General features: G+C 36.0%; 33 protein-coding genes and 3 pseudogenes across 41 annotated transcripts in view; 19 read left to right on the top strand and 17 right to left on the bottom strand.

Moving 5' to 3' along the window:
* The window catches only part of LOC135685690 (legumain), a 15,117-nt gene extending 13,340 nt beyond the window's left edge, over positions 1-1,777 (top strand). Inside the window, exons 13-15 of the mRNA XM_065201700.2 lie at positions 1-6; positions 209-276; positions 1,022-1,777. The exon at positions 1-6 is cut by the window's left edge and continues 159 nt beyond it. Of these exons, the coding sequence (XP_065057772.2) occupies positions 1-6; positions 209-276; positions 1,022-1,070 (123 nt within the window). The 3' untranslated portion in view covers positions 1,071-1,777. The remainder of the gene's footprint in view (positions 7-208; positions 277-1,021) is intronic.
* Positions 1,778-7,659: 5,882 nt separating this feature from the next.
* On the bottom strand, positions 7,660-14,825 carry LOC135685708 (beta-2 adrenergic receptor). 2 transcript variants are annotated; one of them, XM_065201734.2, is made up of 2 exons: positions 13,512-14,825; positions 7,660-12,759 (listed from the first exon to the last, which is right to left on the bottom strand). In XM_065201734.2, exon 2 carries the CDS (start codon positions 12,575-12,577, stop codon positions 11,600-11,602), a length of 978 nt encoding a protein of 325 aa, XP_065057806.1. In that variant the 5' UTR covers positions 12,578-12,759; positions 13,512-14,825; the 3' UTR covers positions 7,660-11,599. The 2 variants fall into 2 exon arrangements, with proteins under 2 accessions (XP_065057806.1, XP_065057795.1); XM_065201723.2 differs by having other exon boundaries at positions 7,660-12,744.
* A 13,266-nt stretch (positions 14,826-28,091) lies between these two features.
* LOC148959447 (uncharacterized) lies at positions 28,092-31,200 on the bottom strand. Its single transcript, XM_089110603.1, has 2 exons — positions 30,666-31,200; positions 28,092-29,704 (listed from the first exon to the last, which is right to left on the bottom strand). The coding sequence occupies exons 1-2, from the start codon at positions 30,763-30,765 to the stop codon at positions 29,241-29,243; spliced, it is 564 nt and encodes a 187-aa protein (XP_088966729.1). The 5' UTR covers positions 30,766-31,200; the 3' UTR covers positions 28,092-29,240.
* Positions 31,201-37,135: 5,935 nt separating this feature from the next.
* LOC135685046 (histone H3) lies at positions 37,136-37,712 on the top strand. The gene has a single exon (XM_065200778.2). It carries the CDS (start codon positions 37,238-37,240, stop codon positions 37,646-37,648), a length of 411 nt encoding a protein of 136 aa, XP_065056850.1. The 5' UTR covers positions 37,136-37,237; the 3' UTR covers positions 37,649-37,712.
* A 15,140-nt stretch (positions 37,713-52,852) lies between these two features.
* Positions 52,853-53,522, bottom strand: LOC148959446 (histone H2B pseudogene; annotated as a pseudogene).
* A 271-nt stretch (positions 53,523-53,793) lies between these two features.
* Positions 53,794-54,177, top strand: LOC148959445 (histone H2A). The gene has a single exon (XM_089110922.1). The coding sequence runs from the start codon at positions 53,794-53,796 to the stop codon at positions 54,175-54,177; it is 384 nt and encodes a 127-aa protein (XP_088967048.1).
* An 888-nt stretch (positions 54,178-55,065) lies between these two features.
* Positions 55,066-55,377, bottom strand: LOC148959444 (histone H4). The gene has a single exon (XM_089110921.1). The coding sequence runs from the start codon at positions 55,375-55,377 to the stop codon at positions 55,066-55,068; it is 312 nt and encodes a 103-aa protein (XP_088967047.1).
* A 598-nt stretch (positions 55,378-55,975) lies between these two features.
* On the top strand, positions 55,976-56,524 carry LOC135685051 (histone H3). Its single transcript, XM_089110745.1, has one exon. The coding sequence runs from the start codon at positions 56,039-56,041 to the stop codon at positions 56,447-56,449; it is 411 nt and encodes a 136-aa protein (XP_088966871.1). The 5' UTR covers positions 55,976-56,038; the 3' UTR covers positions 56,450-56,524.
* Positions 56,525-56,963: 439 nt separating this feature from the next.
* On the bottom strand, positions 56,964-58,993 carry LOC148959443 (uncharacterized). Its single transcript, XM_089110744.1, has one exon. It carries the CDS (start codon positions 58,824-58,826, stop codon positions 58,212-58,214), a length of 615 nt encoding a protein of 204 aa, XP_088966870.1. The 5' UTR covers positions 58,827-58,993; the 3' UTR covers positions 56,964-58,211.
* A 2,491-nt stretch (positions 58,994-61,484) lies between these two features.
* On the bottom strand, positions 61,485-62,154 carry LOC135686676 (histone H2B pseudogene; annotated as a pseudogene).
* Positions 62,155-62,425: 271 nt separating this feature from the next.
* LOC148959442 (histone H2A) lies at positions 62,426-62,809 on the top strand. The gene has a single exon (XM_089110920.1). It carries the CDS (start codon positions 62,426-62,428, stop codon positions 62,807-62,809), a length of 384 nt encoding a protein of 127 aa, XP_088967046.1.
* Positions 62,810-63,697: 888 nt separating this feature from the next.
* On the bottom strand, positions 63,698-64,009 carry LOC135685066 (histone H4). The gene has a single exon (XM_089110919.1). It carries the CDS (start codon positions 64,007-64,009, stop codon positions 63,698-63,700), a length of 312 nt encoding a protein of 103 aa, XP_088967045.1.
* Positions 64,010-64,600: 591 nt separating this feature from the next.
* On the top strand, positions 64,601-66,095 carry LOC148959441 (histone H3-like). Its single transcript, XM_089110918.1, has 2 exons — positions 64,601-65,127; positions 66,064-66,095. The coding sequence occupies exons 1-2, from the start codon at positions 64,671-64,673 to the stop codon at positions 66,093-66,095; spliced, it is 489 nt and encodes a 162-aa protein (XP_088967044.1). The 5' UTR covers positions 64,601-64,670.
* Positions 66,096-66,568: 473 nt separating this feature from the next.
* Positions 66,569-70,211, bottom strand: LOC148959440 (histone H2B, gonadal-like). Its single transcript, XM_089110726.1, has 2 exons — positions 70,073-70,211; positions 66,569-67,062 (listed from the first exon to the last, which is right to left on the bottom strand). The coding sequence occupies exons 1-2, from the start codon at positions 70,140-70,142 to the stop codon at positions 66,728-66,730; spliced, it is 405 nt and encodes a 134-aa protein (XP_088966852.1). The 5' UTR covers positions 70,143-70,211; the 3' UTR covers positions 66,569-66,727.
* A 229-nt stretch (positions 70,212-70,440) lies between these two features.
* On the top strand, positions 70,441-71,306 carry LOC148959439 (histone H2A). The gene has a single exon (XM_089110602.1). The coding sequence runs from the start codon at positions 70,490-70,492 to the stop codon at positions 70,871-70,873; it is 384 nt and encodes a 127-aa protein (XP_088966728.1). The 5' UTR covers positions 70,441-70,489; the 3' UTR covers positions 70,874-71,306.
* A 2,190-nt stretch (positions 71,307-73,496) lies between these two features.
* LOC135690636 (uncharacterized) lies at positions 73,497-86,850 on the bottom strand. Of its 5 annotated transcripts, none has more exons than XM_065208244.2 (5): positions 86,635-86,850; positions 83,715-83,906; positions 80,616-81,059; positions 75,348-75,539; positions 73,497-74,385 (listed from the first exon to the last, which is right to left on the bottom strand). In XM_065208244.2, the coding sequence occupies exons 1-5, from the start codon at positions 86,690-86,692 to the stop codon at positions 74,252-74,254; spliced, it is 1,020 nt and encodes a 339-aa protein (XP_065064316.2). In that variant the 5' UTR covers positions 86,693-86,850; the 3' UTR covers positions 73,497-74,251. The 5 variants fall into 5 exon arrangements, with proteins under 5 accessions (XP_065064316.2, XP_088966725.1, XP_088966726.1 ...); XM_089110599.1 differs by having other exon boundaries at positions 73,499-74,135; XM_089110600.1 differs by lacking the exon at positions 73,497-74,385 and adding an exon at positions 74,426-74,907 and having other exon boundaries at positions 86,635-86,849.
* A 7,122-nt stretch (positions 86,851-93,972) lies between these two features.
* LOC148959438 (histone H3) lies at positions 93,973-95,551 on the top strand. The gene has a single exon (XM_089110754.1). It carries the CDS (start codon positions 94,041-94,043, stop codon positions 94,449-94,451), a length of 411 nt encoding a protein of 136 aa, XP_088966880.1. The 5' UTR covers positions 93,973-94,040; the 3' UTR covers positions 94,452-95,551.
* A 238-nt stretch (positions 95,552-95,789) lies between these two features.
* On the bottom strand, positions 95,790-96,844 carry LOC148959437 (uncharacterized). The gene has a single exon (XM_089110753.1). It carries the CDS (start codon positions 96,807-96,809, stop codon positions 96,186-96,188), a length of 624 nt encoding a protein of 207 aa, XP_088966879.1. The 5' UTR covers positions 96,810-96,844; the 3' UTR covers positions 95,790-96,185.
* Positions 96,845-98,490: 1,646 nt separating this feature from the next.
* On the bottom strand, positions 98,491-99,367 carry LOC148959436 (histone H2B pseudogene; annotated as a pseudogene).
* A 149-nt stretch (positions 99,368-99,516) lies between these two features.
* Positions 99,517-99,900, top strand: LOC148959435 (histone H2A). The gene has a single exon (XM_089110917.1). It carries the CDS (start codon positions 99,517-99,519, stop codon positions 99,898-99,900), a length of 384 nt encoding a protein of 127 aa, XP_088967043.1.
* A 1,284-nt stretch (positions 99,901-101,184) lies between these two features.
* LOC135695797 (histone H4) lies at positions 101,185-101,496 on the bottom strand. Its single transcript, XM_065214977.2, has one exon. The coding sequence runs from the start codon at positions 101,494-101,496 to the stop codon at positions 101,185-101,187; it is 312 nt and encodes a 103-aa protein (XP_065071049.1).
* Positions 101,497-102,051: 555 nt separating this feature from the next.
* Positions 102,052-102,591, top strand: LOC135695795 (histone H3). Its single transcript, XM_065214975.2, has one exon. The coding sequence runs from the start codon at positions 102,166-102,168 to the stop codon at positions 102,574-102,576; it is 411 nt and encodes a 136-aa protein (XP_065071047.1). The 5' UTR covers positions 102,052-102,165; the 3' UTR covers positions 102,577-102,591.
* Positions 102,592-111,406: 8,815 nt separating this feature from the next.
* Positions 111,407-112,163, bottom strand: LOC148959434 (histone H1.0-B-like). The gene has a single exon (XM_089110916.1). The coding sequence runs from the start codon at positions 111,947-111,949 to the stop codon at positions 111,407-111,409; it is 543 nt and encodes a 180-aa protein (XP_088967042.1). The 5' UTR covers positions 111,950-112,163.
* Positions 112,164-121,477: 9,314 nt separating this feature from the next.
* Positions 121,478-144,640, top strand: LOC135690673 (uncharacterized). The gene is made up of 21 exons (XM_065208296.2): positions 121,478-121,692; positions 123,386-123,520; positions 125,259-125,362; positions 125,612-125,704; positions 126,332-126,457; positions 126,736-126,879; positions 127,291-127,413; positions 127,574-127,696; positions 128,343-128,468; positions 128,945-129,064; positions 129,181-129,303; positions 130,158-130,331; positions 130,686-130,871; positions 131,431-131,701; positions 133,269-134,328; positions 135,072-135,210; positions 136,783-138,452; positions 138,880-141,145; positions 142,187-142,348; positions 142,815-143,381; positions 143,960-144,640. The coding sequence occupies exons 1-21, from the start codon at positions 121,493-121,495 to the stop codon at positions 144,541-144,543; spliced, it is 8,496 nt and encodes a 2,831-aa protein (XP_065064368.2). The 5' UTR covers positions 121,478-121,492; the 3' UTR covers positions 144,544-144,640.
* On the bottom strand, positions 137,501-149,181 carry LOC135686731 (uncharacterized). The gene is made up of 2 exons (XM_089110477.1): positions 148,776-149,181; positions 137,501-146,359 (listed from the first exon to the last, which is right to left on the bottom strand). Exons 1-2 carry the CDS (start codon positions 149,105-149,107, stop codon positions 146,170-146,172), a joined length of 522 nt encoding a protein of 173 aa, XP_088966603.1. The 5' UTR covers positions 149,108-149,181; the 3' UTR covers positions 137,501-146,169.
* A 2,231-nt stretch (positions 149,182-151,412) lies between these two features.
* Positions 151,413-158,284, top strand: LOC135690730 (uncharacterized). Its single transcript, XM_065208375.2, has 5 exons — positions 151,413-152,240; positions 153,044-153,170; positions 153,847-153,947; positions 154,794-155,316; positions 155,711-158,284. The coding sequence occupies exons 1-5, from the start codon at positions 152,091-152,093 to the stop codon at positions 155,950-155,952; spliced, it is 1,143 nt and encodes a 380-aa protein (XP_065064447.2). The 5' UTR covers positions 151,413-152,090; the 3' UTR covers positions 155,953-158,284.
* Positions 158,285-160,412: 2,128 nt separating this feature from the next.
* Positions 160,413-170,306, top strand: LOC135690765 (uncharacterized). Its single transcript, XM_089110889.1, has 5 exons — positions 160,413-161,313; positions 163,665-163,791; positions 164,567-164,667; positions 166,675-167,155; positions 167,875-170,306. Exons 1-5 carry the CDS (start codon positions 161,164-161,166, stop codon positions 168,075-168,077), a joined length of 1,062 nt encoding a protein of 353 aa, XP_088967015.1. The 5' UTR covers positions 160,413-161,163; the 3' UTR covers positions 168,078-170,306.
* LOC135690754 (epidermal growth factor-like protein 8) lies at positions 169,376-174,462 on the bottom strand. The gene is made up of 4 exons (XM_065208411.2): positions 173,143-174,462; positions 172,209-172,358; positions 170,834-170,937; positions 169,376-170,374 (listed from the first exon to the last, which is right to left on the bottom strand). Exons 1-4 carry the CDS (start codon positions 173,223-173,225, stop codon positions 170,244-170,246), a joined length of 468 nt encoding a protein of 155 aa, XP_065064483.2. The 5' UTR covers positions 173,226-174,462; the 3' UTR covers positions 169,376-170,243.
* Positions 174,463-182,325: 7,863 nt separating this feature from the next.
* LOC135690720 (trypsin) lies at positions 182,326-187,673 on the top strand. The gene is made up of 7 exons (XM_065208363.2): positions 182,326-182,466; positions 183,806-183,934; positions 184,147-184,290; positions 184,956-185,027; positions 185,718-185,948; positions 186,644-186,894; positions 187,283-187,673. Exons 1-7 carry the CDS (start codon positions 182,409-182,411, stop codon positions 187,574-187,576), a joined length of 1,179 nt encoding a protein of 392 aa, XP_065064435.2. The 5' UTR covers positions 182,326-182,408; the 3' UTR covers positions 187,577-187,673.
* Positions 187,674-193,267: 5,594 nt separating this feature from the next.
* Positions 193,268-213,644, bottom strand: LOC135690699 (sec1 family domain-containing protein 1). The gene is made up of 25 exons (XM_065208330.2): positions 213,559-213,644; positions 211,539-211,609; positions 211,079-211,167; positions 210,221-210,311; positions 209,770-209,892; positions 208,082-208,169; positions 207,238-207,327; positions 206,399-206,454; positions 205,693-205,772; positions 204,933-205,032; positions 203,848-203,978; positions 203,295-203,385; positions 202,779-202,855; positions 201,607-201,688; positions 200,774-200,833; positions 199,601-199,637; positions 198,842-198,909; positions 197,962-198,050; positions 196,931-196,990; positions 196,083-196,161; positions 195,441-195,494; positions 195,088-195,177; positions 194,727-194,792; positions 194,147-194,221; positions 193,268-193,920 (listed from the first exon to the last, which is right to left on the bottom strand). The coding sequence occupies exons 1-25, from the start codon at positions 213,587-213,589 to the stop codon at positions 193,897-193,899; spliced, it is 1,902 nt and encodes a 633-aa protein (XP_065064402.2). The 5' UTR covers positions 213,590-213,644; the 3' UTR covers positions 193,268-193,896.
* A 1-nt stretch (position 213,645) lies between these two features.
* LOC135690747 (uncharacterized) lies at positions 213,646-218,758 on the top strand. Of its 2 annotated transcripts, XM_065208398.2 has the most exons (4): positions 213,646-213,857; positions 214,971-215,027; positions 216,504-216,817; positions 217,313-218,758. In XM_065208398.2, the coding sequence occupies exons 1-4, from the start codon at positions 213,796-213,798 to the stop codon at positions 217,651-217,653; spliced, it is 774 nt and encodes a 257-aa protein (XP_065064470.2). In that variant the 5' UTR covers positions 213,646-213,795; the 3' UTR covers positions 217,654-218,758. The 2 variants fall into 2 exon arrangements, with proteins under 2 accessions (XP_065064470.2, XP_088967014.1); XM_089110888.1 differs by having other exon boundaries at positions 216,504-218,758.
* A 4,958-nt stretch (positions 218,759-223,716) lies between these two features.
* On the top strand, positions 223,717-234,253 carry LOC135690708 (uncharacterized). Of its 2 annotated transcripts, XM_065208351.2 has the most exons (13): positions 223,717-224,137; positions 225,210-225,300; positions 227,023-227,195; positions 227,931-228,038; positions 228,551-228,694; positions 229,081-229,162; positions 229,618-229,703; positions 230,172-230,287; positions 230,591-230,669; positions 231,241-231,336; positions 232,212-232,427; positions 232,665-232,750; positions 233,463-234,253. In XM_065208351.2, the coding sequence occupies exons 1-13, from the start codon at positions 224,111-224,113 to the stop codon at positions 233,530-233,532; spliced, it is 1,374 nt and encodes a 457-aa protein (XP_065064423.2). In that variant the 5' UTR covers positions 223,717-224,110; the 3' UTR covers positions 233,533-234,253. The 2 variants fall into 2 exon arrangements, with proteins under 2 accessions (XP_065064423.2, XP_065064415.2); XM_065208343.2 differs by lacking the exon at positions 223,717-224,137 and having other exon boundaries at positions 224,155-225,300.
* A 379-nt stretch (positions 234,254-234,632) lies between these two features.
* On the top strand, positions 234,633-241,189 carry LOC135690690 (tubulin--tyrosine ligase-like protein 12). Its single transcript, XM_065208318.2, has 5 exons — positions 234,633-234,899; positions 236,294-236,543; positions 238,107-238,605; positions 238,897-239,824; positions 240,542-241,189. Exons 1-5 carry the CDS (start codon positions 234,734-234,736, stop codon positions 241,096-241,098), a joined length of 2,400 nt encoding a protein of 799 aa, XP_065064390.2. The 5' UTR covers positions 234,633-234,733; the 3' UTR covers positions 241,099-241,189.
* Positions 241,190-242,020: 831 nt separating this feature from the next.
* On the bottom strand, positions 242,021-244,829 carry LOC148959433 (uncharacterized). Of its 2 annotated transcripts, none has more exons than XM_089110887.1 (4): positions 244,743-244,829; positions 243,593-243,608; positions 243,047-243,153; positions 242,021-242,377 (listed from the first exon to the last, which is right to left on the bottom strand). In XM_089110887.1, coding segments are annotated over exons 1-4 (201 nt in total). In that variant the 5' UTR covers positions 244,744-244,829; the 3' UTR covers positions 242,021-242,300. The 2 variants fall into 2 exon arrangements, with proteins under 2 accessions (XP_088967013.1, XP_088967012.1); XM_089110886.1 differs by lacking the exon at positions 244,743-244,829 and adding an exon at positions 244,622-244,649.
* Positions 244,830-244,860: 31 nt separating this feature from the next.
* On the top strand, positions 244,861-261,596 carry LOC135690680 (uncharacterized). The gene is made up of 18 exons (XM_065208308.2): positions 244,861-245,150; positions 245,831-246,847; positions 247,438-247,513; positions 247,971-248,079; positions 249,586-249,793; positions 250,623-250,773; positions 251,471-251,707; positions 252,276-252,730; positions 253,154-253,284; positions 254,125-254,467; positions 255,229-255,541; positions 256,305-256,563; positions 257,059-257,232; positions 258,102-258,360; positions 258,702-258,786; positions 259,155-259,210; positions 259,970-260,116; positions 261,362-261,596. Exons 1-18 carry the CDS (start codon positions 245,088-245,090, stop codon positions 261,467-261,469), a joined length of 4,191 nt encoding a protein of 1,396 aa, XP_065064380.2. The 5' UTR covers positions 244,861-245,087; the 3' UTR covers positions 261,470-261,596.
* A 6,665-nt stretch (positions 261,597-268,261) lies between these two features.
* Positions 268,262-273,288, top strand: LOC135690738 (glucose-6-phosphatase 2). The gene is made up of 3 exons (XM_065208387.2): positions 268,262-268,586; positions 269,191-269,294; positions 269,844-273,288. Exons 1-3 carry the CDS (start codon positions 268,363-268,365, stop codon positions 270,566-270,568), a joined length of 1,053 nt encoding a protein of 350 aa, XP_065064459.2. The 5' UTR covers positions 268,262-268,362; the 3' UTR covers positions 270,569-273,288.
* Positions 273,289-273,775: the final 487 nt, after the last annotated feature.

Here is a 273,775-nt window from a genome sequence, read left to right as displayed (position 1 = left end):
AGCAAGGTAATTTTAGCTTTTTGACTTTTGAAATTTTCGTATCTGGTTTTGTTATTTAGTGTTTTGATTGTCGTCAAAGGATACTTTGGCCCGGAGATAGGGATATCATTTTTTCAATGCTCTTGGATCATTTTGTGTTTTTGTACTTGTTTTCTGTACATGTTTGTGATTTTCAATACGTTATGACGATGTGCATGTTTTTTTACAGTATGAACATGCCCTGCGTCACATCTATGTACTGTCAAACCTTTGCGACCACGGAGTCCATATCGATCAGTAAGTTTTATTCTAATCATCATCTTCAATGCAAAGTATATTTTTATTTTGTATATTTGCTGTCATTTATCTAGATTATGAAGTATCAGTTTGCACCAAAGCGTATATTAAATAGTATATATATAATTGTATATCGGTATAATCGGAATCGAACTACAGTTTGCTGCTTCAAAAACCCCCGCTCATTCTACTGAGCCAAACGGCCCAATGAAATGAGCGATGAATCTCCGAAGCCAACACTGGAGATCTCACCGTATTTTGTATAGAATATATGTATACACTTTGATGTGTAGAACAGGTTGGCGGTTCTAAGTTGCAACTCAGAGTTTCATGGTTAATGTGAATATCTGGAAACTGTTAAACTGTGGTTGCTATTAGTTGTTCTGTCCCTGAAGGTATCGGGATTTTCCATTTCTCGTAGTTTCTAGGGAACAATTCTGTCTTGAGTATGCATGTAGTGATTTATGTATTGTGTTTATGTTTATATGTATACGATTCTCTCTTTAAGGATTATTTAAAAAGAAATTTATTTCTGCATTGAAAAAGAAGGACGGATATTTAAATTTCTGGTCCAAAGTGAATCTGGTTCGCGATTTCCCTTGTTCGCTTGTGAATATGCAAATTACTTCTATTTGCAAAATAAAAATGCAAATTACTTTATCCTATTTCAAATCTATATTTCGTCTTGACTCTATATGTACGCAAATGAAAGCCGCTTTAAATTTACTAAATTGTCAATTTCTAGGTTGAAGAAGACAGTAAAACATGTGTGCCAGGCCATGAAACTTCAGTGAGCTACAACTTCTCTTTCTGCTGGTAGAAAGTATTAGATGCTGTTTTTGTTTTCTGTAGAGCCTGATTTGACGCTGGTAATAAACCTGTGATTGACTTATTGATTCAATACTTAGTTAATTCTACTTTACACTCCTCATTAATATATTTCTTGATTCTATTTGATTACATTGCATTTTGATCTTTTGCCAGAAAACCACTTAAAAGAGTCCTTAAGCCATAGAAAACAGTCTTAATATTTCCATTGGTTAACTTCCGAATGCATAAATTTGCCTTCTTTGGAGTCTAATGTAGTCATATATTGGATTTTTTTATACTGATATTGGTTCACGCTTGTCGTAATTCTCGTAAGAATCGAGGATATCGGGGACAAAAGCTTTCTGAATATAATTGGATTTTATTTGACAAGGAAATGTCCACAATTGTCGCTAAATGCAAAAATTCTTGCGATAATTGCGACAAGAATGAACCCGTCGTAAATAGCGTCGGAGATCGCTATTTTTGAAAAGTTTTTTTGTATGCATCAACCGCTCAAAGCTAAAGTCATTAAAATCACGAAGCATTTGTATCTCTTCGTCAATTGACAGTTGATTCTAATTTTTTGGCTGCCTTAGCTTTTTGCTGAGAGTTTTTTTCGATGATAAACATAATAATTAGAAAACATAAGTTACGCATTTAGATCTATATTAATTATACATTTTGCAGAGAACTAGTGATATTTTTTAGCTTTCTTCTGATCGAGTTCAGCACCAGAAGATAATCGTCCATTTTATCTCTGATTCCTTTTATTAAGCTGATCTTTACGTAAGGACAGGTTCTTCGTTGATTTTTGGACACAAGTGAACTTTATATGTGCTTTCTGAAAGGAAGAGGTTGTATTGGACTTCTGTATGTTTTAGCTTATCAACGAAAAAGCCACACAGTTACCAGTGATTGTTAATCAGTGCCGTCAGAACGAAATTCATTATGGTAGGGGGGGGGGTGTTGGCTGCCCATCGTTTTCCTTCTCATTCAGTACAGATTCATTCATTCATTATTCTCATTCAGTATTCTGTTATAAAGGAAACATACTACAGTTGACAATTATTGGGGGGGGGGCTCCAGCCCCCCGGTTCCGACGGGCCTGTTAATTAATCTCTTACTATAAATCGAGAAACATAAATACTTTGACGATATTTGATCTCCCATCCAATATACTAGATACAGTTAAGTCATCAGTTGAGTGTTAACTACTGTAAGGTCTTAAACTTGGACAGTCCTGTAGACAAATTTTTTTTTGGCTCAGAGCATATGATTTACAACGAAAGAATAACGGCATTACCATATTGTCCATAGTGAATTCGTTTCAGGCCCCTGAAAATGAAACATGCCGAGTTTTCCGTAATGACGTATTAAATTGAAAATATTATGTGGGTGATGAAGGATTGGCCTACTTCAAACATAACGAAATGCTTTCCTGTCCTTTAGGGGCCTTTGCCTGCCCGTCGCCCTGGAGAACGTCATTCTTACCCAGCATGGTCAAATTAAATTTTGCGGTAAAACTGCTTTTACACATAAAGGCTTATGTATTGATACTGTGTCGTTATCAAAGCATTTGCTATCTTCACTCTCATACGGAAGCGAATGAAGTTTCCATCACGGCTTTGAAAACTGGGAAAAGGGACGCTTAACACCTAAAGAGTCACGTGATTATTTGTATTCAGCCAATGCGAAACGCTTCTTGCTCTCTTGCGTTTAGAGCAATTTCTCAAAAATCTTTGGCTCTTATTATGCTGATTACAAGTAAAAGTAAACCAAAGTTGCTATTAATGAAGAACTTTTTGCTACCATTCATTCACATGGGCTCCGACAAAGGTTGAAAAGTGGGGGGGGGGCAAGGGAAAATTCAACACCCATAACAAAAGATTTTGAAAAAAACTATTGTTTTGCAAAAACGTGGGGGGGGGGCCAAAGTTCCCCCTTCGTCGGAGGCGCTGATTCACCTCTGCGTTTTGTAAGCAGAAAAAACTGACTACCTCTAGGCTACTTTTGTCTTCAGGAAGTCAAAATGACATGTCACCAAATCTTCAGAGAAATCTCATAAACTCTAGGCATAAAGAAACAGCGTCACATGTAATCTAAATCCGAATCGGCTTAGAAAGATGTTATCCAATGCTGTCAATCATTTGACGTATTGAGTCGTTATGCCGCGCGCTATGATGCCCAGGTACTTGCTGTTTACTTAGCGAAAATTTTCATTGCCAAAATTCATTCCACGCTGTGCTTGTTTCAATGCAGAAGACCAAAAATAGAATAAAGTGCTAATTATTAATGGATAGATTGAGCATATCCATAGAAACCGTGTTTGTTTTAATAATTTAAAAGATTGAAATATCGAAATCTTCTTGCAAACAAACCAAATTCACATATGTATGGAAGAACTGCTTTGTAGACTCTCAGTTGGCATAGAAGAGAAAACAATGATCATGCCAAGTTTAGATTGCAGAGGTCTTCTTTGGGGGTGACACCAGCATGGACACTTCCTGATGAGAATCTTTTTTTATCCTCTCGGACAAAACAGCAGCGATGGATGCTACAAAAAGGGAAATATAATCTCCAAAACAGACAATACGGTTAAGTCCTAATTGGATTCACAGATTTCGTTGTGCATCTGCCGTTGCACCTAGAAAATTACATGAAAATACTGCTAGGAAATAATGGGACAGCAAGCAATACCAACAATTTTTATATTCTTCCTTCCATATACATCTTGCTATTCTCTAATTGATTTATATCTTTTGCCACCTGTGGGAGAATTTGAAATTTTTTATCAGATTCTCTCTAATATTCTTCTATTTTCAAGTATCTAGCAAAATGTGTTAAAATTACTTTGACCAGAAAAATGTTCTATTATCACAAATAAAGGTACTTGACCGCAGAACAATGTTTTTAAGATTATCGCAAAACGACTGGGAATAATTGAAGATTTGCTATGAACTTACATTTAAGTAATAAATACTGGTTTATTTTCCCAACTTCGCAAAAAAATTATATTTCAAAGTTTATATATTTTCATGCTTGAGGATGAAGATAGATCAGCTAAACTAGAAAATGAAATGAATTTCATAAACCTATGGTTTATAGACAATGCTATGAAGCTGAATGAAGACACAATGTAGCATGTATGTAAACAGGCAAATGAAAAAGAGGAAGACAAAGTGAAATTGCTGAGCGTAACAACAAACAACCAATTAAAATTTGATGACCATATCAAAAGTATGTGTAAAAAAGCAGAAAAAAAGGTAAATGCACTTGCAAGAATAGCGCGTTATTTAAACGAAGATAAAAGAAAGCTCTTGATGAAAACATTTGTTTTGACATTCTTCAATTACTGTTCCTTGGTATGGATGTATTGTAGAAAGGAAAAATAATAAATTTATTAATAGCATTCACGAAAGAGCATTGCGAATAGCCTATAACAATTTTTCATCTAGTTTTAAACGACTACTGCTCAAAGACATTACGGTTACCATCCATACAAGGAACTCAATGCAACTTGCAACAGAATTTTACAAAACTATTCATCACTAGAACCCAAGTTTCATGGAAGATATTTTTAGCATAACTGAGTCACCTTATAACGTCAGGGGGCTCACTTTTCCTAGAAATAAACCAAACATTATAGCATACGGATTAGACACTATATCCCACAGATGTCAAGAAGTATGGAACTCAATTCCTACAGAAATAACCTCAAGCTCAAATATAAACACCTTTGAAGCAAGTATCAAAACGGTGTCATCGATTTCTTGCCCATGCCGCATTTGTAAACCATTCACAGAACAAGAGGACTATAAAAAATGACAGAGAACCTACTGTACATTGATGTATATTATATATTAGTACAGTGGAATCCCGATATAATGACCCCCGGGTATAAGGAACTAATGTCTGGTCCCTTAGATTCTGCCTAACAAACTCCTTATAAATTCTTTCGGTAAAACGAACCCCGGATATAACGAACTCTCTTTATTACGAACCAATCTTTAGGTCTCTTCGTCATTATTACCCTCGAAAAAACGAACTTTTCATAAATTTTTCATCTGTTATTTTCATTCCTTTATTTTCGGTGTTCATTTATCACTTTATCATTTATCATTTATCCCATTTATCTGGTGGGAAATCATTTTTATAATCGGCAAAACATTCTGATGATACATTCAAGCACTGGCTGATAGACTCAGAGAACGAGGTGAAAGTTTGATTGCGTCAGAAATTACTGCGAATGAGTACATTGACAATAACGAACACCTCTTTACATATGAGACATTGGCAATGAGCGACGACAAACTTCTATTGAGAGACACAGATAGAGAAGCAGAAGAAGACAAAAAAGAATGTGAAGTAATCGAAGCTTTCATTCAGCCGCCAACTAGAAGTGAAGTGATACCAGCTTTGCCAATATCTTGGTTCCAAATAATAAAAGGAACATATAGATTTTCATTTTAAATCACTAACCATTAGTAACATTTGAATTCAGTTTGGTTTTTTGGAGTAATAAGTGCACAGAAGTTAGAGATAGCCTAAGCAAGCCAATTTTAGGCTTGAACTAGGAAAAGACCTAAAAAACGTTTCCTCCCGGGTTAGTGAACTCCCGATATAACGAGCTATTTTCTGGTTCTCTTCAGAATTCTTGATATCGGGTTTCCACTGTAATTCATTTATTACTGTTACTGTTGTTAAATTCGGTTTTTGTTGATATATTTAGTTGGTTTCAATTAGCTTAAATATAGCTAGAAGTGTACGCTTACCAACTTTAAATAAAGTAAAGAAAAAATAAAGATAAAAAATAAAAATAAAGAAAAAATTAAGAAAAAAAGAGTGTAAAGCGTCTCAGGGTTACTCATTACAAAGAATCATCATGTTCCCTTGCTGTTGTTGCTTTATGTGATCTTTATCTGATGTAATTCGTTCTCCCTTTTCCTTCCTTCTTCTCTGTCGTGATTTGGAAACGATTTTCCAGACGCTGTGGAGGACAACAGCAGTCAATCCTAGAACTCGGAAATGAACGTTTTGTGCCTCGGAAGTGAATGAATAAAGTTCTTGTCTGGAACACGGATGGAACTCAGTCAAAACAGCATCTAGAACTCGGAAATGATACCATATTTGCAAGAGATTTGTACAACAGCCAGTAAATGATTGGCTACCTATTGTTTCTGTTCTGTTGTGGAACTGTAAAACATTGAATTCGAAATGGCGGCTTCAGATGTCTCATTTTCGCGACCCTCGCAGCATTCTAACAAATTACTAAGCGTTTGAGATAAACCAGGAAAATTGTTAATTTTCCAGAATCAAATTTCGATCAAAACAAAAGGGAAAAATTTTGCTGTGACATCCAAGAGAAACAAAAGGGTACTGAGAAAGGGAGAGTGTTGTAAAATTTTCACAGAGGCACTGCTTTTTGTCGGAAAGAAATCTAGAATCTAGAGTTAGTGAGTGGATAGCACCTACCCCTCCCCCTCAATGGTACCAAAATGCATAAATATGAATAATAATGTTGTCTTGCACAATTATCAATGCATTATCTGAAAGTCCCTACCCTTTGCCTGGAACTCAGTCAGGTTTTTTGCTGGATCCGCCCCTGGCAGGAATTATGTTTTGGACAACTTCGATGAAAGTAACTTTTCTCTCATCTTTTGCCAGACTTGATCTGCTCGTTAGTTTACAGTAAATTTTTTGCTGCACACATATCCGCATAAAAATACTGCCCTACAATTAGAGCTAAAATCAACACAGGGTCATTAAGAAGTTGAATTAAGCGATAGAATATGGAATATTACCATCTCCATACATTCAAACGATTCGAATATAAATATTGAAGTTGAAGCGAACTAGGCCTAGCTAGGAGGTAGTATCTGAAAGAGTTTCTACCGCTAAGAACCACGTGGAAAGACATGACTTTGGAACAGCTGTTGCTCGCATCCCTGGACCACTTGAACGGACATTTGCAATCCGTTCCTTTGCTCATGTCAGCCAAAACATCATACTTTTCCTCTTTGTTTGTAGTGCAGTTTTAACTGCTGCAATGTTTTTAAACATTCCTTTTTATCTTGGCCCAATCCTATTAACACTGGTTATTATCAATTGCATTGAAAATGCCTCGAATAATTTCCGATTCCCCGACTGTCATCTTATGATAGGGTTTTTTCAGCCCCCCTAGGCCCTTCAAATATGATAATCAGTCTCGACTGATTACATGTAGATAACGCAACACTATAAAAACCGAGTTCACCCCTTCTCATCCAGTTAAAACTTTACAATCTATATTGAAATGAATAATAGATTAATGATCAGAAGGTTCAGCTCTATAAAATTAGCTGATAAAAGGTGATTGCAGGCTTTTGTTTGATCAAACCTACAAGTAATGTTGTCATTAATGTAAGACATGAAAACTAGATTTTCTAATTGACCTGTAACATATTATTAGCGTTCAGTGGCGTACCCAAGGGGGGGGGGGGGGGGAATAGAGGGGTCCGGATCCCCCCTAGTTTTCTAAAATATGATCCTCGAGATTTGTCCAAAAATGATGTAAAACTCATTGGGGGAGGGGGGGGGGTGCAGTATACTGTATGCTTGTATCAATAACAATTGTAAAATACTTGCTATTTACCGTAGCTAACACTAATCAAATAATGGGGAGAAATTTTGCAAAAAGGGCGTTTTCCCGCATTTGCGAGTGTCTGAAGGGCGTGGTCAAAAAAAATTCTGGCCCCTCCCTCCCACCTCCGCTGCTGCAGCCCTGGGAACGCCACTGTTAGCGTTATATAGATCAGAGGAACATTTCCTATCAATCGTTTCTGTAAACAAAGCGATGACTTGCCCTGTTTCTATTACTCTTGAAAAACACGCACCAGTGTGGTTATATCTTACATTGTGACACTTGCCAGAAAGAGAGGCTCTCTAAAAATATTCCTTAACTCTAATTCCTTTGTGGAAGTAGTTTCATTAGTTTATTCAATATTACAGCTCAAGAAGTTACAGTTAACCAGAATACTGCCTCTTCGGTGTAACAAGCAATTGGAAGTAAGTGTGTTAATTGAATATTATAAAAGTGCGGCAATTTTGCTGAGCCTGATGTCACCAAAAATGAGCTCTACATGTGTTTCCCATAAGTTCATTTCAATACCCTGCATCAAGGCACCATTGGTGTCGCAACTTAAGCCCTTAGAAATTAAGCAAACATTTGTAAAATGGATTTTTTTAATACTGTTATCTCTTGCTGTTACGTGGACGTTCAATATTGCTCAAAAACAAAATTTAGGCAGAAAAAGCTGCACCCCGAGCTTTACTGTTTTACAGAGCGGCTTTTGGATGTCTTTTTAATTTGATTCATACGAAGCTTCCAGTTCAACAAGGTGAGTTTCAATGAAATCAGTTCGGCTGACTTTATAGCTTATCATTTTTCGGTTCCATTGTTAATTTTTAAACCAATCTTATCCTTATCCTAGGAATGCTAAACTATTGCTTTACTTGCTGAAATATAATTTTGATCTTCAATAGCCATTTTAATAAACAATTCGACATATATCCAGAAAAGCTCCGTTTACGTATGACGGCTTTTGTTCTTTGTTTACCAGAAGTGGACTTTCAAAGTTGGCGAGTTCTTAACAAAACTGAAAAACCCATCTTCACGAAAATCCCTTTTACAAAATCAGATGCGATTTCAAATCCTTTAAGAGCCTTTTTTCTTTATTCTACTTAAAAACCTTATCCAATTTTCACCTGGCCACGAGTTATTTATATAATGAAATATCCAAGTTTGCTAATAGCACTGCCGGGGAGCTTTTGATAATTGTTGTTTGTGCATCGCAAATTTTGAAATCCTTTTCAAAATTGGAAATTTTGTCCAATAAAAGAATATCTGTTGTTACAGATAATCTAAATCTGAGTCAATGATCTAGCAGTATCGGTCATTTTCAGACTGAGGAAAATGGTTTTAGGTTTAAAAGACGTTTGTGCAATGCACAAACAACCTATATCCACTTATTCCAATCATTCTTTCATTTGACTTATAAAGATCTTTGTGAAATTGAATTTGGCTTTGTTAATCTGTTTTAATTTCCAACCTTTTGAGGAAACCTAAATGGTCCGATAATGACGGATACTGCTAGATCATTGACAAGTAAATACGTTTTATCAAAACCAATGTATGTTTATATGTATATGACATATTTCATGTTAGTCGTGACAATAGTAGAGAAACACTGATTAAGGCTAAGATGAAGCAATTTCAAGGATAACATCAGGCAGTCATTTACTGAAGAATGTATTCAATTCAATCACAGAACGCATTCAATTCAATCACAGAATGCATTCAATTCAATTCTAAGTTATTTTCAATCTTTAGCTCATAGTTGTGATGGAATTATTTTCAGAGCACGCAGTAGTAAAATGTCTATCAAACATACGTGTACTTTTACAACAGAAGGTTCCAGTGTTTGCAAAATGTCTGAGGGCCACGTGCAAAATAAATAAAGTTCAGCCACTTATGTTGCACACCTATTGACAAAAAGACAATTCAACTGCCACCTGCCCAGGAGAAATTGAATAATCGTGCTATGTAATCAAGTTAGGAACAAATTTCCGAAGAACCCTTGTAAGACTCGTAAAATGGTCTCATCGCGACTTGCCAACCCCGATTATCGAGGAATTGAGCTTAGAAGGTTAATATTTCTTAAACTAGTTTTGTTTGGCTCTTTTTATGGCTAGCGCATCCTAAACCCTTGGAAAATCATTTTCTGAGTTAAGGCTGATAATACTAGAAGTCTAAAAACTGAACAACTTTAAGTAATTGTTATTTTATTTTAAAAATTACATTCCCGTTTTTTTGACTTGTGCAACAACCTAATGTATTGCACCTCGCCCTTAGCTATTATGGCGCAATCTGTCGAACATGTTGCAGTTAAAGAAAGCTTCTTTCAAGAAGAACAATTTAGAATGGATAGAGATCATCAATTTATGCAATGGTTCGCTTTCAGATAACAATATTTGTGACTTCAGATTATAAAGATTAATACGTATTTTCAATTTTAGTAAATCTTGCATTTAAATTTTATACCAGCACGCAAAATAATTGACAATGATGACAACGCAAAACAAACAAACAATTCTAACATGGTCGCTGCTTGTTTGTTTACAACCTGCGTCCAAACTTAATTATCGAAAGCAAATATTTATAAAACATAAATCATTTTTTTCTTAAAGACTTGAGTCACAGTGATTGCAGAGCTTGAAAACAAAAACATTCAAGTCAAGTTTTTTGCAATGATTTTAGCAACTCTTGAAAAATACTGAATGTTCAATATATTTTTTACATATGAAAAAAACAGTATTTTACATTCTAATTTCTAGCAAGGCAATAAACTATTCATACAATGTACATATTTTCATACATATGTTACTAAAGCAAATGAATTCTAATAACAATTAATATTGCTTCTATCTTTGCTACTTTCTTCTCTGTGAATATCACCCAGACTTCAAATTACCACCTTATCGATATAATGAAGTTAAGATCAAGCGTTAAGTATTTTAGCAAAATTAGACGAATGTGAAGACCCAAATGAACACGAGCTGTTGAAAGTTGGTCTTAACGAGCTCTAGTGTAGCTATCCATTGTACAAGCTTGAAAGAAAAGGAAAGAGAACGTTACAAGTGTAAGTTTTTCAGCCATTCTCATTGCTCATGCTCTATTGACGCACTAAATTCCAATATGCTGTTCATTTCAGTGGCAAAATTTGATAAAAAATTTACAGGCTATTACGTTAAATAGCAATTTTACCTTTTAGCTGAAAAAGAAGACTGGACCGCATTTACTGAAGACTAGATGTAAATGGGCTCGGGTGTCTTTTAGATTTGATTTCATTTTTACGGCCAGTTTGATTCCAAACGGATACAGGCAGTGCATAAAAGTTGATTGAGATCAGCTGGGTCATGTGTAAATTCTAGACCAATTTGTACCAGTTCGGGAGCGGATCTATCTAGATCTACATCCCTTGTGAATGGGGGTATCAATATTGGTTAAGATAATATGCCTAGGCATGAAGCAAATAAACTAATTCAAAAAGTTTCCAGGTTGTTTGGGTCCGTCCACTCAAAAGCGTAGCAAAGCTTTAGCTCGAGGCAAAAGTTGCCTGTTTAACTAGATCACAATAGAAATCATGAAGGGTGCATAAAATGTTTGCATTCAAAACTTTTTTCAAAGTTTTATCAAGCCTTGGGAGTTTAAAGCATAAAAATCTTTCGATGCTTAATGACAGCTTTTCCGGCTTTTTAAACAAAGCGATTTGTTGCCAAAAACTTTTGGTCTCTTTGTTGAATCAGTTAGCGGTTTCTACTATTCAACAAAATTTCCACTCTTTATCTCAATTACATTTAGCAGCTTACATGATATTTATAATAACATCATCTACTTTTTACAATGCGCAAACATATGAATCGACTTTCTACGATACTTCTTGATTACAACTGATAAAGAGTACAATTCAATACTTCAATAACTTCTGTTGTTTGCTGAAATGTTTTCACTTTTGACATAAGATGTATTTCCAAATGGCAAAACGTGTCTCCTCTTTTTAAAAAGACCAAAAATTGTACTTCTAAATTCCCTTTGAAAGAAAGCGTAAGTTAGTGGGTTGAGAAAACTGTTTGAGTACATGAGTATTGCTCCAATTTTCAGGAAGACAAGTGATAAAGAATCCATGAAATCAAAAGCAAACGCAATGTTAACAATTATCAAAGGCAGCCAGCAGCAAATAAAGTTTGCTCCGATAGTTGCAAAAAGGGCGGTCGATTTAATAGCTTTGAAAAAATTTCGAAGCGTTGAAGATCTTCTTTCTTTGCGCTTTGATTTTCCATCATCGTCATTCTCTGGCTCAAGTTTAGGCCTGTGCATCTCAGCTTTTTTCATCGCATCATAGTGCTTTTTGGCAACCATGAATATATACACATAAACTGCAGTAAGAATCAGGCATATGACCAAGACCAGAATTGTCATAAATGCCACGAACCTCTTCTCATAGGTAAAAACATCCAGAGGGGAAAGATTCAGAGCTTCTGCATTGTGTACCCAAATTTGTGGGACGAGTGCTATAACCATTGGCACTGTCCACGCTATGACTAAAACTATGATGAATCTTGTCTTTGTCATAATACTTTGGTACTGCAGTGGGTTCTTTATAGCATTGTATCTATCATATGTACATCCGCAGATGTTGCCAAGCGATGCCAAAAGAGCAAATGCAGTCAATGGCCCGTTGGCTGGGCTATCTGGCAGCCATATATTAATTGGGACGAGTATTGCGCTGATCATTAGGTCACTAACGGCCAATGCTATTACAAAGCGATTTGCCAGTGTTCGTAAGCGCCGGTTGATCGAAAAACAAAGAATAACAAGTATGTTTGCAAGTGCCAAGATAACACAGTAGACTGTTAAACTTATTTGACCAGTTAAAGTACCAAACAACGACATTGTAGATCGTTGATCTTTTCGAAGTGAGAATATAGACTGTTAAGAATCTTTATCTTTGCACTGAATCACTATGTTGATGATTCTGTGCTTGGAAGTTGGGCCATCTCTGTTTTTTTATGCAAGCAGTATTTTCCCGAAGCCAGCCTTTGTGATTTGTTTTTATTTTCCTTCAGAAAAGGACGCTATTGAATAGTTAACAAAACAGGTTAATCATTTAGTTTGGAAATTTGAGATGCTACAAAGAAAGTAAAGAAGCCACGAAATAGAAAAAAAGCAGAGGAAATACAAAGAAGCATTTGCAAACTTTTTTTTATTAAAGTGAGCCTGGCAGCTCTTTGTTTTATTGTTTAGAGGTTCTTTATTAGATATAAATGTGAATTTACATTTTCCTTTCAATCAGAATACACAGACGACCAGAAGTTTTGATCAATTTTGAATTGAAATGCTTAGTTGGAAATTATTGTAAGATCTTGACTCTTCTTAAAAAATCGCTCTAATTTTTCATTAATCGGCAATAAAAGTTGTCTTTCGGCTCCTTTACAAATTCTTCAAATGCTATTCTATAAAAATCTATACTTAATTTGCTGATCCAATGAATTTCGTAAGCATTTGCATTGATTTGAAATTTACAGCAATATTTAATTGAGAAAAGTCTTTGACTTTGCAACAGGCTAAAACTTCGACTTTATCTGGATCGAAATGCAAGAAGAACAGGATTTTTAATTTTATATTGCTAATGTTATAAAATAAAAGATTGACTTGATGTTTGCTAACTTTATCAGCAAATGATACTGATGACATTTAAAAAGGTACAAGATACCTAAAGTAAAATCTTTAAAGCTTGTTTCATGTAGAAAGTATTACTATTTATCAAATATCTTTTGTCAAAAGTGAATGATTTTAAAACAAATAGAAACAAAAATATAAAATATACCTTTATTTTTTCCTTTGCAAATACTTTTGTTTCGTTAAACTGTTCGAGGTAGCAAAACTATAGCATGCTCCACCTTGAAACTTCCACTTTACTTTGATGTGACCAAGTGGCTGTAGAAAGGTCGATGCACCGTTTTATAGGCAAAATTATGTTGCCCTTTGTTACAATTCTATGGTAAATATTGAAACTTTGCAAATTGCGCACATGGAAAAAAGGCGCCAATCGAGATAAAACGTGGACTTCTGTCTCATTCGGCTTTGCTGGACGTCTGTTTCCAATTTGTAGTGATGATCATAGCATGAAGAATCCAAATTTGTTTGGCGTATAAATTTAGAGAATTAATGTCCATGGTGATTAATCAATTTTTGATGCATCGATTGCCACCCCCTCCTACCCAACTGGTAGAATTATAAACTTCACAGAATAACAGAATCGACACACCATGGCCTTGAAAATGATCAACTAAGAAGCTGTATGTGGTATATATGGTTGACAACAATATATTTTCAAGCGCGCAGTTGAAAATTTGACTTCAATTCCAATGAAAGAGATCAATGACGCAAATTGATTATTCAGAAAATTATGTGAATACTCCTTGGAAGCTTGAAGAATTATAATACCTCCAATTCACAATAACGTTTTTCAGATATATCTTTCAGGTTGTCTATCCTTCTGAAATGATTGCCTCTGGGATTAAAAGCTCCTACACTTTCCATCAACTTAGCACTCAGCCTGTTTCCAACAAAACAAGAAAGTAGTATGTCGACTTCCGTACTTATTTGTTGTCACTTGGTTCTGCATAATTAGATACGAAGACAGGTGATCTTCATCGAATTGGTCCTTTCTTCTCGTTTATCCTGCCTCTAAGACAACAAGAGCTACCGCCAATGTTTGCCCAGTTCCCTCTTAGATTTGAATCAAGTATGAACAACCGCCAAAATGGTGTCTGTTTCTAGTAGGCTGAAAGCAAAGTAGGCCTATGCTGTAAAAGTGAATTATTTTTCATCCTCTGTCCACTATCATACAAGCTTTTCCCTCTAGATCTCGTGGAGTGAAATAAACATTTTCCGGTCACACCAACGGAACAAAACAAATAACAAATGAATGGATGCATTGATCAACGAACAATAAAGTAAATCGATTCAAAAGCATAGAAACAAATACGGAATTTTGAAGCTTCTTGAGTCTATGTAACAAATTGTTCTGTTTACCGAAACAGGTCGTAGTTCAGTTCAGTTTACTTTTTGTAAATAGATTAGAAACTTCAGGAAGTCAAAGGAAGCTAAAATCGTTCTTTCCTAAGTCAATTCTAAGGTACAGGTGATTTTAAGGCTTCTTCAAATAACGGGTGGCCTGGGATGGCGTCGTAAAAGGCCAATAAGAAAAGCAAACAATGCCGCAAGGTAGGCGCATTGTATTTTACTGTTCGTGGAAACGGATTACCCCTGTGGTTATCCTTTGCAGCAGAAAAGAAGATTTCGAGAACTGTTGTTTAATTGTGTAGATCGCCTTAGAACATAAAAACACCACGCATCATACTTGACTGTTTTCCGCTTCGCAATTCTCAGAATTTGAAGTTCAGAATGAAATGAACAAGGTAATCAACAAACTAGATCAAGATCCTAGTTTTAGCCCCAAGTAAATAAGTTTTCCTTAGCAAAATGCAAAGTGAAACAAACAGAAAATCAATAATAACGAAGTAACCCAAACGTTGTTATTTCAAGAGTGAAAGTTGTCTGGAATGTCGTTGCTAGCTGGCATCAGAGGGTGGCTGCATTGAAAGAACAACGGGGACTTTCGCAAGAAATAGTTCAAAACACAATAGCAAAATGTAGAAACTTGTTATTTCAAGGGAAGGAATGAATCGAGGGTTGTATAGCCGGCAGGAAAATGAACAAGGCAAAGTTCAAAATTTAATTAAGAGGATTGCAATTTGTTAAACATTTGTAAGCAAGTTTTTGTACTTTTTGACTTCTTGCATTGCAAATAGCAGTTACTTTAAGCGAACGAATCTCGATTTCAGACTTGCCAAACCATTTTAAATTTACAGTAAAACAATATCATCTCCATTCGTTCTAATTTCTAGTCGAAGTTTCTCGTCCTTTGACGGACGTAGAGTGAATTAGATATGTCACCAACATAGCAAATCGGCTCCGATAATAGAAAATCGTTCTGTTGTCTCCCTTCTGACCCACCTCCCTCTACTCAGCAAAAATCGTTAATAACAAGATGTGGCTAATGGGCTTTCAAAATTTTTTATTGTTAGTCAACCTTTGTTGTTTACGCCTTTGCTCACGCACTGACTTCAAGTGCCACTTTCAAAAATCGATTTATCTCGTAACAAGTGATAGCATCTGTGTCTTTTTATTTAGTCAACAGTCTTTCAATTTCCATCACCGTTAAATCAAACATTTTCAAAATTACATTAACAAATTTTATGCCATTTGGTAGGTGTGACAATAACTTTTTTGAATTCCTCTCGAAATTCTATAGTAAAAACATTTAACTCTGATAAACAGATGAACAATAAGCTCAACGTAAAATTTTTCTTCTCAGCAAACTAAGTGACTCTATACGGGTTGTCAGTTCAATGTTAGCTTATCTAACGTGGAAGTCACCATTTACTATCTTTAGGCAGGTACATAACAAGCTCAGGTTTCAGAACCGAGAGAGATAGAGAATTGGAAGAGCACTGCGGTTAAAAACATTACGTGAGTTAACGATCTGGGACTATATTAAAAGTAAAAATCAAAGGAAAATATAAAACGATGCAGTAGTAGATGGTTTTATATGCGAGTATGAGAAAAGGGAACCACGCCAAAAAAGGATTTCAAAATAAGAGGTACGGTTGCTTGATTCAGTGTGAATCATATTTGCAACTTGATCAAAAGTGTTTACTTAAAAATATTATAACCAGGTGCTCTTAATGAAGTAAATGAGGTAGACAGAGCAGTAAGAAAAATGGTTTGATAAAAAAATAGCGATATCATTGAAAAGAAAATAATATATGAAAATTTCAACCAAAATAAGAATTTGCACAATGATTTATTGCTAGGAATAAAAATGAGGAACTAAGAAGGGGTGGAAGCTTAGAATTAAGAAGCTTATATGACCAGAGTCGAGTAAAGCTGTCATTAGTTTCAAATTTCCAAAACATTCTAAAGTAATAATATTACCGATTTGAATAAAATTAAGATTTTAAGGCAGTAAAAAGAGATAAGGTCTGCGGTATTCTTATTAAAAAAAAAGGTTCTCGGAGAGCATCTATAAAATAGCGTTTAGTTTTTACTATAATTATATGAAGAAAATAATATACCTCCGTTTCGTTTCTCAAAATTGTAAAAGCAAGTCATACGGTTTTGTGTGAAGTATCAAATCTGTCTATAAATTGTCAAAAAACTTTAAACATGAAAAGGGATCTATAAAAGAATAATATCGATATTCAGTGGAATCCGATATATCGAACTCTGGATATAACGAACTTTCCGTTATAACGAACTAAATGTTTGATCCCCTGGATTCTGCCCTACAAACTGCCTACAAATACCGGATTTGGCGTAATGTCGCTATAATTGTCCTCAATATAACACATTTTTCATAAATTTGTTTATCTGTTTTTAAACTTAATTATTTTCGGTGTTCGTTTTCCACTTTCTCTTGGGGAAAATCATTTTTGTAATCGGAAAAACATGCTGATGATAGATTCCAAGCACTGTCTGATAGAATCAGAGCACGAGGTGAAAGATTAATCGCATCAAAAATTAATGCGAATGAGCAAATTGAGACTAACGAACATCTTTTTACATATGAGTCATTGGCAATTAGCGAAGACAAAATTTTATTAGGAGGCCCAGATATAGAAGCAGAAAAAGACAAATAGAATGTAAAGTAATCGAAGACGTCATTAGGCCGCTAAATAGAAGTGAAGTGATACCAGCTTTGCCAATCTCTTGGTTTAAAACTACAAGAGAAACGTTAAGATTTACAATTTTTTAAGACTAACCATTAGATTTGAATTTAGTTTGGTGTTTTGGAGTAAAATGTGCATAGAAGTCGAAGAAAGCCTAAACAAGCCGACCAAAGGAAATTTTTTGCATGTACTTTGAAAAGACCTTAAAACGTCTTCTCTTGGTTTAACGAGCTCCTGATATAACGAACTATTCTCTGGTTCCTTTCAGAGTTCGTTAAATCGGGCTTCACTGTACTTCAAACAAACTATTAACTTTGCGATGAGAAATTGAGATTTTGAAATATAGCGATTTATGCGATTTTAAACCATTTAAATATCATTTCAGTAAGTTTGAAGTTTAAAACCTAGCTATAAGCTGCCATGGAGATGAAAAGAAGAAGCATAAATGTTAATGATAATGTCAAGGTAAGGCCTTAAAAAGTTTTTTATTTGAAATTGCTAGACATGGTATCATCTTGCTTAGGAGAAATATGAGTAATGGAATCTCCTCAAATAGAACGAAAATGATATCTTTCAATCAACTAATTTTCTCTGCTTGAACTTCAGGGCCGATTTATACGCCGTGCCGTGCCGTGCCGTGCCGTGCCGTGCCGTGCCGTGCCGTGCCGTGCCGTGCCGTGCCGTGCCGTGCCGTGCCGTGCCGTGCCGTGCCGTGCCGTGCCGTGCCGTGCCGTGCCGTGCCGTGCCGTGCCGTGCCGTGCCGTGCCGTGCCGTGCCGTGCCGTGCCGTGCCGTGCCGTGCCGTGCCGTGCCGTGCCGTGCCGTGCCGTGCCGTATTTCCGTATGAGCAATGCAAGCATTTAGCCAAGTTAGCCATCTTTTCTTTGTTGAACTGTGTGCACTGGAAGCACTGTGTGCCGTTCCACTTTTTGAAGGACTTTTTTGAGAGTGTTGCATTTTCTTCAACGGAAGGTTACGCTTTAGAGTGTTCCCATTTAATGACAACCTCTGAACCTTCCACCTTTTGGAACGGTACGTAATTGTTCCGTGTGAACGCGGCCTGATTTTCCATGTTACCTCTTGTGCACTATTACCAGAACAACAAACGGAAAGAATGAGATATACTCCAAGCAGTATAAACAATTTTGGCATTGTATAATGAGTTTTGCCGTTTTTCGCCATTCATTTAAGGCCTGTATTAACCACTTTTACAAAACACGATCCAAATTTTTATGCGGATAAAATGAAATTTTATCAGAGTTAATTTCACGAGGGATGTTGTAGAATTTGATTTACTAGGGGTTTTGTTTTTATCTGAATTGTCTTTTCCTTTTTGGGTGTTAATCATCTTGCTCTCACTCTGGTAGTGCCCATTTCTTATGTGCCCATTTCGATGCATTTGGAGTATAGGGCAGTAGGAGTTGTGTATTTTTGGTTTCTACACGGGGTTGTTGATCCCTTGGCTCTGATGATGGTATTTAAGCGTTTGGGTGGTGCTTACCGTCATTGTTGGTAAACTTTTCAACGCTTTTCTCTTTTCCCGTTCCCTCCCTCCCTTTTTGGTATCTAGCAAAGGGTGTTTTCATTTCCATGTCTTTTAAAATCTTTTTTTCTTCTTAGGAATTAGCTACTTCACAGTATTCTTTTAAAGGGTCCTGTTGTTTTTTAGTTTAGAAAGGGTCCGGCTTTTTATCCTGCCATATTTTGTCTTTCTCTCTCATACCTTAGGTATCTAAGGTAGGACTAGTGCATCGGCTCCCTGGTAGGGAAAAGTTATCTTTTCTTGTCCATTCTCTGCCCTGAACTTAAAACTGCTTGCATTTAAGTTAATCAAGCTATATCTAGGGTTTTTATTTGGGTTAGGTGGAGCAACTTGTGCCGATGCACCAACGGCCCAACGCTGCTCCCTGTGATGAGGGAATGTAGCCTCGATGCCTGATTTGATGATAGATGTGGCAATGTTATTTTTGGGAGAGCTATTTTTATCAAAGCAAAAACATTCCTCTGTTGATGTTATTCTCCCGAATAGAAAATTAATAAAAATTTTGTCAGGAGGAAGGCTTCATATGCGAATTCTTACATGAGATTTATCTTACTCACATGAAAAACCCTTGAAATTGATAGCCAATATCTTGACTGCAATATTTCCTAAAAGATGGAAAAGATTTTGGGAAAAGATTTTGAGCGAACCAACTTTTTTAGTTTCTAGTTTCAAACCGCGGGAGATTTAGGCAACTTGAAGTGGATAGTTAAAATGCATAGTACAAAACTGTCTTGCAGAAGAGTCTTGTGAAGGAAAGAAATAAATTTGAAATAGAGATGAAGTGTTAAAAACAAAAAGTCGCCAGTACTGGCGTACTTTTTTATGATTAGTCTATGTGTATTGTTTCCCTTATTTGACTATAAAATTTTATTTTGTTGCATCAGTTTGACTAGTGAAATTTTTCACGAAGATACGATAGACGGTGTGTAATAAATCATACAGAACTGAACGTTAAGAAGCTCTAGGCAGTTTATTTCACTTCGATTGCCAAGGACGATTTGGTTAACATAGCTTTGCTTAAAGGCAGTCTGCCACCTATTGGGCTCAACTTTATTTTCACGGGAGTGAAATTCACGCACCGTTGAGCTTGATCGATACTTAAACGATTTAAACCAATTAGAGACAACTTTGAGTCCAAAGCTGTGTTGAATCAAATGGCTGTTGTAGTAAAGATGTTTTTAGATAAATTTTGTTCCCTTTTTGATTTGTGCGACAAATTTGTCAACAGCATAACAAAAGTGCTTCCATGATCATCTTTCAATTCCAGCAATTGAATAAATACTGCAATTTCCAATAGCTTTTTGCTAGCAGTTTCAAATTTCGTCCATAATTGCAGCTAGGCCAGACAAAGCGAGCAGTGTAATCCGTTAAGGATGGAAGACCTATTGCCCATATTAGCCAATCTTTGAGAGATCAGACTGCCTTCAATTGCTGGCTTTATTTGAAGAAAATCTGAAAAAATCAAGCTGCCTTTGGTGTCTTATATTGTCAAACAGAAATGTGGGAAATTAGGAGCAGCCAGTGAAATCAAATGTGTATCCTATTGAGTCCCGAGGTGTGAGACTGAATTCCACAAATGCGTCTTTCTTATTCTGAAATGAAGGAAGCTATAGCATGTGCGCAACAAATCTTATTTTTCAAGTGGGGCCCAGACAGCTACAGAACAGCTTTCCATACGACTTGGGAGATATTGAAGAATAACCCTCTAAATTACGTTGCATAAAGAAAGATATTGGTCAATACAATGTAAAACATAAGTGACTCCAATGAAAATCAAAATAAATCCAATACTTTTCTAAAATGAAAAAGAACCTCTGCTCTAGATCCATTGCTTAGGTACTAAAATGTTTCAAGAAAGTTACTAAAACGACGATTGATGAGAAACATGATTTGCCCTTATTGTTGTTTCAATGTAATAATTTTTTAGATCGAAGATTAAGATGATTTGGAAGTGAAATATAGTCCTCTGGTTACGTGAAGTATTTGATTTTCATTCTTTTTCATTCTTTAAGTCAAAATATAATTTATTATGTCTATGATTGCATACTTTCTAAATAGGCTTTTGATATATAGCACAGGACGATTATAAGTGGCTACTCCGAGTTTAAACAAATATATAAACAAATAAACGAAGTACGAGAAGAAGCAAAAAGCAGGCAAATTAATGTCTGCACAAAAGATATGTACTTTCACCTTACTTTATCGAGCAGCCTATAATTAACGAATAAACAGAAAACGAGAAATTGTTGCAATGCACGTGGCTGATAGCGTCTGCACGTGGATAGAAAATAGAGAATTGTCAATTTGATCAATTTTAGATTATTATCATATATTCATACTATCTTACAAAACTGGAGACAAGCACTTAGCATTTAACTGAAAGAAAGCATGAATTGAATAAATTTGTCACTGAATTTGGAATAGTCTCAACAAAATCAAACAAAATCAAAATCAACTAACAAAATCCAATCAAAACTAACAATAACTAAGGTTAGCTGGATTGTTTGACTTTAAAAGCCTATGGAACCGAAACCCATCTTCAGCACCAATCCAGAGCAAACAAAACTAGGTATTTCAAACTGCAAATTTTGGACGATGATAAAACATCACTGAACATCACTGAACAAAAATGAACAATTTGGCCAAAGGAATAAACATATTTCATAATATCACATTAAACTTTGTTTATGAAAGTTCGTTTGTTTGGGATTTATTAATTGTTCATTGCCACATATAATACCTATTTTGGCAAATTAGAACTCTTCTGTCAATAATCATCCAACATAATCCATAGCCGTTTTCAAGCAAATTTATAATTTTGGAAGAATAATAGTGATAGCAAATTACGATAAAAAAATAATATAGACGAATAATAACAATTAACCTTTCATGGCCGAAAATTGCAATGACTAAATATTCTTCTGGCTAAACATTTTCATCGAAAACTTCATTATGAAATTTAAAATCACTTTATTTGATACCTCTACCTACTGACGGGGGCTAAATAATCTGGTAGTGCCGCTAAACATTTTAATTTCGAAGACGGGGATTAATACAAAATTTTCATAGACTTTGCCTGTTGAAGCAGGATTAGAAACTCTGACAATCGTTTTACTTTGCTGTTGTTGTAGTGCGGTTGATAGGTCAAGTACATTATCAAGAATCGTTGATATCAATTTGTTCGTTTTGTTGGGGTGAATCGTCTTCATGTGACTCAGACATGTTTATGCTTGCTGCACGCTTGTCGCGTTCCAGCCTCCCTTGGGAGTCAATAAGAATCTGTCACGAAATTTTAATTACTCTCATCAAATTCTAAATACTTCCACCAGATTCTAAATACTTTTATCAAATTCTAAATACTTCCACCAGATTCCAAATATTTTCATCCAATTCTAAATACTTCCACCAGATTCTAAATACTTTTATCAAATTCTAAATACTCCCACCAGATTCTCATTACTCTCATCAAATTCTAAATATTTTCACCAAAATCTAAATACTTTCACCAAAATCTAAATACTTTCACCCAATTTTAAATATACTATACAAATTCTAAATACTCTCAATGAATTAAAATATTTTGACAAGTATGGCGTTCCATAGTTGTCAACTCGGTTGTTCATAGTCAATTCATTGGTTGTCAACAAAAGTTGTATGCATCCCCCCCAGGCTAGCTGTGTATTCTGATAATTTGATTGGTCTAGGCAGGCTGGTTACCGCTTGGCATGCAGCGCGATCAAATATTTTCAATTTTTAACTATGGTTTGATAAAAGTAGTAGGATAAACATAAAAATGATTCTTCTTTTTATGAATTTTTTATAATCTGACTACCGCTTGAGCGGTAATGGAGGCACTGCAGAAAGAAACCTTTAAAGATAATATCTTGCACAAAAGAAGCAAAATGATAATCAAGAAAGCAAGGTATCTAATAAATGAGAGTGAAAAGTGTTATTTGGTCTGATTTTGACAATTGTGATTATTGATATTTTGCTACTGTCATAACGCTGCTATCAATTAGAACTGTTAATTTAACATTTTAAGGATACTATGTAAACAAATTTTTTAACGGTACAAAATTTGAAAATGGCTTTGAAAAGCAATCATTTCAAAGCATATTTAAGCCTTTGTCTGACACCCTTAGAGTATAAAACGTAAAAAGAAGGGACAATAAGATGACGAAAAAAACTATATACCCATAGAATATACCTAGTTGCGGATCGATATAGGCCAATAAGAAATGCGCAGGCACATTTTACCCAATCAGTACTTGAAAAGTCAAATTTCTACTCGAGTCATCTACAGCAAGAAGAACAATGTGGTTTCGGCTGTATTGCTTGACAGAAAATGTGCCGTTGATCTTTAATGTCTCAGACAGGCTAGCATCGCTGGTTGCCTTGTAGACAAAATAGCCATTCTTTGATGTCTTCCTGCCTCTTCTGCATTCTAGAAGAAAATACTTCTTTTCAAATGGTTCGTGTCTAGCAAATACCACAAGATAAATGACCAAGAAAATGAAGGGGTTCAAAATCTCAATAAGTCAAATGTGATTTTGCATTTTTCAGCCTGGAGTAAAAGCCTTTTTGGGCAGAACTTAAACATCATACTGTGAATATGTTTGTCTTGGAATTCTTTCAAATAAAAAAATCTAGCTAACAGTACCAACGATTTCAAGAGCCCGTTAACAGGATAAAATAATGGCTCAGTGCCATCTGGAGCGGATCCAAAACTTTTTGTTGCGTTTACACGGGAGCAGGGCAAATAGATTCACAACTTGATACGTTTACAACTTGGAACTGATTCCTGCTACAACTTGGATCAACTTGGAATTGATTTTAGGTTACAAAGCATCAGATGCAGTTTTTGCTGAAGTAAGAAGCATCGGTGTTTTTTTGAGTCAAAACAATAGTTTTAATTAATTAATGCAAGTCAGGTACTTCGGAATCCGAGCATAGTCTGAATAGGGTGGCGGTCAAGTTTAGTATAAATACTTATTTTCTTTCATAATTCTTTGTTTATTGCAATTGCTCTATGATGATAGGTCAGTAGATTTTAATAAAATCGCCTTTAGCTACCGAAGTTTGTAATGATCCTGGTACCGAATGCAGTGAAACGTACATAATTATTATGATACCGGGGCTGCATTAATTCATAAAGGTCCGGTAAAGAACGTCTGGAAAATAAGGCACAATTACATCTGTCAACAATGTAGAGGAAGTAGTAAGTATTTTGAAAAGCTAAGGCAGCAAGTAACCATGAGCTTTTTCTAAAATTATCCTTCCATGAGAATTTAGGTAATACGCCGAAAGAGGTGATAAAATATTAATAGCTTTGTAAGAAGCAACAAAAAGTTTTGAGGGGTTGAAAGCGACCACTGGTAGCATTGCTAGCACTAATAAACAAGTGCGAGGATGAAAAAATTCTTACTTGCAGAAAGTCGGACGCAGTATTTCTGATCTATTGGTTATTGCCAATTGCAAAAATTTACTCTCGTTTACAATGCCATTGACGATCGATTAAGACCACTTTGCCTGATTTGTTTTTATTTATTCAGATTGACAATGATTTACAGAGATTCATGATCATTTGAGCTGACTTACGATGACTTTATCAGATTTATGATTTTTGACGATTGTCGAACACTCACACTGATTCACAATAATTAACACTGTTTCATGGTGATTAATGCTTATTCACAGCCATTTGTATCTATTCACAACGGCCAGTGGTCCAAAAGGGCGTTGTTCCTGACACACCTTTTGTCCCCCCTCCCCCCTTTTCCCAGGCAGGAACCGCCACTGACAACGGCTCATGATTATGCAGAGATATTGAAAAGTTGAAGAGGTTATGTTTCATTCGAAGTTTCATAGTTAGAAAAAATGGTTTGTGACCACTCTTAGTAGATTCTAAGACACCATAAAATGATACAAGGCGAGGCACATTCGTATAGAAATGATCAAACAGTGTATCGTAGTCAGCTGTATATTAACTGATTAAATGTGTATAGCACTCATAGTGGATCTCGATCATATATGACAAGTCGATTTCACGCAGATTTTCTTCTTTCAAAATCACATTGAAGTCGCCTAATAACACAATAGGGTCAGAAACACCTTTGTGTGCACTCTTTTTTTCTAAGAAACAGGTTTTAAGAAACGGTAGGCTTAATTTTTCGAAAGTTAAGAAACAACCCTACCCAAATTGAAAAATGTTAAGAAAATTTTATAATTTGCAATTTTAATTTTCCGAGTTGGCACTCGAAACAGTCTTGACATTGAACATTACTGTATATTGCAACACTACACGTGACATGCAGTTTGCATTCATTCTCAGTAAATAAATTACACACTCAAGAAGTTCCCTTTCATAAATTTGTTCCGACTTCAACTTGACATTGATGAAGTTCAAAGAGTTTAACTGTTTACACATCTCAACAGAGTTAATCATATAAAATTGCAACATGAACTTTCAACAAACCGTTTGTCTTGCTAATGACGTTGAGTTGAGTCCACGCCATTTCGTAGCCGCAAGCGGGACGCTAATTAGAGAAAAATGGGAATTCCGCGCTTGGCATTCTGAAACTGCAACAACATAACCCCCAGTATCAAAACAAAAAAAACGTGTCGTTCGGCTGCCGCCAAAGGGTCCACCTGATGCATCAACCCGTCCTGGCGAAGATGTGTGCCAACTTCCTTTTTGGCACGGCCAAAATAAAGATTTGCAAAATTGACTTAGTGATAACGTTGAGTCAACATCATTTCGTAGCCGCAAGCAATAGAAAGCGGGAAACTAATTAAAGGAAAATGGGAATTCTTCGCGTAGCATTCTGTTCCGGAAACCGTTTCACATCGTTGGTTTGTTACTTACTTACTTACTTACTTACTTACTTACTTACTTACTTACTTACTTACTTTCTTACTTACTTACTTACTTACTTATTTACTTACTTACTTACTTACTTACTTACTTACTTACTTACTTACTTACATACTTACTTACTTACTTACTTACTTACTTACTTACTTACTTACTTACTTACTTACTTACTTACTTACATACTTACTTACTTACTTTCTTACTTATTTAAAGGGTCCCCCACCACTCTTATATAGACATAATCTTCGTACACAAAAATAATGTTTTCACCAAGAAATAAGAGGTTGCATGAGTGTAGCCACTGAACAATTTCCTCGACCATGCCCTTTCAAATATCTGCAAAAACTTCCTTTTAAAAAAGTGATTTCATTAAAAAAACTATTATGATTATTAATTGAGCTTATTAATTAAAAACCTTACTGAAAGTTTTTTAATTTTTCATAGAATTCAGTGCTCACTTCAAAATTAAGAATTCAGTTTTTGTCAAATTCTTCACGTTTTGAAATAGCAGAAAAACAATAAAACAGGGAATTGACTGAAGCTCTTTCTAAAATCTTTTGTTGTGGATGCTAAATTTGTCCTTGCCCCCCTTTCCAACTATTGCCAGAGTCCATGTTTATGTAATGGGGGTTGGGGGCTGGCGGAGGGGCTGGAAATCATTTGATGTTTTAAAACGTGGCTGGAGCGATGTTGTTAAACAAGAGAGCACGCCCTAAACTATAGAGACTTCAAGTTATTGCGTCTATGGTGCGTTGCAAATGAGTGCACGTTTTAAATTCCGAGCCTCGGATTTCTTAACGCCTCAAGAAGATAGATAAATGTTTCCCTTTTAGTTTTCACTTTTTGTGCCACAGCATACTTTTCAAAAGATCTTTTAGATTATTTTGATTATGACACCTGGACTTGTTTGGTGCGACTGCCGTTTCAAACGTCGAACTCAACTGTTTTTATATGAAGTTTTTCAGGTTATTGGTTTCGGGCATTCAAGATGGCCCGAAAACATGCGCTTCGCGTTTGTGAGAAGACTGCTGATGGAATCCAGAAGGACGAGGAGATGGCAGAAGCAAAATTGAAAATTTTAGTGAAGCAAAGAAGAAGGAGAGTTCAAGTAGTGCTACTTGCTGTCTTGTTGTTGACAGCTTCGAGGAAACTGACAGCAGCCCAAAGATTTCAACGTTAGCAGGGTTGGTAGAGTATCGTCTGGAATAGGATGCTGAGAGGCAAGAGAGCAATCACAACAAACCTTCGCTTGTGCAATCGCCATATTGGCTTTGTTGTTTCCATGTTAATTCCCGCCGAAATTCAATTATAGGCATGCGCTCTTCACGAAACAAGAGAATTGTGGGATAGAAAATAAATTATACATTGAGTTCGGTACATGAAAAGGTCGACGTTTGAAACGCGCTTTCCTGGCATAGCTCGGAAAAATCTACCGATCCAAATTTTTATGCCGCTCTTAATTAAACTTGACGTACCTAACCGATTCAAACGTCGCACCTTGAAAATACATTTCAAATAAGAATAACGCTCTATCTTCTTTCAATGATACTAAGCATTTAATTTCATTTTCTTCCACTGATACTAAGCACTTCATTTAATTGTTATCGCGTTACTTGTGCTCTTTAAAAAAGGATGCCCATACCTAAGAAAAACCGAACTGAGCTCAAAACACTATAAGCCTAGAGTAGTTTCCTCCATAGAACCAATAAGGATTATTTTCAAAAAAACTATTCTGCCCCAAACATGAACTTTGCGAGACTGAACTAACTGACACGGATGATATACTGAACGATGGTACATAAAGTTACTTCGAAAACTATGTTTTCCCATTTCCAGTTGACAATCAATTTGAGCAGTTGACCATCTTTTAAGTATAAACTGCATTCTATTATCTTTGACAGCCGTAGCTAAGATTTGAGCAGGTATAGATGGTCTTATACTTTCGTTCTATTGGTTTATGTTCATTTTTACCCTATTTTGTGAATAGAACACGACACCAATTTTTCTATATTCGTAGATAATGTGCAAGGTCTGAAGATGCCACAACCATTGACAAAAGAATATAAAAGAGCCTCCCACTGTGTAAGGTGGGTTTTGAGGATGCAGCTGTTTACGTAATAGGTATACAACCACTACCAAGATCACCACAACGCATTTCGCGTCACGAGGAAGAGATGTTGTGTACAAGGGAATGTTTATCAACAAATCGTTATGTAACGTTACATTTTAGGAAGACACAAAGAAGAAAGACTGGTAATAATTTCTCGTTTTTATTAACAGCATGTATTAAGCATATTGACACAAGCAAATAAAAAGCCTCGGATCATCAAAGCAATAATTATTCGTTTTTACCAACAGTATGTATTAAGCATATTGGCACAAGCAAAAAACAGCCCCTGATCATCAAAACTTTAAGTATAACCAGGCAGCAGCAGCCAATAGAGTTTTTAAATAATGAAGTCACAACAACCCTTTCCAAAACTTTGAATTTCGATCCCACAACTTGAAACCGCATCCTGACACACCCTGATACAAAAAATCAGTGAAGAATTTCAAGAATTGGCGGAGATATGGCCAGATGAGCAAATGCTCTTGCCTGAATCAAACCTCTTTAATTTTGTGTCTGTTCATAATTTTTTAATAGAGCCAAATAACAGTGATCCGTTAGAAAATTGCAATTCTTTTTTTGGATACCTCTCACCCGGAAGTATTAAAAAGATTATTTCTATGTTATGTGGTAAAAATTAAAAAATTGTTAGAATAGCTTTTTCGTGACATCAAATTTAAGAACACTATAGACACTCCAAACAAAAGGAAGAAAAACAATTCCGCAAGTTCTTTTTGAAAAATGCATTGGTAGATATCATTTAGTCAATTTATAGTCAAGCCAATGTTTATTTAAATTTGCCGTCCAGGTTTTAATAAGATTTATACAATCATGCCTATGTCTTCTGACCAGCCAGCAAAATTTACTAGGCCGATATTTTCATTATACTCACATTTTCACGATATAATCCAAATAGCCAAACTTCTTAAGAGTTTCTCGTAGTTCGTAAAGAAATCAAATATAAATTTTCGGAAAGATCCGGGGAGTTAATTTTATGTGATTTCAGCCCAACCGCCTTTAAATATACGGAAAGCAATGAAAAATACAAGGGCTGCAAAAGGGTTCAGAAGAAAATGCTCCTTACATGTCAAGCAGATTGCATTGTTAATAAAAGATAGCCAAACGCTTCTGTCCTATGGCCCTTCTCCTTTGAAATGAAATGAATCCAATAATTTTAAATGAATAAGCATATTGTGTGTGTGTGTGTTTCAGCGTATTATAAGCATCTTTTTAATAAAAAGCAAAAGCATTGCTTTTCTTGCATCTAACGTATTGAAATATTATGAAATCAAGAAATCACATTCCAAAGAGAGAAACTGCAAGCATAAAAATAAGCAAGGGTGATGCCACTGCCACAAGATTAGCATCACTTGGTTTGGTTGTAGGATTCAGTGTAGGTTTCAAAAAGCAGTCTTTGGTGACAATTTGTTGGCTTCCTCCACTCAGGTAGGTACCAACAACATCTACACCATTGATAAAAGCGCTGTGGATGCAATCGTCGAAGAAATCACCATCTCCACCCGTTTTACTGTAGCCACCAATATACACTGTTACACTCGCAAGATTTGGAGGCTTAACTAAAGTGCTTTTTATAGACAACGTGGGTTTAACATTGTAATAGATGTATGGCTTTTGTAAGCTATTGTCTTGCTTGATCAAAATCTCTTGAGAGATAACTGCTCCTGAGCTCACACCAAGGATTTCATTCCCAGATGTCGTAAAACCTCCGGCAGTATTCAAATATCTTGCATTCAGAAATACTAGATATATAAAATTATTATCAATTAATCTCATTCACATAAAATCATGGTTGTAGAGGTAAATGGCGTACAAAGGCCAGCAAAATGCAATGGAACGTAGGACGCAGGTTAGTGATGCAGGCAATAGAAATTAACATGGGCAAAAACCTATAAGGTTGGTTTTATAAGGAGACTTTTTAGTAAATATTAAGTACATTCTGTGGAAAAGGGTATTTGTTTAAAATGAATAGAAATATTGAATATGATGCACTCTTACAAGACGTCTAATTCTAAATTCCAGTTACAAATCTTAAAAAAGGTGACAATGACATTTGAAGCTGTAAAAGACACTTTAGATCAATAATCTCAATTATTGAAACAGATTTGGACTTGGCGTTTCTTGCAAAATGAAAATTTAATGTCTTCTTCCATTTCTTTGAAAGCCTCCATTAAACATATATCTAGGGATCTCAAACCCTCGATTTATGGCAGACATTAAAAATTCTATTGTTTCTCAAAAGCTCCAGCTAGACTTCATACATCCTATAAAAACAAATCAAAACTAAGCAATAACTAAGGTTAGGCAAAGTGCTTGACTTTTCTAAGCCTATAGAGCCAAAAGCCCTATTGAGCAACAAACCAAAGCAAAAAAACTAGGTATTTCAAACTGCAAATTTTGGACGATGGAAAACATCACTGAACATCACTGAACAAAAATGAACAATTTGGCCAAAGGAATAAACATATTTCATAATGTCACATTAAACTTTGGTTATGAAAGTTCGTTTGACGGGGCTAATTCATAGTTCAATGCCACACATAATACCTATAATGGCAAATTAGAACTCTTCTGTCAAAATCATCCAACATAATCCATAACCGTTTTCAAGCAAATTAATAATTTTAGAAGAATAATAATGATAGCAAATTACGATATAAAATATTATAGACGAATAATAACAAATAACAGATGTCACCTTACCTGTATAGGCCGAAAGTTGCAATGCAAACTTTCCATCAGCATCTTCAATAGCAAATAGCACATTATTCTTCTGGCTAAATATTTTCGTCGAGAACTTCATTGTGAAATTTAAAATCACATTATTTGACTTCACAGGCGTCAGTTTGTAGGAGAGACCACATTTGTCGTCAGTTTTCCAGCAAGGAGTCTTTCCTACACCAAAGATAATGGACAGCAATAATAGGTTAAAAATGCACCACTGTCAGAAATGCACGTGTACACACTTTTGTTTTGCTTTCTTCCGTTTTCTTTCAAAATTTGTTTGCAAAAAGGTGCAAATTTGATTTATGCTTATGACAGAATTAAAGTATAATCCAGCTATTAAAGTTATTAAAGTAGAACATTTTATACGGGACCGGCAGATAAAATACGCTAAGAGCAATGTGGCATTGCATTATAGCCTGAGGTTCACAAATTGCAAATCCACGTGTTTTAACTTGCTTAACTCAAGAATATAGGGCACTGCAACTCCACCGAATGTCACATTCCCCAGCATCCTATTAGCATTGTTAAAGAAGTGATTTTTGTCAAATATCATCCGCTATCTTTCTTTATTTTGATGACATCCATTTCAAGTCAGGCTTTCTTCTGATCTAACCTCTTATTACCCAGGATTCAAAGTGACTTATATCAAAGAAAAGAAAGTTGCAAAGCTAGGGCATGCGAGAATCCCTAATGCTTTCTATACATTATAAAACGGTATGTTTAGATCTCCGAAGAGCTGCCTATAGGTTTAAAAGCAAGGAAACGACAAAACAAAATAAAACAAAATTCAAATAAAAAAAGCAGAACAACTGTCATCGTGACCGGGAGCATATGTTGCAAATAAACGTCTGATGGGCGATTGTTGAAGATAACATGCCACCTATCTAGAAATGTTCAAGGGACCCTAAAGCTGAATTCACATTGGACGCGTCACGGCGCGGCGCGTCACTGAGCGTCATCGAGCGTCGCGTCATGTACTTTTTCATGCTATTCACACACGATGCGTCATGGAGCGGCGTGTTTTCTGTTTTCTACTTCCGATTTTTCTTTCGGACAATTATTATTTTAGTTTTTTCAAAGTTCACTTTAGTTCAATTAATGTATATTTTCAACAATAATCAACTAATTATATAAATAATATATAATTTGATGCTCAAAAGCTACATTCGACAATCATAACAACAAGAAGAAGAATAGTTCATAAGTTTAACAGAATATTGCTGATTGCCATACTGAAAGGGCTCCGAATGAGCTTTCGAGCCATATTCTCTTAGGTGCCTAATTGCCGGGGGGTCAAAATAAACAGAGGGGGTGTCGGATTTTAGGTTCAAAATTAATTGGCGGGGGGTTCCAATTAACAGGGGGGTCTAAATTATGAAGTTAAATATACTGAATACTCAAAATGCACCTAAAATCAGTACGCTTATTTAACTATCATATAGCTATTATTTATCATCGACAATACTTAGCTTATGTTACGCTTATTTCAGTACAGTAATTAACATAAAAGTGCAAAAATCAATTGATGGGGGGTCCTAATAAGAGCAGGAGGGTTGAAAAATTTTTCAAAAATTGATTAGCGGGGAGGGGGCGGCAATTATGCACTTAAGAATAGACCCCCAGTGACGTGTATGAGATCAAGATAAATTAATATACATTCAATTAATGCTAAAAATTAAGAAATTATTTTTGTGACAAAGATAAAATATAACAATAAACAAAAAATAATAAACTTAATCGATTATATAAAAAGAAAGGGGAAAAAGGGGTTGTAGATCATTTTGGGTTTTAGGTGTATTTTTGAAGTAACAGTTATTTAAAAAGATGTGAAAAGGCTTTTTGGAAGAAATAATTTTTATGTTACTTGGTATGTTATTCTAAAATTTTATACCAGAATTTTTTATGAAGAATGATTTGTAGGTTATTCTTATTTGAGGCTGGAAAAAGTCACTGCTAGTAGCCTGTCTGGTTCTAATATTAGACGAAAGAATTCACAAATGTAGCTATTAACGTTGTCTTTTGAAACTTCAAACATAATTTTAGCACATTTAGTTTTATATATATCATCAAAATGTAGGAGGCCTAATGACTTGAAAGTAGGTGTACTATGATCTGTACTATTTTTGAAAAGAATTGATCTCACCGCGTGTTTCAGCTTTTTTGTCAAAGGGTCCAGAGTATCAGAGTATGCTCCCCCCAGTAAATCAGGTCATAATTAATGTTGGGGAAATAAAAGAACTATGAATACTAAGCTTTTGGAAATTTTGAATATCTGGCTTCCAGGTAAGATTCTTATTTATCAGAACTCAAGGTACTTAGCATAATCTGACTCTTCTAACTGTTCACCATTTATGCAGGGGCGGCGCTAGAGACAAAGATTCAAAGTGCTGACGTTTATATTGAACGAAACTGCCGACTAAAATGTATCAAAATGTTGACAAAAAAGTAAAAACGAGATAGCATGCATTTAGGCAATATGCCTCGCAAAGAAACAAGAACGGTTTTTCTGCAGTTTTTCTCATTGTAAGAAACTTTATCTTTCAATATCTTTCACTAGTCGTTAGCGAGATCACCACTTACAAAAATTCTTTGGGATCTCTCATTTATGTAGAATTTGAATCACTCTAAGGAAAAACTTCTAATAACATATTATTCGAGTTTACGTAATAGTACTGAATGGTCAACTGTGTCAAAAGCTTTCGTAAAATCAATGAATATACAACAAGAAATTTTTTAGCTTCTATTGTATCAATTATCTTGGCACAAACATAAAAAGTAGACAACGATGTTGACTTTTTCTTTTGAAAACCAAATTGATAAGGATACAATGTCTTATTTTTCAAAAAATTTAATCAGACAAAAGTACACAAGATCTTCATAAATTTCATTTATTTATGATAACAAATAAATTGGAAGGAAGGAAAATTGTAGCTCCTTGAGAGGCTAAATCTCAAGTGTTCTAATATGTCTACAAATTGGCTAATGCAGATTCAGTGGCGTAGCTAGCCAAATAGCAGTGGTCATGCCCTCCCCTCAAATTTAAAAAAAATATGGATGTGGCCAAATTTTCCCACGCCCAATTTTTTAGTTGATCAATGAGTTCCTTTTGGAAATTTTAATTTTAAGGCTTGTGACTTATAAAAAAAAAATTTGATTAACTCTTGGAATGAGCTTTTCTTATTTCATAGCAATCATCTTTTTACACCATGAAATGACCTTTATCTTATAGCTGTGACACTGTTTTGGTTTGTTGGTAATTTATACAGACAGAGTTCTGACAATTTCCAAACAGAACTGTACAAAAGACATTAGAAAACATTAGTTTGATTGGTTTGTGGGATTTGGTTTGATTTGGTTTGTGGGATCCCGTCGTGAAAACACGACGGGAGATTGGTTTGTGCTTCGTTTCTGCTAGAATCATATTTCCATGTATGCACAAGAGTAAGCTGCACAAGCCTTAGTCTCTGCCTCAGTGCAATAGTTTGGTAAATGTAATAAGTTGTTCCTTGCCAATGCCCTCAGTCTTTGGGCTCATCTTTTCATACGTTTTACAAAAAGTTCCATTTGACTAGTTGGCATGTCACTCACGTCAAATATTCCCTGATTCTCTGATTCCCCGATTCCTAAATTGCACTATACCATGTTTGGTTGCTGCCATGAAGAAAAAACTGATAATGAAAGATAATATTCAAATAAACAAATGCCAATAGAGAATAACCAACAGACGGTATATACAATTCCATTCAAAGTGTTTACAATGGGGTGAAAATTTGTGTTCAATCTTTAAAAGCCATTGATGCTAAACACTTTAAGAACAACCTGCTGAAACAAATGCCCAAACAAATGCTTAGTGGCATGTCCACCATTGACGTCATAACACATTACACTGCACAACCTTTTGAAGGCTCTTTCTATAGCAGCGTTCAAATTGCCAAAAATAATAATGCCTTTTCATGCTTGTAGGCTCCAATTTAACGTGCTTGTAGGCACGTGCCTCGTCGACCGAAGTACGTGCTTGTAAACAGAACAGTATACAGTATTCAGCCTCGACTGCAGCTCGCTGTTATATTCCATCCAGTTGCAAAAACGATAAAAAATCACGGAAAAAACATTGGAAGACAAATCTCAAATGTCCTTTAACCATTTGCTTTAAAGATTTGCAAAGAAACAAGAAATCATTTGATTGCGCCAAGACTTTAATTGCGCTCACTGTATGAAGGCAGCAAAGCTTGTTGAAAGTTTAAAACTCAAGCTGCATGAAATGTCGATGCTGCCATATTATTATTCTGAATCTTCACGGACTATAAATAATATTCATTAGATCTCGCCTTAAAAAGACATGGCAAGGGAATCACAGTGTAACTTTGACAAACAATCAAGAAGGTCTTATAAAGGATCTAGTATTCGCTGCACATTTATTAATAAGCCAGTGCACAGACCCTAGTTGAGAATGAAACAAAATATAAAATTATGAGGTTTTGTGGTAGAATACCAAAATTCAAAAGCAAAATGTAGCTATGGGGTTAATATTGTATGTGCACAATTTAACTGAATTGAAATTCTAACAAATAATAATTTTGGATGAGCAGGGGTGGATCCAGGGTTTTTGGTGACTATAGCTCAAATTGTAATAGGGGTTTTTATAGAATGTATCCACCCTATCGCTATCGTCGAGACTAACTGGTCCTTCTATCGATGAGAAATGAAACAAAGATGCAAAATATAATGTTCAAAAGTCTTTCTTCAGATCAAACGATCTTTCCGCGATAAAAGGACCTATAAATATAATGTTATAAAGGTGAGGGAATTTTCGAATTTTTAATGATTCCAGTTTGTTGGAAAATGCAGTCATTGAATCAATTTTTTCTACCTTTAAAATACAACTTTACTCTTTGAATCAATATCCACATGCCGAACGCTATTGGATGGTTTTTATCGATTTTCTGGAAATCATTCTCGTAATTCGTACACCCAAACCTTAAGCATTTTAATGTGGCGGCAACACAGGGAATATGCACATATTATGTAATCAAAATAGGCAATATGGAAAAATCTCCTTCTCCCTAATTTATTATTATTTTAACAAAATTTAAAAATTGGCCATAATAATGACCGTAAATGTTTATGTTAATCCAGCCATCTTTGAGTACAAAATATGTGGACGTTCTCATGCACAATTGCCAACACATCGATCATTTTATCCAACGCTAAATTAATTTTTCAAAAATGTGAACCCTCTCAGTTTTTCAATATCAGCCACTCAAAATAATTCGCATTAGTCATAAGTCAAAAAACTAATATGGTTAGTCATAAGTCATTATTCAACTGAATAGTAATAATAATTATATAATAATAAATAATTTGTTTGATTCGTACTAAATGAACGTCTAATAGCTATAAAGAAGCTAATTAAGGCCAACTATCTATAAAGAATTGAAAAAAATGAATATATGGAACAATGTTAAAAGTGTTTAATGTATAATATTTGAAATAAAAGCTAACCTAGCAATAAATATCTTACCTAATCTACAGCCGCATTCTACAGGGAGTGCTCTTAATTCTTGTTTTAAATGTTGCCAAAGATTGGGACTCTCTTATACTGTGAGGTAGTGTTTGCCACAGTTTTTGACCTAAATATCTCACAGTTTCTATAGCATAAGATGTTGTCCTGGCTTTTGGAATGCAAAGAATATTTGGAAGACAATTCTGAGTGCTCTTTTGTGGATTTTATTCACTATAGCATTCAGCCATCTGTCATGGAACGTCAAAATCAGGGGGCCATAGCTAAACTGAGCTTTTATGAAGCTGTTCATTAGGGCAAAAGCCAGGACAACTTGTTGAAGATTGTGTTGTGCGACAACGAAAGACAATTCACGAGGCGACTGATTTCAAACCGACTCAACCGCAGTGCATAGATCCAAATGAAACTACCAACCTATTAGGAGCACTCTCTTTATCCTTCCATTTTCTCGATGGCGCCTTGTAATTTGAACTGTTTTGCCGTGACAATAACAGAAAACTGGATAAGCAAACTATGTCCTAGCAGAAAAGGCAAGTTAAGGTACACTTACAAGACAAGTTGCCTCTTGAAATATGTCAATTCAGTGTTTTATTTGACTGACTGCCAAAGAGAACTGGAAAACAGCCACTAAAAACAAACATTATTTACGTAAACTCTTGCTATTGTTGCCATCAACCAGGATAACAAACCTCCCCAAGTCAAAGAGACAGTAATTTGCAACTGCTTGAATTCCTTTGAATTTGCTTTTTCTGCTTCCCTTTAGTTTTAAGAAATGGTATGAATCTTGTTCAGAAGATGCAATTGCAGCTCGCTCGAAACTTGGGATAATAAAGCAGCCAATGGGCGATGCATTCTTTGTCATTTCGCTTCTCCCGGCATGTCACGTGGCTTGCTCAAACATTTCAAATTGACCTCAAATGGCGCCGATTCGCAGATTGATTCGTTGTTCCTAGCTGGAAGGTAGTACCGTCATCGCTCAGTCACCTTATTTCGTTCGCCCTTATTGAAATTTCTTCGTAGTGTCAAAATGGCTCGTACAAAGCAAACTGCAAGGAAATCAACTGGAGGAAAAGCTCCTCGCAAACAACTGGCCACCAAGGCTGCACGAAAGAGTGCCCCAGCAACTGGAGGTGTAAAAAAGCCACACAGATACAGGCCCGGAACAGTTGCTCTGAGAGAAATTCGTAGATACCAGAAGTCGACCGAGTTGTTGATCAGGAAACTGCCCTTCCAAAGACTCGTCCGAGAAATTGCCCAAGACTTCAAGACAGATCTGCGCTTTCAGAGCTCGGCGGTGATGGCCCTCCAAGAGGCATCTGAAGCTTACCTAGTTGGACTGTTTGAAGACACCAACTTGTGCGCCATTCATGCCAAACGTGTTACCATTATGCCAAAGGACATACAACTGGCCAGAAGGATTCGTGGAGAGAGAGCTTAATTCAACAAGCAAATTTCATCTTTGTCGATGAATTCTTTGAAAAAAACGGTTTTTTTAAAAACCACCATAAACACCAGAGATTATATTTCCCCAACCTTAATACACACGACATGGTCGAATCAGATCAGTTCAGTTCATATCTACATGTACTTTTAAAACTAACATGTAATATTAAGTTACATTGGTACATGCAAATAAATTACATTAGTAGTTTACTTACAAATAATTTACATTTACAAATAATTTTATCTACTGGTAGTTACATTGTCACAAATTACCAGTAGTTAGTTGGTCATGTACTCTGTAGAATGGGAAAAATGAATCACTTTTTCATAGTGCTAGACTGAATTCAAGAGCATACAATTTATATCATGTGCACAATATTTTCAATTTGTGCTAGGCCCACAATGTAATACATATGTATGTATTTAAAATGTTGAGGTCACAATAAATATGACATATCATTTACTCTATCTTATTCTGAATTTAAAAACCATTAGGAATTATTATACAACTGCTTGCAAATTTATTTCATGACAATCTTTTTAGTCACCAAATATATGGTTTTTTCAGTGTTACCAAAATACCCCAATATATTGTGGGTTTGCCCCAAATGTTCAGCCACTGCAAGTGTCGGTACTGGATTTCAACATGTGTAAGGGAAAAACATTAGTTATAAAGTATCATTTGCTCATTTCCAGGCAATTTTTATTACAGTGTGCCAATCATAGAAATCTTAGCTACATCAACCATTAAATGTTTACATTGTATGACACACTCCTATACTCTCTACTTGATTCATATCACAATCAACCTCAAAATTTCAGCAATTTAGGGCACTGAACATATTGCTTGATTGTAAATTGTAAATTAACTCTGATTGTAAAAGTAAGCTTTAAAATTTTCTTCAAAAGCAACCCAACAGGTAACCACAAGCTGGCTTCACAAGAATAGACTAAATCTTCAATAAACATGCTTATTATTAAGGTCATTACCCATCAAGAACCCCTTCTGTCTAACAATTCTTGATATAAGTTTGGCTGCAAAGAGGGCAATTGTTATTTCAGTTTTAATTTCTCTAGACAGTGTAAGATAAGATGATAAATTCGATTTCTGCTACCTTCATGATACTGTGTTTTTTCAACTTTGTTCTCAATATAATCTACTAATAATGAAATGAATTCATTCAATCCTTAGGTCAACTTTGTAAATATTGAAGCTTGCATACTTCATCACCAAAAATATGTGATATATCCATGTGTTGTCTTTATTCTTTTTTATGCTGATCATAGTCACATAGCACATAAAGGACCTATACTGTCAAACTAGTCTTGAAATCACTTTGAATGTAAACTGGCAATTGTTTTTACAATTGGCATTCTTAAAAGCTACTAATAATACTGTAAAAATATGAGTTGCTCCAGACTTTGCAGAAAAAATGTGTATCTTCTGCTAATTTTATGATAGTGTACAGTGGCAATTGTGCTTTCAAAATAGTTTACTATGCACATAACTTTAGCTGAAATGATAAATCCTGCTACCTATTTTGTAAATCATTTTGATGAAGGTACATCATAAAGAAAAAAGTGACAAATGCAGGTGACTGTGGGCCCACCAGCCTTGAAAACTCTACATTTAATTTCATGATATCAATGCAGCCGTCAAGGCTAATCAAGAACCGATGACCGACTTTTTGGTAGCTTTTAAAAAAGCTGTTTGTTTATATGGTAAACCAGGTGGTAAGTGGGAAACATGGCCCTCCTCCACTGATGCCATCTACTTCTTTGACTTTGCAGCCTTCACTTTCTTCCCAGCCGGTGACTTTGCTGTCTTTTTGCTGGCAGCCTTTTTGGGTTTGCTCTTACCAGCAGCTGATGCCTTCTTAGGGGCCCTTTACATGAGACCCGAAATGAACTCATGCCGGCATGAGTTCGTGCCGGTGTGATACTAAAATCTGCGTGGCAACCAGATCTGCGTGGGCCCACTCCAAATCTTTTTTTGCGTCTGGATCATCTAATTTGCATAACAGAGGCCGCTCTGCATGCAGCCCATGCGAAAGCTATTTTGGCGCCTGTACCTTGCATAATGTCATAAAATCTTACAACAGAGGTTCTCTTCAAAAAAGCTCTCGCCCTGGATTAAATTTTTTTTCAATCCCCCAAAGGTTTTTAATCGAGAAAGAAAAGAAAGATACAACATTTTAATCCAAGATTGATAGCACATACATTCGGCCACAAATTAGTAAAATAAACTAACGAGATAAAATAATTTTGGAAATCAATATTTTGGAAAATAACATCTCTTTGTGCGTTGTAAATACTATGATTTGATTTGATTTCTTAGGGAGAGTAATTAAGTATAAGACCTCACGGAGAAAAATGCTGATATACACTTTTTCTAAATTATAATTTTATTTCAAGAAATTTATAAAAGGCATCTCTAAGGTCCTCAAATTTGATTCCGACTTCTAAAATGGCTGCAGAGGGAGCAGGAGCAGTTTTGTCACAGGTTCTCAAGGTCTGTTATCATGGACACTGGAAGTGGAACGACTTAAGAGCAAGGGGACAAGCTTGAGTAAAGGGCCTTTGAAAATAATTTTCAGCTTCTACTCATTCCTCCTACTAACTACAAACTGACATTTTATTTCAATCTTCTGTTCGTATCTTGAAATTTGGCTAACTTTGGCATAAGGATTTATTTTACAAGTTTTGAGAAATGTCGTCATGAATTGAGCACTGCAATCAGAATTTCAACGGAATCTCTCTGATTTTTACAATGGGGCGGTTTCAAGGGTACTTTAATCAAATGGGCACGCTGGCCCCTCTTGCCCCTCCTATCAAAAGGCAACAGGGGCGGTTGACCCTCACGCCCCATTCTCCGGCGTCCCTGTTTGTAATGTTTCATAATGTAATTCTTTTTTAAGAAAGGAATCAACAAACATAACAAATGCAAAGGTAAATTTTTTAAAAAATTGCAAGAAAATTACTGTAAGAAAAATTCTGAAATGTATCCTAAGCTAAACTAAAGACTGGTGTCTTATTAAGTAATAAATTTCAATTTAAATCAGGATTTGTTAAAAGAAACAAAATTACGCCTGAAAATGTAAAAGGTTTAAAATAAATAAATAAATGCAAGCTAAGCTTAAAGGCGTGGTCGCGATGGCCCCTGCCATTGAATAAGCCCCTAATCGTATTATGCGGATTCTTATCCATGATAAATTGAACATATTTGGAGAAATGAAGGTAAATAAATAAAAAGAAATTCCAAAATGCTTTTGACATTGATGTAAACATCGATTTTTTAGAAATGTTCAATTCTCATAGTGAATTGAAAAACTAAAAGAGCCTTTGATAATGGGCTAATTTATTTCAATTTTCAGATGATTCTTTTTTTCCCACCCTTGTTTAAGCCCTTCTCTTCAATTTGCTCTTACTATAATTAACAAACTACCAAAAGAGGGAGGGGTCAATTTAAAGATTTACATAATAAAATTAAAAAAATACTACTAGGTAGAAGTTGCTCAAAAAAATTACCTTCCAACTTTCATTAAAAAATTGTAATATTAAGGTGTAGTAATTACCACTTTGTGCAGTATTGTACACTGGTACCAGAGCAACATAAATTCGAGCGCGGAAATTAGAAGATACGAGTGTATAAGCGGAGGACGTTCCTTAAAATGGGTCTCTAGTTAAGCGCTCAAATTTTGTGGCTTTGGTACCCAGGGTAGCAGCATTGAGACGGTTTTGTGCAATGATTAAAACAGTTTTTAGTCTTAGTGGGCCACTTTACATCAGCGTAATGTCAAACGCAGCCTTATTGCACTTGGCACCACCACACAGTCTTACGCAGTGATACAGCTTGGATCATGTTTGTCATTATAGTAATGCGTCAAAAGAGCAGGAACAGGTCTCAGTACAGATATGGTGTATACACTTTTTGTTATAAGAATAAAGTCTATAAGAACATTGAGGCTAAAAATCTCTTAAATTTAAGAATAATCTAAGAAGAGCACAAGGCTCAAACTTCACCAAAAATTAAATTTTTTGTTTTTTTGAGTCTTTTGGAAAGAAAAACAAGTCTGTGTTTCACGCTGTCTTGAAATAGACGTATTTATGTCTTGAAATAGACGTATCTGGTCTTGAAGTCCTTAAAACTATAATGCAATCCGGTTATACCTTATTTCGCTTAAAATTAATTTAAGAATAATCTTAGGCTCATAATAAAAAAATTAAAGAATATTGAAGCTCATCAAAAAATTAGGTATTCTTATAAAAGTGTATTGTTTCATATCTTTTTGTGCATACAAGGACGAAGAAACCATCACTAGAGTGGTGGACGCCTGCATTAAGGGGCATCCTAGCAAAGTTTCTATAAAATGCCAAAGATATTGAAAAGATTGTTTTTACAAGCCCTGATATAGAGCAATAATTTCATAGATATGTTTTGGAATTGTTGTGAGCTGTGCCGCCGAAAGGAGCTAGAAGCCCTGGGGATAGAGGGAAAGATTTTTGCTAAATTTTTGCTACCACGCGCTTTCGATTGTCTTAAAATACATTTCCGAACATTTATTGCAGTCATTTTCTTGCCATCGTTTAAAACGTTGTTCTTTTTTGGCGTACCTTTTTTTATCGCTTCTTTTGTAATTAGTATTTGATTTATTGCATTTTGGAAATGAAATGTTTTACTTTTTGAGGCTCCCGAAACCCTCAAAGGCGATTTCCCCCGTTTCCCTACTTGGTGGCCCTGGTTGCGAGTTGGTTGTTTTGATGTTTCTAAAAGCAGATTGCATGGAGAAATTTTAGAACATGGCTTCAAAAAGTCATTCCCTGCTCTCTTTTCTCAGTTCGTAAGGCACCTAAGCATTTCAAGTGTAATTTTTGGTTATGCATATAGCAGCAAAAATGGGGAAACAAAGTGCAGAGCATGTGCCAATGATGTATAGTAAGGGTGTGGAATGGAGACGGTTTGCACTAAAAGGTACAACAAAGAATACAATGTGAGTTAATCAATCCCAATCTCGAAAACCTTTACACCTTTCTACGCTTAGAATAGGGATTTGCAACCATATACTTTGTAGTTCTTTGTCCTACTTTCTACTTTCTATGTAATTATGTGGATGATACTACTATCTTTCTTTGTGGATCCGATCTGCACGTAATATTAGAATCACTCGAAAGAAACGCTTGCTTGTTATCACAATGGTTTGAGGATAGTTACATGAAAATGAACAAAGAAAAATGACATCTTCTAATATTCGGAAAAAAGATAAAGGGGTCTCTGTATAAATCTGATAAAAGAGAGTACCAAAGAGACACTTCTTAGAATAACCTTCGACAAAATGTTAAGCTTCCAATCCCTGCAAACCTCTGCAAAAAGGCCAGTCAAAAACTTCTTGCTGTAAATCGCATATCAACATTAATGGTTGCACCTCAACTAGTTCTAGCAATGAACTCCCTCATAATGTCTAATTTTAGTTATTGCCTACTTCTGTAGATGTTCTATGGTAGTAATTCAAATAATGAAATACCGTAAAAGCTCTATTAAGCCCCCGGGGGCTTATTTAATTTTCGGGGTCCTAGAGGGGGGCTTAATAGAGAGTGGGGCTTATTGGAGAGGGAGGGGGGCTAATATCAAAAAACAAGATCAAGGATACAATAATGATTTTTATTTTTCTGTAGCTTTCTGGTTTATGTCTAAAAACGAAAATGTATAACAGAACAGTGGCAGAAATCTAATCGTTAAATCATGGAATTCAATGAAATTTTGAGTCTTTCCTCATCTTCGTCTGAATAAATAATCAAATCAGCAATATCTTGCTGCAAAACATCATCATCTGGTATTGCTTTAAAAGAATCAATATCACTCTCAAACACATGAAATTAAAAAATTGGCAATATTACGACGAAATACATCATAAGCTATCACTAAATTATTGCACTTTACTCTGTAGTCTTTCTTGTATAAAAATTGGGGGGGGGGCTTAACAGAGAGCGGGGGCTTATTTCAAATTTCTGCCTAAAAGATTGGTTTATTAGAAAGGGGGGCTAAATAGAGAGGGGGCGTAATAGAGCTTTTACGGTAAACAAGATTCATGAATGTGCTCTTCGAATCATATGCAAAGATAGCACTTCCAATTTTGATCAATTACTTACTATAACAGAAAGAGTCCTTATTTAATAAAACAGAATCAGTGTCTCTTCACCAGATAGATTTACAGCTATTCTTGGCTGGGATACATAAAACTGTCAATAACCTGAATCCGGCATATAAAATATGAATTTCGAGCAAACAGCAACGTTATTTTTCCCAGTGGAAGAACAGCACTGGTACAGAGAGGTACAGAGAAGTGCAACAACACATGGTACTGAGACCATTAGATTTATTGACCAATAAATATGGCAAAAGCTGCCTACTGAAATTAAAGAGCCCCAATCACTACAGATAAGAAACTTCACATTTCCAATTTTTCTGCGTGGGCTCATTATTTTCGATTCTTGTCGAAAATATAGCAACTTTTTATCAAAAAAGATTGATAATAGGATAGCTCTCATCGATTTGAAGCATTAAGAACAGTGACAACTTGTAGACTTAGACAGGGGGGCAGGTGAGGTAGGCCACGCAGATAAATTGAAACTTCACATTTCCAATTTTTCTGCGTGGGCTCATTATTTTCGATTCTTGTCCAAAATGTAGCAATTTTTCATCAAAAACGTTGATAATATGATAGTTCTCATCGATTTGAAGCATCAAGAACAGTGACAACTTGTAGACTTAGACAGGGGGCAGATAAGGTAGGCCACGCAGATAAATTGAAACTTCACATTTCCAATTTTTCTGCGTGGGCTCATTATTTTCGATTCTTGTCCAAAATGTAGCAATTTTTTACCAAAAACGTTGATAATACGATAGTTCTCATCGATTTGAAGCATTAAGAACAGTGACAAGTTGTAGACTTAGACAGGGGGGGCAAATAAGGTAGGCCACGCAGATAAATTGAAACTTCACATTTCCAATTTTTCTGCGTGGGCTCATTATTTTCGATTCTTGTCCAAAATATAGCAATTTTTCATCAAAAATGTTGATAATATGATAGTTCTCATCGATTTGAAGCATCAAGAACAGTGACAACTTGTAGACTTAGACAGGGGGCAGATAAGGTAGGCCACGCAGATAAATTGAAACTTCACATTTCCAATTTTTCTGCGTGGGCTCATTATTTTCGATTCTTGTCCAAAATGTAGCAATTTTTTACCAAAAACGTTGATAATACGATAGTTCTCATCGATTTGAAGCATTAAGAACAGTGACAAGTTGTAGACTTAGACAGGGGGGCAGATAAGGTAGGCCACGCAGATAAATTGAAACTGCAGATTTCCAATTTTTCTGCGTGGGCTCATTATTTTCGATTCTTGTCCAAAATAAAGCAACTTTTTATCAAAAACGTTGATAATATGATAGTTCTCATTGATTTGAAGCATTAAGAACAGTAACAACTTGTAGACTTAGACAGTGGGGCAGATAAGGTAGGCCACGCAGATAAATTGAAACTTCACATTTCAAATTTTTCTGCGTGGGCTCATTATTTTCGATTCTTGTCCAAAATGTAGCAATTTTTTACCAAAAACGTTGATAATACGATAGTTCTCATCGATTTGAAGCATTAAGAACAGTGACAAGTTGTAGACTTAGACAGGGGAGCAGATAAGGTAGGCCACGCAGATAAATTGAAACTTCACATTTCCAATTTTTCTGCGTGGGCTCATTATTTTCGATTCTTGTCCAAAATATAGCAATTTTTCATCAAAAACGTTGATAATATGATAGTTCTCATCGATTTGAAGCATCAAGAACAGTGACAACTTGTAGACTTAGACAGGGGGCAGATAAGGTAGGCCACGCAGATAAATTGAAACTTCACATTTCCAATTTTTCTGCGTGGGCTCATTATTTTCGATTCTTGTCCAAAATATAGCAATTTTTCATCAAAAACGTTGATAATATGATAGTTCTCATTGATTTGAAGCATTAAGAACAGTAACAACTTGTAGACTTAGACAGTGGGGCAGATAAGGTAGGCCACGCAGATAAATTGAAACTTCACATTTCAAATTTTTCTGCGTGGGCTCATTATTTTCGATTCTTGTCCAAAATGTAGCAATTTTTTACCAAAAACGTTGATAATACGATAGTTCTCATCGATTTGAAGCATTAAGAACAGTGACAAGTTGTAGACTTAGACAGCGGAGCAGATAAGGTAGGCCACGCAGATAAATTGAAACTTCACATTTCCAATTTTTCTGCGTGGGCTCATTATTTTCGATTCTTGTCCAAAATATAGCAATTTTTCATCAAAAACGTTGATAATATGATAGTTCTCATCGATTTGAAGCATCAAGAACAGTGACAACTTGTAGACTTAGACAGGGGGCAGATAAGGTAGGCCACGCAGATAAATTGAAACTTCACATTTCCAATTTTTCTGCGTGGGCTCATTATTTTCGATTCTTGTCCAAAATGTAGCAATTTTTTACCAAAAACGTTGATAATACGATAGTTCTCATCGATTTGAAGCATTAAGAACAGTGACAAGTTGTAGACTTAGACAGGGGGGGGGGGGCAGATAAGGTAGGCCACGCAGATAAATTGAAACTTCACATTTCCAATTTTTCTGCGTGGGCTCATTATTTTCGATTCTTGTCCAAAATATAGCAATTTTTCATCAAAAACGTTGATAATATGATAGTTCTCATCGATTTGAAGCATCAAGAACAGTGACAACTTGTAGACATAGACAGGGGGCAGATAAGGTAGGCCACGCAGATAAATTGAAACTTCACATTTCCAATTTTTCTGCGTGGGCTCATTATTTTCGATTCTTGTCCAAAATGTAGCAATTTTTTACCAAAAACGTTGATAATACGATAGTTCTCATCGATTTGAAGCATTAAGAACAGTGACAAGTTGTAGACTTAGACAGGGGGGCAGATAAGGTAGGCCACGCAGATAAATTGAAACTGCAGATTTCCAATTTTTCTGCGTGGGCTCATTATTTTCGATTCTTGTCCAAAATATGGCAATTTTTTACCAAAAACGTTGATAATACGATAGTTCTCATCGATTTAAAGCAATAGGAACATTGACAACTTGCAGACTGAGACAGGGGGGCAGATAAGGTAGGCCACGCAGATAAATTGAAACTTCACATTTCCAATTGTTCTGTGTGGGCTCATTATTTTCGATTTTTGTCCAAAATATGGCAATTTCATACCAAAAACGTTGATAATACGATAGTTCTCATCGATTTGAAGCAATAGGAACATTGACAACTTGCAGACTGAGACAGGGGGGCAGATAAGGTAGGCCACGCAGATAAATTGAAACTTCACATTTCCAATTGTTCTGTGTGGGCTCATTATTTTCGATTCTTGTCCAAAATAAAGTGGTTTCTTTCACCAAAAACGCTCACAAATTGTATGTCTCGACGGAAGGGGAACACAAAAAGATCGAGACTACTTGAAACATTTCATGTTACTTTTATATTTGCGCATGCGTGGGTATAATCCCATCTGTCCCTCCTTAAAGTTTTGTTCATCTTAAAAGTTGATGTGAGAATGATTTGAAGTTGTCGTCATGTGACGCAGCGTTTGGCATAATGCATCTTGCCCTGATGCAGTAGCCCACGCAGATTCTGGTAACCACGCAAAAAAAAGTATTACACCGGCATGAAAATTCGGTGAAATTTGCTCGCCGTTACATGAAACCCGACATGAAACTGTCGAATTCTTTCGCATGATATTCACGTGACTTCGTGCTTCTCAAAAAAGAGCGGGAAAGTTTAAGAGTAAATTTTTAAAATGGCGGCAGAGGATCCAAGGAAACTTCTTTTGATCACAGTCCTCAATCTAGTTTTTACAACTGGTTGCATTGCGCTACAATGCCAAATGCTTCTAGCTATACAGGCATTCTTGGAACAGCAAGAAATTAAGGAAAAGTTAAGAGCTGCGGTTGAAGATAAAAATCGCGCCCTTTGCCGATACAGAGCCATGAGAAATAGATTTTTGAGGAAAAAAAGACGACAATGGAAAAAGCCTGGTCGCACAAGTGCATGGTGGTTAAATGTTTGGGATGGAATTTTAAGCGATGGAGAATGGCATGTTAACTTTAGAATGTCAAGGGAATTTTTTTCAGACTTGTTGTCAGCAGGAGTGGCGCTAGAGACAAACCTTCAAGGTGCCGAAGTTTATATTCTCCGTAACTGCCGACGCTGGATGTGTCAAATTGCCGACAGAAAAAAAAATTCGATTTGCCCCATATAGCAGGCAGGGCCGTCGCGAGGCAAGCCTCGTTGGGGGGGGGGGGTGGAATGCAAATTTACCTGATTAAAAAATTATTGCCTGAAACTTTTTAGCTGGTGTCACAAACCTCTGCAATACATTTTATCAATCTAACTTTGTATGATAATAACCGACTTTTCTAATAGTCTTGTCAAATCTCTATATCGGGACGGGCAAAATACATAGTTACTACCTGAGGCGGCACCATGGTTGCCGCCGAAGGGGCAGGAAATTTTCGAATTGTGATGCTTCTAGTTCCCTGGAAAATTCACTCTTTTAAGCAGATTTCACTAAAGCAATCCTCCTAATCCTATTGAAAATTATTGTCTTTTTGCAAAATATTTTTACAGCAGATAAAAACAACAATTTCGCCGTGGTCTTGAAAAATACCAGGTTGTCAGTTACTTTTAAATTTAGATCCCTCTCTCCATCTTAGCATGCCTTATGAATGTTAAGAAAAATCTGGAGCTCATAGTGAATTGCAGTTGACGCTTCTACTGAGAAACTTTAGGAGAAATGGACACGAGGCACAATTTTACCTAAGATTGCTTGATCCTTCATTGATTTTATGACAGGAAGGTCTCTGAAATACCTAAAGCGTTTCTTCCACCGAGCGGATTTTACCTGAAATTTCCTATTGAGATACTATTGGGGTGGGTGTGACAACCCCCCAGTCTCGACGCCCCCTGAGCAGCACCTCCAATGAAAGGGCACCGATCTAGAGCAATTTTCCAAGAGCAAGCAAGCATATAGAGCAAGCAATAGAGCATTTTTCCAAAATCGTTTGTTGTGGGTGCAAAATTCTCCCTTGCCCCCTCCCCGCCCCCATTTTCCAACCTGTGTCGGAGTCCACGAGATTTTCTCGGCAAATTGTGCCTTGTAAGAAACTTAATGCGCAAATATTGCCTATTGTTGAATATTTCTTCCTATCCATGTTGGAAGAAGTTAATCGATGGTTTTCTCTAAAACATTTGTTTGTCGGAAGCTATGCGGTGAACAATGCTATTGAAAAATAGTTGATGAAAAAGGACAAGAAGTGCTTTTTCAAAAATTTATTACGCAAAATGTGCTCATGATCGAAATGTCTTCATTGGCAATAATAATGTCTTGAAACGAAAAAAGGCTTTCACGGAAGCGACAGGATATAATGCCACTATGATAGTAAAATTGCCGAAGAAAAGCCATTGAGAAAACCATAAACCAGCCAGTGCAGTTTTCTCCTCGATTATTTTTGTCATTCAAACAAGATGTAAACCGGGTGACATCCATCAAGTGCCGACGGTATTGAGAAAGCAAAAATTGATTGGCTGCCGACGGGGGGGCTAACAAAAATCTAGGGGGGGCTAAAGCCCCCCCTTGCCCCCCCATGCCGCCACTCCTGGTTGTCAGAAGTTAGGCCATACATCTGTGCAGCATTTGTGCAACGGAGGCGATTTTATCACTGATTCCCCCCGATATGAAAAACTGATCTGTTTACACGACACTTTCGTGCCGGCATGAAACTTCATGCCGGCACGAAAAAGCGACATGAGATTTTCGTGCCGGCATGAGTTTTCATGCCGGCATGAGTTTCATTTCGGTCAACGCCATGTAATCACAACAGTAGCTCAGACCAGCACCCGACATGAAACTCGTGCCGGCATGAAAACTCGTGCCGGCATGAGTTTCGTTTCGGGTCTCATGTAAAGGGCCCCTTACCAGCAGCTACTTTAGGCTTCTTTGCCACTTTGGCCTTGGGCTTCTTTGGTGACTTGTTGGCTCCGCTGGCTTTCTTTGGTGTCGAGGCCTTCTTTTTTGCAGGGCTTTTCTTGACTGAAGTTGCAGCCTTCTTAGCAGTAGCCTTTTTCGCCGCTGCTGGCTTTTTCGCAACCTTCTTTGCTGCGGCTGGCTTTTTCACTGCTGCAGGCTTCTTGGCAGCGGCAGGCAGCTTGAACGAACCGGAAGCCCCTACCCCTTTCGTTTGGATGAGAGAGCCAGAAGCGACCAGTTTTTTCAAGGAGGCTTTCAGGTTTCTCTTCAGAGCGCTCTCATCACCGAGACCTTTGTAATTAGATTGTAAATACTTAGCAATTTTCTGTCGCGATGACCCATTTCGCTCCTTCAGAATTCTGATTGCTTCCGCGATCATGTCCTTATACGCAGGATGTGCGGCGGGCTTCTTGGGCGCTGCTGTCTTCTTCGCCTTCTTTGGTGATGTAGCAGACGAATCCATATCACTTTCGAACTAGTGCTCCAACAATAAAATGGTGTGCGACCTTCACAAAGTTTCAAATTCAAAACAGCCTACCTTCCGTACGAACCTTTAAAGCACTTGCAGTTAGGCGCCAAAACACACGTGACCATCAAAATATTAGGCCAACATGGCTGTCAATTTTGTGCTTCTTGTCAAAACCTATTTGCCCGTCTACACCTAGCCGTGGCAAATACGATCTTGGCCGCATTCAAATCAGCAATATTATGGTATTTAGTTTCATTATTATTCTTTGCCAAGGAGACTTTGGTGCCTATTGCAGCAAAATATTCGATATCAACTTGTATAGCTCAACATGCCATCAAACATTGTTTGATTATTTTCTTTTCCAATCGTCATAAAACCTCCCAGTACACATGCAAGGGCAGGTTTAAAAGGTCCATTAGTTGATCGAACCAGCAAATTGCAGTTACCTTTTGTGATGACTATAAAAACGCTTAAATTGGGCCGAATTTGACTGCAAGAAGCACAGCACAATTTTCCCTCAACAAGTTGTTAAGTATTAATTTTTTACCCTTATGTTTGAAACATTGGGTAACGATGGAGGAAAAATTCCTATTCAAAAAGTTCCTTTAGAAAAGGAAGATGATTTATTTAAAGATTTAGTTTTCCGGCAACTTTTGTGTCAGTAATAAACTGTTAAAGCTCATGATGAAGGGCAGAGCGGGGGTGGGGGTAGGTAGAAAAACTGAAGAAAGAAGGCTGAAAAAATCTGCAAAGAAAACCAGACATCTTTTGAAATTTAGGACGAACAGACTCTATAATTAGCAAGAAGCAGCCTATTTATTACATTTTCTCTGGCTATACCAACTCTTACCGAGGTGATCAGCGTACACGTCAATATATGAGGGCTGCATGTAGCATGTTTTCAGAACGACCAGATTTGAAAGTGGCCAAAAATACTTTGATTGAAGTAAGCTCGTAAAGAAAGATACATAATAGAAGAGAATTTTTAGAAAAGAAAGATAATTTTTAGCATAATAGAAGCATTAATTGACATAGTAAAGGTACTTGGTGATGTGCCACAAGCAAGAGTATACTGTACTGACTTCTAGTCAAGTTAATACCCTGGAGAGGCAGGAGGGACAAAGGGGGCAAGTAGCGCCGTTGAATATTTACTCCTAAGAAAATGAAATAAAGTTTTGTAGATAAATGATGACCAGCTTTGCCATTCTCATTGTGTTGATTTCAATTAGAAATACAAAATATGGAAAAATCTCCTTTTTGCTGTCGGTCATCGATTACGGCAAATTTTTATCAGAAGAGGATAATAAACTTCAAACAGACAATCGAAGTCTTGCAGCCAGCCCCTTCTATTTATAACTGCCATGATTTTTGTACAACCAAAAATATGAATAATGACAAGGCGATTTAATATCAACTTGCATGGACAATTTTGTCAACAGTATGCCTATGTGTGGAAAAGCTTTTGATTGCAAAAAACCCAGCTGTATGGGTCGATGCAATGTTTGTACAGATCCGTGCCAATATTTTAATTTTGCACACCCCTCCCCCTGCCACCCGCTCAGCCCTAACAATTAATCGATTATGGTAGTGGAAAAATTCAACTATTTGCCTCAGCACCAACACTGCCCCTCCTGCCTTAATCTTTTGCAGGCGCCCCTGGCCAAGGGTGTAAGTCGTATTTGACAGTACCGGTCTAGGGAACTGCCTTTGAAAGTAGGAATTCCATCCTGACAACAACCCATTTTTGCTGAAAATAAACTAGTAAATGAAACTAACCGACCTTTCACATTCCTGAGCTCAAACCAACAATACTGAGATATCTGCTAAATCGAATATTCATTAGTTTGGTATAAGCTTATGGCCGGACAAATTGAAACTTGAATAATTAGAATGAAAACTTCAAAACTTTATATTATATATAAACTTTATATATCTAATAGATCTGACAAAAGATACATAACTTTTTGAGAAAATAGCTCTGGCTTTATTATTTCTACTTATAATATTTTCCATTTTTCATGCAAAATTTTTTCAGGTAAGATTTAATAAACACCACATTAAAAAGGGCTAAATCAGAGATAACTATTGAAAGCCCACAACTGTAAAAAAACAAAGGGGAAAATTTAAAATGCATATTTAAAATAGAATGCATATTGAAAAGAAAACTTTGATAATCGCTCACCAGGAGTAATAAGCATTCACTGGCAGTGTTTTTAATATGGGCCTACTCGTTGGTGTAAGCCCGGGACAGGGGACTTGTGGGGGTATTCTAAATGAGTTTCGTTTCGGTTTATCTGAGTTTCGAATTTCCAATGAATAAATAGCATTTGCCATTGATTGGAATCATGCATTGAAAAATATTGCAGCATGTTAGGCTGGGGGTTCATTCTATTTGGCGGGGCTTTCACCATTTTGGAAGCCAATGTGGGGGGTTTATTCGTGGCTTTACTGTTCATGAAAAACCAAGAGCCAATGTTAACAAATGACTGTTGAATGTAGAATATTTTAAGAAAATGTTTCATATTTGATATTTTCAGGAAATATTTCATATTTTGAAGGATGTCTTCAAAGAGATGTATTTTTTGAATGTTTACCTACAGAGTTGGTAACTTTTTAAATGTGATACTGGTTGAGGGGATGCTGATGAAAATGAGACTCCAACATGCATTAGCCTAAATGTTTTTAAAACTGGATAACTCGGTTGAATAAAGAAGCACAATGCTTATCGTGTGTGTCAAAGGTTTGGGCAACGAGATTGGTAAATTTGGTAGCTTTTAAAAAAGCTGTTTGTTTTCTGGTTGTAGACGACGAGCGAGGATTGTCGTGTTCGTGCGTCCAGCAGTTTACTTGCTGCTTGTGTACTTGGTGACGGCTTTGGTGCCCTCGCTGACAGCATGCTTGGCAAGTTCACCGGGGAGGAGAAGCCTGACGGCGGTCTGGATTTCCCTCGAAGTGATCGTTGCCTTCTTGTTGTAGTGGGCGAGACGCGAGGCTTCTTGAGCAATCCTTTCGAAGATGTCGTTGACAAACGAGTTCATGATGCTCATGGCCTTGCTTGAAACGCCGGTATCGGGATGGACTTGCTTGAGTACCTTGTAGATGTAAATCGAGTAGCTCTCCTTGCGCTTTTTCGACCTCTTCTTATCTCCAGAGGCAGCCTTGCCCCCTTTCTTGCCAACTCCTGCTTTCTTCTCCCCCTTCTTGGCAACCTTTGGGGCCTGTTTTCCTCCTTTTGCTGGGGCGTCAGACATCTTGAAGAATGATTTTAAATTTGACTTTTCGAATTTCGAAAGGACCTTCGCTAGATAAAGCAGCAACACTGACTGATCTAGTCTGTTGTTGGTTGGCGCCAATGCAAGTTTTTACTATATTTGTGGGCAACTGGTTCAATTAGCTCGAAGGCCATGTGACACACGTCGATTCGCTGTCTCGTGTTCGCTTATTGTTCGCGGTCGATAGCGGGGGTGTTGATTGGTAGATCTCGAGTAAATGCCCTTTACAAATCGACCACTTTGGCGGGCAATCAGGCAGTTGCGAACAAAGTTGTTCATTCTTCGGCAAGGCTTCATTTCGTTTTTCAATTTGAGTTAAACATGTCTGGACGCGGAAAAGGTGGAAAAGCTAAGGCCAAGGCAAGGTCGAGGACATCCAGAGCTGGTCTTCAGTTCCCAGTCGGACGTATCCATAGATTGTTGAGAAAGGGAAACTATGCTGAACGAGTTGGATCGGGGGCTCCCGTCTATTTGGCGGCCGTACTCGAGTATCTCTCGGCAGAAATCTTGGAGTTGGCTGGCAATGCCGCCAGGGACAACAAGAAGTCAAGAATCATCCCTCGACACTTGCAGCTTGCAATCAGAAACGACGAGGAGCTGAACAAATTGTTGAGTGGAGTGACCATTGCACAAGGTGGTGTCCTGCCCAACATTCAGGCAGTACTCTTACCAAAGAAGACCGAGCAGAAGGCTCCAAAATCATAAAGCCTGGCTAGTGTTGTTGGCTGGCTTTACCAGTTCGTCGAACGAAAAACGGTTTTTTTAAAAACCACCACGAAAACTAACTTGGTGTACCTGCTTGTGACACACACGATACCTACCCACACCACACACTCTATATTGTTTATAGTAAAGGCCCACTGCATTATGATGCTTTGAATTCATTCAAAGCTACTCACTGTTTAAGCAAGTAGTTTTTATCATTTTATCAATTAGTTTATGTTTCTTTTCGAGTGGTAGGGGTACACTAGCATCCCAATTAATCATGCTCAACAGATGAGCACAAAGAAACCAGTAAGGTAAAGATGTATGAATCTTTTGCTTGGTTTTATAATGATGATAATGTATCTCATATGTCAACATATGTCAATGATCGACAAACACAACACTTATGAGAGAGGGATATGCACATTACTACTCTGTGTGTCAAGTCAACGAGGGGTTCATCGTCTATTTGTGTTCATGAAATGGAGATGTTTGGAGCCTACCTTTCTGGTAAGGACATCTTGCAGACTTATTATAATTATTATCTTGCAGATGAATTTGTTGGCATGCTTTTTCAAAAATCAACTTGATTGAGCTAGCTGCATCAATAGAATTTTACAAAGTCCTATTATTATTTAGTAAACATAGTCCTGTTCGACTTCAGTGCATTTTTGTGCGACTTGACATTATACCGGCCGATTTATTTAGTGAAATCTTGATTTATTGATTCAGTAGTTTCAATTAAGACTCTCTGTTAATCGTGTGCTGTCACAAGGCTTAAAACATTGGACAACTTTGGCATTTTTGGTAGCTTTTAAAAAAGCTGTTCGTGTTGTTGGTGAGGACGAGTCACTCCAGTTGTCTATCCTGTAACAGGACGACGACGACTTAACCGCCAAATCCGTACAGTGTTCGGCCCTGTCTCTTCAAAGCGTAGACGACATCCATGGCGGTGACAGTCTTTCGCTTGGCATGTTCTGTGTACGTGACTGCATCACGAATGACGTTCTCGAGGAAAACCTTGAGAACACCTCGTGTCTCTTCGTAAATGAGGCCAGAGATTCTCTTTACTCCTCCACGACGAGCCAATCGGCGAATGGCTGGCTTGGTGATGCCTTGAATGTTGTCACGAAGAATCTTTCGATGACGTTTAGCACCTCCTTTGCCAAGACCCTTTCCTCCTTTTCCTCTTCCAGACATGATTGTTGAAAGTTGTGTTGTACGACAGCGAGCGACAATGCACGAGGCGACTGATTTCAATCTGACTCAACCGGCAAATACATCCAGGAGGAACTGCGGACCTATTAGGAGCACTCTCTTTATACTGCCATCTTTCTTGATGGCGCCTTTTAGTGCATAAGCAAACTATGTCCTAGCAGAAAAGGCGAGGGAAGGTACACTTGCCTCTTGAAATATGTCAATTCAGTGTTTTATTTGACTGACTGCCAAAGAGAACTGGATAACAGCCACTAAAAACAAACATTATTTACGTAAACTCTTGCTATTGTTGCCATCAACCAGGATAACAAACCTCCCCAAGTCAAAGAGACAGTAATTTGCAACTGCTTGAATCCCTTTGAATTTGCTTTTTCTGCTTCCCTTTAGTTTTAAGAAATGGTATGAATCTTGTTCAGAAGATGCAATTGCAGCTCGCTCGAAACTTGGGATAATAAAGCAGCCAATGGGCGATGCATTCTTTGTCATTTCGCTTCTCCCGGCATGTCACGTGGCTTGCTCAAACATTTCAAATTGACCTCAAATGGCGCCGATTCGCAGATTGATTCGTTGTTCCTAGCTGCAAGGTAGTACCGTCATCGCTCAGTCACGTTCGCCCTAATTGAAATTTCTTCGTAGTGTCAAAATGGCTCGTACAAAGCAAACTGCAAGGAAATCAACTGGAGGAAAAGCTCCTCGCAAACAACTGGCCACCAAGGCTGCACGAAAGAGTGCCCCAGCAACTGGAGGTGTAAAAAAGCCACACAGATACAGGCCCGGAACAGTTGCTCTGAGAGAAATTCGTAGATACCAGAAGTCGACCGAGTTGTTGATCAGGAAACTGCCCTTCCAAAGACTCGTCCGAGAAATTGCCCAAGACTTCAAGACAGATCTGCGCTTTCAGAGCTCGGCGGTGATGGCCCTCCAAGAGGCATCTGAAGCTTACCTAGTTGGACTGTTTGAAGACACCAACTTGTGCGCCATTCATGCCAAACGTGTTACCATTATGCCAAAGGACATACAACTGGCCAGAAGGATTCGTGGAGAGAGAGCTTAATTCAACAAGCAAATTTCATCTTTGTCGATGAATTCTTTGAAAAAAACGGTTTTTTTAAAAACCACCATAAACACCAGAGATTATATTTCCCCAACCTTAATACACACGACATGGTCGACTCAGATCAGTTCACTTCATATCTACATGTACTTTTAAAACTAACATGTAATATTAAGTTACATTGGTACATGCAAATAAATTACATTAGTAGTTTACTTACAAATAATTTACATTTACAAATAATTTAATCTACTGGTAGTTACATTGTGACAAACTACCAGTAGTTAGTTGGTCATGTACTCTGTAGAATGGGAAAATGAATCTCTTTTTCATAGTGCTAGACTGAATTCAAAAGCATACAATTTATATCATGTGCACAATATTTTCAATTTGTGCTAAGCCCACAATGTAATACATATGTATGTATTTAAAATGTTGAGGTCACAATAAATATGAAATATCATTTACTCTATCTTATTCTGAATTTAAAACCATTAGGAATTATTATACAACTGCTTGCAAATTTATTTCATGACAATCTTTTTAGTCACCAAATATATGGTTTTTTCAGTGTTACCAAAATACCCCAATATATTGTGGGTTTGCCCCAAATGTTCAGCCACTGCAAGTGTCGGTACTGGATTTCAACATGTGTAAGGGAAAAACATTAGTTATAAAGTATCATTTGCTCATTTCCAGGCAATTTTTATTACAGTGTGCCAATCATAGAAATCTTAGCTACATCAACCATTAAATGTTTACATTGTATGACACACTCCTATACTCTCTACTTGATTCATATCACAATCAACCTCAAAATTTCAGCAATTTAGGGCACTGAACATATTGCTTGATTGTAAATTGTAAATTAACTCTGATTGTAAAAGTAAGCTTTAAAATTTTCTTCAAAAGCAACCCAACAGGTAACCACAAGCTGGCTTCACAAGAATAGACTAAATCTTCAATAAACATGCTTATTATTAAGGTCATTACCCATCAAGAACCCCTTCTGTCTAACAATTCTTGATATAAGTTTGGCTGCAAAGAGGGCAGTTTTAATTTCTCTAGACAGTGTAAGATAAGATGATAAATTCGATTTCTGCTACCTTCATGATACTGTGTTTTTTCAACTCTGTTCTCAATATAATCTACTAATAATGAAATGAATTCATTGAATCCTTAGGTCAACTTTGTAAATATTGAAGCTTGCATACTTCATCACCAAAAATATGTGATATATCCATGTGTTGTCTTTATTCTTTTTTATGCTGATCATAGTCACATAGCACATAAAGGACCTATACTGTCAAACTAGTCTTGAAATTACTTTGAATGTAAACTGGCAATTGTTTTTACAATTGGCATTCTTAAAAGCTACTAATAATACTGTAAAAATATGAGTTGCTCCAGACTTTGCAGAAAAAATGTGTATCTTCTGCTAATTTTATGATAGTGTACAGTGGCAATTGTGCTTTCAAAATAGTTTACTATGCACATAACTTTAGCTGAAATGATAAATCCTGCTACCTATTTTGTAAATCATTTTGATGAAGGTACATCATAAAGAAAAAAGTGACAAATGCAGGTGACTGTGGGCCCACCAGCCTTGAAAACTCTACATTTAATTTCATGATATCAATGCAGCCGTCAAGGCTAATCAAGAACCGATGACCGACTTTTTGGTAGCTTTTAAAAAAGCTGTTTGTTTATATGGTAAACCAGGTGGTAAGTGGGAAACATGGCCCTCCTCCACTGATGCCATCTACTTTGCAGCCTTCACTTTCTTCCCAGCCGGTGACTTTGCTGTCTTTTTGCTGGCAGCCTTTTTGGGTTTGCTCTTACCAGCAGCTGATGCCTTCTTACCAGCAGCTACTTTAGGCTTCTTTGCCACTTTGGCCTTGGGCTTCTTTGGTGACTTGTTGGCTCCGCTGGCTTTCTTTGGTGTCGAGGCCTTCTTTTTTGCAGGGCTTTTCTTGACTGAAGTTGCAGCCTTCTTAGCAGTAGCCTTTTTCGCCGCTGCTGGCTTTTTCGCAACCTTCTTTGCTGCTGCTGGCTTTTTCACTGCTGCAGGCTTCTTGGCAGCGGCAGGCAGCTTGAACGAACCGGAAGCCCCTACCCCTTTCGTTTGGATGAGAGAGCCAGAAGCGACCAGTTTTTTCAAGGAGGCTTTCAGGTTTCTCTTCAGAGCGCTCTCATCACCGAGACCTTTGTAATTAGATTGTAAATACTTAGCAATTTTCTGTCGCGATGACCCATTTCGCTCCTTCAGAATTCTGATTGCTTCCGCGATCATGTCCTTATACGCAGGATGTGCGGCGGGCTTCTTGGGCGCTGCTGTCTTCTTCGCCTTCTTTGGTGATGTAGCAGACGAATCCATATCACTTTCGAACTAGTGCTCCAACAATAAAATGGTGTGCGACCTTCACAAAGTTTCAAATTCAAAACAGCCTACCTTCCGTACGAACCTTTAAAGCACTTGCAGTTAGGCGCCAAAACACACGTGACCATCAAAATATTAGGCCAACATGGCTGTCAATTTTGTGCTTCTTGTCAAAACCTATTTGCCCGTCTACACCTAGCCGTGGCAAATACGATCTTGGCCGCATTCAAATCAGCAATATTATGGTATTTAGTTTCATTATTATTCTTTGCCAAGGAGACTTTGGTGCCTATTGCAGCAAAATATTCGATATCAACTTGTATAGCTCAACATGCCATCAAACATTGTTTGATTATTTTCTTTTCCAATCGTCATAAAACCTCCCAGTACACATGCAAGGGCAGGTTTAAAAGGTCCATTAGTTGATCGAACCAGCAAATTGCAGTTACCTTTTGTGATGACTATAAAAACGCTTAAATTGGGCCGAATTTGACTGCAAGAAGCACAGCACAATTTTCCCTCAACAAGTTGTTAAGTATTAATTTTTTACCCTTATGTTTGAAACATTGGGTAACGATGGAGGAAAAATTCCTATTCAAAAAGTTCCTTTAGAAAAGGAAGATGATTTATTTAAAGATTTAGTTTTCCGGCAACTTTTGTGTCAGTAATAAACTGTTAAAGCTCATGATGAAGGGCAGAGCGGGGGTGGGGGTAGGTAGAAAAACTGAAGAAAGAAGGCTGAAAAAATCTGCAAAGAAAACCAGACATCTTTTGAAATTTAGGACGAACAGACTCTATAATTAGCAAGAAGCAGCCTATTTATTACATTTTCTCTGGCTATACCAACTCTTACCGAGGTGATCAGCGTACACGTCAATATATGAGGGCTGCATGTAGCATGTTTTCAGAACGACCAGATTTGAAAGTGGCCAAAAATACTTTGATTGAAGTAGGCTCGTAAAGAAAGATACATAATAGAAGAGAATTTTTAGAAAAGAAAGATAATTTTTAGCATAATAGAAGCATTAATTGACATAGTAAAGGTACTTGGTGATGTGCCACAAGCAAGAGTATACTGTACTGACTTCTAGTCAAGTTAATACCCTGGAGAGGCAGGAGGGACAAAGGGGGCAAGTAGCGCCGTTGAATATTTACTCCTAAGAAAATGAAATAAAGTTTTGTAGATAAATGATGACCAGCTTTGCCATTCTCATTGTGTTGATTTCAATTAGAAATACAAAATATGGAAAAATCTCCTTTTTGCTGTCGGTCATCGATTACGGCAAATTTTTATCAGAAGAGGATAATAAACTTCAAACAGACAATCGAAGTCTTGCAGCCAGCCCCTTCTATTTATAACTGCCATGATTTTTGTACAACCAAAAATATGAATAATGACAAGGCGATTTAATATCAACTTGCATGGACAATTTTGTCAACAGTATGCCTATGTGTGGAAAAGCTTTTGATTGCAAAAAACCCAGCTGTATGGGTCGATGCAATGTTTGTACAGATCCGTGCCAATATTTTAATTTTGCACACCCCTCCCCCTGCCACCCGCTCAGCCCTAACAATTAATCGATTATGGTAGTGGAAAAATTCAACTATTTGCCTCAGCACCAACACTGCCCCTCCTGCCTTAATCTTTTGCAGGCGCCCCTGGCCAAGGGTGTAAGTCGTATTTGACAGTACCGGTCTAGGGAACTGCCTTTGAAAGTAGGAATTCCATCCTGACAACAACCCATTTTTGCTGAAAATAAACTAGTAAATGAAACTAACCGACCTTTCACATTCCTGAGCTCAAACCAACAATACTGAGATATCTGCTAAATCGAATATTCATTAGTTTGGTATAAGCTTATGGCCGGACAAATTGAAACTTGAATAATTAGAATGAAAACTTCAAAACTTTATATTATATATAAACTTTATATATCTAATAGATCTGACAAAAGATACATAACTTTTTGAGAAAATAGCTCTGGCTTTATTATTTCTACTTATAATATTTTCCATTTTTCATGCAAAATTTTTTCAGGTAAGATTTAATAAACACCACATTAAAAAGGGCTAAATCAGAGATAACTATTGAAAGCCCACAACTGTAAAAAAACAAAGGGGAAAATTTAAAATGCATATTTAAAATAGAATGCATATTGAAAAGAAAACTTTGATAATCGCTCACCAGGAGTAATAAGCATTCACTGGCAGTGTTTTTAATATGGGCCTACTCGTTGGTGTAAGCCCGGGACAGGGGACTTGTGGGGGTATTCTAAATGAGTTTCGTTTCGGTTTATCTGAGTTTCGAATTTCCAATGAATAAATAGCATTTGCCATTGATTGGAATCATGCATTGAAAAATATTGCAGCATGTTAGGCTGGGGGTTCATTCTATTTGGCGGGGCTTTCACCATTTTGGAAGCCAATGTGGGGGGTTTATTCGTGGCTTTACTGTTCATGAAAAACCAAGAGCCAATGTTAACAAATGACTGTTGAATGTAGAATATTTTAAGAAAATGTTTCATATTTGATATTTTCAGGAAATATTTCATATTTTGAAGGATGTCTTCAAAGAGATGTATTTTTTGAATGTTTACCTACAGAGTTGGTAACTTTTTAAATGTGATACTGGTTGAGGGGATGCTGATGAAAATGAGACTCCAACATGCATTAGCCTAAATGTTTTTAAAACTGGATAACTCGGTTGAATAAAGAAGCACAATGCTTATCGTGTGTGTCAAAGGTTTGGGCAACGAGATTGGTAAATTTGGTAGCTTTTAAAAAAGCTGTTTGTTTTCTGGTTGTAGACGACGAGCGAGGATTGTCGTGTTCGTGCGTCCAGCAGTTTACTTGCTGCTTGTGTACTTGGTGACGGCTTTGGTGCCCTCGCTGACAGCATGCTTGGCAAGTTCACCGGGGAGGAGAAGCCTGACGGCGGTCTGGATTTCCCTCGAAGTGATCGTTGCCTTCTTGTTGTAGTGGGCGAGACGCGAGGCTTCTTGAGCAATCCTTTCGAAGATGTCGTTGACAAACGAGTTCATGATGCTCATGGCCTTGCTTGAAACGCCGGTATCGGGATGGACTTGCTTGAGTACCTTGTAGATGTAAATCGAGTAGCTCTCCTTGCGCTTTTTCGACCTCTTCTTATCTCCAGAGGCAGCCTTGCCCCCTTTCTTGCCAACTCCTGCTTTCTTCTCCCCCTTCTTGGCAACCTTTGGGGCCTGTTTTCCTCCTTTTGCTGGGGCGTCAGACATCTTGAAGAATGATTTTAAATTTGACTTTTCGAATTTCGAAAGGACCTTCGCTAGATAAAGCAGCAACACTGACTGATCTAGTCTGTTGTTGGTTGGCGCCAATGCAAGTTTTTACTATATTTGTGGGCAACTGGTTCAATTAGCTCGAAGGCCATGTGACACACGTCGATTCGCTGTCTCGTGTTCGCTTATTGTTCGCGGTCGATAGCGGGGGTGTTGATTGGTAGATCTCGAGTAAATGCCCTTTACAAATCGACCACTTTGGCGGGCAATCAGGCAGTTGCGAACAAAGTTGTTCATTCTTCGGCAAGGCTTCATTTCGTTTTTCAATTTGAGTTAAACATGTCTGGACGCGGAAAAGGTGGAAAAGCTAAGGCCAAGGCAAGGTCGAGGACATCCAGAGCTGGTCTTCAGTTCCCAGTCGGACGTATCCATAGATTGTTGAGAAAGGGAAACTATGCTGAACGAGTTGGATCGGGGGCTCCCGTCTATTTGGCGGCCGTACTCGAGTATCTCTCGGCAGAAATCTTGGAGTTGGCTGGCAATGCCGCCAGGGACAACAAGAAGTCAAGAATCATCCCTCGACACTTGCAGCTTGCAATCAGAAACGACGAGGAGCTGAACAAATTGTTGAGTGGAGTGACCATTGCACAAGGTGGTGTCCTGCCCAACATTCAGGCAGTACTCTTACCAAAGAAGACCGAGCAGAAGGCTCCAAAATCATAAAGCCTGGCTAGTGTTGTTGGCTGGCTTTACCAGTTCGTCGAACGAAAAACGGTTTTTTTAAAAACCACCACGAAAACTAACTTGGTGTACCTGCTTGTGACACACACGATACCTACCCACACCACACACTCTATATTGTTTATAGTAAAGGCCCACTGCATTATGATGCTTTGAATTCATTCAAAGCTACTCACTGTTTAAGCAAGTAGTTTTTATCATTTTATCAATTAGTTTATGTTTCTTTTCGAGTGGTAGGGGTACACTAGCATCCCAATTAATCATGCTCAACAGATGAGCACAAAGAAACCAGTAAGGTAAAGATGTATGAATCTTTTGCTTGGTTTTATAATGATGATAATGTATCTCATATGTCAACATATGTCAATGATCCACAAACACAACACTTATGAGAGAGGGATATGCACATTACTACTCTGTGTGTCAAGTCAACGAGGGGTTCATCGTCTATTTGTGTTCATGAAATGGAGATGTTTGGAGCCTACCTTTCTGGTAAGGACATCTTGCAGACTTATTATTATTATTATCTTGCAGATGAATTTGTTGGCATGCTTTTTCAAAAATCAACTTGATTGAGCTAGCTGCATCAATAGAATTTTACAAAGTCCTATTATTATTTAGTAAACATAGTCCTGTTCGACTTCAGTGCATTTTTGTGCGACTTGACATTATACCGGCCGATTTATTTAGTGAAATCTTGATTTATTGATTCAGTAGTTTCAATTAAGACTCTCTGTTAATCGTGTGCTGTCACAAGGCTTAAAACATTGGACAACTTTGGCATTTTTGGTAGCTTTTAAAAAAGCTGTTCGTGTTGTTGGTGAGGACGAGTCACTCCAGTTGTCTATCCTGTAACAGGACGACGACGACTTAACCGCCAAATCCGTACAGTGTTCGGCCCTGTCTCTTCAAAGCGTAGACGACATCCATGGCGGTGACAGTCTTTCGCTTGGCATGTTCTGTGTACGTGACTGCATCACGAATGACGTTCTCGAGGAAAACCTTGAGAACACCTCGTGTCTCTTCGTAAATGAGGCCAGAGATTCTCTTTACTCCTCCACGACGAGCCAATCGGCGAATGGCTGGCTTGGTGATGCCTTGAATGTTGTCACGAAGAATCTTTCGATGACGTTTAGCACCTCCTTTGCCAAGACCCTTTCCTCCTTTTCCTCTTCCAGACATGATTGTTGAAAGTTGTGTTGTACGACAGCGAGCGACAATGCACGAGGCGACTGATTTCAATCTGACTCAACCGGCAAATACATCCAGGAGGAACTGCGGACCTATTAGGAGCACTCTCTTTATACTGCCATCTTTCTTGATGGCGCCTTTTAGTGCATAAGCAAACTATGTCCTAGCAGAAAAGGCGAGGGAAGGTACACTTGCCTCTTGAAATATGTCAATTCAGTGTTTTATTTGACTGACTGCCAAAGAGAACTGGATAACAGCCACTAAAAACAAACATTATTTACGTAAACTCTTGCTATTGTTGCCATCAACCAGGATAACAAACCTCCCCAAGTCAAAGAGACAGTAATTTGCAACTGCTTGAATCCCTTTGAATTTGCTTTTTCTGCTTCCCTTTAGTTTTAAGAAATGGTATGAATCTTGTTCAGAAGATGCAATTGCAGCTCGCTCGAAACTTGGGATAATAAAGCAGCCAATGGGCGATGCATTCTTTGTCATTTCGCTTCTCCCGGCATGTCACGTGGCTTGCTCAAACATTTCAAATTGACCTCAAATGGCGCCGATTCGCAGATTGATTCGTTGTTCCTAGCTGCAAGGTAGTACCGTCATCGCTCAGTCACGTTCGCCCTAATTGAAATTTCTTCGTAGTGTCAAAATGGCTCGTACAAAGCAAACTGCAAGGAAATCAACTGGAGGAAAAGCTCCTCGCAAACAACTGGCCACCAAGGCTGCACGAAAGAGTGCCCCAGCAACTGGAGGTGTAAAAAAGCCACACAGATACAGGCCCGGAACAGTTGCTCTGAGAGAAATTCGTAGATACCAGAAGTCGACCGAGTTGTTGATCAGGAAACTGCCCTTCCAAAGACTCGTCCGAGAAATTGCCCAAGACTTCAAGACAGATCTGCGCTTTCAGAGCTCGGCGGTGATGGCCCTCCAAGAGGCATCTGAAGCTTACCTAGTTGGACTGTTTGAAGACACCAACTTGTGCGCCATTCATGCCAAACGTGTTACCATTATGCCAAAGGACATACAACTGGCCAGAAGGATTCGTGGAGAGAGCTTAATTCAACAAGCAAATTTCATCTTTGTCGATGAATTCTTTGAAAAAAACGGTTTTTTTAAAAACCACCATAAACACCAGAGATTATATTTCCCCAACCTTAATACACACGACATGGTCGACTCAGATCAGTTCACTTCATATCTACATGTACTTTTAAAACTAACATGTAATATTAAGTTACATTGGTACATGCAAATAAATTACATTAGTAGTTTACTTACAAATAATTTACATTTACAAATAATTTAATCTACTGGTAGTTACATTGTGACAAACTACCAGTAGTTAGTTGGTCATGTACTCTGTAGAATGGGAAAATGAATCTCTTTTTCATAGTGCTAGACTGAATTCAAAAGCATACAATTTATATCATGTGCACAATATTTTCAATTTGTGCTAAGCCCACAATGTAATACATATGTATGTATTTAAAATGTTGAGGTCACAATAAATATGAAATATCATTTACTCTATCTTATTCTGAATTTAAAACCATTAGGAATTATTATACAACTGCTGGCAAATTTATTTCATGGCAATCTTTTTAGTCACCAAATATATGGTTTTTTCAGTGTTACCAAAAATCCCAATATATTGTGGGTTTGCCCCAAATGTTCAGCCACTGCAAGTGTCGGTATTAGATTTCAACATGTGTAAGGGAAAAACATTAGTTATAAAGTATCATTTGCTCATTTCCAGGCAATTTTTATTACAGTGTGCCAATCATAGAAATCTTAGCTACATCAACCATTAAATGTTTACATTGTATGACACACTCCTATACTCTCTACTTGATTCATATCACAATCAACCTCAAAATTTCAGCAATTTAGGGCACTGAACATATTGCTTGATTGTAAATTGTAAATTAACTCTGATTGTAAAAGTAAGCTTTAAAATTTTCTTCAAAAGCAACCCAACAGGTAACCACAAGCTGGCTTCACAAGAATAGACTAAATCTTCAATAAACATGCTTATTATTAAGGTCATTACCCATCAAGAACCCCTTCTGTCTAACAATTCTTGATATAAGTTTGGCTGCAAAGAGGGCAATTGTTATTTCAGTTTTAATTTCTCTAGACAGTGTAAGATAAGATGATAAATTCGATTTCTGCTACCTTCATGATACTGTGTATTTTCACTTTTGTTCTCAATATAATTTACTAATAATGAAATGATGAATCCTTAGATCGACTTGGTAAATATTGAAGCTTGCCTACTTCATCACCAAAAATATGTGATATATCCATGTGTTGTCTTTATTCTTTTTTATGCTGATCATAGTCACATAGCACATCAAGGACCTATACTGTCAAACTAGTCTTGAAATTACTTTGGATGTAAACTGGCAATTGTTATTACAATTGGCATTCTTAAAAGCTACTAATAATACTGTTTACCTTCAGAGTTGGTAACTTTTTAAATGTGATACTGGTTGAGGGGATGCTGATGAAAATGAGACTCCAACATGCATTAGCCTAAATGTTTTTAAAACTGGATAACTCGGTTGAATAAAGAAGCACAATGCTTATCGTGTGTGTCAAAGGTTTGGGCAACGAGATTGGTAAATTTGGTAGCTTTTAAAAAAGCTGTTTGTTTTCTGGTTGTAGACGACGAGCGAGGATTGTCGTGTTCGTGCGTCCAGCAGTTTACTTGCTGCTTGTGTACTTGGTGACGGCTTTGGTGCCCTCGCTGACAGCATGCTTGGCAAGTTCACCGGGGAGGAGAAGCCTGACGGCGGTCTGGATTTCCCTCGAAGTGATCGTTGCCTTCTTGTTGTAGTGGGCGAGACGCGAGGCTTCTTGAGCAATCCTTTCGAAGATGTCGTTGACAAACGAGTTCATGATGCTCATGGCCTTGCTTGAAACGCCGGTATCGGGATGGACTTGCTTAAGTACCTTGTAGATGTAAATCGAGTAGCTCTCCTTGCGCTTTTTTGACCTCTTCTTATCTCCAGAGGCAGCCTTGCCCCCTTTCTTGCCAACTCCTGTGTAATATAGGTACTTATTTCATTTTAGGTCAGTCTTGCGTTTATGCTTATATTTGTTCATGCTTCTATTTGATTAGGATATATTAGCGTGTCGCGCTTTAGTTTTTCATGTTTTCCGGTATAGTAATATTTTACATGCCCTTTTGCTCTACAAAGTTCCCCCGCGTATCCTAATATATCTAACACCCAGTGGCGAAGCTAGCGGTCATGCTGGTCATGCTGGGCATGACTAAAAATTTTCAGAGCTAAAGACATTTATTATAATGATTAAAACTTTTCTTTATTGAAAAAGTACCCTCAAAACTCCATTCGTCCAGTTGATTCTTATTATTTCACTGCCCTTCCCTACCTTGGTCCCTTGTGGTTAGTCATGCTCATTCTGGAGAGCATGACCTGCCATAGGGTTTCTTTCCTCAGAGAGCCCAACCGCTCCTGTGAGTCGGCTGAGTTTCAATGACTTTTCAGTTGGTATCCCTGCGGTAAGTCATGCTCATTTTGAATAGCATGACCTCGTCATTATAATCATAAACCTAGCACTGATTTGATTGGCTGAATTCTATCTTGCGCATGCTATCTTGGCCCGTTTTGGACCCCAAGTCATGCTCATTTTTTTCAGCATGACCGACCTAAATCTCCCATACATGAAGTATCTAAGGTCAACTTGTGAGCTGAGAAACATTGCTGCAAGGGAGTGGGGAAATTCAATCGAAGCTATTTCCGAGAGATATATTGTTTATTAACTGCTACAGGGCTCACTTGCGTGTGGCTGAGCAAGGTAATTGTAAACCAAAATTGTGATTGAAAACCAAAGACCGACCCTTATCGATGGAGAATCCTACCATTACGTTGCTGATCATACCATAACTTGTTGCTGATGGACGAACTTGTACCCTGAAACTTGCCTGTGTATTCAGTATTTCACCAAAACCTCTTGCTCATGGAATTGTACTCTTGAAAATTTCCTGTTTTGTCAAAATCACACAATAACCTGTTGCTGATGGATGGAATTTTACATGATGGATGGAAATTGCCTGTCCATTTTATCTGGTTTATTCAATATTACAACCTTACTTGTTGCTGAGAGGGACGAAATTGTACTTTGAAAACTTGCCTGTTTATTCAATATTTCACCAAGACCTGTTGTTGATAGAAAGGATTGTTCTCTTAAAAATTTCTTGTTTAGTCAATATTACAACATAACTTGTTGTGTATAAAATAAAATTCAAATTGCATCTTGCAATTTGCCTGTTATTTAATATTACACCATAACTTGTTGCTGATAAATGAAATGGTACCCTGAAATTTGCCTGCATTCAATATTACACCAGCTCTTTTTTTGATAAATGAAATTGTACTCTTATATTTCCTTGTTTATTCAATATTACACCATAACTTTTGTTGATAAATGAAATTGTACCCTTAAATTTGCTTGTTTATTCAATATTACTCTATAACTTTTGTTAATACATGTATGTAATTTGCATTGTACCCTATGCAATGCAAATGTATTGTACCCTGTAATTTGCCTGTTATTCAATATTACACCATGACTTGATGCTGATAATGAAATTGCACTTTGGAACTTGCCTGTTATTGGATATTTGACTATAATTTGCTGATGGATAGAATTTAGAAATGATTTTTAATCACACTATATATGTAGCTTCCACACAGCCAACCTTCTCAGTGCAGTTTGATTTCCCCAGGGCTTTCAGTTGCCAGGAAAACTATGGGGTTTCTTAAACATGGAAGACCAAAGTTATAGGAAAGCCCTTGATGTTGGGCCTGGACTTAACTTGTTGATGTTTATGGCATGTTACACCTTAAATACAGGGGTCAAACCTTTTTGTATATGCTAAACAGTACTATCCTTGATACATTTGTTTTAGATATGTAAAAATTAACCTTATAAAATTGAAGCTAAGTATAAAATTCTGAACCAAGAAACAAGCATCCCACAATTCCCTATATCATAAACAAGGGAGGGCCTACCTATCACTGAGGGCTTATCTTGCCTAATTCATCTTAATTCAGAAACATCATCAAAAGTGTCAATAATTAATAGTAAGAGAGTGGATATTTTTTAACCCCTTGCTGATTTGAATAAGCTGATTTATCAAAAGTTTAGATTTTGAAAAATATTTGTAGATATAATACTCTCTCATCTGCAATGTTTTTCCAGTATGATCAGTAGTGTTTGTTGGGGGTTTTCAAATGCACAATTTTTCAAAAACATTTTCCCAAAGATATTTCCAAAACACAACATTGGAGAATGGGGTGGAAAGAACATTTAGATGTTGAAGTCCTTGACATCATTGATTGCGATCTAAACAAGAGCTATTTGATTCAATATACTAAAAAGGGCGTTACCCCCCTTTTCCGAGCATCTATAGGGTGTGGTTGTGTGTAATTTTCCTGGGGGCATAGCCCCCAGACCCCCATCCCCTTTCTGTCCCATACAAAGCATGACCATTGACTTAAGGCCAGCTTCGCCACTGCTAACACCTCCTACTAGTTCATTTACGTATTGCACGATAGATACCGACAATAACACCGGCAATTATTGATATTAGTTTCCTATATTGTAATGCTGTTATATAAAGTAGAATACGGAGAAACAGTTAGTTAGTTAGTGAGAGAGAAGCGTGGTGCTTGCGAAAGGCCACTGCTATCAAACATGTAGACACTAACTCACACACACACAGAACGGTCATGGATGGAAAGGCTAAGAGAGGGCTGATGGCATTCAACCCGAGTGGCTTGTGAAAGCACTCGAGGTTTCGTTTCATATATATATATAATTTAATGGCGTAACAGTGCTTGTGAAAGGCTGTTTAGTACCTAAGTTTCGATATTGTGTAAAAGAACGTCTTAGCTTTGGATGGAACAAAAGGAATTGATTTTGTGTGTCAAAACGTGTCATTTATTCGCTCGGTCAATCGCTCAAACAACGAATGGTGTCAGAAGTTTTTACAAATGTATATACCAGCAGCAAATTTTACACCTGCTTTCTTCTCCCCCTTCTTGGCAACCTTTGGGGCCTGTTTTCCTCCTTTTGCTGGGGCGTCAGACATCTTGAAGAATGATTTTAAATTTGACTTTTCGAATTTCGAAAGGACCTTCGCTAGATAAAGCAGCAACACTGACTGATCTAGTCTGTTGTTGGTTGGCGCCAATGCAAGTTTTTACTATATTTGTGGGCAACTGGTTCAATTAGCTCGAAGGCCATGTGACACACGTCGATTCGCTGTCTCGTGTCTCGCTGTCTTATTGTTCGCGGTCGATAGCGGGGGTGTTGATTGGTAGATCTCGAGTAAATGCCCTTTACAAATCGACCACTTTGGCGGGCAATCAGGCAGTTGCGAACAAAGTTGTTCATTCTTCGGCAAGGCTTCATTTCGTTTTTCAATTTGAGTTAAACATGTCTGGACGCGGAAAAGGTGGAAAAGCTAAGGCCAAGGCAAGGTCTAGGACATCCAGAGCTGGTCTTCAGTTCCCAGTCGGACGTATCCATAGATTGTTGAGAAAGGGAAACTATGCTGAACGAGTTGGATCGGGGGCTCCCGTCTATCTTGCAGCCGTACTCGAGTATCTCTCGGCAGAAATCTTGGAGTTGGCTGGCAATGCCGCCAGGGACAACAAGAAGTCAAGAATCATCCCTCGACACTTGCAGCTTGCAATCAGAAACGACGAGGAGCTGAACAAATTGCTGAGTGGAGTGACCATTGCTCAAGGTGGTGTCCTGCCCAACATTCAGGCAGTACTCTTACCAAAGAAGACCGAGCAGAAGGCTCCAAAATCATAAAGCCTGCCTGGCTAGTGTTGTTGGCTGGCTTTACCAGTTCGTCGAACGAAAAACGGTTTTTCTAAAAACCACAACGAAAACTAACTTGGTGTACCTGCTTGTGACACACACGATACCTACCCACACCACATACTCTATATTGTTTATAGTATAGGCCCACTGCATTATGATGCTTTGAATTCATTCAAAGCTACTCACTGTTTAAGCAAGTAGTTTTTATCATTTTATCAATTAGTTTATGTTTCTTTTCGAGTGGTAGGGGTACACTAGCATCCCAATTAATCATGCTCAACAGATGAGCACAAAGAAACCATACTAAACATTCAACAACAATAAATCAGTTGAACCTAAAATTGTTGATCCAAAATTTTGCCTATGTTTTCATTTTTATGATGGAGGATGTTACTTAGACAGAGATTCAGACTCAAATAATATTTTGAAGAATACGTGATGCTTTTTAAGGTAAATAGCCATTTTTATGTCAATCAGAACTTTCACGGTTCAAGTCAGGTACATCTTGATAATAATGATGTAGCATTCTGACGAATGATGCTGTTCTATAAATATCTTGATGAATTTGAATATGCTGAATTTTAGAGTTCTAGTTATTTTTCATTGATAGATGTTGTTATTATCACAAACCTGTAGATAGTTTGACTGTGCTGGGGATTTGTTTTGAATAAGATATTGCATTTTCTACGGCGTATTCTTTTCTTGTTAATTTTATGCTGTCAGTTTTGGAAAAATCTAGACTGCCATATTTGTAAATGAGAAATTGTAATAGTATTTTGATTTTATTTGTCTGGTCATGCCATAAGTATTATAACCCTTTTCATAAATTTAACCTCTAAAACTAGTAAAATTATTTGTGGTTTCCACACTAAGAGTATACCATTTGAAACTTTTGGTTCTGAAATACCCTTAAGATTCATTAATTTTTGTTTATGAATTTGTAAGTGACTGACAGTTTTCTTTTCTATGTTATTGTGTGTGTAAATAAATGTAAATGTGGGTAGTAAATATGCAATCAATGGAATGATCCTAATAGGGGAATTACTACATTATTAATAAGAAATTCACAGCAAGTTGGTTCTGCCAAGTAAATATCTTATGTAAATCCATATAGTAAAAGTTACCATGTTTGCCTTATTTCTTTGCCATTGCTGACTTTGTTTGATGTACATTTTAAATTTGTAACATATTTATGATGTTCTTGTTATGGAAAGACAATGAATTGTTTTAAATTCTGTTACATTTGCTGTTTTACCAACACCTGAAAATACTAAAATTGTATGATGTGTTTTGACCTAACTTGTATTTTTGGCCCTGTTTCAAAGCACATCACACAGCAGTTTAGATAGAAAGGCAAATGCACAAAATTAATAGCAGAAAAGCTCTGAGTCCCTAAAGTATTTGGTGTTGAAGTCAAAGATTTGGGTGGATATTGCATTGAAAATTTCTACACTAAACACAGTATTTGATTGTTAAATATTATCATTGTATAAATAGAACTAAGATTCCTTTCTTTAAATGGCTGTTTTTTAAGTGAGTGACATAAAATGTTTTTGATGAGTTTTTCTCCCTGAGAATGGGTGATATACACACCTAATTTACCCTTATTTTAGCTCATCCTCTTTGTTCTTGACAATTTGTGATTCTGTGCCTAGACTTGCCATTAAATCATCATTAAGAGGACATTTCAAATCTTTGCTGTTGTTTTTCCACCACAAAAGCCATTTAGGAAACAAAACATGCCAACACAACAAAAGCTTGATGAGTGTTTCTCAAAAATTTTCAAGAGATCTCTTTTCTTGTTCACTCAATGAGTAAAATGCCAAATTGTCAACGAAATCCAGACCTGGTTGTTATTCTTAATATTTAGTGTTGTTAGTTTCCTAATCCTAAAACTTAATATGAGGAAAAATACATCTTTAAGTGACTGATTTCTCAAATATCTCAATTAAATCTCACTTGTAGAAGGAAAACTTCGATTCTGAGACTATAGTAAAATTTGAGTGATTTTTTTGGGCGTGGTCGTATAGGCGTGGTCGAAACTTTGCGAAAGTCAGATTTTTTTCTGCATCCGCCCCTGATTTAGCTGCCTTTTGCAGATCTTATCGATCTGAACACCAAGCAAAGTAACGTCCAGTGATAAAAGAATATAAAATAGACACCCGCTGTGTAATTTTTTATTTGTATTTTTGTATTCTTTTCTACCTAGCATCTGAAGGTAGTTTTTAGGACACTAAGAAGCTTATGCTTAACGAGCAGTATCCTGGTCCTTTCTCTCAATGTGATCACCCATTGTGATTCATATGCCTGGAATTACAGAGAGCTGGCATCTCACCCCACTCTGGGTGAAAGTTTGGTCATGCCAGGGACTCAAACCACGAGCCATTTGGTCACCGCCTCTAACAATTGATCCATCCTCGCATCTGTTAGGTGTTAGTTAGGTTTTTGGGGTGCAGTTGTTTACGTAATAGGTATACAACCCTTACCTAACATCGGCACAACGCATTTCGCATCAAAAGAAACAGATGACATGGTCTGTATAACGGAACGTTTAACAACAAATTGTAATGTAACGTTACATTTTAGGAAGACACACAGAAGAAAGACTGGTAATAATTTCTCTTTTTTATTAACAGTATGTATTTAGCATATTGGCACAAGCAAAATAACAGATCATCAAAACATTAAATATAATCAGGCAGCGGCAGTCAATAGACATTGGAAACCAAAGGAAAAAAGATTTCAATTAGACATGCCCATTTAAATATAGCATCTCTAAATAAAGATTTATTTTCAAGTAATTTTTTATTGCAAATTATATCACTTCCTCGATTTCATTGATACGTAAATTACTTGCTTGCCATTCCAAGAAAAAATGCCGATCAAGTTTAGATAAGATTTATTCAACTTTAGTTATGTCTTCCTACAAGCCAGCAAAAGTTATTAGACCGATAATTGCATTCAAACTCGCGTTTCCATGATATAACCCAAAAAGCTAGATTTCTCAAGAGTTTTTTGCAGTTCGTAAAAATGTGAGATATCTATTTTTGAAAAGACCTGGGAGTACACTTTATGTGATGTTGTGCCAGTCTCCTTTGAGTTTATCAAAGCAATGAAAGATACATCGGCTGCAAAAAGGGACAGAAGAAAATGCCCCTCGCATTTCAAGTAGAATGCATTGTTAATAAAGAAAAGCCAAACGCTTCTGTCCTATGGCCCCTTTCCTTTGAAATGCAATGAATCCAAGAACCTTGAATGAATAAGCATAGTGTGTGTATGTTTCTGGGTATCAGCTTCTTTTTAATAAAAAGCAAAAGCATTACTTTTCTTGCATCTAACTTATTTAAATATTATGAAGTCAAGCAGTTACATTCCAAAGAGAGAAACTGCAAGCATAAAAATAAGTAAGGGCGAGGCTACTGCCACAAGATTAGCATCACTTGGTTTGGTTGTATTCAAATATCCTCCGGCAGTATTCAAATATCTTGCTTTCAGAGATTCTAGATATATAAAATTATTATCCATTAGTCTCATTCACATTAAGTTATGATTGTAGAAGTAAATGGCGTATAAAGGCCAGCAAAATGCAATGGAACGTAGGACGCAGGTTAGTGATGCAGGCAGTAGAAATTAACATGGGCAAAAACCTATAAGGTTGGTTTTATAAGGAGACTTTTTAGTGGATATCAAGTACATTCTGTGGACAAGAGTATTTGCTTAAAATGAATAGAAGTATTGAATATGATGCACTCTTACAAGACGTCTAATTCTAAATTCCAGTTACAAATCTTAAAAAAGGTGACAATGACATTTGAAGCTGTAAAAAAAACTTTAGATCAATAATCTCGATTGTTGAAACAGATTTGGACTTGGCATTTCTTGTAAAATGAAAATTTAATGTCTTCTTCCATTTCTTTGAAAGCCTCCATTAAACATATATCTAGGGATCTCAAACCCTCGATTTATGGCAGACATTAAGAATTCTATTGTTTCTCAAAAGCTCCAGCTAGACTTCATACATCCTATAAAAACAAATCAAAACTAACAATAACTAAGGTTAGCTGGATTGTTTGACTTTATAAGCCTATGGAACCGAAACCCATCTTCAGCAACAATCCAGAGCAAACAAAACTAGGTATTTCAAACTGCAAATTTTGGACGATGATAAAACATCACTGAACATCACTGAACAAAAATGAACAATTTGGCCAAAGGAATAAACATATTTCATAATATCGCATTAAACTTTGTTTATGAAAGTTCGTTTGTTTGGGATTTATTAATTGTTCATTGCCACATATAATACCTATAATGGCAAATTAGAACTCTTCTGTCAAAATCATCCAACATTATCCATAACCGTTTCCAAGCAAATTAATAATTTTAGAAGAATAATAGTGATAGCAAATTACGATATAAAATATTATAGACGAATAATAACAAATAACAGACGTCACCTTACCTGTATAGGCCGAAAGTTGCAATGCAAACTTTCCATCAGCATCTTCAATAGCAAATAGCACATTATTCTTCTGGCTAAATATTTTCGTCGAGAACTTCATTGTGAAATTTAAAATCACATTATTTGACTTCACAGGCGTCAGTTTGTAGGAGAGACCACATTTGTCGTCAGTTTTCCAGCAAGGAGTCTTTCCTACACCAAAGATAATGGACAGCAATAATAGGTTAAAAATGCAACACTGTCAGAAATGCACGTGTACAAACTTTTGTTTTGCTTTCTTCCGTTTTCTTTCAAAATTTGTTTGCAAAAAGGTGCAAATTTGATTTATGCTTATGACAGAATTAAAGTATAATCCAGCTATTAAAGTTATTAAAGTAGAACGTTTTATACGGGACCGGCAGATAAAATACGCTAAGAGCAATGTGGCATTGCATTATAGCCTGAGGTTCACAAAATGGAAATCCACGTGTTTTAACTTGCTTAACTCAAGAATATAGGGCACTGCAACTCCACCGAATGTCACATTCCCCAGCATCCTGTTAGCATTGTTAAAGAAGTGATTTTTGGTCAAATATCATCCGCCATCTTTCTTTATTTTGATGACATCCATTTCAAGTCAGGCTTTCTTCTAATCTAACCTCTCATTACCCAGGATTCAAAGTGACTTATATCAAAGAAAAGAAAGTTGCAAAGCTAGGGCATGCGAGAATCCCTAATGCTTTTTATACATTGTAAAACGGTATGTTTAGATCTCCGAAGAGCTGCCTATAGGTCTAAAAGCAAGGAAACGACAAAGCAAAATAAAATAAAATTCAAATAAAAAAAGCAGAACAACTGTCATCGTGACCGGGAGCATATGTTGCAAATAAACGTCCGATGGGCGATTGTTGAAGATAACATGCCACCTATCTAGAATTGTTCAAGGGACCCTAAGGAACATAAAAAATGTTGTCAGTAATGTTGCAACTCGCACCGATGGCTTTTATGGGAAGTAGAGTAAGGATTGGTATTTTTCAGCAGGGAAAGGAGGCTGGAAAGGAAAACATCTAGCAACATCCGCTTAATTCACCATAAATACATGAAAATTTCACAAAGTATGTATTTTAAGAATAGTAAGTACCTTACCATTTTCACACATTTACAGGTCACGTGACTATCCATACATGGAGCGAGGCTCTGAAAAACTATCGCTTTATTTGCCTCTTTTTGTTGTTATTCAAGAATAACATGTTAAGTCGTTCGTATACTTTTTTGCCTAATTTTTTTGTAATTTAGCGTTTGTAAGACGTCTACTTTTTGTTGGAGGTCACATGACCACCTTTACATGGTAACGAGGCTGAAAGGCCATCAACTAGTGGCACGCCATTTGCACTGGAGAACCTCAAAACTGACTCAGAATATGTATGTTTTTCTACCGGGGCATTCCTACTAGAAATACAAAGGTATTCGTGATGATGATGCCATGTGATTATGGTTGCATGGAAACGAGAATCTGTTACACTTTACGCATAGATGACTCTAAATTCAACTCAAAAGAATAACATGATTTCTAATCTGCTTTACCCAAATGAGCTCAATCATCATCATCATCAACATCTTCCTCTTCGTCCTCCTCGTCTGACTCATCTGATTCGTCTTCCTTCCGCCCACGATTGTGGCCTTTGTCTTCATCGTCCTCTCTGTCCATGCATTTACAGAGATCTGTACAGGAAAGACCCACCTTTCGGCACTGACATCTGTTGGTGGCACATTTTTCTTTAGCACATCCACATTTGATCAGTTAAAGGACTGCATCAGCTTCAGTCCCTTGGGTGTCTTCCTCCTGGACTCTTGTAAATTCACGACCGAGAAGCCATGCAATGTCAAGCCTACAAGCAGATCAAACTCTCTGTTAATTGATCCAATGGGCTTTAAAGAGGGCACTAGGCATTCCATAACACCTGTGATATATTTCGGTAGAGCTTTAACCAAGCGGTCTTAAAGCGTGAAGTCAATAGTTACACTAGAGACCTTATCTTGAGCTTCCACCTTCTGGTATACAGCCAAAGCAGTGCCATTATAAGTGCGCTTGCCATCGAGGTTTTCCTCACTGAAATCCTCGTTATCAATAGCAAAGAAGACGTGTCGCCCCATTACAGTGTCGTGTGGTAAATAGACGCCGCCACTCTGCTCCATCTGCTGAAGCACACTTGATTCTATTTGTGCTTCTACCCTCATGATGCGATCATAGTCGACAGACATCCCAAAACTGTGCAGCAAATTGATTAGCAGTTTGTTGGCATTTCATTTGTCATGCGCATTGCTTTGAAATTTTTTGTTCTGTATTTGACGATTGGAAAAGCTTAAAGAAACAATGTTTTGACTCCGACTCATTGCGCGCTGGGTCACTTCACTTATCTTTTTCTCCGTGCAAAGTATGTCTTTGAGGCCCTGGATCACCCACCTGAAGAAACTGTAAAGGACGGTTGGGGAATGTTCATTATACTTAACAAGTCAGCCTCGTTAACACGTTATGGACGATTAAATTCTACACCCTATAGCTCATTCTTGAGAAGTTGCTTTAATGCTTTTCTTTGCAATGGAGTAGTGGCCACGTTTTTTCTTCGCGAACGAATTCATATCCAGATTAAAAGTCAGAGATAGGAACAATCTTTCCATTCTTCAAGATAAGTTCGCTAAATGCCAGAAATTCGATTTTAGCTGCAATCTCATTGACGAAATTATGGGTGCTCTCAGTAGAAGACACTGGCTTTCGCAGGACATTGGTGCAGGACAGGGTTAGCCAAGAGTTTTAATGATATTTCACATCGATTGCATGGGCATCGTTGGCGGAAATGGCGGTATTTAGTTTAACTTGAAGTTTCTCGTTGCCTGCAATAGCCACAGCTCTGTGAAACGATTCTCCAGCAGAAAATGTCCTAACATTAAATAAAGTCTCCCTATACCTTGCATGGCCATCACAAAAGAAGCAAGCATACTTATTCAGTGGGGATGTTTGAGGTGGAGTTAATTTGGAACTTCCTCCTATATCTAAAGACTTACGTCTAGACTCATTTGCACCAGCCAATTCTCACTCGTATTTTTGCTGTGATCTCGTCAGCATCCCCGTGTGAACCATATCAATGCCATAAAGACGTCTTTTCTTTCAACTCATTTGGGGAGATTTGGCGAAGTTTTGACCAGGCCTCGCAGTGCTTCACCGTTCCATACTTCGCCCACTCTTCAATGAAATTCAAACTTTTGCAAATGAATTGCTCACGGGATCGCTGACAAGAGATTCGTTGTCTTTTTCTTTGGCATATGATACATAAATCAAAAACTAGTTTTGAGATATCGGCCATAGTGAGACATGCATCACTGCATGGACTGTAATTTACAAAATGCTGAATGCTGACCAACAGTAGCCCCAAGAAAACCGCTGACCAATAAATATACTACTGCTTTTACCATCAGCTTTATTCATAAAAGTTACGTATGAAATCGACAAAAAGGAAGGGAATTATTGTATTTTCAAAACAGTCACACATTTTTTAAAAACTAAGATTCAAATTTTAAAGTTCTTGGTGATTATCGAGTCTCTTAGACTTATGCGTACTTCTTTTCACACTTTACTACCTCCAACATGCATTGCCACTGACAGCCTAATTGCTTGCTCAAGGTCAGCATTGAGTCCTCATTCAGTCTAACTGTACTGGTGAGCCCTGATATGGGGCGAAACCGGTCTACAGACGACTGTTTGAGGTGTCACTGGCTCTCTCTACTTCACACTTCTATTGCAACTCTGTGGGATCGCATACAGTCCACCAAAACCTAAGCACTGCTTTGCGATGCGGTTCTTGGTGACATTGCTCAAAGAGACTGTCGAGTCTCCAAGACTCATGCGTACTTCTTTTAACATTTTAAAGCCCTGTTTTAGATTTAGCAATTTTTAAAGCTGCTTCTTTAAGAGTTTGATGCAGCTGACGGGTAAATTTTGGCAGCATCTACATATGCTTGAGATGCAAATAATATCAGAAAATACTCGGCTCCCAGAACACTAATATTAGGCAACCAAATAAGGCGATAGTTTTTCAGAGCCTCGTTTCCATATATTGATAGTCACGTGGCCAGTAAATGTGTGAAATGGTAAGGAACTTACTATCGTTGCAATACATATTTTGTGTAGTTTTTATGTATTTATGATGAATTAAGCGAATGTTATTAGATGTTTTCTTTCTCAGCCTCCTTTCCATGCTGAAAAAAACCAAAAAACCAGTCCTTACTCCAGTCTCCCCCCCCCCCCCCCCCCCATAAATATTGTCGATGCGAGTTGCAACATTGCCGACAACATTTTTATGTTCCTTAGGCTCCCCTGAACATTTCTAGATAGGTGGCATGTTATCTTCAAAAAAAACGCCCGCGGGATCACACATGATCCCTGGCCTCGACTACTGAGAAAAATTGTTTACAAGGGTCAAAAGTAAAGTACATTATACCTGAAATATTTTATGGGCAATCAAAAAAGTTTTAAGGATTGGTAAACAAAAGTCTCTTTGAAGATACTGTAATAGCTTTGCTGTATCTTGCAACGACGACACAAAAGAAACAGATCAATAATGGGTTCACCATCTTAGAAATTTGTTGCGAGTTTTTATACAGCCTATTGAAAGAAAATCGAATAAAAGAAGAAATTAACGAGTTTCAAAGGAAACTCTTATCACAGTTGATTTTTATCCAGAAATTAGGTATTTAAGATAAAGGAAGTTGCTACAAACCTGAGTGTTTAGAGCTGATAACGGGCTTTTAAAAAGTCGCAAAGATGCTTTAACTAGAAATCTCTTAAAAACAGTTTGTTTTGTACATATCTTATACACACAATAGGCTTTGTTTAGTGGTTTCGCCAAACCAACAGCTAGGACTTACAAAAACTGAAGTTCAGATGGCTCATATATGAGTCGGACCAGCACCAAGAGAGCATATTTTTGCTTACCTCTTAAACTAGGTCAATGAATACAGGTCTAGATTTATGGTATATAGAATTGAGGGCACAGGGCTAATAAAATCTAATAAAAACTATATTAAAAAAAACTTGGAGTATGAAATACACTGCAACACATAAGGGTTTCAAATATATGTAAATAGAATGTAAGAACAACATATTTTGAAAAGCAAGTCACCGTTGTATTTCTCTTTTCTCGGAATCTTGCTTGCTTTTTAATACCTTTTGAGCAATTTTGTTTTATTGTGAATTTCAACAAAAAGTTTTACATAATTCAAGGAATAGCTTACCTAGAGAACTTGAGTTCTTGTCGTCGCAAGTTTGAGACACATTACTGAATGCACCAACGACGCCACTGCCTCTCACTGGATTTGTGTTGCTTGGATATTGTTGGAAATATTTGCCGATAATGTCAATGCCTTGGAACATCACACCAGAAATGCAGCCTTCGAAGAAATCACCAGAATCAACACCTGTGGGCTTGTATCCACCAATGTAAAGTGTGGCATTTTCTAAATTCCATTTTGCACCTTCGTATGATTCCCATGTTTGCGTCATTTGCTCACTGTGCAAAACCCGTACCTGTATAGCCTTTTTCAAATATCTTGAAGATTCGTTCTTTTGAGTGAAAATTACTTCGAAGAAAAATGGAAACCCAAAGTTTGTTGTTTGCATCTGCTTCTTCGAATGAACAATTCTGCCAGAATTGTCTTTTGTTGTGATTTTCGACCATCCTAGAATGTGATTATTCTTTGAATAAAAAAAAAATAACTAAAATGTTCAAATTTCAAACGACACATTTCCAGGCCTAATATCGATCATTCTAGGAACAGAATTATACTTAACCACCACAATATTTCCTCATCTACACGGTCTTTAATTTAATTCAAGGGTGGGCACCCATTTAAAGAAACACGATAATCACCTTTAGTATCTTAACTCGACATGCCTACAGTCAGTGGCGAAGCTAGCCAAAAATTGTTAGTCCTGCTGTATGGACAGGGCCACTCCGCAGTTGATAGGTAACGCCTATGAACAAAAATTCTTTTTGTAGATGAATTTTTCCTCAAAGCAAATTTAAACTGATGTTACGAAATATAGTCTATCTTTTGAGAAAAAATCCCTTATGAAAAACAAGCAGTTTGATTTATTCTTACCCAAGTTCAAGGGACCAAATTTTTTAACACAAATATATTAAACCTTTACAGCGCAAATTGGTGATAACTAAATTTGACTGTAAAAAGGGGCCAGGGGTGTAATAAGACTTACTCTATGAGCCTCTGCTTCGCTACTGCCTCACATAACTGACGCTATCACATGCACATCATATGCTTGTGGATGTTGAAATAATCTTATAGGACCATTTTGATCTCAAAAATCTGGCAAATGTATACACTTTTAATGAATTACAAATTAAAATACATTTAATGAACAACAAGAGGACAGTCTGTGCGGGCAAGTTAACATATTCTGCAGTGTTCTGCATCTTATAAATCTCCTTGATAGAAAACAAAGGAAATGAAACCTCGGAAGCGAACGAGATTCAATCCAAAAATTTTCTGATGGAGAATCCTATCTAAAAGCATTCATACTGTCTTCATAAGCCAAGCCATTAGACAAGTAAACAATTAAATTAAAAAAATGCAATTGACCCAAACAGTCCAAGACTATTGACCAGTCCAAGACTATACCTACAAGGGTAATTTCAACAGGCAAAAATTAATACTAATTTTAGCAAATGGAAATAAATAAAAACGGGTGGTCCCCAAGGCTCTGTCCTTGGTCCCCTTCTTTTCAACATTTCCATTATTGACTTATTAATTCAACCTAGTTCAAAGCAAACTATGCAACTATGCTAATGATACTGAGATATGGATTGAAGGTACTGATAAGGAGGAAATATCAGCTAAACTAGAACATGAAATCAATATCACAAACCAATGGTTTATAAACAATGCTATGCAGATCGAGGGGGCAAATGCAAACTTATGCTAATTTCAGCAATCCAAACAATGTTGAAAAATGTAGCGTGTATGCAAACAGGCAAATAGAAAAAGAGGAAGACAAAGTGAAATTGCTGAGCGTAACAATAAACAACAAATTAAAATTTGATGACCATATCAAAAGTATGTGTAGAGAAGCAGAAAAAAAGGTAAATGCACTTGCAAGAATAGCGCGTTATTTTAACGAAGATAAAAGAAAGCTCTTGATGAAAACATTTGTTTTGACATTCTTCAATTACTGTTCCTTGGTATGGATGTGTGGTACTCTCAGTTCAATCATAGAATGGGAGTGCACCACTGATCTCTAGATAAGTGGAGTGCACAGGGCAATCCTTGCAGTCCTGCACTTTGGCCTACGTAGGGTGAGCCCTCAAATAACTACTCCCTATGACATGTCATCATGATTATTTCGACGAGGTCCTGCCCTCCAGATTGGACGGGACTGCTCTTTGTTCTAGTCTATTGTGAAGGAGGATCAAATTTACAAAATCTCATTGTAAAGCAGGACCAAACATAGGGTATTATATTCATGAGCAGGACCAAAATAAAGGGTTGCCATAGCAAGGGCAGGACGAGGTCTGTATCAGATGGCGAAGCTTGGGACTGTGTAAGAGAAATTCGAACTTTCTTTTTGCATAAAATAAATATTTGTATTGTTTTTAGGAAATCTTAGCCTTAAACATTTTTGGCCCTGGTCAGCAGGACCAGCAGGACCAGCAGGACCAGCAGGACCAGCAGGACCAGCAGGACCAGCAGGACCAGCAGGACCAGCAGGACCAGCAGGACCAGCAGGACCAGCAGGACCAGCAGGACCAGCAGGACCAGCAGGACCAGCAGGACCAGCAGGACCAGCAGGACCAGCAGGACCAGCAGGACCAGCAGGACCAGCAGGACCAGCAGGACCAGCAGGACCAGCAGGACCAGCAGGACCTATGGCTTCGCCACAGCCTACAGTACAATACGGACAAGAATGTCTAATATTGCATTACATCCACTTGTCTAAGTTAGCATAAATTGTTTAGTCTGAAACTTTTGAATTAGGTGATTCTAATTGCACATGGATTGCTCTCAGAGTAATTCTTGTTGCAAATAAGGAGCTAAACTTCTCATCAAAAAAGTGTTATATTTAAACGATCCTCTGCAATCCCTCAAGAGAAAAATGTTAGTGCATAGCTTCCCAGAACTTTGGTACAGACATTGGCATGCCCATGTCACTTACCGTAAAGCTCTAAAGAAGAAACTCTCTGAAATCGAAATTTTGTTTTTTTCTTTCGATAAACTAATGAACCGCGCGACGTACTGCCTTTTTAGTTTTTTCCTCATATCTCCAGTACTGCAGTAGTTAATGCAAAGAAAATCTGAAGATTGGATAGTGTAGCTTATTACCGTTATCAAAAGAGACTTGAAAGGACAAATTTCCATTTGAATCTTCTACTGCAAGGAGAACATTGTGGTTTCGGCTGTATTGCTTGACAGAAAATGTACCGTTGACCTTTAATGTCTCAGACAGGCTAGCATCCCTGGTTGCCTTGTAGACAAAATAGCCATTCTTTGATGTCTTCCAGCCACTTCTGCATTCTAGAATAAAACATGCCAGTCTTTTCAAATGATTCATGTCTAGCAAGTATCAATCCTAGATTAGCAAGTTAACTGAGCAAGAAAATAAAGGGTAAAAAATTTCAACAAACATCAAGGCAAGGTGAAAGTCTTTGCTAACGGAATCCAAACATTATACCGTGAGTAATTTTGTCTTGGAATTCTTTCAAACAGTTTCAAGCGCCTGTTAACAGAAGACTAAATAGCTCACTAAAGTAGCGTGGTGGCTCGAAATTGGCTAGGAGAACACCAACCTTTAGGAAGGGGGGGGGGGGGCACCAAGTGTTAATAAATTTTCCTTTCTAACTATGCCATTAGGATAGATCGTACATGGGTTTAGTGAAGAGGTGGCATGGGGTGTTTGCCAAACATAAGAATTCCAGCTGTTTGCCACCCCGAGAAATGTGTCTTTAAATTTTTTCAATGGGTTAGTGCTTGGTGCTTAACAAATTGAAATATTATTTCGATGCTAAACAAAAACTTCTAGGGAAAAAATTGAACCGTCGCTTGGCTAAAATATTACTGCATCGGAGTGGGATTTTTATTTTTGCAAAAATCATGCTGATGGACATTCTATAAAGCCAACAAACATAACTATGAATCAGCTTTAATCGTCCAGTAAAAATCGTGTCACAGCACTGCCTGTAGTTAAAGTAATGAGAAGAGACCTTCAGTAACGATGTAAAAACTTGATTGAGGACCAGTGCTTGAGATGGCTGCGCTGTGTTTTCGGTAAATCTGTTAAAAAAAAGTGGAACTTGATTGGGGCGGAGTCAACACGTACATTATTATGGGTAGATTCCCTTCAGCGACATTCCATGAAGAAAGAGAGGGAATGCAATCCTGCTTTCCTGGCATTTGGAAGTAATATTTCGACGGGAGACATTAATGGAAGTTATGTTGTTGAATTGCTGAAGAAATGTTACAGCCTTTTGTTGCTTGTCTGTTTTAATTGTGTTCTAATTGTGATGCTCATTGGAGCATAGAAACATGGTATTATAATATCGCTTACATGCTGATCAATGACTCAATTAATAACCATTGATGGCATTATCAGCAATCAAGACATAAGTTAATGCCAGTATATCCGAATGGCTTCACACGGAAATCAGCTTCAGACGATCTAGATAACGTACAGTACAGACAAAGTTTTCTAATCGGATTCGCAAGAATCTTAAAGAGCAGCTTCAATAAAAAGCGAGGGGGGGCTAGCTTCTGAAAAAGCACAAGAATATCCTTACCTTTATTACTTTGAATTACTAATTAGCCTCCCTCACTAACAAGCCCCTTTCTTTAAAGCCCTCTTAAATTAATAAGCCCCCCCCCCTGAGTTTTATAATGCTTTTATAATAGTCACATAAATATTTTTTTGAGCAAGATCTACAATCAGGGACGGATTTAGCGGCAGAGAGTTAGTGGTGCGACACCACCCCCCAAAATTTCTGTGTCCTTCGGTAAATTTTGTTCCCTTCACTAAAACTCATTTGTTGGTAGTCAGTAGAAACAAAATAAGCCGAAGATTTTGTTTATTTTCTTATCAGTAGCGTAGCGGGTGGGGGGGGGGGAGGAAACATTCTGAAAAGGCGTCAGCAGTACAATCCTAAAAAATTTGGATTTTGAGATGCTTGTTGCGGACTTTGCTCCGAGGAGAACAGACTTAGTTTAAAACGTTTGAATACTGTTTATCATTTTTCGATATTTGATTACAACTTTGGAAAATTAATTTTTACCCTTAGTGCTTCCTCGCCTTTACACAATTCAAGATATAAATGTTAGTGGAATTGTGAAGGAAATAGACAGCTGTAGAATATGGTCAGCCACAAAGCGCTACACCTGACGTTGTATTAAGGGAAACTGCCACAAAAAAATGTCATAGCTTTTCCAAACGCATTTACAAAATGAATGTTTTTGCATATTCTTAGGGGTCTGGTCTGGTCAGCAAATTTTTCTCCTCTTCGCCCCACCAAAATCCAAACCCTGGCTACGCCACTGCTTCTTATCGTCTTTACCTTAAAGTTAAAAACCAAGCTATAAAAATTGACGTTTTCATCATTTACCAATGACCTGATGGGTATGGCACTAAAATTAGTGTCTAACATCCCGCCCCCCCCCCCCCTCCAATCATTGTTGCTTTGCTCAAATCCGCCCCTCTCTGCGCTTTATGCCACAATTTATGAGGCTCTGGTATCCAGGGTAAGTTGTCAGTAGTGAACTAGAAGGTCATTTTAATTTGTTCCAATCACCCCCCCCCCCCCCTTTGGGAAATTTTCACCACTCTCCTGCTGACAGCATATCAAGCAGAATATGCTACCTGCCCAGATGCACTACCTTCCGCCCTGCTCGACAACCAGGACCGCCGTCGCTCATTCTGTGTTAATTTTTTGGAATTTGAACACGTGAAAACTTAGAAAAACCTACTCATTTTTATAAAAATTGTGCAATGCATTCAAACAAACCTGTCTTTTTTTTAGCCTTCTGCTTGATTATCAAATGCGAATTTTGCTAATATTTGGCAAAGTTATGTTTATTCAAAGAGCAAACTTCGAAATTTACTTTCAAAAAATGTGAATATTCAGAATCAACAAGATAATAACTGTTGAAATCTTTTAAAAGTTTCCAAAAATATTAAAAACCGGATATAATTTAAGAAGAAGTGATATGATTAATTGCAAAAGGGCGTAGACCGGTTTAACGCTGAAAAACAAATTACCTGTGAAACATCCGATGCAAACGAGCAGGAAAAAAGCAACTACGTATCGGCCATACATCTTGAACGGTCGTTCCTTACTACTCCACCAAATAGATCAAAGTTCAAATACTGTCTTTTTGGTAATATTTACCACGATAGCTTCTCACAGAACACTTATTGCCGCAACAGCAACCTCTCGGTGTGCAAGTTAGAATGTCTAGGCTATGTCTATGTGATCCTATTTATTGTTGTTTTGTTGTGTTTGTGATGCTAGCAGTAAATTGCGGAACGCAGAACCACAGAAGTTGGAACTGATTTGTGTTCGTTGCTTGTTATTTGATAAATATCTAGGCCATGATGGAAAATCTTGCAAACAAAACACTACTACGGTTTATAAATGTTTAACTAAGTAATAAAAACGGCAAACAAAAGAACATATATCATGCTTAGGTACATAACCTTCTCTCACTGATAATGTGGGTTTTAAGTTTTCCATGACTTTTGAGCCAAAATACTTTCTTGCTTTATATAAAATGGTTTTCACAACATCATGATTGTCAATATCATATGCAGAGATTAGATATTCGGCATAACCATCCTCAATTCAGAACTCCAGAATCGGTATTCCTAGAAATTACATATTTTGATATTGTTACCACTGTTATTCCACACACACACATACTCTACTTCCTATTTTTCTTTCGGACAATCATTATTTTAGTCTTCTCAAAGTTCACTTTAGTTCAATTAATGTATATTTTCAACAATAATCAACTAATTATATAAATAATATATAATTTGATAATCAAAAGCTACATTCGACAATCATTAAAACAAGAAGAAGAATAGTTCATAAGTTAAACAGAATATTGCTGATTGCCATACTGAAAGAGCTCCGAATGAGCTTTCGAGCCATATTCTCTTAGATGCCTAATTGCCGGGGGGTCAAAATAAACGGAGGGGGTGTCGGATTTTATGTTCAAAATTAATTGGCGGGGGGTTCCAATTAACAGGGGGGTCTAAATTATGAAGTTAAATATACTGAATACTCAAAATACACTTAAAATCAGTAGGCTTATTTAACTATCATATAGCTATTATTTATCATCGACAATACTTAGCTTATGTTACGCTTATTTCAGTACAGTAATTAGCATAAAAGTGCAAAAATCGATTGATGGGGGGTCCTAATAAGGGGTTGGAAAAATTTTCAAAAATTAATTAGCGGGGAGGGGGGTGGCAATTAGGCACTTAAGAGTAGACCCCCAGTGACGTGTATGAGATCAAGATAAATTAATATACATTCAATTAATGCTAAAAATTAAGAAACTATTTTTGTGACAAAGATAAAACATAACAATAAGCAAAAAATAATAAACTTAATCGATTATATAAAAATAAAGGGGAAAAAAGGGGTTGTAGATCATTTTGGGTTTTAGGTGTATTTTTGAAGTAACAGTTATTTAAAAAGATGTGAAAAGGCTTTTTGGAAGAAATACTTTTTATGTTACTTGGTATGTTATTCCAAAATTTTATATCAGAATTTTTTATGCACAAATATTTGTAGGTTGTTCTTATTTGAGGCTGGAAAAAGTCACTGCTAGTAGCCTGTCTGGTTCTAATATTAGACGAAAGAATTCACAAATGTAGCTATCAACGTTGTCTTTTGAAACTTCAAATATAAATTTAGCACATTTAGTTTTATATGTATCATCAAAATGTAGGAGGCCTAATGACTTGAAAGGAGGTGTACTATGATCTGTACTATTTTTGAAAAGAATTGATCTCACCGCGTGGTTCAGCTTTTTTGTCAAATGGTCCAGAGTATCAGACTAAGATTCTAAGTGTCGACGTTTATATCGAACGTAACTGCCAACTAAAATGCCTAAAACTCAAACTGCCGACAGAAAGATAAAAACGAGAATGCATGCATTTAGGCAATTTGCCTCGCAAAGAAACAAGAACGGTATTTCTGCAGTTTTTCTCATTGTAAGAAACTTTATCTTTCAATATAGCCTACATTCTTTTTCTTATAAGAATATTGTTTATTAGATTGTGTTCCAGACCCAGGCTAATTGCTTATAAGAATATTCAGGCACAGAAATATCCAATTTTTTGAGAATATTATAAGCCTCAGCTCGCGTTCAAGTTGTGTCTCATTTCTCAGCAGTTGCCTGTTTTGCACTTGTAATGACAGAATATTGCGTAACCGAGATATCAGATTTCAAAAGAAATAACAATACATTAAGAACATTAAGGCTCAAAACGAAAATTTGGTAAGAAAATCAAGGTTGGACAAAGTTATAAGGTTTTATAAAAATGATGGTATTGTTTAATAATTCTTTAATATCTAATTCACAATTTATAAGTAAAAAAATGTATTCTTTGGAAAGATGGAATTTTAGAATTGATCGATATGTTCGTTCAGGGAGACATATTTTAAAATTTTAACGCAAGTAAATGTGCTCTCGATCGAATGTTTTATTGGCAATGATTTAATGTCTCTAATAGAAAAGGGAATCCCTTAACAACAGAATTCATTACCAAATAATTCTGCTGTTAGGGTACACTTTTCTAAACCTGTTGAGAACCTGATCCAGATCAAGTATCTTTGCTCGTTTTGCCTGTATTACAAGCAGGGCCACCAAGAGGTTTTACCTGCCATCAAGGGCCCTGGGCAAAAAAGGAGGAGGGACCACGCTCTTTAGATTAGCTTGAAATACATTGCCGAATAATTTTTAAACTCATTTTATTGTAATCGTCTAAAACGTTTTAGGTATGCCTTTAAATTTTTGAAAGCACATTTTTGGTACGTTCGCTTAATTTGATTATTAAAACGGAATCATTACTTTATGAGACTTTCCCCCTCCTAATTTCAAGCATTAATCGAGAGTCACTCATTTTGCTCTTCATGTAGTCTTTTACAATGTGTAGTGAACTAAGCGATCGTATTCAGATGCGTTGCGAGGAACTGCTCACTGGGGCGACATGATATCACTCCGATACACTGTAAAGATGTTGAAACAGAAGAGTCATAAGCCAGCCACGGAAACTTTATTGTCGATGTTAGATGTGATGCCGACCTTCTCTTGACTGGATGAAGTCCATCAAGTGCCGACGGTATTGGGAAAGCCAAAATAGATTGGCTGCCGACGGGGGGGAGGCTAAATAATAAGTTGGTGGGCCAAAGCCCCTGACCCCCTAGCCGTCACTTCTGCATTTATAGCGGCATTAATGGCTTTACGCGCCTTCTTTTTTTGTGGCTTTATATTCAAGAAATGATATTTACTTGTGTTTAGGGTTACTCATTAGCAGCAAGCCACTCGGCAATGTTATTTAATTCAGTACATGATATTTCTTCTAAGGTGTTTAAGTTTTAATGTGAATACAGCAAACCGGTATCTTCTTCAAACAGATTAAAATTTTTATATTGCAAGAAGAGCAGGGAGCCCTAAACACTTCCTTGAGGCACACCATACTTAACATCCAAGTCGTTAGCGAGATCACCACCTACAAAAATTCTTTGGAATCTCTCATTTATGTAGAATTTGAATCACTCTAAGAAAAACTTCTAATAACATATTATTCGAGTTTACGTAATAGTACTGTATGGTCAACTGTGTCAAAAGCTTTCGTAAAATCAATGAATATACAACAAGAAATTGTTTAGCTTCTATTGTATCAATTATCTTCGCACAAACATAAAAAGTAGACAACGATGTTGACTTTTTCTTTTGAAAACCAAATTGATAAGGATACAATGTCTTATTTTTCGAAAAATTTAATTAGACAAAGGTATACGAGCTCCTCATAAATTTTATTTATTAATGGTAACAAACAAATTGGAAGGTAGGAAAATTGTAGCTCCTTGAGATGCTAAATCTCAAGTGTTCTAATATGTCTACAAATGGGCTAATGCAGATTCGCACCTCTTGGAAACTGATCCTTACCCAAACCCTATCCTTATGTATGGAACTACACGCTGAGAGGTGCGAAACTGCAATAGCCCTTCAAACGCAAAGAGAATTGGATTTCCACGAAAGCTGCACAAGATTTCGGTGGAATGATTGCCGCGCAAGTAGCGAAGGGAGATTGGTTTGTGCTTCGTTTCTGCTATAAAGAATCATATTACCATGTATGCACAAGATTCATATTTCCATGTATCCTTAGTCTCTGCCTCAGTGCAATAGTTTGGTAAATGTAATAAGTTGTTCCTTGCTTACGTTTTACAAAAAGTTCCATTTGACTAGTTGGCATGTCACTCACGTAAAATTTTCCCTGATTCTCTGATTCCCCGATTCCTAAATTGCACTATACCATGTTTGGTTGCTGCCATGAAGAAAAAACTGATAATGAAAGATAATATTCAAATAAACAAATGCCAATAGAGAATAACCAACAGACGGTATATACAATTCCATTGAAAGCGTTTACAATGGGGTGAAAATTTGTGTTCAATCTTTAAAAGCCATTGATGCTAAACACTTTAAGAACAACCTGCTGAAACAAATGCCCAAACAAATGCTTAGTGGCATGTCCACCATTGACGTCATAACACATTACACTGCACAACCTTTTGAAGGCTCTTTCTATAGCAGCGTTCAAATTGCCAAAAATAATAATGCCTTTTCATGCTTGTAGGCTCCAATTTAACGTGCTTGTAGGCACGTGCCTCGTCGACCGAAGTACGTGCTTGTAAACAGAACAGTATACAGTATTCAGCCTCGACTGCAGCTCGCTGTTATATTCCATCCAGTTGCAGAAACGATAAAAAATCACGGAAAAAACATTGGAAGACAAATCTCAAATATACTAACTGTCCTTTAACCATTTGCTTTAAAGATTTGCAAAGAAACAAGAAATCATTTGATTGCGCCAAGACTTTGATTGCGCTCACTGTATGAAGGCAGCAAAGCTTGTTGAAAGTTTAAAACTCAAGCTGCATGAAATGTCGATGCTGCCATATTATTATTCTGAATCTTCACGGACTATAAATAATATTCATTAGATCTCGCCTAAAAAAGACATGGCAAGGTAATCACAGTGTATTTTTGACAAACAATCAAGAAGGTCTTATAAAGGATCTAGTATTCGCTGCACATTTATTAATAAGCCAGTGCACAGACCCTAGTTGAGAATGAAACAAAATATAAAATTATGAGGTTTTGTGGTAGAATACCAAAATTCAAAAGCAAAATGTAGCTATAGAGTTAATATTGTATGTGCACAATTTAACTGAATTGAAATTCTAACAAATAATATTTTTGGATGAGCAGGGGTGGATCCAGGATTTTTGGTGACTATAGCTAAAATTGTAATAGTGGTTTTTATAGAATGTATCCACCCTATCGCTATCGTCGAGACTAACTGGTCCTTCTATCGATGAGAAATGAAACAAAGATGCAAAATATAATGTTCAAAAGTCTTTCTTCAGATCAAACGATCTTTCCGAGATAAAAGGACCTATAAATATAATGTTATAAAGGTGAGGAAATTTTCGAATTTTTAATGATTCCAGTTCGCTGGAAAATGCAGTCATTGAATCAATTTTTTCTACCTTTAAAATACAACTTTACTCTTTGAATCAATATCCACATGCCGAACGCTATTGGATGGTTTTTATCGATTTTCTGGAAATCATTCTCGTAATTCGTACACCCAAACCTTAAGCATTTTAATGTGGCGGCAACACAGGGAATATGCACATATTATGTAATCAAAATTGGCAATAGGGAAAAATCTCCTTCTCCCTAATTTATTATTATTTTAACAAAATTTAAAAAATGGCCATAATAATGACCGTAAAAGTTGATGTTAATCCAGCCATCTTTGAGTACAAAATATGTGGACGTTCTCATGCACAATTGCCAACACATCGATCATTTTATCCAACGCTAAATTAATTTTTCAAAAATGTGAACCCTCTCAGTTTTTCAATATCAGCCACTCAAAATAATTCGCATTAGTCATAAGTCAAAAAACTAATATGGTTAGTCATAAGTCATTATTCAACTGAAGAGTAATAATAAATAATATAATAAAAATAATAAAGAATTTGTTTAAAGTTGTTGTACTAAATGAACGTCTAATAGCTATAAAGAAGCTAATTAAGGCCAACTATCTATAAAGAATTGAAATAAAGTGAATATATGGTACAATGTTAAAAATGTTTAATGTATAATCTTCGAAATAAAAGCTAACCTAGCAATAAATATCTTACATAATCTACAGCCGCATTCTACAGGGAGTGCTCTTAATTCTTGTTTTAAATGTTGCCAAAGATTGGGACTCTCTTATACTGTGAGGTAGTGTTTGCCACAGTTTTTGACCTAAATATCTCACAGTTTCTATAGCATAAGAAGTTGTCCTGGCTTTTGGAATGCAAAGAATATTTAGAAGACAATTCTGAGTGCTCTTTTGTGGATTTTATTCACTTTAGCATTCAGACATCTGTCATGGAACGTCAAAATCAGGGGGCCATAGCTAAACTGAGCTTTTATGAAGCTGTTCATTAGGGCAAAAGCCAGGACAACTTGTTGAAGATTGTGTTGTGCGAAAACGATAGACAATTCACGAGGCGACTGATTTCAAACCGACTCAACCGCAGTGTTTATATGCAAAAGAAACTGCTAACCTATAAGGAGCACTCTCTTTATCCTTCCATTTTCTCGATGGCGCCTTGTAATTTGAGCAGTTTTGCCGTGCCAATAACAGAAAACTCAGGCACCACGGAGCGTTGAGAAAAGTGGGGATCTAAAAAAAGCGAGGGAGGGGGCTAAAACCGTATAAAAAGAGGCTTTTCTGGTAGTTTGATACTAATGTTTATCATTTCTCGCCAAAAGTAGGGGGAGCTAAAGCCTTCCCAGCCTCCCTGCTCCGAAAAATCTAGCAGAATGTATAGGAAAATTATTCACCGAATGTTTTGAATGAAATCTAAAATCTAAAAATCTAAAATCTAAAATCTAAAAATCTAAAAATCTAAAAAACTAAAATCTCCAGGTTTTGAAGATTTGAGGATGACAGGTCTGAAAAATAAACAATATTTACGTAAACTCTTGCTATTGTTGCCATCAGCCAGTATAAGAAATCTCTGAGTCAGAGAAAGAGTAATTTGCAATTGCTTGAATCCCTTTAAATTTGCCATTTCTCCTTCCATTTAGTTTTAAAAAGGTAGCATGAATCTTGTTCAGAAGAGTATGAACATCCAGCAGCTCGAAACTTAGGGTCATGAAGCAGCCAATGGGCGATGCATTCTTTGTCATTTCGCTTCTCCCGGCATGTCACGTGGCTTGCTCAAACATTGCAAATTGACCTCAAATGGCGCCGATTCGCAGATCGATTCGTTGTTCCTAGCTGGAAGGTAGTGCCGTCATCGCTCAGTCACCTTATTTCGTTCGCCCTTATTGAAATTTCTTCGTAGTGTCAAAATGGCTCGTACAAAGCAGACTGCAAGGAAATCGACTGGAGGAAAAGCTCCTCGCAAACAACTGGCCACCAAGGCTGCACGAAAGAGTGCCCCAGCAACTGGAGGTGTAAAAAAGCCACACAGATACAGGCCCGGAACAGTTGCTCTGAGAGAAATTCGTAGATACCAGAAGTCGACCGAGTTGTTGATCAGGAAACTGCCCTTCCAAAGACTCGTCCGAGAAATTGCCCAAGACTTCAAGACAGATCTGCGCTTTCAGAGCTCGGCGGTGATGGCCCTCCAAGAGGCATCTGAAGCTTACCTAGTTGGACTGTTTGAAGACACCAACTTGTGCGCCATTCATGCCAAACGTGTTACCATCATGCCAAAGGACATACAACTGGCCAGAAGGATTCGTGGAGAGAGAGCTTAATTCAACAAGCAAATTTCATCTTTGTTGATGAATTCTTTGAAGAAAACGGTTTTTTTAAAAACCACCATAAACACCAGAGATTATATTTCCCCAACCTTAATACACACGACATGGTCGACTCAGATCAGTTCACTTCATATCTACATGTACTTTTAAAACTAACATGTAATATTAAGTTACATTGGTACATGCAAATAAATTACATTAGTAGTTAACTTACAAATAATTTACATTTACAAATAATTTAATCTACTGGTAGTTACATTGTCACAAACTACCAGTAGTTAGTTGGTCATGTACTCTGTAGAATGGGAAAAATGAATCACTTTTTCATAGTGCTAGACTGAATTCAAGAGCATACAATTTATATCATGTGCACAATATTTTCAATTTGTGCTAAGCCCACAATGTAATACATATGTATGTATTTAAAATGTTGAGGTCACAATAAATATGACATATCATTTACTCTATCTTATTCTGAATTTAAAACCATTATGAATTATCATACAACTGCTGGCAAATTTATTTCATGGCAATCTTTTTAGTCCCCAAATATATGGTTTTTTCAGTGTTACCAAAATACCCCAATATATTGTGGGTTTGCCCCAAATGTTCAGCCACTGCAAGTGTCGGTATTGGATTTCAACATGTGTAAGGGAAAAACATTAGTTATAAAGTATCATTTGCTCATTTCCAGGCAATTTTTATTACAGTGTGCCAATCATAGAAATCTTAGCTACATCAACCATTAAATGTTTACATTGTATGACACACTCCTATACTCTCTACTTGATTCATATCACAATCAACCTCAAAATTTCAGCAATTTAGGGCACTGAACATATTGCTTGATTGTAAATTGTAAATTAACTCTGATTGTAAAAGTAAGCTTTAAAATTTTCTTCAAAAGCAACCCAACAGGTAACCACAAGCTGGCTTCACAAGAATAGACTAAATCTTCAATAAACATGCTCATTATTAAGGTCATTACCCATCAAGAACCCCTTCTGTCTAACAATTCTTGATATAAGTTTGGCTGCAAAGAGGGCAATTGTTACTTCAGTTTTAATTTCTTTAGACAGCGTAAGATAAGATGATAAATTCGATTTCTGCTACCTTCATGATACTGTGTATTTTCAACTTTATTCTCAATATAATTTACTAATAATGAAATGATGAATCCTTAGATCAACTTGGTAAATATTGAAGCTTGCATACTTCATCACCAAAAATATGTGATATATCCATGTGTTGTCTTTATTCTTTTTTATGCTGATCATAGTCACATAGCACATCAAGGACCTATACTGTCAAACTAGTCTTGAAATCACTTTGGATTTAAACTGGCAATTGTTATTACAATTGGCATTCTTAAAAGCTACTAATAATACTGTAAAAATATGAGTTGCTCCAGACTTTGCAGAAAAAATGTGTATCTTCTGCTAATTTTATGATAGTGTACAGTGGCAATTGTGCTTTCAAAATAGTTTACTATGCACATAACTTTAGCTGAAATGATAAATCCTGCTACCTATTTTGTAAATCATTCTGATGAAGACTGTGGGCCCACCAGCCTTGAAAACTCTACATTTAATTTCATGATATCAATGCAGCCGTCAAGGCTAATCAAGAACCGATGACCGACTTTTTGGTAGCTTTTAAAAAAGCTGTTTGTTTATATGGTAAACCAGGTGGTAAGTGGGAAACATGGCCCTCCTCCACTGATGCCATCTACTTCTTTGACTTTGCAGCCTTCACTTTCTTCCCAGCCGGTGACTTTGCTGTCTTTTTGCTGGCAGCCTTTTTGGGTTTGCTCTTACCAGCAGCTGATGCCTTCTTACCAGCAGCTACTTTAGGCTTCTTTGCCACTTTGGCCTTGGGCTTCTTTGGTGACTTGTTGGCTCCGCTGGCTTTCTTTGGTGTCGAGGCCTTCTTTTTTGCAGGGCTTTTCTTGACTGAAGTTGCAGCCTTCTTAGCAGTAGCCTTTTTCGCCGCTGCTGGCTTTTTCGCAACCTTCTTTGCTGCTGCTGGCTTTTTCACTGCTGCAGGCTTCTTGGCAGCGGCAGGCAGCTTGAACGAACCGGAAGCCCCTACCCCTTTCGTTTGGATGAGAGAGCCAGAAGCGACCAGTTTTTTCAAGGAGGCTTTCAGGTTTCTCTTCAGAGCGCTCTCATCACCGAGACCTTTGTAATTAGATTGTAAATACTTGGCAATTTTCTGTCGCGATGACCCATTTCGTTCCTTCAGAATTCTGATTGCTTCCCCGATCATGTCCTTATACGCAGGATGTGCGGCAGGCTTCTTGGGCGCTGCTGTCTTCTTCGCCTTCTTTGGTGATGTAGCAGACGAATCCATATCACTTTCGAACTAGTGCTCCAACAATAAAATGGTGTGCAACCTTCACAAAGATTCAAATTCAAAACAGCCTCCTACCTTCCGTACGAACCTTTAAAGCACTTGCAGTTAGGCGCCAAAACACACGTGACCATCAAACTATTAGGCCAACATGGCTGTCAATTTTGTGCTTCTTGTCAAAACCTATTTGCCCGTCTACACCTAGCCGTGGCAAATACGATCTTGGCCGCATTCAAATCAGCAATATTATGGTATTTAGTTTCATTATTATTCTTTGCCAAGGAGACTTTGGTGCCTATTGCAGCAAAATATTCGATATCAACTTGTATAGCTCAACATGCCATCAAACATTGTTTGATTATTTTCTTTTCCAATCGTCATAAAACCTCCCAGTACACATGCAAGGGCAGGTTTAAAAGGTCCATTAATTGATCGAACCAGCAAATCGCAGTTACCTTTTGTGATGACTATAAAAACGCTTAAATTGGGCCGAATTTGACTGCAAGAAGCACAGCACAATTTTCCCTCAACAAGTTGTTAAGTATTAATTTTTTACCCTTATGTTTGAAACATTGGGTAACGATGGAGGAAAAATTCCTATTCAAAAAGTTCCTTTAGAAAAGGAAGATGATTTATTTAAAGATTTAGTTTTCCGGCAACTTTTGTGTCAGTAATAAACTGTGAAAGCTCACGATGAAGGGCAGAGCGGGGGTGGGGGTAGGTAGAAAAACTGAAGAAAGAAGGCTGAGAAAATCTGCAAAGAAAACCAGACATCTTTTGAAATTTAGGACGAACAGACTCTATAATTAGCAAGAAGCAGCCTGTTTATTACATTTTCTCTGGCTATACCAACTCTTACCGAGGTGATCAGCGTACACGTCAATATATGAGGGCTGCATGTAGCATGTTTTCAGAACGACCAGATTTGAAAGTGGCCAAAAATACTTTGATTGAAGTAAGCTCGTAAAGAAAGATACATAATAGAAGAGAATTTTTAGAAAAGAAAGATAATTTTCTAGCATAATACAAGCATTAATTGACATAGTAAAGGTACTTGGTGATGTGCCACAAGCAAGAGTATACTGTACTGACTTCTAGTCAAGTTAATACCCTGAAGAGGCAAGGCGATTTAATATCAACTTGCATGGACAATTTTGTCAACAGTATGCCTATGTGTGGAAGAGCTTTTGATTGCAAAAAACCCCAGCTGTATGGGTCGATGCAATGTTTGTACAGATCCGTGCCAATATTTTAATTTTGCACACCCCTCCCCCCTGCCACCCCCTCAGCCCTAACAATTAATCTATTATTGTAGTGGATAAATTCAACTATTTGCCTCAGCACCAACACTGCCCCTCCTGCCTTAATCGTTTGCAGGCGCCCCTGGCCAAGGGTGTAAGTCGTATTTGAAAGTACTGGTCTAGGGAACTGCCTTTGGAAGTAGGAATTCCATCCTGACAATAACCCATTTTTGCTGAAAATAAACTAGTAAATGAAACTAACCGACCTTTCACATTCCTGAGCTCAAACCAACAATACTGAGATATCTGCTAAATCGAATATTCATTGGTTTGGTATAAGCTTATGGCCGGACAAATTGAAACTTGAATAATTAGAATGAAAACTTCAAAACTTTATATTATATATAAACTTTATATATCTAATAGATCTGACATTTTGGAATCCAATGTGGGGGGTTTTTTCGTGGCTTTACTGTTCATGAAAAACCAAGAGCCAATGTTAACAAATGACTGTTGAATGTAGAATATTTTAAGAAAATGTTTCATATTTGATATTTTCAGGAAATATTTCATATTTTGAAGGATGTTTACCTACAAAGTTGGTAACTTTTTAAATGTGATACTGGTTGAGGGGATGCTGATGAAAATGAGACTCCAACATGCATTAGCCTAAATGTTTTTAAAACTGGATAACTCGGTTGAATAAAGAAGCACAATGCTTATCGTGTGTGTCAAAGGTTTGGGCAACGAGATTGGTAAATTTGGTAGCTTTTAAAAAAGCTGTTTGTTTTCTGGTTGTAGACGACAAACGAGGATTGTCGTGTTCGTGCGTCCAGCAGTTTACTTGCTGCTTGTGTACTTGGTGACGGCTTTGGTGCCCTCGCTGACAGCATGCTTGGCAAGTTCACCGGGGAGGAGAAGCCTGACGGCGGTCTGGATTTCCCTCGAAGTGATCGTTGCCTTCTTGTTGTAGTGGGCGAGACGCGAGGCTTCTTGAGCAATCCTTTCAAAGATGTCGTTGACAAACGAGTTCATGATGCTCATGGCCTTGCTTGAAACGCCGGTATCGGGATGGACTTGCTTAAGTACCTTGTAGATGTAAATCGAGTAGCTCTCCTTGCGCTTTTTCGACCTCTTCTTATCTCCAGAGGCAGCCTTGCCCCCTTTCTTGCCAACTCCTGCTTTCTTCTCCCCCTTCTTGGCAACCTTTGGGGCCTGTTTTCCTCCTTTTGCTGGGGCGTCAGACATCTTGAAGAATGATTTTAAATTTGACTTTTCGAATTTCGAAAGGACCTTCGCTAGATAAAGCAGCAACACTTACTGATCTAGTCTGTTGATGGTTGGCGCCAATGCAAGTTTTTACTATATTTGTGGGCAACTGGGTCGATTAGCTCGAAGGCCATGTGACACACGTCATGTGACATTCTTCGGCAAAGCCTTATTTTGTTTTTCAATTTGAGCTAAACATGTCTGGACGCGGAAAAGGAGGAAAAGCTAAGGCCAAGGCAAGATCGAGGACATCCAGAGCTGGTCTTCAGTTCCCAGTCGGACGTATCCACAGATTGTTGAGAAAGGGAAACTATGCTGAACGAGTTGGATCGGGGGCTCCCGTCTATCTTGCAGCCGTACTCGAGTATCTCTCGGCAGAAATCTTGGAGTTGGCTGGCAATGCCGCCAGGGACAACAAGAAGTCAAGAATCATCCCTCGACACTTGCAGCTTGCAATCAGAAACGACGAGGAGCTGAACAAATTGCTGAGTGGAGTGACCATTGCTCAAGGCGGTGTCCTGCCCAACATTCAGGCAGTACTCTTACCAAAGAAGACCGAGCAGAAGGCTCCAAAATCATAAAGCCTGCCTGGCTAGTGTTGTTGGCTGGCTTTACCAGTTCGTCGAACGAAAAACGGTTTTTTTAAAAACCACCACGAAAACTAACTTGGTGTACCTGCTTGTGACACACACGATACCTACCCACACCACACACTCTATATTGTTTATAGTATAGGCCCACTGCATTATGATGCTTTGAATTCATTCAAAGCTATTGACTGTTTATGCAAGTAGTTTTTATCATTTTATCAATTAGTTTATGTTTCTTTTCGAGTGGTAGGGGTACACTGGCATCCCAATTAATCATGCTCAACAGATGAGCACAAAGAAACCATACTAAACATTCAACAACAATAATCAAGCAGTCAATCAATTAAACCAGCAGCAAGTAATCAATCTCCTAAGAAGGGTTGATTGGTCCTGAGAAGCTATCCTTACACAGTTGAACCAAGATGCAAGCAACAATTGATCAAGGTGAAACAACTTTTATTTAAGGGCAAATAATTATGGTTGAAAATGAAAAAGAATAGACAGAAAAGGAATTATTTTCTTCAATTGATCAAGGTGAAACAACTCTTATTCAAGGGCAAACAATTGTGGTTGATAATGAAAAAAGAATAGACAGAAAAGGAATTATTTTCTTGGCCTGTTGGTAATCTTCCTGGTTATATTTCTTGCTGATGGTCATTAAAACTGAATTGACAAAGGGCTGGGCTATTTGTTGATGGTAGTAAGGTAAAGATGTATGGAATTTTTGCTTGGTTTTATAATGATGATAATGTATCTCATATGTCAACATATGTCAATGATCCACAAACACAACACTTATGAGAGAGGGATATGCACATTACTACTCTGTGTGTCAAGTCAACGAGGGGTTCATCATCTATTTGTGTTCATGAAATGGAGATGGGAGCCTACCTTTCTGGTAAGGACATCTTGCAGACTTATTATTATTATATCTTGCAGATGAATTTGTTGGCATGCTTTTTCAAAAATCAACTTGATTGAGCTAGCTGCATCAATAGAATTTTACAAAGTCCTATTATTATTTAGTAAACATAGTCCTGTTCGACTTCAGTGCATTTTTGTGCGACTTGACATTATACCGGCCGATTTATTTAGTGGAATCTTGATTTATTGATTCAGTAGTTTCAATTAAGACTCTCTGTTAATCGTGTGCTGTCACAAGGCTTAAAACATTGGGCAACTTTGGCATTTTTGGTAGCTTTTAAAAAAGCTGTTCGTGTTGTTGGTGAGGACGAGTCACTCCAGTTGTCTATCCTGTAACAGGACGACGACGACTTAACCGCCAAATCCGTACAGTGTTCGGCCCTGTCTCTTCAAAGCGTAGACGACATCCATGGCGGTGACAGTCTTTCGCTTGGCATGTTCTGTGTACGTGACTGCATCACGAATGACGTTCTCGAGGAAAACCTTGAGAACACCTCGTGTCTCTTCGTAAATGAGACCAGAGATTCTCTTTACTCCTCCACGACGAGCCAATCGGCGAATGGCTGGCTTGGTGATGCCTTGAATGTTGTCACGAAGAATCTTTCGATGACGTTTAGCACCTCCTTTGCCAAGACCCTTTCCTCCTTTTCCTCTTCCAGACATGATTGTTGAAAGTTGTGTTGTACGACAGCGAGCGACAATGCACGAGGCGACTGATTTCAATCTGACTCAACCGGCAAATACATCCAGGAGCAACTGCGGACCTATAAGGAGCATTCTCTTTATACTGCCATCTTTCTTGATGGCGCCTTTTAGTGCATAAGCAAACTATGTCCTAGCAGAAAAGGCGAGGGAAGGTACACTTGCCTCTTGAAATATGTCAATTCAGTGTTTTATTTGACTGACTGCCAAAGAGAACTGGAAAACAGCCACTAAAAACAAACATTATTTACGTAAATTCTTGCTATTGTTGCCATCAACCAGGATAACAAACCTCCCCAAGTCAAAGAGACAGTAATTTGCAACTGCTTGAATTCCTTTGAATTTGCTTTTTCTGCTTCCCTTTAGTTTTAAGAAATGGTATGAATCTTGTTCAGAAGATGCAATTGCAGCTCGCTCGAAACTTGGGATAATAAAGCAGCCAATGGGCGATGCATTCTTTGTCATTTCGCTTCTCCCGGCATGTCACGTGGCTTGCTCAAACATTTCAAATTGACCTCAAATGGCGCCGATTCGCAGATTGATTCGTTGTTCCTAGCTGGAAGGTAGTACCGTCATCGCTCAGTCACCTTATTTCGTTCGCCCTTATTGAAATTTCTTCGTAGTGTCAAAATGGCTCGTACAAAGCAAACTGCAAGGAAATCAACTGGAGGAAAAGCTCCTCGCAAACAACTGGCCACCAAGGCTGCACGAAAGAGTGCCCCAGCAACTGGAGGTGTAAAAAAGCCACACAGATACAGGCCCGGAACAGTTGCTCTGAGAGAAATTCGTAGATACCAGAAGTCGACCGAGTTGTTGATCAGGAAACTGCCCTTCCAAAGACTCGTCCGAGAAATTGCCCAAGACTTCAAGACAGATCTGCGCTTTCAGAGCTCGGCGGTGATGGCCCTCCAAGAGGCATCTGAAGCTTACCTAGTTGGACTGTTTGAAGACACTAACTTGTGCGCCATTCATGCCAAACGTGTTACCATTATGCCAAAGGACATACAACTGGCCAGAAGGATTCGTGGAGAGAGAGCTTAATTCAACAAGCAAATTTCATCTTTGTCGATGAATTCTTTGAAAAAAACGGTTTTTTTAAAAACCACCATAAACACCAGAGATTATATTTCCCCAACCTTAATACACACGACATGGTCGACTCAGATCAGTTCAGTTCATATCTACATGTACTTTTAAAACTAACATGTAATATTAAGATACATTGGTACATGCAAATAAATTACATTAGTAGTTTACTTACAAATAATTTACATTTACAAATAATTTAATCTACTGGTAGTTACATTGTCACAAACTACCAGTAGTTAGTTGGTCATGTACTCTGTAGAATGGGAAAAATGAATCACTTTTTCATAGTGCTAGACTGAATTCAAGAGCATACAATTTATATCATGTGCACAATATTTTCAATTTGTGCTAAGCCCACAATGTAATACATATGTATGTATTTAAAATGTTGAGGTCACAATAAATATGACATATCATTTACTCTATCTTATTCTGAATTTAAAAACCATTAGGAATTATTATACAACTGCTGGCAAATTTATTTCATGGCAATCTTTTTAGTCACCAAATATATGGTTTTTTCAGTGTTACCAAAATACCCCAATATATTGTGGGTTTGCCCCAAATGTTCAGCCACTGCAAGTGTTGGTATTGGATTTCAACATGTGTAAGGGAAAAACATTAGTTATAAAGTATCATTTGCTCATTTCCAGGCAATTTTTATTACAGTGTGCCAATCATAGAAATCTTCAGTGGCGAAGCCAAAGGTCGTGCCTGTCGTGCCCGGCACGACCATAAACTTCCAAAAGTAAGGTTTTCACATATTGGCAAAAAATTATTTTGCTCCGCGAAAAGTTTTCAAATATAGACAAAAATTAGTCGTATAATCGACAAATCGATCAAGCTTATCCCGCAGACATAAGTGAATTCTACTCGAATCGCCCAGGGCCCCTGGAATTATTTCAGGAGCGGAGTAGAAATCCACAGGGTTTCATATTGGTCGTGCCCAAAATCTGGTACCTTGTGATTTGGTCGTGCCCAACAATAGAAGCTTCAATTGGACAGCCTATGTTTGGTCGTGCCCAACAATAGAGAAAAACAATGCTAGTCGTGCCCTCAGAAATGAGCACGACCTCGTCATAATAATAATAATAGTTGAGGTACGATTTCCAGCGTTTGATTGGCTGAAGCTGGAGGAAATCAATCACGAGGTCGTGCCCGTTTCTGAAGGCAAGACTATCTGCACCCTGTTGGGGCCTACTTGTCAATACTGCAGGCGTTTGTGGATGTTGGTGTGATATCAGGGTGATTTAAATGGTGCATGTAAATGTTCCAGTCCAATAAACCGTTGTAATTTATCAGGAAACTGGTTAACGACTGTGGAGAGATTGTTTCATAGTTATTTTGACTCAGCCTATACGGAATCAATCCAAAGGATCTCTTTGGTAGGCGAACAAGTTCTCATTCACCTAAACAGAATCAAGATCTTCAAATGTGCAAGATGCTATGCTATCTTATCTAGAAAATGGACAATAATTTGAATATCATCTGGATGTTTTTAACGTGATCAGAATGGAAAATATGGCAGTTTTTCGCTCGGATTTGTACCAGAGAGACGCACACTGAACGGGATAAACTCAATCAATCAATCAATAAAATAATCAATAATTATTTTGACAACAGTATACTTAGGTGTTCAAGACGAAAGTATTATGAACATTTGGGGCAAAATGTACATAAATATCTATTCATTTTACATTAGTTACGAGGTGTTTGATGTATTTTTGGACTAGAATCTTCCCAGTAGAAAGTTCTGAATTTTGAAAGTATTTATAGTAGAAAACCTCTTTGCAAATTAGCTCTACTGGAGTTTTACTCTCCTTAAAACACGTGAAAGGGAAAAATGAATAGCATTGATCAACCTGTTGATGATTTTGTTTATGTTTCTGATGATATGTTTTCAAGCTCAACCTCGTGATTTTCTGATTTTTTCCCTTGCTTTCCATGTAATTTGGTTGTGTGCAGTTTCCTTGGGTGTGCATATATTTTCCTTAATATAGGTAACTTTCTCCATGAATAAGTCAGTTTGTCTTAAATAAGCAGGGTGATATAATCTTTAAGCTATTACACATACCCCCCTTAATTGTTTGCTCGAGAAACACTGTTGTCTGCAAATAACTCTCAGGCTCATGATTATTCTGTATTAAATTTGTGACCCCAGTCATCTGATCTCAGTATTTCCACCTAGCTGGACACTGAAGAAATTTATTGAACATTCTTCATTTGTGTATGCTGTCCTGTTTATTCATAAATTGTCATGATCTGTTTTTCAATGATTAATTTAAAGCTGCTTTTCAATTGGAATTTTATTCAAACCTTATAATGGTTATTTCATCTTATGCAACTTTCAAATATTGTCATACATGGTGTAGTTTATCATTATCTCATAAGGCATAACCTTAAATTAAGTATCTAATTGATTGGTGAATCTCTGTGAGTGGTTTTGTTCAGCTTAACAAAGTGGCTACCTACAAATCTTTATGCAACAAACCGGATGAAAAAACAGGTCTCAAGGATTTTAAAGAAATACTGCCTTCATTCTGCCACTCACAATTTAGTGCTTTTTAACTGTGGCTAGATCAATAATGCCGCATGACAGTACTGTCTTCAGCAGATATTCTAATATTTCTGTTTCATCTGTTTCATTTGTCATCTAATTCTTGATACATGCCTTGCACTTCACAGTCAAGTTTGCCTTTAAAGCCAAACTTTTGCCTCTTTTTTGAATGAAATTCTAAATTTTATGTGTGCAAAACAAATAGTGCTTGCAATTATTATACATTTGAAATCTGAGTCCACAGGTGTATATTTTGGTCCCATTGTTGCAATAATTTGATAAAATTTTAGAAAAAGTTTTTTGTTCAAGCTTTATTATCCTGTGAACTGATATTTGGGTAAATAATACCAAAAATAAAAAAAAGTTGTCAGGAACCTCCATCACACTTTGGAAAGAAAATGAATTTTGAGTATCAGCCAGAGGCAGGGGAGACAAAAAAGCAGCTTTTATACTTTTAAATTTAGTTTATTTCTGCCGTGTCAGAAAAGTAATGCAGTGCCATGCAATTGCTATATGAGCTCCTTAGATCACTGAAAAATTTTTTTGGATAATATTGCGGAGGCGCATTTCTGTTGCGCAGTGGCCAATGGGCACGACCATCCATGGGAGTCCAGCTTCGCCACTGGAAATCTTAGCTACATCAACCATTAAATGTTTACATTGTATGACACACTGCTATACTCTCTACTTGATTCATATCACAATCAACCTCAAAATTTCAGCAATTTAGGGCACTGAACATATTGCTTGATTGTAAATTGTAAAAAAAATCTGATTGTAAAAGTAAGCTTTAAAATTTTCTTCAAAAGCAACCCAACAGGTAACCACAAGCTGGCTTCACAAGAATAGACTAAATCTTCAATAAACATGCTCATTATTAAGGTCATTACCCATCAAGAACCCCTTCTGTCTAACAATTCTTGATATAAGTTTGGCTGCAAAGAGGGCAATTGTTATTTCAGTTTTAATTTCTCTAGACAGTGTAAGATAAGATGATAAATTCGATTTCTGCTACCTTCATGATACTGTGTATTTTCAACTTTATTCTCAATATAATTTACTAATAATGAAATGATGAATCCTTAGATCGACTTTGTAAATATTGAAGCTTGCATACTTCATCACCAAAAATATGTGATATATCCATGTGTTGTCTTTATTCTTTTTTATGCTGATCATAGTCACATAGCACATCAAGGACCTATACTGTCAAACTAGTCTTGAAACTACTTTGGATTTAAACTGGCAATTGTTATTACAATTGGCATTCTTAAAAGCTACTAATAATACTGTAAAAATATGAGTTGCTCCAGACTTTGCAGAAAAATGTGTATCTTCTGCTAATTTTATGATAGTGTACAGTGGCAATTGTGCTTTCAAAATAGTTTACTATGCACATAACTTTAGCTGAAATGATAAATCCTGCTACCTATTTTGTGAATCATTTTGATGAAGGTACATCATAAAGAAAAAAGTGACAAATGCAGGTGACTGTGGGCCCACCAGCCTTGGAAACTCTACATTTAATTTCATGATATCAATGCAGCCGTCAAGCCTAATCAAGAACCGATGACCGACTTTTTGGTAGCTTTTAAAAAAGCTGTTTGTTTATATGGTAAACCAGGTGGTAAGTGGGAAACATGGCCCTCCTCCACTGATGCCATCTACTTCTTTGACTTTGCAGCCTTCACTTTCTTCCCAGCCGGTGACTTTGCTGTCTTTTTGCTGGCAGCCTTTTTGGGTTTGCTCTTACAAGTGTTGGAAATGTTGAATGGAAGAAGGACCACAGAAACATAGGCCACTTCAGCGAAAAAGAACAGAACAAGTTATATTGAACAACAACAACATAAGCTACTACGCAGCGGTAAATAAGCAGTAATCATAACAGAACATGAATAATAAGTTCTTAACACTCCCACTTGATGATTATGCGATATAAAAATTTAAACAAAACAAGTCAATGAGTCAATGAATCTCTTTAACTCCCAAACTGTTTCGGAATCGTTCAAAAGCAGGTTTTGCAAGACCTTTTGTCATAATGTCTGCCAGCATATCTTCTGTAGGACAATACTTAACAGTAATAGCTTTCAAATTGACTTGTTCTCTTATAAAATGGAATGAAACATCTATATGTTTCGTACGCTTATGAAATTTCGGGTTCTTGGCAAGTTCTATGGCACCTTGATTGTCTTCCATTATAGTGGTTGATCCTTTCTGTTCAATTCCAATGTCTGCAAGTAAACTTCTAAGCCATATTGCTTCTTGACAAGCTCCACTTAGTGCAATGTATTCGGCTTCAGTTGATGACTTTGAAACTGATTGTTGTCTTTTGCTGCACCAACTTACAGTGTTACCTTGAATTTGAAACACATACCCTGAGGTAGAACGTCGAGTATCCAAATCACCTGCCCAATCAGCATCAGAAAAACCAACTAATGCATGATTGTCATCATCTGCAGAAAAGACTAGACCATAGTTGAGAGTCCCTTTGATATATCGCAAAATTCTTTTCACACCTGTCCAGTGATCATTTCCAGGTTTCGACATGTATTTTGCAAGAATACCAACTGCTGCAGCAAGATCTGGGCGTGTGGCTGTTGTTACATAGGTTAAACAACCAATAATCATTTGATAGACTTGAACATCAACAGGCTTTTCATTCTCTGACAGCTGTTGAAATTTCCTTCCTTGTTCTAGTGGTGTAGAAACAGGTTTGGAATTCTCCATGTTAAATCTCTTCAGAATTCCTTCTAAATACTTTGGTTGATTAATAGAGAGTAATCTTGACTTGCGATCTCGCTTCACAGAAATACCAAGTACATAATGCACTTCTCCTTGATCTTCAACTTTGAATCTCTTTCCAAGTGACATCTTCTCTTTCATCAGCATATCAGTGTTGTTTGAAAACAACAGAATATCATCAACATATAGAGCAAGAATAGTAAAATCAACCTCACCATTGCTCTGCTTAACAGATTTGATGTACAAACAGGAATCTGCACTGCTGTTTTTGTAACCATTGGACTTCAAGAAAGTGTCAATTGCAATGTTCCAACAACGTGCTGCTTGCTTAAGACCATATATGCTTTTCTTGAGCTTACAGACATGATTTGGCTTGTCCTTATCAATGTAGCCATCAGGTTGCTTCATGTAAATCTCTTCATCAAGGTCACCTTGTAGAAACGCTGTCTTAACATCCATTTGATGTACTTCCCAATCACGAACATTTGCTAGGGCTAACAAAGCTCTAATTGAGCTGTAGCGTACAACAGGTGAAAAAACCTCTTGATAGTCAACTCCTTGTGACTGTGAATATCCTTGAGCAACAAGGCGTGCCTTAAATCTTTCAACAGTACCATCAGCATTATGCTTTACCTTGAACACCCAACGACTGCCAACAACATTCTTTCCTTCAGGCAATTCAACAAGGTCCCAAGTGTGATTGCTCAATAATGAATCATACTCAGAGTCTGTTGCCTCTTTCCAATCAATAGAGTGATCACCTCTCCATGCTTCAAATATATTACTTGGCTCATCAATGTCAGCTGTAATAGCATCTGCAATGTAGACGTCTGCTTCAATCAGTCTACTAGGTGGTTTACGCTGTCTTTGTGGAGGCAAATTTGCAACATCCCTCATGAAGTTATCTTCATACGTTGCTCCCACTTGTTGGTTATCCACAATAGGTTGATCTTCTTCAGCAGGTGAGATTTGCGAGTTATCATCAACTGGATACAAGAATTGCAAGTCCAGTTTCTTTGAATGGGCACTTTCAAAATCATGAAACTCATTTTCAGCAAATATGACATCTCTGCTGCGAATAAAACGATTAGTTGACAAGTCATACAGCTTGTATCCTTTGGTCCCATCAGGATATCCAACAAATACAGCTTTCTTCGACTTTTCATCAAATTTGCTTCGTTGATTCTTTGGAATGTGAGCAAATGCTAAACATCCAAATACTTTCAAATTTGAAACATCTGGCTTTTGGCCAAACAAACATTCAAATGGTGTAACACCTTTGAGTGAAGTGGTAGGACTGCGATTTCGTAAGTATACAGCAGTATTCACAGCTTCTGCCCAAAATTCCATTGGCATTTTGGAATGCGACATCATTGATCGAGCAGTTTCCACAATTGTACGGTTCATCCTTTCTGCGACTCCGTTTTGAGCTGGGTTGTAGGGAACCGTCTTTTGATGGAAAATCCCTTTCTCTTTCATGTATGCATCAAATAATTTGGAGCCATACTCTCCACCATTGTCAGAACGCAATGATTTTACCAGATTATCCGTTACCAGTGTTTCCATTTGGTTTCCAGTGAGATTTGTCGTGAGATTTACAAACTCTTTGAACTTTTCCAACACTTCATGTTTGTGTTTGATGAAGTAAACATGAGTGTAGCGTGAATAGTCATCAATGAAGGTTACAAAATATTGAGAACCCGCATGAGAACTGACAGGCATAGGTCCACAAACATCAGTGTGAACTACTTCAAAAGGCATGGTGGCACGAGTTGAAATTCCTTTAGGATAAGGGGTGCGATGTTGTTTCCCCATAATACATGGTTGACATACAGAGTTTCTTTCAACTTGAACATCACAGTTCATTCCCTCAACCATTTTGCCTTTGACTAACTTTGATACATTATCAATACCCAAATGACCAAATCGACAATGCCACAGTTGCATATCAGAGTTTTCTCTTGCAATATTGACATTTATATCTTGACAACATTTCAAGACATACAGTTTTTGTTGCATTTCACCAATAGCCAACAATTTAGAATTTCTTGTGATTTTGCATTGGTTGCCAACAAAATCCACAGTGGCACCAAGTTTTGTCATTGCTTGAACAGACAATAAATTCTTCCCAATATCAGGTAAGTACAGAACATCTTGAAGTGCAATAGGTCGTATACTATTCTTCAGATCAGCAACAATATGGTAGGTACCTTTTCCATATGCAAAAATTGCCCCATTGTCACCAAGATTAACAATACATGGTTGCTTGAATTCCACATAATCAGACAGAGAATCTTTGTCAAATGTCATGTGTTGTGTTGCTCCAGAGTCAATAATCCAACCAGAATTTTTCATATGATCAGAGGAGAGTAAAGCGTCCTCATAAATCAATTGGTTAGAATCATCATTTTCAGCATATTGAGCATATGCCTTACCTTTTACTGTACCTCGTTGAGCATTCTTTGATTTACGTTTTGGACAGTCTCTTGCAAAGTGTCCTTGTTCATGACAGTAATGACATGTTCCACGGAAAGTTTTGGTATACTGCATCTCATGACTCAAATGTCCACCAGGATGATGCCCTTGTTTTCCTTTTCTACTTTGTGCAATCGAACGTCTGGCAGAAAAGGCATCTTCAGACTTCTTAGCATTGAAGGAATCAACATTGCGATCCGCATCATTTAATAGCATCCCTTTCACTTTCTCAAATGAAAGATTATCTTCACCCACAGCATCCAGAGCAGTGATTAATGGCTTAAAGTCTTCAGGCAAACTAGCAAGTAGTGTCATTGCCAACTCTTTGTCGTCGATAGCACATCCCATTTCTTTCAATTGATCATGCAGCGATCTCAAATACGTTATGTGTTCTAACATATTACCGCTACTCGCAAATCGACAAGAATAATACTGCTGCCGCAGACGAACTTTTTGTAGGATTGATTCCCGAGCAAACTGGCTTTTCAGGGCATCCCACGCTTCCTTTGCAGTAATGGTGTCTCGGACATGAATTTGCTGCTCAGGCTCTACGGCCAAACAAATGTATGTCCACGCCTTCTTCTTTCGTGAATTGAAAGCTCTTATAGCTACATCGGTAGCATCGCCAACAGGAGCTTCAGCAGATCCATCTACGTGCTCGAAAAGATCCATGCTCTCCAAATATAACCGCATGTTGAACGCCCATGTTCGATAATTTGAGCCGTTCAGCTTCCCAAACTTCAGTGCGTTGTTCATCGTTTCTTCAGATGACGAAGCCATCTTTCAGAGACAGAAACGCTAACAAAAAATTTTTCGCCTGGCTATTACATGTTTCTATAACGTTCTGGGCCCATAACCTGTTGGAAATGTTGAATGGAAGAAGGACCACAGAAACATAGGCCACTTCAGCGAAAAAGAACAGAACAAGTTATATTGAACAACAACAACATAAGCTACTACGCAGCGGTAAATAAGCAGTAATCATAACAGAACATGAATAATAAGTTCTTAACAACAAGCAGCTGATGCCTTCTTACCAGCAGCTACTTTAGGCTTCTTTGCCACTTTGGCCTTGGGCTTCTTTGGTGACTTGTTGGCTCCACTGGCTTTCTTTGGTGTCGAGGCCTTCTTTTTTGCAGGGCTTTTCTTGACTGAAGTTGCAGCCTTCTTAGCAGTAGCCTTTTTCGCCGCTGCTGGCTTTTTCGCAACCTTCTTTGCTGCTGCTGGCTTTTTCACTGCTGCAGGCATCTTGGCAGCGGCAGGCAGCTTAAACGAACCTGAAGCCCCTACCCCTTTCGTTTGGATGAGAGAGCCAGAAGCGACCAGTTTTTTCAAGGAGGCTTTCAGTTTTCTCTTCAGAGCGCTCTCATCACCGATACCTTTGTAATTAGATTGTAAATACTTGGCAATTTTCTGTCGCGATGACCCATTTCGCTCCTTCAGAATTCTGATTGCTTCCGCGATCATGTCCTTATACGCAGGATGTGCGGCAGGCTTCTTGGGCGCTGCTGTCTTCTTCGCCTTCTTTGGTGATGTAGCAGACGAATCCATATCACTTTCGAACTAGTGCTCCAACAATAAAATGGTGTGCGACCTTCACAAAGATTCAAATTCAAAACAGCCTACCTTCCGTACAAACCTTTAAAGCACTTGCAGTTAGGCGCCAAAACACACGTGACCATCAAAATATTAGGCCAACATGGCTGTCAATTTTGTGCTTCTTGTCAAAACCTATTTGCCCTTCTACACCTAGCCGTGGCAAATACGATCTTGGCCGCATTCAAATCAGCAATATTATGGTATTTAGTTTCATTATTATTCTTTGCCAAGGAGACTTTGGTGCCTATTGCAGCAAAATATTCGATATCAACTTGTATAGCTCAACATGCCATCAAACATTGTTTGATTATTTTCTTTTCCAATCGTCATAGAACCTCCCAGTACACATGCAAAGGCAGGTTTAAAAGGTCCATCAATTGATCGAACCAGCAAATTGCAGTAACTATTTGTGATGACTATAAAAACGCTTAAATTGGGCCAAATTTGACTGCAAGAAGCACAGCACAATTTTCCCTCAACAAGTTGTTAAGTATTAATTTTTTACCCTTATGTTTGAAACATTGGGTAACGATGGAGTAAAAATTCCTATTCAAAAAGTTCCTTTAGAAAAGGAAGATGATTTATTTAAAGATTTAGTTTTCCGGCAACTTTTGTGTCAGTAGTAAACTGTGAAAGCTCACGATGAAGGGCAGAGCGGGGGTGGGGGTAGGTAGAAAAACTGAAGAAAGAAGGCTGAGAAAATCTGCAAAGAAAACCAGACATCTTTTGAAATTTAGGACGAACAGACTCTATAATTAGCAAGAAGCAGCCTGTTTATTACATTTTCTCTGGCTATACCAACTCTTACCGAGGTGATCAGCGTACACGTCAATATATGAGGGCTGCATGTAGCATGTTTTCAGAACGACCAGATTTTAAAGTGGCCAAAAATACTTTGATTGAAGTAAGCTCGTAAAGAAAGATACATAATAGAAGAGAATTTTTAGAAAAATAAGATAATTTTTAGCATAATAGAAGCATTAATTGACATAGTAAAGGTACTTGGTGATGTGCCACAAGCAAGAGTATACTGTACTGACTTCTAGTCAAGTTAATACCCTGGAGAGGCAGGAGGGACAGAGGGGGCAAGTAGCGCCGTTGAATATTTACTCCTAAGAAAATGAAATAAAGTTTTGTAGATAAATGATGACCAGCTTTGCCATTCTCATTGTGTTGATTTCAATTAGAAATACAAAATATGGAAAAATCTCCTTTTTGCTGTCGGTCATCGATTACGGCAAATTTTTTTCAGAAGAGGATAATAAACTTCAAACAGACAATCAAAGTCTTGCAGCCAGCCCCTTCTATTTATAACTGCCATGATTTTTGTACAACCAAAAATATGAATAATGACAAGGCGATTTAATATCAACTTGCATGGACAATTTTGTCAACAGTATGCCTATGTGTGGAAGAGCTTTTGATTGCAAAAAACCCCAGCTGTATGGGTCGATGCAATGTTTGTACAGATCCGTGCCAATATTTTAATTTTGCACACCCCTCCCCCCTGCCACCCCCTCAGCCCTAACAATTAATCGATTATGGTAGTGGAAAAATTCAACTATTTGCCTCAGCACCAACACTGCCCCTCCTGCCTTAATCGTTTGCAGGCGCCCCTGGCCAAGGGTGTAAGTCGTATTTGAAAGTACTGGTCTAGGGAACTGCCTTTGGAAGTAGGAATTCCATCCTGACAACAACCCATTTGTGCTGAAAATAAACTAGTAAATGAAACTAACCGACCTTTCACATTCCTGAGCTCAAACCAACAATACTGAGATATCTGCTAAATCGAATATTCATTTATTTGCTGCATTTTGATGTTACTTGGCAAGTTACCTTTAATATTTTAGTTCTTTACTTTTATTAGCAAGTCCTGTTCAAGAAAACCAGAAGCTATAAGAAATACACTTGATAATAAGACATTTGGTTGTGGAATTTTATTGATTTTCAAAAGGCTTTTGATACTGTCAGTCATGAAATTTTACCGTCAAAATTGGAACACTCTGGTGTGCGTGGCTCTGCCCTTGAGTGGTTTAAATCTAATCTATCTGATAGAAAACAATATGTTTCTGTCAATGGAAGAAATTCTAATTTACTTTCACTTACTTGTGGTGGACCACAAAGTTCTGTACCTGGCCCATTACTTTTTCTTATCTACATCAATGATCCACCAAATCAGGGCCGTAAATCCCGGGGGGGGACGGGGGGTACTGGACCCCCCCCAAAAATCTGGAGCAAAACGATTTTTTGGAGAAATTACCATCATTTTCCTTGAAAGAAGGAAATCCCTGGTAGCCCGGTTAGAACCAAACTACGTTTTCTGTGTTATTGCAACAAACCTCAGCCACCAAGGTTATTTTTGTAAGCAGAGTGGTTTTTATAATTTTTACAAGATAAAAACTTACCGTTTTCTACCGTTTTTTACTGTTTTCTACCGTTTTATTTTTGAAAACAGAGTATGAAATAAAAAGAGAGCAATCTGTCATTTTATTTGACCTATTTACTAACTTATTTACGTACATTTCTATTATTTGTCTATTATTTACTTTTATTTAGTAGATCACTTTTTGTATCATTAAAATGTATTCATTTTTGATGTGTAAAATTGGCCTACACAATGTGTGACAATGGCCTAAAATGGCCTGAGAAACGTTGAACTTTCTATCCTGAGCGATTCTAGTATTTTATTAAATTTAGTCTGGGGGATGCTTTTTTAGCCTTTCTAGAAGGTAAAATTTCAAAAATTTTCTTCCGCGTCGGACCCAACCATGGTGGGTCCTCCTACGAGAGTAAACTTGATTCTTAGCTCCTAAGGTTCAATTTCTTGGGGCCGTCTCTGAATAATGTTATCCATCCAATCATACACACAAGTCAATGTACTAAGGAATATCTGTAAATACCTTCTATAGAGCAGAAAGTCTTGAGAAATCCAAAAATATTGACTTTTGTTTTTAAAGTAATTTTCCCCTCAACTGTTTCCATAACACATACCATAAATCCCTTGTGGTGCCATGACCCACTGCATACTTTATATTCATTCGCTCTGCTGACCCCCCCAATTCACATGACAGATTTACAGCCCTGCACCAAATGCTTCTTAGAAACTTGTTTTTTATCTCTTTGCTTGTGATACAAACATCTACTGTGAATCCAAAGATTTATCTTTTTTTCAAAACATTGTTAACAAAGAACTTAGATCAATAAAAAGATGGCTTGATGCTAACAAATTATCATTAAACATTGATAAGACAAACTATATTATCTTTCACTTTTATTTTAGGAATGTTCCTTCTGATTCTACTAAAATAGAAATAGGGAACAACATATCAAAAGAGGTAAGTTTGTTAAATTCTTAGGACTTCTCTATCTCAGTGAACTTTCAAAAAAATTAGCTTACTTTGTTATTAAAAAATAAGAAGCTTACTTCCATTAGATGTTTTACTTTGCTTGTAAAATGCTTTGTTTTTCGTTCTTCCTACAATATGTTTGGGGCCAAACATTTGCGTCATAAATAGATCCAATTTTTAAATTACTGAAGAAAGCTGTCAGAACTATTTCATATCAGCCTCGCTTGTCACCCTCTCTTCCAATCTTTAAAGATCTTAAACTTCTCATGCTTTCTGAGATTTTTAAACTCCGCCTATGATTCTGTTAAATCGGTGTCCCGGTGGACCAGTCCGCTTCTGCTGTTAATACAACTTCTGCTTGTTGCTTTCATAACTTCTTTTCGTTCAGCTCATCTGTTCATCAGTATTCCACAAGACAGGCCAGTCAAGTTGATCTGTACTTATCCCGTATGAACAGCCTTCAATACGGTCTAAAAGTTTTTTTTTCTTTATTTTTCTCATCAATGATTCAACATTTGGCGCTGTTTATATACCGAAAGGCCGCCGGTTCACACATGTTTAGAACAAAACTTGAAAAACTTGAATCTTTTTATTTTTCCCAACAATTTTAACTAATCTATCCGGGATATTGTTTCTACAATTTCTATGTTGGCTGTGTCCACTTGAACTTTTTTTTATACGGTCTAAAATCAATTCGATATCTTAGTGCTAAACTTTGGAATGAATTATCACTTGAACTCCGAAATGCTCCTTCGCAAACATCCTTTAAAAAACAATGAAGATTTACTTATTGACCACTGTCAATCAATAACTCTAAGCTTTTTTTATATTTGCACAATTTCTATTTAATTGTATGAGAAATCAATTGCGTAAATTTTTGGAATCATTTAAATCCGGCCAAAATCATTTCTGATCATCGTAGAATTAGAGGGGGAGGGGGGCTCTCTCCTCGATTAGTTAATCTTTAAAGGGAGCTCGTCCTTTAAGTTATAACCTCCATACAATTTATCATGTTTTTCTGTATTTGCAAACTGTATTAATTTTCCTGTATCAATTTATTAGTTTTCTGTAATATTGTATTATTTCCTTGAATTTAATTGTTTGTTAGTATAGTAAATTATGTATAAATTGTATGCAGTGGAATTGAAATTGTTTAAATGTGAACGGAAAAAAGACCATTTGGTAGCCGTTTGGTAAGACCTTCAAATCGACTGAGCCCCCTGCTAGACTTTAATGAAAGTAACCCCCTCCCCTGGGCCAATACCTGGCTAAGATACCTGGGTACACTGTCTGACTATAGTAGGCACAAAACATACTGTGTCGTTTTGCACTTGTCTACCTAACTGGGATTGAAAGCTACAATCCATTGAGAGAGAGAGTAAGTCTGCATTCAATGTTTTTGTGTTAAACTTAGTCATCCTCAAAAATGAACACAAAACACCTAATATGATGGAGACAATCAGAGACACACACATGGGCGCTAACTAAATAATTTTTTAGGCGAGGATGTCAGGAAAATATTAACCTACTCGATTCAGATAGACCAACTCTGCATTTGGTTTTGCCTATACACTCCTTGCTATTTCGTATTAATACTTTGATTAGTGTTTTGAATTACTAGACAAATATTTTGTGTTAAATATTTTGTTAATTAAAGATTTGTTTGCTAGAGAAAAAACTATAAATGATTTTGTCCAATTTGATGGACATATTTTGGGGCACTTAAGGTTAAAACATGACCTCATCTCTAATTAAACGAGTGTACATTTTATAAAGCTATTTGAATCAGTTATGCCATTGAAAAGAAATTCACAAGATGACACTATAAACACACAAGCTGATAGAGTAATAGAATTTTATAGAAATATATAGGGATATTAGTAAATACGAATGTACACTACGTGAATATCATATGTAGTAGTCTTCTGTTCCTTTTATAATATTGGTAAAAACATTTGCAAGGACTGGTTATACCGACTCTTACCTATGGTGGCAAAGTGTGGGGTTTTGAAAATACAGCGTTACTTGACCAGCTTGAGTTTCAATTCTACAAATTGATCATGAGTGTTTGAAAATATACACCAAAATACATGATCAATGACAAACTTTGACGACCACCAGTTTCTAGCGCAATTAGGGCTAGTTTGATTTGATATTGGGGACAGGAGTAAAAGTTGTTTTTAAACTCCATAGCTTGATATATGAGAAGTGGAAAAAATTAAAATGGATTGGCCTTGTAATAAAAGTTAATGAAAGTTGAGCTCTCTCCTTTATATGGGATATAAACTCTGTAAATAGCTCGTCCAATTTAGCGAAAACGATACCATTTTTGTGCTTTCGCGGTACTTGCTAATGTTTCGTTTTTAATCTGTAGTTTTGATGTTTTATCAAAAAGTAGTCTTAACCATTGTACTCATTGCTACATTAAAAATTGTCTTTTGTATTTTTTGTTGCTGCTGTTGTTGCTTGTAAGCCATTGAATTTCTTTCATAACTTTAAACAGTTGTAAAAGCTCTAATTTGTCATAGATAGTCTGGCATAACGAGCTTGATTTAGCTTAATTGTTGCATTTATATCATAATAATAATGAATGATGATTATGTGCTATGGAAATGTTTAGAATTCATTCTTTATTAATTGTGTTGGTTTTTTTTTGCCTTTGAAGGGGAATCCAATGACACCAGAAGAAATGTTTACCTTATATTTTGCCAGATTTGTTCTTCTTTGGGGACATCTTAACAAATACAAAACATATATGTACCAAAACTAGCAGTAGATGTCTTTTGGGTGGAGAGTGCGATTGGACGAGGAAGAGGAATAGCTAGCAATTGTGCTTCTCACCCTTTTATACTTTAAGAACAAATTAAGAACAATCAAGCCCTAGATTTGTGAAAAATCCAAAGCAATATCACTTTCAAAAAGAGGAGGAATAATCGAAAATCTATTTTTGTCTAGAACTTTGTTGATCAAGAACCAGTATTGTTTTATACCTGTAGTAGGGTTGGCAGATTTCCCACCCATTTTCTGGAAATAACAATTTGTTTAAAATAACAGAGCTAAAAATGCTAAAATCAAAGTAACTAAGGCAGGAGTAAATTGATCTAAAAATTCTGTCTCTTGGCCAGGTTATGCTTCTTGTTGAATATAAAAGAAATTGACAAAAGAAGTACAGATTGATGCAGAGGCCAGTATAGGGGAAGCAAGTGCATTGCACCATAGCCTCTGTTGGTCAATATGAACTTTAACAAAGTCATATTTTTCCTGTGACTGTGATGCGATGCGCGTGATGTCCGTGACAATCTGGAATGACTGCACTGGTAAGAAGGTACTAGGCAGCTTCTTTGATTCTTTCTGCGTGTGATTCTTTCTTTGATTCCTTCTAAACTCTACTGTTATTGCGGAGGAAGACGGAGTGTAGCATGTGCTTCCCGGAACTGATTGTTAATATTGTATGTAATTTAATAATGTCATCGTCTCTATCTGAATCTGTGTACTTTGTTGTTTGTACAGTATGTTTGTTGTTCTGTCTTGATGTGTTGACTAAAAAACTGTGATGATGTAAAGAATATGACATGAACATATGAGCTTGTATTTGTCTTCCTCGCTACAGGAGAGGAGGAGGAAAGAGCGCAAATCTCGCGATTGGTGCTGACGTGATCATGACGCTTTTCACAACTTGGCCTTTCTGTATCGTCACTTTTTTGGAAATCTCCATTTTTTCTTCTTTTGCTGAAGGTACACCTCAAATACTTGAATGTTATTTTACAGTGCATAGATTCGGCTTGCATATACAAATATCAAATCCGCCCTTTTTTGGTACATTGCTACCATATTTGGTTTGGCTCCTAAATCATTTTTATACCTCCTTTACAAGATATAAATCTTTAAGGAAAAAAACCTTTCATTTTATCAACATCTGTGACCTTAAAAAATATCTCCAACTTTTTTGTCCTCCGTGTTATGTTGCTAACCAATCTAGAAGATACATTCTTTTATCTCAAGAGCCCTTAAATCTACCACATATAACATGACAGATTCCGAATCCTCCTTGCAGAGCCCAAGCCAAAAAAAATTTCTGTAGGGGGTACAGAAAAGCTTTTTTCCCACAAAATGAAGGTGTCTCAATCTTTAAGGGTGTGGTCATAAGATAAATAATGCTGCTCTTTGCGTTTCTATTTTTAACTTCATACTTTAGGGCCATACTTTGAAAATTCAAGCGCTACAGAAATATTAATATATTACATTTATACTGCAGTGTGAGAAAAGTTGTATTCTTAGGCCTGACAAAAATCCTTTCCGTGCCGACGGACAAATTTTTGGGGGATACAGAGCCCCCTGTACCCCCTTTGGTGATGCTTATGCCTCTTCGACTTTCCTTCTCAGAGGTTGTAAAGCTTAAAACACTTTGAAACGGAATTACATTAATCCGAAATATGTGAATCTTTGATCACATCTATGTTATGGAAAAATGAAATATTTTTTATGTCCCATCAAACCTTTTACATTAATCACAAAAGACACCAGTCACATTATTTCCAAATATTTTAATCTTTGACCACTTTTAATCACATGGAAAATTGAAATAATTAGAATGTGCCATCAAAATGTTTTATGAACACGTTCGAGAACTGCAAAACACGCTAAAAATCATGAACAAGAAAAAGCAAACTCTTTTAAGCATTCTGCGATGGAGCAAATATGAAGGTCTCGTTCTCATGTCGGGGTCACTGACAGGAAGCAAAAATAACTTTCACGACGTGTTTAAAGGTTCGGTCAAAAACATTTCAGTTTTTTCAAACTGGTTCTTTCGGTTTTTAAAGTGATAAAGAATGTCTTTAGGGAAAAGATTTTATTTTTTATGAAATTGAAATATTTGGAAAGTGTTCCGGAGGAGGTGTTTTATGCAGTTCCTTTTTTGGTGACGTCACAGTAAACTGAATTAGAATTTACGTGTGATTTCATCGCTGCTGATCGTTACATCAGGGGCTGCACTAAGAAATTTAAAGTTGGGGTATCGAGTTCGTAGCTTTTTTGGACTAAAAAACAACTTTTGAAAAGCGCACTAAAATGCTTCAAGATATTTTATGTCTATGATTAGGGCAATTGTTATGCTAGCAGTACATTGGAAGAGCCGGGCTAGAGGTTGTCGAAGGCCCTAAACATATCTTAGAGAAAAGGCGTCTTGCTTTTAGAAGAATGTTGGGAGCTGAAGCCACTCAGTCCCCCATCTGGCGCCGCCCATGGCTAAGAATTTGACCAACTTCCATGCAGCATGTCATAAAGTGGTTTATTATTTGATTTATGATTTTAATTTGATTTATTATTTGAACTGTAGTTTAATTTGAATTTTGACTACAGTTTGCTTTAGGGTCATGTATTGTTTTGTTTGTGTATCTCACCTTACTTTGACCTGTTCAAACGTGTTTCATCGGCATAGAAACCTATTTTAGGGTAATTTTGAATCTGCGATTGAATTTATCATAACCACAAAAAATTGAATATCCGTCACAAATTATTGCACATGATTGTGAGAAATGATCTGCCTCTCGGTTGTGGTATTTCTACTGCAGTGTTCATGTGGGTAGCTATTGCTAAAATCCTATCTCCATCTGGCAGAATCTTGGATTTTTTCCTATCACGCTGCAGGAAAATTCAGCCTTTTATTCTTTTGTTGGTAGGATCCCTCGACTTTTTTTAGAATCCTCTTTTTGATATCAGCGATACTGGTTTTATTCAGAAAAAATTGGCGCCAAGGGGCAAATCACTTCATAAAAATCTCGTACACCTTTGGTGGAAATTCTATTGTTTTTTGAGAAAATCCCTGGAAATCCTTTCGTTTTTGTGGAAATCCCGTACACTTTTTGCAAGAGTGATCTACCCCTCGATTGGCGCTTCCCGAGAAAGATATATAAGCGACGAAGTTGGTGTCAAATGCAAACAATAGAGTTTTTTTCAAAATCTTTTGTTATGGGTGTTAAATTTTCCCTTGGCCCCCGCTTTTCAACCTTTGTCGGAGCCCATGCTTTTAGCATTCTTTTCTTCCTGTTTAAAACTTCCTTGTTTGCCAATGGAAAAGATTCCTCTTCACCTCAGCCAAACAATTAAGTCTTTTATTGTGGTATTGTGAATAATTGACACATGTAGCGGAATGACGTCATTTACTTCCGTTTCTGAGACAAAAAGAGGTGGAAGATTTTCGTCAGGCTCATCTGGTCGAGAAACGTTCGTCGTGCTTCACATTGCGACGATAGTACCAGCCAAAATGAAGTTATTTGTTTTCATTTCTTTGGTTCTCTTTCTGTTCTACAATGGAAGAACAGCAGTGAAGGCAAGCCTGAATCCTAGAGGGTGAGTGAATGAATTCAAATAAAGGTGGCAAGTATCCTGATTTCCCAAATCTAATCTTGTTACTTTAGTTCCATTTTGCTTAGTTTAGTATTCTTATTCTATCTAATCTTATTTTCTTAGCAGTTGTTGTTAGGTAACTATTAACATAATTTGTTTCACTTATATCGCAAATTGTTATTTAATTGTGTAAAGGGCACTTGGCTCGATAGCTCTTCTGAGTTTTTTCCAAGTGTCCTAAGCTTACCTAATTAATATTAAATCGTATTATCAGTATATTGTAATCAAAAGTTTGAATTATCAATATGAAATGAAATGAAATGCAAAATTCGTGCTTTACTGAGGATTGGCATAGAAAGAGCCATTGAGTTAAAATTTTGTTGAAGGAAGTGGGGGTATATTCCAATGTCAAGAATAAAACTTCAAGAAAGCAGGGGCGGGATGAAGCATAAGGATGAAAAATAAACAGTAGCTTGCAAATTGGCGCAGAGCGTTTGTGAATGTGTTGCTGTGTGGAGTTTTTGTTTCTTTTTGACCACTTTATCTGAAAGGTCGTCACGAAGAAGATCTGCAAATAAAATTGAATCTTATGTAAATTGACTGAGATAAAGAGCCCTAAAGTTTTCATAGTAGATTTCACTTAGTTACTTGAGAGCATTTTAAGAGCAAACTGTGTGTTTAAGCTCATATGTTGTTAAAACTAAAACCTGTGTGTTAAACGTCACTAAGTTTTGTTAACTTGAACCCAAACAGTTTGAATCAAAAATTTTTGAAATGATTACATGCACGACTTATGAAAACATAGGATATCAAGGTCAGTTTTTGGGTATTACATTTCACAGGATAGTTGTCAACCTAATAAAAAAGTCAGCTGGGGGGGGCCCTGCCCCCCCCCCGGCCCCCCTGCCAGGCCGCAGCTCTAAGTTGCGTCAGTGGCTAAACACGACCTTGTGGGTTTGTACTAGGGAATCTGGATAGGATAGTCTGAGTAGCCTCGTGTTATACACAGGACCGCCGAGAGAGATGGGAGGGAAAGAGATCAGGACCACTGAGCTTATTCTACAGAAACAAAGTATGGCGCACCGTTGCGGCAAAAAATGATTAATTTTTGGGAATGTAGTTATAAAAAATGTGTATGCAGTTTTAAAAAAATGTTCATGAGTTATAAAAAATTGGAAACGCACATTCAAAAAACCTACAACAAAAAACTGTACAACAAAGCACTTGCACTTGTAAGAATCTCCACGCATAAAAACTGACATTAGAGCACACCCGACGAGGCTTTTGTACATTGGTCTAATTATTTAGAATTATATCCTACAATCCATTAGAGATATGGATCTTATCATACAATACAATAAAAAAGCTAAGATCTCACCTTTTGAGCTACACTCTTCTTTCAAGGACCAGCAAATTTAAGTGCAGGCTGACTGTTTTTAATTTGCCGACAAGTTTGTCTATTCACAGAAAAAGCACCCACACGCGTGTATAAATAAGATTGGATGAATCAATAAGCATTTGACATAATACAAAAGCAACGGGGAGGTCAATAGAAATGAAGGAAACCAAAGAACCTCATCCTAACCCCTTTCTAGGAAAGGTTCCTAGAAAGGTTTTCAAAGCCCAAAGTTATTATCTAGTGGAAAGATGGACACATTTTGCTCTCTACTTTGAATTTTGTCAATTTTCTTTGTAGGAGGAATGTATGCAGCAGGCAATATACCTACAATACCTATTACGCAGTGCCACGGCAACGAGTTCAGTACCACAATTACCGCACTTGTTGCAAAAGAAAATGGGGAATATGCTTGAGGAGATGTACTAGATACAGGTATGTACTAGATACAGATGATACAGATTTTAACGCCATTGTGTTATATGCTTGTTTTCTTAGCCAATATATTATATTCCTGAGATTAATGTTTGCTCCATGCCTTTTCTCTAAGCATAATAAAACTTATAATGTATATATCTGTATTTGCTTTTTTATCTAGATGTAATTTTAGGGAGACTTCAAGAACTATTTTTATTGAGCCTCCGATTGATTAGCGAGTGCCCTGGGCCTTTCTCTCAACATGACCACACCTCGTGACTGCTGGATTTTGAATTACAGTGATCTGTTGACTCTCCGAAATTTGTTCATGGCTAGGCCTAAAGTTTAACTCAGTGGCGGACACCTTGGGGTCGCCCCCAATGCTTTGGAAGACAACGATTTTTTGTTTTAAAACAATTGGAAAATGTGACCTCCTTTCTTTCATAATAATAACCTTGCCCCCCCCCCATATTTGACGAAATGTCCGCCCCTAATTTAGCTTGTTGTTGTTTTCCTTTTCTCCCAAATGAAGGAAAGCATATGAAACAGACAAGAAGCGGATCCGAAAAAATTGTTTGTCAAAATTCAAAGCATTGCAGGAGCTGAGATTTCTTGTAATTACTGCAAGGAATGATTACTGACATGAAAGGCCATAGTGTTCTTGACATCATAGAATCAAGAACCATGGTATCAATATTTGACACAAGCAGTGATCTATAAGATTGAACTATATTGGTTGTTTAACGAGGAAAATAGGTAGCAGAAAAATCTTGCAAAGCGAACCCCTCCCCATGAGTAAACATGTCCTTGTCCGCACGGTCATTTTAAGGTTTGCATGTAATCAGATAACACGAATTTGCCTTCACAGTTGTATAGATAGTAATCAAGTATGGGTATGTTATCTCAAAATATTTATAAATTTACCTAGTTTATAGAATTTTTGAAATATTTGTGAAAAAATTACCACCATTGTAGAAAAGTTAAAGTGCTGCCTATGATCATCTTTCTTAGAACTTCAGCTGGTACAAAAGGCATTAAAAAAATAGAAAGATTTCTGCTGAAAAAGAGCCACAGTCTTCTTTATTAGCAGGCTCACCCGCTTCCAGTTTTTCAAAATTCAGCACCTTTTTACCTTTGAGAATTAAAGGGAAAATCAAGCATCAATGCCTCTCTATCAGGCATTTTCCAAATGAAGATATTGCTTCATTTTACGGTTTGAGACATAAAAACATGAACGTAGAGGCTTCACCTGTTTCTATTATACATCGACGAGCTCAAAGCTTTCAGCTTGTATGAATTATGCAAAGGTCATGTAGTACACGTTAAAGGCTTGAAGGGGTCCTTGAAAGTGACGAGATCGATCAAGAGCAAGTTGTTGGGTGATAGATTGCGAGAATAAGTTTTACCATAACTCAAGAACAGATAAAAATCAAACCGTTTCTTGACCCGCCCTTGCCCTTGAACTGAAGCAAAAAATACAATGTTGTATCTTTGAATCTTAAGAATTCACAAAAATATCACATAAACTGCCAAAAGAAATGTTACAGTTCGCCATTGTAACAGTTTAAACGAGCACATGGTCAACTGGAACACTTTGAAAGATTCTCACACAAAAATTTTATCATTATATCGAAAGTAACAAGGTTTTTAAGTCTCACGACCTTCCACTTCATAACGTACTTATATGACGATTATTATTATTATTACCATTGCTTTAATTACTGTCGTATCAAGTACTTGTCATCGTTTTTTCTAGGACAAGCTATGTGACTTACTACGTCAATCAACTGAAGGTGAACCAAGGCACCTCGTATTTTTGTTGCACAGGCTACGTTAGAAGAGGAGATGCTTGTCCTCAACGTGAGTCTTTTTATGGTTCATATCTGAAAGGGCTGCTTTAGAAAAGGGCTGCATTGGTCTGTTTGCAAACTATTGGGTAACCAGTTCCAACTACAGTCACGGGGAAAATGGAAAGAAACTGAGGGAGTTCTTTTTTCAGTAAAGAATTGAATTCTGTTTATGGTAAATTAATGATAAGCCCTTGACGTTAAGTTAATGTGACTTGCAAAAACGGGTTTTTTGAAATAAAATTTCATCTATTCCTTGCAGCGGTATGTCGTCCTCCATGCGAAAATGGTCATTGCAGTTCACCAAATAAATGTTTCTGCAGGCCTGGCTTTCATGGAAGCTTTTGCCAGCATGGTTTGTATAATATCCTTTTAAATGGTGTGATTCTTTTTTTAAGGAAAGTCCACTATCCTGAAATTGGCCTTTCTATTGAATTTACGTTCACATATAAACGTGTTGATGTATTTTATAAATAAACGTGTTGATGTATGTACTTGATGAATAATAAATTAACCCCAGGTTTTTCACATTCAACAATTTCACCCTCTAATTGTGTCACAGTGTCACCGATCTCATTCTGAACGACAGTATTCTCCCATTATCACAAGTGGAAACCAAGCTTTAGAGCTTTTCAAGGACGGATATTTTCCCCAGCTTTAATATCGGTATAAGCCTATAAAATAGACATTTACACAAAAGCAAATCATTGTGCAAAAGACCGGCAATGAATGGCGTTGCTTTATTTAGACGCATCTAAACTATGTTGCAGAATGTGTTCGTTTACAGTGAAAATATGGACACTGGTCGTCGTAGTCGGCTGTATTAATAACACATGGGCCAGCTTTTATAACTATGACTGTCCTTCTATGTGTCAAATTTTTTGTTAATAGGGAAGTTAAATAATAATTGCTTATTTTATGGTTGTTAAACTTGGGATGAAGTTGATGTTTTAGTGAGTTAATGATGGTTCTTTTTCTTCAGATATAAATGAATGTCAAAAGAATCCATGCCAACAAGTATGCAATAACCTTAGAGGGAGCTATTCGTGTTCTTGCAGACGCGGATATCGAAAAGTTAACAGTAGTCCGCAAGATGGAAAGTGTCAGAGTACGTTAAAGGATTTAAACCAGATTTATTACAAGCAAAAAGAATTTAAAGCAACTGTTTTGAGGTCGTATCATAAAGATTATCTGTCATGTAAACACCAAGTAATGAATATTAGGCCCACTCTGATGTAAACACACTGTAAAAAGAAATACTTTCACTATTTTTATAGCTTGTTAATTCAGTTAATCGAATTCAATTCTGATAAATTTTGTTACATCTACGTCAGAGTTAAATCGGATAAGTTTAGAACTGATGCTTTCGACTGAATTTTCTTTTAGATATAAACGAATGTCTTGCAACGAATCGGTTATGCACATGTGCAGTTGGTAGCACTTGCAAGGCTCAATGTGTGGATACGATAGGCAGCTATCGGTGTCAGTGCAACCAGGGATATCAACTAGTCAATAGTAAAATATGCAAAGGTGAGAAACTGACAGATACGTTTAAATCATTGGAACATTTTAACTTGATATACGAAATTTCAGCTAAAATAGCAAGTCAACTCAGATCTGGTAAAGCTATAAATTTCGATTCTCAAAAGAAAAGCCTATCTGCAAAATTCTGAAATTTTTACGATTTTATTTTTTAATGCACTTATAGTTTGCTTCAGTTAATTAAATAAACGCCTCTCTATTTGATGCTCCTGCATTCATGGGAGCTTTGAAATTTAAATTATATTGAATTATTTCTCTCTATATCGATAATACGAAAGAAAATCTGGATAACACACTTTTATAACAACCAAAGAGAAACATGCGAGAAAGAAAGATTGTTGAATGCGAGTAAGCTTTGCCAAGTGGGTCTAAATTGATAACACTCGCTCTCGACCCTAGATGTGGACGAATGCAAAACTGGAAAGCATCAATGTCAGCAGAAATGTGTGAACAGCCTTGGAAGCTTCAAATGCGCTTGCAATGCTGGATTTTGGTTGCGAGGAGACAAGAAAACATGTCACGGTAAGCAGCAGGATACTATCGGGATATTTTCAGAGATACTTAGATAGAGCAATAGGATTTCCGCCAAAAGAATACGCGATTTTAATAGAACGTTCTACCCTTCCATTATGTCTTCTTTTTTATTTTTAAGACCTTTAACATCTTCTTTTTTATTTCTAAGACCTCAACGAGTGCCGCAGAGGAAACGGAGGCTGTGAGCAAATTTGTACAAATATTGTTGGAAGTTACAGATGCAGTTGTCGAAGTGGATACACGCTTGCGTACGACAAAGCGAGCTGCACAGGTATTTGTCGCTTTTATTGTAGATGTTTCTAAATTGATTTATTTCATCACGACCTAGCACCATTCATTATCATATCCCCCGCAATCAGCAACTTTTAATTATTTCTGATTATCAATCAATCAATGATACATGATCTGAAGTGATCATCCGTCAATAGCAATCATCATCAAGTTATAATATCAATCAGTAGCAATCATTCATCATGCATCATTTCATCAGTCTCTAGTGATCATCAGTCCTTTGCAATCATCCATTTATAGTGAACACCAGTTTGTTTATTGTAAAATTCAGTTTGTAAAATTCAGGACTATGCTTTGAAAACTGAAAATGAAAAAGTTTGACAATTACCTTGGATAATTTGACTAAAACCTTTCAGATCTTTCTAATTCCAAGAAATTGAAAATTTACATCAGTCTCAATTCATAATTTCAACTTCATAAACCCATTAGTGTTGCTTTTTAAGATACCATGCTATTAGTACAGATGAGATTCAAATAAATGTTCTGTCTAGTGCACGAAAATGTACTTATTCCCTTCTAAACAAAGTATTTGTGGCCAGAGCTAATAACAGTATTGGAACTTTCATCTGTACAGACACAAAATTCAATTAAATCTTTCTTATTACTATTTATCATTTGATTTTTAGACATCAATGAGTGCTTGAAACTTAAGCCTTGTGATAAAATAAACGGTATTTGCCGAAATACAAGAGGCAGCTATCGATGCACATGCAGAGCTGGGTACGAAATTGCCAACAAAAATCAATGCAAAGGTATTTCCAAAGTAAACTTCATACTCTATATATTTGCACCTACTATTTGCTAGAATTTTGGCAAACTATATTTGACACATTTTCATGCTGTTATTATGAAAAGTTATTTTTTTTGAAAAATGTGTCATTTGAGAAAACCCAATATGACTGTGATTATAAGCTACTTTTAGTCTCCAAGATAATTCTTCTAAGAAAACTTAGACAAGCTTGATAAATTCTATGGGTAAAGGCTCACAATTTCTCTCAATTAGATATTTCTCAATGACAGTGTAGGTTTTCAGCAGGGGTTGGCTGGTAAAGTTTACATTCTGTTTGTAAATTTTTCCTGTTTTTTTTTCTGCTTTTGATAGCACATAAATTATATTTATTCCGAGATTGTCCTTTAACAATAAATACTAATTTCAATTCGGTATTTAGTCAATCATTTCATTTTTTTCCCGGTTTCTAAGATCTAATATCTCAAATTCAAATTTCAGACATTGATGAATGTAAAGGTGCAAATCAGTGCCAGCATTACTGCAAAAATTCAGTTGGTTCTTACTACTGTACTTGCAGAGCAGGCTATGTGCTCTCGTCTGACGGTAGAAACTGCAAAGGTTTGAGCAAGTTTTCGTCTCTAAAAGAATATTCATACCTATTATTCTAGGTCTGTTTTTATTTCAATTCTGCTGTGTCATTGCTTTGAAAATATATAGTTTATATGTTTTTATAGATGTTGATGAGTGTAAAGAAGGACTACATAACTGCGATCATACGTGCATCAACACAATTGGCTCGTACAAATGCAAATGCAAACCTGGATTCGTGCTTTTAGAAGACAAAGTAACTTGTAGAGGTAAAAACGACAAATTATCTAAGCTTTTGCTTCTTAGTTTGTCTTATTTGTCCTTTTTCTTCTCTTTGTTCTTTTGCTTCTTCGTCCCTTTTTCCTATATTGTTTTATATGTATTCAATTTTTCCTCATTCTTTCACATCTTTCCTAGACATCTATTTATCTTCTATATTTGCCTTATGTCTTTATCTGACTCTTCCTTTTCGTGTTTCGTATGTTTTTGCCTTTTTTCTTTCAGCCTTGGGTACTCTCTCCGCTCATCTTATGATTTTTCTCTCATTTTTCCTTTTGCTTTCTTATTTTATCCTTCTACTCAATTTCTCTACCTTTTTGTCTTCCTTTCCATCGCCTTTCTTTCCTTTTTTTATTGCTTTTCTTCGCTTTTTTTCTTTTATAATTTTCTGTAACATATTCTATTTCAACCTTTATTGCCTTTTGTTTTCTTGTTCATTGTCTACACTTTCACCGTATTTATTTTAATTTTCACTATATTTTTACTCTTCTTTTTTTAACATATTAACAAAATAATTTTTCAAACTTTCTACGCGATTTCTTCGAAAAGTAGTGCCGCGCTAATCATTCCCTTGGGTTCTCTGGAGACAAGTTTCTATTCTTCCTTGGAATATCCAACATCCTTTTTTAATGATTATTTTCTTTTGTAGCAAGTTAATTTGCTGCTTTAATGAAAATTGTTATTGTTTTTGTTAATACTTCTTACGTAGGTTCTTTTCTTCTTTCTCTTCTTTTTTATCTCTCCTTTTTATACCTTTTCCTATATTTTAGCCAACTTCTCTTGCTTTCTACATTATTATCGTTTTTCTTGGGAAATACTGAAAACTAATGCAATTATCTCGTAGCATTACCTTGCAAAAGACTTGCTAGCCCAAGATATGGAAATGTTCGTTGCACTGGCCAAACCGTCGGCAAAAAATGCAGGTATCGTTGCAATGCTGGGTATAAATTAATTGGAAGCAAAACAAGAACATGCCAGCTTTCGTCAAGATGGTCTGGAAATACTGTGAGATGCCAACGTGCGTACAACTAACTTTTCTTTGTCCATTTTTCAGTTTTCATTAAGAAAGCTATCGGAATTTCTGCAAAAGAACATTTTGTTATTGTGCTCAAGCTCAATTTTAGCAATGCTCTCTTTTACCATTTATATCACCAAAGTTTTGAATGAAAATTTTAAAATACGTTTTGTTTTTATTCATATCAGTAAATTACTCCAAAGATGTCTTACTGTATGTATTGCACCATGAGGAATTTGCCATGAAACAAAATTTCTCGCCACAAAATGCTAGAATACGACTTTAGAATTGTTTGGAGAACAGAGCCATCCCTCACTTGTAAAGGAGTAACTTGACCTCTAACTTTTTCTATTTTAGCAACGGCCTGCTCCGTTCTCCGCCCTCCATTACATGGTTATCTCGAATTGCCGTGCATCGAACAATACAATTCATCTTGTAACGTAAAATGCAACAGGGGGTTCACTCTTCAAGGAAATGGCGAAGTTAAATGTGGCATTGTGAATAGCAAAGTGGGATGGATTGATAACAACGCAACATGCAAAGGTAAGAACTACTAAAATTTTGCGTTTAAGAACTTGTTCAAGTCTCTCTAATAGCAGCCTTATTTGCAACAAGAAATACTCTATACTTACCATTACTTTCTCCTTGCCAACAATTGCACAGAGTACCTTTTTTATGATTTTATGATGAGTTATTAAAAATTGATAGCTAATTAAAAATTGATTCTCTTACGATTTTGTTTACATTCCTGGTCGATTGTTGCATATTTTCGCGACTTCAACATTTGAAGTCTTTCGTAATTTTTCTATTAAACTACATTTTCTTCAAAAGTCGAGATTGTCATGAAATGTTTCAAGAACTTAAGTGAATGAGCCGACAGCGTATAGTAAAAATTTGCAGCACTTGGGTAGCATGTTAAGATATTTCCTAAATCTTATTTCATTGAGCTTGACATTAAAAATTCGTCTCACTTTTCTGGCATTGACCGTTGAATGTGATGTAAGACCATTGAAAAATTGATATACTTTTGCGCTTTGTTAGGTTTCAAGTGCGATAGAATTCTAAGAAAACAAAGTTAGATATTGGATCAATTTTTTCATAGAAATAAAGCTCTGTGAGCCAAATCCTTGTCAAAATGGTGGAAAATGCCGATTGAAATTGAATTCTGGGTATGAGTGTGACTGCGCTGGTACTGGATTCGAAGGAGAAAACTGTGACGTGGGATCTCTGCGCATGCCCCCTTTTCCCCGGCTTGTTTATGGAAAAACAACAAAGTCGATCAAATTAAATGCCAAACCATCCAGTGATCTAACGATTACGCCGCAGTCAGTGATTGGAAATGTGCAATTCATCCCAAAAAAACTTCAAATAAAGTGAGGGTTTTAAACATATCTTTTTCTACGAATACAGCCGTTCATTTTGTGTCCAAACGAGGTCTAGACTTAACTTATCTTGAGTTGTTCGAAATTTAAAGCTAACTTTAATAAAACTGAGATTTGCTTTTGTTTGTATAGAAACATTTTCTTCCTCTGTTTTCGCCTGAAAAATCTATATGTATACTAACATAATCCGCTTATAAATAGTTTTCATTTAACTTTATGAAGACATAGAAATAAAATAAGATAAGTGATAAGTTTTTGGAAGATGAATATTAAGCAAATTTCTTTTCCTTTTTGGTCTGAAATTTTTTAAGCTGAACTCTTGTTGGTTTTTCCTGTTTGGTTTTGTTATTAACAGCCCTTTAGTTTATTCAATTTTATAGTTTTTTGATGAAAAAATCAAAAGCGTTCAAGCATTACAAAAGTCGTTTGAATATAAGGAAAAAATGATAAATATAAACGCCAAGTTCAAATACAAATACCTTTAAAGCAAGTAACAAAACTATAAGCACTGCTTTGCGGTGCGGTTCTTGGTGATATTGCTTAAAGTGCCTGTGACATGATTTTTTTTATTCCCTTAATTGAAGTGTTGCATTGCTCTTAAAGTAGATCTGAACTTGTTTTTAATAAAAGCGTTTTGATATTGAAACTGAGCAAAATAGTGCGGCCTAGCCAAGTCGCTTTATCATCATTCGCCGTTCTCTTGTGACGTCATGGGAGGAACTCGTTATTGTAACAATGTAAGCTACCTTTAAAAATCTTATCCTCGCTGCCATTACTTTATCTGGAAATATTGCTCATATTGGACCTGTTAGATTTCTCACATTGACTACAATACAAAATCTCGAAGGAGGAGGCGATCGGGTCCCTCCCGTGAAGTCATTGTCTACTCATTCTGAAAACCAAGATGGCGAATTTTGGCGTAGAAGATTGCCAATAACTCCTTCATTTCTCACGAAACGTAAAAACTAGCCTCAGAAATAAAAATAACAGGCCTTTTTACATAAGAATAGATATATAAACCCAAAAGTACGAAAATCATGTCACAGGCACTTTAAAGAGACTGTCGAGTCTCTAAGACTCATGCGTACTTCTTCTCTTTTCTACACTACCTCCCACATGCATTGCCACTGACAGCCTAATTGCTTGCTCAAGGTCAGCATTGAGTCCTTATTCAGTCTAACTGTACTGGTGAGCCCTGATATGGGGCGAAACAGGTCTACAGCGGACTGTTTGAGGTGTCAGTGGCTTTCTTTACTTCACATAATAAAACTATGTCATCGATTTCTTGCTCATGCCTCATTTGTAAACTATTGATATGACAAGTGGGCTATATAAAATGACAGGGAACCTAATGTACATTGATGTATTATATTAGCAAGTCATTTATCATTGAAACTGTTGTTAAATTTGGTTTTTGTTGATATATTTAGTTAGTTTCAATTAGCTTTAATATAGCTAGTAGTGTACGTTTACCAACTTAAAAGAAAGTAAAGAAAAAAACGGTGTAAATTTTGCAAACAAAAATCATGTTTCTATGTATACTTTTTTTCTTGCTTAGCCACCCAATGACATCTGTGAGATTCAGAGTGACACCAAAGAGCTCTGGGCTGATAAAGATATCATATGCTCTTTCCGGAAAAAGCGCCAAACAGTTTTCAGGAATACCAGACACCTTTGTTTACGTTGAACCACTTGATGCCTCTGAAATTGTCACAAAGATTCCATCGAAGACATATACAAAAACACAATGCTACAAATTCAAGCTTGATCGATGCAGCGATTCTAGGGATATAGAACTTCTATCCTCTTGCCCATGGTTGTCAAACGGAACGGAAGGGTACCAGTCAATTGCAATTGGTGACGTCAGAATCCCTTTGTCTTTAGCCGGTGTGACGCTACCAGAACAAGGTTTAAATGCATGGATGTACCGCAAGAAGGGCTATTTATCAGTGAGTCGAGAGTTGGGAAATGTATTAAAGGGAGGAGTGAAATTTTGTTCCAAGGATAAAGCTTGCGAAAAGGATGTCTTCACAAATGCAGAGCATCGATTCGTTGTTCAACAGAACATTTTTGCGAGGTCTCATTTGCAGGCCCTTTCGCAAATGTTTCCTCAATGGATGAAAGCAAATATTGGATTGGATTATAATGGATTTCATTTAAGTAATATTCAGAGCTTGGTTTTGAAAGGCCATCAAATGCCAATGTTGAAGATCTGCGAGCATTTTCCAGCATCGAAGACATCTGGTGTTTTTGCAGTACAACTCCTTCACCTGCCGCTGACATTCAGGTCTCTTAGTTTCGAGTCAACTACCAAAAGCTCCTACCCATCATGCATTGCCACTGATTTATGCAACAAGATTGCTTATGTATCCCTTCCCAAGGACAATAGTCTAGATCTTACATCTAACTTGAAAGCAATGGGCATTGACAACATGCAGCTGAGAATATATGGATTCGGTTTCTCCACCAAAGAGTTCGACTCAGTATGCACAAAAGGCAGCCCTCGTAATTGTCTCTCGGGGAATACATGGCTAAAAATTTCAGGAGGTTTTTCGTTCAAACATATGGATGTGTCATTAATCGGCGAAGCTTCTTTGAGAAATAGTAATTTACAAGAGGTATGTGAATTATGTCTAATGAGTAATAATAGAAACTTGAAAGCAGTTTTTCTCCTATATGAATTCGCATTCCCCCTCCCCCACCCTCTCTGCCCCCTCCCCTCTTCCTTTCGTAGAAGAAAAGAAAGTATATCGAACCAAAGAGAGGCTAAATTTCTTATTTTGCTGCTTTGATCGTGTATGTCTCAAATGTTGGACACATCTGTTGAGACAAACTCCTAAAAACATAGCGGGTAGCATAATTTTGTATAGTCCAACATATACCACTCCTTACCCTTTTAAAGATAGGGTATGTGTACTTAACAGAAGAGTTACCAACATTGAGCTATAGAAAGGGGGATGATCTTAACGCAGACTGTAAGCAAATGTGGGGTATTTACAAGTTTCTTTACTCTTAAGGGGCAATACGTTGAAAAAGTTTGCTGCAGTATACAAACCGATATATGTTGTTTTCGGTGTAAAAACACCTCACCATAAAGCTTTTCAAGTAGTGTACCATTTAGTTGCAATGCAATCCTAGAGAACGATAGCTCTTAATTTTTAAGGATGATTTTGTGTAACACATTTTCCGTGTAGCACAAAATCGTTTTGTGTAAAAACCTCGAATAAGCCTCCATTATCAAATTAGCCTCCAGCCTTGGAATAAGCCTCGATAATTTCCTGATGTAAGCAAGCCCGCGATAAGTTTGACTTCCATTTAGCAGCGCATTTTGCACATTTTATTATTTGTTTTTAATTTACAGGCAGGTTTCGATGGATTTGCAAGTGAGACGAAGTATTGGTTTAGAGGGAACCTGCTGTCCACAATGTCCATCAAGGTTGGTGGGGAGACGATCGAATTTCAAGTAGAAGATAAAGCTGCGACAGGCTTTGGCTCCTTTGGTATGTAGGAAAATTTTCAGTTTTATAGTAAGAGGAATCTCATTAGTTGAATGCCTTTTGTTATCCGTGTCGAGTCTCCAGACAGTCGATTTTTGAAACTTTTCATTAAAATAGCCCACTTATCAAAAAAATTTGAAGAACTGGAAACATTTAAAACTAAAATAGAGTTAAAGCCAAGAAATATTGCTAAGCAACTTCTAATAACTTTCGAAAATCTTAATCGAAACGTTGTCTTCTTGTTTTTTCGATACCGTTGTAACTTACTATACCAGTCATTTGCACGCTTTCAAATTTGCCTATTTCTATCCACTACTGGGTATATATTATCCCTCTTGATTTGTTTTATCCTGGTTCTGACCTTTTAAACTCTGAAGAGTGTCAGCGAAAAAGTTTTGAATACGTTTAAAAAATGTTTGTTTTTAAGTCATTTTTAAAGTCATTTTTCAGGTCATTTTCAATTTTGTAAATTTGAAAAAAAAATCCTGTATTTTCGTTGAATTCCTTTAATTTTTTCATCCCGAATTTGTTACTAGGGAAATCCTACCGATCTAGCTCTTTTTGACTGCCCCTTATCATACTAATTAAGTTTCAGGAGCTCTAGCTAACTAAGGTGTTTCGTGAACCGTCTCTAAAATATTGATTAAGTAACAAGGGCAAAAAGGGTGAAGGACTCGTCTAGGGTCAACTGGCCTTTCGAAATAAAACCGTAGTTTCTGCAATGGCTGACTCACCAAAAAATGTTCTGCTGCTGAAATCCGCATACAGGGAGGTTGTGGCTTATTTAAATGTTACATTGTAAATAATAATTTCCTTTACCAAATTTGCATTGCCAACTGGAAGCAAGTGACGTCAGTGATGTGGTTCATTAACTAAATGAATATCAGCAGAGGAAGCCTTTGCCCTCTCTGAACATCTACTAGATATATGGTATATTTTGTTTTACGAAATCAATCGCTCTTTCTATATGGCCGGCAACAAGCAAAGCGAGAAGGGGTGTGAGCAACACATGCCCCCTTTGACACTCAGTGAGTGTCAAAAATTGTTATCATTAAAGAATGTTTTAATAGATCAGCACTTGGTTTGAGAGGAGGTTTAGATTTATTTTCTAACTTCCTCAGCCACCGATCCATATTAAGCAATTTATCTATTCATTTAGACTAAGGTCACAACAGCTAGTCGCTTGCAAAAATTGAACCCAAATTTAAAAATCTAGCTTAGTCTCAGGCTATTTTGATTCATTTCTTAACAAAAGGCTTCGAAAACACCACCATCAGAGTATCAAAGTAATTTGATATAAACTTTGTAAGTTTCGTGAAAAAAAATTCCCAGTGAAATATCGCCTTCAGTAGAAATAGCATAGACAAATTTATACCCGTGGAGACTGCTGCCTATTCTTAGGTGGTTGGTGCCATGCAATTAGAGTTGTGCATTTATTGTTATTTAGTAGAGGATGGCCAGGACGGCTCGAAGTTGCTAATGCCAGGTTAAACATTAATGCATTCAACAGCAGGATACATACCCATACCCAAAAAGTTCCAATTTGTGACTCTTTTTCCCTTTACATTGTTTCAGGTCCAACGACTACCACTTCCAGTCAATATGGGTTCACATTCCGGTCCAAATCACCTGTTTGGATTAAGCAAAAGACATCTTTGGTTTCCTTTCATCCGGACCAATCTTCAAGAACATTTGCGACTCGTTTGTTGTATGGGTTGAAAGGTGGGAGAGTTGTCGGTGTGAGCAACCAAGCCAAATTGCGTTCAATCGTCCGGAGAATAACAATGTCAACACCTCGTGTTGTGCAGAGTTTGATGAGGTCGCTTAGAGCGAACAAAATGACGTATAAGACCGAGTATGATGCACTTGATAAATTCAATAAAGTAGCTACTTCCCTGTTTAAGTCAGTTGGCAAAAAGATGACCGGATCTGCATGGAGTTACAGAGATATATATAAAGGAATCTCTTCTTTGAGGGACTTGACCGTTACAGGACTTGACATTGCTGCCCTACTGAACAACCGTGTTCCAATTCTAGAGAAAAACCTTATAAGGAAAAGATCAATTACAAACCAGGTTAATTTTTTGAAGAGAACTCTGAAACTTTCAGGAAATTTAGTTGCCGTTCCAAAAACGGCCGAATTGTCAGAGAATTATGCAGGGAAGATAATAAGTTTTGTTGGAAAGTTGTGTTTCCATGCTTTGTGTTTCAATAATTTGAATGTCACAATTAATGATTCTGGAAGAAGCCAGAGCTCTGATATGTTGTCTATAACGGCCATTTTTCGAACGAGTCAGACAATAGGAAACCAGTTCAAGGTTTCGAAGGGTACAAAAATGAGTGCCGTCGTTTCGAAAAGTTTGAATTACTTCAAAGTGAGCTTTGATGCAAATACAAAACTTTTCGAGAAGGAAATCACTACAAAGATTGAGATTGTTACTGACAAGGTCGGTTTCTTAATGAAAGGTTTTAAACTTCTTAAAGATGTTGAATTTGATGTCGAGGTGGCTGCTGTTAACTCAAAAAAAGCAAATTGGCAGAATTTATTTTTTAAAATAACAGGAAAAGCCGGAGAAAGATCTTTGATTGCAAGCAGTTTGGAAGAGCTCATCAAAGACTATGTTTTTGTAACATCGAAACTGGTAGAAGAACGACACAGGGATGCTGCTAATAAGCTAACAATTATCAATAAAGAAATTGCAGGTTTGAAAAATGACGTTAAAGAAAAGAAATCAGAATTTAGGAAGGCAGAAAGGAATTACGAATTGTTCAAAGCTGAATATCGTGACTGGGCAAATAAATTGAATTCTGCTACAGAAAAGTTCAATTCATATCGTGTATCAGATTTCTTCAAGAACATCGAGAAGAACCTGGTAAGACTGTTTCCTCTAAAAAAATGCGAAGATACTTGCATCTCAGTACCTGTTTATTGCATTTGCCAAGAATCTGTAATGGTGGATGCTGATACACTTGAATGCAAACTCAAAAGCAAGCAAGTAATAACAACAGTTGCGGTACCAGTAAGATCAAAGTGTCACTTGACTGACTACCGATTTACCCCAATTTACACAGGAACATGCAGAAAGGGTGGTGGTAGAAGTTTGTCTGGTGCTTTAGGTGCAATTGGAGCCGGTATTGGTTCGTTTTTTACTCCATTAGGGGCTGTCATTGGAGGGGCTATAGGAAGTTTCATAGGAGGTCTGTTTGGTTCATCATGTAGCGAGACATACGAAGTCTATAAAGAGGTATGTTGCCGTATATTTTAATTTGTGTAGCTTTCTTTCAAACTTGTGAAGTGAAGAATTGAATAGCTACTTGTATAATTTTATTAACCTCGCACGTCCACAAGCCCAGCCTTTTTTCCTCCGGACAGCGCAGCAATAAAATCTCGAATTTCTAGGTATTTACGTCACTACCTAGCTTCCAAGGAAAACTATTGACACGCTGAAAAGTCATAAGTTTCTGAATGTTACCACATCTCGTTATTGTCAGGCCAGGAGTTACAAAGTATGTCAGTGACTTGAACCACAGGTCCTTTGATCCGTAGTCCGCGACACTGAGCTATCCACGTATTTTTGTCTTCTCATGCTGACTGATTCATTGCTGAAATAGTCGTGAAAACATGTTGAGCTTGATGAAAATATAAATTCTATCTTTATTTCTTATTTACAGGTTATAAATCGGCAGGTCGGTTGTACTTTGAGTACGTTCGAGCCGAGAAAAACGACTTGGAAAGAAGCAATATGCTACAACAAGGTCCAATCTGTGCTTTCTGGTTACGGAAATCCAACAGAGTGTGGATGCAGCAACAGCAACTACTCTTGTGTTGTAGCACAAGATCCCGTGTGTTTGGCTGACAATGTGCGCAACGTTTCGGCAAGAAGGGCCTACGTCACAACTCAAATGCAGAACGCTGGATCTTACAATGACAGCTTTGACAAACTGCTCATAGCAGAAGCCGGAACACGGAATGCATTCAAAAAATTTCTTCAAGCGGAAAAGAAGTATCTATTTGCCAAAAAGAACTATGAAAAAGCTGCCGCTGTCGTGAAACAGATTAACTTAGAAGTCACTTTCACGAACAGGAGTTTGAATAACTTTGACGAAAACTTCGCTTTAGAAAAATGCTTCAGCAGGGTTCAAAGAAAAGTTAACGCTAGGCTGTTGATGATTAAAGGTCTCAAGTTCGAGGCATCGACAGCGGCGAGGGAGCAGTTACTTTGCACGGTGACGACAAAGAGGGCAGATGTAGGACATGTAACAGATAAGCCACTTTTATTGGATTTACGCGATTTTAATGTATCCATGCTAAATGGTGCAAAATTAATTGCAAAGCAAACATTTTGCGAGGAGAAGATAAGAGGCAGACGATCCGTAGGCGGGAAAGAAAATGTCGAATTTAAAGATCTCTTTGTGCAGAGCGACTCAGAGATACCGAAAAATGCAACACTGGCAGACAAAGCTTGTTTGGTTTCAAAAACAGCTCTAAAATTTGTAGAAAGAGCTTCTGCTGAAATTTTAACCAAATTGAAAAATTTGGCGAAGAGGCGCAGTGAAATCACAGGATCGTTGAAACTTATAGATGGGAAACTTGGAAAAATCGATAGCTCTGAGGTGCAAGACCAAAATGATCTTCTGAATTCGCTTCAAAGCGAGCTTAAAGTGGATAATGAAGGATTCAGTGAAAGTAAGTTGCTAAAAGAGTGGATAAAGAGCATGGAAATCATAACAGGTGCAAATAACCTGTCCAGATGCCTGAACTTCGAAGACTGCATCAAAGAATCATTAAAACAGTTGTACGAGCTTCCAAGCATGGTAACAATTGACAAGGAAGAGTTTAGGTTATTAATTAAAGAAGCCCAGGGCAGTTTCATTGAACTGCTTGCAAGCAAATTTAGCAGGTCGCTTTATGAAACTGCAGCGAACATCGGTAGAGTCGTCAAAAAGATCGTCGATGCTTCTGCCTTTTGCGAAAGGGCTCCTTCAGTGCATATAAATCAACCTACAAGGGTAGAAATAAATTCCGGAAGTAGCCTTATATTCAAATGCATCGCCAAATCCGAAAAGCTGAATATCAAATACAGCTGGACTCTGAATGACGTTATGCTGCTAGCTGAAGATTCTGATGTTTTAAATCTTGAAGTTGATTCCAGCAGGCAAGGGGCATACAAATGCATTGCTTCAAATATGGCTGGAACCAATTCTTCTCAAGAAATATTTGTTGTTGTGAGAAGGAAACCTCAATTTACCAGTGAGCCACAAGACTTTTTGTACTATTCGTCGATGCCTAGGCAAATTTCACCATTCTTCACGTGTAATGTAACGTCTGACCCCCCTGCTTTGATTTCTTGGCATTTTAAAGGATTCAAGTCTAACAATGAAGTGCGGTTGGCCTACACCCAACCTGTTCTGCGATTTGTTAGACCAGAAAAGATGGATGCAGGCTTCTATTATTGCAAAGCAGAGAATAATGTCGGCTCCATCCAAAGCAGAGCAGCCAGACTCGATGTACTGAAAAGCTCACTGCCTAATCAGGTCGTTACTTTGAAATACGAGGTAGATCAATCGCGTGGAAGGAGTGCTGGCGACAAAGATTGGTTTGCAAAGACAGTTGCTAAAGAAGGCAATTTCACCGAGACACAGCAGCTAAATGTATCATACGAGTACAAAGGAAAGCAAGCAATGAATGTTATTGTAAATGTCGTTGAAAACCTTGACAGTGGCAGAGGAGAAGCCAGTTTGTCTGAGATAGATATGCTTAGACGGGTCTCAAGATCTCGTATAGATCTATCAAAGAAAATAGAGAGCGTCGTTGAAGCCTTTAAGCCTTCAAGAGGTCGATCAGCCAGCGGCGGTGGGCAAAAGCTGCTTGACCTTGGTTTTAATGGTGAAGTTTGTCAACGTGGATATAGAATGCACGAGAACGGCTTCACTTGTCGTAAGTTCATCTTACAATTTTTCGTCCACATTCATTCAAGAGGAATAATAGTGTAGACAAGCAAAAATACAAATAAGGTATTGAAGCCAAGAGCTGACAGTAGCGCATGGATGTTAGGAGAGGATAAAAGCAACGTTACTAATGCAGTCAAAGTTTCTCTTTGCTTTTGCAGCCTACTATCGAAAAAGCTCTTTTAAGCCCCCCCCCCCCCTATTAAACCCCTCTCGATATTAAGCCCTTCGTCCTTATCAGCCAAAAACCTAAAGTAAGCCCCTCTCTTTAAAGCCCCCCCCCCCCTCCTCTTTATCCCTTGATATCAAGCATAGAAAGCTTCCGCATTTAGTGGGTCTCTTGACGGGTGTGACGATGATAAAATCACGTGCATTAAATTGGGTCCATGTAAAAACTTACATGCGCCTTAGAATTCAGTCGAAATTTGGTTAGAAGATGTCCCAGGGTTATCAATTGACCATGGTGACTCTGATAAAGGCGAGGATATTATAATTAATTAATTTCAAGATAGTTTCGAAGCTGCAAGCAAATTTTTTGAGAACATTTGTATAACCTTTTTACCATCAAATGCATTTGAAAACTTCGTTACTTTGAAATATTAATAAGCCCTCTTCTATTATAAGCCCTCTCCTTTTGTTGCCCCCTCTCTAGACCCGAGAAAAATACAGGGGGCTTGATAGAGCTTTTCTGTATTATCTTTCAAAAACCTACCACATTTGAACTTGAATGATCAAGTCACATAAATTTTTAAAGTTTTTAGCCCCATTTGACTCAAAACAAAAATTGTACGTTTCTAACAAACCCCGTCAAAATATATTTTGTAAGGTATGTCCTTCATCATTTCCCCTTATTCAGTTGACAAGTGATCGACATCCAACGGTCGATCAAATTTTCCTCAAGTCTCAGTAGATGTGCCACATTTGTATCGATGATGCTTGTACTTGTGTTATCATGGTCCCTATTTGACATATTCCTACATGTTTAAGTTTGTTTCCAGAGTTTTTTTACATTGCTCTAAACTTTTTCCAGTGGAATGTCCAGTTGGCACCTTTGAACAAAACGGCAAGTGTCACAAATGCTATGTTGGTACATACCAGGACGAAGCTGGAAAAGTATCATGTACACAATGCACTGCAAATCAAGTTACAAAGAAAAGAGGAGCAGTGAACAAATATCATTGTGTTCTTCCAGGTATATTATGAGTTTGTAAATGGGGTTGATGTGATATAGATGTACTTGAAATTTAAAATATAGTGATGAATTTTGGCTTATATGACATGGAAAATAGTGGACGATATTGCTAATTTAATAAGTTAACAGTTGATTGAAGCAATTGTTTTAATGGAAACTACCAAACACCAACTATTTACAATACAAAACGGAATAAATGTATCCGCAGAGGCTGCAGTTGCAAGTGTCTTCTTACCAGCTCTTAATGATACTTTTGAATGTCTGGGCGCTTTGGCTTTGTAATCGTGTTGTGTCGTGTTGTGTGGTCTTAAAAATGCTTCCTTTAAATTCGATGTTCCATGGTTTTAAGGGAGAATATGGCTGGATTTCCTCTGCAATTTATTTTGTTTAATGGCAGTCCTTAGTTGGAAGGTGGAAAAGTCTTTTCTTAAAAATCGCTTTTTAGACATTATCATTTCATTTATAGAGCTGAAAAGTTCAGATATTCTGTTTGTTTTGGACACATCAACAAGCATCGGTAGATCCAACTGGAACAAGGTGAAGATGTTTGTGAAAAAATTTGCTGAAGAATTTGCAAGCAGGGACAAAGACTTGCGCCTCGGAGTAGTAACCTTTGGATCAACGGCCAGATTGCGAATTCGCCTAAATTCTTATCATAACAGTGATTTTAAACAGAGAGTGGATTACCTCCATTATTATGGAGGCCAGACGATGACCTTTTATGGACTTCTCAATGCAGACCGGGAATTTCGGCGTACTTATATACCTGGCAGGAAGAGAATAGTTTTTGTGATGACAGACGGTAAAACAACTTCGTCAAGAAGAACTTCAGGCTTCACGCTAGTGAGACAAACATCCCTTAAACTTCTTAGGCAAGGTATACACGTAATCGCCATTGGTGTTGGAAACAACATCAATCCAGCAGAGTTAAAAGCAATGGCGTCCTTTCCAAAACTTGATAACATCATCCAGTATAAGCATTTCGATCAGCTGATAACAGCCTCAAAAAAGATCGCAGCAGAAGCTTACAAAGGTATGTGATAAGAAAATGCATGTCACAAGTGGTACTTTATAAATAAGACATAAATATACTTAAAAAAGGGTTGTTGAGGTCTAATTTCAAATTAAGCTATTTTCATCTCTGGTCGGCTCACAGGTGTGCCATAGTTGATAAAGATACGAGGCCTTATACTACCTTCTACTGTGTTTTAGTTCCAGGGTTTCAGTGCCCCATGTCTACCCTTTCCCCTGCGTCTGTGGTGCCACGTGAATTTCAACTTTATCAATTTAGGTAATACTAAAGTAATGCACATTAAAAATTTTATTAGTACAAGACACACACAAACTAATGTTGATTTCAATTTTTAAACTTGGAAGATTTTCACGACTGCAAACTTCTTTTTGACATATCATCAATTTCTGTTATTGTTTTGTAACATGATCACTAACAGGGTATTTTGTAATTTTGGGAAATTTTGTAACATAAACAGGGAATTTTGTCATTTTGGGAAATATTGTAACACAAACAGGCTATTTTGGGAAATTTTGTAACACAAACAGGGTATTTTGTAATTTTGAGAAATTTTGTAACACAAACAGGGTATTTTGCAGGTTCCTGTAGATCACTCACGAAAGATATAGCATTGGTGGTAGAAGCGACAAATGAAATATCACCTGGTCAATGGCAGAGCACAAAGAGATTCCTAAAGGAACTCTTAACAAAACTTGCATCGCCCAAAAACAGGATTTCCTTATCGATGTTTGACAAAGAACTTCGCATAAAAAGACCATTCAAAGAGGTATCCAATGCCGCAGAGATCGAAGATTTAATGAAAGTCGTTTCAAAACGGGGAATAAAAGGTTCTATGAATTATCGATCCATAGCCGAGAGGGTTCACAACGAACTCGTGACAGAAATCTATGATGCTGTATCTCCGACTAAGATTGTTGTGTTTGTTACAAAAGATCGGTTTAATCGCAGAATATTAAATCAATTTAGCCGTTATTACCCGAAAGAGGAGGTGAATTTCTTGACAGTTGTCATGGAGAATGGGTCAACAGAAGATGATTTGTCCCTTGTTTTTGGGGACGAGACAAGCTTTACGCTGGGACAGCTACCCGCCTTGGCTACTGTTATCAACAACATCGACGCAGAAACACGAAATTGTGAAGATAAAGACAGTCAGTCGGCTTGAAGAAGCTTCAAACATTCATATCAAATTAAGAATCTTATTTTTGTAGTATAGTTATCGATCCTGCTTTTTTATTTTAGCAAGTAAAGATAGTTTTTGACATCATTTCTTTAATGAAGCATCACTTGATTGCAAATAGTTACCTTCATTTAATTTGGGTAAATAAAGGTCAAAATTTGCTCCAGAACATAGTGTCCCAAAACGACAATTCTTTAAGGAGCCAATATCGTCATATCGCTTTTGAACATTTATTTTCTTTGAAAGATGAGATCTTTATTAATACGAACAGAAATAATTACGATTTGAACGTTGTTTTCGGTCCGTGCCTGGAAAGTGAAGAGTTTAAATCAACAAAGTTGGTGGAATTAACAAAACTCACTGTGCTAAGTATGTTGTTGTCTTTGGCTGTTTTGTTGCTTAATACATACAATACTCTCAACATTTGCGCAATAGCTCCTCACGTGTCACTCGGAGAACTTCCTAACAATATTTCCTCCTTTTATGCTGTTTTGATTTTAGGGTTAAGCACAAATCGAGACTTTAGAAGAAACTCTCATTTTCCACAGTTCGGTTTGTTCAGCTTTTCGAAATCTAGGGGAGTTAGTAAAATCGTAACAACATACAATCGAACTAAAATAAAATGTTGTCCCAGTTGATTAATTATTTTCTTGCATAATACGCCGACCACTGTTATGTCTCACGATGCTTTGCAAAAAAAATCTCCATTTAAGAAATTCTGCCAGCTAATATAGGTCAGGCACCGAAATGTTTCCTAGCATTTAATTAGTTTTAATGGAAAATGAGGGTTTCTATCCAATAAAAACAAATGTGATTTTGTTTTGCTTTATTGAAAATTTTTTCGAAGTGTGCATCATAATATTTTTTTTTCATTATATTACAACAGTTTTATATCAAATCCAATCTACAATATAAACTCTTTTTAAAAAACAATATGTGCGAGTTAGCAATTTTTCTGGGCCAAATAAACTTTGCTTCTTAGAAGAGTAGTTCTTTTTCCTGCCATTGGAATGGTGGGATACATTTAGCTCTAAAAATACATTTAGTAGGATATACCATAGAAAGAAACATTAAAGAAAAGCAGGTACTGAGTTGTGATAGAAGGTATAAATAGTCAGTTAAAAGCTTTACTGCTAATGAGATTTGCAAAACTGAACTAAATACAGAAGAAATAGCCTTCTAGTTTCAATTGAAACTTTAATAAAAATGGCTATTAGTGGATTGGAACGGTTGGCTTAATCAACAAACTGAACACAGAAAAACAGTAGAGAGAGGTTAATTTTGAGGCCCAGTCAGATTATATTAAAAGGACCTCAAGATTCTCGACAGACAAATGCAACTAACAAGTACAAATCAACCAAACATATCATTATTAAAAAACTTTTTCTAGAGCAAACAAGCTTACAAATTTATCTACCAATGTGAGCTCAAGGACACAGACAATTTTGGTTAAAAAATCCAAGCTAGCGGGTTTATTTGGAATTTAAAATAATAGCAAGACACTTGCTCTTAACCAGGATATGGTCACACCAAAATATCAACAAAATATATAGTTTATAAGCATATTCCCAAGTTTTCAATTAGAGTTCGATTCAAGGTAGGTTATTTATGTCAGGAAGAAACTTTTTTGTATATAGTTCTCGATCTTAGTTCAACTTTGACAATTTCAATTTGCCTCCTTTTCTTTGCAGAATCCTTTTTGTTTAGATATGTTCTAGTTTTCATTGGTTCACGGTCACGGTGATAATCTTTTAGTATTTCTTTTATTTTTTCAGGCGGCTTTGTATCTGTGTTGTGTTGTCTGCAGATAAAAAGGAATATATGTGAATTGTATTACTTGTTGAATGTTGAAATACATTGTATCACATGAACAAATAGTAAATACAGTAGACTACACATAAAGTATTTTTTGTATTTGTTGCTACCTAGCATCCGAAGGTAGTTTTTAGGACACTGAGGAGCTATGCTTATTGAGCAGTGTCCTGGTCCTTCCTCTCGATGTGACCACACCTCCTGATTCCTACACCTGGAATTACAGAAAACTGGTGACTCTCCCCACTCTCGGTGAAAGTTTGGTCATGCCAGAGCCTCGAACCACGGACCCTTGGGTCTGCAGTCAGCACCTCTAACAACTGAGCCAGCCTCGCACCTTAAATGGCTATTAGTGGATTTGAATAACACATAAAGTCACTCTGCCTACAGTCATATGCTGTTTACTATCAAAATATTGCTGATTCCGGAATTTAGCTCAGGTCAAAACCTTAGAAGCAAACTCCTATAGTCAAACTTTTTTCCTTCCCAAACAGCAGAACACTTTTTAAACAGTCACATTTACGCAATAAATCCTTATATTCAGGACTTTCAGCCACATAAATCAATTTTTCTTTCTGAATTTTTCTGGTTGCATTTTCTTCAATTTCTATTATTTCCCTACTGTAGAGAATAAGAATGCTATCACACACAATACTACAAAAAAGTTGCATTTCACACAGTATGCATCATACATACTAAATATTGCTATATTATTTTTCTTCATTCTCTTGCATTCAAAGGGGCTTTGAACAGAGAATAAATTCTTTTCAATATATTTTAAAACTGTATATACTTCAAACAATACAAAAACAATCTTACTTTTGGTATTTGGCATGTTCAAGCCTTCCCCCTCCTAAATCAGTAATAACTCTCTAGCATTGAAACCATTTTTCAAAAAGGAGGTTAGACAACATTGATAGTTATTGTTGAAATGCTTGAAAGTTCCTTTGCTGATATAAGGCTACCACAACTGATTTCTTGCCATTTATAGCTTTAGTGTGACTATAAGCAAAGTCAACTGGACTTCAAAATAAGACTTATTGTATTGCAAAGTTGCATGATGTGCTTGCCTCTGAATTGCTGTTTGACACATCATTCAACATCAAACAAAATCAAAGCATATTCATAATTCTTGACAGACATGAATTAGGTTGGATTTTGATTCAAACTATACCTGAAATATCTTAAATCCTCAAAGTAGCCCCTGGGGGCTTATTTATTTTTAATATTTTTGGACGAGGGCTATTATGGATAAGGGGGGCTTATATGAGGGGGGCTTATGAAATTATTGTAGACATTAAGAAGACATTATTAGAAGAACTTGTTTATTCTAGTAGAAAGTTCTTTATGAGCATTTAATTAATTAAGTAATTAATTATGAATTTATTACTACCAAAAGTATGAATTTGTTGTGGTAACAATAAAATGTCATGAGGCAACCTCAGATGGCAAAAATCATCAAATGGAGGGGTCCAATTTGAGAATTTACAGTAGCAGTGGGGCTTATTGGGGGGGGGGCTTATTGACAATTTGTAGTTCTAGGGTGGAGGCTTACTTTCAAGGGGGGGCCAATTTGAGGATTTACGGTATAGTCTTACTCACGTGTGACTTGAAAAGGAAGCTTAAGTCCTTGAATTGCCCTCCCTCCCTCAAACCTCCCTTTCGAGAGTAAGCCTCTTTTTAGAAGTAACAATTATTCATCAGCCCCAGCCTTAAAATATCAGATTTTGCAGTTTAATAAACCCCCAGGGGCCAATAAGATAAACAAGACATGGACAACAAGACTGCCAAAGAGAATGCTATATTGTTACACCTCTTCTGCATTTTTAATACTGTTTTTAGATAATTCCATTGCAAAGGCACCTCTAGAGAGTTTACTCTCTAAAGCAATAAATCCTTGAGGCAACAAAATAGAATTCTCAACCTTCATTACTTAAGACAAAAGCGTGATTATTTGTTCTGGAGAATTATACAAAGGGTAGAATGTATGTTAAATGTTTAAGTTATGGTGCAAAAGTTGTTTTGAATTTCATTCTCATTTTATTAAACAACAATCAATCCTGAATACAATTTAACAAAAATCAACACCTAAAAATTCCAACACTTATAACCAGAACTCATTAACAATAAGTAGAAAATACCTTAAATCGTATTTACTTTCAATAACTGTAGTTAAGGTTTATGCAAACCTCAGCATACATGGATCATATCTGGCTGAACTGAGATTTCTGATGCATTGTTTGGGCTTTATATTTCTTTTCAATGATTTTCAAAGACTTTAAAAGACTTGAACCAGAATTAAAATATAAATAGATCTATGATAACTAAAGGCTATTTGATACAAGCTTTTAATTTAATCACATCATAAAATGAATTTATGTATTGAGATAAATTTGTCGACTTACTTTATATGTGACTCCATTTCCCAAAACCAAAATTGTTCCTGGCAACCTTGAGCATTACATTTTCGAACTCCAGCCAAAAACATCACCATCTCGTTGTCCTTTGGTATATCAGGCATCATCAAAGGAAAAACTCCATCTTTTAAACAAACCGGGCACCTATCCAGAGCCGTATTTCTCGTGCATTTCTCGTCGTAAAGACAGTCGACACAGACTTTGTGCTGACAAGCCCCATACACCATTCGAAGTTTAGGACACAGACAGACAGGACAGCTAAATGCTTGGTCAAAGTATTCCTGAATATCTAGTTGAGACAACTCTCTCTCGTGCTCCATATCGTCTGTTGATGATTCAAATTCGAAATTAACACTATTCGCCTCGTTTGAGGGTCTACAAAAATTTACCGCCAATAAACAAAACCGAAATCTGATTGGCTGCCTCTGTCTGAAAATGAACAAAATTTTATAATGCCCCCCTAGATTAAGAAAAATTATGAAAAAGACCTCCCCCTATTTAATTATCACCCTCCCATACAATTGGCTCGAACTTCAAAAATAGACAATAAACAAGGAACAAAATGCAACGGTAGGCTGATAAACACAGCAACTTTAATTGCAACTATAAAAAAGCAAATGGGCCCTCTTGGGCTGTGGCTGTCATTCCAATATTCAGCTATCCAATAAATCTTCCCACCGTGTCATTTTATTTTAACCCACCCCCTTTCCCCCAATTTATAACACTTATGAAAAATACAATTCCCTGCTTATTCCAACCCCCCCCCCCCCCCCTCGTTTAAGCATGGAAGAGTAATCTGTTCAAACCCCAACTTGGGAAATGCAGATTAACTTTAATTGTAAACTTTCCCCTTTTCAAAGTAGTTCTACCACAGAATTTTTCCTGATTATGAGTTTTTACTGCAATCATTTGAATTCTGTATCAGGAAAATAAATCAAGCGCTGGCGTTAGGGGGCTGACTTGTGAGCGCTGGAAAAACTTTGACAGGGAAAATCTTTTCTCACAATAACCTTGGCATGGGAGGGGGTTTGCCAAAAATTAACGCGAAAACGATTTGCTGACACCATTTCAACATTGATGCAGTTTCTAGCGTTGTTTGGTTCACATGCGAAAATTTTTGCAAATATTTTGAAGTTTGTTTGCAGAATTTGAAAAATGAGTTCCGTCATTTTTAGACTGTCTTTTCCGGCAGGGTAAAATATTGTTTTATTTGTTGTCTTCTGTTTTTGATATAAATACAGCTGCAGTACTTCTGCAGCTCCGTTAAACGCTGAACATTAAAAATTCGAAGAAAAACTTGTAAGTTATTCAATATCTCTTGAAACAAAGGATTTTTTCGGACCGCTTTTTATTTTCCACACGTTGCCATAGTGGAGCACCTCCTGAAATCCACCCAGGGTCGCCTGTAAAGCCATAAGCGTACGGGAAGAAAAAATCTAGGGGGGCTGCCCTACAAAAGTTCTATTGTTTACCCGGACAAAAATTTGCGATCATTGTCTGATTGGGTTGATTATAAAAAAAATTCAAACGTCGGGGGCCTACAGCACCTTCCCCAGCCCAATAGCTTATACCCCCTCTAAACATCCCCTTTTACAGGATTTAAAGTATCAGATGAACATAATTATATGTAATTATACTACAAAATGCATCTAGAATATTTGCCATATCAAGTTTGTCGAAAGGACGATCCTCAGCAATACCTGTAAGTTTTGATTTACAATAATTCCCCATCCCCTAATAGCTTCCAATTACCAAAAAGCCAAGATCTTATTCTCAATTTTTAGTGAGAAGCCCCGCATTTCCGACAAACATAACTTTGGACAAATTTCTAAATGCAATTATAAAAAAACCTGTCTTTTCTATTGAAGACAGTAAATAAATGTTCTCAGTAACGAGTCATTCCTTTTTATGTTTAGATATCGATTCATGTCTAGATTTCTATGAGCATGAAGCTTGTAATGCATCTAAGTCTCCCAGTTGTATCTTGTTTCTTTTCTTGTTCAGTTCAAAATGGGAGACATTTAAAACTTATTCATTTTTGCAGGCCCGTGGACTGCTAAACTGGATAGGGGGGGGGGGGGTAGCATGGATAGAAGTATAGCTTTTTCTATACCTGCCTTACGAAATACTGTCAGATCTTGAAATACAGTTTTCGCAAATTATTGGGAGGGGGCATTGCCCCCTGCCCTCAGTGTCTACGGGGCTTGTTATTTTGCAAAGTTCGCTAGGGCAAATCTCGCATGGTTTTCAGATTTTGGAACTTCCAGTTAAGTTTCGTATTATTGCATTAGGGACAGTGAGCCCTGGACCCAGGATGTCTGCTTACATGGGGCCCCAAATTTTGGAAAATGCTTTTTCAGTACTTAAATACCGCAAAGTGATCTTTTTATCTATTCTGTATCCACTAATCTTGAGAGAGTCTCGGTGTTATGGCAGCAGGAGAGGGCCCCTACCAAACAATACGAGTTTTAATTTAATGGCAAAATTAAGAAAAACATTTAATAATTTTTGGAGGGTCCACCGGGCGATCGCCCAGTAGCCCGACCGGCCAGTCAGCCCCTGTTACTTGTCAGTACTTGTCAATGTTGGTTGTACGGAAAGCAAATTGAATGAATTTAAGAATAATTTAAACAACGTTTAGAGGATACATGAAGATGTTTTTTAATAGTGTGTAGATTTTTTATAAACTCTTGTATGGCGACAGGACTCTACATGGTCTGGAGTCTGGGTCGAGGTAGCGAAGGACGATTCGGTATGGTTTCATTTGGTTTGGTGGAGTGGAGGATGTAATGGCCTGTAATAATCGCCGTTTTTACCCATTTAGATGATGACTGCCTGCAGTTCTTCTTCGATATGTTGGTGCATCCGAAATGACATTTCTGTTCAATGCATCTTGAGTCCGAATCCAGCTCCTTGCGATACCAATCATGTTTGGTCAACCTGCTGGAGGTCCTAAAATATTTTATAAGCATGCATAAAAGCAGGACTACAAGGAAGACTTTTGAAATGGTTGACTCTGGCTAGAAACAAAATGGCCTTTGAGTCACTTGTAACTCGAAACTTTAACAGGAAGATTATTTGCCATGGAGAAAGAAAGGAGCGAAACTCTTTCCGAACAAGCTGCGTTGTGCAATGCGAAGTACGTCACTTTGCCTGTCTTCCTCACTTTTGAAGGGTCCTAGGTCGAGTTCTAAAAATAGAAAATACTCATTATATATATCGGAAAGGGAAATTTGCGAAATCTGCATTTGCTAAGTTGCAAAGAAAGAAGATGGTACTGGATTGGCGTAAATTCACTGAAAAATGAGCACGATCGACCTTTTCGAAGTTCTCCCGTTTTATACCAAAGATATTGTTGAAGTTCAGCTACGGGATTATGATTTTGATGTAAAATGCCCAGAAGACATTTTGGATGAGATTTTAGAAGATTATGAAAGATACGAGGCAAAAAAGGTAAGGTTATAGGGAAATGCCTTTTATTTCTTAAAAACGACAGGCTCTGATTAGCCTACAACCCATTTAGGTTTTTCTGAATTTATTGTCAGGACAAAATATTAACTAAATAATCCTAGTATTGAAAATGGCATATTTTTGGTTATTTTAATGCTACGAATGATAAAACTGTTTTAGTATATGATGTTTTAATGACATTTATTGTCTGTTTGATCACAAATTTTTGATTTATTGTAAATTTTTTTATTTATTTTAAGTTGCTTCCTGTAGGTTTGCTTTGTGTCTATAAATGTAATGTAGCTGACTTCTTCCAAATCTAGGCATAAGCAAAGCCAATGGTCATATAATTTCTGTTTTGGGGTGGGGTGGGGGAGGTGAGCTTAGTTTGCGGGATCTTGGCTGTGTCAATTTCCTTTGACATTCTAGTAAACTCCAAATAGTAAAACTTAGATAAGCTACACTCAACTTCCTGGTCATGGGGGAGGATGGAATTACTCCATCCCTATATTATTTTGCTTTACCAAAAACAGAAATTAATTGCTTAATCAACAATTTTATTAATTTGAAAAAAATTCCTTTGATGATGAATTAAAAAGCTGCCATTGCCCCCTTTACGGAAAGAAGTTGCAGGACTCAAGCATCCCATAATTTCTGTCACTGAAAAGAGGTTTCACATTTTGTCCTAAATTATGATTGTATTTTTGAGCATTTCTAAGAGACTGTCAATCCCCCTAGACAGGTCAATAGTAAATGCATTGTGGAGGACAGAAAGATTGTAAATGTATTATCATTTTTATCCGCAGGTTGTGTTTGAATTGCAAAAATTGGAGGATTTTGATAAGTTTCTTGAAATCAAGAAAAAGATGCAATGTAGGCATGCTGCTGGAAGACAGTGTCAGTATTTAAAATTGGAAGAGGTTACATCACCAGGTATATATATATACATAGATATATGATAACCATTGCTTTATGATTTTTTTTAAATGGCTCTAAGGAAGGCTTTATGCTGGGACAAACAAAAACAACTGCCTTGGCTACAGTTGACTTCAGTAATTATTCACTCATTTCATTGCTGCTGACAAAGCTGCTTGGCTTAATGCTATCAGACCATCATAACTTTATACAAGAAGTCAAACCCCAGACAATGGGAAAAATTGATGTTAAACAGAATATGATGATGCCAATGCCGATGTCGATGACGATGACGATGACGATGATGATGATGATGATGATGATGATGATGATGATGATGATGATGATGATGATGATGATGATGATGATGATGATGATGATGATGATGATGATGATCTACAAATATCTATATATTTCCTCTGGCCTTTCTTTTATATCTACAAATATATATTTATGTTCTCAATAGTTTTGACTTAAATGTTTTTTAAAATTCTAAATACTAAAGTAGCATATATTTAGCGTAATGATACCCGATGCCCTTCTCTATTTGTGAAACTTCAATCAAATAATATTTAGATGACTTTGAACACCACATATCAATCATTGATTTTCCATTTGATTTCTTACCACTTGGCTTTATTGTAATTAATTAACTTATTATTATTTTTTGTTTATTTTCATTCATTTCATATAGGAAGTGTTAATGATGTTTTTTGGCCAAGTAACTGGACAACTTCAGTGACATATCAGTCAAATGATTCATCTCAAGAGGAGTTTTCTGCACACTTCAGCAAAGTAAGTCTCTTATATTATTTTGCATGGCAAATGTTTACTTGTGATTTTGTTATTATCACATCTTGCTAAAAGTCAAAGCTTTTGTGTGTTTCAATGGGTCTCTCAACCAATACATCTTTACAATTTATTTTGATTGAAGTTGTTCAAATTACCATGCCAAGATATACCCTGCCTTTTTTGCCATTTCATTTTGATATTTGTGTGCTATGTCCTTTGAATTTCCCATTTATTTACTATAAAAGCTTTTTTGATCCCATTTTGAAAAAATTGATATTATCACTAGATGTAAGGAACGTTTGCCCGTGTGTGCTACCTGATACATGGTTGGTTTATGGATTTCTCATTTCCATCATCATGATTGGATCATTGCAACTTAAACCAGTATTGTGTAATATTTTAAAAAATATATATTAAGTATACCTCAATGTATTTGTGGTCAAACTCTTTGTGCAAAACATAAAACTATCCTCGCCATATTTCTTTATTGTCATAAAAGAAGGATTTCTTTCTGTTGCTTTTAGATGCTTCAGAAAAACATCAATTTATTTGCAAATTTAAGGCGTATTTCATTCCAAAGAATGTATTACCACCAACCCATGAACTATCTTATTGTCCCTAAGAAAAAGGTTTTTTGCTGTAACTGTCTATATTGGAAAGCATGGCAAATATTATTTTCTTTTCACATAGTGTTTTAATATATTTGAACAAACCAAGAACAATAACTCTTGATTCCATGATGGGAAAGCCATGGTCATTCATCCCTGTGGCTGAAACCTGTTGGTTCTGTCATTTTGTAAAATTACACCACAAATCTACAACACCTTAATCTGGATATTTTACTTTCAGGTCTGTGCTTTGCCCAACTTAGAGAAACTTGACATATACGGAAAGTATTATATCAATCAAATACCACTTTATTTTGGAGGATTTCAAAATTTGAAGCATTTTAGCTTTCGAAGTAGTGGCATTTCTGAACTTCCCCAGATAATGCAGTTTTTCAGTGACCTAGAAGTGCTCAATATTCGTTGCAACTCTTTCAAATTTCTTCCATTTTGGATAACAAAGTTAAAAAATCTAAAGACGCTTTCAAGACACGGTAATTACCTTGAAGGAAATGTAAATGTGTCAGAAATAATATGGAAGGAAAAATGTGAAAAAGAAGAAGATAAAGAAGGAAGAGACAAGATTAAATCGCCAAGAAGTCTCTACTTGCAGTCGGCCACAGTGGCAATAACAGCATTTCCAGTTATTGCATCCAGGAAAGAATATACAAAAGAATTACCCAAAGAACTGCTTGAGGATATGGCAATAATTGCAGCAACCATGAAAATTTGTGACAATTGTTCAAGGTCATTGCCTGACAGTGGTTGTAAGTCCATTAATTAGCATTTGTTGAACTTTTTTACCTATTTACATTTTGCTAAATTCAATAAGTTAACTTCACTAATAATTCATTCAACATCTTTGTTCAAAGATGGATAAATGTGTTTATTAATTATATACTACATTCTCATTATGTATCATGTGTCTTTGATAATATAGTCTTTTTTCATCCAAAGAATTCTTATGTATAATATATTGTTCTTTTATTCTTTTATAGAGTACCCATTTGCTTTGTATAAAAGTCTTGTATTTTTGTTGTCAAAATTTGTTTTACCTAATACTGGTAATACATATTGAAGATGAAGTAATATCCAGCATGCTAGCATGACATGTTGTTTTATTATAATATCAGTTTACAGAACTTTTTTTCTTAATTGTAGATTTTGTGATACAGAAAACAGTGTCCAACTTCAAAGGCTATTTGAATATTCCATTTGAGGCATTTGCTTGCTCAGACAGTTGTTCACAAGATCTACTTATCAAGTTTGAAGCTATGAACACTGGAGAAATCAAAGAAGATCAATATTGCTATGACGTTCTTGATTCAAAACCAGCAAAATGTAGTTGCTATAACTGCAGAAATCCAAGCTTCATCAAGAAGCTTCTCAGTTGCTTTGGTTAGGGACATGTTGATGTTGAAAATTAGTTTCTATCTAAGTGCATGCCTTCTGGCTGTAAGCAAAGTTTATAACCAATGGTCTTACAGACTAACTTAGAAACTTTATGAAACTATAAGACAAACTGGATTTCTGAAACTATAGGACAAGCTGTATTTCCAGAATTACATTATTAGATGGTTTTCTACATCAGGTTGGTGAAGTTTTTGTAACTCAATAGTTTCTATCAATTAGGTTGTTTATCGTCAGGTCGAAAGTTGAATCAAAAAATTAGATTATTATAGCAAATTTTTTGGTTTGATTCTTCTTTACTGTTGGGCTTTTTTATTTTTCCCAATACATTCTAGTTTTGGTGTACATACATGAGAATATTTTTTGAAATTTGTAAATATTTGCCTTCAAGTATTCACATTTATATGTGATAGTATTTTGTATCTCTGTCTTCTTTCTCTGTTTTCATTGCTTTTTAAATTTCTCTGAAGTGGATCTAAAGACCTCTTTTCTGTTGGTTGAATCAGAGTAGCATAATGAGTCAAAAATGCCCCAACATTTATTTTCTTGGTTAAAAAAATGCATTCTTGTCCAATTTTAGAGCATAGGCCACTTCATCAAGTAATTCCCAGCTTTTTTACTGGTCTTTGTGCAAGCACTCAATTTTGCAAAAAATTTTGCTTACAAAACCCAGGCATAAAGATCTGGATTATTCTTAAAATGGTGAGTTTGTAAGCGAAAAATGGGCCAAGGACCCAACTAGGTAGTGCACAAAATTGATTGATTGATGTTTTTGGCTATTATCATAGTCATTGCCTATTATCAAAGCAGTAATATGACCTTTTTAAGCTCAGATTTGGTTTTATCGCCATAATTTTTGGCCAGATACAATTTTTCATGTGGTTTGTGCTGGTATTTTAGATTTTATGAACAAATTTACTTTGTTTTACCCTGCAACTACTTCACATTACATAGTTTTAAAAATTACTTAGTTTACGTAGATATGATATGCATCTACTTAATAAACATACTAAAACTAGGACGAGAAGAAGAAAGAACTAGAGCTACATGAAAAAGAAGTACTGTGACAAATGACAGCGATTCCTCAGAGGAACTGTAATTGGGTCCAGCTTTATTAAACAAGGGGTGTGCTGAAGAGAATTTTGGTCTACAAGTAATCATGTCCTTGAAAAATTAAGTTTTGCATAAATAAAATGAAGTTTGAAAACATGTAAGGGATTTGACCGCGAAAATCGTTACGGGTGAAACTTTCAGGTTCTGGTACATTTTATTTTAAAATTCCACAACATACATTTCCACAAAATACCAAGTAAAAATACAACAACTTAAAATAACAAACAATCATTATAACAATATGTGAAACTCAAATTATCTGTGGGATAAGTATGCATGGGGAATCATGTAAAGGAAGAACTCTCTCAATAGCAAAGTTAATCGAGGAGAGAGGCCCCCCTATAAACAAAGATACTTCAGCACTTCACAGATATCAAAATAAATCATACCGGAAATGAAACTCCGATTTCTGTAAGTGGGAAGTGAAAAGCAGTGTGAGAAATTTCGAGGATTAGTTGTCAATGTTTTTTGCAAGCAGATATGACTTCAATTTATAACGAAAGCAAAGAAATGATACAGATTCTTCGATAGAAGTAGGAATACTATTCCAGGATACAGCATCAGAAAAACGAACAGATCTAAGCCTTTTGAGTATCTTTTTGATGAAAAGTATTTGATTGATTCAAAGTACGAGTGAACGCAGACAGGCGAAATCTTATTGATACATTAATAGACAAAGGATTGAAGTTGTAATTGAAAAAGTCTTGTAATTTCAAGATCTTTAAGTCAGAGAAAATGGGAGAGAAAGGAGAACAAAAACTTTGAAAAGCAATAGCTTTGATCACTCTTTCTTGCAATAAGAAAACTGGATGAATGTGAATGTCACAGGCGAAACCCCAAACTACAAGTCCATAATGAAGAAAAGAAGCGAGCAAAGAATTGTAGAAACATAGTAACACATCAACAGGAACGAAGTGTCTGATCTTAGAAAACATTCCACAAGTTCTTAGAAAATACAACAAAAGCTTGATGAGTGTTTCTCAAAATTTTTCCAGAGATCTCTTTTCTTGTTCACTCAATAAGTAAAATGCCAAATTGTCAATGAAATCCAGACCTGGCTGTGATTCTTAATATTTGTCCTTAAATTTCTCAACCTTTGAGCCTCAATATTTTTATTTAATCTATGCTGTTTAAAAAATGTGTTGTTAGTTTCCTAATCCGAAAACTTAATATGAGGAAAAATACATCTTTAAGTGGAAAACTTCGATTCTGAGACTATAGTAAAATTTTTGGGCGTGGTCATATAGGCGTGGTCGAAACTTTGCGAATGTCAGATTTTTTTCTGCATCCGCCCCAGGTTCTAGCTAACTTCTTAGCAAGTTCACTTAAATGGTATTTCTAGCTAAGATTCTCTTCAAGTAGAATACCAAGAAATTTAACATATTAATATTGTCTTATGATTTGTTTTCCAATCTTAGTGTTTATATTGTCCTTTAAGGGGCGTTGATGTGAGCCGAAAATCACAAAATTAGTTTTCTTGATATTTAAAAAAGCCTGTTAGCGTCAAGTCATTGTTTGACATTACCCTGTTCTCTATTGGCAACTTTTCAAGTTCACCAAATTTACCAGTTTCAAAATATATACTGGTGTTATCAGCAAAGAGATAAAAACAAGTTTTGGAGAAGAATTAGGCATCTATGAAAATAAGGAATAGCAAAGGACCAAAGACATAGCATTGTGACACCCCACATGTGATACTTAGTAGCAGGAGCGTCGTGGCGAATGAATTCTAGAGGGGGCCAGAAAGAAAAATTTTCCGACAAAATTTCTTTGATTTATTTGAAATAGAAGCATTTCATTTAAGTGTAGAGGGGGGTGAGGCAGAAAAACTCATAACATTTGCCTAGCTGGAAATAAATTTAAAATACACTTTTATCTTTATCTCTGTTCCTTTATACTTACAGCGAACGCCTCTGACATTCGTAGATTAGGACAAGAGTAGAATGAAGTTACTACCTGAGGCGGCACCATGGTGGTTGCCACCGAAGGGAAATATTTTTTATGATCTAATGCTTCAAATTCGTCGGAAATCGCATTATTTGAAGAAAATTTTAATGATAAAATCTTATTCTTAAATTGAAAATCCGCTGGGGGAAATCGATAGTTTTGATCGACTTCTACCTTGTTTTACCTTACGCAACATAATTGCATAAATTTTCGAATCTGGGACACAATTTTCAAAAATCTGGTGATAGACACACAATTGGTACTGTCCCGTTCTTCAATATTAAATAAAGATTCAATTTATACCAATTTTGACCAATTTTCATAACGAAATTTGACCCTTGAAGTTTCAGATTTCAACTGACAAAATCCAAACAGCAAATCACTCCATGGTGGGAATCGGTAAATCCTGAGAAATTATTTTGTTTTGTAGGAATCTAGTATTCTCTTTACAAAATTGAATCGCCTTTCGAATTTACGGTAAGTACTTTAGTCCAAGTAATTTATTTTGCCAAGAGTTTGAGAATTACCCACAGCTCAATTTTAAGAATGTTCCGACAAAACAATAATTTTTCCGAAAATCCATCAAATTTTGAGAGCAGAGGGGGCCACGGTCCCCCTGCCCCCCGGCCACGACGCCTCTGCTTAGTAGATTGAAACTAAAACCATTCACAGAGACATACTGTTTTCTACCAGTAAGGTAGGAGGTAGTAGGAGGTAGGATCTAAATCAGTTAAAAGCTGCCCCACGTATTCCATAGTTTTCAAGTTTTCCCAAAAGAATTTCATGATTTACAGTATCAAATGCTTTTTGCAGATCATGAAAAATTCCACACCCATATTTTCTGTTGTCTAGATTTTCCTTTATATTCTCTGTCATACTAATGAGTTCATGGTCTACAGAATGGCCGACATGAAAACCAAATTGAAGTGAATACAGAACATTGTGTTGCTCTAAGAAGCCAGACAAACGTTTATACATTACTTTTTCAGTAATTTTGCTGACGACTGACAAAAGGAGTATCGGTCTATAATTATCATAAACACTCGAATTAGCCCTCTTAGGGCTTATTTATTTTTAAAATTTTTGAATGGGGGGTTATGCGAGGAGGGAGGTTATCAAATTATAGTAGACATTAAGAAGTCATTATTAGAAGACCTTGTATATTTTTGTAGAAATCTCTCTATGAATATTTAATTTAATTATTACTAAAAGTATGAATCTTTATAGTAATTCAATAAAACGCCAATGGCAACCTCAGATAGCAAAAATCCAATTCGAGGATTTATGGTAGCAGTGGGAGCTTATTCGAGGGGTAGCTTATTGACAATTTGTAGTACTAGGGTGGGGGCTTATTCAAGAGGAGGCTTTATTGAGTGGGGGGGGGGGGGGGCAATTCAAGGATTTAGGTAGATGTTGTAACAGAACAACCTTTGATCTTACACAATGGAGAGGATATTAATGGACATAAAATTTAAGAGCTATAGGGCGGCCCGCGCCATTGATCCTAAACCGAAGGGGCCAGCAGTGTAAAGAAAGGTGCCTCTAACCCCTACATGAGTGGGTCCAGGGCAAATCTGAAGGAGGGGCAGTTTGTATTTGGGGTGCTGAAAATTTTCAGAAATTGGTGGCTATACGCAACAATTACAGACCCTAACTACTGACAGAAAGCTTTCTACTCACGTTCTAAGTTCTAAAGGAAATTTCAACTCGGTGTGGGAGGGGCAACGGGCTCTCGCGAACCTGGAAATCCCCGCAGCGGCGCAAGCAAGGTGGCCTGATGGAATGATCTTTTTCAATCAAAGTGCAAAGTAAATCTTTTGTAATGCAAAATGTTAATATAGCACAAAAAGCGGAAACAGAGCATTCTATGTATCGTGCACAAACTCCTATTCCAGCAAGACACAAAAGGAAATAGAAAACTGAAGATTTGAAAGACCATGTTTAACCGCACGTTAATGGTTACAGGACGCTCACGGGATCACCATTTCTATGTCGATTCTAAAAATAAATGTTACACGATTATAAATTGGTTTAAGAAATCTGCAAGAATCAGAATTTTCAAGTCGTTGAAAAAGAAGAAGATTTTTTGCAATATTGAAACTGCTAAAGCGCCGAGCATTCACTAGACAGCGATTTCAGTCAAAATGAAGTCAAACAAGGTTGCCCCTTTGGAACTTTTTCCAAGCGTCGAAGTTCACCTGTGTGATTACGAATTCAAAGAAAAAAGCTCAGACAACATTCTGGATGAGATTCTAAGAGATTTCAACAAGTTCGGAGTATGTGAAACCTCAAAGGTAAGCCTTGATCAAAACGTATTTCTTCTGGTCAGCATCACCCTCTAAAACATCACCCTTCCCATTTCTCCCAGCCCTTTATTCCCAGAGCCACGCCGTACCATGTTTATCCTCTTTACCCATTCTATTAAAATGCCTTCATACACTCTACAGTCCTACTTCAGTAAGCACTCTGTGTTGATTGCTACTTTTTGTTGATCGTTATAATATATATATTTTTTATTTGTATTTCCTGACCTTTGCAACCGTGAATGATCCTGGACGCAGGATTGCGAGGGGCGCCTACGAGAAATGGACATACCGAATTAAAGCCCCGAAATGTCCCTCGTGGGTTTCTGGCTGATGAGTTGCTTTTTTATCATTTTCTGCCCACTTACAAGCTAATTGCTTAAAACATACAAGGGCACACACAACCACCCCCCATCTGAGTTTGAGGCTGTAACCAGGTGGTAGTGACTACTCCTTATCTCCTTTTTTCTCATTTTTCTATTTTGGATTTTATACTTTTATTCACATATTGGTTTTTTAGTTTTTACCTTCTATGCCTATAAAAACATTGATCATGCAGGAGGAATACCCAGGGCCCCTTGACGGGCCGCCCCTGTGTTCACCTCTACCCTTTGGGATGTGGCTTACAACACATGGCACACAGTATGTTTTATTTCTAAATGCCACAATATACAATTATTCAATATTGAAAAAACTAATAACAATTTAAATAAACACAGAATGCAAATTGAAATAATGAAGGGGTAATGCGTAATGTGTGGGCTTATATATAAAACTGTTTGTTTATAATATTTGAAAATATATATTTATCAAAGCTCTTGCCTATAATTTTTTAAAACTTTGAATACATAATCAATGAAAAACAACTTGGTTAACATTTTGCTGTTATATGCTTCTCCAGAATAACGTAGATACAATAAAGCTAACACATCTTACAAGCATGGAAAAGAATAACCATTTAAACATCATACTAGTTTGTTCGATGGGCAACTAGGGGCAAATGCCCCTCCCTCAACTAGTAGAAGCAAGTCTGGCACCTTTTTTTGAGAATTATGTGCCCCTTTTGAAGATTGAAAATCAGGTGAAAAAGTTTCTGAGACCGATAGATTAATTTGCTTCAAGGATTACCTCAAAGTTATGTTGTTTATTCTGAAAATGGATCTGAAATTGTTGTATACAGCATACTCTCATAACCAATTTTTGAAAATTTGCACCGTCCCCAATACCAACTGCCTCTCCTTCAAATTTGCTCTGGATCTGCCTCTGCCAGGCAGAGGTGTAAGACACCCAGAATTGCGCCAGAAAGGGTATCTGCCCTTAAAAATAAAAGTATGAAGCTAGACAAGTATGGAATCTACCTTATATGTATATGTATTATAAGAGAAATGCATGGAATAGAAAGGAAAATATCTATCTAGATAGATATAACTGTGGAAATACTGAACAGCAGTTACAAGGGGGAAAAGATAAAGATATTGAACTAAAAACAAGACTTTGTTTCCATCAACCTAATATTGGTTTCTTACTTGTACTGCCAGAAACATTCACATATCCTACCAGATCACATAAGTTTATCTTTAGTATTATTCCTAATGTCTCAATCATCTTTCCTCCAACCCTGTCAGAATGAGGTTAGCATAAGGTTAGTAAGGGCATTGCCTTCTTGTTGTGCTTTGAGTTACTAGTGTTGTAAATTCTGGTGTATCAGTAGGTTTACAGAACAAGTATGCCGTTAGGACTCCTAGAAAACTTATACCCTCCCTAGAGTCCGCCAGTCATAAAGATGTTTACATAGGTTAGCATTGTTTCTCAAAAACAGGTTTTTTGAATTTAATGATATTAGGTTTTATAGGCTAAAGTTATGCACAATTATGGGAACTAAGATCACTCCAGCCAAACAAATTGTTTTTATTGAACATCCATTTAAAATTTTAAAGCACTTTAAAGTTACAGATATATATTCGTAATATACACACAAATGCCTGGCTTTTTTTACAGAGTTTTTTTTTCTACATTGTTCGTTATTATAAAATATAGGCAAGTTCTACTGTTCCCTTTTTACTGTATTTATTCTGCTTATTTTGCCTCTGACTTGGCCTAGAAACTTTATAACGCTGTTTTAATGGTTATTATTTTCCTTGCCTAAATGGTTATTCATACGGAAAAATCAACAGACAAATTTTTTATGTATATTTTTCCTAAACCAATTTCTAAAGGGTATCTCATTTTTGCAGTTCAAATGGGAGCAACTTTCAAATGTGACTTTTCAAATTCCTACTAGTGCAAATGGAAAGAAAACTTAAACATACTGATTGATGAATTATTAAACATTATCTCCACAGGTCGTGTTTGAACTGAAAGAATATGATGATTTTGACAAGTTTTCCAAAATCAAGGAAGAGGTGCAATGTAGGCATGCTGTTGGAAAAAAGTTACCTCATTTCTTATTGAAAGAAAATTCATCAGAGGGTATGTTGATTGTCTTTATATGCATAACATTGTAACTTCATATCTTTGCCAATATCCTCCTATGTATTATAATTTATGTAGAAGATAAAATGTCCAAGCTATTCAACTGTTTACTATTTTAACTCTGCTTGCATATGTGTGGACCTCTCATCTTGTTATTGATTAGAAGTTTTTCTGACTCTTCAGAGAAGATGGGGTACAAAGAGCCATAATTGTATCTTTTTGTAAGGGTCACTACATGAAGCAGACACTTTAGCTTTGTAGCTGCCAGTACACTTTGTGGACCTCTCCCTTTCTTCACGTGTTTCCCTGCCGTTCTTTATCTTTTAAAATGTTGTCTAAATGGACTTCGAGAATTTTATAGATATTGATATTTGTGTTGTAGTATGGTGTAACAAGAAGGGAGGGTGAGATTCTTTGATGTACAGTATGTTGAGTTAGACGAGCCAAAAATGAGAAGTTTTATTCAACTCTCATGTTTACTAACTAACCAACTTACTCAATAGCCAATTGTTCAATGATAAGAGAAGCAACTTACAAGGATGAAAGCATTTGCGCTGTGTGCCTCTGCCCCACACATCTACAAGAATTAATATGCTGTGTGCTGCATGCATAGCTTTTGAAAATTTATTATTTGGTAATGAAAAAATTCACATACCCTTGTCCCCCTTAAAATACTAAATGTGATTGTGAAGAAAAGTTGTTTTTGGGTGTAAGGACAATGCATCATGGCTAAATTTCAACATATGTTATGGCCTTGTTTCTTTCCACAAAGGAAAATTTCAACGATCATATTGGCCAAGTAACTGGACAACTTCAGTAACATATACATCACATGATCCATCTCAAGAAGATTTCTTTGCTTATCTTAGCAAAGTATGTGTCCTTTGCTGCTGTCTTGTTTGAAGATGTTGCCTTTAACATAATAGCCATTAAAAACTATGGAAGTCCTCCTCTTTCCATTTTGACACTATCCATAGATTATGTTGTCAGACCTGTTTTAGATCTGTTTTAAATCTGCTTTGAGATCCTCCTTTGAGAGATCTCAAGAGCCAATCAGAAATGAACTTGATATAAGTTTTAATAGGTTTCCCTGAGATAAGGCCCTCAGGCTTTGGGAGGTTTGAGAGGCCCTGGGGCAATGCCGAAAGATGAGGCCCCAAAACTTGTTGCGACCATGGCCTTCAGATAAGCTCAAAATTCATTTTGGAACATTTCTTTAAGTCATTTTTGCAATCGTTCAGGGTTGTGTATTGAAATTGAATTATATAAAAAAAATTATAGACGATTGCAGTTAAGAATAAATCAATATATAGCAAAGAAATAAATCTGTTGTTGTTTAATTATTCTGAAATTTTTGCCCTCTTGTCTTTAACATGGGCTCTGACACAGGTTGGACAGTTGGGGGGCAAGGAAAAATTTAACACCCATGACAAAAGATTTCTAGAAAGTTATTTTGTCCTGCAAAAAAGTGTGGACCATGGCCGTCTTGCCCCTTTCGTAGAAGGCCATGTAATGAAGGACTGCCGTAGGAATCTTAGCTAGGGTCTGAGCCAAATAAACATGCTATTGTTATCAAGAGATTTTGTCAAAGAGGGTTATTTAAAGAGACACGTAATTTGCAAGTAGAAATTGCACTCTTTTTCATAAGTTACACTAGTTACACTTAATTTTTATCGAAAATCTGAGGCTGGATTGTTCTTAACTTGTTCTTAAATTAATAGTGTGTAAGCAAGGACCGCGGAGCATATTACAAATTGAGGGAGGCTTAAACGTTTTTAGGGAATAAACATACTAAAAACCAAAAGCAGGGCGAATTTTTGTATGGCTTTAAGTATATTTTAGAAGTTTGGGGGACTAAAGCCCCGTACTCCCCCCCCCCCCCCGCTTCCGTGGTTCCTGGGTGTAAGCAGTGGGATTGCTAGCTTTTTTAGCTCTGGGGGGGGGGGGGGTGTACGGGCCTCATTTGCCAAACAAAGTGATTGAGAAAACCTTGGTTTGCTGACAAGTTTGAATATTCACCGGAAAAGGGAACAACTCATGGCTAAAATACTCGATTTTGAGATGACACATTGTTCAAAATTGCATTTTACAGTAGCTCAGCCTCAGCTTGTTCTTGATTTGTTCTTAATTTTTGACCAGTTGTGAGGCTGGTGTCCTTAGAAAATTGTTCTTATAAAAAAGAGTTTATATTCTATGTTACTGCTTTAAACGAGTAACGTATTCTTGTAATGACGTAATAACGTAAAACGAATAACTTTTATACATTGGAGGGATTGCATTTATGCTTTTGCCCCTCAGGTGCCATCAATATCCTCTTTATACTCTAAATATTACCCCTCCCCCTCCATTGTAAAGAATAACTGCCTCCATTTGATGATCTTCTCTCAGGAAAATCAATTTGGGCTTTTGGTGTACAAGCCTACCAGCTCTTGTTTGTTTTGTCGGTGTTTTCCGATACACTTGTCCATCATACAAGGTAGTAAGGTTGTGTGAAAAGAAAGGAAAATGACTCCGAGCTACCAAAAAAAGAAATTTACAAACCTGATTAATGAGCTCTTTACAGTGTACGTGCTTGGGTTACCAACGCCCCACGTGTTATTTACCAAACAATTAATTCACATTTCTGCTTGTTGCTTGGTTCTTCCACTTGTTCCTGGGTTGTTACTGGGTTGTTACTGGGTTGTTACTAGGTTGTTACTGGGTTGTTACTGGGTTTTTACTGGGTTTTTACTGGGTTTTTACTGGGTTGTTACTGGGTTGCTCCGCTTGTTCTTTGATGTAGAATCGGCGCTTCTTGTTTATCAAGATACTCCCCTCGAGATAAAAGTAGCTATAGCTCTGAAGTACCAATTTGACTTACGTGGCCATTTTATATTTCAGATATATGCATTGCCAAACTTGGAAAGTCTTGCCATATATGGAAATGATCAGAAAAGTTTACCACTTTCCTTTGGAACATTTCGAAAGTTGAAAAAGTTTAAGCTGACAAATACTGGAATTTCAGCTCTTCCTCAAACAATGTTTTTTTGTAGAGACCTGGAAATACTTGAGCTTGAAGGGAATAGTTTTGAAGTCCTACCATTTTGGATAGCTAAGTTGAAAAAACTTCAGACTCTGTCAAGATATCATAATTTTCTTGAAAGAAACATAAATGAAACATGTTTTAGATGGCAAGGAAAAGCTAAAGAAAGACTGGAGTCACCCAAAAGTCTTTCTTTGCTATCAGCGATGATAGCGATGATAGTATTTCCGAAGAAAGGATGCAGCCAAGGATTACCTATAGAAGTACCATTGAACCTGGCAAAACTTCTAGCAAGCCTGAGATTCTGTGACAATTGTTCAAAGGCATTGCCTAATGAATGTAAGTTAAATATAACAAATTGTGCTGTTTTGTATGCAAAATCTTGTGAGTAAAGCTAAAAATAACTGCTAATAATAGATTTTTATGCATTCCTTGTATGACAACTTAAAAAGGAGTATTTTCGACATTTCAGTAACATGTTTCTTTGGGTTTGTTCTTTTTCTTTTGGGCTGGAAACACGATATGAAATTTCCATGAAGGCTAATGATTAGGCGTTATATCATAGAAAAGTTTTAAATACAAATCTGAATTAATAAAGTGCTAATGAAAAACATCAGGAATGCAAAGTCAATATTTTGTTAGCAGTTAGGTTATGCTCTTTTTACAACTACCAAAAGCTGATTTCTTGTAACAAAATTTGTTAAAATTTTCAGCGAAACTTTGAATTTTACAGGAAGGCAGTTTTGATACCTATTTACTATTCTGTCGGTTCTGAAAGTCCAATAGTCCTAAACAACGTGTATTCCTTGATTTTGAAATATTATAGTTTCTTTGCCAAGTCACCTGAACGTGTTGTTTTTCATTCATGCCAGGATATCAATGTCTGCTCGGCTTTTTGTCTGACGTGTACACTTTTGAGGAGTGCTGGATATAACATACATTTTCCATGTGTTATGTTGTTGATATTTTTGCATTATATGTCCTGATTCTACTCTTGTTCAATTCAAAATTCTTTGTTTGATATAAGCTTGATATTTCTCTTTGCATCTGAATTGCAGATATATCAATAAAGAAAACAGTATCCAACTTTAAAGGCTACTTATTCATTCCATTTGAAGCAATTGCATGCTCAGAGACTTGTGCTGACTGTATCTTAGAGGATTTTGCATTTATTGATTCAGGTATAAGTAAAGAAGAAAAGTATTCTTTTGACGTTCCTCCTCCTGAATCTCCTTCACCAAAATTTCTATGTTGCTCATGAAATTCCTGTAGCAAAGCCCACATCTTTGGTTCGAGGTTGGGGGAGGGGAGGGGGGTATAGTACAGAAAATTTTTGGATTATATGCAATGGGAATATATGTTATTGAAAATGAAAGGGAAAAGTCCCCTTGGCCCTACGTTAGTGCACCCACTCTAAAAATTCTTCTCTCTTATTTTAGTTAATATTTTACAATTTGAAATTTAAGTGAAATCAAACTTAGGTCATGAATTTAATTAATTTAAGTTAATACAATCTGCTGAATACAGCCATAATTTACATAGAAGCAAAGTGACTGACTTCAGATATTTACATAAATGCTTGAAAGCAACTAGCTGACTAACGGGAATTCCAAATGAAATTCTCCTGCAAATACTCATTTACATGTAACATTCTCAAAATTGAATAAATTGTAATGCTTTTGTTTTTTCATTTATTTATCATTAGGTCCACAACTTTCCTAAGATGAATAGAAAAATACAACTAACTATGGTATTCGTTTTCTCCCATCCCCACCCTATCCCCTTCAAGTACATGTATGGCTGGTTCTAGAATATGTATTATAATTTCTATAGTAGTCGGTAACTGTAATGGAGTACATATAAAGTATTTTGAATAAAAAAATGATAAATTACATTTATATGGTGATGTGTTGAATAACGTTGTATTTTTAAAGCCTGAACAATTTTAGCCCTGTTTTACCTTTAACCTTTTCACAGACCACGTCTAATTGTCATGCATGTCCATAGTTTTTTTTATTGTAAAGGCTTTGATATGAATTTTTAAATTTGCTTGTCTTCTTTCCCTTTGCAGCTTTATATAGTCCTCGAAAAAGTTAACGAAACAATAACGAGACAAAAGGATAACCATAATGAAACGATAAAAAACCGAAGCTTTACTAAACGACGGGAAATGGAACGAGATACTGTGAAATACTGTGAAATGCCGAATATAGAAAAATAGTCGAAAATGTTGTTCTTTGTTGATAGTAATCAGAATACATGACACTATGAACCGTAAGAATAAGCCTCAACATGAAGCCTAGTTTTGCACACAGAAAAGTTCGTGCTTACATTGAGATGGTGTCAGTAAATATCTATGTACGGCCTAAACCTACATGTTATTCATTGAGAGACCTATGGTTTTATGGTTTTAAACAAGCCTTGCAATTCGCAAATAATAGGTCAGGCTCAATTTGAAACATATATTCATCTATTGACTGGCATTTTATATTCTAGTTTATTTGAAAATGCTCTCAAAGGTGTCACTGTAAGTGAAAAGTACATAAATAATTCTAGATATGCAGATTTTTTCCTATTCCATATAAAATTTTACAAAAGCGAATTACTAACTAACGAACTACTACTATATGACACTACGAAGAATATACCAGGAGGAGCAAAATATCATGACTACCCCCTGGCTTTTAACATGGATTTAAAACACAACTTAAAAATGAAACGTATTTAATACATGAATGATTTAACAAAATAAAAAAGAATTACAAGTTACGAGAAAGAAGAATTACAAGTTTTTGTTTCCTTTTCAAATCATTTGATGATGTTCTCATATCCACTACCGAGGGAAACTTGCAGCTTATGTTTGACAAGGTAACCCAAGAAAGTGTTATGAAAAGGCCTCTCTTTAAACCGCAATGGACAGAGTTCTAAACTGCTACGTAACTCCAACCCTTACATATAACGAAAAAGCGAATAGAAGCTATTGAAATGTGGTTTCTTAGACGACTGCTAAAAATACCTTGTATACGACATGTCACCAATAAAGAAGTACTTTAGATAGCAAAGTCAAATATAATATATGGGCAGAAATTCATAGGACATACTGATTCAGCGGTTGGAACATATCATTATGACAGAGAAAAAGAGACAAGAAAGCGGAGAAAGACAGGCAAATGATTCCACCATCCATGGCAGGAGATTTTGCAATTAAAACAAAGGAGATGTTGCAAGATGCAAGAGATCGCAGAAAATGGAAGGCCATGACAACCTATGACGGGCATGGTACCCACAGAGAGAGATGTTTTAACAATGTTGCATGGCAGTTATTGGCACATTTTGAAACGGCAAAGCTACCGAATACATCTAATACGTATTATTAATATCTAATGTGTATCTACTACAATTGAAGTTTCGTTTTTTGATCTTGGCCCTAACGTCCAGCACCCAAGATTGTGTATGATCCGAATCCATTCTGGCAGTAACGACCAGAGTATCCCGATTTGCAAAAACATTGATTTGGTGCAATGCAGTAGCCATTTTTGCAAGGAGGTCTGCATATCGCTGAAATGAAAAAGATTAATTCTCAACAAGCGACTTTTGGCATCCTTCTACTGTATAGATAGCAGGAAAAGAAAATTTGGTCTCTATTATCATTTTAGTGTTAATCGTTTATTATGTATGAACAAAAGTCGAAGATAACCCGGAAAGGCGAAAACGTAGCATTGTTAAGTCCCTTATCCTTAATGTGTTGATTAGTCAAATCTGTCGTTACATATGATATAATTTCTCTGTAATTTGTTAAAGGCACTGTGTCCCGTTAGTCAATCGTTCAGAGTGAACAATCAGCTTTGCAGCGGGTTTAAAATCGAGAAAACATGGAGAACCGGCCTTACGTTGCCGATCGGATAGGTATATTGTGTAGTCCAACCAATGGATCGGGACATAGTATCAGGACGTAGTGTCTTGAATGAGTGTGATGATAAAGCAAATTGATCTGATCTTTACGTAGCATCTACTCACGCTCTGGGCATTCTGTGCCTCTTCTTGCATATCCTGTGCAGCAATGACGTGCAATTCCCCTGATAACTTTCAGTTGACTCACGTAGTAAGTAGAATGAATTGTTCTATAATAAGCGAAATAAGTGGACAGCTACACATTATTGTTATTAAAAATTGATTCTTAGGAAAAAAATATAGATGTAAGCTATTTCAAAAACGATTGGATGACATTTTCTGCCTGATAAACAATTTTGTGTTGCTAGCAACTCCAGATTGAAAGAAGACCTCTTCATTCTCGCATCATTAAATTCCAGTGAGAAGCGAGGTTGGAGTTTTTTTAACGAACAATGCCTAGAAAAATTAGTTTATTGTAGAAATAAACAATTCTCGACATCAACGTATTCCTATTCTCTTGATTTCATTATAAAATGAGTTGCTCATCTGTTTTCCCTGAAAACGAAAATATCGCATAATCCTTTAAGCGATTTTTGTAATAGATAAGCAAATGCCTAAACGTAAAATACTAAATAATGGGGTTTTGTTTGATGCGAAACACATATTCATTTGTTAATAAGCTCCCTCTTATACATTTATATGCTGTAAATTTGTAGTATGGCTTTCAAGATTTTTGGGGATTTCCAATAAGATTTTATGTTATTCCCGTTAGTCCCTTTGTTTTAAGTATACGTCCTGACTGTTAAACTAATATTTTTCAATAAAGTTTCGTTTAGTTTTGACAAGTTTTTCCATCGAAATGACAATGAAGTCAAGGACTTTTTAAAACTTCAGAGGATTGTTGATTTTCCTTTATTTACAGGGTACTGCAGAGCAAGCTTGCGCCTGGAGGCATGGCGAGTTTTTATTTTTCACTGTCCATGGATTGCCTTACTGTGCAGGTAACCTTAAAGCATTAATTGCTCTGCATAACATTCAAAAGCACAAGAGATTGTAACTTGTAACAGGTATGAATTGTAACTTAGTGACAAGGCTTTCAACATCAGAAAAGCCACGTCAAAATTATGTACTTTATCCAACCATAACTGGATACGTATCGAGCAAAAATTAAAGAAAATTTCAAAGACTCATTGCTAACAATGGGCTTTCGCGAGCGTGGCGACGATCCAAACAATGGCAGTAAACTGTCTTCAGTGGCAATAAATTGATTTCAGACTGTCTAAAAATGCATTATGGGATGCTTGCGTAGCGCAATGGCTCATTGTTAGCAATGAGTCTTTAACATGGTTCGGCTATGAATCGATTAAGGAATACAGACTTCTAAAATGCAATGCTTGATATAAATAATCTTATCAAACTTGCTTGAAAAGTAAGAAAACTTAGATAATAGGAGGCTTAGATTGAATGATTATAATAATATTGATTAGGCTTAAATTCTTACCTGTACTTTGTACATTTCTTGACACATACGCGTATACCCCACATATTCTGATTCTCTGGGCAGCAAGCAGTGAAACTTTGGCTTTGAATCCTCCGTTTGGGTACAGTGTGATATGCTTGGAATACGTATGGCCGGCTGCATACGTTTTTGCTAGAAACACGAGTGTGTTCGTTAAAGGATAGGATACAAAAATAGGTTTGAAGAAATCTAGGGATAGAATTCAGGTTCGCCAACAAAAGTTGGAAAGTAAAGAGGCAAAAATAAGCTGAAGATTCAAAAAGAAGGTTTTTGCAAATAAGATTTTGTCTAGCAAAAATGTGTAGGCCATGACCCCCGCGCATCCTCCCCGTCTTCGGGGGACCTGAGTAATAGTCATAAAGGTGTAATTAATTCAAATCTTTAAAGTTTGGATGTAACTGTGGCCTGAATAATGTTGAAGCGCATTGCATTTTTGAATAAGAATAGAACACACTTGAATGGAGGGTTATGAAAACTCTTCCAATATGTAATGACGAGAACAGAGTAAAAAGTTCTTTACAAGCAACGTGAAACAATACAACAGAAACACAGAATCGAATCCTTGAAAGAACATTTCATATTTTTCGCATTTCAGGATGATCAGCAGAATTTTCTTATTGACTGGCCAGCTCTAATAAAATAAGTTGAATTGCCTACAAATTGAATTGTTGCGTTTAAAGACAAGGATCATGAAAGCAGAACGACGACAAATGTTATTTTTGAAGTACAGTGACCAAGTGAATCAAACCTGCTAATCATAACAATTATATGTAGAGTTCTGGATAGAAGCGAGCCATGTTCTTTGTCTAGAAAAGCTTAATTCAATTCCAAAATATGCAAGTGTACGTAGCAGAATAAAAAAATTAAATTAGAAAGGGTGTACAAACAAATAAATAATGCGGGAAGTGTTTCTTACCCATCATGTCTGAGCTCTACACTAGTCGCCCACCTACTCCAGAGTAAAAAAACAAGAACACACATTAAACTGAAACTGTTCATTTTGTCTCTCCTCGATCCTGTGCAGACGCTAATTCCAAACCAAAACCACTATACTCGTACTACTAACAGGATATTCCTTCTGTGATGCCTGGATCTTTTCCTCTATTGTGATTGCAGATTATGGAATTGATGGGATGTTTAGCGGCTAGAATAGAGAGTTTCCGATCGCCGACGCAGCTACGACGGGGACGTTTGCGAGGCTTGGAACTAGCGCGGTGAGAAAAAATGGCATACCCCCGTGATTGCTTCTCGTCCGGCCTACAACGCAAAATTCGAAAATTTCCGTCGGAGCAAGAACGCTGAGTTTGAAAGGTAAGAACTAATTGTTTTGGGTGTAATCGTTTCGAATTGAGATCTTTCTGGCTCAGCAAAGCCGCAATTTACCTCTTCGAACTAAAAATAGGCCATTTTACCAAGTTTTCTTTTGTATTTCAGCCTTATCAATTCGACCTATTTCTGAAGGAAAATGGCAACTAAAGTGACACCAAAAGACATGGAAAGCCGGCCCTAATTCTTAGACACAATGCATTAAAAATAGTTGCAACTGACTTTATGTACATTGTTTGTAGGTTTTATAAGTTTTAGTATTTTTAAACCTTTTATTTGTAAGAAACAAAGTAAAAATTTGACGAAAGTTTTTTAATCACAAGAATGCTAGCTTCAGCATGTTCAGGAAGCTAAAGTTTTCAGATCTATAGTATCAAAGGGGTTTTTCCCATTTTTGTATAGACAACTGAACTAATTCCTTGTCCTATGGATTAAATTTAGGTAGGATTTTCTTTTCAGAAAGTACTATATGTATTCATTCTTTTATATATGGAACTTGCTTATGAAACAAGTGCTAGGAATCCCAAAAATTTAAATAACTTTATAGTATTCAAAGGAAAAGAATTTATAAAAATGGAGGGCTTGAAACATCTAAGTGTTGGCATGAAAATGTCCGACCTAGATAACTAAGATTTTTAAAAAATTCCACAAATTCTTCACAGCATTCTATTTCTCTCATTGTATGTAATTTATTTCATCTTTCTTTTGTAACCTGTTGCTGTATTTTAAAAAATTTGAAGTATGTATGGATTTTTAAAAAAAGAAATGAACTGTAACTGAACAGCAAACTTCATCAGTCTCCTATCTCCTGTTTATGTGTTAAACCTTTTCTGCAGCCTGAATAATAAAGGACCCCAATGTATGAATAAATGACATGAAAATTTGGAAATTTAAGAAACAATGAGTGCTAAAAATTGCTGCATTCAGAGCAGTGTGTTCTCAATGTTGACCTTTGTTTCTGATAATAAATGAATGTAATTCACTTTTTGGATCAAAACTAAATGTCAGTGTAGTACTGAATTAAAAACTGCACAGCACCAAGTTTACTGTCATATAATTGGCGAAGAGGGGTTTGCACAGATACCTTGCTTGAAACTACTGTTCACATGGGAGATCTCTTTAAAAGTGCGATTCTCTGCATACTGAGATATTCTTACTTACATGAAACATTGTATTTTTTAAGTTTCAGATATATCTTTATAGAGTGACAAAAGTTATTGGCTTGTTTGCCTTGAACTCTTGACTTGGATTCAACTGTAGTTCTTCTGTAAATAAATCTCCCTATAGCCAGATATAATTGATATCTGAACATTCCTACTTTTCAAGTAAGGACACAGTGTCTATAGTTAGGTAAAAACATATTTTTTTTATGTGAAACATGTTGACAACTTTTTGTAATACAAACTGCCTTTTATGATGCACTAATTGCAAAGATCGTGATGTGGATAAGAAATTTTTCCCTCTCTTACAAGTTTAGCCTGTCCACTCTACTGGAATCCCACTACAGGCTGGTAGCTCCTTTTAAGTTTTTGGACTTTAAACATTTCTTATTGAGGGCTTGTTTTGTGGCTGCCCTTGAACTACTGTAAAATTTACAGTATACATTTAACAGACCAAAAATTAATTTAAAACAGAAATTTTTATAGTACTGAAGTATCATTTTCTTTCACCAAGCATTTGTATTTAGATAATCTCTCATGAAACATGCAAGCAAAATCCTGCATGCTGGTGACATTTGGAAATTATAACATTTGAATATATTGCATAAAGAAATTGTATGTTTATTGGTACATTTCCGGCTCGTTAATATCATGCTCCATTTTCGATATACACTCTTTGTTATATGAGAACCAGTATATGCAGATCAGGATGGCTGCTTTTAATTTTTCTAGAACTTTCAGAAGGTTATCAACAATACACATACTTGGAGTTTTCTATCGTGTGTGATAAGATAAATCTAAACTTGGTGGCTTTGAAAGCTTTTAAAAAGCTGTTTAATAGCTTGTAAGAAAAGGTGTTTTCCTTATCTGAAGTATTCTTCAAGAACTGGTTGCTGCAGATAGAAAAAAAGCTGATGTAGTGTTTCCAACGTTCACTTAAAATACGGAAGGCCATCGTGCAAATTTTTATTATGGTGCTCTAACAGAAGAGGCGTCTCTTTGCCGTCGATATCGCCCTCATCGTGCAATAAAAACAACATGTCGTCCATTTTTAGCTTGTTTGATTTTGGCGCCATTCTACGTCCCCGTCGTAAAATCGGAATCTCATTTTTCACATGTGCAGGAGGACGGAACGGCCGCGCTATTTCCAGGCCTCTCAAACGTCCCCGTCGTTGCTGCGTCGGCGATCGGAAACTCTCTAATGGCCAAAACTAGACGCGCTAAGCTTTCAGCTTCCGCTCAAAATGAAATAGGAAGACTTTCTTCTGTAAAATGATTCCAGTAAATTATCTTCCTGTTTCGAGCTCTTTCAAAATCTATACATTCACACCAGTGGTGTAGTTCTGTCAAATTAACATGGGGGCTCTTGCGAAAAACGTTGCGAAAAACGTTGCTAAAATCAATAGCAAAAGTAGAAATTGGCTACTTTTTAGCCCCCCCTTGAATCCCCTTACACTACACCCCTGATTCACACAGATATGCCCATATTGTAGAGAGAGAATTTTCTTTCGCTGATGACATTTCTGTCGCACAAACCAAACAGGGAACCGATTTTTTCTAGCCACGAAGCACAGCCATTTGATTCAAAAGCTCTGATTGGTTTCGATCGTTTGATTATCGATCAAACTCAACGGTGCGTGAATTTCACTCACGTGAAAATAAAGTTGAGCACAATAGGGGAAAGACTGCCTCTAATCATTGTGTGTCCAATTAGATTGGTAAAGTCAGATTATTGTTTTAATTTGCAAAGATATTTAAAGATAATCTTCTTAAACAAGAGGAATTCATCTGCTTTTAGTTGTATAATTTAAAACTAATGATACCCTTGTTAAGCAATTGTTCTTAAAAATTACTGCCAACAACCGTTCATCAAAAAGAGACTACCGAAATGGGGGCCTCTGGAGGGGGGTTTTTGATACACTTGAATTTTCAAGACAGAGAAGTTGAAGGAAAAATGAATAAAAATACATAAATAAATACTCCTTTTCTGTCAATCCTTGTATTGTTTACAGCACTAGGAGAGACCTTCCATCCATTCAAAAGTATTGAGTTCCTACCAACCAAAAAAGTTCCGTTATTTATGAATTTACGTGCCAGTGTGATTCTGGCTACGTAGCACGCACAACCCAAAGATTGGGAGATAGGATAAAACAGCATGCTCGTTCCAACATAAGAAACAAAACTGCTCCTCAAAGAGAACAGCCTCCTCGACCTTGTAGGTCTAGAAGCACTGTTAAAACAAGTGATTCTGCTATCGGTCAACATCTTTTCGACAACCCAGATTGTGCTAAACTCTATGATGACGACATTTTTAGGATAATTGGCAGAGCCCGGTTGTCTTTCCATCTATCAGTTTTGGAATCAATCTACCTACATACAAATGAAAAAGCCGCTATTGTATAGACAGAAAGAGTTCGTTTTCTCTCTTGGACCCCAGTGGTAATTTTTTTTAGGCACGCGGCACTGATTGGTCAACTATACCGGTCTTGTGCTTGCGTTTTTCTGATTGGCCTATTTCGATCCACAACTGGGTATATAGTTTTCATCGTGTTCTTTCGGACCCTTATTCTGACGTTTTATGCTCTGAGGAGTGTCAGAAGAAAAAGCTTTTAGTATGTTGTAAAATGTTTGCTTTTTTCAAAGCCATTTTCAAATTCTGTACCGCAAAAAATTGTTTAAATCATTCTCAATAAAAAGCTTTGTACATCTTTCAAAACTGTTTATAAGTTTGAGCATCATTTAGACTTGATACATAGCAAAAAGAAAAGATCCAACTTTGCAAAACTACGTCTCAGTGCTGACAACCTCAGGATTGAAACAGGGAGAAATGGGAAGAATCCTATTCCTAAGATTGATAGAAAATGTCCGTTTTGTCGATCTTTTAATAGAATTGCTGTGGAGGACGAAATTCATTCTTTATTAGTTTATCCCCTTTACGAGACTGCTAGGAATTGTAAAATGTTATCTGTGATTTATTCAAAATTTCCCAGAATATCATCCCTTGACCTTTGTGATAAGTTTATTTGGTTGATGAGTCAAGAAGATATCAATATCAATGTAATAAATTTTATGATTGATGGTATCAATTTTATATTGCTGGCTTTGAATCACGGGAATCTTTTGGAAGTCCTCTGCGTGCATATCCTCGTAACGTAAACTTTCTAGCTCATAATCATTTTTTCATCTGTTTATCTTTGTATTAGCTGTTTGCTGTTTTCTGAGATTTATTGTTAATTTGTAATTATGTTTACTTGTATTTATAGTAATTGTGTTGGCGAAGGGCCATTTTGGCCTACAAGCCTTGTTGTTTAATAAAAAAAAGAAATACCAAGACTTTTGGCAAGAATTTTAGATGGAACGACAATCGGGCTCAACAAATCATCTAATTGGTTCTTGAGAATCTGGTTACAGAAAAGTTACAATATATTCAACCCCCAAAAGGAGTCGCGCGAGATGATATGTTGTAAATGTTTGCTTTTTCAAAGGCTTTGAAGGAGGCCCCCGTGGGTATGTTTTCCGATGTTCTTTTAAAAAGTTTAAAAAATCTCACCTGTTCCCAGTAACGTTTTTCGAAATCATGTTAAAAATGTTCCCTTGGTCCCAATCAAAAATACGATATTTTTCTATGTTCCTTGAAAAAGACGGCAGATTCCATTGACCCCCATAATACCTGGTAGTAATTAATCCTATTATTTCAACAGATTTTTCTGGCCTCTTCTTCAAATTCTGCATACGTAAGATAAGTACATGTAAATTTACTTTAACCATAGCATGTCCAAACAAAAGCAAATAGAAAAGGGTGTCCATCTTCTCAAATACAAAAAAGAGGCCCTGTTTTGAAGCACTGAATTCAAGTTTACTTTAAAGACCTTGGCCCCTTAACTTTGAAAATCGTGGCATGAACTCTGATCGAAGTTGGGTTTCCTATAGCCTGCGTCACAGACCATAACACCTCTTCAGTTATGGTGTTTGACGCAAGCTAGGTTTCCTAAAGATATTTATATTTGCTATACATGAACCTAATTCTTGTTGGTAACTTTTCTAGCAGTTGTGTCAAAGGAATATAACATACACGGAATAAAACCAATATCAAATGAATTATCACATTGGAAATGGCAAGGAGCAAGTATATTCCTTAAGGAACTCTTCACAAAACTTGCCTCGTGAAAAAAACATAATAATTTTGTTCATGCTTGACAAAGAACTGCTCGTGAAATTCAAAGAGGTATCCGATACTTTTTTTTTATCATCATAAAAATACAATTTAAAAACTAACAATTAACACAAAATAAATTTTAATGTGCTGAAATAAAGGTAAAAAAGTAAAAAACACGCGTTATCGTGTCACCTTTAGCCCAACACAGTAAGTTGAATTATTAATTTATACAAAATTAAAACTACACGGATACAAATAACAACACAGACAGAGATTCAAGGGCAAAACAACTTGATTTATCGTACGATGAAATTCATTTAAAACATTTTGTGTTAACTAAGAACCTTACAGTAGAATCTAAAATCATTCTATCAGTTATTTTATTGAATTTTAGACTGCCGAAAAGTAATAAATTGCATAAGTGATCGTCAGGCAGTTGGGTCACATCATTTTTTAGTATATCTGATACTTCACCAAGCAGGTTATTTCTATGAACTAAATGAAGTGGCCAGTGCAGGAGAAAAGAGTTGCGGATTCGAACCCTTCCTTACAATTGCAATTGGGACTTGCGCATGCCAAATCATGGTGGAACCCATGCTTATTCAGATCGCTAAAATGAACTCGAAGCCTCGTTATGAGTGCTGCGTGATGGCTGGTAGTTATTTCATGCAGATATTTTTTTGCTGGCCGAATTATTGATAATAATGCTGTTTTGACTGAGATATTGTCGAACAAGTTCTCATTTGGTGATCGAATTTGTTCATGATGTTCACACAACAGAGAAAGAAACTCTTCGAATACATGTGTGAGGATGAATTTGCATATCTAAAAACATTGGTATGGCGGAGTTGATACGTAATGATTCTTGTTCTCATCAGGGACATACTCAAGTAGATATTCAGGAGCCTGGTTATTTGCAGTTCTATAAATGAGACAAAGTCTGCGGTATCACCTCCTGTTACTGAGCGTTTCCCAGCCAAGTTCCTCAAGAAGTCTGTCGGTGTTGGTACCCTACCATGCGCCACTAACTGCCCAAGCTGCCTCGTATCGTATGGATTCAAGTTTACGAGAAAGAGACATATTTTGGTCATGATAGATTACGTCCCCATAGTCCAAATGTGGTGTCACAAATAGTTTGTACATCTGATCAAGTGTGTCCCGTGAAGCATATTTAGAAAGAAAACCGATGATTCCTATTCCTCTCTTTGCTTTCACATTTGCCGCCCTAACATACTCAGAGACGTAAGTTAGTCGTCCAAAATTAATCCTAAATGCTTTTGACTATTTTCAACATTTATTTGATAATCATTGAAACTGAGTATTCGATACTACAATTATCAAAGATTTAATGAAAATCGTTTCAAGACTGGGAATAAATGGTTTAGGAATTATCGATCCCTAGCCAAGAGAGCTAACAACGAATAACGAAGTCGCCTCAAGGAACAATGCGATGTTGTATTTCAACTACGATGCTGTAAGTTGTTATTTTGGTTATAGAAGACCGGCACAATCAGGGTTGCCAGATATGATTTACAAAAGAAGGCCAGACTGGTAGGCGACCTAAGTAATGGACCCAGGCCAAAATGCTCATAAAAGGCCAAATCAAAGAATATTTCCCAAAATAACATTGCGCATGCGCTGTTTGCATTTCCACACATGTGATTTTTAAATATTCTCTTGACTCTTAGAATTTTACTTTTTCTTAAGACAATCCTTATCTGACAGTTGGGAATTGTTTTTTGTGTGACCTATAGGTGATAGTATTTGACATTTGGGCGTAGTAAACTACTAATTACTTCATTAATATAGTAGTTTCTTTTTCAATTTAGAACTTCTTCTGAAAAGGCTAAAAAGGCCAAATTTGAATAGTAGACCAAAAGCAAATTTTCCAGACAATTTAACTATGAAAAAGGCCAAAATCAGAATATTTGGCCTGAAAATAGCCAATCTGGGAACCCTAGGCTCAATTTCAACACTTGTCATAGAGAATAGGCCACCTGGAGATGATGATTTGCCATTTATTTTTGTAGATGCGGCAAGTTTCACGCTGAGACATACATACACCAATGCTGTATGACTTTTGGGGACCATTATGGAAGAAAGGTCAGCTAGACCTTATAATGCTATTCCTGCCACTGAAATTAGGGGTGTTTATCTTTTGTTTTCAATTTAAATCAATGTATTGTATTCTTTTTAACTTCTATAACTTGCAAATACTTTTAGTGTGGCGAATTATACATACATACAACCAATAAAATAAATGGTATGAAGTATGGTAATATGAAAATTTATAAAAACATTCCTTTACCAAGTTTAAAGCCCTCGTTTAAAGTGAATGACCCGGGTTTAAGTGGAGATTACCAGCGGCGTAAAAAGATGGGTCGTAGGGGGCAACCCCCTTGTTATGTCGGAAAACTGTTGACCTCGATAGAAATACAACATGATTGTCTATTTTTCATTTAATTGTCACATTTTGAGCGGAGAGATTTAAAAGCTGAATATAACATGAAAAATATCTGAATATATCAGAAAAATCTTTTATTTCAGTCCTGATATTTTGTTCAAATTTAATCATACGTTTTACCGACTTCATGAAAGCTTCTCGTTCATCAACGCTTTCCATGGCATGGCATATCTGGTCGTGCCCTAATGGAAGTGAATTGTCAATTAATTCTAGCATCGGCCTTAAGCGCGGGCCCTTCACTTTACAAAGGCATCTTTTACATTTTCGTTTAGTTACTTTGAATACGGAATACCATTTTTCATATTTTTATATATTCTATATTTTTACGCCAGTTTCCTTATTTTATGCGTTACCAAATGCTAAAGACGTATTGTTGCTACCGTATTTTATGTACATCATTGTACAGATTATACATGTAAGTTTGTTTCTAATTACTCCATATAATTGTTAAAATAGATTTGATTGAAAAATATCATAACCCTACCCTAATAGTGTATTCGTGGCGCAGAAGCCTGAACAAAGGCGCCCTGGCGAGCAACAGCATAAAGCTCACGCGTGCACAAGAAAAGCGTGCTGCCCGCTAAAACAGGACTCCTGCCGACTCTGAAACCAGCCTACACGCCTGCATTACCTGCGGCAAGGCCTTCCATGCCCGCATAGGGCTGTTCGGCAATAGCCGCTTCCACCGTAGCTGAGGTAATCATCAATCTTTGATTGACGAGAAACAACGGTGTATTCGTACTTATGAAAGGCATGATCATTAAGTTGCTGTTTATTTACAAAGCTGTCGTCTCTAAGATGCATTTTGACTAACAAGAACTATTTACTTTATTTAGAATATTTAACCAAGTAACCATCGGTACAATCAAGTATTTCTAAATCTGCTTTGAGGAAATTTGCTATTTTTTATGGTAACAGCTTGGCAAATATTAATCGGGTTTTTTTATCTGAACCCCGTATCAATTCAGTTGAGCAAACAATTACCCGCAAACACTTAATAATAGGTCCATACAGTGGATATTGACATCATTTCGACGCTAACAGTTTTCAAGTCGGCTTAAACAGCGATTGTCAAAATGGCGTTTCTAATGCTCTTCCTTGCAGCATTATTTGCCTTCACATCAGGTGCTTATGGTGAGTAGCTTCAAATAGCGTCTGCTCGTTTGAAGCTTTGAAAAAAGGAGATTCAATAAGTTAACCAGCACTATGTGATCATTACTGCTTTTATAACATATTATCATTTTAACATAGATCAAATTTGAATGTTTTCATGGAAGTATCTCATCTTGACTTTATTTTAAGTATAAGCTTCATTCACATAGCTGTAAAAATTGCTTTATTTTGATGACTTTTCCCCTCTAATTATAAATAATAAGAAATAATTGGCGCTTGCCGGAAAGACAAGTTTTTCTCATTATTGCACTCCTTCTGTCTTCACTTTGATTTTCCATGATGCCGGTCACAGATATATCCTAACTTGACACTTACAAAATCTTTAGTTTTCCAACAAACTTTTTCTGGGGTCTCTCGTTCTACCACACCACAAAATTTCCACAATTTCAGACAAAGTAAAATTGTTGCAATGGAAAATGTTTCTTCTAGAGACTTATATTACTATGACTAATAAATAGCTCCCTAGTTACACTGCAAAAACTACTTTCAAATGTCAGGTATCGAAATACAAGATGAAACGACTAAGCACTTTTCATTAACTAACAAGAGTATCTACTTGCAAAATAATTCTGGGTAATTAAAAAATAGTTAAAGAATGTTTCATACGTGAATATGATATGTTGTTTCAACTCCAACAAACACAACTAATATTTGCTAATATCACATTGGGCCTAATTACTGTGTCCCATATTTTTGGAGAAATCCAATACCTAGGACTGATACAAAGCCAATTTGTCTAAAAACATCTCAATTGCTGAAACGTCTTCGGAACGCATAAATTAAGATTAAATAAGTTTTGCCTTTTGGAACAGATTAAGAGTTGCATTACTTGCGTTCTTTCGTAATATGTTATTCGTAGCAACTTCTCTAAATCTAGAGGAGGATCGATAAGGACAACGCATTATCAAAATCTTCTTAAAAAATCTCTTCTCGAATTTATCTACTTGCTCGTTCGGTTGCATTAACTTTGATGAAGCCCAATATGTCGGGGCGAAATATTAGTATTCATTAAATCTAGAATATTTATATTTCAATACATAAGATTCTCGTCATGCTGTTGTTCCTGGCTATTTTTATATAATTACTTCTTGCAAGATTCACGGAATCCGGGGAACTCCATATCCTGCGTTTCTTCCTTCTTATTCAACCTCTTCTTATCTTTGTTTTTCCCCCGGTAACAAAATTTTCCACTTGATCTCAGTTTTTCCAGTTGTTTGAAAATCAATTACTACGGAAGTGTTGGAAAATTAATTCTTCTGAAATCATAAGGTATTAATCTTGAAAATGTTATTTTCTAAAGGCTCTTGTGCAGATAATTCTGCTTACTGCTCATCATGGAAGATGATGGGATTTTGTGACAAGTCGTCAAAATGGTCATCATATATGCAAAAATATTGTGCTAAGACATGCGAGTACTGCACCGATATTCGTAAGTATACGAAACTTGATTTCAAAGCAATTGCTGTGTTCAAAATTCAAGAACTATTTTCATATTCTTTTTCTAAAAAGTAATATGTTGTTCTGTAACACGTTCTGTAACTCTGTAATAACGTAATACTTTCACTGGAAAATAACAGTCAAAAAGCAGTAACAATTTTGCCTACGTGTAAAAGTTAATTTATCCTGCTTTTAATTTTGTAGCCCCACCTCCTCTTCCAACTCAAGACCCTTATCCTGATTGTAAGGATGGATTCAGCTATTGTTCGTCTTACAAAGCTTATTGTCAAGATACCAATTACGTCTCATATCTGCAAAAGTATTGCAAACGGACATGCAATTATTGCCGTAAGTACTTTATCAATTTAAATATATTAATGTAAAGCCGTCGATACCTTTAGTTCTCAAGAAGGGTTTCCAAGTCCCATCATGCCGACAATGTTGGCAGTCAACCCCTTATTTGCCGACATACTTGAAGATTTGCCGACTAACTACGCCTAATTAGAAAAAACTCTTCTTTTAGTTTCAAGTTTATTTTAAATGGAGTGTAACTCATTTGCTGTTAAAATAACATAGTCATTGACAAAGATACTAAATTAAAAAGAAATTAAATTTACCTCAATGTGGTATATGAATGTATGAATGGGTTTGTATGAAGCAATGAATAAAAATTAAAATTAAGAATTGCAATGAATTTTATAGAGAAAAAAAGTAGGAGCCTTTTCTAATCAACAAATTATTAACGTTTTGGTCTGCGGTAATAAACAGTTGTGTATGAAAGAAAATCTTTTTAAGATGAATGTTAAAAAGTTTAAGTACAACTTAAAATTGAAGCACACATTGTTATTTTGCACATGCTGCTCTGCTAGGGGCTGTTTTATCTATTTTGGTAAAGCCGAGAGATTCTGTATTTTTGAAATACATATCTTTAAGAGAAAAGGTTTTTTATTTGTGGTAAGACAAGTAAATCGTGACATAACAAAGTGAGACAAAAACGTGTTTTTGGTTTCAAGATATAACTACACTTCCACCACCAACAACAAAGCCTGCAACTACCAAATTTTGGACACTTCCGAGCGAATCTGGTGAGCTGCATCAGCTTTTGATCAATTTTACGATTATAATCATCTTTGTACATAGGTTTAGATGATATAAAATGCCTGCCAAATGTACTTGGAACACTCAGCAATGTACGCTGCATTTGATATCTTTCGTTTCTTTCATGAAAAAAATTGCTACTTCCGCCCCCTTCCCCCTAAAACAATGTTGACGATTTAGAGAAATATCATAAAAGAAGCGCAAAAGAAAGTTCTTCCTGCAATTTTTCTGTAGGGGAGAGGGGGATGATTGATTTTGACCTTGGAAATTGATGTCAGTGTTCCAAGACTTTTGGCAGGCATTGTAATTGCGTTTTTGTGTTTGAAAAAGGAGATAAGTTGCATTTTCTGGATCATTTTAAAACATTAACAGACTAAAAACGAACTGCTACTGTAACAAACAAGGATAGATGATTTTTTGGTATAGCTTGATAATGTAATTATTGATAAGTAGGATAACAGTGGTGTTTTATGCAGAGTTTGGATAAATCTGCCTGTTTTTCAGCATCTTGTTTAGCTTTTTGTTGGTAATGTCGCTAACGCTACCCTGCATGACCCTTCATGTAAACAAAATAAGATTCGATTTATCTGACTATATGCAAAATACTATGAACATTTCTATGTTATTCGAAAACAATGATATCTTTAGCTCTCTATAAATAAATTTGCATATTCAAGGCAATCTTCAGCCTGGATGTGGTAAGAAAGGTCCTGGCCACACAAGAATCGTTGGAGGAACCGCTGCAAAACCGGGTGATTGGCCTTGGATAGTCACTTTTGACTATAAATACAACACAGGAAACCCAGGGCATCAATGTGGTGGAACACTTATAACAGATGAATGGATTCTCAGTGCTGCCCACTGTTTCTATGACGACAAGGACAAGTCTAACTACTGGCTGACAATAGGTCAGTTAACACACTTTCAAGCTAATTGCACGAAAGATCTTCCTTACCTTAAGCAAGTAAATACTGACTGTGTGTTGCTGCTACTGAAAGGTTTCCTTGACGAAAAGTTTTGAAGAAAAAGGCTTTAGACGATACTTCTAGAAATACAGTAAAAAGTGGCTTTCGGGTAGCCATATTCCTACAGTCATAGAATTTCAACTGCATTTTAGCCCGATTCCTGACTGAAAGCAGGTACTTCATTCCCAGGTCTTGCCTCGAAAATGTGACAACGACTTCTGTATTCCCTCTACAAAATTATTTTAATAACTGTATCGTGATATCGGGTTCTTGAAATTTTTTTAAAATACCTTTAAAAACTTCCGGCAGTAAAATTAAAGTAGAAACCTAAAAAAATGAGTAAACATGATGTGCTGTTGTATTTTCTATAATTTTTCCTGCAACTGCTCAACGTTGTATTTCAGTTTTTCGAAGAAAATATTTTTCTGTGTGCATGAGCTTGCGATCTTAATTTCGTGATTTTGCATTCTTTAAAGGTGTCTTTCCTTGTCCTGTTTAGTTTTAACAAATTATCCTAGCTTTTAAAATGGGAGACAATTAGACAATTTGCCCACCTTCTCTTTTTTTGTCTGAATTGTTAATAATTATGGTTTTCACTGACAAAAATTAAATCTCAAATGAATTTTTCCCAACCTCAGGTGAGCATGACTTGAAAACAGATTCAGGACATGAACAGAAGATTCCAATAGCAGACTTGATATTCCATCCAGACTACAACCCAAGCAATTACGACAATGATCTTGCACTGGTGAAGCTATCAAGAAAAGCAACAATCAATGACCGTGTCAAAACAGCTTGTCTCCCTGATCAGAACACAACATTTTCAAACGGTACAAAGTGTGTCATTGCTGGCTGGGGTCTTCTTGAACAGTACGGACGGGGACCACAGGTTTGACAAGCAATGTAGCTAAATGCATGTAGCAAAATGACCGCTCTTGTTAACATTGGTTGACCAATTTTGAAGAAAGCTAAAGTTCTTTTGATTAAGCTTATTCAAGATCTTCCAACGGACTAGCGGCATCAGAGCAAAAGTAAACGAACTAAAACGTGTACAAATTTGAAATAGGCGATAGTGGTGTCGGATTGGTTGATGTGGAATGAGGTGAATGCAGCTCAGCAAAAAAAGAAACTAGTAATGAAAATGGAAGAGGAAAGGGTGGCGTGTAATGGAGCGTGGGTGGTGGTGGAATGAAAGTGTTAGGAGGTTGGGCAGTGATGATGATAATAAAAAGTTAAATGATCCTCAAATATGATAAGATTAATTTTTTTTCTTTCAGATTTTGCAGCAAGCCCAAGTGCCTCTCATTGAACGTTCAGTTTGCAAGGCAGCATTCCCCCATCATTTGGTATCCAACAATATGATTTGCGCAGGGTATGCTGCAGGTGGAATTGATTCTTGCCAGGGGGACAGTGGTGGTCCACTAGTTTGCAAGCGGGATGATGATACATGGTTCTTATGGGGTGTCGTGTCGTGGGGTGTTGGTTGTGGCCGTAAAGGCAAGTACGGTGTTTATGCCAGAACACAGGTTCTGAGAAGATGGGTCGACCAAGTTGTGTTTACAAATAACTAAAAGCAACATCAAAGAGAAGAACTGTTCTTAAATAAAAATTGTTCATGAAATTGCCAACGTGTGAACCAAATTCATGTTTTTATTGACTCTCTAATTATTTCTCTATGTACTTGTCTCTAAAATTCTCTTATTATAGTGAAAAATACCCAGCAAAAATTCATCGCAAAAAAATCTAGCATCAGTTCAAATGGTCGGGTCATCGAGTGAATCGTGAAATCGAGGTACAGTGATCATTACCGGCAAACGAGTGATAAATAGTACGAGGCTCAGGTAATGGTCAATTCTACACCAGTTTTTTTAAATCTGTCTGAAAACAACGTTCCGAAAATACTCATCAAATTGTAACTGAGCATTTTTTTCTATTTTCAGTCAAATGCTCAAAGCATTAAATATTTCCAGATTTCATTAGAAATATACCTCACTTCTTTCAAATGATAAGAATTTAGGAAAATTTGTTTAAAAATGAAAATATTCCTAAACTATTAGTCCGCAAAACATTCTCAAGAAACTATTAAGAATAAGACAAAATAATGTAAATGAATTTCTGAATGATTATAAACTACTGATACGATTTTGTTACGTTCAGTTTTTTGCAAACTTTGTCTGACGTTGATATTCACATCAGTAACCAACAGAACTCAACTTATGTTTTCATCAGCAGCCCTAAAAAATCATAGTTTCACGGCACCAGCTGCGACAGTGCAAGCAGGAAAAGGAGTCAATGAGATCACCCCCTATTTCCACCATTCCAGTTCAATACACACGGTGTAATTCTCTTAGCAAAATCTTAAAGAAAGACCAGCGTCAGTGATTACTTGTCAGATTGTATGAAAATCTTGTCGAACCTGTTTTGGAGTGTGATAGAGAGAGGGGGGTTGCTCTGTTATAATAGGAACCAATTTTTAGGAGAAGAGCCTCGAGTTATCTGATATGCTATTGCAAAGATACGTGTGGAAACTATCTTCAATCAAAACTACCCTGCTACTACTCCTCAGAATATAAAACTTCAGAATAAGGTTCCGAAAGAATAAGGTGGAAAATATATACCCAGCTGTGGATAGAAATAGGCAAATCTGAAAAAAGCGAGCACCTGGCAGGTATAGTTGTCCACTAAGTACCGCGTGCCTATAAAATCACCATAAGAGTCCAAAGGAAAAACGAGCTTTTTCTATCTACACAACATAGGTCATTTCGTTTGTAGATCGATTGCAAAACTACTAGATGAAAAGACGACCGGAATCTGCCAATTATCTGTAACAGGTCGTCAATATAGACCTTTGGCACAATCTGGGTTATCTAAAAGATGTTGTGCGATGGCAGAATCAGAGGGGGGGGGGGGGGGGGGGTTTCTTATGTTGGAAGGAACATGTTGTGCGCAGGGTTGCCAAGTGCTCCCAAAATATCTGAAACTCAATCCAAATCAGTCCCAAATTTTAGATTCCTCTGCAGGGGTAATAGAAAGGGATTGATATTCCATCGCAGTCTTGCCTTCTATAATTCCTGTGCAATGAATTACACATTATTCAATGATTCGCTTGCTTAATTTGACATAAATAGCCGAGTTAGTTGCCATAAGAATTGAGTTGCATAAAAATACACAGGATATAAGTCATATACAGTAAGAATTCATAAAAATAATTTTTAAATTTGAATAGAAACTAATACTGCGAAGTAACAATCTTCCTCTCTACTGTGTTTTGTGTTATTATTTGTGGCTCACTAAATAATTCTTAGCAGCGCGAAAGGGGCTACATAATAGTCAATTTGAGCAATACATGGACAAATTCTAACAAATTATCCATTTTTGCCCGATAATCCCAAAAAATCCCAATTTTACTTTGAATCTCAAATTACAATTTCTGATCCCAGCAGCTTGTCCATAGTCCCAGTTTCGTGAAATCTGGGATTGAATAATCCCAAATGGCAACCCTGTGTGTGCGTCCTACGTCCAACGGTTGTAAGAAAATTTCTAACCTCTTTTGGGTGGCAGAAAAGAAAAAACTATTTTGAGATGGGCTCTTTAATCAGACTTTTAAATCTTAAGGAAGTGTTACCAATCCATGAGAGTTTAAGATACATTGGGCACATCTGTAGACCAAACTTTTGGATAGCCGAAAAACTTGCAATATTTCAATATTTTCCCCAGTGTAAGAAGAAATGAAATCTTGCCCATTATTCCTAGAGAAGGTTTTCATTGAACTGACAGAAACTGTGACATATTCAGTTGGATTCAATTTTGTTGACAGCTGATTAGCAGACAAGAGTTTAGAAATAAAGTTGGCATGGCAACAAGAAATGGTAACACGAGTTTTGTTTAATAAAAAATCGAGTAGAATATCAAATCGAGTAGGATATCACATCGAAAATCCGCCATGGCATCCAGAATTGAGAATTCTTTTGTTAATGAAGCTTTGGTACCGCATAAATGAAGATAGCTGTAATTTCTGCTTATATTTTGTCATTTAACGACATGTGTTGGACAAAAAGTTTTGAAACATGCCAGTTAGACAGGACATATAGCCTGACAATCTGACATTCAAGCTAATGTTTGCTTTCTCAACGGATTCTGGTAGTAGGGAGTCAGGCTTTCATAATCTGCCAGGTGACTTTTTTGAAAATGCCTGGATGTCACGTGATTGATGACGTCATTTAACGGTAAAAAGTCAGACAAAATCATCGTTAGCTCCTCACTGAAGGGTTATTTTTTAACGCAACTTACATATTTTGACTCGTCTCATTGCAAGCTTTCAAATGATATATATTTAAGCAAGATTTGCCGACATGAGTATTTTCATTATGACGTCATAACAAATTTTGCATGACGTCAACAAATATTTTATTGTCATAAAATGATACGTTAGCATAATTTTGTTTTAATATGACGCTGGCTGTCAGCAAAAGCTTTTCTTCCATATGTTTTTCAATCAAAATAATTAGTATTCAGTTCATTTAAATTGAATTTGTGCCAACCGCAATAGCCAAAGTTTAAATAAAGAAGTCTGTACTATCTGACGAAGAAGAATATACTTGAATAAAGAAGAATATACTATCTGACGAGTGAGTCACTTCTTCCTCCGAAGTTGCAAAGTCTTGCTCCCACTTTGAACCGGACAATGATTTCTCTGCATCCGTATTTGAATGTTACACTAAATCGGAAGAATGTCTTGGCAATATAGGCTATCCAAGATGTCCTACCGATGTGCTGAAGGTGCATGACTTTTTTCAAAAAGGCTATCTTCTGCTGCGAAATAAGGCCATCTCATAAATAAAATACTCCATCTGGCATTTTTCTGATGGTGGATTTATATATGGATTTGGCTCCTTGCACATGAAATTAAGAAGAACAGCTTTATCTCCTTGTCACATTATACCTTTAGGAGTTGCAAGACTAGAGTTATGGTTTTGATGGGATATGAAAATGCCTTTTCGATAGAGGCAGCCTTGCCAATCACGAAAGCTTGGTGGCCTTCGTTCATTATTGAGACTGCTTTCGCTGTTTTCCTGGATCTTTGTGCCCCAGAATGCAGCTTAAGTTTCTGACTATACTTTCGTTGCCAGCAACAACCTACAATTCGAGCAAAATAGCTCATTTCTTCGAGATATTACTTCCATGTTAGCGCTAGTGACACTAGTGTCATCCGTGAGAACATTTTGTAAAAAACGCCACCAGAAAACGCCAGATGGAAATTTGATGAGACGGCCTGAGTTCGTAGCATCAGACCAAAGGAAACATTCAGTGTTTGGTTCAAGAACATCCATGGATGTGCTAATCCTCCTTATGAGGCTAAAGCAATGGAAGTGGAAACAAAGTCAACGCTAAATATTTAGAAACAGCACACGAGCAAGCAAACGGCAAAAGAGAGTCATCAAGGCAAGTGCATATAAAAAGTGGAGAGCAAAAGACACTCCAAAGTAAGAAGAGTATTTTTACATTGATGAAAAAAAGAGAATCTTATGAGACTTGCTCCCGAATTCTTTCGAAGCGCTGAGGGTCACAGGCCCCTGACAATTCAATTTATCGTAGCTTAAGGAGGAGAAGCATCGGAGACTTCAAAAAGCAAGTAGAAGTCCCTTCAAGATGTAACCACAAAAAGGCGGAAACCAGAATATTTTGCATGGTAACTCGAAAGATGCAAAAGTAGTTGCTGTTGCAAAAGAAACTGATTTATGTGTGCTGCTTGTTCATGCAACACAGAAGTGCAAACCCACAAATTTGTGGTTTATGTGCATAAATAACAAACAAATCGTCAAGATTTGAGGCATCGCTGAAACTTTTGGTTCCAAAATTTGCTGTATTTTATCACAGATTAATGAATTGTGGGCTGAGACAACTGCATATATATAAGCACAACATTGATAAGGTTACTGTGAAAAAAGCTAACGAGGAACCAGAAACAAGTCATCATTAAAAGTCTCTTCGAAGGAGTTATCGCAAAAGCAAAGACATTCGTGAATCAGCAGAATATAGTGGAACAACAAATAAAAGCTATTTAGGGACAAAGATATTTATGAAATCTGAAAAAAATCATCTGCAGCAGTTCCAGCAGATCCATAATCACTCAATCAGAAAAGAATTAAATTGTATCAACTTAACAAGGTTATTTTGGCTACACTGTTTAGGTGCAACTACTACAAGACATGTCCCAAAAGCCTGATGTTGAAATTTGGACGACATACTCGACCGTTTAAAGTCGTGGTTCAGCTACATAATGGTTCACAGGAAAGCAGCTTCCTCATCTCCGAGAGCTTCCTTTACATCACAAGAATATGAAGGTGACGCAGGAGATGAATTTACCGATGAAGAAAATCATACACTTTCATACCCAGCGCTAAAGACCTATAGTGCGAAGACATCTTGGACAGCCTATAATAGTGCGAAGATATTTTCCGACTTAGCAACAGTCAAATGCAGATGCAGAGAAATAATTGTCGGGTTCAGAGTGGGAGCAAGACTTTGCGACTTCGGAGTAAGAAGTGACTCACTCGTCAGATAGTGACTACTACCTGTTTCGAACTTTGGCTATTGCGGTGGGCACAAATTCAATTTAAATGAACTAAATACTAATATTTTAATTGAAAAACATATGGAAGAAAAGCTTTTGCTGACAGCCAGCGTCATATTAAAACAAAATTATGCTAACGTATCATTTTATGACAATAAAATATTTGATGACGTCATGCAAAATTTGTTATGACGTCATAATAAAAATACTTATGTCGGCAAATCTTGCTTAAATATATATATATAATTTGAAAGCTTGCAATGACACGAGTCAAAATATGTAAGTTGCGTTAAAAATAACCCTTCAGTGAGGAGGTAACGATGATTTTGTCTGATTTTTTACCGTTAAATGACGTCATCAATCACGTGACATCCATGCATTTTCCAAAAAGTCACCTGGCAGATTATGAAAGCCTGAGCTCCCTACTACCAGAATCCGTTGAGAAAGTAAACATTAGCTTGAATGTCAGATTGTCAAGCTATATGTCCTGTCTAAGTGTTCTGCTTTTCCGTGCTTTTTCCACATGTAATGTAAATTATCATTGTCAAAGAGTCGTTTGCAAACGAAGGGCCTTAGAAACCAAAACTCCCAAAATTCAAGTCCTTTTTTAAGACCTTTAAAGAAGACGACATCATGGCGATTTTCTGCACGAAGGTTTAAGGATAAAAAATAAATCACAAATCTCATCCTCTTTTCTTTATTTGTTATTTCAGTAAATGATTCTTTTAACTAAGCAATACTCTGATAAATTGACTAATTATCTTTAACTTTACTGGGAAACATTTACCGTACTCAGAATAAAGAAATTGGGTGTACCAGGGTGCTTTTTGGGTTACCATATAACGGATATAAAAGCATTGGATCCAACAAGCAAAACAATTCAAAAAGAGCATGAAAATGGCTGCACAGCATTTTCATTCCATACATAAGACATATAAAAGATCTCTGCTTCCATCAAAACTGAAATCAAGGAAATTTTTTAGGGAAAAGGAGAAACAAGCGTTCAAATTTTGCATCAAAATTCACTATTCTTTTCTAAATTTTTTCGTTTCAAGTTTCGAAGCTTTCAAGTTTTAAGGAATTATATTTCTATGTTCATCCATCAGTTATAATACGCTTTGATTGTGAGACGTTGGCCAACAGATTCACGGCGATTTTGTTATAAAACTCGGTTTAAAATTCTGATGAATATGAAATAGAAAATTTAAAGGAAATGGGGGACATTCTTATGTGGAGGGCATAAATTTGATTTTTCAGACGGTGAATTTTGAGTTTTAGGGAATTTTCGTCTTGTGCTTGATTTCTCGTGTTCTCGTGTTATTCTTCCCCCAAATGTGAAAGCTGCAAAAAAGAAATATGAGAAAAAGATAGCGTTTTAAGATAAAAACAAATTCATTATTTGCATATCATTATTATTTATTATTTATTGATATCTAATCATTAGTTAGAATTTATCAGTAAATACTAGAAATGGACTTTGGTTATGATCAATTTCTACATATTCAAAAATCATGTTTAATAGGGACAGCATGAGGCTTTAAAGGCTAACTTTAATAAAAAAGAATACCTGCGTGAGAAACTGCGTTGCATTCAGTAGTTCACTACATCCATAAATAATCTTCTTTGGTGACGAATTTTGTCGCTGATTATCAGAAAAATACCAAAAGATTTGATCAGTTGAGAACAACAGGAAAAGTCAAAACTTGCCAAATGAAGAGGATATATTCAGTCACAGGGCATTTATGATAATTACAGGTTTCGGTATCGATATATTAAAAGCTCTTGCGCAACCGGCATGCTTAGCGGTAGCTGTCTTGAGAAATTGACTGTGTCTTTTATATTCATGCAGTACGATATTAGGCCCGTTTTGATAATATAGTCGCAAGGCATGCCGGTTGCAAAAGAGCCTTTAAAATTCGACGAGATTCCACTGTGAAGAGAGAAATAAGTTGATGTTAAATCATATATGAAGGAGATTTTAACATGTATTCAATATCTCATAGAAATGGCGAGTATGTCACTAGCAGAGACCGCGACGTTGTTTGTTTAGCAGTTTCCTATAGAGGGTATCATCTTAGAAATACCTAGTCATAAAAAGGAGATGAGAACAAAGAATATCCAAAAGAAAATTAAATTGAAAATCATACCTTTTCATAATTTAATAAATTAGCATATTCAATATAGTTTCCACCACCAACCATGAAAACGATTGCCTGTGATAGAAATTAACATAATTTGTATTCTTAAAACAAAACATTTTGAAATAATGTTGCCTTATTGCCACTCTTTCATATAAAAATACTAGTTTCAAACACTCGAATTATAATTAAATATACTGTTGGTTCAGTATATTTAACTCGAATAACAAAGCAAAAATATTCAGAATAATGAAAATTGCAAAAGTGATATGATAATTAAAAATTCTTGTTTAGTTAATGAAAGATATATAAAAAACATTACAGAAATAGTTTATAATATGAGCAAGACTGAAAGACGCGAAAAACTTACTTCGTTAAAGGGGGTCTTGTTCCGTGGTATGGTAGAGCTGTCAGAAACACGAAGCATTTTCGGATCAAAATACCTGTAGTCTTCTGTTTCCTGAAAACAATGATGAAAGATGTTGATTAAAAGAGAAAAGGCTTTTAAATCCAAAAAAATTAACGAATATAGAATACGAATCACAAATGAAAATAGATTATATAAATATAGCAATGGATAATGTAGGTGGGAAAATACAAGAGGAAAACGTGCAATAATTTTAATTTTTAAGTCAAATTTGTAGAAGTGGGTCGAAGTGGTTTGTTTTCTCAAGGGCACTAAAGGTAAGAGCAGAGAAGGATAAAACATCGACTTTTACAAACCTGACTTGATTTTTGCTCCATGATCGAATCAACGATTCGTGTAATAGGTAAGTTCTGAAATGGAACAATAATCATAAAAAAACTTGAACATTCCATTTCTGATAAAGCTACACTAATTGCATCATAATTTTTTTAATGTTTAAGGAGTGTGACTGAACCCCACTAAATCGTTCTTGACGCAGATATATTTCTTAACCTTTCATCAAACCAAGGTTTTTCCAACACAATACATTTGAAATAAAGTTCAACTTTTTTTCATACTTTTAATCGAAGATACTTAAAAACCTGCCATTACTTAAATTTTTGTAGCGGATCGACTATAACATACAAGAAATTGAAAAAGAAATAAATGATTGCTAATCAAGATAGATAGTCATTTGCCTTCCAATCATGGCGTGTACTTTCACTAGAAAAAACATTGAGTTTAGGTTACGTTTTCTGAACTTGTGAACTTGTATTAGGAAACAGCTCCGGAATACCTAGTCGTTCAATACAGAAGGGGTTAAGAGGTCATCCTATCAAATCCCACATTGGTACGGGTCCTTATGAACAAACACAAACAACTTTAACAGGCTCTGAACAAGACAGCTTCACAACAGCCACAGTAAAGGAAAGCATTCCAAATTGGCAAAAGATTTCTACCTTGTTGCCAACTACCAAGCTTTTGACACCTTCCATCACAAACTGAGATCCTGTGCTCATGATTCGAGAAAACATGGCGCTAAAGAGACAAAGTCAATCCAAGTAACAAACTTTAGAAATGTAGAAACCAAAATAAAAAATTCAAAATTTATTCAAATCATTGGCTTGCGTGCTTATGGCCTACCTTGCTATTCACAAAAATTCGGCTCGGCACAAAAAATTCCAAGCGAACGTAGTCATACTACTATCACACTAATTATAATAGGCTACCCTTTATGTAACAGGTGGAGAAACTTGTCAAGTTTTGCTAATCTACATTCATTCATGATCGGAATAAGGGTCCGAAAGAACAAGATGGAAAATATGAACCCAGTTGTGGATCGAAATAGGCCAGTCATAGCTTCTATTTTTCTGATTTTGAACCTTGTTTTTTTTATTCTCCATCTTGTTCTTTCGGATCCTTATTCTGACTCTGATGCTTTATACTCGAGTGTCAGACGAAAAAGCTTGTAGAATGTTGTAAAATGTCTGCCTTTCTCAAAGACATTTCCAAATTTTGTACCGCCAAAAATTGTTGAAATTATGATTTAACATAGTGTTCGATTACTGTTCTCCTTCGTGCTGAACATAAAAAACGTGGACATACAGATTTCTTCCTCTCATTACATTAATTACACGTATCTTTTAGAGAAATTAAGGAAAAACACGCAAGACCTGAAGATATTAAAAACAATGATTCGAGACAAGACAGGCGTAAAATATATGTCTAATGAAACCACCAACGAATCTTTATAGATCTTCTCCTACAGTTAAAAACCTGCCTAAGTAAAGAAGCTGTCAGGTTTTACCTGTAAGTGCTCTGCCCGCTGCCAGTCTGAATTGGACCTGATGCAACTTTCGCAAAGGCTCTACGATATCAAATATAAAGAGATTTTGGCTTGAAACTTGCGTCATTTTTCACTATCTGAAAATGATTTCCAATTGCTAGTGAAAAGAGGCACGCTATATTCATAAAACGGGCTGATAAGAAAACGACCATGACCCAATTTTTAGCCTACTATGAACTCCTCCTAGGTCATAGTCCGTGACCAATTCTAGATAATCCCTAAATACTTTTAATATATCAGTTGGCTCGGAACCTGACTATAAGCAGTCATAAGAGATCGCAAGGCGCACGCAGTTGTTTAACATAAAATTTTGGTGATCTTTCAGAACTACAATCTTGGCAAAAATGCTGATGCTATTTACAAATCACCCGCCCCTCTTCCCCTCAAATCAATGTTGGGATTGGATTGGTAGCCAATGAAGTAATGCCCGCATATTCCGTAACCATCTTAACCAACATTGAACCTGGGGGAAGGGGGTTTAGGTCATCAGCGCATATGATATGAAGATATGACACGCAAATTCCTTTTTTGTTCAAATGTCTCAGCTATTTTTGGACAGGATTGTAGACTTACTCAAATCTTTTTTACGCAATAGAGCAGAACAGTCCTTCAGCTGAAAAAGACTCTTCTCTTCTACTTCTTCTACTCCTTTTTATTTCTTTGTAATGCCATCCTACTTAAAAGGAATAGCCTGGGCTAAAAGTGGAGATCTCCAAGCGAATCCTCTTGCGCTAAAATTTCTTTTATCATTATCCAATGAAATTGCGCTGTTCCCATTTGAAAGAAGCTTCCGCCATCTTAGCTCAGGTCATTCATCCTATTTGCGCGAAAAGATTTAGAGCTTGGGGTATACCTATAGACATTTCAAACCAAAATTGATAAGTAGATAAAAGTTTCTGTTTACACAAAGCAACAGGAAAAAGTAACACAGCAGACAGCTTCACCTAAAGGATTATTCAATATCAAATTAAAGAATTAAAGTCTAAACATACTTCCATTTTCGAATGTACTCAACAGCAGCCAGGCGATCTTCATCGCAGCCAGCTTGGGTAAGCGCTGTCATGTACTGTTGGAATTCGTCCTGTTGAGAAATCAAAGAACATTTATACAGAGATACTAAACACAAAGATTCCCAAAGTATTACACAGGGGATAAACTGATGAAGCATTTGCGCAAAGATAAGATGGGCGATCTAAACATAACAAGCAGTCGAGGCATAATGTTATTCGCTGCGAAATTATGTTGTTCTTTTACAGTACTGGATACAATGCATTTTGAGAGTTGTGCTGCTCTGTCATTGGATGATGCGATTGATCTATATTTAGAAACTTGTTCGTTTGGGAAATGCCAGCTTTCACCTTTGCATATACACTTCAAAGGCAATCGACAAAAAATAAAGTGGCCTAAACCATCTTTCAATCAACAATTGGCCAATCATCAAGCATGATACCATACAGGCGCTCACTCATTGGCCAATAGTTGATTAACAAATGACATAAGTCACGTTCGCATTTGTCGATTGCCTTTAATAAGGTTTTCCTTTTCAAGTCAAAATCAGCTACAGATGATGTCCCTAATCCTGGCTAACATCTCTAAAAGTCTAGTTGGATAATGCAATGAGCTGAGTATGTTACAAATAGACTGCAGCCGGAACGAAGAGACGTCTGACGTTGCAAAACGTTGTTATCAGATTTGGATTCATTGCTGATGCTACTTGAATTGCTGGTCAATTTTTGTCGTTGTTGAGTTATTCATTTAAATCTAGTAAAACAGCGACCATAAATTATCATATGAAGATTTTTGTTCATGTCCTTCGCTGCAAAATTTATTATTCCTAAGTTAACACAAAATAAGCATGGCAAATTTACTTACATTTGATAAAGTGGGCGAAGATATGTAATAGATGATAAACAGTCTCAGCTTGTCGTCACAAGTTCCAGCTGTGAAAAAAGTAAAATTCTAAAAAATTTTGGTCTCACTTCAGAATTGAAAGGATAAAAGATTACAGTCCTTCTCTCACGTTCTCGACCCACACCTAGATATAAATTTCTGTTGACCTGTTGATCAATATCAGATACTTTATATTTTTGTGGAATGTCAGATGTAAAGTACTTCAATGTCTTCGCTTCTTCGTGAAATTGCAGAAAAGAAGTATATGAAGTTAAAAAAGGATTTCTAAAAAGGGATGAAAGTATGAGACCTAGTATCGTTAACCTTCGGCACGGCATTTGAGGAATACGCCAAAACACAGGACGGGTAGCATGCAGGTATTGTTCTGAACCATACCCCCGTCCTTCCATTCAAATTTGGGACGCATCCATTTAAACAATAAACATGGGAACGGGTGCAAAACCCAACACAGTCTCATGAGATAGTAGATATGAACATATGAAAATCGATTTACTTTCCACTTTCATAGGGATAGAACTGTTTGCAAATAAAGGTGTACCTTAATCATCTTTCAAAAAATTGTGTGGTATTCAAGATTTTACACTTGTCTAGCCTAATAGCGGCATATTGAAATATAGTTCAAAAAAGAATTATCTTGGAATAAATGCTTAAGATGTAATTTTCTTCCTCTACATAACATCGCACCGTGAACAAAATTAGGGTTAAAAAATCATTATCTACCCTCAGGATCTTGAATGATTTCCATCACGGATTTGTCCTAAAAATGAAGCGTTTACAGGCAATGTAGTGACAGTGAAAACATGAATAAATAGATAAATAGGTATTATTGAGGAGCAAGAAACGAAAAATAGGGCAATTTCGAGAAAAGCAAGAAAATCACTCTCAAGAGCAAGAGGTAGCAATAGGCCACAGACGTATCTTAAATTTTCTACTGACACAAGAAAATCGATTAAATTAAGGTGGAAATGCAATAACAGAACGTAAGTAAACAGAGAAAAAATTAGTAAAAACTGCTGCCATTAATTGCTGAATCGGTTTGAAGGAGCACGAAATAATGAAGTATACTTCTTGCTTTATGCATAGGCTTGATGTCATCAAAAAATTTGGTACTGCCAAAAATCGAAAGTTTTTTTATAAATCTTAACGCATTATATTACCTTAAGTCCTGCCTTTTCTATAGCGAATGTTTACAAAATGCAACAATGTCACTCCCTAAGGACACGTTGCAAATCTAAACGCTACTGGCAACTCAAGGAAATACCAAGACTATATTTAATCCGAGCATTACTGCCATCTAAAGAGACAAGGTAATGTTTCTTGTTTTCAAATGGCACGATGCTAGCAAAGAAAATATCAAAGCTTAATCAACGTTAAGCAAATTTCATACAACTTGGGTAAGAACACTGTGGTGATTAATGTTGTTATTAATTAATCTTTCTAAGGATATCAAAGCATAGAAAAACATCTCACTGATACAACTACAATAAACAAGGATGCCGTTTTCTTGGAGCAAAACCAACCATAAACAATGTAAGCAGATTTAATAAGGGCAAAAATGGGCTAAACGTTTCATCGCTTATCTCTGGTTAACGACCGAATTTCAAAAAACAGGGAGGACAAAGTTTCAAATATACTCCTTTGCTATGCATAAATGTAGGAAGCACTTCAAAAATGACAATTTTTGCGTTCAGCATTAACATTTTGTGGTGCCGGTTTTCCCCGACAGCTTTGGATAGGAGATGCGAGCGTTACTGTTGCGTCTGATTTGACGCTATTTTCTCTTCAGATTTCTATTGTCTTTGACGCTATGCCATTGGCTGGTTTAAAATGTAAACAAATAGTCTGATTGGCTTGTACTCCTTGTTACTACAATACAAACATTAGGTGACATACCGTTGAGGATTTACTCATTGTCTTCTCCTCACTTTCAAAGTAAATGTCTAACTTTCTAGCCTACAAGAAAATAGTTACATACGGTTAATGTCAAAATATTTTCTTGAAAACTAGCTTAAAATGAGCACGCCGATAAGCAGGTATTTCCTCCAATATAGCATATCCTTAAATACGCACGTGCCATTGCCTTGTCTACGCGCCGTCCTTTACAACATGAAAGAACAATAAACTCCCCCTTGTGATGAAACCTCCTTCCAATACACGCAGTAGAAGTTTCATACTAATCTTAAAAAGAGCCTTGGGTTTATACGGTTACCTACACATTGTATTCAATTTTTGATCTTTAAGAGTTTTCCATTTAAACATGTGACTTCTCAGTATACAACAGGAATGAGATAATAGCCAATAAAAAAGCTACTCTCATATTTTAGTAATGAAGAAACGGCCTAAACATTAGTTAAAGTAGAAATCAGAAATGTGGCTGTAACAGGGTTGGATAAATGTAATATAAACCTATTTTCATTGGACAGCAATTAAAAATAACTGACATTTGGAATCAAATATCGCAACAAATAAATTTTAGATACCATTGTTTTAAAATAATTGTTAGTAGTTCCAATCTCGAATTATGTGAGCTATTAAATAACGTCATATACTCAAAGTTGGCACTTCTTTCGATTGAAGTCAAATACCTAAGAACATGATATCTTAAATAAAAACAAAAATGCAGAGGTATCTCTCGTGGCTAAAAGATTAGTAAAACCCAAACGAGAGTATTGGCAATGGTACTACAAAGCAGAAATAAGATAAAAAGTAAGAAAGGGCATCGCTACCTTGATATGTTCAAGCATCGCAGTGGCAATATTGGTGTGCATATCAATCAATCGTTTCTTTTCAAGCAATTCCGGGAGTGAGCTAAAAGAGTATAAAAATTTAGTGAGGCATGGCCATTTTTGACAAACTCGCAAAACCAAATTCGCATGGAATGAGTGTATTTTTATCATTATGATCTTCACCTGTATGCTGGTATTCTAGAAATAAATCTGAATTAAATTGATTTGCACTTTTCTGTGTCTAGACCTTGTACCGGATATACGTGTATCCCTCAAGGCTTCTGTATCAACGATGCAATGTATTAAAGAATACAATCATCAGCAGACGAAAACTCGGAATTACCCTTTACGTGACGAAAACAATTTAACTCCACTCTTTTCCACGGTTTTGTTTATTCTTTATATCTATTTCTTAATTATTCTTTCAAAATATTCACTCGACTTTGAAATGGGGTTTTAAAATCAAGAACCAGTTCCAGGCGAGAAAACATCTTTCACCCAGCCTATAGAATGAATCATGGATATCATATGCAACAAATACGATTTCTACCTTGAAGGGACCCATGTCCAGTAAGAAAACGTATCCAGTCTAGTATTGGGCGATTGCATTTCAAAGTTATATATAACATAGAAATTTTTTTAGCATTCAACCAAAATTTAGCCTTCAACATATGCCAAAAACTCAGAGATTCTAAAGACTAGAGTCTCAATTCTACATTGTTTATATTCTTTACCAAATACTACCCGTAGGCCTTCCCTTTCTCTAAAACAGGGAAATACAACTCACTTCAGTTGCGCGGTTACATAGAGGTTGAGTTCTATTTTGAAGACAGTGTACCCTTAGTGGAAAATTGAGGTATAGCGGCTTATCAAATCATTCTTATCACTTTGATACAAATATTTTCCATCAAATTCATTCCGCAGACCAGATTCAATTCCCAAATTGGCATGATAAAATCCCTAAACAAGCTAGATTGAATCCCAAAGCAGACCAGGCGTTTAAGCCCCACTCAACAATTCTGATGCCTTTCAAGGTAATCAGCATACGAGATAAAAAAATTAGCTTCCTAACCCTCGTTGAAAAGCAACAAAGGGAGATGGAGTGTTCGATGTTAGTATTCAAAGACAATGACTGTTCATGGCACAGCATTGCAAGGAAAGGGTATGTATACCTCACGGCTGAAGTTAGTTTAGCAGTATTGTCAGTCCAGTAATTCTCCATTAACTCTTCTTCTTCGGGAGTGACACCCTATTGATAGAAAAATACTACATATAAGAAATGCTATGTAAAGAGGAAATGAAAAGATAATTAATAAACTTAAACATAGATTAACAACAATAAAAGCGGTGGCTGTAGATATGACGTTAGCAAATTTCCTAAAATGCGAGTAACGAAAGTAAAGCTAGGGAAGCTAAATACCCTATCAAAAACTGAAATCTACAAAAAACTGGAAATTGCTTATAAGAAAGGAATGCATCATTTTTTTCTGCAAGACTTTCGAAGAAAAAGATAATCTTTAAGAAAAACTTCAAGGATACCAAACAAGAGCTTTTCTTCATCTTTAAAAAGATCTCCTGCAGACTGAATGTAAAGTAAATCTATATGGATCTTTTTTAACTTAATATTTTATATTTAAATTAATATAACTTAATATTTAAGGCAATTCATTAATGGGAAATTCGCATACCATGACATTTTTTAGTTTTTTCACTTCTTCCTCTGAAGACCGATAATCATCGAGTTCTTTTTGAATTGACTCGGCAACATTTGGAAATGGACTAGAAAACGAAGAGACAAACTTGCGTGACGTAGATCATTCAGTATAAATTAATTCAGTATGAATCTATTAAGTATGAATTAGGTTAGCATGAGTTCATTATATATGAATTAGGTCAACTATGTGACGATGTTAACTCTAACTGGCTGTGGGATTTGAACGTAGAAGATATCAGAGAAATTTCTGCTGAATTTAACCCTACAACAGGTCTTTTGATAATAAATTGATGTAATAAAAGTCGGTTTACTTGATCAGCAGTTTTACGAACAGTAATTATTAAATCCTGGGTTCAGCGTGTCATACATTGTCATACAATTTTCGCTTTATTTACAAAGCTTTCGCAGACTTAGCTGATTTGTCAGGGCAGAGTCAAGAATTTAATGTTTACGCTTTCCAATACCTGCTTTGAAGATTAACATCTTTTGTATACTCAAATGATTTCAACTTGAACAAAGTTACTTACCTAAGTTTGTGCTGCGACCAGAATTTGTCACTTGAAGCTAAATCATATTTCTTTTCTTTCTTTTTCTGGAGAGAATTTTCTGGGGAAATTGGGACTGGCTCCGAAACGACCACTCGATTTAACTTCAAATCCTTCGATTGAAAAAAACTCTAAGTTTTAGATTGAACTTAATCAAGCGAGCTGCAGTATTTGATACATCACTTATGCTAACTTTAACTTCTTAGTCTAAAACTTGGAATTCTTTGAAAAAAAAATTGTAACTTGATGAAGATGCTGGTAATTCAGTTTTGCGTAAGGTCAGGTCGATGGCGGCTTTATTCAGATGCGGTATAACACTATCTTTTCTGTTAAATTATGAGGGGTGGGGGGTAATTCTAAAAATAGTATACCTCAAAAATAGTAAAAAACCAATTTCTACCAACAAAGAATCATATATATTGATATTTAGGATTGGAAAAAAGCGAAGCGCTCATAGATACGCCATGGTTCATACATGCATCAAAATAGATGTGCAAGCCAAACATCAAATTTTCTTCACGAAATCAATTTTCGTCAAGTAAAGGGTTAAGATGATGACTTATTCTAACACGTAGAGTTTATATAAAGCATTTTTTCCTGGAGCTAAAATAAAGGTAAACTGTCAGAACTTTCTCCCTGAATAAGGCGATCAACCAAGAGAACATATCTTAAGGTACTTTCTTTCTATAAAAATCTTTGTTATCCCATCGAAATATTTGCAATCTATGTCTCAAAATTGTTCGTATTCCATCATTCTAGTTTTAAGTAGGTTATTTTAGAATTATTTTGGAACCAATTTGGAATTATAACGTTAAATCTGAAATGGATTTTACTGCACAACATTTCTACAGACTTTTCTAGCCTATTTTAAAGTCCAGACTTTTAATAGCTACAAAATTGCAATGGGAGTTTGTTTATGAATGGAACAAAAACTTTTGAAAAAGACACTTCGCAATAGCTGTTGAAAATAGCAATGCTAGCATAAATACCAAAATAATCCAGTTGATCCCTATATTTAACAATAAAAGTTCTCATTGGCTCTCTTAAAGAGGTCTAATAGTACTCACAAATACGTCATGGCATAGCGCTTGGTATGTCCATGTATGATGTAATGGCGTGCAAAGGTCGATATTTCGATCAAGAATGATCAAGACTGGCCGGTGGAAGCTAAAATGGGAATAATTTGTTATTAGAAGACGCTTCACGTGAGGTCAGCAAGTACTGCGTATTAGAAATAGATAGTAGCCAGAGAAGAGATTGAACAAAACAATTAGTATAAGCTTCTGGCATTATAAAACTTCGAAAACAAAGAATACAGGAAATATAGCATAGTAAAGTATATTCTCTCAAAAACTATGCTGAGCATAAACATGAGCGAAAATGTACTCCCAGCTGCATATCAAAAGTAAGGGGAGAGAAAGAATGGCACCATCCTTGATTGTGACCTCCAATCAATGGCCCAAATCATTAAAATGTTAAAAACAGTCTGTATGAATCTATAGCTTTTTGGAAAAATTTCAAAAGAATCTTGAAAGTTAAATGAGATGCCAACAAGCTAAAAGCTATTGGTAGAAAACAACTTGAAAGACGAAAATATACGAGACATTCATAAATACATCCATAAAACGATTATTTCCTTAGTACTTGTTTTAAGAAAGAATAAATAAATTTAGGTAGAACGTTTTTGCCTTCTCGAAAAAAACGAAGTAGTATTGAAGTTTCTTAAAACATTTAAGCAATTTAGACCAGATGCACTAAAACACTTCTAGCTTTTCAGGAGCCCTCCTGCTTTTTACTTTTACTAATCAGGATGAAATGAAAATTTACCTGAAACTTCCGGATTGTATATCTGTAGTGAAGAGGCTGTTTCTGTCTCTAAGGTTTTCCCGTATTTTCTTATCTAGACCCTGGAGATAGAAATGTTTAGAAGGGAACAATGTAAAATGAGAAATCAATTATTGATAAAATATACTGTATAAAAAAGACGGCAAGTTTTGTGTTGATGGAAAGCTTTGATAAAATGTATCTGGCTAAATATTATCCTTAAAGGCAGTGTGTCCCCCATTGTTCTCAGAATCTCTTTTCATGGCCACGATATTCATGCATCGTATCGTTGATTCAATGCACAAATAAACAATCAGAATGAAGAACAGTAGCGTACACAATAGCGTAATTTCTCAGAATCACAAATAAACATACACAATAGCGTAATTTCCCTGAGCATCACGAAGGGGACAGACTGCCTTTAAAGAAAATATCTTTGTTTTGCATTTTCTGTTTTACATTGCAGACCAAGATTCTTGCACAGATAAACATGATTCTGAAAACAGTGATAAAATCATAAGCATATAAGGCGACAAGATGGTTCAGCAAAAAACCAATCAATAGAGAAACAAACAGTTTTAAAAGATGAAAAATTATAAGAGCAAAAGCTTTCTAAAATGCTTCAGGATAACGGTATTAGAATGCCAAAATATATCCAAGAGATAATAGAATACGCCACACAAACTCTGTACAAGCAAAGGACACAAACCTCGGCTACCATTTCAGCAGCGTTTCCTTTGGGGCATCTGATAACTGGCACAGCACCTAATTAACAAAACTTTCATTGAATATGACACAGTACTATGATAGAATACTTAGGGCAATATAAGGTAGCTCATAATTTTATAGAAGGGTATTGCAAGTAAAGTCGGCGAAAAATGTATGCTTTTGGCGCAGGAAATCGATAGATTGTGGCATGAGAATATTCTCAAGGCCTGGTTGCACTGTGATCATGAGAAAGATTGTAGACCTTCACATACCATTCGCTGGCAATTTAAATTTTCCATTGGTTGATCTATATAATAAACCTTTTGATACGTATACAGTCAGTAACATAAGGCAAATACTCAATATGTTTTCTGTCTTAATCGCGCAGCAAAGCCTATTGTTAACTCTGAACGGCTGACTGATAGGAAAATGTACCTTGAACTGAATACAAAGTTATCCAGTTGTCACATATCTATATGTTGTAAAAACAAGAGCTAGCTTAACCCTGTTGCACTGATAAGTGTAAACAACGTGATCTAGCCATGCCTTTGCATTTTATGCTGAATAATTGTACATGCTCCTGCTCTGGGGCTAAATAACAAACCGCACAGTAATTAGCCAAACCATTCCAGCATGCAGGCTACTGACATTGGTTTTTGTTCTGATATAACGAGAAACCTTCCTAGCAACAAGTACAAGTAATGAAGATTAGTTTTGACGGATTTTGTAACCGTTAAGTAGACAGTCACTAATAAAATTTCATAAACGTTTTTCAAACATTATCCAGCTCCATAATATAATTTATTCAGATACATAACAACAACGAAGAAATATACAAACCCAATGTAACAAGAAATGAGAACAAGCAGTCTACCAGTGTATCTTTGATTGCCTCTATATCAGTGTCTCTTGCGTCAGAACGATTAAGTGCTTTAAGAAAAAATCGATAAATGTCGATAAAAATGACAAAAGAGAGGCTTAAAGAGTTTCTCATTTTCTTCAACCCTTTTTCAACTTTTTTAAATTTCATTTTTAACAAATCCAAACCCCACCGAATTTTCAGCAGCTGAATAAGAACCTGAAGGACAACCTCTAAACTTAAAGCAATCTAAGAAAATTGAGATTTCTTTTTAAATGTATTAAATGGAAAATTTTTACTCTATTAACATAAAGAATTCTACACAAAGTCTGTTCTGACATTAATTTTACTTCATAGTACCTATGAAATGCAATATCTAACTTCAGAATTCAATAATATGAATAAGTGTTTTGCCAAAAGCTAGATCCATGCATAGGCCTAAAGAGAAGTAGCTTCAAAAAATGACACTTTGATATCCTAAAAGAGGTTCATAGTTTAAAAACACCTGAATTTGATCTTCGAAAATATTTCCCCTTCAGACTTAGTGAAGAGTTGAAAGAGATTACATTTTTCTTTTCTTTTTAAATGATTGCATTTTAAAATTGTTGGGAAGTAAGTCAACAATGCCCAAGATTCTGAATGTCAAGATTCTGAATGCCTAATTATTTCCCCTGGTGTAACAAGATTTTGTAAGTGAGTGAAATATCTTATAAACTTTGCTTTCAATCACTATATATATTTTTGAGGTTGCTAATTTCCTATGACAAAGAGCAATTCTTTGTATAAGAGTTTCCAATAAATAATCTTAAGAAACTATCTACATACCATAGTAAGAAATGCTATCTCTATCATGATGTTTCACAGTGAAAAGATCCTCTTCCAGTGAAATGAAATTGAGGTACTGATCAAAAACCTGCAAAACATCCCAGCAATAATTATTGAGATGAAATGCACCAGCAACATATGGTTTACTAGACTATATACACTCCCCTCACAAAAGTATTGCACCACCTTGTTAAAAAAGCCGCACTTTTTGTCAATATTTTTACAATACAAAACATTTGAATGCATGAATTGGGTGAAATAGGCATATTTTATAGCAAATTTCGGCGGAAAAAGTTTGCAAATTTTGCTGACGCCATAGAATACCTAGTTAGAAATGTAAATATTCACAAAAACATTATTGTTTGAAAAAATGCAGACCACGCCTAAGGAAGAACATTTGTCAAATGAGATGCGGCTCCCTATAAAACTTTTACAGGGAAGTGGTCTTTAATTTTTGAAAAATTGTTGACCAAGTTAGATGCAGCCACACAACAGCTTCAATTAATCAAAAAAGGTTTCTCAAGAGTGCTTCAGTAGTAATAAACTGAGCAGTGGGTGAACATAAAAATTTGACGTGAGAGGGGGAGCGAATTTTTCTGTTTTATTTCACCATGTTTACACCATGGGACAGTAAAAGACATGAATCTTAAAGCTGAGCAAGGATTTGCAGCTCAAAATTCTTCCAAACAAAAAATAATGAGTGTCTTAGACAAGTAAAAAATAAAAATTCACCTGCATAAAAGGAAACTATTTTTACGCCGGTTTATTTGCGAACAAGAAGAATTCAAGTTTTCCATGGCATCAGTCCAGATTTGTACATAGTTAAAAATGTTTGGCTTTGTATGAAAAACATTACGAACCATGATTTAAAAGGTTCTTGAAGAACCAAAGAATCGTTAATTAAAAGAATTTTTCAAGTTTGGAGTGAAATTCCAAAATAATACATTGCCCAATTATATGCAACCAATTCAAGAAGGCATAAAGCTGTTTCAAAAGTTCATAGCTCCCGTCAAAATATTAAAATTTGAAACTGTTAGAAGACGTTTTGAAACTGTTATTTTAAAAAAAGTGCTCTAAATAGATTGAAGTTTTGATTGGTGGCTGTTTCACTTCCAACCCACTCCCATTCGCCACTTAAAAACACAATCAATTAGCGCAACAATAGCTTTTGATGATTCTTGCACCATTTTCCTCCTTTGAGGTGGTGCAATACTTCTGTGAGGGGAGTGTATAATATATGGATAGTTTTAACAACTAGTGTGGACAGCTGTGCATAAACTCAAAATATTTTTCAAATATCAACCAATCATGTTGGATTCTGATTACTGTATAAGCTTTGTTAATCGACCAAAGCACAACATCAAAATAGGCCCCGAACCAATGTAGCCAGCAACTTTCATCAGCCTCATCAAATAAACATGATGACACTGGTGACAGGATATTGTTATTAACTCAAGTCTTCATTGAAACAATAATTTTGTGGTGATATTATGTTGTTATTTTTAACATGTGATATTATGATTATAAACATAATAAACATTTGTACACCTAAATCTTAGATTTTGAATGAGCCTGGCATGCACTCCAATAAGCTCCTACTCAGGGGCTTGGAGCTTAAACACAGGTTCAATAGCATCAAAAAGTTGTATTATTATCTAGCAGCAAAACAACTGTGAGAAAAAATTCACCTTATTTATTCGAGATGCACAGTTATATTGCAAAGCTGATGTGGCAAGATCTTCAAGTTTGTGCCTTGATATTGCTGATATGAAGTTGAAAAAGTAGGTTTCATAGAGATTATTCTTTAGATCCTGGATAAAAGAAAACATTTCTTCAGAACTTTTGATAAAAAACAGCTTTTTACTGTTCTTAATGGTGCGCTACAACAATACCAACATGCTAATCACATGATAAAATCCACAGGAATGTTCCATAAAAATAATAAATGACATTGTGTGCTAGTTGCATTCTAGTTATTGGTAATACCTTCCAGAATAAGTTGTTGGGAAGTTTATATGGCTTAAAAATGACAGTAAACTGATCAGAGCAGTCTGAAATTTCCTGAACTTATATGCTACATCAAAATACATAAAATATTGAGTTGAACTTTCAAGAAAAGCGCTTTGATAGCTGACATACCTGAGATATTCTTTGAATATTCTCATCAGTTGGGAATACAAAATAAATTGCAGGGGCTTCTGGAATAGCATCTCTATCTGAATGTAATTGCCTGACAAGAAAAAAATGGCTTCGATAATTCGATTTGATTACATAAATAGAGATTTTATTTGATTTGATTACATAAATTGTAACTCTTAGCAAGTGCTCATTTTCAACTGGCTTTCCAAAGAATAATTTTAGAAATTCGTATCTTTTTAAAATAATACCTTTTCTAATACCTTTAATACTTTTGTAGAGAACTAAGCAAAAGGGCCCTTTTATCCTGGAGATGGGTGAGGAAATTGAGCTATTACAAAGAGACTTCATCAACGGATATTTTCTATTGAGATAAAGCCAAGAAGAAAAATTTTGACAGTGTCCTAACTGCACTGATAATAGTGTCTTAGTCTGCATAACCACTATGCATGGGACTCTTTCTATGATATAGAAAAAAGCTAAAATATTTTCAGACATTCAAATAATTTCAAAAATGAATTGTTTTAGGTGTATTTTATCATAAGTTACTGATTTACATTGCTGTGCAAAGTTCCTATCGAAAGTGATTTGCCCTCAAACTTTATTGTAATTGCGCAACAAGAAACTGGAAATGATTGTGGGATCTTCTTGAAATATTTCTACAGGAAGTTATTGAAAATATTTCTAATACAAATAATCAAAGTTGAATTTTGTAGTAAAATATTAAGCAACTGTATAACTATGCTGGTTTTCATTGGTTTCAAGCAATTTTTGAAAAAGAGATAATTTTGTTTTATTTATTTGATTAGCCTGTTGTCCAGTACAATTTTTTACCTCTAAGTCACAATCAAAAAAACTTACAAATGCAATGTTATTCCCTGCTCCCTGAGTTCTTTCACTGTTAGTAATGGTGAGATAATGTCTTGGCCAAATCTGTCATATACAAGTACCTAAATAGCAAAGAGATAGAGAAGGAGAGATGCATAAAACTATCTAAAAAAGCAAGTTCATAAAGCAGATCTACATAATGCAATTGCTTTTTTTGCAGCAACTGGATCGTAAGCATTTGTCGCAACCTTTAACAATAACAAGGCTATATATTCAAAAGGGATAAAAAAACAGCTGCAAAAATTTCTTGCGAGTAATAGTAGGATAAATAAAGCCTGTTGATTAGTAGAAATGATTTTTTGAAGAACAGTCTTATGTGCTGCATCTGTTTTATGACTAGTATCTTAACTAACCAATCTTATGTCCTATTTGTTACATTTTTCAAGAATAAGCTAATATCATAATAGAAGATTATATTCAAATTAAACTGCACCTTCCATACTGGCTCTTTAACCTGCTGTTTTGTTACAGGTTCATTCAAATTCAGCATACGCTTCAAAGCCTCTGAACAACAGAAAAAGAAAAAAAGAATTGTAAGCCAAATATTACTCATGATTTCAGCTTTGCTTCAAATATTCTAATCCCAGGGGGGCTGGGAGCAGTATTAGCATTATTAGTCTAATAGCAAATTTTTTCAGCAAAAGGACTCAAAATCTACTGGTCATATATCTTAAACAGTTTATTTGGATAGCTAACTGTTTACGTGCCATTTTGCAATGATATGGCATGTTGCACTAAGAAATGTGTTGCAACTTTACAATCTTTTTGGGATTAGTATTTTTGGGATTAATTTTTGGGATCAAAGTCTGACAAGTCTGACAATGAGCCATGTTGATCTGCAGATTAAATATACCTTAGACCGTCACCATAGCCCCCCCCCCCTGATTTTTGGCTTTTCTCTTTATGACTAGGAGATAGAGAGCGTTAAAATAGAAAATGGAAAAGCATCTTTGACTTGCAGCCGAGAAAATCAAGATACAATCATGAAGGAGATTATAGAAAAAACAGTGCAATGTTGAAAACAACCATTGAAGAAGGTGTGGTTGGAAGTAAAAAAAGTGGCAGCAATGCCATGATACCATGATTTTCTTTAATAGCAGTTTAAAATCTCTCTTAGCCACCCCGGTCTAATCCTTTGTTGTGTATTTCAACATTTTATCTTGAATATCTCAACAACATTTGCAACTGCACCAAATCACTTAAGAATATATTGGTTTCCACAAGATAGAGAGGCCTGGTTCACGTTTTTGACCGAGGACTGATCGTCAATGAAAATAAACAGTCAACATTTTAGATTTGCTCCGTTTTGAAATCTATCATCCCATACTGTGAAACTTGATTCAAAAGTATGCTCCATTCAGAAAGTTTCTTTATGTCTGTACTTGCATATGGTCAAATGTTTGATTAATTCTCATAGTCTGGTATACTTATTCATCATTTTTTTCTGACAATAGGGTTTTGATTATTCTTTTTATCAATTACAACTATACCTGTATGATTTAAGATCTTAGTCCACAGCAAGATTGTCCCAATTGGCAAGGATTCCAAACGGTTTTAGAAAGTTTTACTGTTAACACCCAAGAGTTTTCAAATTTGCAAAGTTGATATCTGAGGAAGATATCAATTGATATCCATGGGTATTCACTTCAACAATATGGTTGTTTTGTTGAGGATTCTTGTAAAAACAACTGAAATAAATATGTATGGCTCGGGGTTTCTACAAATCAAGTTTAATGGAATACCTGGCAGTGTGAATGGACAAACAGGCCCATACAAGTTATAAGATTAGAAATTAAAACAAAAAAAAATAACAGTTAAAATTTAAAAAGATTATGAAAATGGCAAAGGCATTTTGAGCAGCTTCTGAGAATCTGATTCACATTTATCAAGATTTTGCATTGAAAGAACTGGACTGCAAACCTGATGTTTATTCAATACACATGTTGGCCAAACAGCCTAGTATGGCAGTTTCCAACAATATCTTGAGTGTGTAAGTGTGTGCTTTGGTATAAGTATGCACTATATAGTTTGCACAACTATACTAGAGCCCAGGGATATCAACCAAGATAAAAAAATGGACATGATTGATAGTTATTTTGTATCAGACGAAACCAATGCAAAGTTATGACAGTCTTGAAGAAACAGGATTCCTAATTTGCCCTAAGCAAGAAGACACGATCATGCCATAGGCAAAGCTAAAAAAAATTAAAATTTTGTGTATCAGGCTTTAGAAACAGATTGCCTTTGATCTTTTGATATGTCCAAAAATTAATATAATTTGTGAAGTGTTCTGAAGTTGATGGTTAACTGTTGATCGAGAGTACTTGCAAGTCTTCTAGGCTAGGATATAATATAGGCAACACAAAAAAACCAACATATCAAAAGCTATATTCTTAATGCTGCTTTTACATCTAGCAGATATCATTGCACTGTGCAACATAAATGATTCTCACCGGTTTGCTTTCGTCTACAACTGACGGCCATTTTGTTTAAAGATATTGTACGTGGAGCACCAAATCGAGGCTTACAAAACAACTTATTAGTTCCCTGTATTCAAATGCGGAAGTGGACGCATGTTCGTAGTTTCGTTTTCCCAATTTGTGTTTTGTGGTCTGTAAAGTTATTATTAACATTATCTGCAAAATAAATTCTGGCACTGCACCTATACCGCTGTGGAAAGGCGAAATATAATGGACATCGGATCTTCTCAAAATGCAATGGATACCGGGTCGCGTGAATATCTCATTGAAAGGTACATTTGAAAAATAATTTGGTCTTGGTCGATAATTGCTCAAATTAGTTAATAATCACATTTGCTAAACGATTGATATGCAACAAACTCAGTATAGCCTAGTAAAAGGGCAGCCACCCGGTGAAACGCCCTAACCGCACCTGAATTATAATGAAGATGGAGATATATATATAGTTCTGAACTGTGTCTTATTTTGTGTTTGGGTAAATTTTGAACGTTGGTTTTGTAGAAAAGAGGCGCTTAAAGTTACATCTTTGGTGTACAGTAATTCTTTACTTGATTTGATTGTCCTGTTAAGTAGTTACCTTTGTAAAATTAATCACTTAAATATATATGCAACATCATTAATCAATGCAATCTATAAGCACTCCTACCTTTCTCTAGGTATGCCCCTGATACTCACCAGTTTTCCCATGGCTGGGGCAAATTCAATGTTTCTTCTATGCTAGAGGCCCTGTCTGCAGAGTATGACACTTTTTGACGAGATCTCCGGTGTGCACAAGCAAAAAGCCTGGTGTGACAGTGTGCACCACCAAAAGTGTCTGGTGTGCTGGTGTGCACTGACTATTTTTCCCTGTTGTGGTTAAAATTTGTGAATTTGCATTTCACCGTAAAAATGCGTGTGAAGTATACTGTTGAAGATAGCGCAAGTTTTTATTTGTATATTTGTCAAGTAAGATTCATGATATCTCAAATTGTACATACACAACTGTGCTTGTTTTTATCAGATGACATTTTCTATGGGACCACACCAAGCCACACCCATCTTAGTTGCCACACCCAAAAATAACCGGTGTACAACAGGTTTTGCACAAAAATATCTCTGGTGTGCACATGCCATACTCTGCAGACTGGCTAGAGGCTAGACCTAGCATTAGATTAAAGGCTTTATGCCAAGACATGTGAAATAGAAAGATATGTCATTGCAAGAAATAAGTAAAATGGGCTCAATCTCATGCCAGAATGCAAGTTTAAAGCATTGTTTTTTTGAAATATTTTCTATACATTTGTGCACCTAAGGTGATTCATCCCTACAGGTTTAACTTATTTTTCCAAACTGTTTGGAAGAATTTAAGTATTTACTATAATATGGTCTAACAAATCTTTTATCAGGGACCAGTTGGAAGAAGCTTATCAAGACCCAGAGCCACCAGTTCTGAAGAAATGGAGGTAACTTTTTTTAAAAATAGAAGGGCAACATCCAGTATCAAAATGAATAGGGTTTAATTTAACAAATGTGGAGAGTTGGAAATTGGAAAGTTGGAATGTGGAATACTGGACTGCATAATATTTTGATATAGCAAAACCTTTAAGTATATACTAGTAAATGAGGAACACCATAACACGCTGGGAATAAACAACAATAAACACATGTAAATCAATTATAGCTTATCAAAAAAATTATTCAATTATAAGCCACCCTTGTTTATTAGTAAGCTTGGTTCAAAAAATAATTTAGCCTACTCTTATTTGTGAGCTGTACCCACAGAACCATGTATAGCTGTTGGTCTGAAAGGATGGACAAAAAAACTGCAGAAATGCTATTTATGTACTAAAATGAGAAAAATAGACATGTAAGCTTATTAACTGTCCAAAATAATCGTTCTATAAGCTGTTGTTTTTAGAACCAAGACCATGTCAAAATGGTTTGGGTAAAAGTGGCGCTCATGCCATCATATTTCTGCCAATTTTTAGCTTCTGATTTCTATTTTTTGCATACTCAGAGGTATTTCACAATGCAATTTCAGGTTATCTTGTCCTAATTCAAAGATTCTAAAAATAGATTTTTATGACATCGTCATTTACAACCTCTATTTTTGCTACCTAGTTCAGGCCAGGAAATTAAAGACGGTTCTCAAAGGATATATCAGCATTTTTATGTATTATTCTATAAAAATTTGATACAGTTTCTGAATAAGTAATTACGTTAGTGAAAAATCGCTGAGATGAGTATGATTTACATACGCTCTTCATTGATGAAGACAATGTGTGCCTTTAGCACCAAACACGAAATCTCTAGATTAAATTAATGACTCCAAATAACTTAGGTTGCCATGCTGCACTTGAGCTTGACGCTGTGTGTTGGTGCTTCATGGAACGATAGTAAGCCATTCAAACTCCAATTTTTGGTGGAACTCCAACTCCAGTGATTGGTGGAACTTTTCTGATTGTGTCTGTACGTTTCGAAAAGTAAGCGATAAAAAGCCATTCAAACTCCATTTTTTTCAAAAATTGGAGTGCTCCTTGGAACTGCTCTTATTGTGTCTTTACGTTTCGAAAAGCTTTTAAAAGTAATGCCAAAGGTAGTGCAATACGCAATTGTTCCACCCCATTATGATGAAAACAAATTAATGTGTCCAGAAAACGGAGCGGCGACTATTTTGAAAGTTTTTGATTGACTGCTTGAATTATTCGTAATTACAACTCAACGGCGGCAGTCTGTCATTATGCATTTCTGAAGGCGGAAAATTGAAGGAGCAATTGCTTTCAACCCCAACTCAAAACGGTATGAGATTTTTCGTTTTCATGTAACGGAGCCAGGGAAAATTGGGGATTCAAACCCTTTTGAACGCCAGGGTGTATCTGGAAATGTCTTTACGATGCATTTTACCTTCATTTAGTAACGTTTAACACTTTTATTTTTAGGCACCTCTTCTTTACCGAAAAGCCAATAAAGCTCTTTGTTTGTATCTTCTTTGGGTTGCTCCCATTCCAGATGTCGAGGCACCACACAAAACGCCATCACATGTACTTGTCAGCAATATTACTCATACTGCAGTGGTTCAGTATCTCAATGTATATTTACTGTATCAAAACATATTGGACGAGTGGAGGTGGACCTCACATCCCAAGAGACACTATGGTTGTCATGGTAGCATTGAACACCTCCACTGCTGTGTCATTTACGTTGTCTGTTATTTACTTCTACCAAAGCTCAAACAACTTAAAGGCACATTCAGGTAACAGAGCAATTTCTAGCTTCAACCTCGTTCCAAACATTAGACTTGGTATTCAGGGTAAAAATACCCCAGCCTCTCTTTCACCAGAAGACTGGCTTCTTGTAAATGTTCTTTTGGCCGTAGGTCTTATTGCTATCGCTGGTGTATTCATAGGAGCTTTTGCTTTCAACGCTTTTATGAATTTTTATGGAATTCACAATTTCACAGCAAATATACGAGGTCCACAGTCAGATCTATACCTCTTAGCTGTCGCTGTCGTTTATTGGGGGTTTTGCGCCACCGTGTGCACTTGTTGCATATTCCACGTGTCTACGCGCAGTATCATTAATAACGTCGAGCTTATTGAAATGCTGATGTTAAGTCCAACTCTAAGCCGACATGACTTTTTCGAATATCACGAAGCCCTTCTACAGTACTCCGAAAAGATGATGCGTTCATTAAGGTACTGGTTCGCCGCCCATAATATATTTTTCGTTTTCTTGATTCTCGCTACAGTATTTGAGTGGATCAACGTGATAAAAAGCACTGAAGAGAAACATATAGAAAATTACAACATTTGGTTTGCCCAACTAACCGGATCTTGTTTGATTTCTTATAAATTTGCATTTCCATTTATCTCTGCCAGTCGAGTTACAGCACGGTTCAACATTTTTTACTACAACGTAGCGAGACTTACCAAAGTCTCCGACATTCCAGATTTGGCCGTCCTCCGAGAACATTCTGGTTTCAAACTTTTTGGTTTCCGTATCACAACAAATGTCGCAATGGTCGCGATTTTTTCAAGCTTCATTGGAGCTTTAAAGTTTATTGCAGACTTCAGTACCAACGAAAGTTAGGTGATGAAAGGGAAATTAATACGATTATTGTGACGTCCATCAAAGAAAATAGATTCTTAAAGGCTCGTGCGCAACCGGCATGCTTTGCTGTAGCGGAATTTTTATGTGAGGAAAAATCTACAATATTCTGTATCTTCGTGCAGTATGATTCTAGGCCCGTTTTGAAAATCACGTCGCAAAGCATGCCGGTTGGGCAAGAGCCTTTGAAGGGTCAGAAGTTGAATATCAATTGTTAGTAGCACACTAAACTTTTTAAAGTTGTACACTTTCTTCACAGACACCTGCAGGATTATTTTCTGCAACCATGATTGTCAAAGTTTATTTGGAAATCCGACCATACACCGAGCCACATCATTTTGTCTGCCAGCCTAGAATTCCATTTATATATCCTTAGGGCCATTTTTGAATCTGTTGTCAACATTTGACGTATTCAAAATTCATGATCTTAACATGTCGAAAGTATGCTGAAAAGTTGTTGGTAATTGTCGTCCCCTATTGTTGGTAACTGTCGTAGGTTGCATAATGTCCCCTTTCTCCAAAGTACTCTACAAATCTCTAGCAGCCAGTGTTGGGGACTGGCTTTCTAATAAAAAAGAAAATTCTAAAGAACATCCTAGAATCATCGTTATTGCAGTATATCGCCATTTAAAATTTCTTTACACAAATTTCTATGTAGATATTATATCAGCATAGTATCAGAGTATCATTAGAGAAATAGTATTTATGATCCTAGACTAGACGCTATGCTCGATAAGTATAATAACGATAAAAATATTTTATGTATTCGACCACTTCTTCTAATAATACGCTCATGCGATAAAAGGAAATTTTTTATTGTTACTGGATTATCTTTTTACTATATCGCATTGTCTTCTGTGTTGTCATATTTACGTTTTATGTAATTGCCCTTGTGACTTAGTACCATTTTTAACGTACGTGTCAAAGTAGACATCATTTTGTTTGTTTTTCAAAATACTGTTTATCAAAACTTTTGGTAGTGTGCTAACTATTCTTCATTTACCGCGCTTTTTATTTGAATGACAGTTTATGAAATGACAATTTTAAAATCATAAATTTTTTTATTAATAAGCTAAAGTTTCTTGAAGATTGTTCCATTTATTTTGTTGAGAACTGCAATCTACTTGTAATATATGCAAAATTGATACGTGGAGCAGATGTTCTGTTTATCTACACTGCAATTGCCACAACGAAAGAAATTTTATGACCTCTCCGATACTAACATCCCATGTTAGGAAAACTATGTGGTTTTTATTGATTGCATAATAGCTATTGACTTTTCAACACCACCACTCTTTTGACCCTTTGTCTGTGTATCAATGTTTCTTTCATTTAATAGGACAAACCTTGCAATCACCCGGCAAAAACTGCGAATGGTTTAAGCATCTTTATTATTAATGAAAGAAACGTCAGCGACTCTAGTTGAATATAAGATATCCTTCCTCAATAACACTATTCTTCATCGATATATCATGCAATTTCACATAATTGCTGTATTTGACAGGGGCAAAGCCAGAGCTTATTAATTATTCAAAATCTTTCCAGCTTGATTGTTTTCACTATGGTTGTTTTTGCAGCTTTTGACAATATTTTGTACCCTTGTGATGCCATGCTGATGAACCGTATCTTGTCTTCACTGGGTATCCTTTGTTGTAACATTTTTCTTTCAGAGCCTGGTGGAAATATTTATCTCGGCTTAACGATTTCGAAATAAACTCCAATAATGACAGATACAAATATTTATGCGGCATTAAATCTTCAATTCAAGCCAGTGCATTGAAGTCAGGTCATTTATTCAATTACTAATAAAATTTTAAATTCTTAGGAATTTTGTTTGTCCTAGTGCACTTAATATTTCTGAGATGAAAAGATATACTTGTAATAAGGAGTTGGAGGATTCTGGGAAAGGTTATAAGAATTTTGCGAGCATAATTATGCTAGTGAAAACCAAACTTTTGACCCGAAAATCTGCCAGGTTATAAATATAACATAGCAGCTTAGACATCTATTTCTTTTAAAAGATTTGATAATAGCTACAAAATTAAGAAAATACAATATGATATAATGAAATTGTATTTAAAAACACTGTATATGCACGCTCATGTAGATCGCAGGTGCCTCTTCCATTCAAAGTTTTATCATGCTTTTCTTGCATTCTACTTGCCCACAGTGCTCCTACCCATTTTCATTCTTATTTTCTCCGGGTAGTGTTGAAGTAACGTAAAAAGAAGATGCGTTGTAAAAGGAAAGTTAGAAGAGGAAAGTCAACCCCCCCCCCCCCCTTACAGAATTAAGCGAAAATCAGCTGTCAATTCTCATAAAATGCCTTCATTGAGAGTTTTGATATCAATCAAAATGTCCTGTTTTAGTTTAAATGTCTCCTTTGAATAATATATGGCCAGCATATGGTTATTTTGATGTGATATGTTAACAGTTCACAATTTTCACGAGAACGTTTCACTTTGTCCTCAAGATGAGTGTGAAAATTACAGCTGTAGAGTCGATTGGTTCAGGTTTAGCTGTTTTGAAGAAACACATATGTTTTATTTGGAAAAGTTATTATCAGTGATTAACATCTGTCAGTGAAATTTCATTTCTACATGATTTCCGCCTTTTATGTAAGCAATGAGGTGTGATGAACTAAAATGAAGTCATTTATTCGAGACGCTAAGAGATAAAAACAATTTCTCAAGCTTATGGAAATTCATCACATAATTTGATCAATTGAAAAAAAAGAACTCGCGTAAAACAATTCTTGGGAATTTTAAACAATAAAACATGTTTTCACATGTGTGTCATAATAAAAGCTTGTTATTTTTTGAGTTTGGCTTTGGAAAAGAAAAAAACTTTAGATAAACGTTAGATTTTCGTTTAACAGTTCTCAAAATATTCTTGGTACCAGAGCTTAAGGCATTGGAAGAGGAAAGGGAAAAGTGAAACTCTGGCTCTGGTACAAAAGATATCCTCTGAGTAAAGAATATCTGAATAAGGTTACAAACGTTAAGTAAGCAGCTTCTATCAGTTAGCATGAAATCCATCCTGAACTGTTTACTAGCAAAAACTTAATATTCAATTATTAGTCTTTTGCAAATAATGCTGGCTTCAATATAGTCCCGGTAATAAACTGCCATCAGGAACAGATTTTTGCAAAAACTTAAGGGAAATTAACTCTCTGTTTTCTATTAGATGATATGTATATAAGAAAACAAAGAGTGAAAAGAATTGTTGACTCTGATTTGTTTAATATTTTTAACGATAGAAGTTATCTAATACCGTTTTTAAAGATATCTGCCGATTGTTGAATGAACAAATTGGTTTAATACTACACCTGTAAGATTGCGGTATCAATCTGAATATTGTTTTGTTTTGGCAATCGACTGTCATGGGAATTGAAATCAAATCTCTCCGTGGCTGTTTGCGACCCCCCGGATCGATGGCAGAATATTAACTATTAATACTGCAGGATATCTTCTTCAGTTCACTCCAATAGGATCAGAAATGGATGTTCCAGAGAATTCCGATGATCATGAAGAAAGTAGAAATATAGTCGGATTAACCAGAGAGGCAACGATTATCGAAGTCTTCGAAGCCGAGAAGGAGACTGCCGCTTTGGAAGAAACGATTAAGGAGCTGGAAATTCAAAATGATGCTGATGAAAGTGATGACGCTACTACAATTGTTGACTTCAAAAGTTTGATGTCAAAGAAAGTTAGAGACAAATATTCGCTACTGCTTTATCTATGCTTGCTAACATTTGAGGCCGACCTCCCAGAGCAATTTTATGATGCCCTTTTTAAATCAAACTTAATGGCAAAAATAATACAACAGATTAAAGGAGAAGATTTTCGAAAAACATCGACAAAGGATTTGTGCTAATTAATGAGTGTGTGATTTTCATCTGCATTTCGCTATTTTGAAGACGTCTGCTGTACTTCAGAACTTTGATGTCACAATTCGACGTTGGTATAAAGTATTGAATCAATGTCATCGAAAATTATGAATCGGAAGATCGAATAGAAAATGGTAAATGCTTTAAAAAAGATGAATCGAATATTATAACATAACCTAGCAATAAATTCATGAGGCCCTGGCTTGTATTTGCAATGGCCGAAAATAATTTACGTAGTAAAACATGACCTCAATACATCAAGGAAAACATATGTTTGGGCAATCAAACATCATTTGCAGGTGCAATTTGACGTAATGTCTTTGAGCCATTAATATGTTTTTGTTTAACTTACTCGCTTTTTAATATAGCATTGAAATGCGACGGTAAACTAATACTTTTTGCATATCTTAGCACGTTCCCTGATATGCCGACAGTAATTTTGTTCAGAAGTTTCATCATTTTTCAACCTTGATCTTTTGGTATAGCTCACTGCTCAAACTGAGAAATGACGTTGTTAGATTGCCATATAGATATCTATAGCTAATGTATCACCAAAACATTGTTACTTCCATTTATAAAAACCTTGTAATTTGACAGTTGAATCAATAGTTCTTTGAAAGACTTAATACGTGAATACTTGCTTAAACTCCCAAAAATAGATAGATGTGATTCAAAGATTTAATCCCTACTTCCACAAATTATGTTAATTAAAGATCGACATTATTTTTAATTACGTTGGTAATTATGTTATTATTTCTTGAAAAGTTTGTTAGATGTATTAACAATAGATATTTTCAAGATGGCGGTAATCTTCTTTGTATATACTCAGATTATGCTTACAGTCAGAATCTAGAACCATGTAACCCTGAGCTAGTTACAAAAATCCTTTCAGATGACAAATCAAATATTCAAAAATCAATTAAAGAGCAAAATCGATCAATGCTTTCTAATTCAGTACATAATATTATCTTCTTTCTTTTCCTGATTTCTTATTTTTACTTAAGCCATATAATGTTAAATTTAATAATTTGACGTAGTTCGTATGATTGTTGTATATATTATCATGAAAATCGTTATATATATTTATGTCAACTTAATGATTATGATCCATTAAATCTAATATTTTTTCCTTAACTATAGTAAGATTACGTTCTTGTAAAGATAAGGTAATCGATTTCATGTTTTTTGTACCTACTAACCTGACGTCTGCCAATTCTTTGTTTTCATTTATCATGGATAATGGTGTAGTGGCAAAAATCGATTGAATAATGTATATTACAGCCGTAAAATAATTTGAGAGATTATTCGGTTTCTTCCAATACGCTCTTTCTAAAGATTTTCTGTCTTCTAATCTTGACAGATATGTTGAAGCAGTTTAATTAATATTACGAATGCATGTACGACACGCATTTCTTCCCAAAAAAATATTTGCTTCATAATAAATATGTTTCTGAAGAAGGTAGGAAGTGCATAAATGCTAGGATGCAACATTTCCGAGGTTTATCATAACACGAGGTTTATTTATTATTTTGAAATATAAATGGGATTAACTTATCCGAAATTGTTTGCTTCTTTGCATTCAAACTAATTAGGCAACTGTCTTGAATGTCTTGTCTGTTGAACAAAAAGATGCTTATTTATTGTCAAAAGGACTCTATTTAATATTCAATTTTTTAACGCATTTTCAGCTCAGATCAACCTGTGAGAAATTAATAGATGGAATTTTCAAACTATTAAACTTGCCGTATTTGGAAATGCAACAATTAACATCGACAGGAGATTGTAAAGACAGTAAAATGCTATCAATACTTTCCCACGTTCTCAGCCTATTTGTGTAAATGCCTTTCACCTGCCAAAACACAGAAGGCATATTTTCTCACAGTGGAATACAGATATCTTTTTTTGCTGTTGATGGGCTGATCCGATGGCGTCATAGCTGCTTGATGGCGGCAGAATTTATCATCTCAACTTGTTTACTATCCCCATGAAAATTGTGAAGCTGATGTCTTTTATCAACATGACAGGCCTTTCTTCTTCAAAATTCAGAGTGGTGATTTGATTAAGCAAAACATTTAGTGACGAATAAAACAAATCACTTTATGAAAATCACTTCAATCTAATTTTTGCACAAACTTTTGGTTCGTTGTTATTATTTAGTGAGAATCTATTGAGCTCAAAATTTCCACGAGAGTAAGGTTGTTTTAGTTTCTAAGCTTTAAAAGGCACTGTCGCATTTGTTTACATTGTAGGAAAAGGACAAAGGTGATATTGAGGATTTCCTAAAATTATTGGGCGAATTTAGTATTTAAGACAAAATGTATAACATTGCTTAAGACCATGATAGTATGTAGCAAAAAAGGAACGCTGCAACGCACTGAGAATAAGGAACAATAAACACACGTAAATTAACTGTGGCACACGTAAATTAAATGATAGTATATTGATGCTTCCTTCTTAATCTGACGTTATATCAACTGCTGCGCGAAAGCCGAATTCGTGGAATTTAGCTAGAATGGCAGTCTTTCTTACACAAACGGATACAAGCGAAAAATGAGTACATCACATCAACATCAGCAGGTATAAACAAAATTTTTACTTTAAAGAGAGGTTTTGTTGGTATTGACTTTATTTTAAATGCAAAGCAAACAGTATGCTTTAAAGGTCCTGTTTTTCTGCTAGTTGAATAACTATCAAATAAGCTTTTACTTTCATTGTAAACAGTGATTACATATATAAATGTATGCATAATTGCAAACGTTCAACTTCCGTTTTATCTAAAAGTATCATTTTATTTGAAAGTAATTAAAAGTTTTATTAAAGTAATAGCTCAAAAAGTTTCAATATAGCAACAATAGTATCTGCTCTAGTTTTGGTACAGATCAGTTCTATTTAAATTAGGGTCTCATGTTAAGCAAAAGAGGCCCAAGGAAAGATCTTTGTGACGCCCAATTAGGACACTTTATCATTAGAAGAAGCTATCTTTATCTTATATCAACACAATTCATAAGAGTAACCAAAACTTATGTCACTAAATAACTCTAGATTTTACTTAAAACAAACAAGTGACTTTAAATGTCAAAGGTTTTCTTAAGATTTCCAAATTTTTAGTAGCACAAGCCTTTTTTATAGACATCATACTGTGGATGAAAACCCTACTCTGTGGGTTCAAAAGACTGATTCAAAACATTTCTAGAACATTATCCCACATTTCTTCTTGTCGTGTTAATCGGTATAACCTATGGGTTGAGCCCAGTCTAAACTATCCAGCTCAAGAGTTGGGCTAAGCCTTGATTGAACCTAGGCTAAACAGCATGTATAAAGCATAAGATGAAAATTATTCTTCAAGGTTGTAGTTTTATATATTCATTCTGTAACAGGATTTTTTAAGAAAAAAAACCTTCAATTTAAAGCAGTTTATTGTATCAGATTCACTTGTAACGACGATTTCAGTTTTGAATGATATCAGATTTTCATTTTAGAAATGAAGAACAAGATGTTATTGATAAACTTTGCTTACTTTTGCGTTAGATAATTACCCGATTACAAAAAAATTCACACCAGCAATGGCAGATAATGTATCTATGTCAAATTACAGAAGGCCTGTATGTTTGAAACAGCGAAAATTTACAAATTTATAATCTTTTTAAAGGTACAAGGCAGCTACACTAATTTTGCAGAAGCTCCAACTAGCTTTATAGCAAAAGAAAGTGCTTCATGTGAAACTGAACTTGACATAGAAGGTGAGAAGGAAATAATTTCAAAATCAGATATATTTAACAAATTAGCTATAAATCTCTCTTGAATATGCACCGGTTACTTAAATATGTGCTTGTCACTAAAAGAATTTGCTCGTCCCTTAAAATGTCTACTATTTGCGTCTGTTATTAAAATGTCTACTTATTAAAATGTCTACTACTGTTTAAAATGTCATGCGCCATTTGCTTAGAATATGCGCCGGTCGCTTCTTTATAATCATCTCATTTTTTATTTAAATTTAAATGCTCATATCCACTTGAATAAGCGCTGTACTAAACGTCTCTTTGAAAATGATTCTATTCCTTTCAAAATAAGAACATTGTTATTCTCGTGGCTCCTGAATCGTACGAAACAAGAAAAAAATTCTTGGCTCTTTCAGGTGTTTCAGATAACGAAGTCAATTTTGAAATTACCAATTGGTATCTATTATGAAAAAAGAAAACAGAATGCAAATATATAAACAGAGACCAGAACTTCGGGTATTATTTTTCGAAAACATTCGCTAACGCTTTAGCCTGAAGTTCAAGATATGCAAAAAGTGCTGCATTTTAAATTGATTTAAAGAATCATTGTAACGGCATTATTACTGCAAAGCGATAGCCTGATGATTCGAAATGTTATTCGGATGCTAAAGGTCGAATGAAGCCTGCAATATTTATGACTAATAATTTAAGCCCTGCTCAAACGAAACACATGTTGTTGGATAAAACAAGTTTTTAATTTTTGGCTACCATGTTTTGTAATGTTTGATGAGATGTTATGAAATTTTCTTAGTAGCAGTAGGTTTAGGTTTGGTAAACAGAAGGTAGTAACTTTAGTAAATTACCATATATATGTTTTGCTAGGCTCGCCAATCGGAAACTACTTTTAACCAAACCCTGAATTGTCGATTGGCGAAACCAAGCACCTTTAAGTTTACCTGTCAATTTTCTGATCGATTCGTTGTCTTAATAGTGTCAAACACAATCGAATTAGACTTGCAATGAATGGTTTAAATACAGAAGGCTTTAAGGTTTTCGGGATTATGAATGTTTACGGGTATCCAAATTAGAATTGAATGCATCACACAATATTTTCGTATTTGCTAGTAAAAATTCACACGCATCAAGCATAGAAGCATAATTATTTTTGGCTCTCTTGCAGCCTTTTAGGTTCTATTGACAGACGTAAATAGATCTAATTGAAATAAAAGAACCAGGTGATTTCCTTATATACGTCTTTTAAACAGGAAAATGTGGCATGGAGGCCAAGTCTTTTCTCGCTGCCTTAAATATTTGAGCCTCCTATCGCAGAGCAACCTTTAGCTCTGCAGTTAAATGCTTTAATTTCTTGGCCGTTTTTTCATTCTATAAGCTTTCTTTATGTATAGTAGAAGACTCTGCTCATACTATACCGTTTTGTATCAGGCTCAGAGGGAAGGGGGAGGGGGGGGGGCTAACTAAGCCTAGTTTTGAACGGGTACGTGGCATTTTGGTTCAAAATTTTGACCCACAATTTTCTTTGTTGAGAATGCAAAATGCGCTCCATTACTTTTGAAGCAAATCTATCTATTGAAAACAGAGTTTTGGGAGCAACATACAACATACATTGTTACATAGTTTTTAGCCCGTCTTCAACATACATTGGATATTGGTCAAAAAAAATTTTTTTTTTTTTTAAAATTTTACTCTTAATTTGTACTAAAGTTTCATGCTTTTTACCAACAGATGCTAAATTAGATTTCGATGCAACTGGAAAGAGGAACTATCTTGCAGCATGTGAAAAAATTGGCACCACGCCAGTGTCACATTTGATAGAAAACCTTGCTCAGCCTGTGGTGCATTTGAGGTATCATGGTATTGGATCATCAGGTGCAATTGCTCTTTCAAGGGCACTCGGGGTTGGTGTGTTGTAAGAATGTTTTCATCTTCAATTACGTGGTGGTTTTGTAACTTTAGTACTACCATTCTAGTTTCTTTAATTATATATCATTATTCTACTGAAATCACATTCGTGTTTTTATATAGATGCATGAGTTCAAATTTTGGTTAATGGGAGATAGCTCGGAAGTGTCAAGTTAGCTCAGGAACAAACGTTGCAATGTGATGATTAAAATTTTTCCTTTAGCTTATATAGTGTAGTGTATCGCGAAATTCATACTTGTGCGATGCTATCTTTTGATCAACTTAGATACTGGCTTAGCACTGAACTGTCGTAACGAAAAGTGAAAACACGACATATGTTCCAGAGCCATGGATCTGCATCACACATCAACTCGTCATAACTTTTGCGAATTAGAATGCTTTAACAAGTTTCCAATGGTTCTCTTTACTGGTGGCAAACGCCATGAGCATCTTGAACATTAAAACTGAGTGATACCTTAGTGCATTAAGTGCATAATGCTTTGGTACATTAGGTATGATGAAATTTTTCCAAGAGTTAATATTCTTCAAACTTTGCACCACATTAAGAATGGGTCATACAAGCATAAGAACCATATTTTCTTGTCTTCTTTAAAACTGCCTTTTCGACTGTGTTTATAATTTTGTACTTCTATTTTTTATTTTTCTATTGCCTGAATCTAGTTAAATAACCTAATGAATGGGCCACCTTAGACCTCTGAATTATTCTACAGATAAATACAATGATTGTGGAATTGGATCTCTATGAAAATTATGTGGGACAATCTGGAGCAAAAGCTATTGCGGCAATGCTAAAAGAAAACTGCTACATAGCGAATATGGTAGAGAAAATGTCTCTGAATCTTTGATAACGTAAAAGCTAATGCTCTAATCTTGGGGTTTCTGGATAAGCGGGAAAAATTCGTTTTAAAGAACGGCAATTTTTTACTATCTTCTCCCTTCCTAACACTGTCTTTGCGTTGATGTAAAATTCACAGAAATGTTTTGGCTATTGTAATACATTTTATGTCGTCATATTTAACAAATACAGAATTTACAAGATGTTTAAGACGAAATTTAAAATTGTCGAAAACATTTTTGTTGTCTTTTCAACATACATCGATGTTTTGCTATGCTTTTGTGACACTCAATACCTTGGCACTTTGATGTTTATAATTGAATAACATGTTTATAAAAGTTTTCTTAAATCTATGGGAAGTTTATACATTCTTGGCTATATAATATCCATTTAATATATATTCACCAAGGAAACAAACGCCTTGTTGCAAAGTGCTTGTGTTTTTATAGATGAAAACCAATGATCTGTGATAGCCTAACCCATTCGTTTATATAGAATCTTGGCAGAAACTATTTGACTCCTGATGGCTGTAAATGGATATGTGAGATGCTTCAAACCAATACAAGTTTGTTAAAAGTGGATTTATCATGCAATGAATTTGGTGATAAAGTTGGAGACAATTTGGCTAACGCTATAAAAGCAAGTCTTTCTTTGATAATCATTTTTATCATGTTGGTAACATTCTAACATAAACAATTTTGTCAAACGAAAAATTTCATATTCAATCAATATATTTAATCTTTAATCCAATTAAAGACAGCATTTTAATTAAATCTTTTATTATAGTATTATAGTATTATCAAATCTATTTCATACTTGACAAGCTCTGATAAACATGTAAACAGGATAGTCAATTTTCAACGTGGACTTTGTATACTCATGGGCCAGTTAACATTTGCATCATAGATTTCTTTCGTTTCATTTAAATTTGTAGAATCAGTGAAAACGCAAACTTCCTTAGGTTTATTTCGTGGGTTTAAAACTTATTTTTACTTTAAAAATTGCTTAAATTTGTTACGTTTTAGAGCAATTGTAAATTGGCTTGGCTGAACCTAAGTGAAAATGACCTTGGTGAGAAGGTCGGCATAGCGTTGGGCCCAGCTATCAGTATGTATTGACTTGAAAACATTCATTTTCTAAAGGTATACCAAAAAGGACAATACTTCATAACATATAATAATTATTATGTTTTAAAGCAACGAATTAAGAGAAATATATTTTCTAGTAAGATGTTTGCTGCCTTGGTAGTAAAATTTATCACTTGAGAAAGTCATTCAAAAACAATTATTGTTCATCAATTGTTAGCTCTGATGGTCACCTGAGCAAGTACAATTTGGGTGATTTTTTTCTCCAAATTGATCACATGTTTTTATCAAAACTGTCAAAACTGAAAATGTGCTTGTCAAATACCTTCGTTTAAATAGGGGAGCTGCAAAGCTATAAATGATGGATTGTACATTACAGGACTAGTAAGAATTGCTTTCCAGTCAATATCTACACAAGTTTTACAGGTTTTATAGAAATTCTGCTTTATAAACAAACATATATTCTGTTCTAAATAGCAATGAATGACGCATTGGAGCATTTGGATTTGAGCTGGAATCAAATCAGGGGAAAAGGAGCTGCAGATGTGGCTGCTGGCCTTTGGGTATGTGTGCAATGATTGAAATAATCCTGATTTGACAGGATTTGCGGAGCTTTATTGTGTTCTAACCTTTAACTGTGAACAGGTACTGCAAGCTGCCTATTTTCATGCAAAAACATAAATCGTTGGTTTTAAAGCACTTAATGTTCATAATTTCTATTTATTATGGACACAAGACTTGATGAATATAGAAGAAATATTCAGTTTCAAGGGGCCTACTTTTTAACAAATTTCCAAACGAACTTAAAACTGAAAACTCATCGCTACGTTTCAAAATTAAGTTAGGTGAACATTTTAAGTCATAGATCATGTATAAAAGATACCTTTTAGTTCACCTGGCCTGTAGCCAAACCAAGTTTTTGATGTATTTTGCAAAATCAATGTCCAATGAATAAGAACTGTATAACAAATTTAGTGCAATTAGTAGGTGTTTGCAAAGTTGTTAATTGAATCCTCTTGCTGTTTTTACAGACAAATTGCACTCTCAAGTATTTGGACCTGTCTTGGAACGGTTTTGGAAATCTTGGGGCCCTGGCCTTAGCTGAAGCACTCAGAGCGAATAATACTTTGACAGAACTTGACATCAGGTTTACAGACAGTATTATTTTTGTTATACGAGTCTTTGATGGTCAGGTTATGAGCAAGGGAATATTGAAAAGTTCTGAACAACCTCAGGCGTGAATGAGGACACGTCCTGTTTCTAGAAATGGTTCTGAGAATGTCTACAGGCGGTTTCCAATTCTCAAGTAATTTGAGAATGTTTTCAGTGGAAGATTTTGACATCAGTCACAAAGAAGTTTTTATCTAGTAGGTAGTTTTAGCCTAATTGATTTGATCTATGTTTGAATAATATTTTTGGCGATAGCTTGAAGCTTGAATTTTTTCTCCAGCAACAATCGAATTGGTACAGATGGTGCTCTTCTTCTTGCTAAAGGAATCAGTGGCAACAATACTCTTGAAATATTCAAAGTAAGACTTAATGATTTTGAATCTAGCTACGTAGCAAACAAACAAAATCTTTAGAGCTCCTTCATAAAAGATGAAAAAAAATGATGCCGCTTGATAAAATCGTTATAAAAATGTTCATTTTCCTATCGATTGCATTATATACTTTTATGAATTCTAAAATTGTCAAAAATGAGTATTCCCACTAAAAAATTTACTCTCCTTGCAGATAAAGTCATCTTCAAGGATATTTGATTAAAAGAAGTCTGAAATTTGCATAAAAACTTTCAAGAGAATTTTTTTCATATATTTAACAGTTTATGTAATATAATTTGCTTTATGCCATTAGAAAACTTTTTTGCTTGGAAATTTCTGCTTGCAAGGCTTCTTAGCTGAAAAGTCACATTGCTAAGCACCAAGAAAAAACACTATTCAATTCGAATAAAAATGTCAAAGTCTGTCAAAAATAGATCCTTTATGTCCATCTTTCATATCGTAAATATTAGCAATGATGTTGGAGTAATAAAGTGATTTGAAAAAGTCGAAAAATGCTCAATCTATTTCTAAAAAGCTTGTTCATTTTTTTACACGACAGATGGACGGTAATCCGATAAGATCAACTGGAGTTGTCTTGATAGTTTCTGCAGTTAATAACAAAAGCGACACTGCTATTCGAGAGCTGCATTTCAAAGTAAGCAATTGACGTTTGCAAGCGAATCTTAACTCCCTTTTATATGATGTAAAAACGCAAAAATTAAGTTTTACTCACTGTTGCTTTGCGTCTGATGAAGAACGGATACATTAAATTACGGAGACTTTTAAAAAAGAAGATATTTAAATGTGGTTTGTAAGCTGTCACTTTGAATTTCCTTTTTCTAATCCACACAAAGATTGCAATATGAATTTACAAGCTACGCTACTTTACAATTACCAGACATCTATTTGATACTACTGGGACGATACCCCAAGGCCATTTGAACATGGAGATTAAACTAAAACATTAATTATTATATGATTGTAAAGAAAACAATATCAAAGCATAGTACAACATCACAGACCTGACCCTACAAAGAACTGTTCGGGAAGAAGAATCTTGCATGACCAAACTTCATAATTCAAGTGTGCAGACTGTTTAGAACAATCAGTAAGGTCTAAAAAGTTATTAAGACAACAAAAATTTATTTGCTTAAAGTCTGTGGTCTCCAAAACATGCATGGTGCGTGTCGACTGTGTAATGAAGTTGATTGGCCATTCTTGCAGTGAAAATCAGGTTGTTGTTGAACTAGTTGGAGTTAGATCTAAATATGAATCTCTATAAGTTGTAATGAAATATATAATGAAGCAACAAATTAAAGTCTGTAGAAAATATTGAACCGGTTCTTGCAGAGGAGATCTAAAACACAGATTTTCTGGCACGATTTTCGTTCCTTTTAGTTATGCTGCATTTTCGACAAATATCTTTCTATTGGTTTATATCTTTCTATTGGTTTTCTATATAATGGTTTCATTATCAAAACAAAACGAATCAAGGGTGTTTAAGTAAAATTATCTCTTTTTGCATTTCAGGGAATAGTTGTTGATGAAGAGTTTGAAGAACTTCACAAAGAAGTGACAGACACAAAGAAAATTGTCGTTTTTGCAGAGTTTTCAAGAGTTTCTGCTCTCCAAAAGATCCAAAGACTAATAGACGCAGACAAGGATAAATGGATTCTTGCATTCGAGGAATTGGACGAACATCATATATTACGTGTTCCAAACGAGGTTTTTTTCAATGTTGTTGAGGTAAGTGAAATTATTAAAAGACGTAATGGCATTTTGGCAGATAAACTGTCCTGTTAATCATGTGTTTATAGGCAAAAAGGTAAAAATTAAAAATACTTGTCTTATGTCTTTTGTTTTATGCATCATGTCTTATATCTTATGTCATATATCTTATGTCTTTTGTATGCTAAAAATATAGCATCCAGAAAATCTATATCTTTTATAAAATTGCAAAGATTTATTTACTTTATTTCATAGACACTTGGTTTACACCTTAACACTGAAGAAAAGCTTGTGCTTAGTTCCAAACTGAAGTCGGACAGCTTTGGTAACATTTACTATAGGTAAGTATATGTACTTGAAGTTTAAATAGTACCCTTATAAATGCCTTCCTTCCACACAGCAAGTGGACCCATAGAGCTAACGCACTTATAAAATATGACAGTAGAAGAATCCCTTTGTAGCTATAATTCTTTTAATTGCATTCGTTTCATTACTTTGTTTAAGTTTCATCAGATTTTCAAAAGCAAAATTGATGTTTGTAAACAAAATTGCCACTATCATAAATGGTTCCTACATTTAATCAACATGCACTTAAGCTGCTTCCTACATAAAATTTTACATGAACCCAATCCAATCAAATACCGCCTAATTTTGAAAACGTTCTGTTTTTTACACATAATGGATAAAAAATTGCCACCCGGTGTTGCATTCAAGCCATCAACTTGCTGTATAGTTATTATCAAGACTTGATAATGTAAGCCAAAATTAACCATAATCTTCATTGAAAATCTTCTAATAAAAGCAAAAATTTGATGTAGTTCGGACGGGCTATAATATAAATAGAATCATTCAAATGTTACAGCGAACCAAATTGAACAGTGTCTTTTCGAATTTACCGTAATCACTCTAGACTATCAACCGCTTTACTGTAGTCTTCTGGCAGTTGAATTAAATAATCTTGTTTGTTTTGAAACTACGACTAACAATTTCCAGATCAATGATAACAAAAGATCTGAGTCACTTTTTTACACCACTGTACATTTTTCCCTTTAGGCACGTTCTTCTTGGTTTCTCAAAAGAAACGCCCAGTAAAGAACAGTCTCGAGAAAGCAGCGAGAATTGAAATTTAGTGCTTAATAATGTTTCTATTCATCTATAGGTTTATAGTATTGTTTGTTAAAGTCTTTTAAATATTTCATTGTAAGCTAGAACTTTGCATTGAACAGGAAAATAGTCAGGTAGTAAACAGTGTCATGCTAAGATAGAGAGTATTATTTTTTCTTTTAAATCTGAGAAGCTAGCTTTCTTCTGGCACATTCTACTCGACATAGATTTATGAAAATCTTAGCAATACGAGCAGCTAATGAGCAGATCCAAAATTCACCTCGTTCTCTGGAACTGGCTCAGGTTTTGCTTATTTGCCAGTGTTTTCACTTGAAATCGCGCTTTAAATTTTAAAATCGGAACAATGTTTGTTACTTTTTGAAGTTGTTGTGTTATCCAAGATATATTTAAATTCCTTTCTTAGAGCCTCAAATTTTAGCTGAACGATAACAAAAATCTAACAACAAGATTATCAATGAGCTAATAATGTAAAATAATTTATTCGATATAATCCATAATATGCAGTCACAAGATGCTTTGGACGCCCAGAAAAGCTCAAATTTGAGCTGCAGAGCCAAGTGCTCCGATTTAAGTAATCTAGCTAATTTAGTGAGGTAGAAAAAGTGAGGTACCTAGAAAAAGCAGTAATCATACACTATACAGTTCATTTTCATTTTATCATATTTATACACAAAAACCCTATCAGCTTCTAAGTTAAAAAAGAAAAAGTAAAGATTAATTTACATATAATGCTGGTCTTCCTAGGGATCGTGCTTCGGAAAAGGATGCTAATTTTCCAGGAATTCCTTAATTTCTTTTGAACGTGGTAATCGTGGAGCTCATTCTTATCTGTAATGGAATTTCGTTCCACGTCTGTGCACCACAGTAGAAAAAACTCCTTTTGGAGAATTCTAGGATTTGCCTTGGGATGTCTAGGTGAAGGCAATTTCTTGTTGAATAATTAGATATTTGGGATCCTGTGACAAGTTTCAGTGAGGTAGAAAAAGTCAAAATAGCAAATAGAGAGGAAAGGAACCATTCCTTGTATGTTTTTCTTCTTTCAGAAATGTCGTTTACGAAAAATTAAAATTCTTAATGCTAGAGGAGCCCAAGTGAAAAGAAAATTATGATGGAAAAGAAAAAAAGAAACATACCTCGCTTAAAATAAAGCCAACCTCGCTTAAAAGTAGCCTCAATTCAGTAACCAGTTTCCCTGGCACATGTTCAAGATGGCGGTCAGCATAGACGACTTTTTGAAGGCGAATTTGGGACAGTTGATGTCTATTGGCTTGCCAGATGATCTTTATTTCAAACTATACGAAAAGCTGTACCCTGAACTAATTTACGATGCAGGGGATTCATTCATATTTAGTGAATCTGGAGAAGGTAAAATTTTTTGATTATAAAACAGAAGCACTCCAGAACCGGTCTGGATTTCATGGCAGTTTTCGACGAGATCTCGGGAGTGCACAAGCTATTACCCGGGAGGGCAAGGGTGAATTTGTGATAAGTGCACAGATTTGAATGTGCATCAAATTTCTCAGTGATTCTTGAATGAGTGCATATTGTTTGGTCACTTTTCCTGTTTACATCAATTTTACATCTAGGGAAATTAATAATTGAGAGTTGAAGTAGGCACCTACCACTACCATGAGTGGCCGTTATTCAAATTCCTAAAGGTTTGTCAGGTAAAGAGATCAATAAAAAAAATGTTTGAAAAAACCAAAAACAAGATCATCCTAACAGCTAAAGTATGATCTTAAGCAAGGCCACCGAGAGGGGGACAAGGGCCTCTGTTAAATGATAGTAATCAGTTTATAGAATGGAAATACGTAAGAACGAAACAATTGAAACAAAGTAATATTGAAACAATTGCAAGAAAATGACTGCAAAGAATATTCTGAAGTTTATTTTAAGCTAATCTAAAGAACAGGGTTTCAAAAATTTTCTGGCAGCCCTGATCTTAAGTGGATCACTCATTTTAGAATGACACTTTTTTCCAATCTCCGCTGGACACAAATTTAGAAAGACACTTGGCCATGTTTGAAAAAATCCATACTGGACTCCAGAGGCCCTTGTCACATCTTGAAGGATAAGCTCTGGAAAGACCATAGTTCATTTTTTTCGATCTGTCAACTCTGCTGGTTTCACTGGGAGAATCCTGCCTGGCTCGCATGCATCTGCATGGCCTTTGCAAGTGATGCTGTTGGGCTGGATCTTCTTCATCTGTTTTCACTTAATGTTAGGGCTATTGCCATTCGTAAATATCGTGTCTTGGCCAGAAAGGTACAGAGTTTCCTATGAATCATCAATAATTGCTTGGGGGTACCGTCAATAATATTTCTAATTTATTGCAAAAAATGCCTTAATCTTCTCATGAAAAGCAACAGAAAAGCCCAACAAAACGACATGTACAACATTGTCGTACAATGTACAACAAAATTTTATTTTCCAAAAAGTGTCAATTAGAACCTCCTAAATATTTGCCCATTTTTATAAATTTTAGAATTGGGGTTGCCCTCTCCTCGATTAGCCTAGCTAGCTACTGGGAGAGTTCCTCCTCAAGAAATTCCCCTGCATGCAAATCCCTAGAGTTGTTTTCTGTTTTCTGCCTACTGTTTTCTAACCTACTCTTTTTGCAATCTGATACTAGCAAGTACCACATTTCTCAAGCTAATTTTGAATGTCAAATGACATTAACCTAAGTTCACTTAAACAATTTAATTGCTTTGTTGAGTATTTTCATTGTTTGGTCAATTACTTTATTTTTTTCTGATTAGGATACAAACTTTGTTCAAAGAAGGAAATCAAGAAACACAGTGACATATTTCTTGTTGATCATGCATGGACAAGTGATGGTGGTGCAATGGCAAAAAAACAGCTAGAAAAAATGCCTCAGTTGGTTTCCAGAATGCAAACCATGTTTGGGTTAAAAGAATTTGATGATGATTTGGAATCTAATGATATAGAGTATTTGGACAGTTGTGTTGTGGTGCAGAGTACATGTAACTGTTCACTTGAAGAAGCAAGGTAATTGTTTCCAGTCCTATTCTATTAGCCTAAATTCTTATTTAATACATGCCTGTCTATAAATTCAAAAGAATCCTGCATATAAATTCTGAATTTCCTTGAACCATTGCACAGAAAGCATAACAGTGTGTTTGGTGTTTACTAAACCCTTTCTATCTGTGTGCTGTGTGTCCCACAAGCAGCCCCACACCATTCAACTCAAGCCACAGGATATAACCAAAGTTAAGACTTTGAATACATTTTTAGACCACAATATTAGGTCTTTGAAGACTTTTGCAATCTGGGGTTTGCAACATGGTAAACTGACAGCCTATTGAAGTGCTTCTAAGGTCATTTTAGGAAACTAAATTCAATTCTAAAATTGGCATAGTGTCCAATTTTTGCTTTTGCTACTCAAAGTTTGGTCTAGGCTGTGAAAGCAGCACAGAATTTGTGATGCAATTAGATGCCTAGAGCCCCATGGTTTTGTCCATGCAAATGACCATAGAGCTTGGATTGACTACAATTTTAACCAATTGAGTTCTGATTCAATAACAAAATCAAGTAAATAAAACAGTGAAAGGAATTGATTAAGAGGGGATTGATTAACAATGTCCATTTCACTCTCTGCCTTCTGTGAGGTTCAAATATGATCATCATCAGTGCTAGGCCAGATCATGGAAGCAGACAGCTTGTTATCATGGTCAGCATTTGAACTCTTGTTCAACATCAGCTAGATCTCCTGATGTCACTGGGGGCATGCTTTTAAAACAAAAATAGGCATTTTCAAGCTATTTAACAGCAAATTAAGATTCTATCTTTGGAAATGATTTAATTCATTTAATTTATCAAAATCAACAAAAAATTCACACAGTAGAAGCACTTTAAAGAATTTTTTAATACTATATAACTCTTTCTGAAATATTAGATTTTATGACAGATCATCAATTTTTTAAATTTTGCAAATTTTTGAAAATGTCTGCATAAAGGGGAATCAGAATCAGATAGTTGTATTCATAATATTAGAAAAATGTCTTTTGCCAGGTTCCTTAGGTATCAATATTGTGTGGAGTATGAAGGAAATACTGAAGTAATCAGGGAAAGAGTGAAAATATAGTGGACATTTGGGTAATCCTAGGAATTTAGGTTATCCTGGGTTTTAAATTAAATATAGGGATGTGCCTATTGAAGAGGAAAAGAGGAACTTAAAGAGATAAAGTATGTCATACAATGTTCCAAACATTGGATAGTATAATAAAGATTGAACCTGTAGGCTTTACAGCTAGTAATTGATGTCATTACTTGTTGACTCTTTAGTATTTGCAGGATAACTTTGTACTTGAATAACATGTTGTAATTATTGTGAAGAATAATAATGATACCACAAATTAAGTCACTGACTGTTGAATGATGAAGAATAATGAAGAAATTTTTTTGTCCAGTTTTTAACTCACTATTTTATCTCAATTCTGTTATACTATTCACCTTGCAAGAACATTTAAATTTGTAAAAGTATCTTTTATTCTAGATTTTTGAATTTTTTTAGCTCACCTCATTGTTTGATACTATTTAATTAATTTTTAGGCATGTGCTTAAGTCAAGCAAAGAGTGTGTAATTGATGCAATATTGAAAATTGAAAATGGTAACCAACCAAAGCAAGCAAATGACGATTCCCCTCCTTGTACATTTGATGAATTTAAAAGAGCTATGCAGACTTGTGCCCCAGATTTAGCAGAGGCTGGTGTTTCAGAAGATTATCTAAGGAAAATGTATGCAAACTTTATAAAACAGCAAGGCAAAGGAATTGGGGCTGCCATGACATCAAAATACAACTGGGCAGATAACAAAGAAGATGGCCTAGTTGAAGTTCATGTTGCCATCAAACCAAGTATCCACAAGGAGAAAATTAAAAGCCAGTTGACTCTGAATCATTGGCAGTTGGATGTTGAAGGGATGGGAACACTGATTGCAGGTCATTTGTTTGAAAATGTTATTCCAAGTGAAAGCTGGTGGGCTATTGAATCACCTGGAGTTCTAAGCATGTACTTGAAGAAGGGTCAGTCATATGGAGAAGAATGGCTGGTAATTTTCAGATGATTGCAATTTTTTTAACCTTTTATGTAATGGTTCTTGGTAAACCTTTAAGACTCTCTTTAAAGGTGTAGTAACATTCAGATGCATAAAATCATTCAAGTTGAACCTGTTTTTAAAAAGCCTTTTTTAAACCCAGTTTTGAAAAGATTTGTAAATACTTTTTGACTGAGTTTAAATTGTGATACTTTAGCACTTTTAGGCTGAAAAAATTTATGCTCAATATTAGTAGTATGTGAGATGTCAGGGACTGTTGTTTACATCAATTCTATTTTTACTCAGGAGCTGATAAAAGGTGAAAAACAGCTATCTCCTGCTGAAATCGATGAAGCTGCTTGGTTGAATGATTTGCAATGCAAAGCTGAAGTCAAAGATATTCTTGATGGAATGTGGGCTTATAATCAAACATACAGGCTCGGCTCAACAAAATCACGACCTGCATGGTATATTATGGATGAAGTAGGAAGTGCTATTGGTCATAGCAATGCACCAAACTTTTTATGTGCACCATTCTTCTTTTTGGATAAAGGAATGGTATTAAGCTTGCTTTGGCCAGTGAAAGACATAAGTTTTGGAGATGAAATCACAAGAAACTTTGTTCCAAAATCCTTCCTTGGGGAAAACGAAAGTAATTTTGACACACGTATAGCATTAATTGCTTCTCATTTAAGTGGTTTGTCACTCAATACAACAGCTGAAGACCAGATAGCTGAAGGAAAATTATCAACCAAAAATAAAAGTTTCTTGCTAAAGAATATGCCAGAAAATGGTTCTTTTGGCAAAAGGAGAATATTTTGTGATTTTATTGATGCAAATGATTTATCTAAAGTTGCTACAAATATTGGATGTTCTGTGACAAATGATCTCAAAGATGGTGAATGCATCCTCTCAATGTCACCATTGCCAGTGTCAGAACTTTCAACTGGAGCTAGAGTGAACCATTTTGCAGGGGAAGAAGTAATCTTCAATAAGAGTAAACTGCATAGTATTTTGAAAACAATTTATAAGGAATCTTCATGGTGTACCAGAAAGTTTTGCTTATTAACAGAACTTTCATGTTTTTATAAAGAAACAGGCAGTAAGAGTTGCAATGATTACTGGGTTTTACACACAGATAATTCAATGCAAAGCAATGTCTCTCCAGTTTTGGCTTCAGACATATTAAGAATAAGCAGACTGATTGAAAGTGGATTCACAATTGCTTCAAAATGTAAGTCAGATCCATCTAACAAATTCAATATAATATCTGATATATAATCAGTTGTTGATAGGTCAATGCAAGCAAGTAGTCTGTTATCTTTTGTCTTTTTTGTAAACCTTGAAGCTGTACCCCAAAACCTCGCGGGGGGCTACTTAGTATATTTTGCTGACGGGATGTGCACGTCTTTCCAGGTATCATTTTCAGCAATTCATTCTAAGGCCGGGTATCTATTCTAAGGCTTTTGTTTTCCTTTGTTCTTTTTCCCAGAAATTCTAAAGCCGAGTGTTATTTTTAGCTTTTTTTCTAAAGCGGGTTCACCAAAACAATCTTAGGAGTGCACACCCCCTTGGTTTTGGTGTTCAAGTACCCCCCCCCAGGGCCCAAAACCAAAGAAAAAAGTATCAGTTTATTAATTAAAAATCCCAGAGACTTGAAATCATAGTCATGTGGATTTAAACCTCCTTAATGTGATTGGAAATGATTTAGAGATCCCATGGTTCCCTGTTTTAAATTTTTTGCAAAGTCAATTTCCTTGATCTGCTTTGTGCTTTAACCTTTCATAAAATACTTGTACAATTTCAAACATATTTTATGGAACTTCAGTTGCCTCTGAAAACACAATTAAAGAAAAGCCAGCATTCAATATTTTACATCCCTGGAAACCTTTTTGTATTTCCTATTTTGTATTTCACACACTTTATTTTTTGCTTTACATTTTTCTTGTAGTTATTCTACACACCCAGTTATACAAGGAAAAGAAATTTGCATTGTCATATACTGTCTACATACACGGAAGAAACCCAACTGAAATTTTTGTTTACAACAAGCCATGCATTAGAGAAGGGAAGCAGAAATATGATGCCAATAAAACATTAGATGAGTATGACTCCTCTGCAACTCTTACTGAAAGACCAACACCTGCCTTTGATCCTAAAAGGCATCAAGACTTTACTGCATTTACTTCGTCTATAGATGAGGTGATGAAGAAAGGGGGATTTGACAAAACATGGGACAATGTTCAGCAAGAAATCCTGAGAACAATTGGAACTGTCATTGAGATTGTACTTCCAAGCATCTCTTTTGAAAGCAGTTCATCATTTGCCCTTTTTGGTATTGATTTAATTTTAGATGCAAATTTTAGGCCAATTTTTCTTGGGTTTGACCAGGTCCCAACCTTCTCAAGTGCTGAAATGCTTGAAGATATATTATGTGCTATTTTATGTACTGACCAATCACATGGATTGCCAAGGGGAAGTTCCTTTACTAAGATGTTATTTTCCTAAAATAGATCAATTTTTAATGTAGTTGAATATAGCAGTATGGTACAAATTGCTCTATGTGAATTACTGTTCATGTGAATGCAAAGAATTTGTATTTTATTTTTTTCCTTTGCCATTTTCTGTTGCTCTCATTCTTTGGGGATATTTCTCAATGCATTTGCTATATACTAACAATGTGTGAGTCAGTGAGTATTTGAGACTTTTACAAAAAGAGTAGCTTCTGATCACTATGAAAATTCAAACTTGCAATGGTGATTTATTTTGTTCTTATCCTATTTTGCAAATATTCCCCTTGACAAGATGAAACTAGTAATTATTTAGCATTCATGCTGTTGCTTTAAGAAACAGTATTGTATAATATAAATAATTTAAGGGATTATAAAAATAGTGTGGATTTTGCGAAGTAAGCTCTTGGATGTAGTATGCATTGTGAAAGTGGGGAGGGTGGCACATAGGGACACTTATGTGAGCTACAAATAGACATTCATCTGTGTGTCTCAAATGTGGGCGCATTTCTCCTGGTTTCGATGTATATGATTAGTTTAAATATCCCAGGCTTTTTGCCAGAGCAAAGTTTGTTTCTGTCAACATAAACTTTGTTCAAAATTGGTCCCAAAGTTTCTTCTGTCTTGAAATTTACTACCATGTTGCACTTTAAGGTAGCTCATGAAATATACCTTTAGAATATTAACATGTTTTTGAAGAAACTGACTCTCTTCAGTTCAAGACTTGCAGGCACAAGTTAACTGACTTACTGTTTAATGGAATTAATTAATCCAATATCAAGCACAAAGGTACAAGATGACTCACAAAGAAAGTTGAAGACATGGAGAGTCATCAGCCAGTGGTGTCAAAAACCTTCCTTGTCTTTGTTGTTGCATATTTGTACTTATTTATTTTTCAGGTAATGGAGTCAAAAATGCACTTATTCAACATCTACTCTTAAAACAAAGAACAAAAATTTTTGATGAAAATAATGCATTTTTACAAAATAATAGAAATACCACAGCCTTGTTATCAAACAAACATTACACTACCTATTTGTTTATCTCTTTTTATTTTTGGATGATGACAAACATCTTGAATGACAGTTCTAAATGTAGCAACATTGACCTGTATTTCCAACTGCAAACATTCTGATGAAATACCATTCCACAGGTTATTTATATCATCTCAATATTTACTGTCTAGAGCACTTTCTGCAGTTATTTATTTTTTTCAGCTTTACTTTTCTGTTCCCCTTTCTTTACCTTTTGTTCCATAAATAGTACATGTTTGTTTACTGTTAAAAAAATAGATTTAGAGTTGAAAGAATAGATTCAGTGACAAAAACAAAAGGATGAAATCTTGCAGAAATCAGAGTACTTTAATAAAGTATTAGAGCAATCTATGTTGTTTGTTACAACATTTAAGCCTTTCTTGGTCAAGAAATGCCTTCAAAGCAAAAAAAATTGATAAAAATATTATTACAAAAATCAAATGAAATTTCTTTTTCTATCAATCTATACTTCATTTCCTCTGCAATTTTTCCCTTCAATATAGCAAGTGTTGAGACCACACATGAATTATTAAATCAAGTGCCTCTTAGAGAGAGCATTTTTCTTGGCCTTTAGAATAATTTGCAGGGGTGGAAAATTCTGGTAAAAAAGGTGGTCCCCCCATTGGGAGACCAGCAGCACTTTCATTTGTCGCTCACATATGGCCTGTGTCTGCCAAACGGAACTTTGGTTACAAGGGTGTACATTCCAGTAAAAATTTGGTTACCCTGCAGTTACCCTGTCTAACAATAAGCAGTCCTCTGTAGATAAAAACCAGTTCTCCCTGGTCCCCCTGTTCTTTTAGCAACCCAAAGTTGCACCAAGGTTTAACAAGGAAAGAGCAGGCACAAGATAATGATTTTTTCTTAGTACAAAGCATTTTTTAACAAAATCTAACAAATATGGGTACTCACCTATAGGATCATATTTCATTAATTCAAGTTTGCTCTTTAGCTTGTTTCTTGTCATTGTATAAAAATAGCTGGTCTGAGCACAGCTTACAAGACGAACAACAATACGTCTAAAGGGACATTAAAATTCCATTTAAATCTTTTGCAACTTCAAAAACTCACAAAAAAAAATCAATTGAAGCTTTTGAAAACATTCTAAGCTGTTAAATAAAACCTTTTGTCTTAAAAATCCCAAAGTTATGCTTACATATATCAAACAACATAAAACTATAAATACAAAATTGATCTGAAGTCATTTGCAATTAGATAGTCATTTTGTCAAATTTTGCACATTTGATGCACACATTTGTGCATTAATGGAGTTTTATCTTACATTTTGAAAACATGAGATATATACCATACCTTTCATAGCAATTCTTTATTTCATGTTTGGCTTAATCAAAAACAGCAAATTTCAGCAAGTTGAACAAATTAATGAAAAAGTCTATTTTGGTCAATACATAAAAACATAAAAAAGAAAATCAAGAAGTGAGAATGAAATAGACTTACTTTGACTTGCTAACCACTGTAATACAAAAAGACATTTAATTATGAAGATGTACAGAACAAAGCACACAAATATTTGAATAGATAAAGAAACCTTGAATTGTACATTAAGATCTTCCAGATTGAAGACTTTGTCATGCTGCTACAATGTGTTGCCAGAACAATCAAATTTTCTATTTGTGTACTTTTGCACACTTACTGCACAATTTCCCTATTTAATAACATTACTGGAATTAATTCTAGGACAACTGATAAGCAAATAGGCTTATGCTTCTAATGACATCTTCATTAACATGTTTTAACAGTGGAAAAAAGGGAGCATTTAAATGAAAAATGGATAGTTACAGGACAAACAGGGGGTAGCTAAAGAGAATGAAGATGTTTTGAATAAATTGAGGAAAACATCTACTGTTAAGAACTCATTAGTTTCTATTATGATCACCGCTATATACTTATCGCTAATCACGCTGTTTACTATTGTTTTGTTATATCCCTACTGCGTAGTTCCGGTCTTGTGACTCACGCTTGCTGTATGATTTATCTAACTCTTGAATTTGTATCGTTATTGATTGCTTCTTCATGTTATGTTCGGATACAAGTTGTGTTTTCTTTACACTGTTATCTTAATATCTACTACATTTTCAGGATCAATTTTGCACCTGGTCTGCAATGAACATGATCCTTTAGTAAAGGCTTTAAAAAAACTTGCCTGTTGAATTTTGGCAAGCTTTATCTGCAGTTAGGTCAGGTTGATGTATTAATAAATATCAAAATTTGCATACCATTTCTACTGGTGAGCGATCGTTTTAAAAATTAATTTTGGCTACAATCTGTGGCAAGCAATATCCCAGAATGCATAACCATTATGGGAAGAAACAAATAGGGAGCTGTTGTGGATTGTGGATTTTGACATTGACAGGGTCAAGTTATGAGAAGCCTGATTTTGCTAACGAAGCTTGTTGTTTGAAAGTTAAGTTGGAAAAAAATTAGCTACTACGTTTTAAATTTAATAAAATTGTTTTGCTATATTACCTTGCCAAACCATAACTTGCAAAGTAATTTCGTCAATCACGTATCATCATTTTAATATGACAAGCTGTTCAACTTAGAGAAATGACAAGCAGGTCAAAAAAGACCTAGAAAATATACTTACTAATAACATCCCTTCTACCACAACTTGTTCTTGGTCTGCAATTCTTTCATTGCCTCTATTACGCTCTTAGCCTCGCTTTAGGTCATGCGGAGGAGAATTCCAATCCAGCCACCCTTGTTGAGAATTTGGCGCGAATATCCAATCATTGTGAAGTTGCGCGGTTTTTTGTGCAATTGCAGAGTTCTCGCTGGTTTCACGGATTTAATTGATTACGACAACCAAAACAACCTACGTACCTAGTAAAAACTAAGGATATCGAGCTTCAGCGAATTCCTCGAAGTTTTTCTTGTCAAACGTTCATGGTAAAGTATCTTTTCCACAAGGATCGAGAGTTACGCCTTCGCCATGGCGGCCGCCCTTGTTCAGCCAGCATTCAGCTCATTAGCTGGCCAAATGAATTCTGAAGAGGTTTGTGTACCTAGGAGAACTAATATTACTTTTTATAAGCATTTCACATCTGCTTTTTATTAAACGTATGCCTCTTAACTTTGGGTATTCGCCTTACTGCAGAAAATGGCAAATGCCAGACTGCAAAACCCGATACATTTCTTTTAAAATGCCCGTGCACACCCGGTAAATGGTGCGGCATTTTGAGATCTAGGCGTAACATGGGTGTAGCCTATTGCTAGGCAAATAAAGAATCGTGTTTACTCAAAACCGACATAATTTTGCATTGGTCTCGTCTGATGCAAAATATCTATCCATCATTCTCATCTTTGTCGATATCCCTGGGCTCTAGCATAGTTGTGGAAACTATACAGGCAATTGAAGTACAGATTTTTACCAGTATGCACAATTGAACCCTTGAGATTTTGCTCTTGAACAACGGAGATCTCGTTGGAAACTGTCGTACTCTGCAGTAGGGAATTGGGGAAAACTCACACCAATATATCTTTATCACTTTGCCCCTCTCCCTCTCTTGTCTTGGCGAATATCAAGAAAGTAATTTTTTAAAATGGAAAAATGGACTTCACGTTTAATGTTAAAGAGGACAGTGATGAATAATTTTCCCTTTTGTCAAGGGACTATGATTCAATTTAGTATGTAAGTTTGTTGAATATATACAGTGTATAATGGTATTTTTGCAGCATTCAAGCGACAGTGTATTGATGTCAGCCAACACAAGTGAGTTAGATGAAAGCAATCAACTTGAAAAAAGTGATTCTGATACATTTAATGTTGAAAATGATAGTGATGATGAAATTCACACTAGTGTTAAGAAAGCCAAAAGAGGCAGAAGAGCTACAAAGGTATTATCTGATGATAGTTCAGATGAATGTGATAATATTGATGTGACACCAAACCAAAATCACAAGGTCTCAGAAAATGATTTCCTAGGGAATAAGAAACTTGATGAAAATGTGACTTCAAATGCAGAGTCTACTGATGGAGAAAATGATTTTGCTACCAAAAGGAGCAAGAAGAAAAGAAAGGTGATGACAGTTGATGATGAATCAGAAGATGAAAGTACAGACCATAATAAGAATGTTAAGATAAAGCATAGAAGCAGAAGGAAAGAAAAGGAAAAAATTGAAAACAAAAGTAAAAGAGGCAGTGCAATGAAACAGCTTCTGAAATCTAGAGCCAAGAAAAAACTTAAAACCTTTCAGTTGTCAGGTGATGAAGGACCTAATGAGAATTCTGATGATTTATCATCTGGAACTGATGAAGAGGGTACCCCAAAATCTATTTCTCAGAACAATGAAAATGTGAAATCTAAAAAAAGAAAGGAAAAGATGAGTAGTAAATCAAAAATAAAAAAGGACAAGGGTTATAATCCAAAAGATGTTGAGTCTGATGAAGCCAATAGTGATAAGGAAAATACTGAAAATGTTGAGCCAGAATTTTCTGATTCAGATTCAAGTGGAGAGGAGGTGAGTATATCTACAATTAAGAAAAGTTACACTACAAGAAGAAAATCTGCTGTAGTAGAAATGGATTATGAAGATGAAGAGGAAAAAATACAGCGAGAGAAGACTGACAAGATTTTAGAGAATAAAGATTTGTTTGATGCTGACACTGAAGAAAGTGATGCTGCAAATGATCCAGCAGAAGGTAGTGAGTCTGAAGAATGCCATGGAAGCCAAGCCAAAGAAAAGAAAAAAGTAATTTACTTTTCAGTTACTTTTGTTTATATTGTTTACATGATAATGAAAACAGAATTAATTTTTTTTAATTGCCCGTGTCCCATAGCTGGTAATTCAATGGCCATTCAGTTCCAAGCTTGCAAAGTAATTCATCAAGTTTGAATATTGTTGTATACAATGATTTGGTTTTTTCTATTTTCTCTGGTAATGATTTTTTTGATACAATAGAAGGTTGATGCAAGTATTTAGCTTTATTGCCAAAAAAACCATTGCTAAGGTAGATCGTTCTTGTGTTTTTAAGGAAACCAATGATTTGAATTTCTGCATGTGTAATCAGCATATTTTTGTATAGCATTTAAACCACTGATTTGACATTATCAGATTGATGAAAACGAGAAAATATTATCAAAGAAGTCACACGATAACTGTAGCTTGGCAGCAATGATTATGTATGCCGTTGATGTGTATGCAATATAAACAACATACAAACTAGCAAAACAGTAAATGCTACATGAATCAGTGAATTGAAATTTTATTTCCCAGCAAAATGCTTAAGGATATTTTAGCTTTCTTTGCTTTGTAAACAATTATGCTCTCTCTGCTTTCAGAAAATTGTCAAACCAAAAAGGATCACTAAATCTGAATCTTTGGAAATAAAGAGTGAGCAACAGAAATTAGTTAGAAGTAAGCAAATATATTTTTTGACAATTCTTTGTGCAATTTAAATGTTTCTTTCATTTATATAGCTTTTCTATCTCAAGAGTTTACTAAACTTTTTTGTTAACAGATAATTGCTAGCATTTTTGTTTTGAAGTCTACTTGAACCATTCATGCAATTTGTTACATGTATGTTATTAAATATTTACATATCAAATATCTGTTTTTTGGAAACTTCAAACAAATGAAAGACTGGTTACTTTGATTAATCTATGAATTTCAATGTGGGAATTTATTTCTTAATCAGTCTTTTCCATGGCTGGGTTTTGATTAAACCAAATATATGCCAGATTGAAGACGCATGTTTTGTTTACCCTTTTAGATTCCTTCATTGAAGAATATGTTTTGATAAGAAGAATGGGTTCTTGTATTTTTCCTTTAGCTTTTTATTATCTATATAATTTATATTTTATATTTATTTCAGACCAAAGAATAAAGTTGCCAGAACATCGACCTACTGTTGTTTCCATTGCAAATTTTCTCGAAAGAGTCCCAATTTTGAAATTATCAAAGGATTATAAAAAGCCAGCAAGGTATTGAATTTCTCTTTAACTTTTTTGAAAAATTACTAATTGCAAATTTTAGTGATCCTCAAACTTTCTCATGGGATTTTTATGGTGTTGTCTAGATTATTGATGAATGAAAATATGCTAACATTACACAGGGCTTTCATGTTCAGAAATCAAGGCGCGTGACCAAAAACTCATGTGATAAGAGTGGGGCGCGCAATAAAAGTTTTTTCTTTTGAGTCATTTAAACCTTACAAAACTTTTAATAAATGAACTGAATGCTACACATTGTATAGTTATGTTCCTGTTTCCCTCACAAGTTATCGTGAAAGGCACTGTGCGACATAGAGAGGTTTCAGTGACTTTAGAAACATGGCAAAGTTTCAATTCTGTTCAGCAAAGTTAAAGGAAAAAAGAAACAGAAATAGCTTTAGCAAATAGAAAAAAGAAGCCCCCGTAACCAATAAATGGCAGAGGGGCAATTAATAATGTGTAAGTCCGTTGGAAATCAGGCCTTGTTCCTATTTGTAGCAAATATGAAACACCACAATATGCCGAGAATGAACAACAATAAAAACACGTAAATCAGTAAAGGCTAATATTTTGCCCTGGCATATGGAGCTTCATCAGAGCAAAAGTTAAAGGGCTAAAAATTTACATATTTAGAAAAAGGCGATGGTGGTGTCGGATTGGCTGATGTGGAATGGTGTGAATGCAGAGTAGTGGTAGAGGAGGAAAGGGTGGAGAATGAAAGAGGGTGGGTGGTGGTGGTGGAATGAAGACGTAATGGGGATGAAGTACTATAATATGAAATAATGATATTGTTGCTATAAGGTTAACAGTCAGTAGTTCTGTTCATGCCGTTCGGTGTGAGAGTGTTTGCCAGGACAATTAGGTATTGCTCTTTGGCTCTTCGGACACTCTCTCATTGTCGTTGAGTTTCAGTAATGGTGTTACAGTAAGGTCATTGATGGTATGTTCTGGGCTACAGAAGTGTTCTGCAACACCAGATTTGTCTACTTTTTTGTTGATAATGTCTCGTCTGTGTTCGTTCGCTTGTTCCTATTGCTCCGCTTTTGTAAGAAAAAGGATTATTAACTTTTTTTAACTTTTTTTACAACGTTGGCATAAAAGAGGTATAAAATAGCTATACATGTATAAGATAAAATATTAACAAGCATAGCTAATAAAAGCCAACTATTTATAAAAGCCAGCAATGGGAGCGGCTCAAGAATAATGAAAACTTGAAACAAGGATTTGATGTCAAAATTCCTTTTCTATAAAGAGTTTCTCAAGTGTATTGACCTATCATCATCCAGTAATCATGCTCTTCAAGAAAAATATTTATCACTGGACGCCCGACTAATCGCTCTAAAAAATAACCTTGAGTGCATGCCTGCACCCTCGCACGCTATCGCATGCCCCCCATTAACAGCCCTGATTGCAACAATATCCCTTCACTAAGATTAAACCTATCTGAATAGAATATTTTAACAAATATGTATATATATTTTCTGATTGTATTTTTAGGTCTGAAACTTTAAAGGAGTCACAAACAATGGTAAAGAAAGATCAACCTTCAAAATCTTCTGTGACAAAAGAATCACCCTCAATAAAAAAGCTCAAGAATCTTGTGTCAGTTCCATTTCCCAAACTTTCTTCAAAAGTTGTTGATCTGGAAATTGAATTTGAAGATGAAAACTCAGTAGCAGCCCCAGGTTTAACTTCACTTATGCAGGTAAATTGTAATTTTTTGTTTTAATGACTCCAAAAAAGCTTTGATTATGTTCATTCTTTAGATCTAGCATGAGGCACACCAAAATATTCCAGATGCCAATTAATTTGCTCCCTTGGTTTGATTCCTTATCTAAACCTAACACTCTTTTGAACATATTTTTTGTTTTATGTTGCTAGAATTCTGCCCTTGATTGCTATCTGGTCTCAATTTTTTTGAATGATTAGTGATTAAGCACTGCACATGCAAGCACTTTATATATACAAGAACATGACAAAGTTATTTCCTGAGCAAACCAAACAGTTTCAGCTTGAAAATGACCAAAATGTTTATGTCACAACTATTACTAGTTCTCCATGGGTTAAAGACAGTTCAGAGTTTTTTTAACTACATGTAACATGGATATTGTTCAACTCTCAATAATATTTTGAAAACCATTTTACAACCCTGGAAATCACAACCCCCAGGCAAATGATTTGTATCCTTAAGGATGGTGTTTAGTAGTTGTTTACTTTATAAATTGCATCATTTTGTCTTCACTGAGACTCTGTATAATCAAATAATAACATCCATATTGTGTCTGAATTTTTTCCATTTGCTAAAGTTGCATGGGAGCAATATGATGTGGCAGTAATGCTCAAGCTATCAAGTTTTTTCTTACTTGTGGTCTTCTGGAAATGATTTCCCTGCAAAACATTGCTTCTAGATATTCATAGATGACTGATTATATTTTCCATGTGTGTATTCATTTTGTGTATACTTATGCATAGAATGATAACTGTATACATTGATCCTATGCCTATTTGATTCATGTGTTTATTTTACCTTTTAGCGCCTAGAAAAGCATACAGCTGTTCCAAAGCAAAAGGAAACGGACAGCAAAAAGGAACTTGTGATAGAGGATACTGAAACACAGCAAGATGGCTTTTTCAAGAAATCAATTATTGATCTTGAAAAAATTGAGAAAGCAGCAGATATCCCAGGTCAGTTTTAATCTGTGTTAAAGGATTTTATTTTATTAATTTCAAGAAGATAAAGTTTTTGAAGTGGTATTTTTAAAGTATGGGGATGTCTCAATTGCTTGGGTCGATGGCTGCAGACACAGTTAATTTGTATACTCATTTTTACTAGAGTTGGATGCTAGCCCCCTTCTTATTTTTTAAGCTAGTGGATCTGTTCCATATTTGCTGGGTCTGAATAGCTTTTGTGGAGCACAGTAAAAGATGAAAACACCATCTTCTTTGGGTGATGAAATTTCTTGATTTTACTCTAAACTTCACCTAGAAAAAAGTATGCTTGTTAGTTAACAGATAAAAATTAAGAAGGCTAAACACATTGTTGTGCTTGTTCGAAGCGATTAACCAATATTCTGTAAGTCCTTGGAACAACGGGTTGCTTAGTTGTCGTTTTTAAAAAATTAAATTTTTCCTGGAGAAAGGGCCAAAACTGGACTCCTTTTCCCTTCATAAAATGGTATTTGGTTTGGAATTGTTATGACATTTGTGGTAGATTTGACTTTTATCATTGAGTTTTATGGTAGGTAGAACTTCATTGGATCGATATTCTTCGATCTTGATCCAATCTGATGATCGATCCAATACTTTTTTGGCATTGCCAACAAATAAGAACACATAGTCAATACTAATTTTTGCAAAATCTATTTCATTTTCTTGTTCTTAGGTTCTCGCCTCCAAGAACTCAAGAATCAGCTGCAAAAAGGAATGAAAGCACTAAGGGAAGTCAACAGGAAGGAAGCAGAAATAAGACACAAATTTGAAAATGAAGAATTTGAAGACGAAGAGGAATGGGAGGTGGAGGAAGAAGAAAATGAAGCTAACCAAACAGATGAAAACGAAAACAGTGAAGCAGAAGATAATATCAAAGCATCTCCACGGAAGACAAGCAATGTTGATGAAGGTAGTTATGGTATAGTAGTGTCTTATATTGGCCTTCTAACAGCAAAGAGTTTTAGCATTAAGAGTCACTTAAATCGCTTAATCAGCTCTTTTTTATGTTGGTGATGTTAGGGAAAGGCCCAAGAGCCCATAGTTAAGCCCCAACATCGGAAAGGAAGGATGAACTAGGAAGAGAGAGAGGAAAGATCAAGCTTATTAATTTTTGTTATTAAAGATAGGTTGTAGCCCGGGAAACAGGAAGAGAGGTATTTAGTACATGTCTTGGGGAACCCGGTGTCATGTCTCTGATCTCTTAAGATCCATGGCCGTAGTAAAATCTATAAAAATTGCGAGATTTTCAAACTAACCTTCGTAAAAATTGGTCAAAATCTTTCAAGAAACGGTATTGGCTACATTGTTGCATCGGAAGTACCTTACTACATTTAGCGTAACGAAGGTTCACTACATGTTTTAACATTAATGGCTACTCGGACTAGGATCAAATCTTCAGCTCAAGTTCTGCTGCAATAGCAGGTTTTGTATTGTCATTATTTCCGTTATTGAAAATCTTTTCGCATAAACTTTTAAAGATTCTGAAAAGTCAGAGGAAGAAGATGATGACGAATTGAAAAAATGGAACGAAGAAGATGAGCGAAAGCAGATTGAAACACAAATGGAAGAGCAAGAAGAAGCTGAGAAAGACCCTCGAAACACTTCCAACAGCAAAAGTAATTTAACAAGGTTTTCAAATTTCTATGACGAAACCACTACTGCGTCTGTAAGGACTGGCGGAAGTTCATTAGATCTCTTTCCTGGGGAAACTGAAGATGCAGATGACAACGGCGACAGTGCGTTCAATCTAGAACTAAAAAGCACTTTTCAATGGGATGACACAAGTACCATACCCCCTGGACAAGGAGATTCTGTTAAGGATTCTAACAAGAGTCGTTTGGAAGCCAGCACCCCATTTTCTAAGCTACTTAACAGCTCACGACGCTATTCCTCTGCTTCCGACGATCCACAGAAAATGAGCTCGGAAGATGAGGTAATGTCATACAACTTTTACGCTTGTCCCTTATCATTTTAAACCTAGTTTCAATTCGGCTTGCGTAAACAGGGTGCTGAAAAATATATACTGAGAAAGACCACATTATAAAGCTCCTTGTAATATTTTCCCCAGCTTTCAGGGAAATTCTCCTATTATTAGGGTTGTCAACCCGATCTTGGCATTTCGAAAATACCGTAACACTTCGATATCCTTATGTCCTTTAGATGATATTATCAAATTAAAATATGTCCCTTTGACTTTGAAAATGGGTGTTGATTGTTATTCTAAATATTTTCAGATGCAATATTTTTCTTTGCCTCAAAGCGTTGTTGTTATCTTAGTTGAGAAAAATGTTTTCCTAGATATTTCCATAATACGGAACATTATTTCATATGTAATATATTTTGAAATGCTTCATAGATTCATCACGCGAAGAATACTAGGAAAGAAACAAATGAAGATTCGTCCCTTGCTTGCCCTATCATATCTGACGACCTCCATTTTGCTCTTGACGAAAACACGCAGTTCTCCCAGATTCTAGACACCCAAGGGTAGGTCAAAGATATATTTGGCTTTCAGTTCTGTTTGCAAGTTGGTTAGTTAAATGTTTGTATTCCCAACAACTGGTTTATATGGCTAAGATTACTTGAAAATGGCTTTGAAAAAAGCAAACATTTTATAACACATTGGCTAAAAGCTTTTTCGTCTGACACTCCTCAGAGCATGAAATGTCAGAATAAGGGTCCGAAAGAACACGATAAAAAATATATACCCAGCTGTAGATCGAAATAGGCCAATCAGAAAAACGCAAGCACAAGACCGGTATAGTTGACCAATCAGTGCCGCGAGCCTAAAGAAAAATTACCAATGGAGTCCAAGAGAGAAAACGAACTCCTTTTGTCTACACAATGGCGGCTTTTTCACTTTCGTCTGACACTCCTCAATAAAACGTCAGAATCAGGGTCCAAAAGAACATGATGAAAGATGTATCATCAGTTGTGGATCGAATTAGCCCAATCAGAAAATTGCAAGCACAAAACCGGTATATTTGTCCAATCCGGTATAGTGCCTAAAAAGGGAAATAACTGTTTAATGGCTTGCTGCGGGGTATATGATATCGTAAAGGCTATGTTTTGCATGCTTTGGTTAACAAGACGTTTCTAACATCTTTCTTGGTGTTTCAGAACCATAGCTTGAAACTGTCGGTAAAATTTCAGAAAGTTTTATTGATTTTTTTCAATTGAGTAGATCAACGTTTATATAGTATTATATAAAAGTCTATAAGATATTAACTATTTCATCATTGTTCAATAAAAGATCTGAAGAAATATCGTGTAGAGTTTTTTCTGTAACAAAGTTTCTTTTATATCATTTTTTATGTTTTCTGTCAGGTACTTTCAACCACGCAAAGGAACTAGCGTTAAAAATGATACAAAGATAGAAAAAGGAAATGGTGTTTCTTCATCCATGAGTCAGCTGCTAGGCTTGTGTTCAGGGAATTTTGCAACTGATAAAGGAAAACGCAACAGTTTGGTACAGGACGACTTTGGCCTACCTTCTGATCTTCCTCTTGATGCCCAAGAGGATAACGCTAATTCACAAGATTTTTTGGATTTGTGCACTGGAAAATTTATTGCTCCGGGTTCCAAGGAAAAACTTGAAAGTCCTAGCAAAAAGACATCCGTTTTGTCAAAATTATTAGATCAGCCTGACGCACCTGTTTCGGATAGCCAGGTAAGATAACCTTTATATACATATCTAGCAATGAATCGAACTTTGAATGATATAAATTTGTACCTCGTTATATATTTACCTGTATCGGAAATTGGTCAAACAAAGAACTGCTTTAAGGAGTCTAATCTAAAGGATTTGATACACTTTATAGAAATTCTTCCGGAATTGTGCAATCTATTTTTATTCATCGGCGTGATTTGTTAGTGGCAATGTAAGTTGCAAAAAAGATTTGCGCAAAACAAAACTGAATTAGGAAGAGCGTCATGGAAATGACAAAAACATTTCTATTGAAGAACTTGTTTCATCGAGAATAAAATGCGGCTAATTATATTTGAAGCTCCTTCTACCGAAGTTTGAGACGATTTGTATAGGATTTACCAAGTAAAGTTCAAGCGACAAGATATTTTGTTTGCAACTCCAGAATTCCTAGTTCGTTTGATGAGAGTTACATTTATGCTGGATTTTCAACATCCAGATTCGACTATGCGAATTGTATTTTTATATGTTTGTATGAATATGTAAATTTTTATTCTGTCTCAATTTTAACGGGCACTTACTAAATTTTGATGCAAAAGTCAAGCCGGGATTATATTTATGTTTCAGTCAATTAAGATCTTAACGAGATTGGGGTCATTAGATGTTGCTTACAAACATGAAAATGTTGCGAATGTTACTGAAACTGTAAGCCTGACCCATGGACAATAGCGATTTTGTAAGGATGCATTCATTGTCATGTCGTTTACATTTTTGTTATTTTCTAGGCCATGCTAGACTTGTGTTCTGGGGCATTTGGAAGCGCAGCTGGTCAACAAAGAGTGGATGAGCCTGTTTTTGAAGAAAGCAAGTCTACCGGTTCTCTAATGAAACATTTCGGGGAAGTGAAAGTTGATTCGCATGCTCGGAAATCTTTCAACAATTTGTTTTCAGACAAAACAAGTAGCGACAGTCCAGTAAAGGGAGGCTTGTCTCCAAATGATGAAGAGGATGGTGTAGATGAAGCAAGCATCGGAGAAGACCTTCTTGGTCTCTGCACTGGGAAATTTACTGACAGCAATGCTGCACAGAATATCATATGTAAGTGCAATCTGTATCAAATCATCATGAAGTCACAGCTTTAAGTTTACATTTGTGATCATTGGTATACGATATTCTCCATCATACCATCCCTTTTAACAATCTAGTTATCTAATTTTTTGACAAACGATAGGATGTTCTTTAGTCCGTAAAAAGAAATTGCTATAGGGCATGCGTTTACTTCTCAAATTTTCAATAAAATCCGATTCTCTGTATCAAGGGCCCGCACCACCGGGGAGCGGGGTCGCCATGGCTCCTCCCACATTTTTACGAAGCAAGTAGTTTTAAAACTGCAGTTAAAGGGATAAGAAGCCTTGGCCCCCTACTTTTATAGCCTTGGCCCCCCACTTTCAAATTCATGGCGCGGGCCCTGGTAATCTTTGCTTAAGTGTTGTTTCGAAAAAAATTTGCTGTTTCTTATAGAAAATGCAGAAAATTTGTTTTCCTATCCCTAACCACAAATTTTAGAGTCAATATCCTACTATTTACCAGTATCAAGTAAGACCGTACTAAGATCTTTTACAAACGCCATTTCGTTTCGTGACCACACTTATTTCTTTTAAAAGATCATGATTGTTATTTAAGTCAGATAATTTTGAACGAGTTCCTACACAAGCTTGTGGAAAATTCTTATTTTCACATCACGTTTGTTCTATCTTTTATAATATGCATGACAAAGATTTACTAATATTTTGTATTTTGTCAAGTCTCCCTTCAAAGATATTCACCAGATGTAATTAAACAATTTTTATGTATATCCTAGCTTCCGAGCCTGAAAATAGTTGTACCTCAAAATTAGCTGAGGAATGCGAAGACAGTGAATTTGACGATGACAATATTACAAAAAAGAGCAAAAATGAGCCTGGCGATCTAAATGCCCAAAGGTCTGATGGTAATTGGGTTATTGAAGACGAAGATAAAGCTGATCATCGGGCTGATGAAGGAGAATCTGACTTAGATGAGCAAGGTGATTCTGATGAAGAAGTTAACGAAGAACTCCAGGAGTATTATGAATCGTTACCGTAAGCTGAATATCATAAAGTATTTTATTAGTTCAATATATTAGATGCGATTAGTTTGAAATTTTTTACTATTGCAATTGATTTTTCAGGCGCGTGTTTCATATTTTTGAATGAAAATGTATGGTCATGAAATTTCACTCTTCTTGGAGGGGGGCGCTGGGGTTAGAGGGGGCTACACCCCCAATAATTGTTAATCTGTACTTTACTTCCTTTATAACTGTGTACCGAATTTCGAAGCAATACAATGGACAACCCCCCTCCCCCCCAGTTAATATGAATTTAGTCCCGGTGGCACTGCTTAATTTTCCATTCCATTTGCTGGAGAAGGCTGTGAAAGAGTGAAAGTTGTTAATTATTTTGTGTCATGAATCCAATGGGCAATATTTTTACCTTGAACGGATGCCTAATTAGTATTACTTACAACTGTATTCAGATGGCCCTAAAAAGAAAACCATGACACATTATTGAAGCTTATTGATCTTTATTTTTGCGCAGGAAAAAGAAGTTCACAAAGAAGCAGTTTTACGAGGACGAGGCAGAGCTCAGTGGCAGTGATGCAAGTGATGATGAAGATCTTGGTAGCGAGGCGGACGAATATGAGGTTGATTCTGATATAGAAAATCTACCCTCTGATAAAAAGATCAAAGCACAGGTCCAAAAGGCACATATGTAAGTCTATCATATTTTTTCTCCTTCTCTTAATACAGCTAGTATCTCTGTTTCATGTATATATATAGCTTCATATTTAGAACTTGAATAGAATTCAAGCCTCTTTAGTCGTAACTATTCGGCTTTATGCAATATAGCTTGAAGAGGACATTTTGTATTGTCATATGAATGTTAGCATTTTTCTAAAACTATGCTTGAAGAATATAGGCCCTTTTCAGATTGATTGTAAGCAAGCATTACCAATCTTGTTGTTTCTGAATATTATCGCCTTTTTCTATTGATTTTATGTGCTTGTGGTCCTGCTTATCAGTGTTCTCTAGAATAATGTTTTAGACACTTCTATTTTGTATTGTCTTTGTTCGAGAAAAACTACTTTTATGCGCCGTTTTCCTGATTATTGTGGACATTCACATTTTAATCTTTCATAATTTTCAACGATCCGAACTAATCAGCAAATTTTAACATGATAAAATATGGTCTAAGGAACAACCCACCTATCCCACCTAGCTTAATAACCTTTTTCGGTATGATACTCCTCTTGCCAATTTATCAATCCTTTTGTGTATCGATATTGTCGATATAATCAGAGATTTTTTGTTAACATTTGTCGGTTGAGTCCACAAGCATTAAACTCGACGTAACAGCAAAAATGCCTCATCTTTAATTCAACATCTGATATAAATTGGCAATATATACATATATTTATCTTTTACAGCGTCCTTTTACGGCAACGTTTTCTGTTGGTTTAAATACCAAGTTTTTTTGTGCAGTTTTTGTTCTCTGGCAGTTTTTTTGTGCTAGAGTAGATTGAAATATTTCACAGCTGTTATGTCATTTCGTGGCTAATGCACATTTTCCGGTTATCAAAGGAAAGCTACTTTGGAAAAAGACAAGCAAGATATTCGCCTTTTTCAAGAACGATTCTTTGAAGATGGTGATCTGTTTTCCGATGGTGTAGGACGACGTCGTAATTTTAAATGGCGTAATATAGACCGTCCAATGAATGCTGGTGCAGAAAGTGAGGGATCTGGGGCTGAGGAAGAGAATGAAAACGATGATGTAACCGAGACGGAGGCACAAAAGAGGATACAACGCCTTGAAAAAGAGGCATTCCTTGAAGAGCAGCGAGTAAGTTTTCCAATTCACCGAGAAGACATGTTTGCATAAAACATAGCTGCCTGGAATTGTAGATGAAATCCAAACTGTTCTTATACTTATTTAACATAATATGATTACAGTATTCAAATCAGCCTCTGGTACCTCAAAATTTGAAAATACCACAGATGAGCGGAAACATATCATAACATTATGGTGTTACTGAAGTGCCATAAGTGTTAATTTCATGTTTTGGTACTTCATTGCATAGTTCACCTTCTAAATTTAGTTTTACTAGCAAATATTTTACATGTCTTCATATGACTGCTTTTGACTGCCTCTGAAAACCCGAAACCTTCATTTTACCCTTCCAGAAATCCCAAGAGACAATAGTTTTGGATGAAGATAGCCAATCCATCCTAAGCATTATAAAAGAAAGGAAAAGCCTTACAGACACTGGTGAGTTGATAATGTGATTTTTCTCGAATTTACTTTAAACAACAGTGTCAATTAGTCCTGTTGATTTTTTAAGTAAAGAATTGGGTTCATAGTACTATAATCCGTGGCTATCTATCTACGTTCGTTATTTGAAAAAAGTCAAAAAATTATTTTACAAATAAACAAATAGCTAGTGGGTAGTTTCTGAACTTCTTTTGGAAGTAACAATTTTAGCAGCCTGTTAAATTAAAACCTCTCCCTGGCAATTTTTCAGCCGTCAGTATTGTTTAATAAAATATTATTTATGGCCGAACATTGGAGTGAACTGAAAGACGACCTTGATGCCATTTATGTAATGCTAGTAGCTTGTAATTTAAATCTTTTTGCAGTGGAAGCTCCGAAAGCTACATTCCAAACAGTTAAACCTGTTGGTTTTAAAAGACAGGTATGTGGCAGAAATTACAAGTTTCAAAATTCCCACTTTTTTTAAAGCCTCCTTTCTAGACTAAGTTCTTGCAGAGCGTGTTTTTTTAAGAAACAAACGTAACTGCCATTCGCAGTGACTGCACAGCTATTTTTCCCAACTTCAGGCCCTAAACGAAACCCCGTTCAAAATCAATTTACTCATTTTAGTTTTCCACTGTCATTTCTATTATTTTTGTTTAGCAGTCTTTATTGTCTGGCCTACAATGCCTGCCAAAATGTACTTAGAGCACTTTAAGTGTGAACTGAGTATTTACATTTTCATAACTACCACTTCCGCTCATGGCCTTTTTAAGAAGTCACTTGTAAGAACCAAACACTGCTTGGAAACAGAGAGAGTGACTGGCTTGTTTAAGTTGAGCCTCCAGTGGCCTTAAACTAAAACTTGATTGCCGATATTGATCCATCTTTCACTGAAATTTACTAACATGTCTTTTTTCCTATGTGCCAGACAGAGAAGATAACAAATAGAATCTTATTTTTGTAGGCTTTGAAATATGCTAGAGATCACTCTTTTTATATTCAATTCGCTTTTATTAACTCCTTCGAACGTATTTTACACCCTGTAAGATCTACATGTGACAGGCCCTGAAATTTCTTTGCTGTCTGGAAGATTCTCGTTGTGTCCTTGGACTAGAATCAAAATGTTTCCTTTTTAATTGGTCTAACAGAACCATTCTTTTATTTAAATTTATATTTATAACAGAACATATTTTTCAAGGGATCATTTTTGGACCGAAACAAGACAACGTTGTCAAGAATTTCATCTTTAACATCAAATCATACCAAAAAAAGTGCACCATCTCGATCATTTGTGTTCCAAGCGAAATCCTCAAACAACACACCGGAAACATCAGGATCATCCAAGGTAAAATTTCAGTCAAGTTTACAAACTAAGCTACATTCACGTCTATTTTTTATTTCGACATAAAGTATTGAAAATTCAAGGGACGAACAACTTAACATACATTATACTAGACAAGGTGTCCTTTCTTCGCTTGTTTTTCTAGTATTTATGATAACTCAGGTATAATTGGGACTTTTGACAATTTTATTTTTGTTATTTCTGTAAACAATTCTGTTCCCGTGCCAGTTTTTGTTTTCCTTATGTTTGATGTAGACAGCTTTAGGTTATTTGTAGAACCGAAAACGTTCACTTTAAGTGTGACGTCACAAAAAACTCTTTTCAGAATTTTTGAATTTTGACCACATAACATAAAAGAACACCATGAAACACTTCTTAATATGCAAAACCAGTTAAATTTGTCAAAATTGGGTGATATATAGGTAGTAGAAAATTTGAAGTTTTCGAACGGATTACTGTTTTTTGGCTCTGTTTATAGAGTCATGAACAAAGATTAAACTACAGAGGTTAAGTTGGGAAAGAGGTTTAGATAGAAAAGAGGTTTAGTCGGCCAAGAGGCTGTGCTCATTTGACAATATCTCCGCCAATTCGTTAAACATTAAACTTTCAGGTTATGGGGTCCAAATTCATTACCTTATCAAATTTGCGAATGTTGTCCTACAACACATCTTTTTTCCTGTAGCTTGCAAACTGGCAAACGCTTAACCCTGTCTTTCTCTCATCTCAGACAATTACAGCTTGTCTTCTTTAATGGCGAAATGAATGCAGAACTTTTGTGAGAGGGCAGCTGCGATCTTCCCAGACCCTATGTCTTCTACACCTATGATCTGCTTCTTTCTTCTTAGCTTATATCCCCCCCCCCCCTCTCCCCCTCTCCAATTCCCTCGCTAGGACTTCAGGTCAGTCATTTCCCTTTCAGGGCTTTTAGCAATTTAAAAAAATTATCAAGCACAGTCTGATTATAAAGAGTCTTTTTCAAGCCAAGCTTTTTTGCTGGTCGTTTTAGGGGGCCAGGGGGCCATACCCCCATGCTCTGAGCTTATGGCAGCCAGAGAAGGCCATGCACCTAAAGAAAATAGAAATTGTAAAGAACAAGGGAACAAGGACAGATGTTTTCGGGTTCCGCAGTCTCTAAAGCCACTGCTGCTAGTTATACCAAAAGAAGGCTACCGTGATTTGTGTGATAAGTAAAAATGTTTTAATCAGGTTTATATCTCCATGCGCATATAATTATTGCTACTTTTTTAGGCAATGCGACGACAGCTATCAGATTCTGAACCTCCACAACCGAAAAAAGTAAAAATGGACAGAACACTGAGCGTTCCCATGAGTTCTAGTATATTCAATCATCTGTAAATAAGTCGGACCTTCATCAAATACGACTCATATTGTAATTTGTCTGTGAATTGTTTTATAATATTGTGTATAATTTACCGTTTTCTCTTTAGATATCGTCTAATTATAATAACAAACATGAAATGCGTGCTGCTTTTCTTTTTCTATTGATTAGAGCTTTCACTCTGAGCATTTTGTCAGGCAACTAATTTAGTACTAAGCGAGGTACCTGATTTTCCAGAGCGAGCCAACTCAAGCCCTGGCAAAACGACTAAACAATTTACTCAACTTTTGGTTAATGAAGTTTACTCCTTGTGTTTACTCAACTTGTGTAAAGTTTAGCGAAAGTGGGAAAATGTTACTAAACTTTTTACTAATCTTCACCCAACTTTTCTGAACTGGGAGCTGTGTTGGACGCTGTTGGATTAGAGGGTCTTGAATTGGAATTTGCTTTCCGTTTGTTTCAGGGCCGCACTTCCCACTTGGCCCACGGGACCCATTAACAAATAGGGGCCCAAAGAAGTTTTAGGAAGTTAAATATGGTAACATCGGGTTTCGTTTGCACGCGTTCTTATCAGTGTGCAAATGCACAACCTTAGCGTGTGCAATCTTCAAAAATTGATTGGGATGATTTCATCCTATACCAACCTAACTTCACCAAACTTCAGTACATCTATCAAGTAATGTAAAACTATGAATTGTCTTAAATGAAATGCCAAAAACTTAATAAAATATACAACCTCTTACATCACCACTTATTTTTTAGTGGATTTGAAAGGCAGAGTTTTTGCAAGCACGCCTCCCAGAAGATCAATGTAAACATAACATAGTTTATTCAAGGCTTCAAGTACTAAAAACCTTGTTATGAGATGACATCGGACGTTAATCGAAACCTTTTTAATTACTTGGTTCGAAACCTTTTTAAGCGAAAAAAACCAGATTTTATAGGAATAGGCAACAAGGAAGAAAATATAAGGCAGTTAGAGAGCATGAGATCGTCCAATCTGCTGACAGATAAAACAAAAAACAACTGGACGATAACGATGATACAGTCAACGCAAACATTGAAACAGATTGTAAAATGTTCATTCAAGAAGCACAAAAAGCTGAAGCACTAGAAAGTATTGTACTGTGACTCCCTTACGAGCTTCTCGCTAGAAACAATTTCAGCATTTATGTCAATGTGCCGTGACCTTTCCTCAAAAGGTTGGACCAAGACGTGATCAAAATTCAGTTATTGGACTCCTTTTTTGTTAAAAACTCCAAGCCATCAAGATAAGACCCGGTATCAAGACTTTGTCCCAACAACAGGATGTGAGAGATTTTGCCCCGATCTGAAGAAAACCCATCCAACTATGTTATTTAGATAAAATTACCTCAAAGAGCTTCAAAGAGTGCATTTTCAGGCGAACTGAAAACAATCATATTTGAAAATTTTCCATCCTTTCCTTGGCAACCATGGTGTCGCCTCGGGTAGTACGAAAACGTGTTCTTGAGGACGCATATTTATCACAAAAATTGAACAAAAAATTTATTTTTTCATATACAAAGTAGAAAATATATTTGTTTGACTCATTAATTGAATCTTTGTAGCTGCATAAACAACATTTTAGCTATGATTGTCCCTTCCCACTAATGCAAATGGCGATACGATGCACTTTCTCATTGGTTCGGGGTCCTTCAGACAAATGAATAGAATAATATAGCCATAGGGGTAATTCCATATCAACTTGACACAAAAAAACTGGATTGGACACCAATGTCTCAGATTTTTCTATAGTTTTCTTCAAACTGTTCACCATGTCTTAGAACCACTACAGAAAAAATTTCAGCCTGCTATAACATCTTGTTTCTGAGATATTGCTTTTTGAATTACGATCGTTTACGCCCTTAAGAATGGTGGCAACGCCCATTTTTGATGCGGTCCATTTTCAAAAATTTGTCTCTAATTTCTTAACCAAATGACATTTTTGGGTGAAAATTTCCAGTTTGGGGTAGTTTCATGCGCAGATTTCAATTATTACATTAAAAACACAATCCTAGCTATCATTCATATTTCATTGATTAAAATAAACTTAAATACATCATATGCCGAAATTGAAAAAATGCATGTCTTTGTTTTCATATAATGTTGGGTGCGGTCAATTAACCATTTTGAAAATTTACAGAACTGTTGTCCATAGGTATAGATATATACTGAAGAAGTTATGAGATGGTAAGTTGTCCTGTTTAAGAAAAAGAAGCTTTTAAAGTTATGATATATTTCTAGGTATACAGAACAACTTGTAGTCACAACTTGAATACCTTTCTTCATCTACATTGTATTTCTATAGCAATATAAACGGATTTAAATCAACATAGATAACTACACTGAAATTATATGTCATCAATTTCTCTTTTTGAGAGAGAGAAAAGCCTATACCTGTAGAAAACATTTGATTTATTTTATATTATATAAATATATATTATCAAATGCTATAAATGCATGTAGTAAATCTGAATATTGTATATCTTTGCTAGATTTATGTCCTCAAAGAGATCCTTTATTGAAAAATTTCCCCTAATTTCCTTCAGAAGACCTTTTATTTTTTGTTAAATTTCCTATACCTTCTCATAACTGCCCACTAGTAGTTTCCCTGTAACTGTTAAAATCATTTGCTTCCTGTAACTGTTATAATCATTTGCATCTTGTTTTTGGTTTCTTTTCTTAGATAATAAAAATTTACACATTCATGCAAATATCAAAATACAGTTGTTATGAGGCCATTCTCTAACTAACCACAAAACAAAATGTATTTTGATGATTATTGAAGGGTAAATATTGGTCAACAGCTTGGCAGACATTGCTGGGGTACCATAAAAGCCAGACTCCAATACCCATGACCTAGACACTAACAACAAAAAGGACCCTCAACACCAGAAGGTTTTCAATTTCCATATAATAGTAGTTGATCACAGTTGGTTGTGAGCATCCTACAATCCCGATTTAATCTGTTATAAGTAATTTATCAATCTAGATCCTTTTGTTGTTGGTCCTCAAGGGTCCTGTAACGAAGGATCTAGAGTCTGGTTTTTACGGTATGCAGACAGGCATGATTTGTAGTGTATGATGTTATGTGATGACTTATATTGTGGAGGTGCTTCCAAATCAACCCATGTGATGTGATGTAAGGCATGATGAGATAATATTTATTTTGAGACATGTGTACTCATGGGCAGATTTATCAGTTAGGAGTCAGTTTTGGTTTAGGTTGCAGGTGAAAACACAATTTAAGAAAATAAGTATGTTGGTTAAAATTTTGGAGAGCTGTTCTCTTGGTAATCTGTTGGGGAGGTATGTCACAAACTAAGTTTTTCAAAGAAGTCTGGTTTAAAATTTCTTGCAGAATGAAGCAGTGACGAGAAATATCTTGTAATATGGAGAACAGGCTTAGAAGACAGTATAGGCAGCACAATATGTTATCATCACGAGCACACAGTTCTTAAGAGGTATGCAAGTACAAAAACAAAATTTTGCAATCCGTTCAAAAAAGAAAAACACACTGCCAGAGGCTCCTTGAGAGAGATTAGCTTGGAAACTGCAAAAGAAATGAAAATTTTAGGAATCAATGTTACTCCCGGAGACAAATTATGTCGTGCATGCAGGATCGAAACTGACAAGCACAAAGAGTAGCTCCCTGCAGGCTCATATTCTTCCAGTAAAGTAGACCACGATGATATCAATGAGCAAATGGAATTGGAAATAAGTGTTGAAGACAGTAGAGAATTTCTGAGCAAGTTACATGCTATTGGTCTATAATTTCCAAGGAAATCGAACGAAATACCAATGATTCAGATATCATGGTAGATCTGACGAAGGAGAAAATTGAAGTATCATCTCGGAAAGTCAAGATACAGATTTTAACGATGACACCTTTGTCATGGACAGTAAGAAAAACTGCTATCTTCTTTGGAGTCTCAAACTACATGGTCCTCCAAGCATTCAAACTGCGTAAAGAGCATGGTATCTTTGCAAGCCCAGAGCATAAGAAAGGACATGCATTATCAGATGATGTTGTGCTCCTTGTTACAGATTTCTATTGTGATGATGAGAATAGCAGGCTACTTCCAGGGAAAAAGGATTATGTTAGCATTGGAAGGAATCAACATATGCAGAAGAGGTTAATCCTTTCGAATCTAAAGGAGCTCTATTCATCATTCAAAAAGCATTCAATGATATCAAAATTGGCTTTTCTAAATTTTGCATGCTAAGGCCAAAATGGTGTGTAACTGTTGGGGCTTCTGGTACATATTCTGTTTGTGTCTGCACTTCCCATTAGAATATTACGTTGGCGCTCAATGCAATAAAGCTAGACAAGGATTACCATCACCTGTTGGAATTGATTGTTTGTAGCAGAGATAAGAAAGAATGTATGATCCATCTTTGCCCTAACTGCCCTGAATTTGAACCCCTGAAGAACTACCTTAGAGAACAACTGAATGCGAGACCCAGTGACCAAGATGAAACGAGTGCAGATGCAAATGAAGTAGATAATATCTTCGCCGAGGAAGAGGATTACAGTATAACATTCAATCAATGGACTAGCACAGACAGGGCAAAGCTGATTAAACAAACAGTACCACTTTCAGACTTCATAGAGCTTGTGGCTGAGAAGTTAGACAAGATCACTGTTCATTGGTTCATAGCTCGCACCCAAGGGAAACAGTGTAAGGAAGACTTGAAAGAAAGCGAAGTCATTGTCCTTGTTGATTTCGCTGAAAATTATAAGTTTCTTGTACAGGATGAAATACAGGGATATCACTGGAACAAATCACAATGTACCTTACATCCAGCTGTTGTGTACACAAAGAAGAATGGTCAGTTGGAGGATCACTCCATATGCTTCATATCAGATAATCTAAATCACAACGTAGATATGGTGTACCAAATTTTGAAAGAAACTTCAAAGCACATAATTGAAAGCATCAATCCTCAAGTGAAATCTGTCAACTACTTCTCTACAAGTCACGACAAGTCATGGCAAGTCAACATGTGATGGTGTTGGGAGCACAGTTAAAAGAATAACATCATGAGCAAGTTTGCAACTACCATTTGATAACCAAATTCTAAGTGCAGTTGAAATGTTTAAGTTCTGCAAAGAGGAAATCAAAGGAATCAACTTCAAATTCATACCAAAGGAAACAATGGAAGTAACAAGGGCAAACCTCAAGACAAGATTTTTGAATGCAAAGACAGTACCTGGTACTAGGAGCTACCATCATTTCGGTCCCTTGTCCAGTTCGTGCATTGGTGCAAAAAGAACGTCAATTGATGAAAAATAAGCCTTAAAATTTGATTTTGCATTGGAAGTAGAGCAAATTTGCACTAGCTTCTCACTAAATTCTTTTACAATCTGTCTGTATGACAAGGAATACTGGATTGGGCTGGTAGAGGAAATTGATTCAGCTCAAAAAGACATCAAAGTAAAGTTTATGCATCCGAAATGCCCAGCAAGGTCGTATTCCTGGCCAATGAGGGATGATGTATGTTGGGTACCAGAGGAAGACATACTTTCCACAATTAATGCCCCAACAACAGCAACTGGAAGGCAGTACAAACTACTTGCAGTTGATGAGGAAATCTTTACCAAAATATTTATGAAATACCATTGATAAGGACATAATTTCGTAGAGCAAAATTAAAATGGATTCTATTACCTGTCTTATTTTCTTGATAAGCTTGATTATCAAGAAAACATTTTGAAGCAAAATAACATCTAGATCCACTTATATTGCTATAACAATACAATGTAGAGTAGAAGGGTATTCAAGTTGTGACTACAAGTTGTTCTGTATACCTAGAAATATATCATAACTTTGAAAGCTTCTTTTTCTTAAACAGGACAACTTACCATCTCATAACTCCTTCAGTATATATCTATACCTATGGACAACAGTTCTGTAAATTTTCAAAATGGTTAATTGACTGCACCCAACATTATATACAAACAAAGACATGCAATTTTTCAATTTCCGCATATGATGTATTTAAGTTTATTTTAATCAATGAAATATGAATGATAGCTAGGATTGTGTTTTTAATGTAATAATTGAAATCTGCGCATGAAACTACCCCAAACTGGAAATTTTCACCCAAAAATGTCATTTGGTTAAGAAATTAGAGACAAATTTTTGAAAATGGACCGCATCAAAAATGGGCGTTGCCACCATTCTTAAGGGCGTAAACGATCGTAATTCAAAAAGCAATATCTCAGAAACAAGATGTTATAGCAGGCTGAAATTTTTTCTGTAGTGGTTCTAAGACATGGTGAACAGTTTGAAGAAAACTATAGAAAAATCTGAGACATTGGTGTCAGGGCTGTTTGAAATGATATGGAATTACCCATAGGTAAAATCAATTTTAACTCCTCTCACCATCAAATACAAATAACCAATGTGTATAAATTATTTTAAAACTATTAGAACGTGTACTGTATCAGCTACATCTCATCGGCTGATTGTGTGATTGCGTGCTGTCCAGGTCAGGGGTCAAGGCGAATGACGCAAGCATAGTAAAAGGACGCAAGCTTGTATTTTCTATTGGCACAAGCTGCTGCTGACGTGGGGGCCTTTTGTTTACTTGCTGGGTGAAGTTTCTGCATTTCTTTACCCCTCAAAACTTTATCGAAACATCCTAAAAGGAATTGTTTCACAATAAAAAGCAACCCTTCTACCCATGATCATCATCAAAGCAATAGGGTTTCAAAAATTCGCCTAATTTGATTAGAATATGCTTGTTGTATACCTATTAATCCCCCGTCTCGATATTGCTAGTGACGACGTAAGGGGATTGTACATAAAGTAATGACGCTGGCTAGACTTGAGCAGGTTTCTTGATAAATATACCATGGATCTTTGATCGGTTTCAGTTCGAAATGGATTCTGAGATAGTATACAAGTTGGGTGCAAGCACTGTGCTATGGGTTCAGACCCATTTGCAGTTTCTAGAGTCGTTTCTTTTGTGGTGCTCACGAGCAGGAGACCCACGCAACAGCTTCCTTGTTTATTTTCCAATTTGCTATGCATTTAGAAGAGATTTTGGAGTACAATGTCTGTGGATTTCGTCTTTGACAGAGTGGACCAATGCCCTCTTAAAGTGGCAAGTTTTTAACTTTTTTACCTTTTTTGTTCTGATATTTTCTTACTTTTAAAGGCTACCCCCATTACCCGTTATACGCCCACTTTTTTTAGAATAAGAAATCCTCTGTAAGAAATTAATAGGCCCTAATAGGCTCGTATTTTGTAAAAATAAGACATTTTTGTATAATACCTCAATAGCAAAAATATCAAGAAAATGTTTGATGTTGTGTTATGACACTCTTCATATTTGATTTGATTTCTTGCGAAAAAGATAAAGGTTTGAAACAGTAATCATAAAAATCGCGAGAAGTATATGGTGAAAAATGATATCTAGGCTAAACTTCCGGTCCTTAAACGGAATCTAAAGTAAACAATTTTCTTACAAATAATTTTGAGATATATTTGAAAACAAGGCTGTAAATTGAACTGGTGTATTTGAAAGATGTTCTTTTCATTTCTCATTTTCTCTGTGCATTTTCCTTAGGCAAATCCTAAAAACTTGACCCAACTCCATAGGTTAACTTCTTGGTTAATAAATTTGACCTAACTCCATAGGTTGACTTCTTGCTTAACAAATTTGACCTAACTTCCGGTCCTTAAATCTGACCTAATTTGTTCTATAGGTTATTCAATGATGACAGGCCCTACTGGTGGGTAAAAGAGAAAAAGTTTGAAAATCCGAACAATGAATTGAAACAATTTTCAGTAACTTGCGAGACAGGCCCAGGTATAAATATCTTATGATGCAATATTTTTCTTCAATAATTTCTTTAAAACCAACTGGTAGTGTATGTATTAAGAAAAGTAAGGTTTGCAAAAGGCCGGTATTGAATTTTTGACCACTCATTGCTAGGCTGGGGTGATCTGGGTATTTAAGGGGGTGGGAGGGATGTAAATACAAAGGATTTACAATAAAAAAACAATGACGTCGTCGTGTGCATTGTTAATTTTTTTCAATACGTTATTTATACATATTATATTTAATAATAATCAAAAGTAAATGGCGTGTCCAGAAAATTTACCAATTACTTACTTCATCGTAATTAAGGGTGTCAGTGGAGTGGCTGTGTCACACTTAACATTTACTATCGTTAGAAAATTTGACCTCTCTTGGTCCATTGTTTATCGCAACTTGTTTTTTATCGACTTGAGTTTTGAAGCGGTGCACTCACATTTTTTTGCAGATGGTATCAAGGTCGAGATGGCCTAAGACATTACTTTTTAGCTTTCTGGAACCGTTAAATGAAAATTATCCAATATTTGCCTCTTTTTCTAGGATTTCCTTCTGGTCATGTGATGTCTGTAACAGCTGTTGGACTTCACATTGCACTTGAATTAGATAAATTGATTGATCATGCGCCTCATCTGAGTTTGCGATTGAAAACACTCTTCAAGTTTCTTGTTTATGCCACGTATTTCTTCATGATATTGTCCGTGGCTCTCTCAAGAGTATACGTTTCAACACATTTTCCTCATCAAGTTTTTGTAGCGGCTTTCATCGGAACCGCAGTAACACTTGCTGTTCATAATGTTTCATGGTATCTAGATCTTTCGAGTGGTCTTGTGTGCTCTGTTTCGTCGAATACAATGCTTATCATCGCTATCGTATTCCACAAAGCTATTATTTTATCAGGCTATGATCCATCTTCTACCGTTTGCTTGGCAAAAAAATGGAGCCGTAGAAAAAGCTGGGTTCATTTAGACACAACACCCTTCTTCGCAATAATAAGGGACTGTGGTACACTCTTTGGGCTGGGGATGTCAACATTCCTTGATAGCAGGTCAGCTGAGTCATTCTCCGGTTTCAGTTTATTGCTGACACTAATTTTTGACTTCATTTTTGTTAAATCAGTCGAGAGCATTAATATATTTCACGAACAGGTTATGTTATTCTATCTTCGTGCATACCTAAAATTTGCTTTGCTCCCTATAATCATAACAGTTTTGACACCATATGTACTAGAAAGTTTCGAAATGACGTTACAATATGCTTTATATTAAAGATTCTTTATTGTAAATAAATATTACTGTGATTTCTAAATTGTGATTTAACTATTTTTAGGTTTCTGTTCTTATATTTATACTTACAAATAACAACCTGTTTTTTCATTCAGATTTTCTGAGATTTAATTAATCTTTCAATATTGAGACTTTAGAATTTTGGACAAGTAGAAGGGTTTGTACTCAAACCTTGACACATGCAGTTTTTGATAAGGTTCATAATATTTAATTGATTCTTTTTTAAAGTAAGTTAGTTCATGGTATTATTCCCAATAGTGAAAAAGCAAAAATAACAGGAAAATCAATTGAGGCGCTCCATACCCCTTTCAAAATACTTTAACACAGAAATATCTTTTTTATTATTGTAGTATCTTTTTGCGCCTTATGCCTGTATATTGAATTAATGTAAATATTACATTGGTATATTGTAAAATACACTCATTTTTTATAAGAAACTGGCTAAAAGAAACGAGTACTGGACAGTCAGAAAAAATTAAGAAACTTCAGTACTCGAAGCGAAAAATTAAAAAACTATTAAATCGTGATAAAACTGAGAACAACGAAATTTTGTAAAATCCAAGAACAAGATTGCCCTGTTGGCCTAAAACTTTAGACACAAGGGATAAAAATATACTTCCCACATCTATATACGGCATCAGAACGGAAGCGAATCTCTTGACGTGATAAAAAAGGTCACGAACATTTCATAACATCATTCATGAGATCATAATTAAGAAACTCTTAAGAAACAATGAGTATTGAAATTTCCAGAACATTAAGAAACTGGAGTACTCAAACTTTGTTTCTTATAAAAGAGATTAGTGTATTTGGTAAGTTTCCTGTTGAATATCTTAGATGTTTATTTACATCAAAAAAGAATAGGATTCAGTTGCAGAATAGGATTAGGATTCACAACTGCTTAATTGCATTTAGAATAAAAACAACGTTACGATTTTCAGATGAAATTTATTCACATAAGCTTGCTATTCTGCTACAAACACAACCACAACTATATCTTACTTGAAAATTTTCCAGGCCAAGTTCCGGCAAAATGAGATGAGGTGCTGGTTTCATGCCTCTATACCATAACGCTGTCAAATATAAATTTTACCCACTACTTTTTAACTCGAAAGTTTCACTGATCACTAATTCATATTTTCACTCCTTTTTTGATTTCCTAAATGCCCATCTGCACCGCATTAATTGACGTATAGCCTGAAATTGTTGCTTGTACTAAAAAGGCAGAATCTTTTGCAATGAACTTATGAGGAACTCGTGGTCAAGACATCCGTTGCCCATTCCGATTTAGTTCGTATAAGTCTATTTTCTGCCTTGTGATTGAAATATCGTACTGAAGTAAAAAAATACATAAAATTGACAATTGATTTCAGCGTGGTAACTTTTTCAGAGTGTCACGTTGGTGAATTTACATCTCAGATAACAACAAGTTTGACTCTGATAATTAAGAATTGTTACATCTTTCTCTGTCCTCTTCATAAATATTCATGTTAAATTTGTGCAAGTTTGACAATTAAATCTCTAAAAAAGTTGCGCAGCAAATGATTCACGCAGCTATATCTATCGAAAAAACTATCAAGAATATCTCACTGATATTAAACAGGGAACTCCATCTAGAAGGAAAACATCTTTGATCTCGCACTTCGTTTAAAGTCAAGGATAACCAACAAAATCAATATATTGATCGTAGAGAAACCAAGATGACAAATTTTTACCTAAAAGCTAAATTTTTATTTTAAAATGGTAAGAGCATTCAAAATTCACCAAGCAGTGGCTACCTTTTTAGCAATGTTCACTTCACTCTGGCCTTTATAATGATCAAGAACAATTAACTGATCAAAATCCCAAATGCAAAAATATTTTTCTTGATATTGCTTTAAACTGAACCATATTATTGTTACATCATATCGTGAATCTCACATCAGAGCTTTTCAAACGTTTTAAACCAAAGACTCTCGTTGAGTCATCCTTCATAAGAAAATCGGAAGAAACAATAAATAACAATAGTGAATTTTGAGAACAGAAGTTTAAGAAGTAAAAATATCGATCAAATACCCTAAAGAGAGAGATAGTAGAAGTTAATTAGAAGAATTTTGAAGGAAGAGGAAAACTGTTTTGTCTATGGTTTGTGATGCTGGATTCAAGATTATTCGCCGCACACGCGTTTTATTAAAGTTCAATGAACTAACCTGGTTTCAAATTGTAAAGCATATTTCCCCAAGATGACGAGTAGCTACCGCTACCAACTTTATGCTGAACTCTTATGTAATCGTTTCCGTTATGATCTGCCATAAATGCTTTGATCGGATAAAAAGTGCTTGACGACAACTGGCCTGGGTCCATTTCTACCGAGCTCGGATTCGAATGGCTAACAATGAAAAAAATATATGCTTTCTGTATTTGTAAAAAGATTGTAAAACGTTACAATACAATGAGACTGTATTTAGCCAACATCGGTTGAGATACGTGCGAAACGATCATTGCCTGTGCTTTGATCACAACGAAACCACCCAGATGGTCTAGATGATCTCTTGAAGTTCTAAGTCATTCCTGGACCCTTTTCTTGAATTTTAAAATTCACATCACACCGTCCCCTACCAAATATCCCCATCCTAGAGGTAGGAGATACAAATGTTGCTACATTAGCGACCTTGTTTCTATGTGATGATGCTGAGTGAAGAAGCTTTTGTCATCGCTATTAAGCAGAACATTTTTACTTGAAGCTTTGTCTCTGAGCAACCTCATAGATTTACTCCCCTGAACATCTAGCCTTGCAATCGCATAGAAGCCCAATGGCAAATTAAAGGCTTAAACTGAAGGGTTATCAACAAATCGAGCTAGAGAGGGAATAAATGATAATATTAAATAATATAAAAGAATCAAATTTCTACCAAAAAATTTCTAAATGATGTGAATTAATAAGAATTCTTTACCGCAATTGTTCACAATTTGTATTAAACAAATCATAGAGGCCCGTACAAAAATAGCAAAGACAGAATGTAAGACCTCATTGCTTTAATATCTTGACCAAAACAAAGACTAGAGTGTAAAAAATTGTCAAACGTCAAAAAATAAAGCATTTATTACATCAAAAAATGTTTTTAAAAGTATGATGCTAAAATCCCAAGAGTAGAAACAGAAACACGTAAAATGACTTCTGAAATTTCCTTTTCGCAAAGAAAACCATGA

This window comes from Rhopilema esculentum, chromosome 10, assembly GCF_057945365.1.
Source record: "Rhopilema esculentum isolate cy_ngs chromosome 10, ASM5794536v1, whole genome shotgun sequence".
Taxonomy (NCBI): Eukaryota; Metazoa; Cnidaria; class Scyphozoa; order Rhizostomeae; family Rhizostomatidae; genus Rhopilema; species Rhopilema esculentum.
This window is presented reverse-complemented; position numbering and strand designations above follow the sequence as displayed.

Coding starts and splice junctions, on each gene's coding strand:
- LOC148959440 (XM_089110726.1), bottom strand. CDS start 70,142: ATGTCTGACGCCCCAGCAAAAGGAGGAAAACAGGCCCCAAAGGTTGCC. Junction 67,063..70,072: donor GAAGGGGGAGAAGAAAGCAG/GTGTAAAATTTG, acceptor ATTACACAGGAG/TTGGCAAGAAAGGGGGCAAG.
- LOC135686731 (XM_089110477.1), bottom strand. CDS start 149,107: ATGGAGCACGAGAGAGAGTTGTCTCAACTAGATATTCAGGAATACTTT. Junction 146,360..148,775: donor GAAATGGAGTCACATATAAA/GTAAGTCGACAA, acceptor TTTTATCTGCAG/ACAACACAACACAGATACAA.
- LOC148959434 (XM_089110916.1), bottom strand. CDS start 111,949: ATGGATTCGTCTGCTACATCACCAAAGAAGGCGAAGAAGACAGCAGCG.
- LOC135685066 (XM_089110919.1), bottom strand. CDS start 64,009: ATGTCTGGAAGAGGAAAAGGAGGAAAGGGTCTTGGCAAAGGAGGTGCT.
- LOC148959439 (XM_089110602.1), top strand. CDS start 70,490: ATGTCTGGACGCGGAAAAGGTGGAAAAGCTAAGGCCAAGGCAAGGTCT.
- LOC135690738 (XM_065208387.2), top strand. CDS start 268,363: ATGGATTCTGAGATAGTATACAAGTTGGGTGCAAGCACTGTGCTATGG. Junction 268,587..269,190: donor ACCAATGCCCTCTTAAAGTG/GCAAGTTTTTAA, acceptor TTTGTTCTATAG/GTTATTCAATGATGACAGGC. Junction 269,295..269,843: donor AACTTGCGAGACAGGCCCAG/GTATAAATATCT, acceptor CTCTTTTTCTAG/GATTTCCTTCTGGTCATGTG.
- LOC135685051 (XM_089110745.1), top strand. CDS start 56,039: ATGGCTCGTACAAAGCAAACTGCAAGGAAATCAACTGGAGGAAAAGCT.
- LOC135685708 (XM_065201734.2), bottom strand. CDS start 12,577: ATGTCGTTGTTTGGTACTTTAACTGGTCAAATAAGTTTAACAGTCTAC.
- LOC135690690 (XM_065208318.2), top strand. CDS start 234,734: ATGTTCAAGATGGCGGTCAGCATAGACGACTTTTTGAAGGCGAATTTG. Junction 238,606..238,896: donor CATATGGAGAAGAATGGCTG/GTAATTTTCAGA, acceptor ATTTTTACTCAG/GAGCTGATAAAAGGTGAAAA. Junction 239,825..240,541: donor ATTCACAATTGCTTCAAAAT/GTAAGTCAGATC, acceptor TTTTTCTTGTAG/TTATTCTACACACCCAGTTA.
- LOC148959442 (XM_089110920.1), top strand. CDS start 62,426: ATGTCTGGACGCGGAAAAGGTGGAAAAGCTAAGGCCAAGGCAAGGTCG.
- LOC135690673 (XM_065208296.2), top strand. CDS start 121,493: ATGACGTCATTTACTTCCGTTTCTGAGACAAAAAGAGGTGGAAGATTT. Junction 125,363..125,611: donor AGGAGATGCTTGTCCTCAAC/GTGAGTCTTTTT, acceptor TATTCCTTGCAG/CGGTATGTCGTCCTCCATGC. Junction 135,211..136,782: donor GACAGGCTTTGGCTCCTTTG/GTATGTAGGAAA, acceptor ACATTGTTTCAG/GTCCAACGACTACCACTTCC.
- LOC135690708 (XM_065208343.2), top strand. CDS start 225,165: ATGTTTGAAACAGCGAAAATTTACAAATTTATAATCTTTTTAAAGGTA. Junction 229,704..230,171: donor ATGTGGCTGCTGGCCTTTGG/GTATGTGTGCAA, acceptor CTGTTTTTACAG/ACAAATTGCACTCTCAAGTA. Junction 230,670..231,240: donor ATACTCTTGAAATATTCAAA/GTAAGACTTAAT, acceptor TTTACACGACAG/ATGGACGGTAATCCGATAAG.
- LOC135690765 (XM_089110889.1), top strand. CDS start 161,164: ATGAAGTCAAACAAGGTTGCCCCTTTGGAACTTTTTCCAAGCGTCGAA. Junction 161,314..163,664: donor GAGTATGTGAAACCTCAAAG/GTAAGCCTTGAT, acceptor TTATCTCCACAG/GTCGTGTTTGAACTGAAAGA. Junction 167,156..167,874: donor AAAGGCATTGCCTAATGAAT/GTAAGTTAAATA, acceptor TCTGAATTGCAG/ATATATCAATAAAGAAAACA.
- LOC135695797 (XM_065214977.2), bottom strand. CDS start 101,496: ATGTCTGGAAGAGGAAAAGGAGGAAAGGGTCTTGGCAAAGGAGGTGCT.
- LOC148959435 (XM_089110917.1), top strand. CDS start 99,517: ATGTCTGGACGCGGAAAAGGAGGAAAAGCTAAGGCCAAGGCAAGATCG.
- LOC135690730 (XM_065208375.2), top strand. CDS start 152,091: ATGAGCACGATCGACCTTTTCGAAGTTCTCCCGTTTTATACCAAAGAT. Junction 152,241..153,043: donor AAAGATACGAGGCAAAAAAG/GTAAGGTTATAG, acceptor TTTTATCCGCAG/GTTGTGTTTGAATTGCAAAA. Junction 153,948..154,793: donor TTTCTGCACACTTCAGCAAA/GTAAGTCTCTTA, acceptor TTTTACTTTCAG/GTCTGTGCTTTGCCCAACTT.
- LOC135690680 (XM_065208308.2), top strand. CDS start 245,088: ATGGCGGCCGCCCTTGTTCAGCCAGCATTCAGCTCATTAGCTGGCCAA. Junction 248,080..249,585: donor GATTATAAAAAGCCAGCAAG/GTATTGAATTTC, acceptor TTGTATTTTTAG/GTCTGAAACTTTAAAGGAGT. Junction 251,708..252,275: donor GACAAGCAATGTTGATGAAG/GTAGTTATGGTA, acceptor AAACTTTTAAAG/ATTCTGAAAAGTCAGAGGAA.
- LOC135695795 (XM_065214975.2), top strand. CDS start 102,166: ATGGCTCGTACAAAGCAAACTGCAAGGAAATCAACTGGAGGAAAAGCT.
- LOC135690754 (XM_065208411.2), bottom strand. CDS start 173,225: ATGAACAGTTTCAGTTTAATGTGTGTTCTTGTTTTTTTACTCTGGAGT. Junction 172,359..173,142: donor GTAGAGCTCAGACATGATGG/GTAAGAAACACT, acceptor TCGTGTTTCTAG/CAAAAACGTATGCAGCCGGC. Junction 170,938..172,208: donor AAGAAATGTACAAAGTACAG/GTAAGAATTTAA, acceptor CGCTTATTATAG/AACAATTCATTCTACTTACT.
- LOC148959445 (XM_089110922.1), top strand. CDS start 53,794: ATGTCTGGACGCGGAAAAGGTGGAAAAGCTAAGGCCAAGGCAAGGTCG.
- LOC135690720 (XM_065208363.2), top strand. CDS start 182,409: ATGGCGTTTCTAATGCTCTTCCTTGCAGCATTATTTGCCTTCACATCA. Junction 182,467..183,805: donor CTTCACATCAGGTGCTTATG/GTGAGTAGCTTC, acceptor TATTTTCTAAAG/GCTCTTGTGCAGATAATTCT. Junction 186,895..187,282: donor AGTACGGACGGGGACCACAG/GTTTGACAAGCA, acceptor TTTTTCTTTCAG/ATTTTGCAGCAAGCCCAAGT.
- LOC148959441 (XM_089110918.1), top strand. CDS start 64,671: ATGGCTCGTACAAAGCAAACTGCAAGGAAATCAACTGGAGGAAAAGCT. Junction 65,128..66,063: donor TGAATTCTTTGAAAAAAACG/GTTTTTTTAAAA, acceptor CTTATTATTAAG/GTCATTACCCATCAAGAACC.
- LOC148959444 (XM_089110921.1), bottom strand. CDS start 55,377: ATGTCTGGAAGAGGAAAAGGAGGAAAGGGTCTTGGCAAAGGAGGTGCT.
- LOC135690747 (XM_089110888.1), top strand. CDS start 213,796: ATGGACATCGGATCTTCTCAAAATGCAATGGATACCGGGTCGCGTGAA. Junction 213,858..214,970: donor CGTGAATATCTCATTGAAAG/GTACATTTGAAA, acceptor ATCTTTTATCAG/GGACCAGTTGGAAGAAGCTT. Junction 215,028..216,503: donor CCAGTTCTGAAGAAATGGAG/GTAACTTTTTTT, acceptor TTTTATTTTTAG/GCACCTCTTCTTTACCGAAA.
- LOC135690699 (XM_065208330.2), bottom strand. CDS start 213,589: ATGGCCGTCAGTTGTAGACGAAAGCAAACCG. Junction 211,610..213,558: donor TTGTAGACGAAAGCAAACCG/GTGAGAATCATT, acceptor TCTGTTGTTCAG/AGGCTTTGAAGCGTATGCTG. Junction 194,222..194,726: donor ATTTATTAAATTATGAAAAG/GTATGATTTTCA, acceptor TCTGATAATCAG/CGACAAAATTCGTCACCAAA.
- LOC135685046 (XM_065200778.2), top strand. CDS start 37,238: ATGGCTCGTACAAAGCAAACTGCAAGGAAATCAACTGGAGGAAAAGCT.
- LOC148959438 (XM_089110754.1), top strand. CDS start 94,041: ATGGCTCGTACAAAGCAGACTGCAAGGAAATCGACTGGAGGAAAAGCT.
- LOC148959443 (XM_089110744.1), bottom strand. CDS start 58,826: ATGGATTCGTCTGCTACATCACCAAAGAAGGCGAAGAAGACAGCAGCG.
- LOC148959447 (XM_089110603.1), bottom strand. CDS start 30,765: ATGAAGTTCTCGACGAAAATATTTAGCCAGAAGAATAATGTGCTATTT. Junction 29,705..30,665: donor GCAACTTTCGGCCTATACAG/GTAAGGTGACAT, acceptor TTATATATCTAG/TATTTCTGAATGCAAGATAT.
- LOC148959433 (XM_089110886.1), bottom strand. Junction 242,378..243,046: donor AATGAAATATGATCCTATAG/GTGAGTACCCAT, acceptor TTTTTTTAACAG/TAAACAAACATGTACTATTT.
- LOC135690636 (XM_065208244.2), bottom strand. CDS start 86,692: ATGTATGGCCGATACGTAGTTGCTTTTTTCCTGCTCGTTTGCATCGGA. Junction 83,907..86,634: donor TTGCATCGGATGTTTCACAG/GTAATTTGTTTT, acceptor GTTTTATTCTAG/AATGCAGAAGTGGCTGGAAG. Junction 74,386..75,347: donor GCAACTTTCGGCCTATACAG/GTAAGGTGACGT, acceptor TTATATATCTAG/AATCTCTGAAAGCAAGATAT.
- LOC148959437 (XM_089110753.1), bottom strand. CDS start 96,809: ATGGATTCGTCTGCTACATCACCAAAGAAGGCGAAGAAGACAGCAGCG.